Genomic DNA, 262,503 nt, shown 5'->3' with positions numbered 1-262,503 from the left:
CAAAATTGTGTGGATTGAGGTGAGACTTCTGGAACCTCCAAAAAGAACATGGAAAAAAATGGATGTCTGTGACTAAGTGCATTTTACTGATACATTGTGCAGTAGAGCTTTTTGAAATATTAGCAATGTTCTAGAATTCTGCCCCATCCAATCTGGTGGCCAACAGTGCCACATGACTGGTGCACACCAAGACACTGAATATTCACATTTAAGTAACCATGTGCAGCTACTCAGATTTGCAAGTGAATCTGAGACCCAAACATGATTTAAGCATTAAACTTATAACAGATACAAACTTCACATTTGCTTGCAGGTAATTTTTTCTACTCTTTTAATCATTCATTCAACAATTTTTCTTTTTTTTCTTTTTCTTTTTTTTTTTTACAGAGTCAGAGAGAGAGACATATAGGAACAGACAGACGGGAAGGGAGATGAGAGGCATCAATTATTTGTTGCAGCACCATAGTTGTTCATTGATTACTTTCTCATATGTGCCTTGACGGGTGGGGGGCTACAGCAGACCAAGTGACCCCTTGCTCAAGCCAGCGACCTTGGGCTTCAAGCTGGTGAGCCCGCGCTCAGGCTAGTGACCTGGGGGCTTCAAACCTGGGTCCTCTGTGTCCCAGTTCGATGCTCTTATCCGCTGCGCCACCACCTGGGGTCAGGCTCATCAATTTTTCTTGAGCTGCTGTGTACCAAGTGCTGGAGGCACAGCCATAAGTAAAATAGATCCTGGTCTTGCCTAACCAGGCAGTTAGGCAAGGCTCACCAGCTTAAACCCAAGGTTGCTGGCTTGAGCAAGGGGTCACTTGGTCTGCTGTTGCCCCCCCCCCCCGTCAAGGCACATATGAAAAAGCAATCACTGAGAAACTAAGATGCCGCAACAAAGAATTGATGCTTCTCATCTCTCTCCCTTCCAGTCTGTCTGTTCCTCTCTCTATCTCCCTCTGTCTCTCTCTGTCTCTGTCAAAAAAAAAAAAAAAGATCCTGGTCTTGTGTCACTCACCACCCAGTGACAGTGACAGATGGACAACAAACAAGATAAGTGAGTAAAATACATAATGGGTCAGGTGATAGTAAGTACTACTGAGTAAAGCAAAGGACTACAATCAATAATGTGGGAGCTCAACTTGTAATAGAATGGTCATGGTGGCCTTTCTGAGTGCCATTTGAAAACAGAAGCCAGAGAAGAGGAGGGAACTATGTAAAGATCTGGGAAGAGTGTTTCTGATGAAAGGAACAGCATATACAAAAGCCCTGGGACTGGACAATGTCTGGTGTGTTAGAGGTGCAGCCAAGAAGCCAGTGTGGCTGGGGCAGGTGGGAGAGAGCTGGAAGAGAAGGGGTTGGGCCTGACCTGTGGTGGTGCAGTGGATAAAGCATTGACCTGGAACACTGAGGTGGCTGGTTCAAAACTCTGGGCTTGCCTGGTCGGGGCACATATGGGAGTTGATGCTTCCTGCTTCTCCCCCACTTCTGTCTCTCTCTCTTCTCTCTAAAATGAATAAATAAAATCTAAAAAAAAAAAAAAAAAGAAGGGGTTGGGGATGTATAGAACTCAGAGAGGTGAAGTGATTTATCACACAGCTCTAAAGTCAATGGGAAATATGCCTGATAATCTTCAGCTTCAGAGTGATCTTCATGCTGGGACATGGCCAAAGTATTCCTGGTCAAAGGGATGTAACTCAATTCTGATTTGAAAAATACTGTTCTAGTGATTTTGCCCCACACCTGAATAAAAGAGACCAGTCACGCTCATTTCCTTCCCTGGTGTGGGGATCAACCCCCACCCTCCAGTCCACTGTGAGTGCAGTCAAGGGCATTTGCCACTGAGCATGTGCACATGTGGGTGGGAGAGGAGAAGGAAAGGGCAGCTGCACCACTCACTTTCCACCACCTGGATGCCTTCCTGCCTACCTCCTCCAGCTCCCCCATGCTAGGGTTGTCAGATAAGATACAGGATGCGCAAATCACTTCAAATTTCAAGTCAACAATGAATATTTTTTGAGGTATATCACAAATATCACATGTGATATTCTTATATCCCCAAAATATATTCGTTGTTGACCTGAAATTAAAATGGAACTGGGGGCCCTGGCCAGTTGGCTCAGTGGTAGAGCGTTGGCCTGGCGTGCAGGAGTCCCAGGTTCGATTCCCGGCCAGGACACACAGGAGAAGCGCCCATCTGCTTCTCCATCCCTCCCCCTCTCCTTCCTCTCTCTCTCTTCCCCTCCTGTAGCCAAGGCTCCACTGCAGCAAAGTTTGCCTGGGCGCTGAGGATGGCTCTGTGGCCTCTGCCTCAGGCGCTAGAATGGCTCTGATTGCGGCAGAGCGACGCCCCAAGATGGGCAGAGCATCGCCCCCTGGTGGGCATGCCGGGTGGATCCCGGTCGGGCGCATGTGGGAGTCTGTCTGATGCCTCCCTGTTTCCAGCTTTGGAAAAATACAAAAAAAAAAAGGAACTGGGCATCCTTTTTTTTGATGCTTGTGCGCCTGCCGGGGGGGGGGGGGGGGGGGGAGGATGAGTGAGAAGCATCAAAGCGTAGTCACAGCACTTTAGTTGTTCATTGATTACTTCTCTTACTTGCCTTGACTAGGGGGGCTCCAGCCAAGCCAGTGACCCTTGCTGAAGCCTGTGACCTTGGGCTTCAAGCCAGCGACCATTGGATCATGTTGATTATCTCATTCTCAATCCCTTGAGCCTGTGCTCAGATGAGCTCATGCTCAAGCTGGTGATCCTTGGGTTTCAAACCTGATACTTCAGTGTTCCAGATCGATACTCTATCCACTCACTGCACCACCACCAATCAGGCAAGTGTATCCTTTTTATTTTGTTGGTTTTGATAACTCTGACAACTCTACCCCCAAACCCATTTCCCTTTCTCTGTGCCAGCCATATCTTTATGGAAAATCTGTCACCTGCCAGCCTTGGAAGGTTTCTTGAGGGCAACACCTGTCTAGGAGCCCCAGGGTGGGAGATGAGAAATAGCTGATGTTTCTGGAGTTATTTCATCACATTACTCAGAGGCCTGATTTTGATTTTTTCCAACTTTCTGGATGAGGAAGCTGAGAATCAGAGAAGTGACATCATATCCCCATCACACAGCCAGAAATAGGCAGCTGAGGGACTTGAACCCAGCGTTGTCTGTCTTTAAAGTCTTTGTTTCTGAGATTTCTGTGAGCTGCCACCTTTGCCTCCTCTCCCCTCTGCCCCCTCCTCACTCTCTTCCTCCCTCCTCCTGTTCCTCCTCTCTCCCCTTCTCCTTTCCTCCTCCTACTCTTCTTCTTTCTCTACTCTACACCCTTCCAGTGTGAGGATTCTGAAAATTGTTCAGTTCTTTTTGAGTGGAGTGGAGTGGAGTAGAGTGGAGTGGAGTGGAGGGAGAGGCAGACCAGCATTGTGCCACAAGGTGGCGCTGCTAGCCCCAGATTGGTCTCTGTCTGATCCAGGTGTCCTCTCTGTCTGCCCTCTGAGCCTTTCCTCCATCCATCTACCCCATTTATCAAGCATCTCCCATTATGTGTGAGCCATGTCAGGCCTGACTTTGAGGACTCAACAATCACTGGATTTTTCATCCATTCAGCAACTAATAAGCAGCCTGACCTATGGTGGTGCAGTGAATGAGGCATCAACCTGGAATGCTGAGGTCGCTGGTTCGAAACACAGGGCTTGCCTGGTCAAGGCACATGTGAGAACCAACTATGAGTTGATGCTTCCTGCTCCTCCCCACCCCCCTTTTCTCTCTCTCTAAAATCAATCAATAATTTTTTTTTTTTTTTTTTTTGCATTTTTCTGAAGCTGGAAACGGGGAGAGACAGTCAGACAGACTCCCGCATGCACCCGACCAGGATCCACCCGGCACGCCCACCAGGGGCGACGCTCTGCCCACCAGGGGGCGATGCTCTGCCCATCCTGGGCGTCGCCATGTTGCGACCAGAGCCACTCTAGTGCCTGAGGCAGAGGCCAAGGAGCCATCCCCAGCGCCCGGGCCATTTTTGCTCCAATGGAGCCTTGGCTGCGGGAGGGGAAGAGAGAGACAGAGAGGAAGGCGCGGCGGAGGGGTGGAGAAGCAAATGGGTGCTTCTCCTGTGTGCCCTGGCCGGGAATCGAACCCGGGTCCTCCGCATGCTAGGCCGACGCTCTACCGCTGAGCCAACCGGCCAGGGCAATAATTTTTTTTTAATTAAAAATTTTATTAAGCTTCTGCTGTGTACCAGGACCTTGGTAGGCAGCCTTGGGGACCCAGTCTCCACCTCCACCTTCTTGGCAGTCATACTCCAGTAAGGAGACACACACAGGACCAGCAGGACCACATTAAGACCTTCGTGGACCCAAGGCACTTTTGCCATTGTGGGTCCCTCCTTCCTTGAAAAAAAGCATTACAAATTATCCTTTACAACAGGGGTCCCCAAACTTTTTACACAGGGGGCCAGTTCACTGTCCCTCAGACCGTTGGAGGGCCAGACTATAAAAAAACTATGAACAAATCCCTATGCACACTGCACCTATCTTATTTTAAAGTAAAAAAACAAAACGGGAACAAATCCAATATTTAAAATAAAGAACAAGTAAATTTAAATCAACAAACTGACCAGAATTTCAATGGGAACTATGCTCCTCTCACTGACCACCAATGAAAGAGGTGCCCCTTCCGGAAGTGCGGCGGGGGCCGGATAAATGGCCTCAGGGGGCCGCATGTGGCCCACGGGCCATAGTTTGGGGACCCCTGCTTTACAACATCATTGGTATTATTTTGTTAATTATTTTTGTCTTGATTTTTCAGAGAAATTAAAATAAAATCATTTTGTAAATCCCTAAAAGTGCTGCGGGAGCTGGGTCTCCTGCATCTGATGGATGAGTTGGCACCTGTGACCAGGTGGATAAAATAGGGGATGATCAGGGCGGTGATGGGGGGTGCACAGGCCTGGTAGAGCCCAGAGGTGGGGCTGGACCCAGTTGGGTGGGGGAGGAAGAGGTTCTGGAAGGTCTCTAAGCTGAGGCCTGAGACATGAATCAGGGTCAGGCAGTTGAAGGTGTGAAGAGCTGTTCCAGGCAGAAGGAACAGAGTGTGAAGGTGAAGAGTGAGGCTAGAGGATAGAAAGTGGTGGGGGTGGGGTGGGGGTGTCAGAGAGGATAGATGGAGTCAGAGTTTGGCTGGCAAGAGCCAGGCCGACAGAGTCCTGAGGATACTGAGGGACCACAGAAAATTCTGGAGTAGGGTCAGCAAGGGCAAACTGGAGCATTCCAAAGATCTCTTGGGCCACCCTGTAAATAAAGAAGAGATGGAAAAGGAAATGAGCCCAGCTTTTTCAGGTGAGTCAGGAAAAAGATAGCACTTGGAAAGGTGGAGATGTAGGAGGACATTCCAGACACTGTGATGTTTATTCGTTCAGGAAGTATTTATTAAGTGCCTCCTGTGTGCCCTTCTGGGGATACGGCAGTGAACCAGGCAGAAAAAATCCCTGCCTTCTTGGAGGGAGATAGACCAGAAACAAAACTACAAAGTATACACTATATAGACTATTGGAAGGTGGTATGAGCTGTGGAGAAAACTACAGCAGGAAAGGAAGATGGAACGTCAGGGTGGTTTGCAATTTTAAATAAGGCAGACAAGGGAGACCTCACTAAAGAGGTGACATTTGAACTAAGACTTACAGGAGAGGAAGCCATTGAACTAACTGTGTGGCTGTCTGGATGAAGTGTGTACCAGGCAGCAGTAATAGCAGGTGCAAAGGTCCTGGGGCAGGACCATGCCTGGTTGTTGGAGGAACAGTGAAGGGACATGTGTGGCTGGAACAGAGTAAGTGAGGAGGAGATAAGGAGAAGGTGAGGGCAGGGTGGGAATGGAGCAGGTCCTACATGACCTTGGGGGAGTGGGAGGACTTAGGCTTTCAGCCAGAGGCACATGGGAGCACTGAAGGGATGTAGGCAGAGAAGGGACAGGACTACTCAGGTTGGGGCCATGGCTATTGCCTGGGGCCCTAAGACAGCAGAAAGCGTTTGGGAAAGCACAGCTAAGCAAGGAAGAGCAGCAGTGTAGGGGGCCAGCGGGAGCTCATGTCCCATTGCAAGGTGTGCAAGGAGTGGGGGCAGGTGGGAGGGAGACTGCAGAGGGAGAGTGGGCAGGCCATGGTTCAGAAGGTGAGGTTGACACCGACTTCTGACTGGAGGCCCTGGGGTGTGGGAGGGAGGGACAGTGGGGCCATCCCTGAGCCTGGGACCAGCCAAGGAGCAGTTTACAAGTTTGGGAAGATGTTGGTGAGCTCTGTTTTGCCTCTTCCAGAGCTCCTGGCCTAGGATAGTTGGCATATCCAATAAAAATATGGGACACCCAATTAAATGTGGATTTCAGATACACAATAAATACTTGTAGCATAAGTATGTCCTAAATATTGCAAAGGACATATTTATACTAAGAAATGACTTTTTTCCCTGCATATCCTGTTTTTTTTTTCTGACAGCCCTAACCCACCCACAACAGGCCTGTCCATGCCTTCTCCTATGCTACAGAACCAACTAGTGGGTGGACAGCTTGACCAACTGTGGCCCAGTGGCCAGAAGGCAAGGTTTTATCTCCTCTGCCCTGCTAGTGAAGGAAGCTGGGGTCTTTTGACAGGCAGGCTCTGCCCTGTCCTGCATCCAGAGTTCCCTCCCCCACACCCCTCACATCCCTCAAGGCGCCAGCTGTCCAATGCCTCCTGCTCAGTGGTGACAGCGTTGGAGGAGGGGGAGGGGAAATGTGTTAAGACACACTATTCCTATTCCCTCAGCCAGCCCCTTCCAGGCCAGGCAGGTCCCACTGGGCACTCTCAGCCCCAGAATGCCAGGCCAGGGTCCAGGCTATAGAAAAGCCTCCACATGGCTTTTGTTTCCCCTTCCTACACTCCCCTTCCCTGGTGGCCCATCCAGTCAGAGCCAGACATCCAAGCCCCCCACCCCCACCCCGGCCTTTATGTGAAGTTCGGCAGGCAGAGCAGGCAGACTTCCTTGTCAGAAAGTACCAAAAGGACAGATGCCTAGGGGCAGTTTACCAGGAACTAGATCCTTCCAAGCCACTGCCACTTCTCCCCCACCCCACACTGAATGGCCTTGTCTAGGGTGCCCAGGCTTGGCGGACAGGACACGGACGTCCGAGTGCCAGCTGCCAGGATGTGCCAGTCACGTTGGCAGGGAAAGAACATGCAATTCTTGGCTCTCCTGGCTGCCCCTTTGTTCCCGGGCAGAGATGGGGGCTGTTGTCCTGGCAACCAGCCCCCCCCCCCCCCAGCAAACAGACCCTTGAAGTGAAATGGGAGGCACCTTAGATCTGGAAACTCTGGACATAGAGGGTCCCCTGTCACCCAGGGTGGCAAAGGAGGCCCCTCCCCCAACAAGAACAGTCTGCTCAGAGCTCATGACTCTCAGACCATGACCATGGGAAAGGCCAAGTCACCCCCTTGAGATTGGAATGCGGGAGGTGGGAGGTCCGGGAATGAGGGGAGGACATTCCCAGCGGGGCAGGCTTTGTGGTGGCAGCTGCTGGCCCCTGCCTATTCTATGTCCCCTGAGTTAGAGGCTGCAGCTGGTGTTGGTAGCTTTGGGTGGAAGAGGGATATGTTATTTTGGTGGTGGAAGCAAAAGAGTCTGAGAGGCACCTCCTGGGGCAGGATGTGGGGCAGCCTGAGCTGTATTCTCTGGTTGGCCCACCTGGTCCTGTGGGCACCACAGGCCACCGCACAGGATGTGTTCCCAACGCCTGCCTGTGTGGCACCCTGAACCTGGGGCCTGGAATGAGGCAGCCAGCAGAAAGGGTGCAGGGACGACTATTGAGGGTCAGAATCTTTCAGAAGACCCCAACTGTGGTGAGAGGAGCACCTTTAGAGTGACCGCTTACTTTGGCTGATAAAGTTTATAGATATTGGCTCATTTACTCTCATGTCTTCAGGAGGAAGAAGCTATGATGAATCCAAGTTTTATAGCTAGCGAAACTGAGGCACAGAAACAGAAGTGACACACCACAGTCAGAGCTGGGATTCTCATTAACATTTTTTCTCAGAGGGTGAAGTGTGTACCAGGCAGCAGTAACAGCTGGTGCAAAGGTCCTGGGGCAGGACCATGCCTGGTTATTAGAACAGAGAGGAGGCCTGCGTGCTAAGCAGAATGACTGAGGGAGAGAGAGGGAAGCAATGAGAGCAGGGTCGGAATGGAGTAGGTTCTACATGACCCTGGGGGAGCAGGGAGAACTTAGGCTTCTATCCAGAGGCATATGGGAGTTCTGGAGGTCTGTGGCAGAGTCCTATGATGTGAGCAAGGGTTCCCAACCAAGGCAATCCTTGGCATCCTTGGGGTGTCTGGTGACATTTTTGCTTGTCCTGACTAGGTGGTGCTCCTGTCATCAAGTGGGTAGGAGCCAGGGATTCTGCTCAGTACTTCACAGTGCCCCAAATGGCCCCACCCAGGAAACAATCCAGTCCCAAATGTAGAGTCTTGTAGAGGTGAGAAAATAATGACTTTAATAACAATAGTGTCCTGGCCAGTTAGCTCAGTTGGTTAGAGCGTCATCCTGCAATGCCATGGTTGTCGGTTCAATCCCCAGTCAGGAAATATACATGAATCAACCAGTTAATGAATAGATAGGTGAAGCAACAAATTGATCTTTCTGTCTCTCTTCTCCCTTCCTCTCCCTCTCTGAATTCAAGAAATAAAAATTAATTTAAAAAATAATAGTTATTTTTCTTAAATATTATCTCCATGTTACAGATGAGGAAACTGCGGTTTAGAAAGTCTATGTTTTACATTTCTGGGTCTCCCCAGGTACCCCATGACCCTTGGATGCTCCCCTAGTGCCTTTTTAAGCTTTGCAGTAAGGGAAACTGAGGCCCAGAGTGGAGATATAAATAAAGACTCAAACCTACAACAGCAGCACAGGCCCCTCTGCTCTCTTTTCACACATCAAGCCTGCAGTGGCTGTGAAAGCTCAGACCCTCTGGGTCCCCATTCCAGCTCTGGACTAATGCTGGGAGACCCTGAGCAATGTCACCTGCCTCAGCTCCGCGTCTCCTTTTGAGCTGAAGCAGTAATAGTAAGGGGCTCTATGGTTCACAAGTGTTATGTATGTACAGAGGTTGGGGATTTTATCTTGGCTGTGAGAATTTGGACAAATCACCACACTTCTATGAGGCTAAGTTGCCCATCTATAAAATGAGGGTGATGATTGTCCCTAACTCAAAGATGATCAAAGGCTTTAATGAGCCTGACCTGTGGTGGCACAGTGGATAAAGCATCGACCTGGAATGCTGAGGTCGCTGGTTTGAAACCCTGCACTTGTCTGGTCAAGGCACATGTGGGAATTGATGCTTCCTTCACATCCCCCCTTTCTCTTTCTCTCTCTCTCTCTCTCTCTCTCTCTCTCCCCTCTCTAAAGTGAATAAATAAGAAAAAACAAAATGTTTTTTAAAAAAGGCTTTAATGAGACAATGCATATATCACAGTGCCTGGGACACAGTAAGCACCATATAATAGTTGGATATCATTATTACTATTTTAAAAAGTTTAAACTGTGGTAAAATACACATAACATAAAATTAACCTTAACTTATCTTAACCATTTTTAAGTGTGCCATTCAGTGGCGTTAAGTCCACTAACATTGTTAAGCAACCATCCCCACCATCCACCTCCAGAAATATTCTATCTTCCCAAACTAAAACTCTCCCCATTAAACACTAACTCCCCATTCTCCTCCCCAGCCCCTGGCTCCCATGTTCTCTTTGAATCTGTCTCCCCTAGGGATCTCCTATGAGTAGAAGAACTATACAATATTTGTCCTTTTGTGTCTGAGTTATTTCACTGAGCATAATTTCCTCAAGATTTATCCATGTTGTAGCATGGGTCAGAATTTCCTTCCTTTTTTTTATTTTTTTTTTTAATTTTTTATTCATTTTAGAGAGGAGAGGGAGAGACAGAGAGAGAGAGAGAGAGAGAGAGAGGGGAGAGAGAGAGAGAGAGAATGGGGGAGGAGCTGGAAACATCAACTCTCATATGTGCCTTGATCAGGCAAGCCCAGGGTTTCGAACCAGCGACCTCAGCATTTCCAGGTCGACGCTTTATCCACTGCGCCACCACAGGTCAGGCCTCCTTCCCTTTTTTTGTGCATGTGCATGCACACATGAGAGAGAGAGAGAGAGGGAGAAAGACACAGAGAGACAGAGACAGAGAGAGACAGAGACAGGAAGGGAGAGTGATGAGAAGCATCAACTCATAATTGAGGCACTTTAGTTGCCTTGACCAGGGGGCTCCAGCTGAGCCAGTGACCCCTTTCTCAAGCCAGTGTCCTTGGGCTCAAGCCAGCAACCTCGGGTTCAAGCCAGCGACCATGGGATCATGTGAATGATCCCACACTCAAGCCAGTGACCTTATGCTCAAGCCAGATGAGCCCACGCTCATGCCAGTGACCCTGGGGTTTCAAATCTGGGACCTCAGCATCCCAGGATCAATGCTCTATTCACTGCACCATCACTGATCAGGCGATTTCCTTTCTTTTTAAGGATGAATAATATTCTATTGTCTGAATGGACCACATTGTATGTATCTTTTCATCCATCAAAAGTCACTTGGGTTGCTGGACCAGGGTAGTGACAATAAAAAGGTTAAGAATTTGGAAGGATTTCGAGGGTGGATTTAATAGGATATGCTTAGAAATTATTGGGGAATGTGTTTAAAAAAGAAAAATCATCAAAATTTTTAAAAGGTGGAAGCTAATTCTCTTTCCCATGCTTGTGGGCTGAACTTAATGTATTGTCTCACAAACAAAATATGGTAGAAATGATTGTGTTAGTCACTTCTGAGACTAGGTCATAAAAGGCATCATGGCCTCCTTTCTCTCTGTCTTGGATCACTTTCTCTAAAGAAATCCAGCTGCCGTGTTATGAGGAACCCAAGAAGCCCACATGGCAAAAAACTAAGGCCTCCTGCCAACAGCCATGTGCAGGAGCTACCTCGGAAGTAGGCTCTTGTAGCCCCAGTCAAGCCTGTAATTGCAAATGCATTTTGAAAAGCTCCCTCTCTCTGGCCCTGGCCAGATAGCTTGATTGGTTAGAGCAGTGTCCCAGAGCACAGAGGTTGCTGGTTCAGTCCCTGGTCAGAGCGCCTACAGGAACAAATCGATGTTTCTGTCTCTTTCTCTCTCCCTTTCCCTTCCTCTCAATTCAATAAAGAAAAAAAAAAGCTCTCTCTGGCTGCTGTGTTGAGAATGGACTATAGGGGGAAGGAGTGAAGCAGGGCCCCCTGGAAGTGGCTAGCTACCTTAACGGTCCACACATGCATTGATGGTAGCCAGGATTTAGGTGGTGACAAGGGAGAGTTTAATAATTATCTAGGAAGTAACACCAACAGTACTTCAGAGAATAAAAGGTCAGTGATAACCCTTAGGTGAGGCCTTCACTGCAACGGGGAGCTGAGGGCTGAGGAGCAGTAGGTAGAAGTAGGGATGGAAGGAGATGGGATGATAGGTTTAGCTGTGGCCATGTTAAGTTCATGTCCCCAAAATGTCCAAGGGCTTAGGCCAGTGGTAGTCAACCTGGTCCCTATCAACTACTAGTGGGCATTCCAGCTTTCATGGTGGGCGGTAGCGGAGCAACCAAAGTATAAATAAAAAGATAGATTTAACTATAGTAAGTTGTTTTATAAAGATCTATTCTGCCAAACAGCAAAAATCTGACATAAAGTACTTGGTAAGTAATTATTATTATATGCTTTAACTTGCTGTAACTCTGCTTTATAAATTTTAAAGTTACTTCCCTACTTTATAAATCACCATAACTGTGGAACCAGTGGGTGGTTAGAAAATTTTACTACTAACAGAGATACAAAAGTGGGCGGTAGGTATAAGAAGGTTGACTACCCCGGCTTAGGCTCTCAACTGGGGGTGATTCTGCCCACCCAGGGGACACTTGGTAATGTCCGGAGACATTTTTGGTTGTCACAACTGGGACGGGGGTGGATTGCTTTTGGCATCTTGTGGGTAAAAGTGGGAGACAATAGTTAATACCCTACAATGCAGAAGACTGTCCCCCATAAAAAAATCATCTGACCCAAGTGTCACATGGTGGAGAAATCATAGGGTAGACAAATGGTTGGAGCAAAGCAAATCTCAGTTTCAATGGAGGTTGTTTTTTCACTAGTTTTATTTCTTGTGTGTGTGTGACAATCAGTCCTCTCCAGCCCTCTCCAAGCAGCTGGCATAAGGGAAAAGAAAGAACAAGAAAGCTGTGTAAAGTTTTTAATGGATCCGACTGGAAGTGTTTTTATCACTTCTTCTTACACCCCATTGTCAAAATCAGTCACATGGCCTCATCTAACTGTAAGGGATGCTGGGAAATATAGTTCACACATGTGCCCAGGAGTATTATTCTAATTTTGTTATTGTCCATGCCACAGTATTATTGTTCTAATTATTTCTGTTATTATTCACCTAGCATATTCCTGAACATAGTTCTACTTTCATGTTTTCTCAACTGTATTCAGTCCACAGGGCCAGTGGAGTAATTTTCAAACCTTTTTTCTCAAGTCCTCACTCTTCATCCCATCAACAAAGGAAAATATGCCAAGCATTTCTTCATAAGCCATATGATTAAGTCCAGTGCGCTGAGCCTAGAGTTTCTAGAGTTCAAAATCTTGAGCAAACAGTGGGGTATGGGTGTCAGCAGGAATGAACCTTGAAGGTTATCTTTATTTCAGAATCTAGAAGAGGAAGTGGGGAGACTCTGCCTGGCATGGCTGTAAGGCTTCCTGAAAGAGGAGACATTGATGCTGTGGCTTTAAAGAAAGAAGCCTAAACTTCAAAATCTGAGATATGGGAAAATGAGAAGGTTATGGCATCAGGGAAGTCAAGGGAAGAGGATGTCTGAGGAGAAAGGAAATGGTTAGCTCTAAGGAATGCTGGAGGGAGATTAGAAAGATAGCAGGGATGGTGGTGAGGTAGGGGTGGTATAGGGGTAGCTTCTCTTTGTAGAACAATTCAGGTAGCAGATATAGAAGGAGTCTACAGGATTAGAAAATTTATTTTTTTTAGAGAGAGAGAGAGAGAGAGAAACATTGATTTATTGTTCCAACTATTTATGTATTCATTGGTTGATTTTTGTATGTGCCCTGACCAGGAATAGAACCCAAAACCCTGGGTTATCAGGCCAGTGCTCTAACCGGCTGAGCTACTTGGCCAGTGCATAAAAATCATTGTTTTGAAACCACCAGTGAAATAACTGATTCATGCAAGAGGCAACCATGGAGGCAAAAGGGATATCCTTCCCACAGATTGCTTATTAATTATAGAGGTGAAAGGAACCTAAAATGGGGAGATCTGGTTGACACTGCTGGAACCAAGTGATTAAGGTTCACATCACTACTCAGATGAGAGCAGCATCATGTGCCTCCTGGTACCATGTGCTGAGGAGGACACAGTTATCACTCCTGAAATCTCAGCCTGAATCTAATGATAGGGAACATCAGATTGTGGGAAATTCTATGAGACAACTGGCCCAAACCCTGAATAATGACAGTTGTGAAATATACAAACAAGGCAAGGGAAATATTCTAGATAAAAAAAAGAGACATAACAAAAAAAGCAATATGTGATCTCCACGGAGTCTGGATTTGACTCCACCCCCTTGCCACACCCCGACTCCCAATCCTAACTCTACCAGGCATCCCCAAACTACAGCCCGCAGGCCGCATGCGGCCCCTTGAGGCCATTTATCCAGCCCTCCCGCCACACTTCTGGAAGGGGCACCTCTTTCATTGGTGGTCAGTGAGAGGAGCACTGTATGTGGTGGCCCTCCAATGGTCTGAGGGACAGTGAACTGGCGCCCTGTGTAAAAAGTTTGGGGACCCCTGCAGTCTAAATGATATATTTGGTGAGAATGTGAATGATGCAGCTGCTTAGCAAATAGTATAGCAGCTACTCAAAAAATGAAACATAGAACTACCACATGACTCAGCATTTCACTCTGGGTACATACACACAAGAATTGAAAGTAGGGTCTCAGAAAATGTTTATCTGTACACCCGTATTCATAGCAGCATTATTCACAAGAGCCAAAAAATGGAAACAACTTAAATATCTATCGATGGATGAATGGTTAAACAAATGTTGTCCCACCTACAGACTGAACTATTATTATTCAGCCTTAAAAAGAAAGGAAATTCTGACCCATGCCATGACATGGATGAACCTTAAGGACATCATGCTCAGTAAAGTAAGCCAGACACAAAAAGTCAAATACTGTGTGATTCCACTTACATGAAGTCCCTAGAGTAGTCAGATTCATAAAGGCAGGAAGTAGGTGGTGGGAGCCAGGGACTGGGGCAGGGGATGGGAAGTTAGTGTTTTTTTTTGTGTTTTTTTTTTCATTTTTTCTGAAGCTGGAAACAGGGAGAGATAGTCAGACAGACTCCCGCATGCGCCCGACCGGGATCCACCCGGCACGCCCACCAGGGGCGACGCTCTGCCCACCAGGGGGCGATGCTCTGCCCATCCTGGGCGTCGCCATGTTGCGACCAGAGCCACTCCAGCGCCTGGGGCAGAGGCCACAGAGCCATCCCCAGCGCCCGGGCCATCTTTGCTCCAATGGAGCCTTGGCTGCGGGAGGGGAAGAGAGAGACAGAGAGGAAAGCGCGGCGGAGGGGTGGAGAAGCAAATGGGCGCTTCTCCTGTGTGCCCTGGCCGGGAATCGAACCCGGGTCCTCCGCACGCTAGGCCGACACTCTACCGCTGAGCCAACCGGCCAGGGCTGGAAGTTAGTGTTTAATGGGTGTAAAGCCAGTAGCCGCAGCCACCAACACAGCGGCCTGGCCTGTGCAGGTTCGCATTTGATTTGGACAGACAGTAATAAAACAACGGAGCCAAGAACTGGTGGGCCATTACCTTTAATCCTAGCTCACACCCAGCGGGCAAGAAGAACACACAGTGGGAAAACACTTCCCTTTCCATTCAGGGCTCCCAAAACCACTGACTTATCTGAGTATTCCTAGAATCAAAGCTCTCTACCTCACCCGCCTTATTCAGCTCTGTTCCCCATCTCCTTCTCTCTGCACAAACTCTGCACAAACTGCCTCTCCTCTGTAGTGCTAATTTCAGGAACCGAGAGAAAGAGCCCCTGGTCTCCCTTATTTTATAGTGTAGAAATTAAAGCCTTTAAGCCAATATACAAATAAGGAAGTCTCTGATACAAAGCCACTTATCTGAGGCATAAATGGGATTCCTCATAAGAGTGCACCACCCCACATCATGCAACCGTCAAGGGTGTGGGGGAAAGCTTAGTGATGAGAAGATCTTACTATTAAAAGGGTGGGAAAGGCTTAGTCTTAAAACTAAGCCTTAGGCTATAAGGCTTATAGCCTGTCCCCCACACCCAATGCAAACTATAAGTGAGCAAACATATACATCATATTTGCAAACTTATTTGACCCACAACGGGTATAGAGTTTCAGTTTGGGAAGATGAGAAAGTTCTGGAGATGGATGACGGGGATGATAACACCACAACATGAAAATGCTTAATACCACCCACTGAATGGTGCACTTAAAAATGGTTAGGATGGTAAATTTTATGTTACATATGTTTTTTTAAAATTTCTTTTTGCCTGACCAGGCGGTGGCGCAGTGGATAGAGCGTCGAATTGGGATGCGGAAGGACCCAGGTTCGAGACCCCTGAGGTCGCCAGCTTGAGCACGGGCTCATCTGGTTTGAGCAAAAGCTAACCAGCTTGGACCCAAGGTCGCTGGCTCCAGCAAGGGGTTACTCGGTCTACTGAAGCCCCGCGGTCAAGGCACATATGAGAAAGCAATCAATGAACAACTAAGGTGTCGCAACGAAAAACTAGTGATTGATGCTTCTCATTTCTCTTTGTTCCTGTCTGTTTATCCCTCTCTCTGACTCTCTCTCTGTCTCTGTAAAAAAAAAAAAAAAAAAAAAAAATTTCTTTTTATTATTTTTTTTTTCTTTTTTTTTTTTTTTTCATTTTTCTGAAGCTGGAAACAGGGAGAGACAGTCAGACAGACTCCCGCATGCGCCCGACCGGGATCCACCCGGCACGCCCACCAGGGGCGACGCTCTGCCCACCAGGGGGCGATGCTCTGCCCATCCTGGGCGTCGCCATGTTGCGACCAGAGCCACTCCAGCGCCTGGGGCAGAGGCCACAGAGCCATCCCCAGCGCCCGGGCCATCTTTGCTCCAATGGAGCCTTGGCTGCGGGAGGGGAAGAGAGAGACAGAGAGGAAAGCGCGGTGGAGGGGTGGAGAAGCAAATGGGCGCTTCTCCTGTGTGCCCTGGCCGGGAATCGAACCCTGGTCCTCCGCACGCTAGGCCGACGCTCTACCGCTGAGCCAACCGGCCAGGGCCTAAAATTTCTTTTTATATCACTTCGCCAGGCGGTGACACAGTGGGTAGAGCATCGAACTGGGATGCGGAGGACCCAGGTTCGAGACCTCGAGGTCCTCAGCTTGAGCGCGGGCTCATCTGGTTTAAGCAAGGCTCACCAGCTGAGCCCAAGGTCGCTGGCTCGAGCAAGGGGTCACTCAGTCTGCTGTAGCGCCCGGTCAAGGCACATATGAGAAATCAATCAATGAACAACTAAGGAACCACAGAGAAAAATTGATGTTTCTCATCTCTTTCCCTTCCTGTCTGTCTGTCCCTATCTGTCTCTCTCTCTGACTCTCTCTGCCCCCCCCCACAAAATAAAAAAAAATAAAATTTCTTTTTATTTTATTTTATTTTATTATTGGTTGATTTTAGTGAGAGAGGAAGGGAAAGAGAGAGACAGGTACATCAATCTGTTCTTCTATGCGCCCTGACCAGGGATTGAACCAGCAACCTCTGTGCTTCAGGACGTCACACTGACTAACCGAGCTATCCGGCCAGGGCTGTTATGTATGTTTTATTACAATAGTAAAGACATAGGAAATTTGGAATATGAAGCATACATAGACGGTATTCTGTTACCTCTGTGTAAAGCTCTGAGTGATAATGGCATTGTGGTTTTCTAGGAGAAGCTTCTGATTTTTAGCTTATGGGGTGGAATGTACAGTGCCAGGATGGAGTGCTACAATGCTGCCACTCACTTCAAAGCGGGCTGGGAGAGCAAGGAAGCAGAAAAGAGCAAAAATGGTCAGTATCAACCATTTGAGAATCAAGGGGGAAAGGTCATGTGTCTACTCTATAGATTTGTTATTGTTCCACTTACTATGCATTACTATACATTAATTCTTATATGTGCCCTGACTAGGGATCAAACCCACAACCTTGGGGTATCAAGAGGATACTTTAATCAACTGAGCTGCTTGGCCAGGGCCTCTGAGGGACATTTTGAGTCAAGGGGTGAGGTGGCTTGAGTCTTCTAATTGCTTGGGGAATAGGGTTGCCAGACAAAATCCAGGCTGCCCACATAAATTGAAATACCAGATAAACCAGTGATGAGCAATCTTTTGAGCTTGGTGTGTCAAAATTCGCCAAAAAACTGAGCATAACTTAGGTGGTGTGTCACTTCGAGAAAAAACACCATAATTTCGTGATATTTATAGTTTAAACAACAAAAATGTATAATTGTAATATATAACTATATTTAATAAATCAAAAACTAGTTATTTAACTTACCTGCTTAGTGACTTCTTTGTTCATCTGTCAGTCGTTTCTTTTGTCGGTCTTGATATTATTTAACTTGTGTGGGGTGTCGTGAACTAAGATAAGTGAGGGGAGGGGGAATTCTTTAACTAACCTGCCTATTAGTGACTTTTTTTTTTTTGTATTTTTCTGAAGCTGGAAACAGGGAGAGACAGTCAGACAGACTCCCGCATGTGCCCGACTGGGATCCACCCGGCACGCCCACCAGGGGCGAGGCTCTGCCTACCAGGGGGCGATGCTCTGCCCCTCCGGGGCGTCGCTTTGCCGCGACCAGAGCCACTCTAGCACCTGGGGCAGAGGCCAAGGAGCCATCCCCAGCGCCCGGGCCATCTTTGCTCCAATGGAGCCTTGGCTGCGGGAGGGGAAGAAAGAGACAGAGAGGAAGGGGGGGGTGGAGAAGCAAATGGGCGCTTCTCCTATGTGCCCTGGCCGGGAATTGAACCCGGGTCCCCCGCACGCCAGGCCAACGCTCTACCGCTGAGCCAACTGGCCAGGGCAATTAGTGACTTTTTTGTTGCTGAATTTCATTGGCTAAACCTTCAATTGAAGGTTGGTATTTTGTATACTTCAAGCCCAAGCAAGCGCTACTAACTTCATCTGTCAATCTGTTTCTTTTGTTGGTTTTTATATTATTTAACGTTGAGAATAAGGTCTCACAAAAGTACATAGAGGGAAAAATTGTGAGTAAAGCCATTGCTATATTTTTCAGGGTTCTAAAAGTGTTTGGTAATCAGTTCTAGGCACTCCAAATTTCCTGTTTGTAGTGGCACTCCTCTTGATTCTCCAAGCGGCACCTTTCCAGATTCTGAAGCTTTGACCTCAAGTCGACAAACACCTGAGCCCAAATGCTGTCTTGAAATTCTGCAAGTCGCGTCTTATGTAAATTAAGATGGCTGCTGCTATTTCTAATGGCGGGAAACGGCACCCATAGCACAGGCCCTCACCTCTCTCCCAGCCTCCCCCTCACTTATCTCAGTAATGATGGTCAATTAGAAATCCACGACACCCCAGAATAGTAGATTGGATGATGGTTGCTGTGGTTATGTGGCTGCTGGTAATGGTGATCACAGGGCCCCCAGAGATGCGTCCCCCACGGCATTCCGCTGCTCCCTGCTCCGCAGGCCAGAAGTGAGGTCAAAGATCCCTTAACGGCCTAACCGGAAGTCCCAGAACTAGACGCTCTATGCTGGAGTTCTGTTGTTTTGGCCTACAGACCTCGGGCAGAGAGTATCTACACTACAGCAAATGTTTTATCCTTGGCTACTGCACCTGGTCGTGCAGGAGCCGAGGATGAAACGCCCTTCTCGGCATGCGGCCCCATACTTCTCTGGTATGTGGCCACATGCGGCCGCGTGTCATTGAAAATGGCTACGCCTGTCAGTGGTGACACGCATGTCATAGGTTCACCATCACAGAGATAAACAATGAATAACCTTCTTTAAGCACACCTATATTCCAGGAATGATGTGGGATGTCCTTATACTAAAAAATAAAATTTGAATTTCTCTTTGAAATTAAAATTAAAGTGGGAATCCTGGAGTTTTATTTGCAGGAAGGGGGATAAGATCAGGAGGCAGGAGATCCAAGTGTGGAGTGCGGGTGACAGCACTGGTCCAGGTGAGCAATGATCATGGATGGAGGGAGGCAAGGTGGAGGCAGAGCAGGGGAGAGAAATGGAAAGGTTTGGGGTATATTTAGGAGAAAGAGTCCATATGTCTTGCTGAGGAATTGGACATGGCAGATATGCATGTCTTGCTGGGAGGACTTTGGTTTTTACCTTGAATTAGGTTGCAGTTCGGAGCCCTAGAGCCCCAGGAGGGCGATGAGTGGAGGAATGTTGGGAGAATGTAGGTAAGAAGCCTGCAGATGCAGCCCTGGGACTCAACAACCACTTGCCTCCTGAATTGCTCCAGTCCAGGGTCTCCTGCTCAGTACTGCTGATATTTGGGTGTGGGTCCGTCTCTGGTTTGGAACCTTCCTGGATACTATGGGGTGTTGAGCAGCATCCCTGAGTCATCACCCCCTTACCCCAGTCATCACCCAGGGGAGGACAGAACCACTCCTTGCTGAGGACCCTTGGTCTGTGTACTGAAAGACCCCATTAAGAGATGGGTTTGCAGCTGGAGTCCTGGAAAGCTTGTCAGTTCCCTTTGTCCCCTCCTGGCAGGGAACTTTCTGGGGATGGGAGAAATGGATGCCCAAACAGCTGGAGCTTGGGGAGCTTTAGGCAACATGCTCCCTACACCCAGACCCATCCAAAGGCCATCTGTACAAGACAAAGAAAGGGCTGCTGGTAGAGTGATAAAGCTTTTAATAGTTAGAAGTTTGGGCACTTAATTCTGGCAATGCTCGCTCATGGATAACACTGACCCCTTCTGCAGCTGGCAGCAGTCTGAGTCCAGGGGGGCACTGGTGATGATGATGGGAACCTTGACCTTCATGCTGGTCAGGGACCAGGGCAGGTGGACAGTGCTGACCAGCTCGTACTGAGTGCTCATGATCTCACCGTCCCACATGTCACTGCTCACAGACAACACCTCTGGAAGGTTGAAGATGCTGACGATTTTGGTGGTGTTGAAGGGTATAATTTGGGTGTTGGCCTCCTGCCGGAGCAGCTCGCTGCTGGCTACCCGTGACCGTCGCTCTGCCATGGGAGTGAAACCCTCATACTGCACGTGGGTGTAGAGGGCAAAAATGACGTTCTTAATGCACTTGTTGGTCTGGTTGTTGATCTCCGCGGTGACGATGACCCTCTCCCCCGGCATGAAGGTATTCTTGTCCATCTGGACTTGTAGGCGGATGGTGCCCTGCCTACAGCAGTTATAGGAGACCTTCTTCTCAGTTTCCACGAACAGGGGATTCTAGAAGCGGTGGGGGGTTGGGGGGCATGGACAACTGTGAGGGATTGTGGCACAAGATCCAGTTACCTGCTTAACAACCCACTATTTTAGCTCCTCCAAGCTTTGAGCCTTTTGGGACTCTCCTAGTAAGAGGCATGGAGATGGAATCTGGAATCTTGAGGAGTTTGTAGCCAAAAGTTTGTAGCCCAGCTTCCTTTAATCAAAGCCCTTTGCCATTCTGAGTATCAATTTCCTTATATGTAAAATAGGGCTAAGAAATCTACAGACCCTAACCTCATCCCCAGCTCCATTACTCACTTGCTGTGTGACCTTGAACAAGTGACTTCACTTCTCTGAGCCTTGGTTTTCAGGGAATGTTTTACAGTCTAAGCCCAAGACAAGGGCTTATCCAAGTCATTCAGATTTAAGGAGGAAATATGATAGGCTCTGAATCATGAAAAGAAAACTGTAGAGTTGAAATTACGTAATGTGTTAAAATAAATGCCTCAAAATGCAGCATTTATATCAACTAGTCAGCTGCTGGATTGCAAATAACGTCACATATATATTATATTTGATGTCTGGCTTGAGTAACATTTTATTTTTGATTTGTAGATTTTTTTTTTTTTTTTACAGAGACAGAGAGTCAGAGAGAGGGATAGACAGGGACAGACAGACAAGAACGAAGAGATGAGAAGCATCAATCATTAGTTTTTCGTTGCGCATTGCAACACCTTAATTGTTCATTGATTGCCTTCTCATACATGCCTTGACTGTGGGCCTTCAGCAGACCGAGTAACCCCTTGCTTGAGCTAGCGACCTTGGGCTCAAGCTGGTGAGCTTTTGCTCAAACCAGATGAGCCCTCGCTCAAGCTGGCGACCTCGGGGCCTCAAATCTGGGTTCTCTGCATCCCAGTCCGATGCTCTATCCACTGTGCCACTGCCCAGTCAGGCTTGTAGATAATATTTTAAAATTTTGATGTAATGTGGGTGGGCTTAGAAAGTGTGTGCATGCTTATTCCCTTTAAGCATATGAAGCGGGGGGGGGGGGGGAGAGGAAGAATAGAGTAACAATTGCTTGCAAACTCCTCTCCAACTTCCCATTAGTGACTTATGGTTGGTAACTTGAAATTGACGATGATGGGAATATTTATACTATGGAAATTGGCAAACATTACACATTAGGGCTGTCTTGTACTAGAGCAGGTTGTAAACCATTAACTAGTATAGCACTGCCACGTTCCTTCCTGCTTTATCAACAGGTAGGACTTGTCCCAATTTGCTTCAGAGCTCTGTTCACTTAAATAAAACATCAATCCCTTCCTGTCTGTCTGTCCCTATCTGCCCCTCTTTCTGTCTCTCTCTCTGTCTCTGTCACACACACACACACACACACACAAATAAAACATCAGTATTGTACAACCTGGTGAATGTACTTAACACTACTGAACTGTACACTTAAAAATGGCTAAGATGGCAAATTTTTTGTTATGTATTTTTAACCATAATTTAAAATTAAAATAAAATATCAGAGATCTAGTTGAAGCTCCTGTGGACCCTTCCCCAATGCCATTACCTCTCCTCCCTCTCTGGAGGTAATCTTTATCCTAATTTGGGGTTTGTCATATCTATGCATATTTTAAAAACTCAAAAATTATTTAAAAATACAACTCAGATATAGTAAACTCCACAAAGCAAATGTATAACTTTGTGATTTATTATAACGACAATGCTCTTATAATGCCACCCAAATCAAGAAGTAGAAATGTGTCAGGTTTTCCCCCAAAGTCCCTCATATATGCCCAGCCCAACCCACTCAGCTCCCAAAATGCAGCTACCCTGAATTTTATAGTAATCACTCTTTTGTATCTGCACACATTTATGTGTAGGGACCTGAACAAGATATATGGTTTTAGAAAAAAGGCAGGTAAATAATAATATGAAAACTTAAAATGTATCTTCCAACAAGTTTGAGAAATAAAACATCACCAATTCGACTGAAACTCATGGGTCTGTGTGTTTCTCTTCACTGCTCCCCCTCCTCTGCACAGGCAACCTTGATCTGAATTTGGCATTTGGAGGTCTCATAGAATTTTTATATTATTTAGGAATACAGCTATTTATAGTAGACGTATACATTATGTTTTTTTCATATTTTAGCCTTTTAAATAACTCAGACTGCATGTCTTCCAGCAACGTGCTTTTTTTAGCTCAATATTTTGTGTTTGAAATGTGTTCACATTGGTGCCTGTCATTCTGGTTCATTCCTTTTCAGGAATGCAGCTAAGGCTTGTTGTAAAATAATTTATCCATCCCACCTATGATGGACATTTACACTGTTTCCATGTGTTTGATATCTTAAAAGTGATAGAAGGAGCAGCCTGAAGAAAATTTTCTTGGGCTTACCACCCATGAGTTTCTCTAGGACACGAATTGGCCAATAAAGGAACTGTTAGTGTTTAGACTTTGTAGGCAACATACAGTGTTTGCCATACATTGCTCCTTTGTTTAAAAACCACAACTCACAATTAAAACAGATTTTAATATTGTGGCAAAGAATACAAATATGTATGTACATTTCCATCTAACTCAGTGAAAGAGAAGGTGTTTTTTTTTTTAATTTTCTATTGATTTGAGAGAAAGGAAGAGAGAGAGAGAGAGAAGCATCAACTTGTTGTTCCACTTAGTTGTTCCATTTAGTTGTACACCCATTGGTTGCTTCTCAAATGTGCCCTGACCAGGGATCAAACCGGCAACTTCAGTGTGCTAGGACGACACTCTATCCATTAAGCCACCTGGCCAAGTCAAAAGAAGCAAGTTTTATGAAATTCTGTTTATCCTTGTTACATGCCTGCTGATATTTCTTGTTCTACTCTATTCTATTTATTCTAGTCATTTAAAAAAATGTTGGGGGCAAGCAACCCTCTGAATTTATTTTTATTTCTAATCTACTTACTCTAGTCTATTAATTTGTTTTTTTAATAAAAATTAGCAGATTGCAACCCACCAAACTGATTTTTTCTGATATTTTCTGTTTTACTTATTTTATTCTTTGTTTGTTTTCATGTATATAAATAATTTTTATATATTTTTTTGTTTCCATGAATATAAATAATTCTTATAAATTTATATATAAATATATATAAATTTTTGCAACCCACAAAGTTGACATTCTCTAGTTTGGTCTTGCTTATTCTTTAATTTTATAGAAATATGTGTCCAACCTGCTAAATTGATTTTGCAACCCACTAATGGATCATGATATGAGATTTGAAAAACACTGCTCCAGGTCCATTGTGTTTCCTCTTGGAGACCTCAGGCGACCTCTGACTCCCTTGGACCTCAGCTCCCGCCCTCTGCCTGTGGTCCCTGCTTCTCTTTAGCCTTCCCATGCTTCCCTTCCTCGAGGAAGGCTCCCTGCAGGGAGTTAGGTTTTAAATCCCTCTACTCTTATTCGAAAATTCATGGCATGCGTTAGGATCCTGCAGGCATTAAAGAACTCTGCTGCTCTAACTCAGGGCCAAGTCACTACCTCTGTCCTGGTCCTAAAAGAGGTGTCTAGAGATACCAGTGGTAGTTCAGGAGACTTCTACTCCTGACCATGTGTGGTGGGCCAACGGCTCCTGATTCCCAGTAACATTTCCAATACAAAGCCAACATTGGAATTCTTGAACCTGAGAGATTTTTGGAATCCTGTATTCCTTCAGCATATATAAAACTTCAAGAAGATTCATTCATTTAGCTGGTTGTTTTTTTTTATTTTTATTTTTTATTTTTATGGAAGACATGATTTATATTTTGGAATCATCACAATAACCTTCTTTCTAAAACAGATTAGTTCTACACATAATAAATGGGAAGGCCAGTTACATTAAAATAAAATATCTGATTTAAATTATTGCTCACTTAGGAAGTATAATGTCTATTCTCTGGTTAGTGATACCAAGATTAGCTGTGAGAAATGGTGTAACATCAGTATTTAGTGCACATAAAAATCCTAGGATTCAAATAGAACAAAAAGTTTATAATAATTGCACAAAAAGAGTTCCTTTATATGTTAGCTACTACTGAGTGTCACACGATGAAGACCGAAGAAGATGGAGTTGAATTAGATCTTTTTTTTTTTTTTGTATTTTTCTGAAGCTGGAAATGGGGAGAGACAGTCAGACAGACTTCCGCATGCGCCCGACCGGGATCCACCCGGCACACCCACCAGGGGCAAAGCTCTGCCCCTCTGGGGCATCGCTCTGTTGCGACCAGAGCCACTCTAGCACCTGGGGTAGAGGCCAAGGAACCATCCCCAACGCCCAGGCCATCTTTGCTCCAATGGAGCCTCAGCTGCGGGAGGGGAAGAGAGAGACAGAGAGGAAGGAGAAGGGGAGGGGTGGAGAAGCAGATGGGCGCTTCTCCTGTGTGCCCTGGCCAGGAATCGAACCCGGGACCTCTGCACGCCAGGCCGATGCTCTACCACTGAGCCAACCGGCCAGGGCCTTGGGGTTTTTTTTAAATGTTTATTTATTGACTTTAGTGAGAGAGGAAGGGAGAGAGAGAGAGAGAGAGAGAGAGAGAGAGAGAGAGAGACAGGAACATTGATTTGTTCCTATATGTGCCCTGACCAGGGATCAAACCGACAACCTATGTGCTTTGTGATGATGCTTTAACCAACCGAGCTATTGAGCCAGGGTTCACTGGTTTTTATTTGCATCTACTTGTGGCCAAACTTAAGGAAAACCCCATAGCAGTGAAGACCTGCTCTGGTTGAGGAGATGAATGCAAATGGCACATGTAAAGACAAACCAGGCCATTTCTGGTTGGGATAGTGATGAGGCTGTGATGGTATAAAAATGGGGGGGGGTATGAGATAAAGGGAGCAGGATGGTCGCTCCCTTAGAGTTGATAGTTAGAAAGGGGCTCTGGAACAAACTCCTCTCCCAAATGGTACTGATCATTGGAAGAGGAAATGGATCACGTTTTTAAAACTCTAAAGTTACAAAGAGTGGTCCTGGACGGGTAGCTCAGTTGGTTAGAGCATTGTCCTGATATAAGGTTGTGGGTTTGAGCCCGGGTCAGAGCACATGCAAGAATCAACCAATCAATGCATAAATGTGTGGAACAACAGATCGATATTTCTCTCTCTCTCTTCCTCTCTCTTTCTAAAATCAGTTTTTTAAAAAAGCAATAAAGGTACAAAGAGTGGAAGGGATGTGGAGAAATTGGAACCTGTACATTACTGGTAGGGCGTGGCTTTGGAAAATAGGCAATTTCTCAAAAGAGGAAACAGAGTTGCTATGTGACCCAACAATTCCACTCTAGGAATCCACCCCAGGGAAAGGAAGACATAGACACTAGTCCACACAAAAATTTGTACTTGAATGTTCACAGCAGCATAATTCATAATAATGAAGAAGTAGAAGGAACCCAAGTGCCTACAAACAGGTGCATGGTTACAACAGGTGCATGGATACAGCCTGGCCTATGGTGGCGCAGTGGATGGAGCATTGACCTGGAATGCTGAGGTCGCTGGTTTGGGGTCTTGGGCTTGCCCGGTCAAGGCACATGCGAGACTGAGTTGATGCTTTTTGCTCTGTCCCCCCAGCTCTCTCTCTCTCTCTCTCTCTCTCTCTCTCTCTCAAAATCAATAAATAAAATCTTTAAAAAAATAGGTGCAAAAAAAAATTGGTGCACAGATATACAAAATATGGCCCATCCACAGATTGATTCAGCCTTAAAAAGAAGTGAAGCTCTGATACTACAACGTGGATGAACCTTGAAAACATGATGCTCAGTGAGAGAAGCCAGACACACAAGGCCACACAGTGTGTGACTCCATTTTTGTGACATGTTCAGAACAGGCATATCCGCAGAGACAGAGAGAGGATTAGTGGTTGCCAGGGGCTGGGGAGGAGGCCAAGGGGGCTTGCGTGTGATAGCTAGGGATGCAAGATTTATGTTAGGGGTGATGAAAATTCTAAAATCAACAGTGGTTACATAACTCTGTGTAACTTTAGATGGGTGAATTGCAAGACATGTGAATTATATCTCAATAAAGCTGTTAAAAACAAAAAGTAGAAGCGGAAATGTTTGGTCTTCCCTGCCGGTTCCCCTGCCCACTCCCAGGAGGCAGAGTCTGTTGTCGGTTACTCTGTTCTCCTTCCAGAGATGTTAGTTACACCTGCAAGGAAGTAAATTGTTTTCACCACTAAGGGTGCCAGGCTAGACATGCTGTTCTGAACTTTGTTTTATTCATTCAACCCAGTGACTTGGAGATCCTGACAAGGCGAGCAGCCTCATTCTGTCTCTGTCTGTGTCTGTTTCTTTCCCTTTACTATATCTACAGAGTATTTTTTTGACTGGGTACTTCTACTAAAACAATTCCCTTAGCAAACAAACATTAGACTGTTTCCAATTTTTTTGTCACTATAAATAGTGCTACAGGAAGTCATTCACACATGTTAAAGAATATTAGTTGTAGAAATTTCTTGATGGGGAATGGCTGTAGCAAAGAGCATGTTCATTTTAATATGGTTAGATGTGGCTAAATTGCCCTGCATGGGTTCATGGCAGTTTATTTGACTGTCAGCAATGGAGGTGAGTAAAGACATGGCTTCTGAGCAAAGATTCAAAGGCTAGAAAAGTCACATTATAGTGTTCTAAGCAGAAAGGACAGCTTATGCAAAGGTCCTGGGGTAGGACTGTTCCTGGTGTGTTGGAGGAATAGGGAGGAGGTTCATGTGGCTGGAGCAGAGTGAACAAGAGGAAGGGAGGGAGAGGTGAGAAGACAAAGGGGTTAGGGACAGATCGACAGGTCATGGTCATGCAGGGCCTGTGGGCTGCAGCAAGGACTTGGGCTTTTAACCCTTAGTAAGGTAGGAGCCCTGGAGGGCTGTGAGCAGAGGAAGGTCATCACCTGACTTCCTCTGTCTGCTCTGAGAAGGACATAAGACTTTGCCTCTACTTGAACCAGAGCAGTAGCCTTTGCCCTGGTCCCCCAGCTCCTGCCTTCACCCTGCTGCAACACTCTATCCTGCCTCAGGACCTTTGCACACGTTATGTCCTCTGCCTGTAACACTCTACCCTCATGGCTTTCCCCTTTTCCTCTTTCAATTCTCCACTAAAATGTCACATCCTCTAAGAGGCCAACCTTAAGAGACCTGTCTGGTTAAAACAGTACTGAGTAGTTGGAAAAAATACAGTATTTTCATATTCTCAAAACTTATCTGTGATAACCCCCATTGCTGCTATGATAGAGATTTTAGCTCTTCCCACTTCTTGTGCACCTCCTAGGTGTAGACATGTGCTTAGTGCTCAGCAATTCTCTCAGGCACCCATTGAGGAAAGTGTTATTATTATTACTAATTATTCCCATTGTACAGATCAGGACAATACAGGCTCTGCTAGGTGCTGTTAATTGCCCAAGGCCAGCTGGCTAATGATGAGTCTGGCAGCAGAGATATAAAGTGGAATCTGACCCAAGGCTAGTGCTTTTCTCTCAACTCATGCCTTGTGCCTCTGCACTCCAGACTAGCTCTGAAGGGAGGCCCAGAGAAAAGACATAGCCTCCTCAAGGTCACACAGGGAGCAGATGGCCAAGTCGGCCTTGAGCTCAAGTCCACTTATCTCAGGGCTGATCCACCCCTCCAAGCATCTACCTCTCCTGGCACACTCCCAGCCCATCTCATTAGGTAGGCTGGGCTAGAAATGATCCTTATTACACAGATAATAAAACAGGTGGTGTCAGCAAGGACAAGTGAAGCCCTGGACTTGCATTAAGACCACTCACTGCTCCCTCCATGACTGAAGAGGCAGGCACTGTCTCTATGCCCATTCTACAGACTGAGGGCCTGGAGGCACAGCGAGGCAAGGCCACTTCTAGAGGGTTACACAGCAGGTAGGTGGGAGATCTGGGGTTTTAATCTGGACCTCAAAAACAAAAATGCCAGCCCTCTCAGCTACCACACTGATAACAAATGAGTCCCCAGGAAGGTGAAGTGACTGTGGCCAACGTTCAACTACCCGCCCAACTTCCGCCTCTGCACCTGGACCTGCAGAAGTCATCCAGAAAACCTCTGCTCAGGCGGACTGAGGCCACATACCCTTCCTTCCCCTGAGATGAGGCCACCCCCTTCCCTTGCATCTTGTGGGGGGTGGGGGACACCATCAGTGTTGTCGGAGGGCTCAAAGCCCATGTAGAGTCACTGAGTGTCCCAGCCTCTCTCTCACCCAGGGGGAGATCAAGGGGTCTCAGTTCAGTCTTTTTTTTTTAATGAGTTCTTTCTCTTTTATTTTAAAAATATTTTATTGAGCCTGACCAGGCGGTGGCACAGTGGATAGAGCATCAGACTGGGATGTGGAGGACCCAGGTTCGAGACCCCAAGGTCGCCAGCTTGAGCGCGGGCTCATCTGGTTTGAGCAAAGCTCACCAGCTTGAACCCAAGGTTGCTGGCTTGAGCAAGGGGTTACTCGGTCTGCTGTAGCCCCCCTTCAAGGCACATATGAGAAAGCAATCAATGAACAACTAAGGTGCCGCAATGAAAAACTAATGATTGATGCTTCTCATCTCTCTCCCTTTCTGTCTGTTTGTCCCTATCTATCCCTCTCTCTGACTCTGTCTGTCTCTGTAAATATATATATATATATATATTATAATTTATCGTGGTGACACTGGTTAATAAAATTATATAGGTTTTAGGTATATAATTCTACAATATAGCATCTGTATATTATATTGTGTGTTCACCACCCCAAGTCAAGTCTCCTATCATCATTTATCCCCCTTTACCCTCTTCTACCTCCCCTTGTTCCCTGTGCCTCTTGTAATCCTCATACTTTTGTCTGTGTCTATGAAGATTTTTTTCTTAATTCCTTCACCTTTTTCACCTGAGTCCCTTTATTTATTTATTTATGAGAGAGAGAGAGAGAGAGAGAGAGAGAGAGAGAGAGAGGAAGGGAGAAAGTCAAAGAAATGTGGACTTTTGTTCCACTTATTTATGCATTCATTGGTTGATTCTTGTATGTGCCCTGACTAGAGATCGAACCTGCAACCTTGGTATATTGGGACGACACTCTAACCAACTGAGCTACCCAGCCAGGGCCTCGGCTCTGTCTTGACTTACTGCAGGGTCAAGGATATTGGGGCCTGATAGTTTTCTGTGGGGGGGCTGTCCTGGGCACATACTATGATGAGCAGTATTCCTGGTCTCCACCCATCAATGCCAAGAGCACATCTAGTCATGACAACCATAGAGGTCCTAGACATTGCCCAGTGTCCCCTTGGGGGCAGAATCATCCCTGTTGAGTCCCACTGGCTTGGTTCTTGCCTTGGTTTCTTTCTTTCTTTTTTTTTTAATTTTTAAAATTTATTTTAGAGAGGAGAGAGAAAGGGAGAAAGAGAGACAGAGAGGGAGAGAGAGAGGAGAGAGAGACAGAGAGAGAAGGTGGGGAGGAGCTGGAAGCATCAACTCCCATATGTGCCTTGACCAGGCAAGCCCAGGCTTTTGAACCGGCAACCTCAGCATTTCCAGGTTGACGCTTTATCCACTGTGCCACCACAGGTCAGGCTTTCTTTTTTTTTTACAGGGACAGAGAGAGAGTCAGAGACAGACAGACAGGAACAGAGAGAGATGAGAAGCATCAATCATTAGTGGGGTTTTTTTGTTGCGACACCTTAGTTGTTCATTGATTGCTTTCTCATATGTGCCTTGACCGTGGGCCTTCAGCAGACCGAGTGACCCCTTGCTCAGGGACCTTAGGTCCGAGCTGGTGAGCTTTTATTGCTCAACCCAGATGAGCTCGTGCTCAAGCTGGCGACCTCAGGGTCTCAAACCTGGGTCTTCCGCATCCCAGTCCAACGTTCTATCCACTGCACCACCGCCTGGTCAGGCCTGCCTTGGTTTCTGATTCACACCTGTGAACTTCCTGGGCCCGGGGAACTGCTAACACCTTTCCCATCTTCCCTGCCAGGGCCTTCTCTGTCCCTGGCCTGCACACATACCACCTGCTTCCTTTGAGCTTTGAGGACAAGCCCCACCACTCCTCTCTCGTTACTACCTGCAGTGGGTTTTCTCTGTGGAAGTCCGAAGTCCCTTGAACCAACAAATAAATTCTCTTCTTTGCTAGAATGTGCTCCCGGCCCATGCAGGAGGCTTGCACGAAGTAAAAGACATGGCCAATTTTGCTGGTGAAGGTAGAAGGAAGCCTGGGAGGTAAGTTGAAATGGAAATCAAAGGTGTGGCTGCCTGCACTTAACCAATTATCTGAAAGCAAAACACACCAATGCCATCAGAAGGTTCTAGAAGCCTTTTTTTTTTTTTTTTTTAAATTTTGTTTTCCTCTTTATTTATTGTTTTGATGGGGAGGTTGTTCTGGACCTGGCCTGTCTGTCCCTGAGCTAGGCTGAACTATGTGCTTTTAGAGACCTGAATGATTCATAAATATTAGGTCTTAGGCTCAGCTTGGCTGGAAGGGAATGTCCTGGGAGGATGATGTGGCTGGCGTGGCCACTCCAAAACACTGACAGGGCCTTGCTCAGTTCTGCCTTGTGTCTGAGAAACTGGTCCTTAGGATTCAGTCAGCAAACACATCTTGAGCCCCTGCTGTATACCAGAGGCTCTTTTTGGCAGTGCTTGCTGCTGTGAACAAGGCGGTCAAATCCCCTTGCCTTCACAGAGCTCAGTCTTCATTGTACTGGAAGTACAGCATATAGTAGGTACTTAATGTTTGTTGATTGACTGAGTGGTGACTGAGGACCAGGGAGAAACTCACACTGTTCCCATGTCTGTGAGCTTATTTTATTGGCTTTTTTTTTTTTTTTTGCATTTCTCCAAAACCCTCTTTTGATCCTTTTTCCCACCTGATGGCAACCCAATGACACCAGGGATATTGTCTGTTTTCTTCACTGCTGTATCCCCAGCACTTGGCACAGTGTTATATACAGTTGGTGCTCAATAAATATTTGTGAAATAAATGAATGAACCTATTGCAGGCTTGAGGCTGATGCTTTTTAGGGGAAATACAAACTCTCGGAAATGGGGAAGGAGGGGTGATGCCTATTGCTGGGGTGGTACTGGCTGGGCAGGGGAGTGTTTTGGTTGAAGGAACTAACACTTAACAACTACTAATTGTATGCCTTGCATTATCTAAGTCCTTTACAAGCTATTAAATCATTAAGCCCTCAAAAAAATCTTATGAGGAAGGACTTTTTATTAACTGGGACACAGAAAGGCCACATAATTGCTGAGTATTAAGAACTGGCATCTGTTCCTCCTCCAACTATCTGCATGGCTAATGTCCTTCCCATCACTTATATCTGAGTTCTGTTGTCATGTCTTTGGAGAGACCTTCATGACTAGCTCCTAATGTCTTGTTATTTTTGTGTTCTGTGTATCTGATGGTCATTGTTTTACATAGATTTCTTCCTAGGAAGGAATCACATCTCTGCTCATTTCTGATATCCCTGGGGTTTGTTGACCAACTAACAGATGTGATTGCCTTCCAGACCCAGATTCCTATTATGGTTAGGGTTGGCTACTGGCCTCATCCTTACCCTTTACTGGGAACGTCCTTGTCTTGTGTACATAGTCGGCCTTGTTGTTGCAAATAACATCTCTGCTGTAATCACGGGATGCCCCAGTTTCTTCATTCCACTCCACGTAACCCCTTCCCACGAGCTCCACCTTCACAATGGGGTCCACCAGGGTACTGTTCAGGGTTAGAACTACCTGCCCTTTTATGCAGGAGCCAGCCAGATAGACTGCATCCTTGGACAGCACTAATTCGATCAACTTCACCACAGACATGGAGGGTTGGGCAGGTGGAGAAACATCCTCCCCCTCTCCTCCATGCCACTGAAATGCCAGGTTCCTTGGCCGTAGTGAGGTAAACTGTCTGTGACATCATTTAGCCAGGGTTCTGGGAAGGGATTCCCCAATGACCAGGAGAAGGTGAGGCAAAGCTGTTGCTTAGGAGTGAGAAGCAGCTTGGGAATTCCAGAGTCCTCACTGGTTTGTGAAATGGTTACCTGACCACCTTTCCCCAGAAAAAAACAGGCAAACAAACAAAACTAATCATGAGATGCCAACATTCCTGCCACACAGTGAACACCTGTCATCATGCCAGGGGTTTAAGGGCATTGGATGGGAAGAATTTATCCAACCACTCTGCTGAGGCATATGTTATAAGCTCGAATGTACAGATGGAGAGGCATGGCGAATGAGTCCAGAGATATTCTGCCCCATCTAGTGACCCCCAAATGTGGTATGTGTGTCTATCAAGATTTACGCTTTGTTTTGGGATCATACACAATTATTTTCATTTTATAAAATTGATTTAGAGAGACAGAGGAGAGAGAAACATTCACTAGTTCCACTTATTTGTGCATTCATTAGTCAATTCCCGTATGTGTCCTGACCAGGGATTGAATCCACAGTCCTGGTGTTTCTGGCCAATGCTCTGACTGAGTTAACTGACCAGGGCCAATCATTTTCATTTTAATGGTTCTATATTTATACCAGTCTGTGTTAGAAAAAAAATTAAAGGTATGACCAGAATATGAAATCTGAGTGAACTGAAGCTGCTCAGAGAACTATGTGGTCTACCTACACATGGGCACCATCATGAAGAACCATTTCCCTGCACAACTGACATTTCTTTTTATGCCTGCACCTCTCTCATTAGATGGGAAGTGCCTTCAGGGCAGGACATTGCCCACCCCCAACTTTGTGTTCACCAGTCTTTGTTGGATCTGGGACTGATTCAGACAATGGAGGTCATTAAAAGTTTGTTTTGAATGTCTCACTGACCTTCAAGAGCATATCATTTTGCAAAAAGTTATTCCTGGTGCCCAATTAGTACAAAGGCTGGTGCGTGAGAGTCCCACTAAAGCAGAAGAGGCACTAAGAAGTGTCTGTTCTCCAGACTCTGATAGGCCTCCTTCATCATCTTTGCTATGTCTTGTTTCAATTTACATGATGTCTTTTGTGGACATCAACATCTTGTCTCCCTAAAAGAGTTTGTAAGTGTCTTTTGAAGATGCTTGGCATAGTATCTTATTTATGTTTGTTAATTAACCCCAGTACCCCCTCTGTCTTGAAATGACTAGAGAAATGGGGCCCTGTGTCACTAGCCCTGATGGGCTTTTCTGCAGGAAAAGCCAGACACCTCTTTCTGTGTTTCTTAACTTCAAATATCTGAGGAGCCTGGTTGTACCCTGCACCAAATGTACACAAAGAATGTACGGCCCTTTGGGCTGTGCTGAGTTTTTGCAACAGCAGGTACGGCAGATGATATATTCTCAGCAGGAACAAGCTAGGTTCTTGAGGCAAGTGTCCTCGATTTGGAAGATCTCATTTGCTTCACAGGCTCCAGTAGACTTGATTGCTATCTGCTTACACCTGTGACGTGGTCTGTATGTGGCTGATGGTTGAGCCGTGAGAAATGCATTTGGTAGTACAGAGTCCTGAAGTTAGAGAACGCTAGCAGCATCTGGACTTTGTATATTTGAGGGTAATCATTTCATGGCTGCTATAACAAATTACCCCAAATTTAATGGCTTAAAACAACACAACTTAATTCTCTTATAATTCTGGAGATCAAAAGTCTAACATAGGTTTTAAGGAACTAAAATTAAGGTGTTCACAGAACTGCATTTTAAGGAGTCTAGGGGAGAATCTGTCCCTTGCCTTTCCTAGTTTCCAGAGGCTTCCCACCTTCCTTACTTCTTGGTCTTGTCATTCTAACCCCTACTTCTGTTGTCACATCTTCTCTGACTCTGACCTTCCTTTCTTTCTCTTTCATGTATCAGGACCCTTGTGATGACACTGGCCAGTCCAGATAATCTAGGATATCTCCACATCTCAAGAGAATTCATTTAAACCATCTACAAAGTCCCTTGTGAAGGTATTCTATTTACAAGCTCCAGGGATTGGGATGTGGACAGCTTTGAGAGAGGCTAATTCTGTCAACACTAGGGAAATCAAAGAAGTACCAGTGCCAAGATGGAATGTATTCTACACAGGTCAGATAAATCTTGTAAAAACATAAATGGGAACTCATCACTTCTCTACTCACAGCTTTCCTATGCTTGCTACTTGCTACTCCCAAGAGAAAGAACAAAGTCCTCCAGGTGGCCTGTGAGGTCTTATCTGACACCCTTCTGCTTTCACTCCCTCCCAACCTCTCCTCTGCTGTGTCTGTCCAGCTATGTTGGCCTCCTTGCTTCTCCCCCTACACCTCTCAGCCTCCCCCACCCGAGCTTACCCTCCCTTCCTGCACCCATCTGTCCTTGGTTTCTACTCTCAGATCTCACATGTCATCTTCCCAGAGAGGACCGTCTCTCCACCTCTCCCCCCACCCATAATCACTGATCACTCTCCAGCGATTGTATGTAGTGTCTGAAATGATTTGCTTCATTTATTAATTTCTTGCCTGTTTCCCCAGATAAGAATTTACCCTCCCAGAGACCACCCACAGGTTCAGTCTTGTCTAATGCTGGGCCCTTAAATCTGAGCTAAGTCCAGATGCTTTGTAGGTGCCCAGCATGGGTGCCCGCCAAGACTGGCCAAAGCAGAGCAGGCAGGGCAGAGGGGGCAGGGCAACAACCTTCCTGCCTGGACAGTCTGGAAAAGGCGGGAAAATGAGGCGGGAAAAACCAGCAAACAAGTCCCGCGGGTGGGTAGAGTGGGAGTGCTGGAAGGCCCTGACACTAGGAAGTGGACTGGAGGAGATCGGGCTGGCCATCCAAGTGCAGTCTCCTGGAGGCCCCCCACATTCTTCTGCAGTGCTTAAACATTGGTTAAGGCCTTCCTTGATCTACTGATCAATTTGTACCCGGGGCAGGGGTCCTGCAGTAACCGACTTAGTAGGTCAGGGGGTCTCCACTCTGGGGGTCCATAGGCTCCTGGATGGCATGCATGGCGGGGGGGATCCAGGTCCCATCACTGGGCCCCCTTGTACGCTGGGCGCACCCAGTAGAAAGCGCAGGGCTGGGCGGGGCCGTGGCCCGCTGAGGAAAGGGGGGGTGGACTGAGGCGGGGGCGCCCCCCACCCCCTTTCTTGCTTCGCGCCACTGCGGCGGCCAATCACCACGCAGGCGCCCGCCCCCAGCGTGGCCTCCCGCGGTCCCGCAACTCCCAAACGCCGTTTTCGCGGGAAAAAAATTAGAGCAGCTGGCAGCGCGGCGGGCAGTGTTGGCAGGCTGGGCGCTCGGGATCGCACGCACGTCAGCGCGGGTCCGGGTCACGCACGCTGCTCTATCGCCATCCTCAGGCGGGCCAGGAGCGCAGGCAGGCGAGTGGTCGGGGCAGCCGGAGAGGTGAGCGGCCGCGCGGATTGGGGTGCCAGCCCGGGTCGAGGGGTGGGGGAACCCGGCCACTGAGCACTGAGACTTTGCAAAACTTTCCGGAGCGGCTGAAGATGCGCGGCGAGCACTGATGCCCGCATGTCCCGCGCCGGGGCTGCCCAGCACGTGGTCTCGGGCTCTGCCCCCAACCCCACCGGCTCTGGGAAGTCACCTTCGGAGTTCCGGACTTGGGCTGGCGAACGAAACATCACCAGAGCCCTGCGGGGGTCGCGCCTGCTGGGTGGGGGAGGGCCTGGAGAGCCGCGGGGAAGGATGTCAGGCTCCGCGCCTGCGCGCGGAGCGCCCCGCGATTCAATTGTCGCGCCCGAGCCCGATTTCGCGCGCCCTTAGTTCCCCGGGTACATCTGGGCCAATAGGGAGCGAGCGGGGCGGAGCGGCTTGGCGCAACGGAACCAATGAGTGAGGTGGACCAAGTGAAGGGGGCGGGACATGGCGCGAGGGGCCCCTCGGTCGGTCCCGGCAGTAGGGGGGGTGGGCGTGGGCTCTCTGGCGTAGCCCACGCAGGCGGTAGGGACGACAAGAGGGGCTCCAAGGACTTGAGTCAGGGTCCAGAGAACGAGAGTCAGAGGGCTGTTGTAGGGCTGAGGTGAGTAGCGCAGCGCGCGCGCGAGGGGGTGGCCGGGACGGGGCGACCGGTTGCCATGGCCACCGCGGGGCGGGCCACGTCGCGCACGCGCGCGGGGGGGGGGGGACGGCGGGGGCCGTGGGCACCAATGGGTTAGGGGCTCGTGTGTCTCGGTTGAGAGTTCTTTCCCTTTGATTGCACTTAGTTGAGTTTCCAGGGACTTGTGAAGTTCTGACCCGCCCAGGACTTTTGGGTTTCCCTCGTGCGTCAGTTTTAATTCAGTGAGTGAGTGAATGAATGAATGAATGACCAAACTCGTCCCATCTCACCGTTTGGCTGTGTCCTTTTTCCTCTGGACGTTAGTTAGTGTCTTTTTCCTCTGAAAGGGGTGGTGTGGGTTGGACTAAGTGGTCTAAGGTGCCGTTTACCTTCCCCTAATTTCCCCTTTCTCCTGAATTCTACACTGGTGTTAGTCACTTATTATGCCTTAACTCCTTGATTTACTTTGCCAGGTCCTGGGTTAGCTCTGGCAATCTTTGGGGATTAGGAGGCTGGGAGGGCATTCACAGAGTTTCCTGGTGTCGACAGACTGGACAAAGCAAGGTTGACCCAAGTATGGCACGTCCTGTTGGTGGCAGCAGTAGAACTGACCGAGGGATCCACTCTGCTCTCAGCACCAGCAGGCACCATGTGGATCCAGGTTCGCACCATGGATGGGAAGGTGGCTCACACCGTGGACTCGCTCTCCCGGCTGACAAAGGTGGAAGAGCTGCGGAAGAAGATCCAGGAGCTGTTCCACGTGGAGCCAGGCCTACAGAGGCTTTTCTACAGGGGCAAGCAGGTAAACCCGCCCTGCAGGCTGCCAGCCGCCTAGCACCTTTGTTCTTGTCTCATCCAGGCTTTGCTTTGCTCTGCTCCTCCGCGCCCACCAGCACATTCAGTCACCCCCCTCATCCGGTCTGCTTCATGTCTCCACAGAAAACTCAAATGCTTGAGCCAGGAACAAAGACTCAACTCACAGATTGACAAACTGGACAGGCAGCTGGCACTTGAATCTCCAACATTTGGGTTCTTAAACGCCCTTTTCATTTTACTGCTTTTGAAACTCCTCTCAAAATTATTTGTAGAAAACGAAGTTGCAGTTGGCTGATTGAGGGCTGATGAATTTCAAGGAATATCCTAGAATCATTACTCAAATGCTAGGATAGAAGGGACTGGGTTTTTCTTTGAAACACTGGTGGCCCATGGCCTGTGTCTATTTAGGGTTTGACGCCACAGGATGTGTTTTCTAGAAATTTGGATCAGCTTATTCAGAGGTGGGAGATGTGGCTTGCAGATCAGGAATTTCTGCCACTCTGGGCTGCTTATGGTGGTGCTGCCTGTTAACAGGGGCTGGTGCTTTCTGGTGCATGCATGCGTGTGTGTGTGTGTGTGTGTATCTGTCTGTCTGTCTCTGTCTGTGGCCTTGCTTCTCTGTCTCCTTTCTTTGCTCTCTTAGCTCCTTATAGCATTTAAAATGGCCACCTTTGCTTTAGTGGCTGTCTACAATTGAGACGTTTTATCTGGTGGCAATTGGGGAGGTTTCCAGTTTTGTAGTGGTCTTGGAGGGGGGATAGTGGGATACACTGAGGGAGATTTCCCAAGTTGGAGAAGATGGTACAACAAAGTATTGCTCCTAAGTTCTGGGACTGTCCTGAAGTTGGGTAGACTAGGAACAGTGGTGTAGAGATTGTACTGGATTAGAAGTCTTCAATTGGGCTGTTTGCCCCACTTTGTTATTGCATTTTGAACTGGATCCTGCTGCCATCTGGTGTCTAGATTGAAAAATAAATGCTCTGCAACTGGGCATGATTTTGGGGGGCTGGGAGGATCCTGTGTGCTTACTTGAAATGAGACCTGATGATTAATTTCTTGGGCTTGCAGCACCCTGGGAAACCTTTAGCCTCCTTCCTGTGAGAGATACAATGCCTTGAATGTCTTAAGAATCTGCGTTAACCTGCCCTGCCTGGGGAGGGAAAGCTGATCCTGCAAACTTGGGTATTTGTACAGTTCTGTGAGTGTTGAGAAAAGGCAGGATTGTGAGTGGAGCTCCACTGGGCTGTTATCTCCTGCCTCTTCCAACGGTGGCTCATTTTTGTGGCATCCACACTGATTCTAGTTTGCTGCTCAGTCTATTTGTTCAGCAGAGGTCCTTTAATAGTTCTGAAAACCTCTTGCTTGTGCCTGCTAAGCAATTCATAGTAGAGTTCTCAGGCAGGTTGGTTCGAGTCCTCTCAAGTTCAAGAAAGAGCATATTTTTGATTGCCTGTTGTGTGCCAGATGCTGTGTGTTTTAATTTTTATATTTCAAATTGCAGAAAAGTTGAAAGAACCATGAATACATAAATACCTACCCCTAGGTTTTACCACTGACATTTTGTGTAGTGACTTTATCACAGCTTTCTGTCCTATTCATCCACCAATTTGTTTTATTTTTGGGGTACATCTCAAACTAAGCTGTAGACACTAGTTCACATCACTCCTAAACACTGTCATTAATTAGAGTTCACTTTTTGTGTTTTGGTTTTTTTTAGGTTATGTTTGTATTTATTGACATATGTTAAGCAGACCAGTTGGAGTTCGAACAAATGTTTACATGCACATAACCAAACCCCTGTCTCCCTTTATTTGTCACATAATATTTGACCCATTCAAAAGTCTTCATAAGGCCCTGGCCGGTTGGCTCAGTGGTAGAGCATCAGTCTGGCGTGCAGAAGTCCTGGGTTCGATTCCCGGCCAGGACACACAGGAGAAGCGTCCATCTGCTTCTCCACCTCTCCCCCTCTCCTTCCTCTCTGTCTCTCTCTTCCCCTCCCGCAGCCTAGGCTTCACTGGAGCAAAGATGGCCCCGGGTGCTGGGGATAGTTCCTTGGCCTCTGCCCCAGGCGCTAGAGAGGCTCTGGTCGCGGTAGAGCGACGCCCCCTGGTGGGCGTGCCGGGTGGATCCCGGTCGGGCGCATGCAGGAGTCTGTCTGACTGTCTCTCCCCGTTTCCGGCTTCAGAAAAATACAGGGGGGGGGGGGAAAAGTCTTCATAATACCTGTGTTCGTTATAAAGTGTGATAATGACAGTGACACCATGGTGTATTAGACACATACAACGTGTCTTTAATCTTAAGGCTGTTGGTGATGAGTTGTAGGTCTCTAAACACTGCCTTCTCACAGTGTAGCTTTTATAGTTATCAGATGGTACCTGGGAAATGTAATTTCTTTAACTGCTGGCTGCCCATTCTCCTTCCTGGTGTTCCACTCAGCAGCTTTGTGAGGGAATGTGTAGTTGTTTTTGTCTTCTGGGTAAGCAAGCCAGGTCTTGGAGCATGATGCAATTTCCCCAAAATTGCCTGGACAGGAACTGGGCTGGTTGCTAGGAGGTGTGGACATTGACAGGAGGGCGGGTGACAAAGGCACACAGCAGCAGTAAAATCTGCTAACAGACTGGACTTATAGTTGTAGAAAGCAGTGCAGTTTTCAGCTGGTGCAAGAGAACTGTTGTTTTTCCAGAATGTTCTAGAGAGTCTGCATAATCTTTTTTCTTTCCCCTTTTTAAAGAAATAGGTAGGCATAACAGTTCAAGTTCTGCAGTGAGGTTTACTGAGACCATAAAGCAGAACATAGCTGAGTCTTTCTTCATGATATGGGAGGGTTTTGAGGCAGCTTATTTAGGCTGAATAGGTTGGCGATTATGTCGCTTGATTGGCGGAAATGCAGGCGGCATGGAGGGAAGGGACATTGCAGGCCTGGCCTGGGCAAGAAGAGAGGCATCTAGTGCTTGTTTTTTGGCTGCCCATCAAAAACAATAGCTGTCGTTTGTGGCATAGCCTTGAATAGGCTCAGATCCAATTCCTTGTGCTTTACATAATCTTCTCAAGTCCCCTGGCCACTTGGCCACTGATCCTCTGTTCAAACAAGACTAATTATGGACCCACCATATTGTAGCATGGTAAAAATTCAGGGAGGTAATAGATGTGAAGGCATAAGCCCCATGCCTGGTTTATGATAAAGGCTTAATAAATCAGTGCAGGGCTTGTCCTGGGCACTCCTGACATGAGGGCCAGGTCATTCTCAGGGTGGGGGGCTGACCTGGACATTGTGGGCTATTGAGCAGTATCCCTGGACCCCACCCACTAAATGCCAGGAGCATCCCTCGTGACAACCACAAATGTCTTGATCATTATCAAGTGTCCCCTTGGGGACAGAATCACCCCCCTTATACAGAACTACTAATTTTATAGGTAATTTAGGAGCACAGCTAAATTGGTTTTGCTGGGATTAAAGGCTCTGTTAAGGTCAGTCTGAAAGATCACTTGAACTGGTTCCTGGGAATGGCCTTGTAAAGGTCACTTATGTCACAATGACCCACAAAATGACCCTGCTGTAGGGGCCTTTCCAGAATGCTGCCTATTTTCCTGAAGGGCAAAGTCAGGCAGCAAATAGGACAGTCCCCTCACAGCAGAGACCTGTCCTTCATGCTGCTTGGGGGAGGGTCCCCTTTTCCCTTGGAGAGCTCCCAGCTGGAGGACATGCCCTCTAAACCAGGGGTCAGCAGATCCTGTATGTAAAGAGTCTAGTAGTAAATATTTGTCTCTGTGGGGATTGCTCACCTCAGCTACTGGAGCAGGAAAGCAGCCATAGACTGTATGTAAATGAATAGGTGTGTCACAATACATTTATTTACAAAATCAGGTGCAGGCCAGAACTGTCATGTGGCTATAGTGTGCCAGTCACTCTGCTTTGATCCAGCCTCTGGGTTTGTGCAGCCAGGTTTTACTGTTGGGAACAGCACTGCTGTGGAATGTGCTAGAACAGGTCCCCCAGGGCACTTTGTTGCAGGAGTTTTTCCAGGACAAGGGTGCTAGACTATTTGGTTTCAGGCCCCCTTTCTACCCTCCAAGGTGTTGAGGACCCCAAAGAGCTTCTGATGATAGGGATTAGATTGATTGTTTTTGTTTCTTTTTGTATTAGAAATTAGAATTCACACATGCATGTTTCTTTTAATCATCAGAGTGGTGACATCATCTTGCATCATGAAGTCTCCTCTGTACCCCTGTGAGACTAGAGTGAAAATGGGTGATGACTATAAGAGTTGTGGCTTTAGAGACCATTGAAATGTTGCTCCAGGGCATATCATCAGCTGTGGACCTGTAGGGTTAAAGGGCAAAGTTCAGTTGTCATGCCTAGTGTGCCCTCTCTATATCCGAGGGGGGCTAGGATGTGAGAAGGGTTATGCTTGTCCTTGAGATGATGTTCCCCTCTGCTTGCTCCTTCCTGAGTGGGCAGTTTTGTCACCTCTGCCATGTTTGCAATCCTGATCCCTGTATTTTCTTCTCTTTAGTCTGTCTATCTGGCCTGCACCTCAGGTTGCTCTGGAGGCCGAGACAGGAAGGTGGAGGCCTAGGCTACATCCCCTGGAAGAAGGACAGAGTGGTTTCTCACTTCCTGTCTCTCCAGGTTCCCTTTCCTCCTCCAGCTTTGCATTCATCTTGGTAGAAGGCTCACACCACCCTCATTAAGACCCTGCAGTCTGGTTTACATCCCCTCCACCTCTCACCCAAATTGCTGCCTCTTAAGCCAACTAGAGATCCACCACATACCAAATCCAGTGGCAATTATTTACTACTCTTTTGTTTTGGGGCAGCACTCGACACCCTGAAAAGAGCCCTGAAAATGTGATGAATGGGCAGAAGCAATAGGCATAGCAAGCTTTTTAATTTTTTAAATTTTATTTATTTATTTATTTTCTTTTTAAGCTGGAAACGGAGAGGCAGTCAGACACACTCCTGCATGCGCCCGACCGGGATCCACCCGGCATGCCCACCAGGGGCCAATGCTCTGGCCATCTGGGGCGTAGCTCTGTTCCAATCAGAGCTATTCCAGCACCTGAGGCAGAGACCACAGAGCCATCCTCAGCGCCTGGGCAAACTTTGCTCCATTGGAGCCTTGGCTGTGGGAGGGGAAGAGAGAGACAGAGAAGAAGGAGAGGGGGAGGGGTGGAGAAGCAGATGGGCACTTCTCCTGTGTGCCCTGGCCAGGAATCGAACCCGGGACTCCTGCACGCCAGGCCGGCGCTCCACCACTGAGCCAACCGGCCAGGGCCTTATTTATTGATTTTAGAAGAGAGAGAAAGAGGTAGGTGGTAGTGGGAAGCATCGATTTGTAGTTGCTTCTTGTATGTGCCTTGAACTAGAAACCTCAGCATTTCAGGTCAATGTTTTATGCACTGCACCACCACAGGTCAGGCAGACATAGCAAGCTTCCCCCTGCCCCCCATCCCAGAGAAGGAGAGAGATGAGAAGCATCGACCTGTAGTTGTGGCACTTTAATTGATCATTGATTGCTTCTCATACGTGCCTTTACTGGGGGGCTCTGGCTCAAGCCAGTGACTTTTGGACTCTAGCCAGAGACCATGGGGTCATATGTATGATCCCATGGTCAAGCCAGCAACCCTGTGCTCAAGCTGCCAACTTTGGGTTTCGAACCGGGGTCCTCAGCATCCCAGGTCAGTGTTCTATCAACTGCGCCAGCACCTGGTCTGGCGGGCATGGCAAGCTTTTTAATACAAGTTTCCAAAAGGAACAGAGTACTTAGTTTTAAAATTGTATATGTATTTATTTAGATTTACACAGTGCTCATGGCATAAAACTCCAAATGTCCAGGAAGTGTACTTGAATTAAAAGAGAAACATAATTTAAATACCATAGGCAAATTTGCCTTCAGACCTGAATCTGCAGTACAGGATTATCTGCCCAAAACCACATGCAGTCAATTGGTCCTCCATATCTGTAGGCTTTGTAGCCATAGATTCAACCACCGATCAAAAATATTCCTGGGGGCAAAATCCCAGAAAGTTCCAAAAAGCAAAACTTGAATAATTGCCACGCACCAAGCACTACGCTGAATCCTCGTGAATGAAGGGATGTGCAGGTGTGTCCTGCTGCATGTGCCCGGCCATAGCCTGCATGCAGATACAGGTTATGTGCAAATACTACACCATTTTATGTAAGGGGCTTGAGCATCAATGGTTTGGCTGTCCTTGGGGGTCCAAGACCAAATCCCCTGCAGATATTTAGGTGTAACTACATATTGTACCACAGGCAATTTAAGGGGTTTTCAGTGGAAATTTTGGTTATACAGGATTTTAACTTCAAGTTTAATTTTAACGTTAGAATCTCTAATGTAAGATGCCGCTTATTCGTCATTTAGTTTTTGTGGTTATCATTAATTAGCTGTTAGCCTTGGCATTGGAGTATTAGGATCTCCGTAATGAACCCAGACCTTAGACTGTTCGGTCACCTCACGTGGACATGTTAGCATGAGGTAAGCCTGGGCCCAGTTTCCTTCCCTTGTGGTTCCTGAACATTTCTGCAGAGCTTTGGGGAAGCAGGGTTGGGGGAGAGGGACACATAGTATACAACTCACCAGAGGGATCAGTTGTGCAAACTTCTTGCTGACTGCAGGGCCCTTTTGGAAAGTTCCAGAAGGGGCCTCTGAAAGCAGCAGGACTAGCTTGTGAATTATGGCCTGGAGGTGGAGCTTCATAGCAGCCAGCCCAGCCCAATTGCCCCCTTGCCTTTCTACGTCCTGCCCTGTTTGTGCCTCTGTCCACACCCTTTCGTGGGCAGGCGCATCACCTCCACAGAGCCCAGCCCCTAAGCGAGTCTGTAGACTTCTGTCAGCCTGCTTCCTGACCTGTCGTCAGGTAAGGGGCCAGGTCAGACCCAGTGAAGAGCTCAATCAGTTGTACGTGTTAATAGAAAAATAGCATGGGAGAGTAGTTGTGTGGGTGCTGAATCCAAATCAGGATTCCCCCTGCCTCGGCCTCTGTGACTCTTCCTCCTCCCTGCCCCCCACCTGCACCCCAAGTGGCCATTTTGGTGCATTCTACCTCCTCTCTTACCTCTGCCTCCCAGTCTCCCACCTCATCCTCTCTTCTCTCCAGTTCTCTCTGTCTGGTGCTCTTTGTGAAAATCGAACCTCATGCTCCCTTCTGGCTCAGCTCTGCCACTGCCTCTGCTGTCAGGTGGCTGTGTTTCTTATCCTTTGAGGTTGTCCTCACTTCCCTTGATGTTTGTGGGAGACACATCTACTTTGCTGCAGTTCACTGTCATGTGCAGCTATGTAATATCCCTTTGTATGAATAAGCCACAGTTTTCCTTGCACATAATGCTTCTATGAATATACCAGGTAGGGACACTGGTGTCTGTGTCCCTCAAGCACATGTGAGGAGGGTCTAACTTACAGGTTCTCACTTGGGGACAACTTGCCCCAGGAGACGCTGGGCCATGTCTGGGAACATCTGTGGTTGGCAAGACAGTGGGGATTGTGTATGGGTGGAGGTCAAGGATGCTGCTCAGTGCTCAGAAATGCCCAGGATGGCCTCCCACAGAAAATGATTGCTTGAATAAGGTGGTATCTGCCTAACAATGGAGGGGCTGGGTCCCAGGTTGCAGAGGACTTGTTCATCCTTTTTTTGCCATTTGGCTTGCCCTCTGCTGGTTTCCCTGTCACAGTTACACTGGGGATGTTTGTTTCTCTGTATCTTTTTTTTAAATAAAGTTTATTTATTTTTAAATTTTATTTATTTATTTATTTTGTGACAGAGACAGAGAGAGGGACAGACAGGAAGGGAGTGAGATGAGAAGCATCAGTTCTTCGTTGTGGCACCTTAGTTGTTTGTGATTGCTTTCTCATATGTGCCTTGACCAGGGGGCTACAGCAGACCGAGTAAACCCTTGCTCGAGCCAGTGATCTTAGGCCCAAGTTGGTGAGCCTTGCTCAAATCAGATGAGCCCTTACTCAAGCTGGCGACCTTGGGGTCTCGAACTTGGGTCCTCTGTATCCCAATCCGACGCTTTATCCACTGAGCCACCACCTGATCAGACTATTTATTTTTTTATTATTATTATTATTTTTTTGGTATTTTTCTGAAGTGAGAAGCGGGGAGGCAGAGAGATAGACTCCCGAATGCGCCTGACCGGGATTCACCAGCATGCATTCTAGGTCCATGCTCCATCCACTGTGCCACGACAGGCCAGGCAATAAGGTTTCTTTTTGAGAGCAATCTTAGCTTCTCAGCAAAATGAAAAGGCAGGTTCAGAGATTTCCCTTATACTCACACAGCCTCCCCATTGTCAACATCGGGCACCAGAGTAGTGCATTTGTTATTGATGACCCTATATGTACTGATACATCATAGTCACCTAGAGTCCATAGGTTACATTAGGGTTCACTCTTGGTGTCATAAGTTCCACAGGTTTGGACAAATGTGTGAATACATGTATCCACCATTACAGTATCACAGAGAGTAGTTTCTCTGCCTTTAAAATCCTCTGTGCCACCCGCCTGACCTGTGGTAGCGCAGTGGATAAAGTGTCGACCTGGAAATGCTGAGGTCGCCGGTTCGAAGCCCTGGGCTTGCCTGGTCAAGGCACATATGGGAGTTGATGCTTCCAGCTCCTCCCCCTTTCTCTCTCTCTGTCTCTCTGTCTCTCTCTCTCTCTGTCTTTCCCTCTCCTCTGTAAGATGAATAAATAAAAAAAAATTAAAAAAAAATCCTCTGTGCTATACCTATTTATCCTCCCTTCACCTGGCAACCACTGGTCCTTTTATTGTCTCCATAGTCTTGCTTTTTCCAGAATGCCATGTACATGTGCTCCTTGATTTACGATGGGTTACATCCCGATGAATCCATCCTGAGTTGAAAATATTGTAAATCAAAGATGATTTAATACACCCAACCTTCCGAGTATCACAGCTTAGCCCAGCTCACCATGAATAGAACACTTAGCTTCTCGTTGGGCAAAATCCTCTTGATGTGGCTGCCCGCACCATGGGAAAGTATTGAACTGTGTATCACCAGTCTAGGACAAGATCTAAATTCAGAATTTAAAGTACGGTTGCTACTGAATACATATTTCTTTTGCACCATCAAAAAGTAAAAAAAATTGGCCCTCATTAGTTGGCTCAGCAGTAGAATGTTGGCCCAGCATGTGGAAGTCCTTGGTTTGATTCCTGGTCAGGGCACACAGGAGAAGCAACCATCTCCTCCCTCTCCCCCCTTTCTCTCTCTCTCTCTCTCTCTCTCTCTCTCTCTCTCTCCACCTACTGCAGGTAGGGCTCATTCGAGCAGGTGGGCTCTGGGTGCTGAGGATGGCACCATGGCCTCACCTCAGGTACTAAAATAGCTTGGTTGCCAAGCAATAACCCCAGATGAGCAGAGCATCATCCCATAGAGGGCTTGCTGGGTGGGTCCTGGTCGGGGCGCATGCAGGAGTCTGTCTCTCTGCCTCCCTTCCTCTCACTTAGTAGAAAAATAAGAAATTGAAGCCCTGGCCAGATAGCTCAGTTGGTTGGCACATCGTCCTGAAGCACAGAGGTTGCTGGTTTGATCCCCTGTCAGGGCACTTAAGGAACAGCTCGATGTTCCTGTCTCTCTTCCCCTGCCTCTAAAAAAAACAAAAGAGAGAGAAAAGTTAAAAAAAAATTGCAAGTTTAACCGTTATAAGTTGGGTATTGTCTTTAGTAGGAATCATATATATATATATATATATATATATATATAGCCTTTTTGGACATCTCTTTTCCTTTAAAAAAATTTTTTTTTATTGTTTATTTTATTGATTTGCGAGAAAGACAGAAACATTGATCTGCTCCTGTATATTCCCTGACTGGGATTGAATTGGCTACCCCTGTGCTTTGGGATGATGCTCTAACCCAGTGGTCGGCAAACTCATTAGTCAACACAACCAAATATCAACAGTACACGATTGAAATTTCTTTTGAGAGCCAAATTTTTTAAACTTAAACTATATAGGTAAGATAGGTACATTCCTTATTGAGGTAACGCCCACACATGGTATTTTGTGGGAGAGCCACACTCAAGGAGCCAAAGAGCTGCATGTGACTCGCGAGCCACAGTTTGCCGACTACTGTTCTAACCAACCAAGCTATCTGGCCAGGGCCTTTTTTAAAAATCAGCTTGAGATTGAATTCATACCATATAATTCACCCCTCTGCGGTATGCAATTTGAGGCCCTAGCTGGGTAGCTCAGTTGAAGTGTCATCCTGACATGCTGAGGTAGCAGGTTTGATTCCTGATCAGGGCACATACAAGAATCAACCAATGATGGCTTAAATGGGTGGGGCAGCAAGTTGATGTTTCTCTCTCTCTCAGTCTCTCTGCCTTCTTCTTACTGTGAAAATAAGAAAATAATTTAAAGTGTGCAATTTGATATTTTGTTCTATATTTATAGTGATTTGCAATGAGCACAGTAAGTTTTACGACATTTTCATCACCTCCAATGGAAACCCTGCACCTTTTAGTTATCATTGCCCTTACTCACCCTGCCCCTGGCAACTATTAATTTATTTCCTGTCCTTCTGGATTTGCCTGTTCTGAATGTTTCACATAAATGGAATCATACACTGTGTGACCTTTGATGTCTGGCTTCTCTCACTGAGCATCATATATGTTCAAGGTCCATTCATGTTGTAGTGATTGTCGGTGCTCCACTCCTTTTCATGGCTGAGTAATACTCCACTGTGTGATGGACATACTGTGTTTATTCACCTGTCAGTGGACCCTTGGGTTGTTTCCATCCTTAGGCTACTGTGAAACATGCTGCTGTAAACTTGGGTGCACAGATTGATGTGTCTCTTCCTTTACATTTGTGTCACCTCTAACCTGTTGTCATGGATGTTCTGTGTTGCCCCATGTTAGAGGGCTGCCACCGCATCTCAGTCTCCCTGGCCTCCCTGTGATACTTGGGCAGTGCTGGGCACATTGGAGGCTTTTACTTTGTGCTGGGTGAGCAAGTAGAGTGGGTCCTGCATGTCTAGAGGGGTTTCAGAAGAGCCCTGATAGCCTTTGCAGCAGTAGGCAAGTGATGATGTGATCAGATGCATTTTTCTGGGGGAGAAAGAGCAGCAGATTCTTGGGTTTGTGATGAAGAAATCATGCCTAACCAGGTGGTGGCTCAGTGGATAGAGCGTTGGACTGGGACGTGGAAGACCCAGGTTTGAAACCCCAAGGTCGCTGGCTTGAGCTCGGCTTACCAGCTTGAGTGCAGGTTCGCTGGCTTGAGCATGGAATCATAGACATGACCCCATGGTCGCTGGCCTGAAGCCCAAGGTTGCTGGCTTGAGGGAGGGGTCACTCACTCTACTGTAGCTTCCTGGTCAAGGCGCATATGAGAAAGCAATCATTGAAAAACTAAGGTGCTGCAATGAAGGATTGATATTTCTCATCTTTCTTTCTTTGTACCTGCCTGTCCTTATCTGTTCCTCTCTCTGTCTCTCGCTTAAAAAAAAAAAAAGAATCATGACAACCCCTGGATGGAAGGATGACCTTGGACCCTGGAACTTGCTTCAACAGTGACCCATGGTGCTGTTTGCATATTGATGGCAACCAGCTTTTGGTAAAAACTGGCCAGGAAAATCGATCTTTTGTGTGTGTTTTCCTCTGTTTCCCTTGTCTTTAGGGCAGTGTTTATGAAGCAGGTTGTTCTACCCCAAGGAGACACTGGAAGTTTGGAGACATCTATGGTTGTAACAACTGAGGTTGCTCCTGCATTGTGGGTGGGGGCCAGTGATGGTGATTGACACCTTGCATTGCTGAGGATGGACCCACAGAACGATCCGGCCCCAGTGTCATAATGCCGATGGCACAGACCTGCCATAGGGGCATCAGGATAGAACAAGGTGCACTTGCAGGTCCTGTCGGGTGTTGGTGGAGTGCCGTGGGATAGTTTCTAATAAAAGATAACTCTCTCATGGATGCAGAATGTTGTGGGGGTAGTGGGGTGTAGTAGTGGTGGAGGAGGGTAAAGGGATAAATGGTGATTAGACGGAGACTCGACTTGGGGTGATGTACAGGTGATGTGGTGTGGAATTGTGCTCCTGAACTGTGTAATTTTGTTGACCAGTATCACCCAGAAAATTCAGTAATAAGAAAGAAAAAGTTAATTCTTTGGCCTCTTGAACCATTGGGATGCAACTTAGAAAGTAAAACTCTTTCATACCAGCCGAGTCACAGCCGGGGTGCAGATTGCTGAGCTGTGCTGACCACAGGGTCCTGTTAGTAGTTGTCTAGTATGCGTGGAGTTAGCATGAAGGAGTTAATAGAGAGGGGTGGAGTTAATGGATCTGAGAAACTGCCCTGACTGAGTATATCTGAGCTGGACCCTTACCAAGGAGACTAGTGGATGTTGGGTATGTCTCTTTGGACTCACATAAACTGGGTCTCCTTTCTGGGCACTGCTGACATTGGGCCATCCTGGATAGTGTGGGAGGTTTTGCAGCATTTCTGGCCCTACCTCACCCCATGTGACAAACATAGATGTCTCCAGACATTGTGTGCCACTGTCCCCTGTGTGCTGGATCACCCTCACTTGAGAACTGGTGATAAAGACAATGCATGTTTACTGTAACAAAAGTAGCAAAATACATGAAGTACTAAGGAAACTTCCTCTGACACCCGGTGTGTGTCCATAGCACAGCAGAGTTATGGGGACATGACACCAGTCCTCATTTGGGATAGTCTGGGGACCCTGGGGAAGGAGGGCACAGGTTCTATTGTTTTTTCTTTTCTTTTTTTCTCTAGGTAGGAGGTGAGATAATGAGGTAGACTCCTGCATGTGCCTCAACCAGGATCCACCTGACAACCCCATCTAGGGCCTACGCTCAAGTATGGAGTTATTTTAGCACCTGAGGCTAATGCCCTCAATGGAGCTATCTTTAGTGCCAGGGGCCATGCTCTATAACCAGTGGATCCAGAGCCACAGGCTGTGGAAGGGGAAGAGAGAGAGAAGGGGGGAGAGAGGGGAAGAGAAGCAGATGGTCCCCTCCAGGAATGGAACCTGACCAGGAATGGAACCTGAGACATCCATATGCCTGGCTGATGCTCTTATCTATTGAGCTACCTGCCAGGGCCAGGTTTTATTGTTTTATACTCCTAGGGCAGATTTGGCCTTTGGTGCAAGGCGTGTTCCTGCTGCCTGGCACCCAGCAGACTCACTAAATGTCAGGTAGGTGAAGGACCTGTCTTGGTATCTCTGCAGATGGAGGACGGCCACACCCTCTTTGACTACGACGTTCGCCTGAATGACACCATCCAGCTCCTGGTCCGGCAGAGCCTTGTGCTTCCCCCCAGCACCAGCAAGGAGAGAGACTCCGAGCTTTCTGACACAGATTCTGGCTGCTGCCTGGGCCAGAGCGAGTCGGACAAGTCCTCAAACAGTGGCGAGATGGCTGTGGAGGCGGATGGGAAGGCGGGCTTAGCAGATGAGGATGTGTGGGATGAGACGGAGCTGGGCCTGTATAAGGTGAGGCTCCTGCAGAAGGTTTAGGGTTGGGGGTACTCCCTGCCTGGTCAGTCTCTGTACTCCCGAGGAGCACTGCCCACAGCCGTCTGTCTTCTCTGGCTTCCCTACCAGCCAGCCGTAAACTTATGAGGACTGGCCAGCTCCCCTCCATCCCTGTGGCTGGGTACCTCCAGTCCTGCCATGATGCCATGAAAACCTCTAGAAATTTCTTTGTCAGAAACATACACTACTCCAGATGCCTTTCTGATCCCTAAAGTAGAACCCTGGGTCCGGGCCTGCAGGCTCCTTTTCGTGGCCTCTGCAGTGGCTGTAAGATTTCTGAATTCACTGCTATCAGTTAAGATCATGAAATTTCACATAATGATCTGGGTTCCCAGCTTCTCTTGAGAAATGGGTAGTTCTGGCCTTCCTGGGCTGATGGCCCCCCTCTCAGGGACACTGGCAATATCTGAGAAAATCTCTTGTTGTCACGACTGGGGGGGAGGGACCAAGGAGGTTGCTCAATACTCCACAGTGGCCAGGATGATCACTCACAGAGAATGACTCAAATGTCCACTGTGCCGGAGCCGAGAAACTGTATTGCAGGCGTTTGAGTTTGTGTCCCAGACCTGAAGCTTCCAGTGCTAAGAATCAAAACAGGCCCTGTGAGTGTTGCTGATCAGAGTTCCTTCGCTAGGTCATGTGAGAGTTTTCTTTTTCCTTGCAGGTCAATGAGTTCGTCGACGCTCGGGACACCAACATGGGAGCTTGGTTTGAGGCGCAGGTTGTCAGGGTGACGAGAAAGCCACCATCCCAGGACGAGCCTTGCAGTTCCACCTCCTGTTCCATGCTGGAAGAAGATGTCATTTACCACGTGAAATACGATGAGTAAGTCATTGCAGGCAGGTGGGCCTAGGCTGTTGTCTCTGTGTATGTAGGACCTGGAGTTTGGTGCATCTTTGGGGATGATGGTCAGGATTGAGACCCCCACCCTCATGCTCCCAAATCACAGAGGAAGCTACCACTAGAGGATTAGTGTCATGGGGATCCAAAGCTAGGCCAGTCCCCCTTCAGGTCTTTTTGGAGACTGTTCTGATCTTCCAGAGTGTCTTAGTAGGCTTGGGCTGCCATAACATACCACATGCTGGGCAGCTTAAACAGCAGACATTTATTTTCTCATAGTTCTGGAGGTTGGAAATTTAAGATCAAAGTGTTGGCAGGGTTACTGTTTGGTGAGGACTGTCTTCTTATTGGTCTTCTCACTGTCCTCACATGGAAAGAGAGCTCTGGTGTCTCTTCTTATAAAGACCTAGCACCATCAGATTAGGGACCCAACCTTATGACCTCATTTAACTTTATCTCCCTTGAAGTCCCATCTTCAAATGTTGTCACTTTGGGGGTTAGGGCTTTAATACATGAACTGGGGTGGAGCGGTAATACAGTTCAGTCCATTACAGGGCAGGTGTGCCAGCCTGCAGGAAGCTCATGTTCTCGTGGGCACAGGAGCTTCATCTGGTTCCCTGAGAGGTCCCTATTGCCTACCCTTGTTTCTGGCACACACTAAGCTTAGCTCTGTAAAAATTACAAAAGTAATTGAGTAATGAATCAAAGTAGGCACAAGATTCCCATCCTCTTGGTTAGAGAATGCAAACTAAGGCCTGAGGGCCAAATGTGGCCCACTGCCTGTTTTTGTAAATGAAGCTTTATCTAAACACATCACACCCATTTGTTTGCATGTTTTCTGTGATTGCTTTCTTGGTGACAGCAGCACAGTTGAGTATTCATGATAGAGACTTTCTAGTTCAGTAGTCCCCAACCTTTATTGGGCCACGGACCGGTTTAATGTCAGAAAATATTTTCACGGACCGGCCTTTATGGTGGGACGGATAAATGCACAAAATAAAATTATGCGACCGGTGTAAAAACTGTGATTTTTTAAATATAATTGTCGAACTTACGAGACAGGCATCAAGAGTGAGTCTTAGACGGATGTAACAGAGGGAATCTGGTCATTTTTTAAAAATAAAACATTGTTCAGACTTAAATATAAATAAAACGGAAATAATGTAAGTTATTTATTCTTTCTCTGCAGACTGGTACCAAATGGCCCACAGACCGGTACCGGTCTGCGGCCCGGTGGTTGGGGACCTCTGTTCTAGCCCACAAAGCCAAATGTGCTTACTATCTGGCCCTTTACAGGAAAACTTTGGCAACCCTTGTTCTTAGTGGTTCACTAGTGAAAATAATGAGTGCCAGGAGATGTAGCTACTCATATTAGATTTGGGGTTGTCCCCTCATACTTGAGGTTTAACTTTGTTTCTGATGGGATGTTTTTTTGAGCCCATTTATTTCGTGCCTTTTATGAGGCTGCTGGAATATTCCTACATATCCAGAATGACTTCCTACTTTGTCCTAACATCCAACGTGTTATATTTACATACGTGAAATAATTCATGTCCCTCTGCAAAAACCATTTTCAGTACATGCATGTGGAAAAGGTTAGGTTTTTTTCCCTCCCCAGATTTCTTTCTGTATCAGTTTCCTAGGGCTGCCATACAAAGTACTGCAACGGTGGCTTCTAATGACAGTTCATCCTCTTACAGTTCTGGAGACCGAAATCAAGGTGTTAGCCGGGCTGTGATTTTTCTGGCCCTGTAGGGAAGAATGCTTCCCTGCCTCTACCAGCTTCTGGTGGTGGCTGGCAATCCTTGCCTCGTGGCCACATTACTCTAATCTCTGTTTCTGTCTTCATGTGTCATTCTCCTCTGTGTCTGTGATCCCATCTTAACAAGGACACCATTTGTTTTTTTTTATTTTTTATTTTATTTATTTATTTAAATTTTTTTTGTATTTTTCTGAAGTTGGAAAGAGGGAGGCAGACAGACAGACTCCCGCATGCGCCTGACCAAAATCCACCCGGCATGCCCACCAGGGGCCGATGCTCTGCCCATCTGGGGCGTTGCTCTGCCACAATGAGAGCCATTCTAGTGCTTGAGGCAGAGGCCACAGAGCCATCCTCAGTGCCTGGGCAAACTTTGCTCCAATGGAGCCTTGGCTACGGGAGGGGAAGAGAGAGACAGAGAGGAAGGAGAGAGGGAGGGGTGGAGAAGCAGATGGGTGCTTCTCCTGTGTGCCCTGGCCGGTAATCGAACCCTGGACTCCCACATGCCAGGCCGACGCTCTACCACTGAGCTAACCGGCCAGGGCCAACAAGGATACTATTTGTAATGGATTAAGGCAGTGTGACCTCATCTTAGCTTGATTATATCTGTGAACATTCTATTTCCAAATAAGATCTCATTCTCACATGCCAAGAGTTAGACCTCCAGAGTATCTTTTGGGGGGACATAGATCAATCCATAGTACCTTCTATAATTGAAACCCATCGTCAGTACGTGTGTATTTTCGACACCAGCAAATGAGGCACGTGGGGAGGGGCCTTACTGCTCTGATGGATGAGAGTAACCCATACCTTTGTTGTGTGTGGCCTTGTCCTCCCTTTTCTCTTTGTGGAGGAAAAGTGGTCTGGTGTTTTCTTCCCAGCTACCCAGAGAACGGTGTGGTCCAGATGAGCTCACGGGACGTTCGTGCCCGTGCCCGACACATCTTCAAATGGCAGGAGCTGGAAGTGGGCCAGGAGGTCATGCTCAACTATAATCCTGACAACCCAAAAGATCGGGGCTTCTGGTATGATGCAGAGATTGTGCGGAAGCGGGAGACACGGACAGTGCGGGAACTGTATGCCAACGTCAGGCTCGGGTGAGTGGCTGTCCAGCCAGGGCTCTCTGGCCAAGGCCCTCAGTCTCCACCGGGCCTCCAATCTGGGGCTGCTCTCCAAAGTCCTGCTTACCCACTGGTCCTTTTTCTGAGACTGACACCCTCACGCTCCTGCTTGGGGGGAACTGTCTCTGAGCCTCAGTGGAGATTTCAACCATTTTTGTTTTCTTTTATTTATTTTTAGATTTGGCAAATAGGTAAGAACTTCAAATGTGTCAAAATTTAGAAGGTTGACCTATGGTGGCACATTAAATAAAGCGTAGACCTGGAATGCTGAGGTTGCTGGTTCTTTACCCTGGGCTTGCCCGGTCAAGGCACATATGAAAAGCAATTACTAATAGTTGATGCTTCCCACTCTTCTCCCCTTTCTCTCTCTCCTCTCTAAAAACAAACAAAAATCCAAAAGGTATCAAAAGTCACACAGTGAATATTCTCCCTTCTCTCTGTCCTCTGGTCACCATTTCTTTCTGGAGACTTGAATGTTTCTGTGACCTTCCCAGGGACATTCGTGCATAAACAAGCATAGAGATGCACATAACAAACCTTCATAGTGTTGTGCTCCACGTCAGGGTCAGCAGACTATAGGCCAGATCTGGCTCTTTACCTATTGTGACAAATAAAGTTTTACTGACATATAGCCCCGCACATCTGTTTGCTTATTATCTGGATCCTTTTGTGTTGGAAATGCACATTTGAGTAGTTGAGAAAGAGACCAAAAACATTTACTCTTGACTCTTTGCAGAAAATATTTGCTGGGCTCTGTTCCACTTTGCCTTTCTCTGTGTTTGTGTGTGTTAAAATAATACATAACAGAAAACTATCCTGTCCATCGTTAAGTGTACAGTTTAGGGGCGTTAAGTACATTCACATTGTTGTGCAACCATCAACACCATTAACACTATCTCATCTCCAGAACATTTTCATCATCCCAAACTATTTTGATGAAACACTAACTCCCCATCCCCCCTCTCTCAGCCCGACACCCATCATCTTCTTTCTGTCCCTCCTCCAGGGACCTCATGAGTGGAATCACAGTATTTGTCTTTTTGTGTCTGGCTTATTTCACTGAGCGTAATGTCCTCAAAGTTCAAACATATAGTAGCTTGTGTCAGACCTTCCCTTTTGGTGGGTGAATAATATGCTAATGTATATAGTGAGTATAGACACAAATATCTGGACAACAGTGCCCCAAGTACAGAGAACAGGTGCAAAGGTTCTGGGGCAGGACCATTCCTGGTACATTTGTGGCCTAGTGTGGAAACCAGTGGGCTGGAGTGGAGAGAGGGAGGGAGGGAGGAGTGGGGACTGGAAGTGTCCATGTGCCTGGATGTTCAGTGTATGGCTGACAGTGGTCCAGAACTGGTGTTTATTCTCTATTGCTGGCAGTCATTGGGGTGTTTGAGTACGGGGGCCACATGCTTTGAACTACATGCTTTGACTATGATTAAGAATCATTGCTCTGACAGCAAAGCAGAGAATGGACTGCAGGGGGCAGCGTGGCATCAGGAGCACCAGGGAGGAGGCTGCAGTGATATTATTGTGAAAAAATAACCAGTTTTTTCACTGCTTTTTTCTTTTTGTTTACAGTTTCATTGGTTTCTTTTTATGTCTGGCTTATTTCAATGAATATAATGTCCTCAAGGTTCATACATGTACTAGCTTGTGTCAGACCTTCTATTTTGGTGGGTGAATAACATGCTAGTGCAGGGGTCCCCAAGCTTTTTACACAGGGGGCCAATTCACTGTCCCTCAGACCGTTGGAGATACAGTGCTCTTCTCACTGACCACCAATGAAAGAGGTGTCCCTTCCGGAAGTGTGGCGGGGGGGAGGGGGCGGATAAATGGCCTCAGGGGGCCTCAGTTTAGGGATGCCTGTAGTGTGTATAGTTTTTACTTTTCTCCTTTCCCTGGATTGATTTTGCTCTTTTTCTAGTTTCTTGGTGTATAACAACTTAGACTAGTGAGCTGAAATTTCTTGTTTCCTAATATAAACATTTTAGTGCTATAGATTCTTCTAAGCACTGCCTTAACTGCTTTTCACAATTGTTATCTTTTCCTTTTTATTCAGTCCTCTATTTCTTTTATTTCCTTTGAGACTTCCTTTTTGACTCTGGCTTATTTAGAAGTGTAGTGTATAATTGCCAAATGTTGAGATTTTTGCATTGTCTTTCTGTTAATACTTTATAGTTTGACTTCATTTTGTCTAAAGAACGAAGTCTCTTTCATTTCAGTTCTAAATTTCTTGAGATTCATTTTATGGCCCAGAATAGGGTCTGTCTTGGTGAATATTCCATGATCGAAAAAAAGAAGTACTTTTTGTTGTTGAGTGGAATGTCATATATCAGTTACATTGTGGTGTTCACATCTTCTAAATCTTTCTGATTTTCTGTCTAGTACTTCTAAATGACTGTGGAAGTCCTCAGCTCTCATTGTGGATTTGTCCATTTCTCCTTTGAGCTTCGTAATTAAGAGACTGTTGTTTGGTGTGTACACATTTAGGATAGTCATGTCTTCCTGGTTGATCAATCTTTTTATCATTATGTAACATCCCTTTTTGTCTCTAGTAATTTTCTTTGCTCTGAAGTCTGTTTCATCAAAGGGCTGGGGTGTGTGTGTGTGTGTGTGTGTGTGTGTACGTGTGTATGTATTGAATATACTTGCTTTTTAAAAAATGTTAGCGTTAACATGGTATATCTCTTTTAGCCTTTCACTTTCAACCTATGTACTTGAATTTGAAGTGAATTTCTTGTAAACAGCATATAATCGAGTCATTTTTTTGATCCATTTTGCCGATCTTTGCCTTTTAATTGGCATATGTAGACCATTTATATTAAGGTAATTATTGGTATTTTAGGGGTTGACTGTCATTTTTATTGTTTTCTTTATTTTTTTCTGTTTCTTGTTCCTGTGTTTTTTTTTTCTGTCCTTCTTGGGGTTACTTTAATATTTTTTAGGATTTCATCTTGACTATTTTTAGTCCTTTGAGTGTGTTGCTTTGTATAGTTTTCTTAGTAATTTTCTGAATTTTACCATATAATGGTAAATGTCACTTTAGTCCTTTGGGTGAAGTATGCAAATCTTTCAATTTAGGTACCTTTAAGTCACTTACTGTTTTGTGTATTGGATGGTGTTAGAAGTTTTATTTCAGACATCACATATGACTTAGGAAACTCCTAAGGAGGATAATCTATTTGTATGTCCCCACATTTTCTGCTCTGTTTTCTTTCTCTTTGTTCTAAGGTCTTTCCTTTATAACTTCCTATATAACTTCCTTTATAATTTCTTATTAAAGGGAAGAGCTCGCATTAATTCTTCTGTGAGAGTGGGTCTGCTGGTGAGTTCTTTTCATTCTCCTTCATCTGAGAATGCTGCCACTCCCACCCTACACACCCAGTCATTTCATCTATAAATATTTTAGGACATGGTTCTTAAAAATTATTCTTGAAGAAATATAGTTATAATTACAACCTAAGAATACTCTTGAAGAAATGTAGCTATAATGCTATTATTACAACCTAACAGTAATTTTTAAAAAATTGATTGATTTTTAGAGAAAGAGAGAAAACTTGTTCCACTCATTCATGTCGTCATTGGTTAATTCTGTATGTGCCCTGACCAGGGATTGAACTCACAACTTTGGTATCTCGGGACAACGATCTAACCAACTGAGCTACCTGGCCAGGGCCCCTAACAGTAATTTTTTTCCCCCTAACAGTAATTTTTGAAAAGCCACAAATCCAGTCATTGTCAATCTTCCAGCTATCTCCCTTTTTTATAAACCATTTCTTTGATCAGGATCTAAGTAATGTGCACAGATTTCAGTTAGGTCGATACATATGTTTTAAATCTTTTATCTTTAGGTTTCCTGTTTTTCTCTTGTATTCCATTTTTCTTAACAATTTATTTGAGGGAACCTGGCTGTTTGTCCCATGGAACTTCTGTGGTCTAGATGTTATCATCTGTACCCTCATGGCATCATTTCCTATGAACTGGCAGATAGGTCTGGGCCTACCCTGCCTGGTTCTGTAGCCCTGGGCCGCATATGCTAGCAGACACTTGAAATGTGGCCACTGAGATGTGCCATGAATGTGAAATGCACAGTGGATTTTGAAGACTTAGTGCTAACAAAGACTATAAAAAAAGCTATTAATAATCCTTTACTAATTATTATGTATTAAAGTAGTATTTTGTGTACATTGGGTTACATAAAACATACATTAATTTCATCTGTTCTTACTTTTGAATGCAGTTACTAGAAAATGTGGAATTACCCATGTTGCATGTATTTGTGGCTTGCTGTCACTTATGTTGGATGTTATGGATGTAGACATTGGGACTGACTCTGGGGATCATTTTTAACTTAGAGAAGCTTTTGTATTTTGATGGCAGCAAAGTGATCAGATTTTACCTTTAAAGTTTTTTTTCCCTAAAAAAACATTTTATTGAATTTATTGGGGTGACACTGGTTAACAAAATTATACAGGCTTCAAGAGTACAATTCCATAGCACATCATCTGTACACTGTATTGTGTATCCACCACCCCAAGTCAAGTCTCCCTTCATCGCCATTTATCCCCTTTACCCTCCTCTGTTGCCCGAAGGTTAGAACTTAGTCTCAAAGTATCACATAATGAAATTGTTTTATATGCTGCTTTCTTTTATCTTGTGTTTGATTTAGTAGACTTGAATTGGCATGGGGAGTAGCTACATGAATGCATGAGGGCCCTGAGAAGCCTCTTATTTAATGTCATTAGAGGTGGTCAGGTGTTCTGAGAATGTGCTAGGTGGCCAAGTTCTCTTGAAGGTGCCTCAGCAGGGCTGGCCAAGTGGAGTGTTCTAATGACTTATCCCTCACAGGGATAATTCTCTCAACGACTGTCGAGTCATCTTTGTGGATGAAGTTTTCAAGATTGAGCGCCCAGGCGAGGGGAGCCCCATGGTTGAAAACCCAATGAGAAGTGAGTTCTGATTCTGCCCCTCTGTGTCTCCCATGTTGGGTGTGGGGTGGGGGCTCCTGTTTCTTCTTTGTTTGGCTGGCCCTGTCTGAGCCGATCCCGGCTCCTGTGTCCAGGGAAGAGCGGGCCTTCCTGCAAGCATTGCAAGGATGACCAGAGCAAGACCTGCCGGGTGTGTGCCTGCCACCTATGTGGGGGCAAGCAGGATCCTGACAAGCAGCTCCTATGTGATGAGTGTGACATGGCCTTTCACACGTACTGCCTCTGCCCACCTCTCAGCAGTGTTCCCAAGGAGGATGAGTGGTGAGTGGATACTTCAAATGCTCCAGAGATGGGCTTGGGGCTGTGGGGCTCAGCTATCCAGGATAGGGGACTGGCGAGTGCCAAGAAATGACACTAACGTCTGTCACCTAGTAACCCCATGAAGGACAGTGAGAGAAAGGGGGTGAGAGAACGTCCTGTGTTCCAGGTATAGGCTAGGCCTCAGACTGCAGGTGGGAAGCAGAGAACTGGACATCTAGGCATTGCCTGGCAGCAGGTCTGTTGGCCATAATGCTCTTGATGCAGACTGAACGCTGGCGTGGCGGAAAGGTGTAGGGGCACCAGGCTCTGGTCTCAGTACCCTAACCCATTAACAGAGGTAGCTGTTCACAACCTCCCCTTATGGAGATGGGGAAAATGAGGTACCCATTGAATTTCCCACACCTCATCGTCAGTTGAATGTTCTGTGATGACAGAAAGGTTCTCACTCTACACTGTCTGCAACAGTTGCCACTCACCACTCATGGCTGCTGACCACTTCAGATATAGCATGTGTGACCGAGGAACTGGATTTCTTCCTTGATTTTAATGAATTTGTATCTAAAAGGTTCCCCATCTTGGACAACACAGGGAGCTTGGATGGCAGGGAGCTGGAAGGAGCCAGTTGTGTCTGCAGGTCTAATAGGAGCAGGGCAGGGTGAGGGCAGGTAGTGACATCTGTGTTATCACAGGTACTGCCCTGAGTGTCGGAATGATGCCAGCGAGGTGGTGCTGGCAGGGGAGAAGCTAAAAGAGAGTAAGAAGAAGGCGAAGATGGCATCGGCCACGTCTTCCTCACAGCGGGACTGGGGCAAGGTGAGGTGGCCCCTTTGCCCTATATGCCCGGGCAGCCCTGCCCGTCCTCCCGAGCTCACTCACACTGCTCTTCCATCTCTTGTTTCTGGAATGGACAGGGCATGGCATGCGTGGGGCGTACCAAGGAGTGCACCATCGTTCCATCCAACCACTATGGACCCATCCCAGGGATCCCTGTGGGCACCATGTGGAGATTCAGAGTCCAGGTATCTGTAAACATATGGAGTGTGGCCAATAGGCCTTCTAGAAGTCCCTTCGCCTGGAGAGGGCCACATCTCGAGCAGGTGGTGTGGCTGGAATTCCAGCCAGCTCCTCCTGTGCTGTGGCTCAGATTCATGGGAGAGGTTCAGGGTACAGGTGTGGTGCATTTGGGGGAGGGTCAGGCCCCTGTCTCTGAAGGCAGCAGCAAGGCAGGTGGGCTTGAGCTTTTCTATGGCAGCCAGTGCAGAAGGTGCCATTTGTTTCTCGGTGGTTTTCACAGGTCAGTGAGTCAGGGGTCCATCGACCTCATGTGGCAGGCATCCACGGCCGGAGCAATGATGGGGCATACTCCCTGGTTCTGGCCGGGGGGTATGAGGATGATGTGGTGAGTGTGGGTTGCTTTATTTATTTTTTAATTGTAAAATACATATAAAGTATACCATTTTTAACCATTTTTAAGTGTATGTCTCAGTAATACTAAATACACTCACACTGTTGTGTAACCATCACCACCCTTTAACTCTAGAACTTTCTTGTCTTCCCAGACTAAAACTCTGTCCCATTAAACACTATCTCCCAGCCCTTTCCCCTAGCCCTGGCTCCTATCATCTACTTTCTTTTTCTACAAATCTGACTCTTCTAGCGACCTTATATTAGTGGAATCACACAGCATTTGTCCTTTTGTGACTGGCTTATTTCACTGAATATAATGTCTTCAAGGTTTATCCATATTGTGACATTGCAGAATTTCCTTCTATTTTTTTCTTAATTGATTTTAGAGGGAGAGGGGAGAGAGAGAAACATTGATTTGTTATTTCATTTATTCATGCCATCATTGGTTGACTCTTGTATGTGTCCCGACCAGGGATTGAACACGCAACCATGGCATCTCTGGATGATACCCCAACCAATTGAACACCTGGCCAGGGCCAAATTTCCTTCCTTTTTAAGGCTGAATAATATTTCATTGTCTGAATGGACCACATTGTGTTTATTCATTCATCTGTCAATGGACACTGGATTGCTTTTGCTTCTTGGATAGTGTGAAGAACATGAGTGTACAGATGTCTCTGAAATTGCCTGCTTTCAATTCTTTGGGGTATAGACAGACCCAGAAGTGGAATTGCTGGATCACATTTTACTTTTTGAGGAACTTTCATATCATTTTCCATAGCAGCTGCACCATTTTCCATTCCCACCAGCAGTACACAGGGTTCTAATTTCTCCACATCCTCATCATCACTATTTTGTTTTTTTGACAGTCGACATCCTAGTGGGTGTTTTGGGTTTATTTTCAGTGGAGTCTCTCTTCCTCTTTGTGGAGGGTCTAGCTTGCCCTTCTATATTTCAGGACCATGGGAATTCGTTCACTTATACTGGTAGCGGTGGTCGTGATCTTTCCGGCAACAAACGAACTGCAGAACAGTCCTGTGATCAGAAACTCACCAACACCAACAGGTTCGCAGAAAAAGATTCTGTGTTTTTTTTTTCCATTGACTCACTTCTGCCCTATCCTCTGGCAGCTACACAGGGAAGGGGGTTGGTTTTGTTTTGGGGTGTCATGTCTAGGAAGTTAAATTCCCATTAAAAGTGTGGGTACATATAGAGGCTGAAAATCCACGTCTTCCCTTCTCTGTCTAATGACTTGTGAGCCATTCAATACATTAAATTTTTCCGTGAAGAGGTGAGATAATAAATCCTTTTGCCTTTTTGCATTGCATAGTCTGTTGAAGTCAGTCAGCTCTGCCATCTTAGCACAAATACATCTATCTGCAGAACTTATATGTAAATGAATGAGCCTGGCTGTGTTCCAATAAAACTTTATTTGAAAAACCAAGCTGTGGGCTAGAGTTTGCTGACCCCTCAGTTGCAGGATGAGGAAAGTGTTTTTAAGCATAAAAAGTATAAAACTCAAAGGAAAAGACAGATCTGATTACCTAAATATTATAAATTGCATTAGTAAAACCTATAAAAATAATGAAAAGGCAGATGACTCTTTGGGGGAAAGTCTGCAACAGACATGACACAATTGTTATGTAAAGAGTTGTTGCAAATCAATAGGAAAAACTAATAGAAAAAGGACATACAGATCATTCACAAAAGAAATGGAAATCTATAGGGACCATGAAAAATTGGTCAACTTTAGTAATTCAAAGAATACAAATTGAAGTGATGGTGAAATACTCTGTTTCTCCTGTGAAATTGGCCAAAAATTCTAAAATGTTGAGAAATGCCAAGGCATAGACTGGTGTTTCCTTATTGGTAGAAATATAAATGGGTACCTTCTTTCTGGAAGGGTCTTGAGAATGATCTTTTATAACCCTTTAATTCTACTTTGAAAGTGTGTATGAGATATGGAGAGGGGAAAATCTTATGGATAGTAATATTTATCATACCATTATGTAGAACAGTAAAATATCAGTACCTAAATGTCCTTTTTTTTTTTTTTTTTTTTTAAATAGAGGGTTGTACATTTATTTGTCTAGTGGTTATTTTATTAAAATTTTTTAAAAAAATTTTCACTGATTTGGGAGGTAGGGAGGGAGAGAGAGAAGCATCATCTCTGTTCCACTTAGTTGTTTCATTTCTTGGTATACATATTGATTGCTTGTCGTATGTGCTCTGATCAGGGATCCAATCTGCGTCCTCAACATGTCCGAGTGGTGCTCTATCCACTGAATCACCTGGAATATTTTAATTTGAGTAGTTGTTAAAAATCATGTTTTCACAAAACATTTAATATGAGGAACTGCACATAAGCTAGCACTAAGTGATACTCACTAGACATAAACTAAGAAACTTATTTAAAAAGTACTGTTTGTACCTTAAAAATAGTGGCATAGTTGCAGTCCTTTTTATTTCTTCTTTTTTTTTTTTTTTCATTTTTCTGAAGCTGGAAACAGGGAGAGACAGTCAGACAGACTCCCGCATGCGCCCGACCGGGATCCACCCGGCACGCCCACCAGGGGCGACGCTCTGCCCACCAGGGGGCGATGCTCTGCCCAACCTGGGCGTCGCCATGTTGCGACCAGAGCCACTCCAGCACCTGGGGCAGAGGCCACAGAGCCATCCCCAGCGCCCGGGCCATCTTTGCTCCAATGGAGCCTTGGCTGCGGGAGGGGAAGAGAGAGACAGAGAGGAAAGCGCGGTGGAGGGGTGGAGAAGCAAATGGGCGCTTCTCTTGTGTGCCCTGGCCGGAAATCGAACCCCGGTCCTCCGCACACTGGGCCGACGCTCTACCGCTGAGCCAACCGGCCAGGGCCGCTTTTTTCTTTCATACCCAGTAAAGAGGTCAGAGTGCTCAGCCTGACCTCTAGTTGGCTTGTCCCAGGCCCCTGTGCCGGAACAGACCTACCTGGCTAGCCTATGTTTGCTGCCTCTGTTTTTCCTTGACACAGTGTGCTAGTTGCCGATGGCTCTAGTAATGAAATACCATAAACTGGGTGGTTTAAAAACTTATTCTAGCATATTTCTGGAGCCCAAAGTCAAAATCAGGGTGTCACAGGGCCATGCTCCATCTAAAATTTCTGTGGGAGGGTTCTTCCTGTCTCTTCCAGCTTCTGGTGGCTGCCAGCAGTCTGTGGTGTACCTTAGCTTGTGGTGGCATCACTCCAGTCTCTGCCTCCGTCTTTACATGGTGTTCTCGCCTATGTGTCTGTGTCTCAATTTTATTTTTTTCTAAGGACATTAGTCATTGGATTTAGGACACCCCCCCCCCCAATCCATTCTGACCGCCTCTGAACTTGACTTTATCTGTAAGCACTCTCTTTCCAAAGAAAGTCATATTCATAGGTTTCAAGAGTTAGGATGCCCTCTCTTTGTGGGGATCACAATCCAACCTATGGCCTGTGGTCCCGGCTCTCCTTGCAGAGCACTGGCTCTCAACTGCAGTGCCCCCATCAACGACCGCAAAGGGGCCGAGGCCAAGGACTGGCGCTCAGGGAAGCCGGTTCGGGTGGTGCGCAATGTCAAGGGCCGCAAGCACAGCAAATATGCCCCCACTGAAGGCAACCGGTACGACGGCATCTACAAGGTGAGACGTTCTCCCTGTGCCCTCCCTGGGGCCACCTTAAGTCCCAGGTGACACTGACAGCGGCTCTCACTTCCCATAGGTTGTAAGGTATTGGCCTGAGAAGGGGAAATCCGGCTTCCTGGTGTGGCGCTATCTCTTGCGGAGGGATGACAGTGAACCCGGCCCCTGGACAAAGGAAGGGAAGGACCGGATCAAGAAGCTGGGGCTGACCATGCAGGTGCATCCACGCTGTGTTCACCTGTCCAGCAGTCCTCCTTTAAGCCTTGTCTTCTGGTTGGTCACTGGGGATCATGGCAGGAGCAGCCCCAAGGAGGACTGGGTGATCAACCACCTTGGCCCTGAAGCTCTCCTTGGTTTCTCTCTCATCCTAAATGATGTCCAGGGGCTGAGCTGGCCACACCTTGGCGTCTACCTCCTTTCATTTCTTTGGCAAGTGGATGTTGGGGTGGGCAGCTGCTGTTTGTGCTTTTGTGTTCATAGTTTTAGAGTTGAGATCCAGACTTCTTATTGTAGCTGTGTTTGTAAATGAGTTTGTCCGAAATCAACTTGGATGCCCCTTCCTCCCCCAAATAAGGCAGAAACAAACGAACAAAATTTGTAGAATATAGAGCAGTCAATTGTAAAGATAAGGAGGATTGGTCTTTCCCAGCCGTCATGTGCCTCTTTGCAGGAATGGGATCTTTCATCTCCTGAGGATTCACCCTGTGTTAGAATAGGGCTTTTTGACACTATAATTATGGTGTTTTCTGTTCATTATAGTGAGGTACTTTAACAGCTGATAACTGTTTTGGGACTATGGAAGGAATCTTAATTGTCATTGAGAGCCTGATAGCTGCTACCTCCTGGGGAGGGTCACAAGGAGTTCTTTTGAACATTTTGTGTGCACCAAGGGTAATTTCAGAAGCTGAGTAACTAGGGAGAAAAACAGCGGTGGGACAGGAACATTAGCTTTGGGTGGGAATAGGGTTTTTATTTATGATTTGTTTTCATTACAATTTAGTGTTTCTTTTAAAGAAGGTTAGAGGTTTAGAGAGAGGAAGGGAGAGAGAAAGAGAGAGGAACATGGATTTGTTGTTCTACTTATTTATGTATTCATTGGTTGATTCTTGTATGTTCCCTGATTGGGGAATGAAACTGCAACCTTGGTGTATTGGGACATTGCTCCAACCAACTGAGCTACCCAGCCAGAAGGTTGGAGATTTCTTGAAACATTTCAGAATCAGGCATGACTGTGTGTGTGTTAGACATAGGGTTATAATCTGGACATACCTATTCAGACCTAGAGCCCAAGGGCCATCAAAACAGGGTTGGATAGAGGATAAGACACTGGGGCAGTTATTTGCAATTGAAATTTTGTGGGTGCACAACCATATCTGCTCATTCACAAATAGACTCTGCCTGCCCATTTGGGCCTATGTTGGGCCACAACAGAGCTTGGAGCCCCGCAAAGCTGGAAATATTTTTACCACCTGACACTTTGTAGGAAAGCTTGCCTACTCCTTGAGGGAAATAATAAAGATTATAAGATACATTTTTTTAGATCTTTTATTTATTAATTTTTAGAGAGAGGGGAGAGAGAGAGAGAGAAAGGGGGAGGAAGCAGGAAGCTTCAACTTGTAGTAGTTGTTTCCTGTACGTGCCTTGACTGGGCAAGCCTAGGATTTTGAGACTGTGACCTCAGCATTCCAGATTGACACTTTATCCACTGCGCCACCACAGGTCAGGCCAGATTATAAGATACTGTATTGGCTGCATCTGCTGCTAAGCATTTTATGTGCGCTATCACTTAACGCATCATTCTTACCCTGCCAGGGGCAGGTTAGCTCTTCATTCCTGGTAACTGTGGTGTGTGATTATGCCCCAGGCTCCAGAGTTGAGTGAGGGAGGCCTCAGATCTGAGTCTGTCAGGTAGAAAGTGTTAAGGTTGTTCTGTTTTGTTTGTTTGTTTGTTTGTTTGTTTGTTTTCAAGGAAGAGGGGTAGGGTGAGAGACGATAGACAGGAAGGGAAAAAGATGGGAAGCATCAGCTTGTAGTTGCGACACCTTAGTTGTTCATTGATTGCTTCTCATATATTCCTTGACCTGGGGGCTTCAGTTGAGCCAGTGACCCCTTGCTCAAGCCAGTGACCTTGGGGTTTCCAACCAGGGATCTCAGTGGCCCAGTCTGCTCCATCCACTGTGCCTCTAATGGTCAGGCAGAGGTGTTAAGGTATTTTTTGCTTTGTTTTGTTTTAAAGATTGTATTTATTAATTTTAGAGAGAGGAGAGAGAGAAGGGGGGGAGGAGCGGGAAGCATCAACTTGTAGTAGTTGTTTCTTGTATGTGCCTTGACTGGGCAAGCCCAGGGTTTTGAACTGGCGACCTCAGAATTTCAGGTTGATGCCTTATCCACTGCGCCACCTTATCCTGCGTCAGGCAGGATTTTAAGGCTGGTGTAGGGATTGGGGAGGGAGTGACAGTGAGATAAGGGGAGATGGGGGGTGGCAGGAAGTGTGGGGCCAGGGTGGCAAGTATCAGGATGGGACAGTTCCTGGCCCTGGAACTGCCATTGGGAGTCTGGGTCACCCAGGTGGCCCACTGCTCCAGTCTGTTCTCACGGCCTGCCTTTGCCCTCCTACAGTATCCAGAAGGCTACCTTGAGGCCTTGGCCAAGAAAGAGAAGGAGAAAGAGAACAGAAAGAGGGCGGCTGAAGAGGTGGAAGAGGAGGAGGAGGAGGAAGAGGAAGAGGAGGGCTTAATGTCCCCTAGGAAGGGCAAACGGAAGAGCAATTCGGAAGGTGGGTGTCTCTCCAGGGGTAGCCCGTCTTTGTGCCTTAGAAGCTCACCTGCCCTCACTACTCACCTCTGTCTTAGGAGGTGGCAGGACTGGTGCCTGTTCCCCGGGAAGGACACCCAAGAAAACCAAGGTGGAACCTTACAGCCTCACGGCCCAGCAGAAGAGCTTCATCAAGGAGGACCAGAGCAACACCAAGTTGTGGACCGAGATCCTCAAGTCCCTCAAGGATGGGCCGGTGAGTGCCCTCTCTGGCCTAAGCAACCTTCCCCCCTCATTTCTTTTTATGGCAACAAAATAGAGATAAAATATACTGTCCTAACCATTTTTCAGTGCACAGCTCAGTGGCATTAAAGACATTCACATCATCACGCAACAGTCCCCACCATCCATCTCCAGAACTTTTTCACCTTCCCAAATTGAAACTGTCCTCAACAGACATTACCTTCCCATTACCCTCCCCTAGACCCTGACACACCCACCATCTACTTTCTGTCTCGATGGATCTGACTCCTCTAGGGACCTCCTGTATGTAGGATCACACAGTATTTGTTCTTTTCTTTTTTTTTTTTTTTTTTTTTTTTTTTTCATTTTTCTGAAGCTGGAAACAGGGAGAGACAGTCAGACAGACTCCCGCATGTGCCCGACCGGGATCCACCCGGCACGCCCACCAGGGGCGGTGCTCTGCCCCCCAGGGGGCGATGCTCTGCCCATCCTGGGCGTCGCCATATTGCGACCAGAGCCACTCTAGCGCCTGAGGCAGAGGCCACAGAGCCATGCCCAGCACCCGGGCCATCTTGGCTCCAATGGAGCCCTGGCTGCGGGAGGGGAAGAGAGAGACAGAGAGGAAAGCGCGGCGGAGGGGTGGAGAAGCAAATGGGCGCTTCTCCTATGTGCCCTGGCCGGGAATCGAACCCGGGTCCTCCGCACGCTAGGCCGACGCTCTACCGCTGAGCCAACCGGCCAGGGCCATTTGTTCTTTTCTGACTGGCTTATTTTGAAATAAGTGTACTGTCCTCAGGGTTTATCCATATTGTAGCAGGTGTCAGGATGTCCTTTTTAATGCTGAATAATATTTCATTGTCTGGATGAACCACATTTTGTGTAGCCATCATCTGTCAATGGACATTTGATGGGTTGTTTCTATCTTTCGGCTATTGTGAATCATGCTGTTGTGAACACAGGTATGCGACCATCTCTTCTCATCTCTGCTTTCAGTTCTCTTGGGTATATATAGATGCTCCTTGATTTACAACAGGGTTATGTCCCAATAAATCCATCGGAAGTCACATGCATTTGATATATCCAACCTACTAAACATCACAGCTTAGCCTAGCCCACTGTGAATGTGTACAGAACACACACATTAGCCTCTAGTTGGGCAAGTTTTCTTGCTGCTGCCGCCCAGTACCTTGGTTAAGTATCAGACCACATATCACTAGCCTGGGACAAGATATAAATTCAGAATTTGAAGTACAGTTTCTACTGAATGGGTATCACTTTTACAGCATTGTAAAGTTGAAAAATTGTTAAGTCAAACCACCGTAAATTGGGGCTATCTGTACTCAGACGTGAGAATGCTGGGTCACATGATCATTGTGTTCCACTTTCCAATGAAGCACCAACCCAGACGGGTTTTTTTTCTTGTATTCCCTACAACCCAGGCTGTCCTGTGTGTGTGTGTGTGTGTGTGTGTGTGTGTGTGTGTGTGTGAGAGAGAGAGAGAGAGAGAGAGAGAGCGAGCACGCAACAGATAGAGACAGACAAGAAGGGAGAGAGATGAGAAGCATCAGTTCTTCGTTGTAGCACGTTAGTTGTTCAATGATTGCTTTCTCATATGTCCCTTGACTGGGAGCCTACAACAGAGTGAGTGACCGCTTGCTCAAGCAGGCGACCTTAGGTTCAAGCCAGCAACCTTTGGGCTCAAGCCAGCAACCACACACTCAAGCTGGTAAGCCCACGCTCAAGCTGGTGACCGTGGGGTTTCGAACTTGGGTTCTCTGAGTCCCAGTCTGACGCTCTATCCACTGTGCCATCTCCTAGTCAGTCCAGGCTGTCTTTTTTTTTTATCCTCATTCCCTGTGTGGGGTGAGTGACACTGAAAGGTCACTGCAGGTGAGTGGTTTCTTGTCCTTTGGCTGCTGTCCCCACCTGCTGGGAACTGATTCTCCTTGGCCCACGCTCAGATTCAAACCCAAACCATGTGCAATCTGCTGACATCCTTTTCTCCTGGGCCCTTCCTCTTGGTCATTTCATTGTAGGTTCCTCTGCCGAGAGCACATTCTTCTACAGCCCTCCTAGCTCAGTCCCCTCTCCCTGCATGAGTCTCCTGTGGCTGCTCTAACAAATGTCCATAGTCCTGGTGGCTCAAAACAACAGTTATTGTCTATCAGTTCTGGGAGTCAGAAATCCTAAAGAGTTTTTCTTTTCTATAAAATTTATTTTTCAATTACAGTTGGCATTTAGTATTATATTAGTTTCAGATGTCCAGTGTAGTGGTTAGACATATGTATAAACTTATGAAGTGTCCCCCTGGATAAGTCTAGTACCCACCTGGCACCATATATAGTTATTACAATATATTGAATATATTCTCTGTGCTGTACTTTATATCCCATGACTGTTTTGCAACTGCCAATTTGTACTCTTCACCTTTTCATGTGGCCCCCCACTCCGTCACATCTGGCAACTATCAATCTGTTCTCTGTATCTATGAATTTGTTTCTGTTCCCTCCCTCCCTCCCTCCCTCCCTCCCTCCCTCCCTCCCTCCCTTCTTTTCTTCCCCTTCCCCTTCTCTTCCTTTTTTAAGTGAGAGGAAGGGAGATAATGAGACAGACTCCCACATGCACTCCAACCGGGATCCACTAGCAACCCTTGTCTGGGGCCAATGCTCGAATCAACTAAGCTGTTCTCAGCAGCTGAGGCTGATGCTCGGACCAACCGAGCTATCCTCAGTGCCCAGGACCAACGCTCTAACCAATCGAGCTACTGGCTGTGGAAGGAAAAGAGAGAGAGAAGGGGGAGAGGAAGAGGGAGAGAAGCAGATGGTCGCTTCACCTGTGTGCCCTGACCAGGGATTGAACCCAGGATGTCTGTACGTCTGGTCAACGCTCTATCCACTGAGCCAACCAGCCAGGGCCTATTTTGTTCTTTATAGATTCCACATATAAGTGAAATAATGGTTTTTGTTTTATTCAACTTAGCATAAAACTCTCTAGGTTTATCTGTGTTGTTGCAAATGATAAGATTGCATTCTATTTTTTGGCTGAGTAATATTCTGTTGTATGTATGTACTACATGTTCTTTTTTTTTTTTTTTTTTCTGATTTTTTTTTTTTTTTAAGATTTTATTTACTCATTAAAGAGAGGAGAGAGAGAGAGACAAAGAGAAAGAGAGAGAAGGGGGGAGGAGCTGGAAGCATCAACTCCCATATGTGCCTTGACCAGGCAAGCCCAGGGTTTTGAACCGGTGACCTCAGCATTTCCAGGTCGACGCTTTATCCACTGCGCCACCACAGGTCAGGCCTGTACTACATGTTCTTTATCCATTTGCCTATCGATATACACTGGATTGCTTCCATATTTTGGCTACTGTAAATGTTGCTTCAGTGAATATAGGGATGCATATATCTTTTTGAATTAGTTTTGGATTTCTTCTGATAAATACCCAGAAGTTGGATTGCTTGGTCATATGGTAATTCTAGTTTAAAAAAAAAAAATTGGCCCTGGCTGGTTGGCTCAGCGGTAGAGCGTCGGCCTGGCGTGCGGGGGACCCGGGTTTGATTCCCAGCCAGGGCACCAAGGAGAAGCGCCCATTTGCTTCTCCACACCCCCCTCCTTCCTCTCTGTCTCTCTCTTCCCCTCCCGCAGCCAAGGCTCCATTGGAGCAAAGATGGCCCGGGTGCTGGGGATGGCTCCTTGGCCTCTGCCCCAGGCGCTAGAGTGGCTCTGGTCGCAGCAGAGCGAGGCCTCGGAGGGGCAGAGCATCGCCCCTGGTGGGCGTGCCGGGTGGATCCCAGTCGGGCGCATGCGGGAGTCTGTCTGACTGTCTCTCCCTGTTTCCAGCTTCAGAAAAATACAAAAAAAAAAAATTATTATTATTTTTTAATTTTTATTTTTTTGTGACAGACAGAGAGAGATAGGGACAGACAGACAGGAAGGGAGAGTGATGAGAAGCATCAATTCTTTGTTGTGGCACCTTAGTTGTTCATTGATTGTTTTCTCATATTTGCCTAGACTGAGGCGGGGGCTACAGCAGAGCAAGTGACCCCTTGCTTAAGCCAGTGACCTTGGGCTCAAGCTGGTGAGCCTTGCTCAAACCATATGAATCTGCACTCAAGCCTATGACTGCAGGATTTCGAATCTGGGTCCCCCGCATCCCAGTCTGACGCTCTATCCACTGTGCAACCGCCTGGTCAGGCCAGTTTTAAAATTTTTTGAGGACCCTTCATACTGTTTTCTTATAGTGGCTGCACCAATTTGCATTCCTACCAGCAGTACATGAAGGTTCCTTTTTTTCCACAACCTCACCAACACTTATTATTTGTTTGTTTATTTATTTCTTTATTTATTGTGTGTGTGTGTGTGTGTGTGTGTGTGTGTGTGTTCCAAAAAGAAAGTTTATTTCAAAAACGCCTGGGTGCAGGCTGGCTGAGACCAGCAAAGAGTGTCAGCCTGTTGATTTATTGATATTAGCCATTCTGACAACTCGGAGGTGATATCTCATTGTGGTTTTAATTTGCATTTCTGTGATGATTAGTGACATTGAACATCTTTTGATATTTCTATTGGCCACCTGTGTGTCCTTTTCGGAGAAATGTCTGTTTAGGTCCTCTGTTCATTTTTAAACCAGAATATTTGTCTTTTTGATGTTAAATTGTCTGAGTTCTTTATATTTTGGATATTAATCTCATCGAATGTATCATCAGTGAATATCTTCTTCCATTTGGTAGGTTGTCTTATTGTTTGTTGATGGTTTCCTTTGCTCTGCAAAAACTTTTTTAGCTTTTTATTTTATTTTGTTTTATTGTTTTAATTTTAGTGAGAGAGGGAAGGCAGAGACAGACTCCTGAGCAGGCGCTCCAACTGGGATCCACCTGGCAAGCCTGTTAGGGGGCTATGCTCTGCCCATTTGGGGCCCTTGCTCCATTGCAACTAGGAGCCATTTTTTAGTGCCTGAGGCAGAGGCCATGGAGCCATCCTCAGCACCAGGGCCAACTCGCTCCAATTGAGCCTTGGCTGTGGGAGGGGAGAAGGATGGGGGATGGTAGAGAAGCAGATGGGTGCTTCTCCTGTGTGCTCCGACTGGGAATTGAACCCGGGACATCCACATGCCGGAATGGCACTCTACTGCTGAGCCAACTGGCCAGGACCAAATTTTTTAGTTTAATGTAGTCCCCCTACCTCAGGATCCTTAATTTAATCCAGTCTGAAGAATTTCTTTTGCTATGGAAGGGATATACACAGATCCTGGGATTCAGATGTGATATTTTGGGGGCTGTGGTTAATTAGCCATACCTCCTTTAGGTCACCTTCTCTGCAGAGTATTTTCTGACTGCCTGCATTTTGGGCTGGCCCCTCCCAGGCTCCCTGCTGTACTTCCCAGCCTCGTGTCATTCCTCTTTTTAATCTTTCCGTGTTTTATTCCTCCCCTCCCCCCCCACAGGGCTCCAAGCTTCATAGCTCCATAGGGTTCTTCTGTTTAATCCACTGCTTGACCCTGGTGCCTTGGAGGCACAAATAAGTCGCTCAGCACTAATTATTGAGCAATGCAGATCCACACTCTCAGATATTAGCTAATAAAGCCAGCTCTTGACTCTGACCCTGGTTGTCCCACTCAGCACTGTTGAGGCTGTGACCCTGCCCAGCTATGCCTATCACTGGGTCCTGGGCAAGGCCCACACTTATCTGAGCCCCTGCTTTCTCATCTTAAAATGGGGACCACAACCATTTCTGTCTGTTGGGATAGGGGTAGGAGGATTAATTTTGAGGACTCAGGGCAAGGCTCTAGCAGAGAGCTCTGTTTTCTGAGGATTCCATCAACATGGTTGTTCATTCTGGTGTGAGATTCTGCTGGTCTCATGTGCCCTCTTTACTGGTTTCAGAAATTCCTGAGTAAAGTGGAAGAAACGTTCCAGTGTATTTGCTGCCAGGAGCTGGTATTTCGCCCAATCACCACCGTGTGCCAACACAATGTGTGCAAGGTGAGAGGAGCAGGAATGGGGGCTGGTCTGCCACGTGCTCAGCGCACAGCTCCAGGCCCTTTGCAGGGCTTCAGTGTCTGTTTTCTGAGTAGCCTCGATTATAGTTGCCTCCTGGCCTTCATCAAGGGATCACATCTCCTTCCCTGCTCTCCACTCTTCCATGCCTCCTTGGTGCTACGGAGTGAAATGCTGACTCTCAGTCCTGACCCCCGAGCCCACCTGCACTGCCTGGTGCTTCAATTTTGCCATGCCGTGTGACTGCAGCACACCGGCCCTTTGTTGTGTGTTGGCTGGTTCTCTCCTGCCTCTGGAACAGTCTCCCCAGCCTTCATATGCCCGGGGGTCCAGGATGGGAGAGGACAGGTGGCAGTCTTGGCCTGAGGTCTGGTCAGAATAAATGACTATAAAGTAGGTGCTAGAGGCATAAGGTGCTTGTCCCTTAGAGGAATGGGAGGAAAGCTTCCTGGAGGAGGGGACCTTAGCCTGTCACCTAAAGAGGGTTTCCAGGAAGCATTCCAGGCAGGTAGAATGGCATGTGCAGAAGTCTGGACAGGCAGGTACATCTTAACAGCTGGGGCCTGTCGGGGACATGGGGCTGCAAGGTGGGCTGTAGGCTTTGCCTGGTGGTCAGTCTTGGGGAAACAATATGATTGAAAGAGAGATGAGGGACTGAGATGAGACTGGACTAGGGTCACTCCTTCAGCACTGAGGACATTGGGGCCAGAACATTCTCTGTGGGTGAGGGCCATTCTGGGCTCTGTTGGGGTTGAACAACCTCCTTGGCCCCCCACCTACTTGATGCCAGGAGCTCCCTCAGTCATGAGAACCACAGATGTTTCTAGATATGGCCCAGTGTCTCCTGGGGTAGAATTGCCCAGTTGGGAAGCCCTGGTCTGTGTAAATGGTTTCTTTGCAGTGTTTTCTGGCCAGAGTCTATCAGTAGGAACTTATTGGGAGTGCAGGCAGATGGTGTTAGAAGGCACTGTCCTTCCTCCTGGTCTCCCTTGGTCTCTGAGCTGCTGGTGATTTTGTTCTCCACCCTGGCCCGCTTCTTCACCTTGGGGCTGTCTCAATCCCTCAAGTGTCACACTAGGGGAGGCACTCAGAGAACAGGAAGCAATTTGGTTGTCAGTTTGGGCTTCACTTTTCTGCTCTTGGGCTCTGCCACCTTATCATGTGGGCTGGTGGAATTCCTTCAGCTGTGTGACCTGGAGGAGAGGCTCAGGATTGGCGGAAGATGCTAAGATGAGGGCTTTGGAGTCATCAGCCAGGTTTGACCCTGCCCCCAGCTCTGCCTCTCCAAGCCTCAGTTGCTGTTCAGTGAAAAGGGATGTAGCAGCACCTTCCTGACCTGCTTCAGGCTCCAGGCAACATGTGCTAAAGTGCTCTGGGCAAGCATACAGAGGGAGGCCTGAGATGCAAGGGAACTTGCATAAGGTCAGGCCTGCCTAGCACTGCAAAAATGGACCAGATTGATGGGGCTTCAGGAAGCAACGTCTCGGGGGTCAGTCATGTGTGTCATTAAAGTGCCAAGGCTGTGAAGGGAGAGGGTACTGGCATTTATGTGTCTTTCCTGTTGGTCCATGCAACTGTAGTTAAATCTGAGAGCCTCAGCATGTGAAGGGTTGTGGAAAAATGGCCCTCCACCCTGATGTCCCAGCACCTGAGTTTTTTATTCTATTAAATTATTTTATTGTAATACAATACACGTAACATAAAATTTACCATCCTAACCATTTTTAAGTGTACAATCCAGTAGTAGTAAGCACACTCATATTGTTGTGCAGCCATCCCCACCATCCATCTTCAGAACTTTTTCATCTTCTCAAACTTAAACTCTGTTCCCATTAAATACTAACTTCCCACCCCCCACCCCCAGCTCCTGGCACCCACCATCTATTTTCTATCTCTATGAATCTAACTCCTCTAGGGACCTCGTATGAGTATTTGTCCTTTTGTGTATGGCTTATTTCACTGAACATAACGAGCATAATATCCTTGAGGTTGATCCACATTGTAGCATGTCAGAATTTCCTTTTGAAGGCCAAATAATACTCCATTGTCTGGATGGACCACACTGTTATCATTCATCCATTGATGGACACTTAGGTTGTCTCTATCTTTTGGATGCTGTGAATCATAGTAACCCAGACCTGATTTTTTTAACGTGGACTCAAATCTTAGTTGTGTTAAGCAGAAAGAGCTACCTTTTGTCTCTGGAATCAAGTTTATAAACTTTATATTGAAAAAAGAATTCAGGAATTAAAAATAAATAGGAAACATATGATCAATATCACCCCATTAAATTTAAGTTCTAATAAAAAAAAGATAATATACAAAAAATAAGTACAAAAAAGTAGGAAACGAAAGCTTCACTGTGCATTCGTGGTCAAATGTGCCATGGTGTCAGCAGGCTTTCCACTGTGTTGACATTTACTCCCTTACCCAGCTGCCTAATGGTATCCTTCAGGTGTGCACACCTATGCAGGTACCTGCATACCTGTGTGCATTGTCTCTGCCCAGGTGGGTGGTGTCTTCTCTGTTTCTCTGATTGGGATGTTGGCTGTCCAGGGCCTATTTCGTAGCTCTGTCTTTTCGTGGCTTAGTTGGAACCCAGAAGTCTGGCTCAGCCTCAGAATTTCTTCTTTTCCCCCTTTATTCTCATTGTCTTAGTTTATTGATCACCTACTGTGTCTTGTCCTATGCTTGGTGCTGGGAGGGTCAGCAGGACATAACTCCAAATCACAGGAAGCAACTGGCCTGTTAGAGATAAACACATTAGCAAATAAGATGATGCCAATGCTGGAAGGTGCTGTTCTAAGGCAAACTGGGGAGATGACAGGACTGGCCACTGTGAGGTTGCTTCAGATAGTCCAGAGGGGTCAGGGGAAGGATCCTTTGAGGAGGTGAGTTGAGCCAAGGCATGAGTGACAACAGAGCCAGAGGACAAACCTGTCAGGTGGTATGACCTCTAAGTACCAAGCCTGGAGGCCAGAATGAGCTTGGCATCGTTGAAGGGTCTTGAGGAGTTCAGGCCGGCAATGGGCAGTAAGTGGTAGAAAGTGAGACTGAGGATCAGGAGGGGTTTCTGGACCTGTGAGAAGTCAGTAATTGCTCTCAACTCCGTCAGTGGGTGGGCAGGGGTGGTGCCGCTGCCATGGACGGCACATCTCACATTCCTGCTCTCTCTCGTAGGATTGCTTGGATAGATCCTTCAGGGCCCAGGTGTTCAGCTGCCCTGCCTGCCGCTACGACCTGGGCCGGAGCTACGTCATGCAGGTGAACCAACCTTTGCAGGCAGTCCTCAACCAGCTCTTCCCTGGCTATGGCAATGGACGGTGATCCTCAAGCACTTCTCGCCGGGCGTTTTTTAAAAACGCATCAGAGGCGTCCTTAGCCCCTCTTGTTTTTAGTGGGCTTAACTTAAACGTGTAGTTTTCCTTTCCTCCCTAAAAAGCTTTGTCTTCCTGGTTTTGTTGTTTTTAATCTAAAATTTTTAGGAATTTGTATTATGGCTCAAAGAAAGAAAGAAATACTTCTCAGTGTTTTATTTTGTTTTTTTATAAAAATATAAAGCCTGCAATGTATCAGCAAAAAATAAGCAAAAATCATTTTCTGAAGATGGAATTAGAAATGACCTGGCCTGAAGACTGCTATGTTCTCATCATCAAGTTTCTGCAAGAAGACATTGACTGCCGAGAACAGTTTTTTCCAGGTTATGTGGGCTTGGCCCCCAAAGCTGAAAGCGAGCGCACCTTCTGACAGCATTTTATCGCCAAAACCCAGCAGGATGGTGCCTGGTAGTGGCCCTGGGTATGGCATGACCCCACTGTCATCCACTAGGACTTTGTTGAAAGGGAAAAAAGAAAAAAAATCCCATTTAGCTCAGTTTCAACTCTGGTCTCAAAACGATCCGCCACCAGTCAGCTTCTGTGGTTAAGACCCACAAGCAGTCACCTGTGTCCCTTGAGCAGAGTTGAGGCCACACAGAAGCTACCTCCATTGGACTCTCCTCTACTTGGGGCTGGGTGTGCAGTCAAACACTGTCTGATTTGGAACGCCGCAGAAGCAGATGCACGAAGCCATGTTCAAGTGCCTTTGGTTCTTTCTTTCTCCCTCCCTCCCTCCCTCCCTCCCTCCCTTCCTCTCTCTCTCTCTTTCTTTCCCTTTCTTTCTTTCTTTCTCTCTCTTTCTTTCTTTTTTTCTAACACAGGGCTCTTTTTTTTAGCACTGAATTATTGAAAACGCCAACCTGATTCTCAGACTAGTCAACCAGTTCTTTCCAAAACTGGGTGAGTGTTTGGGGATAAGTTGAGTTCTGTTCTTCCTTTAAATTGAATTTTTAACTCACCAATTGAGAATTACAAGAGGGAATTTGTTTTTAAAATAAATACCTTTTCTTAATGAAATTTTTTTGTAGTTACTGTATATGTACCAAGAAATTTATAACTTAGGGTTTGTTTTTGTATTTTTTGGAATTAATTGTTAATTTTTCTACAAACTACCAAAGTTTGCAGTTTATACCTCAATAAACAGGGCTATTTTAAATCATATAATTGCAGACAAACTAGAGCAATATTGTTTGAAAGTTTTTTTCCTCTTTATTATTAGATTGTTAATGTATTAGGAAGAAATGACAAAATCCTGTGTAGGCGTTTTCTAAAAGGTTCAATATTCTTTGTCCAGATTCTAGATTTCAGAATAAATGTCTTTTATAGATGTATTTGGCTTTGTCTTCTATTTGCAAATGGCTTTGTCGCCAACTGGGAAATTCTGTCCCTGTTTCATTTTCTCTTCACAAAAACCCCAGAAGACAGACTATCCAAGTAGCATCATCCCTACTTTGCAGGTGAGGAAACAGAGACCTGGAAGATCAAGGTGATGGGCAGTGGTTCTGACTGCTGCTCAGGAGGGGTTTGGCTTTGACCATTTGGGGTCAGCAAACTACAGCTGTGGGATCAAAGCCAGCCTTCCTGTTTATGGGGGGTGGTTACAATCTCACTAATGTGGGTGCTATTGTCCTCATTTACCTTTTTTTTGTGTGTGTGTGCGTGACTGAGACAGATAGGGACAGACAGACAGGAAGGGAGAGAGATGAGAAGCATCAATTCTTCGTTGAGGCACCTTAGTTTCTTCTTTTTTTTAAATTTTATTTATTCATTTTAGAGAGGGGAGAGAGAGAGAGAGAGAGAGAGGAGAGAGAGAGACAGAGAGAAGGTGGGGAGGAACTGGAAGCATCAACTCCCATATGTGCCTTGACCAGGTAAGCCCAGGGTTTCGAACTGGCGACCTCAGTATTTCCAGGTCGACACTTTATCCACTGCGCCACCACAGGTCAGGCGAGGCACCTTAGTTTCTTATTGATTACTTTTTCATATGTGCCTTGACTGGGGAGCTACAGCAGACCTAGTGACCTCTTGCTCAAGCCAGCGACCTTGAGCTCAAGCTGGTGAGCTTTGCTCAAACCAGAGGAGCCCGCGCTCAAGCTGGCGACCTTGGGGTTTCGAACCTGGATCCTCTATCTCCAGTCCGACGCTCTGTCCACTGCACCACCGCCTGGTCAGGCCTCAATAACCTTTGAGGAAACTTAGGCTGCTGTGGTTCCCCACTGGGAGACCAGCGTGGACCTTGAGTCAGTGTCACCATACTGAGTCATCAGTAAAGAAGTTGAATGAACCCTAGAAGGGGTGTCTGCAGGCCTGGGGAAATTTGGGCACACTGGAGGGTATGGGGACTGACAATCTGAAATGCTATTTCCAAAAGTCAGAGGCCAAGGATGTGGGAAGGTTCTGCAGAGGCTATTATTTACATCGACCTATTATTACCTGACGCCTATTATTGACAGGTAATAACATGGGAAGTTATGATTTAACACTCAAAAATGTTCTGCCTCTTTGATTCTTAAAATGTGTCAAGAGTGTCCTTGAAAACATACCATCACAGTGATCATACATGATCTCATGAAATCTCCAATACAGGGATCTATTGAGATAGATTAGTGATGCTGGGGGATAGGGCAGGGGCAGGGGATGCTAGCTGAAGGATTTTGGGTAATGCAAATATCCTAAATTGTGATGGTGGCTCATATACTAGTCCACTGAATGTACATTTCAAATGGGTGAATTGTACAGTATACAAATTATATCAAAAATTTGTCATGGGATATAGAAGAAAGTCCATAGTGTGTCCCCAGGTGGGCCCTACCTGGGGACAGAATACACTGATGTGGGTTCATTGTCAAAATTGTGGAATTTTTGGATGGTTCTCTCATTTTCAAAGTTAATGCCATTGGCCTGACCAGGTGGTGGCGCAGTGGATAGAGCGTCGGACTGGGATGCGGAAGGACCCAGGTTCGAGACCCTGAGGTGGCCAGCTTGAGCCCGGGCTCATATGGCTTGAGCAAAGAGCTCACCAGCTTGGACCCAAGGTCGCTGGCTCCAGCAGGGGGTTACTCGGTCTGCTGAAGGCCCGCGGTCAAGGCACATGTGAGAAAGCAATCAATGAACAACTAAGAAGTCGCAACGCGCAACGAGAAACTGATGATTGATGCTTCTCATCTCTCTCCGTTCCTGTCTGTCTGTCCCTGTCTATCTCTGCCTCTGTAAAAATAAAAAAAAAAAAAAAAAGTTAATGCCATTGTTAAAAATTAGCAAAATCCCAAAAGGTACCCTGGCCGGTTGGCTCAGTGGTAGAGCGTCGGCCTGGCGTGCAGGAGTCCCGGGTTTGATTCCCGGCCAGGGCACACAGGAGAAACGCCCATCTGCTTCTCCACCCCTCCCCCTCTCCTTCCTCTCTGTCTCTCTCTTCTCCTCCCGCAGCCAAGGCTCCATTGGAGCAAAGTTGGCCCGGGCGCTGGGGATAGCTCTATGGCCTCTGCCTCAGGTGCTAGAATGGCTCTGGTTGCAACAGAGCAACGCCCCAGATGGGCAGAGCATCGCCCCCTGGTGGGCGTGCCGGGTGGATCCCGGTCGGGCGCATGCGGGAGTCTGACTGCCTCTCCGTTTCCAACTTGAGAAATACAAAAAAATATAAATAAATAAATAAATAAATAAATAAGAAAAGATCAGGGCCTGACCTGTGGTGGCGCAGTGGATCAAGCATGGACCTGGAATACTGAGGTCGCCGGTTCAAAACCCTGGGCTTGCCGGGTCAAGGCACAAATGGGAGTTGATGCTTCCTGCTCCTACCCCCCTTCTCTATCTCTCTCTGTCTCCTCTAAAATGAAAAAAGAAAAAAAGAAAAAAAAAAAGAAAAAAAGATTAGGCCTCAGGCTGTTTAAGGCCATTATCAGAGTACCTCTGGCCTTTTTTTAAGGAGAGCAATCCCCTACCATGAGATTTGCACCTGTCTGCAAAGACGTGAAGAAAACTAGGGCAACTAGGTGTTTTCCCCAAACTGATTTGTCCTTTGGAAATTCTGGGGGGGGGTGTCCTTTCTACTTTGCATATGGCACTTTCTTAAATGATAGTGATTATACTTTTTTCTCTTAACATTTTATCATGAAAATGTTCAAACAGAAAAGTTGAAAGAATTGTAGTGAACCTTCAAATGTATTCTAGAGTCTATAGTTGTTAAGTTTTTAACATAATAAATGGCATTAAAAAAGAGCCTCCCTGAGCAAAATTAAAAAGTTGACAACCTATTTAGGTGCTCCAATTAAGAAATTAAAATTTCAGAGTCTGCCTGACCAGGTGGTGGCGCAGTGGATAGAGTGTCGGACTGGGATGCGGAAGGACCCAGTTTCGAGACCCTGAGGTCGCCAGCTTGAGCGTGGGCTCATCTGGCTTGAGCAAAAAGCTCACCGGCTTGGACCCAAGGTCGCTGGCTCCAGCAAGGGGTTGCTCGGTCTGCTGAAGACCCATGGTCAAGGCACATATGAGAAAGCAATCAATGAACAACTAAGAAGTCGCAACAAAAAACTAATGATTGATGCTTCTCATCTCTCTCCATTCCTGTCTGTCTGTCCCTGTCTATCTCTGCCTCTGTAAAAATAAATAAATAAAAATAAAATAAATAAAATAAAAAAAAACTATAAAAAAAAAATTTCAGAGTCTGAAATTCAAATACCTGGAATTCACTGTCTCCTTGGAAGTGGGTGGGGGGAGCTTGTATGTGTATGGAAAATTCCTTCATTATTTCACTTTTAACACTGTTACCAGCATCAAATTCCATTTCTCTTTCCACCCTGCAGTTCCTTAGGGGCAGTTAACTATTTCCTATTTTATAAGGTTAAAATTTAACAACATGAGGAATAAATATCCCATGAGGATTAAAAACAAACACCCCAAATGCAAGTCCTCACCACCAACTACTTCCGCCCCCCCAACCTACATGGATCTTTCCTCTTCCAAAGATTGAGTTTTTTTCTGTTTGGAGGTGGCTTTTATCTGCTAGTTGACACCTGTGTCAATGCACAGATACTGATTTCTGTGTGTTTGTTTTCATATGCTGGATACAGAATCCTGGATCCTTTTGCAGCCTTAGAAGGATCTGTAGGGAATCATTCCAGGACAGTACATGCAGATCTACCTTCTTTTTCATTGCTACAGAGTTATAATTCCAGAGTACCCTATGCAATAACTTAATTTACTACGTATACCACAGGGATGTATATTTAGAACAAAACTTTGGAAACAATTGTGATCAAAACATCAGAAACAATTGTATACAGTATTACAGCAAGCATCCTTGAAATGTGCAAGCTCCACAGCCTTTCTAGGGTACATGACCTCCAGGAATATAGTGTAGATGCACTGAAAAAGTTACTTGAAAACGTCCAATTGCCCGGTTTATACTGCTCCCTGCGAAATGGGGGTGTGTCCACACTCCTTTCTGATACGCAATAATAATGATGGTAATAGCAAACCTTAATTAAATGTTCACTATGCGAAGCCATATGGTCAAACCTTTTACGTGCCTCTCCCCACTTAATTATGGCAATATTTGCAGGAGAGGGTCAGGCAGTGGTTTGTGTGTGTGTGTGTGTGTCCATCAAATCCATTACACCGGAAAAGCTGAGACCCAGCTAAATTACTTCGCTGGAGGCCACCCACGGAGAGGCGTGGAGCTCAGCTTTGCTTTGCACCTAGGTCTAATAACACCAAACTCCTTGCCTTCCGAACGTTTTAGAGAACTCAGGGGAAGGTACCTAATTTCATTCTGAAGACCTTGCCTCCTTTGCAAAGGTTTATTGATTGTTATAGAAATGAACTTGGTTAATTTTGGGGGGAGGGGAAATTTGCTGCTTGACTTTTTATTTCTCCTGTTCTCAGTTCTCCAACTTTGCAAAATGGGATGTATTGGGGCTATGCTTCCTAATTTGAGACTTTGTGAATTGGGGAACTCGGCGCCCAAATTCCGGCTATGGGTCTCGAACCCTGTCCCCATGCTTCCCTGACCCGGTGCTGATGCTGTGCAGGGTCTCACGTACTCAGCCGCCTCCTGATAACGAGGGCGGGGCTCGAACGGTGACTGGCACCCGCTTCAGCCAGTCCACGGCTCGGGCTGACACCGCAAGCCATTACCCGTTTGTTCCCCTGCGATTGAGGCGTCCTTGTCAATCCGAGGCCCAGCCGCTCTTCGGTTGGTCGCGACCGCCTTGGCTGGCGTGCGTTGCCCCCAATGAAAATGAAGCCGGTCAGCGGGCACGTGGGTAGGTACTGGCGTGTCCCTGCCTGTTGCCCAATGGGGAGGCGAATCTGTCTCCAGCGCCCGCCCAATCGAGGCTCGCGGGAGGCGGCCCGTGAAGTGTTGATCGGCCTGGCGGAGGGGAGGGGCGGAGCTGTCAGCGGCAGCCAATGGACGTGCGGGCGTGGGCTCGGGAACCAATGGCAGCCGGGGCGGGGCTGGCGCACGTCCTCATAAGCCCCGCCCGGGGCGCTCACGGAGGGCTCGGCCGCCAGCGACCGAGCGGGGCCCGGCCCGAGCGGGACCTGGGGGTGCGACGCCGAGGGCGGGGGAGCGCGCGCCGCTGCTCCGGATCTGGCCGCGCGCGCCACCTCAGGTGAGCCCGCGGAAGGCGGCCGCGGCATCCGAGCGTGGGCCTCGCCGCCGCCTCCGCCCCCGCCCCCGCGCCGTGCCGGGGGCTGTGGGCGGGCGGGCCCCGGGACTTGAGGCCCAGGCCTCGGGTGAGGCCTGCTCTGGCCGCAGTCGCCGCGCTTTGTCCCGGCCCGCGGAGAGGTTGGGGGCGTTAACCACTCAGCCCCGGCCGCCCGCTGGGCCTCAGGCGGGGGCGGCGCGGCCGGACAATGGCGGGGCCAGGGGCGGGAGGCGGGGGCGCCCTTCCTGGGCTGGGGGCGAGCGGGGCCTGGGCCGCGGCGTTCCCGCAGGCCCCGCACAAAAGATGACAGCGTGGGTGGCCCGGCCCGACCGGTCCTGTTCAGCTGGGCCCTTTTATTATTCAGAACAATCTTAATAACTAAAAAAATAATTATAATAAAGAGCGAGAGCCCAGGCCCAGGATGGAACCCTCCTGCATTTCCGGCCCTTTGGGCACTGGTGGGGTTAACAGGGTGCTTCCCAGGGGCGCCCCCGAAACATCCATCTTTCCATCCCACTCCGCCATCGCAGCTTCCAAACTTACCTCCCATCTCTGGGAGCCCCCCTAAAATAAGCATGCAGTCTGGATTTTTTATTTTAAAAAATGTATCCACTTGCTATGCACACATCATAGATTCCAGACGGGTCCCCCCAGCCCTCCCCTTCTCAGCTCCATCGTCATTTCGAAGCTCCCCTTTCTCTGTAGGAATAAATCGTGGAATCGGTCTTGCAGCGACCCCCTGGGGCTTGTCCCAACTATCCCCTTGAGAGCTGGGGATAGATTCATTCTGAAAGAGACCTGCCCCGGGATGTGCAAGGGCCCGGGACTGCAGCTGGTGGGCGGCATGGCACCAGGGGGATTGAGGTGCATGTCCACCTGGGCAAGGTGGAAGGTTTTACAGGGGATATTTTTCCTGGCGATGCGGGGAGGAGTAGACTGCCCTGTGGTGTGTCCCATCTTGTTTTTTCTGGGGAGGATCCTTTTGTTTTAATTCAGGTCCACCTGGGGAACTGTTTCCCGAGTTATGTTCACTGGACCCCAAGATCCTGTTATATATAGAGAGTGTGTCCTTTTCCATGTATTTCTGTCAATAAGCGTTTATTCAGTAAGCTCCTTTGGGTCCCACTGGTTGCTGGCACTGTCTTTAAGATCTGAAGATGCCTGCCCGAGCATCCCTTTGCCTCAACAGCCACTTATGTGGCTGCCCCCAGATTGGAGAAAGACTCTAAAAGAGGCTCATTTTAGATGACTCCTAAGGGTTTTTATCGCTGCCATGGAAGAACTAATGACTCTCCCTAATTCTCAAATAATAGCTTCCTTATGAGGTATGGGGAGGGTTTGTCAACTCACTGGTCAGCCTTTTCTTGCCGCCCTTGCAAAAGCGGTGGACAGCCTCTCTTGTCTTTGCAGTTTGTTTTTTGGAACCTGAAGGACAGAGTGTAATAGTCTCAGAGTTAACTTGTGATGATCTGAGTTGAGGGTTTCTGAAACTCGCCCTCTTTCTGTGCTTCTGATTGGATGCTTGGCAGATTTCGCTGCTCCCCTGCAGGGGAAACTATGACGGTCAGACCACCTCCTTCAGACCACCCTCCTTTAGCAAGGGTCAGTTTGGGGGGTGGGGGGGGTGGAGGTGTGGTTGCAAATACTACTAGGTGCTGTGTCAGGTATGCAAGTGGCTACTGTGTCAGGTGCCTCATGTGCCTATGTGCATAGTATAGTTGTTGAGACCTGAAATATATACAGATCTTACTTAGTAACAATAGACTTCCTTGCATTTTTCTAATCCTTGCTTTAGAGAATGGGCTGCTAAAGAGACATTTGTTAGAGCTTCAAGTTATTGTTGATGAGTTGTTCAGGACCCCACCTGGCCTTTGTTCTACTCTTCTGTTTTCTAGAAAAGACCCTTCCTCAGTCCCTGTGCCTTCCTGCAGGAGCCCCGAGGTAGTCAGAGGCCCTCTGTGTCCCTCCATCCCCCATCTGGCTGCTCTTGATCCGATGTCTTTCTGCCTCCTCTGCTGGTTTCTTGTGCTCTTCCCCTTTCCCCTGGCTGGCTTATCTGAGCCTCTGTCCTGGAGAGCCCATCTGTTCCTTGGTTCCATCTGACAACTGTGAGGATGGACATTGGGGAATGTTTGAGCGCTGAGGCAGGTTTTGGGGAGTCCCTAACTTTAAGGGCACTTCAGATATAGTGAGGAAAAGAGAGGGGAGTGGTCACAGCTGTGATGGTGGTGTGGAGCTCACTGCCTTCGTGGCAGCTCATGGGGCGGACAGGATGAGGTGATGAGTGATAAGGGATGGAGGAGGGGACCAAAGTGTTGATAAATGAACATTTCTGATTGGTTTGCTTCTCAGGCTATGGATTCAGAGCCACTGCGTGGGGTTCAGAGCTTTGTGACCTTGGATCAGTCACTTACTTGCTCAAGAACAACAAAAAAAATGAGGCAGTCACTAAACCTTCCCAAGTCTGGTTCGAATGTGAAGAGCAAATGAACTGCAGGCAGATGGTGGGACTGGGAGGACTCTGTACACCTGCTGGGTCACTACCTCACTGGGGTTTCTGGCTGTGCCCTTCTGTGACCACAGCTCTAACCTGCCTCTGCAGTTGGCTGAGGATGCCAGAGAGGAGGACCAGGGCTGAACCTGGACTCCGTTCTGGCCTGCTGATCATGGCACTGTCCTTGGCTTCCTGTCCTTCTCTTCATTCCCTATGTAGGCTTCTGAGTCTGAGGACCTGTGTTCAAATCTCTCCTCTGGGGCAGGTTACTCCACATCTCTGGGCTTCACTTTCCTCTTTTGTAAAATGGGTATAATGAGAACCTAGCCCTTGTAATTGTGAGGATCAAAGGGGATGAAAGGCTCAGAAGTGCTTTTCTTGGCGCCAGGGAGCTGTGAACCCTGAGCCGATTTATTACCACTGGGGTGCTTTCTGGTTCTGCCTTGGTCTTCCCCTCTGCCTGTCTATATTTGGGCTGGATCATTCTCTGTGGGGGACTCTCCTGGGCACTGTAGGGTATTGAGAGCATCCCTAGACACAACCCTCTTACTGTCAACAGCACTTCTCACATCTCCAGCTGTGACAACTGCATTGTCCCAGACATTGCCTACTGTCCCATAGAGGAGGTACAGTCACCCACAGGTGAGACCCTATCACTTAACCTTTAACACTGCACAACCTGATATTTGTCCATGCCCGCGATGTACCTCAAGTTCTAGTACCCTTTGTCCCCTTCCTCCCTTCCAGTCTTTTTTTTTTTTTTTAAATTTTATTTTTTTGTATTTTTCTGAAGCTGGAAATGGGGAGAGACAGTCAGACAGGCTCCCGCATGCGCCCGACCGGGATCCACGGCATGCCCACCAGGGGGCAATGCTCTGCCCCTCCGGGGCGTCGCTATGCCACGACCAGAGCCACTCTAGCTCCTGGGGCAGAGGCCAAGGAGCCATCCCCAGCGCCCGGGCCATCCTTGCTCCAATGGAGCCTCGGCTGCAGAAGGGGAAGAGAGAGACAGAGAGGAAGGAGAAGGGGAGGTGGAGAAGCAGATGGGCGCTTCTCCTATGTGCCCTGGCCGGGAATCGAACCCGGGTCCCCCGCACGCCAGGCCGATGCTCTACTGCGCTGAGCCAACCGGCCAGGGCCCCTTCCAGTCTTTAATATGGAGAGACTTGTATTTACAAGTTGTGTCCAGTCAGTATTCCTCGGCCTTTCTGTAGAGGTTCTTCCTCCCTGTCACTCTGACTTTCCCCCTCCCTTCTCAGCTGCAGTGTCCACCAGCCTCTCCAACCCCATCTCCAGGAGAGAAGCTCAAAGACACACCCATGTCATCTGAGCCCTTGCCACCTGTCCTTGACCCTATTAACGAGGACTGTAGTTTTCCCAACTGTTCTTTTTTTTTTTTAATTTTTTTTTTTTTTTTACCTAGACAGAGAGTGAGTCAGAGAGAGGGATAGACAGGGACAGACAGACAGGAACGGAGAGAGATGAGAAGCATCCATCATTAGTTTTTCATTGCGCGTTGCAACACCTTAGTTGTTTATTGATTACTTTCTCATATGTGCTTTGACCGCGGGCCTTCAGCAGACCGAGTAATCCCTTGCTGGAGCCAGTGGCCTTGGGTTCAAGCTGGTGGGCTTTTTGCTCAAACCAGAAGAGCCCATGCTCTAGCTGGCGACCTCGGGGTCTCGAACCTGGGTCCTCTGCATCCCAGTCCGATGCTCTATCCACTGCACCATCACCTGGTCAGGCCCAAGTGTTCTTGTTCCCTGGAAACCACAGGTCTTCTACCCAGGCTTTCACACCCTTCTGGACACTATGCTCCTTTCTGACAATTACTTAACAGTTGTTCTGAACTTGAAGGTAACTCACTTCTTTAATCTTTGCCTTTACCTGAACAGTATGTGTATGAAGTCATGGAGCTGTTACGGTACTAGTTGCAGATACTTTTACACAATAAAATGAATTTAACTACAATAATTTTTAAAATGTTTGTATCACTTTAATTACTAAGGTCTGAGCAGATCAATGAATTGATTTTGTTGGTTGAATGTTTTTTAACTTTTTTTAAAAATTTATTCATTTTAGGAGAGAGAGAGAGAGAGAGAGGGAGAATGGGGGGGGGGGCGGTGGAGGAGCAGGAAGCATCAACTCCCTTATGTGCCTTGACCAGACAAGTGCAGGGTTTCGAACCAGCGACCTCAGTGTTCCAGGTCGACGCTTTATCCATTGCGCCAGCACAGGTCAGGCCTGAATTGTTTTGTTTTTTTTTTGTATTTTTTCTGAAGCTGGAAAAGGGGAGAGACAGTCAGACAGACTCCTGCATGCGGCCGACCGGGATCCACCCAGCACGCCCACCAGGGGCGATGCTCTGCCCACCAGGGGGCGGTGCTCTGCCCCTCTGGGGCGTCGCTCTGTTGGGACCAGAGTCACTCCAGCGCCTGGGGCAGAGGCCGAGGAGCCATCCCCAGCGCCCGGGCCATCTTTGCTCCAATGGAGACTCACAGCGGGAGGGGAAGAGAGAGACAGAGAGGAAGGAGAGGGGGAGGGGTGGAGAAGCAGATGGGCGCTTCTCCTGTGTGCCCTGGCCGGGAATCAAACCCGGGACTTCTGCATGCCAGGCCGATGCTCTACCACTGAGCCAACCGGCCAGGGCCCTGAATTGGTTTTTGAGTCTAGTTCGTGCTTTGACTTGGCCTGTGCTGGGTGCATCTTTGTTTAGATAAGGTGGCCTGACTCTGTCTTTTTTCACTCTTGCTTCTCAAGGAGCTTTAAAATCTTTAAAAATGGCCTCCCTCTGCTCAGAACCCTTCAGTGGCTTCCTCTTGTCCTTGGAAGTAATTGCAGACCCCTTGCCATGGCCTCCCTCCTCTGTCCTCTGTGATGCTCTCCTCTCTCACTGTCCTGCCACTCTCCCTCCCTGTGCCCCTTCAGTCTAACCAGCTTACTTGGCTACTCTTCCATGCCTCAGGACCTTTGCACTTGCTATTTCCTCTGCCAGAATGCTGTTCCTTTTTCATTTCTACCCAGCTGGCTCCTTATCTTTCAGGTCTTCGCTCAAGAAGCCATCTGTTTAGAAACCCTGGGCTCGCCTGGTCAAGGCACATATGGGAGTTGATGCTTCCAGCTCCTCCCCCCTTCTCTCTCTCTGTCTCTCTCTCTCCCTCTCTCTCTCCTCTCTAAAAATAAATTAAAAAAAATAAAATTAAAAAAAAAAGCCATCTGTGACCACACTGCCTAAATTCACCCTTTCAACCACCCTCTCTCCCAAGCTGCTTTTATTTCCCCCTTTGCATTCAGTGCTACCACAAATGCATATTAATCTGTTCATGTATTTGTTGTCTGTCTCATTCACTTGTTCTGTAAAGGGGCAGAGAAGAACTATTTCCACCTTTGCAGGCAAAATGGCTCAAAAGTACAGAAATGAGTGGGTGTATCTGCGTTCCAATAAAACTTTATGGACACAAATGTGAATTTCATACACTTTTCCTTCCTCCCTCTCTGCCTCCCTCCCTCCCTGTCTCCCTCCCTGCCGCCTTCCCTCCTTCCCTGGCTTCCTTCCTCTTTCTCTCCTTCCCTCTTTTTCTCCTTCCCTCCTTCTCTCCTTCCCTCCTGCCCTCCCTCCTTTTCTCTCTCTCTCTCTCCTCTCCCTTCCTCCTGAAGGGGAGATAGAGAGACAGACTCCCACAGACGCCCCTACTGGATCCACCTGGCAATAGCTGTCTGGGGCTGATCCTCAATGCCTAGAGTTGATGCTTGAACCAACCGAGCCACTGTCCGTGGGGAAGAAAGAGAGAAGGGGAAGAGATTGAGAAGGGAGAGAGGGAAGGGAAGAAAAGCAGATGTTTGCTTCTCATATGTGCCCTTACTGGGGATCAAACCCGGGATGTCCACACACCAGGCCGACACTCTATTCACTGAGCCAACCAGCCAGGGCCTCATATATTTTTCACATGTCATGAATTCTTTTCTTTTTATTCCTCTTACCCCCACCCAACCATTAAAAATGTCAAAACCATTCTTAGCTTGTGGGCTGTACAAAAAAACAGGCAGCAGACAGGGTTTGACCTGCAGCCACAGTTTGGGAGGGTGTGAGGTCCACACTGTAGAAATATCTGCCTTGGTTGCTGTGTGTCTCTCCAGCACCTAGGGCAGTTCCTGGCGCACAGTGAATGTTCAGTGAACATTCGTGTGTTAAATGAATTTCCATCTTTCTTTTTTAAATTTTTTTTAATTAATTAATTTTTTTTTTACAGAGACAGAATCAGAGAGAGAGGGATGGATAGGGACAGACAGACACAGGAACGGAGAGAGATGAGAAGCATCAATTATCAGTTTTTCGTTGCGACACCTTAGTTGTTCATTGATTGCTTTCTCATATGTGCCTTGACCGTGGGCCTTGAGCAGACCGAGTAACCCCTTGCTCAAGCCAGCGACCTTGGGTCCAAGCTGGTGAGTTTTTTGCTCAAACCAGATGAGCCCACGCTCAAGCTGGTGACCTCGGGGTCTCAAACCTGGGTCCTCCACATCCCAGTCCGACGCTCTATCCACTGTGCCACCGCCTGGTCAGGCTCCATCTTTCTTATGTCAGAGCATTTAGACTTATAGTCTGTATTTTAAAAAATGGGTTGTGGGTTGCTTTGAGGGGAATTGAAAGTAAAGTAGAGGGGTTGTAACAAAGTGTTATGACTCCATCCACCCAAAAAACTTCATAATAAAGGAGAAAAAAGAAGTCAACGTAAATGGGCAAATACTTTGCTTTTTGCAATGCTCGACTTTTTCTTTTTTCTTTTTTTCACAGGGACAGAGAGAGAGAGTCAGAGAGAGGGACAGACAGACAGGAATGGAAAGAGATGAGAAGCATCAGTCATCAGTTTTTCATTGCGACATCTTAGTTGTTCATTGATTGCTTTCTCATACGTGCCTTGACCGTGGGCCTTCAGCAGACCGAGTAACCCCTTGCTCGAGTCAGCGACCTTGGGTCCATGCTAGTGAGTTTTTTGCTCAAGCCAGATGAGCCTGCACTCAAGCTGGCGACCTCGGGGTCTTGAACCTGGGTCCTCCACATCCCAGTCTGATGCTCTATCCACTGCGCCACCGCCTGGTCAGGCTTGACTTTTTCATTTTGCTTCACATTCCACCCCTTTTGCATCACACTCCATCAGATTGGTAAGGAGTATAGTGGTTCCTTGTCTATCGCGGGGAAACCCCCGCAATACGTGAAAATCTACGAAGTAGCAACCTTATATTTATTTTATTATTTATATATATTAAGGCTTTATAAACTTCCCCACACTCTTATAAACCTTTACCACACTCTTATAAACACTTTCTATGCTCTTAAACACTTTCTATACTCAAACCTATGTAATTTTAACAATATATAAAATTCTATATGGGTACTCACCAGTGAATATACAGTAATCTCTTAATATGCTTTAATTAATATATTTTTTAATTTTTATTTTTTTACAGAGACAGAGAGTGAGTCAGAGAGAGGGATAGACAGGGACAGACAGACAGGAACGGAGAGAGGTGAGAAGCATCAATCATTAGTTTTTCATTGCGCGTCGCCACACCTTAGTTGTTCATTGATTGCTTTCTCATACGTGCCTTGACCGTGGGCCTTCAGCAGACTGAGTAACCCCTTGCTGGACCCAGTGACCTTGGGTTTAAGCTGGTGGGCTTTTGCTCAAACCAGATGAGCCCGTGCTCAAGCTGGTGACCTTGGGGTCTCGAATCTGGGTCCTCTGCATCCCAGTCTGACGCTCTATCCACTGCGCCACTGCCTGGTCAGGCTAATTAAGTTTTTTTTTTTTTTTTTTTTTGTATTTTTCTGAAGCTGGAAACGGGGAGGCAGTCAGACAGACTCCTGCATGCGCCTGACCGGGATCTACCCGGCACGCCCACCAGGGGGCGATGCTCTGCCCATTCGGGGCATTGCTCTGTCATGACCAGAGCCACTCTAGCGCCTGGGGCAGAGGCCAAGGAGCCATCCCCAGCGCCTGGGCCATCTTTTGCTCCAGTTGAGCCTCGGCTGCGGGAGGGGAAGAGAGAGACAGAGAGGAAGTAGAGGGGGAGAGGTGGAGAAGCAGATGGGCGCCTCTCCTGTGTACCCTGGCCGGGAATTGAACCCGGGACTTCTGCACGCCAGGCTGACACTCCACCACTGAGCCAGTCGGCCAGGGCCTAATTAAGATTTTTGATATTTTTTATATTGTTTTCAATTTTTTAGGCTAGAAAATGCTTATTTTACCGCAAACATAACTAAAATAATAAATATATAAAAATTTCTATATACTGCAAAATCCTGCAATATAGTGTAAAATCTATGATACAAAATTAGGTATATACAATTTAAAAATCTATAACACAGACCATGAAAAGTGAACCGCGATATGGCGAGGGATGACTGTATACCTGGCCTTAAAGAGTTTGGGGCTGACTAGGCAGTCACGCAGTAGATAGAGTGACAGCCTGGGATGCTGAGGACCCAGATTCGAAACCCTGAGGTTGCCAGTTTGAGCTCAGGCTCATCTGGCTTGAGTGTGGGCTCATCAGCTTGAGTGCGGGCTTGCTGGCTTGAGCGTGGGATTATAGATATGACCCCATGGTTGCTGGCTTGAAGCCCAAGGTCACTGGCTTGAGTAAAGGGTTCACTGGCTCAGCTGGAGCCCTCTGGTCAAGGCACATATGAGAAATCAATCAATGAACAATTAAGGTGCCACAACTATGTCAATGGTTCTCATCTCGTTTCCTTCCATGTCTGTCTCTCTCACTTAAAAAGAAATTTGTTTTGCCCTGACAGAAGCTGAGGGTTTAAAAGGAAGACACTGTTTCCCAATCATTTGGTTTTGTAAGCATCTAACACATCTGCTTTACAAATACCAATGCCCCCATCAGAAGGGGTGAACATAGCCCTGGGAGGTGCTATTTGGCATAGGAACACTTGTGAAGAGGTGGCTTTGTGAGTGTGACATTTGAGATTTGTGGTCAATGAGATGGCTGTGTTGGGGGCAAGATGATGGCGAAGCCTGTACTTCCTTGGCCTCACTCCTCTACATTGGCTTCTGGAAGCAAAGACTGGCTGAAGAGTGATTTCCAAGTCAAGCAGTACTTTAGCATCTCAGATTTGGTACTGTCCTGGGAATGTTCTGACTTGTCAAGGAAGCATCCGTTAATTTACAGTCATGCGTTCTTTAGTTGATTGATATAAATAACCTGGAGAGGGTTACTTAGAACTTCTTAGCTTAACAAAGTTGCCTGTTTTTTTTTTGTTGTTGTTTCATTTTGTTTTTGTCTTGATCTTCCTCTGCCTCTCCATCTCTCCCTCCACTCTCCTTTTCTCTTGTACCACACCAGTGGTTCCAGTGGACACAAGGGGTTTGATGAAAAGTTTGCCCCATGGGTGAGCTGTTCCTTTTGGGCTGTGACTCTCCAGGGTAGAGACCTTGAGTATGTTTGTTCAGTCGACAAAGTAACAATCAGAACAGCCATTGAGGATTGCAGCGCCAGAGTGAGTCTCCAGGCACAGAGAAGAACAATAACTAATGTAGGATTTGGCTCCGCTGGCCTACACTAGTGATGGTAGTTAGGGCTCTCAGACAAGCCTGTACTGCAAGCTGCGAAGGGGTGGGCGCTCAGCATTTGTCCCCAGCACCCACTTCCCTTTTATGTTTGCATTTGGACCCTGGACAGGTAGGGGTGGAGGTGGGCCTGCCTTTATGGTTTCATGGCTGCTGCCTCTGGTCTCAGAAGGGAGAATGTGGAGAGAAATGATTTATGTAAAATGAGCTGGCAGTGAATCCAGAACTGCTTTGTGCACAAAAGTAAGAGGAAGTGACAGGAGGCCTCCTTCAAGCAAGAGCCAGCTTGACGCCTCCAGCAGGGACAGTGACAGACTGACTGACAGCAGGGGCGTACCAGGTTTCCTCAGACAAATGGGGTGGAACCAGGCTGCGTGCTCAGCTAGAGCACAGGACCCCAGCATACTCAGTGCCCTGTCTCCCCTTGGACAGCTATCGATCTGCTAGCTGGGTACCCCAAGCAAGTATGGGGGATGACTTGCCTTGGCTCCATAGGATGCGTGGGGGATCCCAGCTGGGCAGCTGGACTGGGAGATTTCATCATATTGCTGCTTGCCCCTTCAAATCTCCGCTGTTACCATATTCTCTTTTTAAAAATTCCATCTGTCAGAAAGGGTCGACTCTAAGCAGAGTGGGGTTCCTATCTTAGGTTGGCAGCTGCATAGATCTGTTTATCTTGGTAACAAGTCAAGAGAGAATTTGCTCCATCTCTAGCTGGCATGTTGAGTAAAGTCCCTGGAATTTAATATCTTGATTTATTGCTTTATTTCAACTCCTCCCCCTGAGGAAGAGTGAGGAGTTGGAAGAAAAAGCTAGTTCTCTGACACCTTTTTGGAAGAGAAGGCATCTTGTTTGACTGCCTTCCTGGGCTACAGCAGGTAGAAGCCAGAGAATGGCCTTGACCACTCTGGCCTCTTCTTGTCCTTGCACCAAAGGCAGAGCAGAGCCTCAATCTGAGTTAAAAGTCGATGAGCAGTGTTGTTCATTGAGGATCTGGCTCCTCTGCATGTCCAGTGTTCTCACCAGGCCCATGGAAGGAATGATGGATGGTCAGATGAATGGATGGATGGATGAACAGACAGAACTCATTAGCCACTAACAGAACTGCAGCAATTGGATGTGGTCCAATTTGGGCTGACCATTGCTGGGACCCCAGGCAGAGTGGCCTTGGTGACATGTCATGCGGCCTCTATAGACTCCTAAGCCATTTCATCCTCCAACCTCAAGGTCAAGATATACAATTGAGAATGGAAAAAGGCCTCTCACGCATGGTTCTGGGGATCAGTGTCTTGTTTTTTGATTCTGGCTGGGCTGTGGCTTTGAGGTGGATTCTGCCATTATCTAGTTGAGTGTGACTGTCGAGCCTGCGTGTCTGGCCAGGTGCTTATGATCGTCAGATGAACAGTGTCTCTTACAGGGTCATGGGACCGTTGATAAAGCAGAACTAGAGAGAACAGAGGGAATGGTGGGGGCCCTAGGGTGGGAAAGCAGAATTGAGAGGATAGATGGTAACCAATCCTGTGGAAGTACGGGGCTAGAGCAGCTCTTGTGGCTCAGGTGGTGACCAGGCAACAGAAGAGTTGTCATTTGAGCTGAGTCTTGTCATCATGGGTGATGGTGAGCTGGTGGGCAGAGGAAAAGGGGCAATTAGAGGGGACAGGGGGAACTGCGGCCTGGGAGAACCCACGTGGAAGAACATAGAGGAGGTAGTGGAAGTTGAGGGAAGCCTCCCTGTCTCTTGGATGTCTCTGGGGGGCCCCCCAGTGCCAGGCTCTGAGGGGTTAAGGTGAGCATGGGTGGCAGATCTGCCCTCAGGGAGCTTAGAGTCTGGTTGATGAGGCAGGACCAAAGTCATTCCAGTCACTGGGAGAACCATGTGACAGCTGCCCAGTGATTGGCACTGGTGTGCCGTCCAGACCTCTAATATTCTAGGATGACAGTCCCTCTTAAAATGATTCTGCCTTTAAAAAAATGCTTCTGCCCTGTCTTTAAAAAAATTTTTTTTAAAGATTTTATTTATTTTACAGAGAGGAGAGAGAGGAATGGGGAGTGAGAAGTATCAACTCATAGCTGCCTCAATTTAGTTGGTTATTGCTTTGATTGCTTATCGTATGTGCCTTGACCAGGCAAGTTTAGGATTTTGAACCCATGATCTCAGTGTTCTAGGTTGACACTCTATCCGCTGTGCCACCATGGGTTAGGCTCAAAACATTTTTTTACTGAGATTTTTAGGTACATTTACCACAAAATGTACCCTTTTAAAGTGGACAATTCAGTGGGTTTTTTTTTTTTTTGTATTTTTCTGAAGCTGGAAACGGGGATAGACTGTCAGACAGACTCCCGCATGCGCCTGGGATTGACCCGGCATGCCCACCTGGGGGCGATGCTCTGCCCCTCCGGGCGTCGCTCTCTCGAGACCAGAGCCACTCTAGCGCCTGGGGCAGAGGCCAAGGAGCCATCCCCAATGCCCGGGCCATCTTTGCTCCAATGGAGCTTTGGCTGCGGGAGGGGAAGAGAGAGACAGAGAGGAAGGAGAGGGGGAGGGGTGGAGAAGCAGATGGGCACTTCTCCTGTGTGCCCTGGCCGGGAATCGAACCCGGGACCTCTGCACGTCAGGCTGACACTCTACCACTGAGCCAACCGGCCAGGGCGACAATTCAGTGGTTTTTAGAACATTTATAGAGTTGTGCAACCATCTAATTCCAGAGCATTTTCATCACTCCAAAGGAAACACTATACCTATTAAAGTAACACTTCCCACCTCCCTCCCCTAGCCCTTGGCAACCATTAACCTACTTCCTGTCTCTGAGGAGTTGTCTGTTCTCAACATTTCACATAAATTTAATCACACACTAATGTGATCTTTTGTGTCTGGCTCCTTTCACTGAAAATTATGTTTTCAAGGTCGATCCACATTGTAGTGGGTGTCAGTATTTTACTCCCTTTTATAGCTGAATAATATTCCAGTGTTTGGATGGACATACTGTGTTAATCCACTATCCATTGATGGACATTTGGGTAGTTTCTCCTGTCTCAGAGTTCTAAAATTCCAGGGCTGGGACATGCAGGCTGCTCACCCAACTGACCCCCTGGTAGAGGCAGCACAAAAAGCCTTTGTGGGACTATATCTTGAATCAGAGAGGCCTGGCCTTTGGTGTGTGGGTTGTAGGTTTGGTGTTGGGCTTCCAGTAGGAGGGAAATCTGGCATGTCAGGTGTGATGCTCCAGCTCACCTTCAGGAGGTGACCAGGCTGTCCTTTGCACACACAAGTCATGGACTCTAGTATTCAGTGGTGAGTCTTTACTTCTCTGCCCTCCCTTTCTTCCAGTTCAAGCTAGGCAGGTCCACCTGGGTGGACTGTGCCTAGGCCACCTCTGTGTGCCCATTCCATGAAACAGTATGGCCTCAGCCCCGTCACTCTGAATTGTCTGTTGTGTGAGTTGTCTCTTCAAAGGCAGCAGCTGCCAAGTTGTAAGCATCCTTGTGATCCCACAAAGCCCCTGTGAAGCTCACCAGCTATTGAGCAGTCCTGCAGGTGGACTGTGACTCTTGCTCTGGCAACCCCCTCTCTGGATAAGCTAATGCCATTACCATGCTGGGTGATTTAGCCTACCTGCTTTGCTGCTGTCTTGCCTGTGGGGAAGAGGTATGTGTGTGACTCACAGTCCCCCTGGCAGAGGATAAAAGTGACCTGGGGTGCCTAAATGCCAGGGAGCGGCTCATGACACTGGGAAGATGCCATGGGGGGGTGCACATGAACACTTAATGTCAGATGACAAAATTGAACCCCTACATCATGCCATATAAAAAAACTAACTCCAGATGACCAAAGACATAAATGTGAGAGCTGAACCAACAAAACTCTCAGGAGAAAACAGGCACAAGTATAAACTGGTGTCTGAGGCAGCACTGTTCACTTCTCACTCAGAGAGATGCTTCTCATCTCCCTCCCTTCCTGCCTGTCTGTCCCTATCTGTCCCTCTCTCTGTTTCTCTCAAATAACTAAATAAATAAATAGATAGATAGATAGATAGATAAGAAGAGACAGGTGAAATTAATTCAAATAGTATATTTAATTGGACCCAAACACCCAAAATATTATTGTTTCAAGATGTAATCAGTATAAAAATTGTATTTCACACTTGACATCTTGGCGTCCTGTATTTAACACTGGACATCCTGGTGTATTTCACATTCTGACATCCTGTGTCTATTTCACACTTGACATCCTGGTATATTTTATACTTAGTGCTGCTGTGCTGGACCTCTGCAGGCTGGTCCTTGGGAACACTTCTCTCCGTGATGTGCTGAGTGCTGTGATGGGGTCAGGGATGCTGTAAATGGGGGTGCCTGGCACTTAGTGGAGGCTGGCTCCTTCCAGCCCATCAGAATTTCTAGATCTGTTAGTCTGTACCTGGAGAGATGAGACAGACCCAATATGAACCAGCCACAGCAATGTGAAGGGTGAGTAAGTAAGGCAAGGCCCACTACGGTGGAGTGGAGTCAGGGGAGACACCTTTACAAGGGCCAGGGAAGCCCTGAGGCTTCCATGGAGGTGATGGGAGTGAAGCAGGTACTTGGAGGAGGAGGCTATGGGTCTGCCTGAACATTATAGCTGACCTTACAGAGGAGAAGGGCTGACCCCTGGAGGGCCTGTGTTTGAGGGTGCTGGGGGGGAAGTGGGAATAAGCCAGAAGCCCTGCTCTTGAGACTCTGGCCAAGCCAGACTGTAGCACTGTGGCTCACTCCAGGATGTTGGGGTTGATGGCCAGCCCCTAGAAGGTTGGGTGGCCATGGCTATGGACTAGTCCTTCCTGTGGCCCCTTGCATGCAGCCTCTCATGGTTTTTTTTTTCTTTTAAATTTTCACATTGATATAGGAAAGAGAGAGAGAGAAAGAGAGGAAGAGAAGGATCAACTTGTTCTTAAGATTTTTTCTTTCTTTCTTTATTTTTAGAGAGGAGAGAGACAGAGAGGGAGAGAGAGGAGAGAGAGACAGAGAGAGAGAAGGGGGGAGGAGCTGGAAGCATCAACTTCCATATGTGCCTTGACCAGGCAAGCCCAGGGTTTTGAACCGGCGACCTCAGCATTTCCAGGTCGACGCTTTATCCACTGCGCCACCACAGGTCAGGCCGGATCAACTTGTTCTTAACCATGGATTGAACCTGGTGACCTGGGTGCACCAGAATGCTTTATCTACTGAGCCACCTGGCCAGGGCCCAGTCTCTCATCTTTGATAGGAGTTTGAAACCTTGTCATAGCTATGAGGGCTGAGGGTCTGAAGGCTGGGCCCATGGCAGCGCATTTGTGGCATGCTGCTGGCCATGCTGGGGAACTCTGAACTTGGGACTCGAAATATTTCCATGAAGGGATTTGGAGGAACTTAGAATGCTGCTTTGACCGTGAGAAAGCCCAGGAGAGAGACTCTTGTACAAGCTAAGTATGGAAATAATATCCCACAGCAGACTGTTTTAAATGGCCTGAGGTCTTGAGGTGGGATGGCTGAGTGGGATTGGCAGCTAGAGGCTGATGGTACTCACTCACTGGGTCTGTCTGGAGTTCAGATGCTGCCTCTGCTGAGTCTGTGTCCTTATCCTAAAATGGGGGTGATGGTGTTTTTTGCTTCAAGTGTGGGTGAGATTAACTGAGTTAAGATGGAAAATCCCTTACTGAAGTAGTTCCCATTTTAGGAATGATTCTGTGCCCAGGGGACACTGGACGTTGTCGGGGGTATCTGTGGTTGTCACAGTGAGGGGTGCTTCTGAAATCTAGTGGATAAGGGTGAGGGATGCTGCTCAATATCCCACAGTGCTCAGAATGGCCCCTCACAGGAATGTCCTGATTTTTAGCACACCTGGCCCAGAGATAGCCTTCAGTAGATTTCAGAAATAATTTTTCTATAGGCTTCTGTTCTTTCCTTGACTCTGTATCAAGGTGTTGCAATAGACTCTTCTAAAATCACTTTACATTCCAGAACAGCCTACAGTTTTTAAAATTTATTTATTTATTTATTCTTTTTAGAGGGGGGGCGGAGAGAGAGAGAAGGGGGAGGAGCAGGAAGCATCAACTCCCATATGTGCCTTGACCAGGCAAGCCAGGGTTTTGAACCAGCAACCTCAGTGTGTCCAGGTTGACGCTTTATCCACTGCGCCACCACAGGTCAGGCCAGCCTACAGCTTTTGATGCTGCTGTTCCATATTTGTGCTGAGGAGGAAGTTAAGGAACAATTGAGGTTATTAGAAACCACCTTAAGAACAAGTTTGTTTTGGCGGCCCTGGCTGGTTGGCCCAGTGGTAGAGTGTTGGACCAGTGTATGGATGTCCCTGATTCAGTTCCTGGTCAGGGCATACAGGAGAAGTGACCATCTGCTTCTTCACCCCTCCCTCTTCTCTTCACCTCTCTCTTACACTCCTGCAGTTGTGGCTCAAATGGTTCGAACAAATTGGCCCTGGGTGCTGAGGATGGCTTCATGACCTCACCTCAGATGCTGAAATAGGTCGGTTGCCAAGCCACAGAGCAGTGAGCCCAGATAGGCAGAGCATCGTCTTATAGGGCTTGCCAGGTCAATCCCATTTGGGGTGCATGTGGGAGTCTGTCTCTGCCTTCCTGCATCTCACTTAATATATAAAAAAAAAGTTTATTTTTCTTCTTCTGCAGCTTATTTTAATGGAACCAGGTAGGAAGGTTTTATGGCCTAGGAAGCCAGTGGTATTCCTGAGGGAGGCTGGCGCAGAGGCAGCCAGGCTGGAACTCAGAGTCCTAAGGTCTGTTCTGAATGCCTCTTCAGGTTTTTTCCTCCAATGAATTTGGGGTTTGATGTGGATTCACTAGCCCAGAGCACTGTGGTCCTGGGGTGAATGGTGCCGCAGGCCCATGTGAGGACAGGGGTGATGCGGCTTTGGATTTGCAGACTGACTCCATCCAGGCAGTGAGAGGACTAAGTTAGGTTTCATGTCCTTCTGCTATATCCACTTAGGCTCAGGCCCTAGGTGTGGCCACCATGAGACCAGGTACCTGGAGATGCTGCCTCAGTGTTCTAGCCCCTACTCCCTGAAGCCCCAGGTTCCTTGGATTCAATAATTTGGCCTTTAGCCAAAAGAAGGCCTGAAAACATTGTGATTGACCAAGTCACAGTGGTTGTTCCCCCAGTAAGACTCCTAGAGGAATCTTCATTATAAAAATCATTTATCTCCATAGTATACATATATATAAAAGTAAGCAAAAAAAAAAAAAAAAGTAAGCAGTTACAGCAAGGTGAAACTAAAACAATACAGGCCACCTGTAGTCCCTGGTAAGCTTCTGATGTGTGTGTTCAGTCAATATGGAATTTGTGTCATCCCTCTGTGTGCTCCCGGGGTCTAGCAGTTCGCTTGGGGGTGACAAGATGTTTTCCTTTCTCCAAAAGCCTGATGTGGTCATTGGGGAGGTAAGGACTCTCACATGGCGCTGGTGATGTGGCCCTGTGACCAATAGGCAGGGGGTCCTGGCACATAGGCTAGGCACCTGGTAGGGCTGGGACCTCAACGTGATCAAGATTGGCCAAGGGTGAAGTAGCAGATATTGCTCAGTGACCTTGACCCCCTATGTACTGCTCAGGTGAGAGGTGAGTATGTGTACATGAGACTAGAGGGCTGGGCCTTTATCGAGTCCTACACTCCCTTTCTTCTGCCTGTAGTGTTAGCTGAGAAGGTTCTTCCCCAGGTCAGTGGTTTGGCACTGAGCCTGGGTTGGGCTCTGGGGTGAACTTGCATTGGGGCTATGGAGGAGGCCTGGCAAGAGGGTGTCTTTGGAAACTGTCAGAACCCTCAGCTCTTTGACTTGGAGCAGCCCCACAGTGACTTAACTAATTTAGAGAGAGTATTCAACTCTGATCGGTCTCTTCAATGCTGACATTGTACCCTGAGGTGTAGGTGAGGCTGGTGGGGAAGCAGTAAGGGCTGTGGGACTTGGTAAAATCTTCCCTGGAAAGGATGATTGTGCTGGGGTCCCATAGCACCCCCTAGGTGTAGGAATTCCTAGTGGCCCAGGTGCTCAGGAAGACCAGGGGACTTTTGGGGGACCAGCATCTCTGTGGCCTCTAAGGCAGGGGTCCCCAAACTACGGCCCGCGGGCAGCATGCGGCCCCCTGAGGCCATTTTTCTGGCCCTTGCCGCACTTCCGGAAGGTGCACCTCTTTCATTGGTGGTCAGTGAGAGGAGCATATTGACCATCTCATTAGCCAAAAGCAGTCCATAGTTCCCATTGAAATACTGGTCAGTTTGTTGATTTAAACTTACTTGTTCTTTATTTTAAATATTGTATTCTTGTTTTGTTTTTTTACTTTAAAATAAGATATATGCAGTGTGCATAGGGATTTGTTCATAGTTTTGTTTTTATAGTCTGGCCCTCCAACGGTCTGAGGGACAGTGAACTGGCCCCCTGTGTAAAAAGTTTGGGGAGCCCTGCTCTAAGGAGTCTCCTGGGCTTCATACCAAGACAGCGCTCGGTTTGAAGTATGGAGCCAGAGCTCCAATGGAAACTGAATTTTCAAACCCTACCACCACCACTGACTTGTGACGAACAACACAGTCTTTTGGGGGCTTGGTGTCCTCACATGCTTTTCTTGCTAGATGATGGTGAGCAGTAAGCAGGGCGATGTATATCCTTAAGTGCTCGATTTGGGAGCTGTCACCCCTGCCACCAACTAGAAACTTTAGTGACATTCTTACAGCGGGCTGACTCCACCAGCCCCAGTTATGCAGAAGAAAAAGTATACTACACTCCTGATGGCTTGGAGTCTATCAGAAATCTGTGTGTTTATTGTGCCAGGCTAGGTGCCAAATACCCAGAAAGGAACAATGGCCCCTATGTGATGAAGACAAGAGAGAGTTGATTGCAGAACCTGAGGAGTGATGCTTCTTGAACTGGGTGGACAATGAAGGCCTCTTCTGGGTGACATTTGGAGAGAGCTCTGAATGACTCGAAGGTGCTAGCCATGAGAAAATCTGGGATTAGAAGCTCCATAGGGAAGAACATACAGCAGGTGCAAAGGTCCTGAGGTGGAAATTAACTTGGCGTGTTTGCAGATGAGAATGGTGTGGCTGGAGTGTGATGAGCTAGCAGAAGAGAACAGAAGCCAGACTGAGTAGACCCTGCAGTTAGGTTGCAGTGAGGCAGGGGGAATCCTTGGGAAGTGGCAATGATGTTGGAAATATAAGTGTTTTAAAAGACCCCCTCTGGTGGCTGTCAGGAGTAAAATCAGGGAAGGAACTATAGCCATCATCCATGAGAGCTATGACCCCTTGACCATGGCTCAGAAGAAGGTGGTCTGGGCTGAGTGAAGGGGACTGGACTTGGGTTGGATTTGGGAGGCAGCAGACCCGCTAGGCTTCATGAGTGGATTGGATGTGAGGGAAAGAGGAATCAGTTCTGACTCTCAGGTTGAAACAACTGGTTTCAATCCCTGTTTCCCCAGCTCTGTGACCTTGGGCAAGTCACTTAACCTCTCTGGGCCTCATCTTCCTTATCTGTGATAAGGTGACTTAGGCTGACTACCTGAGAGGATTGTTGTGAATGGAAGGGAGTTACAGTTATCCATGGGTGGTCATGTTGCAATGTGGACACCCAGCCCAGCGTAGAAGGTGCTGAGAGAGTGCTGGTTCTGGCTTCTCCCAGGATGGTCAGGGAAGATGAAGCCTTTTTATCTTGTTGGTTGTTTCAACCAGCCTTCCTTTCCTTTATTGTTCTCCCTCTTTAATCTTCTCATTTAGAAAGAATGGAGACCTTGGAGGGGCCTGGCTGGTTGGCTCAGTGGTTGAGTGTTGACCTGGCGTGTGGATGTCCCAGGTTCATTTCTCAGTTAGGGCACACAGGAGAAGCAACCATCTGCTTATGCATCCCCTCCCCTTTCCCTCTCTTCCTCTCTCTTCCCCTCCCACAGCCATGGCTCAATTGGTTCTAGCGCATCAGCCTGAGCATGGCCCTGTGGAGCCTCTGCCTCGGGCACTAAAATAGCTTGGTTGCCAAGCAATGGCCCAAGATAAGCAGAGCATCCCCAGTAGGGGGCTTGTTGGGTAGATCCTGGTCAGTGGGCATGCAGGAGTCTGTCTCTCTGTCTCCCTCTCACTTAAAAAAAAAAGAAAGAAAAAAAAATGAGCCTGACCAGACTGTGGTGCGCAGTGAGCATTGGACTGGGATGCGGAGAACCCAGGTTTGAGACCCTGAGGTCGCCAGCTTAAGCGCGGGCTCATCTGGTTTGAGCAAAGCTCACCGGCTTGGACCCAAGGTCGCTGGCTTGAGCAAGTGGTAGGTCTGCTGTAGCTTCACGGTCAAGGCACATATGAGAAAGCAATCAATGAACAACTAAGGTGTCACAACGAAAAACGGATGATTGATGCTTCTCATCTCTCTCTTTGTTCCTGTCTGTCTGTCCCTATCTATCCCTCTCTCTGACTCTCTCTCTGTCTCTGTAAAAAAAAAGAAAAAAAAAAAAGAAAGAATGGAGACTTTGGTGTTAGAATAGATTATTTCTACTTGGAAATAGGGACTTTGAAAGGAAGACACCTTGTGCAGACATAAGGGCTTGCACAAATTCTCTGACTGCAATTCAGGTTTGCACACTTGAATGAGGGTTTATGAATTGGTTGGTCCTGGCAGGACATGTTGTCTTGGCCTGAAGGAGAAATGATGGTTATATTCTGTGAAGAAGCCTGGATCCCGGTGCCTGGCAGAGGTCATTTAGAGGTCATTGTGTGTGTCAGGCAAATCTCAAATGCTCTGTTTTTAATACTGTCATTATTAGAGATGGTGTTTGGACAATCCTGTGTCACTTTAAGATCTATGTTGAGGCCCTGGCCAGTGGCTCAGTGGATAGAGCGTTGGCCTGGTATATGGACGTCCTCAGTTTGATTCCCAGTAGGGCACACAGGAGAAGCAGCCATTTGCTTCTGCCCCCCCCCCTTCTCTCCCTCTTTTCCTCCCACAGCCAGTGGCTCAGTTGATTCAGGTGTGGCCCTCGGTGCTGAGGATAGCTCTGATGGTTGGTTCAAGTGAATCAGCCAGTAAAAATAGCTCAGTACAGTACTTGAGTATCAGTCCCAGAGGGGCTTGCCAGGTGGATAGTCTGTGTCACTATTTCCCTTGCTCTCACTTAAAAAAAAAAAAGAAAGATTTGTGTTGTGAAAACACTTGAGCAGCCCTGATCACCTATGTGGCCATTGTTTTGGGAGGATATCTGAGGAAATGGCCTGCAGCCCTAATGATGCGATGTGAATTTTTGTAAACCTGGCTGGAGAAGACCATTGTAAGGGCCATTGTTAGTTGGTTTCTGTACTTTATTTCTTTTTTCTTTTTTAAGATTTTATTTATTGATTTTATAGAGAGAGGGGTTGGGGGAGTGAAAAGGATCAACTCATAGTTGCTTCACTTTAGTTGTTTATTGATTGCTTGTTGTATGTGCTTTGACCAGGCAAGTCCAGGGTTTCAAACAGGCGACCTCATCATTCCAAGTGGACACTTTATACACTGTACCACCGTAGGTCAGGGTATTTTTATTTTTCAATTACAATTGACATTCAACATTATATTAGTTTCAGGTGTACAGCATAATGGTTAGATGTTTATATAACTTCCAAAGTGATCTCCCCCCCCCCCATAAGTCTAGTACTCACCTGACACTGTACATGGTCACTACAATATTATTGACTATATTCTCTGTGACAGTTTTGTAACTGCCACTTATACACCTTAATTCCTTCACCTTTTTTCATCCCCATTTATTTATTTTAAATTTTATTTATTTTTATTTAGAGAGGAAGGGAGAGAGAGACAGACAGACAGACAGGAATATCGATCTGTTCCTATATATGACCTGACCAGGGATTAAACCCACAACCTCTATGCTTTGGGATGATGCTCTAACTAACCAAGCTATCTGGTCAGGCCCCATTTATTTTATTTTTTAAACTTTTTATTATAGAGAATTTGAATACACACAAGGTAGACAGAATAGGATAAAGAACCCCCACATACTCATCACCCACCCTCCATGGCATCTGTTCTTCTGTCTTCCCATCCATATTATTTTAAAAACCCCCACTTTTTAAAGAATTGTGGACTCCCAAGAAATTGCAAAAAAAATTGTACAGAGAGATCCTGTATACTCTTTCCCCCAGCTTACCACGTGGTGACATCTTAGATAAGCATTGTCCACTGTCAAAACTAGGAGCCCTGGCCCTGGCCGGTTGGCTCAGCAGTAGAGCGTCGGCCTGGCGTGCAGGGGACCCGGGTTCGATCCCCGGCCAGGGCACATAGGAGAAGCGCCCATTTGCTTCTCCACCCCCCCTCCTTCCTCTCTGTCTCTCTCTTCCCCTCCCGCAGCCAAGGCTCCATTGGAGCAAAGATGGCCCGGGCACTGGGGATGGCTCCTTGGCCTCTGCCCCAGGCGCTGGAGTGGCTCTGGTCACGGCAGAGCGATGCCCCGGAGGGGCAGAGCGATGCCCCGGAGGGGCAGAGCATCGCCCCCTGGTGGGAAGAGTGTCGCCCCTGGTGGGCATGCCGGGTGGATCCTGGTTGGGCGCATGCGGGAGTCTGTCTGACTGTCTCTCCCCGTTTCCAGCTTCAGAAAAATACCAAAACAAACAAACAAACAAAAAAACCCCCAAAAAACTAGGAGCCCTGGCCGGTTGGCTTAGTGGTAGAGCATTGGCCCAGCATCTGGAAGTCCGGGTTTGATTCTCACCCAGGGCACACAGGAGAAGCGTCCATCTGCTTCTCCACCCTTCCCCCTCTCCTTTCTCTCTCTCTTTCTCTTCCCCTCTTGCAACCAAGGCTCCATTGCAGCAAAGTTGGCCCAGGTGCTGAGGATAGCTCCATGGCCTCTGCCTCAGGCGCTAGAATGGCTCTAGCACATGCGGGAGTCTGTCTCTCTGCCTCCCTGCTTCTCAGTTCAGAAAAATACAAAGATCAAAGCAAAACAAAAAACCCTAGGAAATTGACTACCACAATATGCTGTAACTTCACTGAGATTTCACCATTTTTAGAATACTCATTTTTTCCCATGTCTTTGTGACATCTTTTTCTCTGCATAGATTTATGTAGCCACCATCACAATCAAGTTACAGAACTGTGCCTCCAACATGAACAAAGTCCCTGAAGCTCCCTTTTAAGGTCACCCCCACTTCCCACCCCAGGCCCTGGCAGCTACTTGTCTGTTCCCATCTCTATAATCTTGTCATTTTGAGAAGGTTAGGGAATCCTGCATCAGATACAACCTTTGGGGAATGAATGGCTTTTCTCACTTGAGGGTCATCCCCATTGTTGTGTTTTATCAACAATCCATTCATTTTTGCTGCTCAGTAGATCCCTGCCAACATTATTTTATGGTCCTTTAGCAATATGATGAGTCTTCTGACTTTTTTTCTTGATCATTCTACCTAAAAGTTTGTCAATTTTGTTGATCTCAAAGAATCAACTTTAGGTTTAGTTTGCTTTTCTTCTTCTGGTGTTTTAAGGTAGAAGTTTGGAGTATTGAATTGAGATCTTTCTTGTTTTTTTAAATGTAGGTAGCTATAAATCTTCCTTTAAGTACTGCTTTCACTGCATCCTGTTTGTTGTGGCCTCATTTTGATTCACTTCAAAGTATTTTCTAATTTCTCTTCTGATTTCTTTGATCTGTGGTTTTTTAGGAATGTATTGTTTAATTTTCTACATATTTTAAATCTCCAGATTTCTTTATTGATTTCTGGTTTTCATTGTAGTCACAGAACCTAGTTTTGTATGATTTGAATTCTTTTTAATGCAATGAGGGTTGTTTTATAGCTTAACATGTGGGTAATTCTGGAGAAAGTTTCATGTGTACTGAGAAGAAAGTATAATTTTCTTTTGTTAGGTCGGTTTTCAATAGATATCTGTTGGTTTATAAGTGTTGTTCAAGTCATCTTTTTGTTGATCTTCAACCTAGTTGTTTTACCCGTTATTGAACTTGGAGTATAGCTGTCTCCAACTATTATTGTTGAATTGTGTATTTCTTCCTTCATTTCTGTCAGTTTTTGCTTAATATGTTTAGACCTTTGTTATTAGCTGCATATATGTTTATAATTGTTAATATCTTTTTGATAGGTTGGCCCTTTTATTATTTAATGTTCGTCTTCATCTTTTTTTTAAACATTTAAAAAAGTTTTATTTATTCATGTTAGAGAAGAGAGAGAGAGAGAGATAGAGAGAGAGAGAGAAGGGGGGTAGGAGTAGGAAGCATCAACTCCCATATGTGCCTTGACCGGGTAAGCCCAGGGTTTTGAACCGGCTACCTCAGCATTCCAGGTCGACATTTTATGCACTGTGCCACCACAGGTCAGGCCACATCTTTATCTTTACCAACGTTTTTGTTTTAAAGTGATATTAGTATAACTACTCCAGTTTTCTTATGTTTGCTGTTTGCATGTTATACCTTTTTCCATTCCTCCTCCTCCTCTTATTGTTCCTCTTTTTCTTCTCCTTTTTTTTTTGTAAGAGAGAGAGAGAAAGGAAGAGAGATGAGAAACATCAACTCGTAGTTGCATCACTTTAGTTGTTCATTGATTGCTTCTCATATGTGCCTTAACTGAGGGGCTCAAGCCATCTACCACTAGTCAGGTTTTCAATTGTGTGTGTGTGTGTGTGTGTTTTATATTAATTGATTTTAGAGAGACAGAGGAAGGAAGAGAAAGAGACAGAAAGAGAGAAGCATTCATTTATTGTTTCATTTAATTGTGCATTCATTGGTTGCTTCTTATATGTTCACTGACTGGGGATTGAACCTGCAACCTTGGTGTTTCAGGATGAGCTCTAATCTACTGAGCTAACCAGCCAGGCCTCCTTTTTCCATTCTTTTATTTTCAGCCTATTTATATCTTTCAATCTACAGAGAATATCCTATAGACCAGTGGTCCCCAACCTTTTTTGGGCCACGGACTGGTTTAATGTCAGAAAATATTTTCACTGACCGGCCTTTAGGTTGGGATGGATAAATGTATCACGTGACCTAGACAAGCGTCAAGATCTTCACGTGACTCTTAGACGGATGTAACAGAGGGAATCTGGTCATTTTAAAAAAATAAAACATCATTCAGACTTAAATATAAATAAAACGGAAATAATGTAAGTTATTTATTCTTTCTCTGTGGACTGGTACCAAATGGCGCACGGACCAGTACTGGTCCACGGCCCGGGGATTGGGGACCACTGCTATAGACAGCATCTTTTTTTTCCCCCCTCCATTCTAACAATCTCTGTCTTTTGATTGGATTATTTAATCTGTTCACATTTGATATCATTATTGATCTAATTGAATTCATGTCTGTCATCTTCCTTTTTGCTTTTTGTCTCGTTTTTTTTTTTTAATATATTTTATTTATTGATTTTTAGAGAGAGGGGAGAGAGAGAGAGAAGGGGGAGGAGCAGGAAGCATCAACTCCCATATGTGCCTTGACCAGGCAAGTCCAAGGTTTCGAACCGGCAACCTCAGTGTTCCAGGTCGACGCTTTATCCCACTGCGCCACCACAGGTCAGGCCTCATGTCTTTTTTTTTACCCCTCTATTCCTTCTTTACTGCTTTCTTTTGCATTAAGTGAAAATTTTCTACTGTACCATTTTAATTTCTTTAATGATTTTTTCACTCTATTTTTGGAAGCATATTCTTAGTGGTTGCTCTAGGCCTTATCATATACATTTTATCAGAACCTACTTATTTTTTCTGAGATCCAGAGAAGAGACAGAGACAGGAAGGGAGAGAAATGAGAAGCATCAACTTGTAGTTGCGTCACTTTAGTTGTTCATCAATTGCTCCTCATATGTGCTTTGATGGGGGCTCAAGCTGAGCCAGTGACTCCTTGCTCAAGCTGGTAACCTTGAGCTTCATGCCAGTGACCATAGAATCATGTTGATGATCCCATGCTGAAGCCTTGCTCAAGCTGGTAAGCCTGTGTGCAAGCCAGATGAGCCTGTGCTCAAGCTGGCAACCTCAGGATTTCGAATGAGGGTCCTCAGTGTCCCAGGTCAACGCTGTATCCACTGTGCCACCACTGCTCAGGCCACAGCCTACTTCTGATTCCCAGTATTTTTTGAAGCAAATCTTTGCTGATTCCATTTGAACAGGCCTTAAGCACGATTAAATTCATTTGATCAATGCAGTGACTTGGGTTTTTCAAGGATGCTGATGTGTCTGTTTGCCTGAACAGTGTCCTTTTTTTCTTTTTTTTTTGTGTAAAGAATGTGTGTGTTGATTGTGCCCTTCTTTTGTTTATTTTTTTTCACATTCGGTAAAGTGAACATCTCAGAGCCCTCTTAGGACCTGTAATAACCAAAACTACTTGTGAGAGTCTGCCATGTCGGGACTGGGCTTGGGAAGGTCCTGGCTTTCTGTAATTGCCCTCTTAGTGCTTCTGGCCTCTTCTCTCTTGTCCCATCTAAGCTGCCTGGTTGATGACCCTGATCCTGCCGCGGGATTCCAAATCTAGGTCAATGGGTCGTGCCCACTTGGAGGCAAGTGGTTGGGCTTTAAGGAATGCCTGAAACTCAGCTTTGAGATCAATCTATGGAAGGCCAGCAGGGCAATAAATTCTGGCTGGATTGTTGACTGACTCCTGTTAGAGCCCAGAAGGGCAGCTGGAGGGGAGGTGGTCAGGATGGCACCAGGCAGAAAACCAGGGGCAGATGGAACAAGTACTTTTTGTCATCAGCAACATGGGTAACCACATTGTAGTGGATATGCTTAGTTGAATCTTAAACCACCATCAAAATTTTGATCAGAGCTTTGGGAAACTCTTGTGCATTTATTTTCTGATATGGTATTTCTTTTAAATAGCAACTTTGTTAAGTATAATTGATACGCCATACAATTTACTTTTTTGAAGTGTACAATTCAGTAATTATTAGTATATTTACAGTTGTGCAGCCATCACGACTATCTAGTTCTAGAACTTTTTCATCATTTCAAAAGAAAATTTGTTAAACAGTTAACTCACCTTTTCCCAGCCCCTGACAACCGCTAATTTACTTTCTGTCTCTGTGGATATGCCTGTTCTGGATATTTCATATAAATGCAGTTATACAATATGTGGCCTTTTGTGTTTGTCTTCTCTCATTGAGCATAATGTCCTGAAGGTTCATCCTTGCTGTAGCAGGTGTCAGAATTTCCTTCCTTTTTAAGGCTGAATAATATTTCATTGTATGGGTGGACCGCTTTTTGTTTATTCATTCATCTATTGATGAACATTTTGGTTGTTTCCACCTTTTGGTTCTTAGAAATAATACATATAATGCATAATATGAACATTCATGAACAAGTTTTTGTGTGAACATGTGTTGTTTTCATTTCTCTACAGTAGAAATATACATAGGAGTAGAATTGCTGGGTCAGATGGCAGCTCCATGTTTAATGCTTTAAGAAACCACCAAATTAAAAAAAAACCCACCAAATTGTTTTCCAAAGTGGCTGTGCCATTTTTACAATTCCACTAACAGTATGTGAGGGTTCCAATTTGGCTTGGTATTTAAAATGGTTTTTTTAAATTAAGTAGGGAGTGGGTGCCATAATCGTTTTGGTGATACTTTAATTCCAGGATGTGTTGCCTCTTTCCCCTGAGATCATGTTGGAGGGATGGACCCTGTGGGTCCCAGGCACAGCTCTGGAGGCAAGCTTTAGCACTCTTTTTTTAAAAAAAATATTAAATTTATTCAAATTAGAATAAATGCCTTACACATCTTTTAAAATTTTTATTTATTATTTTAAATAAAGAGAGAAAGGGGAGGGGGAGAGAGAAAGAAACATCGATGTTGGCCAATTCCTGTATGTGCCCTGACTGGGGATCAAACCTGTAGCCTTGGCATATTGGATGACGCTTTAACCAATTGACCTACCCAGCTAGGGCAGTACTCTTTGTTTTTATAAAAATGATATATAAATATTGTCAGTAAAGACAGTAGTCTATGAATTACAGATTTCCTCGGATCCTGAAGGCTTTACAGTTTCAGGTAGAGGTCTTTCGAATTCATCGACTGCATGCTCCTTTGATTTCCTTGCCTATTATTCTGTTAGTGGGCACTTAGATTAGTTATGTATTTTTCTTTTAAAACAATGCTGCAGTAAGCATCCTTGCTGCTATCTCCTTGAGGTGAACTTCTGTGAGTGTGTTGCTCATTTGTCCCTAGAAAGGTGGTCTGGATTGATCTTCCCATAACAGCTAGAAGCTTTCTTCAAACCAATGACAGCCATAGCTTTGTCTTTTCTTTTAATCTGTTACCTCATAGTCCCTGCTTTCTTGAATTGCCAGTTTATAGCCATTGCCTACTTGTTATATTGGGTGTTTATTTTCTTTTTAACTTATAACAGGTTTCTCAACCTCAGCGCTATTTATATCTTTGTGCTGGATCATTCTGTGGGGTCTGTCCTGGGCACTGTGGGGTGTTGACCAGCATCCCTAGCCCCCAGCCACTCAGTACCAGGAGCACCTTCCCACCTGCAGTCATGACAAGCTCAATGTCCCCAGACATCTCCCAGTGTCCCCTGGAGGACAGAATCACCTATGGTTGAGAACAAGTGTTTTATAATAACTCTTTCTATATTAGGGCTGTTAGCACCCTTTTTCTGTTACACATTTTTTTCTCAGTTTTTCATTTATCTTCCAGCTTTATTTTTGATGTGTTATTACATGGAATATTTTAAAGTTTGTTGCCAAATTTGTATTTTCCTGTAAAGCTCTTGGTCTTGTGACCTGCCTAGAGATGGTCTTGTGACCTGCCTAGAGAGGTCTTACCCTCCCAAAATTATTATAAAAACATTGGCTGTATTTTTCTCTTTTCACTTTTATGGACTGTATGAAGATCTGCAATATAGAATTACAGGGTGGGGACAGAGCTTTGTTTTCCATGTGTCTCCATGCTAGTCTGCATGGGCTGGTGAGGCTAGTGGTTAGGACACAGATTGAGAGCTGGGCTCCTTCTTGCTGGCTGTGTGATCTTTGGCAAGTTACTTCACTGCTGTGTGCCTCAGTGTCCCCATCTGTGAAATGGGCTATGATAAACAATACCTGCTTCCTAGGGTTTTGGGTCTGATCAGGCATGCCAGGTGCTTAGAGCCATGCCTGCATGTGGGTGAACTGTGCCCCCATCACTGGCCTTTTCATCCTTACTGGTCACCTCTGATCCAGTGTAGCTCCAAGGGAAGGCCTAGAGCAAACTCTAGAAGAAGGGTGATGTTTAGGGGGGTCAATGAACCTGTTCAGGATCACCAGCAGGGTTCTTTTGGCACGTAACTTGTCTACATGTATGTCTCCTGTCCCCACCCAGAGCCTACACAGAAGCCCACAAAAGTACAAGACACATTTGAAGAGAAACAAAGATTATTTTGTTAATGTTTATGGTTTTAAGTGGCTAACTATAGAACATTTTAGACTTATACGTATGTGTAAAGAATGGACTGGTAGTGTTCTGAGCGTCTGCCAGGGTGGCCTTCTGGCTCGGTGGGGAGTTTGCTTGTTCCTCTCAGCTTCTGGGATGTTGGTGTCCATTTCTGTGTCTGTGTGGCTCCAGCCCCTTGCCTGGGGCTGTGGGCCAGGGGGACAGGTGACCTTTGCCTACTTGTTAGGCAAAGGGATCATTGCTGTCATGATTCTATTGAGAGTCTCGTAAAAATGAAGGTGGGCTGGGGGTGCTGTTCTTGTCCATGACATTTCAAAAGCAAGTGCTGGCATCCTTCCTAGGTTCCCTGCCCTTCTCCCCAAGTACTTTCCTTTTATTTTCAAATCCAAGTGCTTTTTTTTTTTCAGAGTACAACAGCATTTAATGGTCAGATACAGTTCTACAGTGTTACAATCAGCCACAGAAGCTGTGCTGGAGGGCAGGGCCCAATCCTTCCCACTGGACAAAGCAGTATTGGACATGCGCCTGGGCCCATGTCCTTATCTGCTGGGCCTGAGGGGAGCCCAGCATCTAATATCCCCCAGCCATCACTCTAGTCATCAGAGGAGGGAGGGTAAACCCCACATGCAAGAAGACCCCCTTGTCCCCAGTATCAAGTAGGATGAGGATGTGTGTGTTACAATTAAGGGGAAATCCTATGTGAGCTGTTCGAAGGGGTAGGTGTTACCCTTGTTCTCCATCTCCCAAAGGGGCTCACTTTCTGAGTTTCTTCATCTATTCATCAGTGTTGACAAAATTACCTTCAACAGTGGCCAGGCTTTCACGCATGGTTGTCTGTACCTGGGTCAAGAGGGTAATGTTGTCTTTGAGGGAATTAGCAATCATCTGCTGTGTTGTGTCCAAGTGTGTCAGGAGCTGATCAAATTGCATGGCTTGCTCATGCAGCTGCTTGATAGTGACAAGTCTTTGCACCAGCTTGGGAACGGTAGAGGCAGTGGGGCTCCAGCGCTGAATGGCTTTTTTTGTTTATAAGAAAAAATGTTGGAGACATGATTTCAGATTTACAGGAAAGTTGGCAAGAATAATATGAAGAATTCCCTGCTAACTTTCATCCAATTCCCACTTTCTGCATCTGCTTTTATTCTCTTTGTCTCCCTCATTCTTTCTCTGTGCATTTTTTTCAAACTGTTCCAGATAGATACCTCTAGATACCCCTTTTCTCTAAATACTTCAGTGTTTATTTCTTCCAAACAAGGTATTATCAAATTATCAAAATGAGGAAGTTAATTCTTCAAATTCTCAAAAGAGAATCCAGGATCACACATTGCATTCAGTTGTCATGTTGCTTTTATTTCTTTCAATCTGGAACAGTTTCAGAGTTTGTCTTTGGAGTTCATGACTGATGTTTTGAAAAGTATAGGCCACTTATTCTGCAGGCTGTCCCTTGATGTGGGTTTGTCTGATAGTTCCTCACTACCAAGTTCAGGCTACATACTTTTGGCAGGAAGATCCCAGAAGTGATCTTGTGTCCTCGGTACGTTGTATCCGGAGGCCCCTGGTGTCAATTTGTCCCATTTCTGGTCATGTCAACCTCGATCACTTGGTGTCTTCTAGGTTTCTACCAGGTTTCTCTATCATAAAGTTACTATTTAATCATTTATGTTTAATAAGTTTCTTGTGGGAGATACTACTCTGAGATCATGTCAATATCCTGTTAACTCCTCCAACACTCACTGCTTGTTTTAGCCGCCACTGCTGATTTTTGCCAAATGGTGATTATCTAACACCATCATTTCTTCATTCATTGGTTGGCTTTGTATTGTAGGGAAAAACTGTCTCATCTTCCTCATGTGTGTGTTTATGTAACTGTGGGCTCATGGATTCTTACCTGATTTAGTAGCTTATAATCCATCACTCTCTTTATGTTGTTCCAGTGGTCCCAGATTCACCTAGAGGGAGAGCCAGTGCCTGCTCCTTATGTCATTTTGGCATATCCCCACCATCCCCTGTATACTCACTTACTTTTGGACACACTGAGATGTTCCAGGCCCATCCTGTACTCTTCCCAGCTCTGGGATTGACCACTTCTGCAAGGAGCCCTGGTTCCTTTGTGGACAAAGTTGTTCAAAAACCAAGATCTGGGTGCTCAGTGTGCTCATTGCCACTGGGGTGTCTTTGCTTCTAGGCACTCTCATCAGCCAGAACTGAGAAATAGAGGTGTGCATCAATATCCATGTGCATACATTAGCATGAGTCTATCTTTGTATGCATATATCAGCACACACATACGCACGCACACACACAGAAGCACACACAGACACACACAACACCTACATTTATTTCTGCTTCCAGCTCTCTCTATACCCATTGTCTATGAGTTCACACCAAGTTCTAGTTCCACATGGAGGCTCCTTGCTGGCTTCCCTTTCTTTTTTCTTTTCTTTTTTTTTCTTTTTCATTTTTCTGAAGCTGGAAACAGGGAGAGACAGTCAGACAGACTCCCGCATGCGCCCGACCGGGATCCACCCGGCACGCCCACCAGGGGCGACGCTCTGCCCATCCTGGGCGTCGCCATGTTGCGACTAGAGCCACTCTAGCGCCTGAGGCAGAGGCCACAGAGCCATCCCCAGCGCCCGGGCCATCTTTGCTCCAATGGAGCCTTGGCTGCAGGAGGGGAAGAGAGAGACAGAGAGGAAAGCGCGGCAGAGGGGTGGAGAAGCAAATGGGCGTTTCTCCTGTGTGCCCTGGCTGGGAATCGAACCCGGGTCCTCCGCACGCTAGGCCGACGCTCTACCGCTGAGCCAACTGGCCAGGGCCCCCTTTCTTTTTTTTTTAAACTCCTTTTTTGTTGTCAGTATTAACCTGTCATGTTACCGATGGTAAAATAAGCCTTCGGACTATAAGTCAGTATTTGTTTTATCTTTATTTCCATGGCATCTAGTTCTAAAACTGCGTTTAAAAGTGATGTGGGTTAGTTCTTTTTTCTCTTTTTACTGTGGTTATATTATTTACTTGAAATATTTGGTTTATTTGTTTGTATTTTGTAGTAGGATTTCCCCTCCAACTCTTGTTGATTTCATTTATGCATTCTCATTTATTCATTCCTTTATTCAGTATGTCGGACATTAGCATGGTTACAAGTCAGGACTATGCTGAGACTTGTCATCACCCCTCTCTGCCCTTCCTCCCATCCTCATCCCTCTTTACTCTCACTAGTCTCTGGTTTATCCTTTCCTAGCTGCTCAAAAGAGCAGACATGTATTTTCTTATAGCTCCACCTTTTTCACATGAAAAGTGGGGTCATCGGGAACTCTTTTGTGCTTTGTTCTTCTCATTGGAAACTGGTACATCTGCTGTGGAGATGTCCTCGCTGTCTTATGCAGCTGTATGGTGTCTACTGTGGGTACAGCACAGTCAATGGAGCCTCTCCCTTGCTTGGGCATTGAGGTTGTTTCCAGTATCTTGCAGGTACAGATGGTGCTGCAGTGAATTCCCTTTTGTATAGGTATTTTCATATTGTTGGAACAGTGTTATCAGGGTGGGTTTCTAGAAGTGATGTTGCTGGGTCAAAAGATAAGAGCAAATGTGTTTTGTTAGCTTCTGCTAAGTTTCCTTCTAGAAGGTGGTATTGGGTTACTCCCACTAGCACTATAGGATGAGAGGGTCTAGTCCCACAGCCTATTCTTTTCTATTTTAAAAATATTTGCCTGTCAGAGATGACAAATGGGATCTGTGTCATTTTAATTTTTTATTTTTTCTTTGATTTGAGAGAGAGGGAAAGAGAAAGAGAGAAGTATCAATTTGTTTCACTTAGTTCTATTTAGTTGTGTGCTCATTGGTTGCTTCTTGTATGTATGATCAAACCTGTGACCTTGGTGTGCAGGCAGACACTATATCTACTGAGCAACCTGACCAGGTCTGGATCTGTGTAGTTTTAATTGAAATTATTAGTGAGGTAGATAGAGCATTGTTTAACACAGGGGTTCCCAAACTATGGCCTGCGGGCTGCATACGGCCCCCTGAGGCCATTTATCCAGCCCCTGCCGCACTTCCAGAAGGTGCACCTCTTTCATTGGTGGTCAGTGAGAGGAGCATAGTTTCCATTGAAATACTGGTCAGTTTGTTGATTTAAATTTACTTCTTCTTTATTTTAAATATTGTATTTGTTCCCGTTTTGTTTTTTTACTTTAAAATAAGATATGTGCAGTGTGTATAGGGATTTGTTCATAGTTTTTTTTTTTATTTGTTCATTTTAGAGAGGAGAAGGAGAGACAGAGAGAGAGAGAGAGAGAGAGAGAGAGAGAGAAGGGGGGAGGAGCTAGAAGCATCAACTCCCATATGTGCCTTGACCAGGCAAGCCCAGGGTTTCGAACCGGCAACCTCAGCATTTCCAGGTCGACGCTTTATCCACTGCGCCACCACAGGTCTCATAGTTTTTTTTATAGTCTGGCCTTCCAACAGTCAGGGACAGTGAACTGGCCCCCTGTGTAAAAAGTTTGGGGACCCCTGGTTTAACATATTAAATGCTATTTTTGTATCTTTTCTGTGAATTGTCTGTTTTTCACCCATTATTCAATTGCATTTTTTTTTAGATGAAAGGAGGGAAGGTAATGAGGCAGGCAGACTCCTGCATGCATCCTGACCAGGATCCACCTGGCAACCCCATCTGGGGCTGATGCTGGAGTACCAAGCTATTTTTAGTGCCCAAGGCTGACTCCTTTGGACCAATTGAGCTATCCTCAGTGCCTGGGGCCATGCTCAAACCAATTGAGCTGGCTGAGGGAGGGGAAGAGTAAGAGAAAAGGGAAAGGGGTGGGGAGAAAAGCAGGTGGTCACTTCTCCTGTGTGCTCTGACCAGGAATTAAACCTGGGATGTGCATATGCTGGCCTGCTGCTCTATCCACTGAAACATTGGCCAGGGCTTCAATTGCATTTTTGATCTATTTGCTCCAAACCTTTTTTTTTTTTTTTTTTTAACAGAGACAGTCAGAGAGAGGGATAGACAGGGACAGACAGACAGGAATGGAGAGAGATGAGAAGCATTAATCATTAGTTTTTTGTTGCACGTTGCAACACCTTAGTTGTTTATTGATTGCTTTCTCATATGTGCCTTGATCGTGGGCCTTCAGCAGACCGAGTAACCCCTTGCTTGAGCCAGCGACCTTGGGCTCAAGCTGGTGAGCTTTTGCTCAAACCAGATGAAACTGCGCTCAAGCTGGCGACCTTGGGGTCTCAAGCCTGGGTCTTCCGCATCCCAGTCCGACGCTCTATCTATCTACTGCGCCACCGCCTGGTCAGGCTCCAAACCTTTTATTTTTATTTTTTTTCTTTTCCAAGTGAGAGGTAGGGAGAGAGAGAGAGAGACTCCTGCTTGTGCCCCAACTGGGATCCACCCGGCAACCCCCATCTGGGGCCCGATACTCTGTCCATCTGGGGCCATACTTTCAACTGAGGTATTTTTAGTGCCTGAGGTGGAGATGTCACAGAGCCATCCTCAGTGCCTGGGACCAATGTACTTGAGCCAGTCAAGCCATAGCTGAGGGAGAAGAAGAGAGAGAGAGAGAAAGAGAGAGAGAGAGAGAGAGAGAGAGAGAGAAAGAGAGGAGGGGGAGGGGGAGGGGTAGAGAAGCAGATGGTCACTTGTCCTATGTGCCCTGACCAGGAATCAAACCCAGGGCATCCACATGCTGGGCTGATGCTCTACCACTAAGCCTACTGGCCAGGTCCTTCTCCAGACTTTTAAAACTTTAATATCTATTAGAGAGGTAAGCTCTCTGGGGTATGTATTGCAAATGTTTTCTCTCTTTCTCAGTTGCATTTTGACTTTTTTATATTTGGGGGTTTTTTTGCCCTACAGAAGTGTTTTTAAATATTGACATAGTCAAATTTATGAATTTTTTAATTTATTGCCTCTGGATTTTGAGTCCTAGTTAAAAAGCCTTTTCCTACACTGAACTTGAAGAGGAATTTACCATATTTTCTTCTAGTACCCGAATGGTTGCATTCTTTTCATGTAGATCCCTCATCAGTTTGGAGTTCATTGGTGCAGGTGGTGGGAGGTATAGACCTTATTTTATCTTTTCCCAAATGTCCACCTAGTCGTCCCAGCCTTGAACTGGAGTGCTGAGGTTGCTGGTTAGAAACTGCTTACCCAGTTAAGGCACATGCGAGAAGCAACTACAAATTGATGCTTCCTACTCCTCCTCCCCCGACCCTGCCTTTCTCTCTCTTTCTAAAACCAATCAATAAAATCTTTAAAATTAAAAAAAAAGGGACCTGGCTGGTTAGTTCAATCAGAGCATTGTCCCAATATGCCAAGGTTGCAGGTTTGATTTGTGGTCAGGGCACACACGGGAAGCAACCAATGAATGCACGACTGGTAGAACAACAAATGAATGCTTTGTCCCCCCCCCCCCTTTGTGTTTCTAAAAATCAATCAATCAATAAAAAATTAAGCCCTTGCCAGATAGCTCGGTTGGTGGGAATCATCTAGAGGAGGTTGCTGGTTTGATCCCTAGTTAGTGCACATATAGGAACTGTTTGATGTTCTTGTCTCTGTCTTTCTGTTTGCCTCTCTCTAAATTAAAAAAAAAAAGTCTGACCAGGCGGTGGCGCAGTGGATAGAGTGTCGGACTGGGAGGTGGAGGAACCAGATTCGAGACCCCGAGGTCGCCAGCTTGAGCGCGGACTCATCTGGTTTGAGCAAAGCTCACCAGCTTGGACCCAAGGTTGTTGGCTCGAGCAAGGGGTTACTCAGTCTGCTCTAGCCCCACGGTCAAGGCACATATGAGAAAGCAATCAATGAACAACTAAGGTGTCGCAAGAAAAAACTGATGATTGATGCTTCTCATCTCTCTCCGTTCCTGTCTGTCCCTATCTATCCCTCTCTCTGACTCTCTCTGTCTCTGCAAAGAAAATAAAAAAGAATGAGGTGAAAGAGGGCAAAGGTGGGAACAAAACATTTCACATACATTAAAAAAAAAAGTCCTTAACAAGTGCTTTAAGAAGCCACTGTTCTTTCCTTCTCTCCCTGATCTGTAGTCCCCTTTCCCCATTGGAAGTCACCCACTAGAAAGACGCGTGTACATGCATTCTTTATGACATGCTAAGTGTGTGCTGTGTGTACCACACAATTTGGCAGATCTCTTCAAGACATCTCACAGTTCACGAGATCCAGATAGATCATTGCCTGGTTTCAATGCTCCCATAAGAGATCTGTTTAGTTAGTTCATACCCCACTGTCAGGTGCTGAATTGTCAGCCTTTCATGCTCTGGACCTTGCAGAGGAAGGCTCTATGATAAATCTGGGTGAATGGGCAGGCTGTGTGTCTGGAAAATACAGGCCTAAGAGCGGATGGTTAGAAGGGGGTGGGCATTTTTCAAAAAAGAGATATTGCCAGATTGTGCTTTAGAGACACTGGGAACATGTATGGACTAGGGCACTTCACCCAGACTGCCATCAGATATGCCTTCTTTGCCCGTGTGAGCCTCTTAAATGGCAAGGCCCCTAACAGCTGCCACATATTGAGGGTTTAAAATGTACTAGGGTTCCCTTTAAGTGTTTTCTGTCACCTTATCTAACCCCTCACAACTCCAGGAGCAGGGCATTAGTATGGTGTTTGCCCACTTTTTTGGTATTCTTTTTTTAAGTGAGGGTAAGGAAGATCATGAGACAGATTCTCACATGCGCCCCGACAGGTATCCAGCTGGCAACTCCTATCTGGAGTTGATGCTCAAATCAGCTGAGCTATTTTTTTTTAGCACCTGAGGCTGATGCACTCAGACCAACCAAGCTAACCAATTAAGCCACTGTTTGCAGGAGGAAAAGAGGGAGAGGAGGGAGAGAAGGGAGAGAGGGAGGGAGAGAGAAGCAGATGGTTGCTTCTCTTGTGTGCCCTAACTGGGTATCGAACCCAGGATGTTCATACAATGGGCCAGTGCTCTCTCCACTGAGCCAACTAGCCAGGGCCATGATCCCCCACTTTACAGATGAGAAAACTGAGGCCCATAGATTATGAACTTGTTCTAGGTCATACATGGGGCTGGGAACAGGCTGTTGGCGCTGTTTGTCTGCACGGCCCCATCATAGTTTCCAGGGCCAAAGCTTGAGAGATCAAAGAAGGAGATGCCATGAAAAGTATCATTTAAATCAAGGGTCGGGAACCTATGGCTCGTGAGCCAGATGTGGCTCTTTTGATGGCTGCATCTGGCTCGCAGACAGATCTTTAATTAAAAAAAAATGTTAAAAATATAAAACATTCTCATGTATTATAATCCATTCATTTCCTACCTCTCTTGTTCATGGTTGCAGGTGACTGGAGCCAATCACAGCTGTCCTCCAGGACAACACCAAATTTTTATTGGATAATGCATAACGTATATGGGTCATTGTATGGCTCTCACGGAATTACATTTTAAAATATGTAACGTTCATGGCTCTCTCAGCCAAAAAGTTTCCCAACCCCTGATTTAAATTATAAGGCTATACCATCTGCCCTGTCATAGCTCTTTTTGGGATTTTGGCCTCTGTTCTTCTCCCTTGCTCCATTGCTGTGATGTTGAGTGTCTTCTCATGTGTTTGTTAGTTATTTGTATATCTTCTTTGGGGAAATGTTTGTTTGAATCCTTTACCCAAGCCCTGGCCGGTTGGCTCAGCGGTAGAGCGTCGGCCTAGCGTGCGGAGGACCCGGGTTCGATTCCCGGCCAGGGCACACAGGAGAAGCGCCCATTTGCTTCTCCACCCCTCCGCCACGCTTTCCTCTCTGTCTCTCTCTTCCCCTTCCGCAGCCAAGGCTCCATTGGAGCAAAGATGGCCCGGGCGTTGGGGATGGCTCTGTGGTGTCTGCCTCAGGCGCTAGAGTGGCTCTGGTCTCAACATGGCGACGCCCAGGATGGGCAGAGCGTCGCCCCATGGTGGGCGTGCCGGGTGGATCCTGGTCGGGCGCATGCGGGAGTCTGTCTGACTGTCTCTCCCTGTTTCCAGCTTCAGAAAAATGAAAAAAAGAAAAAAAAATCCTTTACCCATTTGTAAGTTAGGCTATTTGTCTTTTGTTGTTGAACTGTGAGTTTTTTATATATTTTCAATGAAAGTTCCTTCTGAGATAAAAGATTTGCAAATATCTTCACCTATTCTATGGATTGTCTTCACTTTCTTGATTATGTCCTTTGAAAATCAACCTGATTATATTTTTTTCTTTTGCTACTTTTGCTTTTTTGGTTGTGTATCTAGAAACCTTTGCCTAATCCAAAGTAACAAAGATTAATTCATGTGTTTTCTTCTAAGAGTTTTATAGTTTTAGCTCTTACATTTAAATCTGTGATACATTTGAGTTAACTTTTGTCTGTGGTGTGAGGTAAGGGTCCAACTCCATTCTTTTTTATTTATTATTTTTTTGTATTTTTCTGAAGTGAGAAGCAGGGAGGCAGAGAGAGACTCCTGCAAGCACCCAACCAGGATCCACCTGGCAAGCCCACCAGGGGGTGATGCTTTGCCCATCTGAGTCATTGCTCCATTGCAACCAGAGCCATTCCAGCGCCTGAGGCAGAGGCCATGTAGCCATCCTCAGTGCCTGGGCGAACTTTGCTGCAATGGAGCCTTGGCTGCAGGAGAGGAAGACAGAGTTAGAGAGAAAGGAGAGGGGGAAGGGTGGAAAAGCAGATGGGTGCTTCTCCTGTGTGCCCTGGCTGGGAATCGAACCTGGGACTTACACACACACCTGGCCAACGCTTTACCACTGAGCCAACCAGCCAGTGCCCCAACTTTATTCTTTTGTATGTGTATATTCAGTTGTCCCAGCTGAAAAGGCTATTCTTTCCCCATTGAATGATCTTGGCAACCTCATTGAAAATCAACTGACTTTAAATGCGTAGGTTTATTTCTGGACTGTCAACTCTTTTTCCATTGATTGCTATGTCTATCTTTATGCCAGTACTACATGGCCATTGCACTCGAATCAATTGAGCCATTGCTGTGGGAGGGGAAGAGAGACAGAGAGAGGGAAAGAGAAAGGAGAGGGGTGGAGGGGTGGAGAAGCAGATGGTTGCTTCTTCTGTGTGCCCTGACTGGGAATTGAACCTGGGACATCCCCACACCGGGCCAATGCTCTATACCACTGAGCCAGTGAGCTGGGGCCTGATGAGATATTTGTAAATAAGAGGCTATATACTCAATGTGCAAAGGCTGATGGAAAATGTCACTTTTTCCATTCTTTCAAACATAAAGGATCTGCATTTGGTTGGTTGGCTCTTTTATGGCTTCTGAAACAGGATTGTAGTATGGTGTCACCTTGCTTTTTTCTTATCAGTTTGGATCTTTTTACAGCCTGACTCTCTGCTTTCAGCTGAAACCTGCTGTGCAGTGAGCTTCAGAGGACAGAAGTAGAGGTTTTTATTTTTTTGATGTTTTATTTTGAAATAATTTTAGACTTTTTTAAATGTTGCAAAGACAGTGCATAGAGTTCCTGTGTACCTTTCAGCCACCTTCCTGAATGTTAGTTTTTAACCACAGAATGGCCCAAACTAAATAAGCAAGAAGCGTGGAAGAATAGTATTTACCAAACTGTGGATTTTATTAGCACTTTACCAGTTGTTTCACTTTCTGCCCCAGGGTCCCATCCAGGATGCCATGCTACATTTAGTTGTCACGTTTTCTCAGGCTTTTCTGGGCTAAGACAACTCTCTCTCTCTCTCTCTCTCTCTCTCTCTCTCTTGTATTTTTCTAAAGTGAGAAGCAGGGAGGCAAAGAGACAGACTCCAGGATCCACCCAGCAAGCCCACCAGGGGGCGATGCTCTGCCCATCTAGGGGTCTCCACTGGAATGTTACTCTTTTTCCCTTTGGGATTTGAGACAATGCCAACACCTTGTTTCTCCTCAAACTTCTACCTGTAGATTTCAGATTGACAACAATTATATGCAATATTTACTGATTTGGCCTTCTCATGATGACATGTATCACCTTTAGTACCTCTCCATTTATGAATTAGAATTCTTTTGTAGGAGAGGGCTGTCCCTTCTCCCTTTTAAATTTTATACTAGTAAAGATCTATGCATATATATTTATCTGTTGGCTATAATCCAGCACCATCACTATTTATCATTTTGCCTGAGTGGTCCTTGCTGTGGTTGCCCTGTGTTCTTCTATTTGAGTTCCAGGTCCTTCTTTTGTGTCTGAATCCACAAGTAAGGGCTTTCTTCTTCTCTGCCCTACAAGATGTTCAGGCTCATCTTGTGTGCTCCCTGCCCCAACCCTGGAGTTGACCACTTTTCCAAGGAGCCTTGTTCTGTATGTTGGAGAACAATATTGAGAAACTATCATCTGGCCGCTGGCTATACTCAGTGCTGGGGGTATCATGGCTTCCTAGGCCTGTTAGTTGGCAGAACATGGAGATATGAATATCATCTTGTGCATCTGTGCACCTCTATATTTGTATATGTGTCTGTCTATCTATATATCTATCCATTAAAAAAAAAATCCTTGAGTTCATACTGATTGGACAATACAGTGTTCAAGTCAGTGGATCCTTTCAAGGCTTTGGGTGACCTTCCTGCTCTGTGAGGGGCACAAAGACCCAGTAGGCTTCAGTAAGCAGCAAGAGACACCTGGCCCCTTTGGGGACCACTTGGGGCTTGTGGTATGGGATGAGTAGGCAGATTGGGGAGTTGAGCCCTCCTAAGTCAGGTAACCAAGTGTTACAGGTGATTGTTTTCTTCCTCACTGGTGCATAGGACTCCCAGTCAGCTCTCTGCCTCTCAGACCCTGGGCCTACTGTAGGGTGAGAATGGGTAGTGTGGCCTGTTGTGGGCACAGCCCGTGGACCCATCCCAAAGTTCAGCCTTGGACAGCTGAGAGTTGTTAGGACCAGGGCCCAGGGATCCCCACCTTGGGTGTGGAGGCCAAGTTGTGGGTTCCCAGAGATGCCCCTAGCCAGTGGTAGTTCTGATGCCTCAGTGGTTAGGTATAGCTGGCTCTTTCTCTGGTTCCTGCTTCTTTTCATTTCTGGCCCCACCTGCCTGCCCTTCACAGAGGAGGTGGAGCAGTAAGGCACTATGCCTACTGCTTCTGTCAGTATCTGTGGGCTTGGGGCGGCCATGTCAAAATAACAACGTCATCTAGTAGTTAGATTGCATCATTTTAAAGGAGAAATGGTCTGACTATGCTTTTTAGGGGCATTGGTGTCTGATGCCTTGGGTCACCACTGCAGGCTCTTACCTAGCTGCAACCGGACTCCCTCTTGAGTTCTATTCTTAGCGCCCCAGATTTCCCAGGACCAACAGCGAGGTCAGCAGCTGGGCCAGGCCAGCCTCGGCAGCAGGAGGCATGAGACCCAGCCTGCCTGGGTTTTTTTTTTTTAAATTACTTTGACTTAATTTTTTAAATAGCTTAGATTTACAGAGAAATTGAGTAGATAGAAATCTCATAAACAACCCCTACCCCCCCAGTTTTCTTATTATGAACATCTTACATTAGGTTGGTGTATTTGTCAAAATGAATAAATACATTCTTATCAACTAAAGGCCATACTATAATCGGATTTCCTCAGTTTCCTCAATGTCCTTTCTTTGTCTCAGAAACCCATTCAGGATCCCCTATTACATTTAGTTGTCATATCTCCTTAGGCTCCTCTAGGCTGTGACAGCTTTTCAGATTTTTCTTGTTTTTGGTGACTTTGGCAGTTTTGAGGAGTATTATTGGTAAGGGATTTTGTACAAAGTTTCTAAATTGTGGTTTGTTTGGTGTTTTTCTCATGGCTAGAAGGGGTGATGTTTTCTGGGAGGAAGACCTCCAAGGTAAAGGGTCCTTTCTCATTCTGTCATATGCAGGGTCATTTGTCACCATGACTTATTATTTATGTTGACTTTGATCCCCTGATTGAGTTGTGTTTGCCAGGTTTCTCCACTGTAAAGTCATTCCCCCTTTTGGAAGGAAGTCCCTTTGCACAGCCCACACATAGGGTCCTCTGATCCCTCAACCCTGGCTGCCTTGTGTTGAGCGAGTGTGGGGCTAGGTCTGAGGCCAGGTCTCTGCATCCCAGAGCCTGCAGGGCATCCTGCAGAAGAGCAGTAAATGTGGGTTAGTCTGGACCTGTGTTCCTTGTAGAGATGGGTCAGGGTGCATAGAGGTCTCATCTCAGCCTGTGGCCTGAGAATGGGCCTTGACTTCAACCCCAGCATTTCTAGCCTCCTGGCTTGGGGGTTGGTGCTTTTGCCCCCCGAAGTGTAAGAACAGAAGAATCCATGGTCACAGTGGCCTAGCACCATGGGCAGCAGCAGATTGGGGTCTGTCCAGCTGAGAATTACAGGGCCTGGTGGTTTCTCTGCCTTTCAAACCATGTGCTGATAGGGGCAACCCATGTCTAGCGGGGGAGACAGTTACAAATGATCCATTGAGGCACAGATGAGAGATAGGGTCTGGCAATTCACAGCAGAAAGGCCTGTGTGGTCAGTGGAAGTAGAAAGACCTCTTATCTCCTCTGTGATCAGGAAAATGCACATTGATGCTATAGCATTAGTCTCTTTTGCTGTCCTGACAGATGACCACAGACTTAGTGACTTAAACAACATACATTATCTCATAGTTCTGGAGGCTGGAAGTCCGACGTGGTCTCACGAGGCTAAGATTAAGGTGTGGTCAAGGCTGGGTATATGGAGGCTCCAGGGGAGCACCTGTTCTTTGTCATTTCTAGCTTCTGGAGGCACCTGTACTACTTGCCTTGTGACCCCTTCTTCCGTCTTCATAGCACATCATTCTGGCCTCTGCTTTCATGATCGTATCTCCTCTGACTCTGACCCTCCCACCTTCCTCTTATATGGACCCTTATGATGACAGAGCCTACCTGATAATCCAGGATAATCTTTCCATTTTATGATCCCTCACTTAATCCCATCTGCAAAGTCCCTTTTGCCTTAGAAGGGAGCATTGCCACAGGTTGTAGGGAGTCTGACGTGGACATCCTTGGCAGCCGTTATTCTGCCCGCTACAGCCACATGGAGAGATTCCACAGTAATCGGATCCTCTGACTTCAGCTTTGGCTGATGTCAGGGGCTGGAAGGGCTGTGGAGTGGGGCAGCCTTCAGCCATGCAGGAGGTGGGAGAGGCCGAGGAGCCCTTGGTAGAGCCTACAACAGTTTACTGTGTCCAGAGGGAGATGTGTGTACCCTCAGGTCCACCAATTTCACAGCTTCATGTGGCATTTCAACCAGGGGTTGTGACCTGTTAAAAGGCAGTGAAATCACTAAAATGAGTTGTGCCCAGTAATTTTAAAAACCAGATTAAAGTGCCTGACCTGTGGTGGCGCAGTGGATAAAGCGCTGACCTGGAAATGCTGAGGTCGCCGGTTCAAAACCCTGGGCTTGCCTGGTCAAGGCACATATGGGAGTTGATGCTCCCAGCTCCTCCCTCTGTCTCTCTCCTCTCTAAAAATGAATAAATAAAATAAAGAAAAAATTAAAAAAAAATTATTGAAAAAAATTAAAAAACAAACAAACAAAAAACAAAACAAAAAAAAACCCAGATTAAAGTAAGATTAAAAATGTCAGTGTGGCTGTGGTAGGTTGGCTCAGTGGATAGATCATCGGCTCATTGGCCCAGCATGAGGATGCCCTGGATTTGATCCCTGCACAGGAGAAGTGACCATCTACTTCTCTTCCCTTTTTTGTCCCCCTTCTTTCTCTGTTCCCCTCTCACAGCCAGTGGCTTGATTGGTTCAAGTGTCGTCCCCGGATGCTGAGGATAGCTTGGTTGGTCAGTGTTGGCCTCAGGTGCTGAAGATAGCTCAGTTGATTGAGCACTGGTCCCAGATGGCGGTTGCCAGGGGTTGCCGGGGGTTGCTGGTTAGATCCCAGTCTGCCTCTCTATCTCCGTCCCTCTCACTTAAAAAAAAAAAAAAAAAGTCAGTGTGCATTGCCTATTGTGAGGGTGGTGGTAAAATCTATGCTATTTAACTCTTGGTGAATTGGAAAAAGGGTATGGTACTGAGTTCAGCCAGGGCCCCAAGGGGCGATTTGCTCTTCCTGGGATGCTTAGGGCCTACTGGGATGCTCAGGTTATGGACAGTATGTGCAAAGGCCCGGGGAACATCCAGGAGACCCTATGCCATTGGGGTTCATGTATCTGGAGAGCTGGTGAGCTGGGATAGCTGTACCAAAGATTGTCAAAGGTCCTGGGGCCAAAGCCAAGTTTAGAGTTTCATGCTGCATCCATTAAACAAGTACTGGAGTATCTCTGCCGAACTGTAAATTCCTAGGTCGGGACCCTGCCCTTGGTGGGGTCTGCACAGCACCCGCTAGGCTCTCCCTGTGTGCTCTTCCTCTGTACACCTCCTGGGGGTGCAGATGGACGTCATGTTGTCTGTGTGAGTTTCCTCCTTGGAGAGGTATCTTTCCTGGCTATAGGGATGGATCCACAGGAGACAGAACTTGTTGTAAACCTCTCAGAAGCTGCCTGTACCTTGTTTCCAGAAACTTCTCTGGTTTAATTTGTTCTTAAAAAAATTTTTTTATTTTTTTATTTTTCTGAAGTTGGAAACAGGGAGGCAGTCAGACAGACTCCCGCATGTGCCCGACCGGGATCCACCCGGCATGCCCACCAGGGGGCGATGCTCTGTTGCAGCCAGAGCCATTCTAGTGCCTGAGGCAGAGGCTATAGAGCCATCCTCAGTGCCAAGGCCAACTTTGCTCCAATGGAGCCTTGGCTGTGGGAGGGGAAGAGAGAAACAGAGAGGAAGGAAGGGGGGAGGTGGAGAAGCAGATGGGCGCTTCTCCTGTGTGCCCTGGCTGGGAATCAAACTTGGGACTCCTGCACGCCAGGCCGACGCTCTACCACTGAGCCAACCGGCCAGAGCTTTAATTTGTTCTTAATTTTTTTGTGGAGGTTCTTGCTTCCTCAGCTACTGTTAAGTGGACGATTAGCTTAAAATGGATTTTCGTGTTCCTGCAAAGTGGCAAGGATTTGAAACATCTGAATAAAGGCAAAAGAAAGCATTCTAGGGCTACGTGCTGCTGTTAGGAGTGTAATGTGGAATATAGACTTAAGCATGTGATCAAGTTAATTAATTATGCTTTTATTTTGTGCATTTTAGGAACCATCACCATTGCTGGACAGAAATTCGAGCCATTTACTAGAGTATCTCTGCAACTTTGCTATCAGAATATACTAGGAACTTTCAAGTAAGTGCAAGATCAAGACACTGAAGGCTGTAGCTTCCTCCCAGGTGGCTGTGAGGCCTGCATACTTCGGGGAGAAGATGGCCCTGTTTGTTCCTGAGTGTCTGGGGTGTCCAGGGTGTATATAATGCCCTTAGATAGAGGAGCACGGAACCCGCTGGGGATGGCTCTGCTGGATGTCTCTTCTCTGGTCTGCACACACTATGTTTGTACTCTCAGCTTTCAGCATCTGAATGTCTGTCTGTCCCTTGCTTCTAGAAGCCCTGAGAGCCACTGTGCATTTCAACTGATGCTGGGGTCGGCCAGGATGGGCTGCCCTGTTTATGTTGTATAGATCAGGTGGGACACCACTTCTGGGGTCCTTGAGGGCCCTATTCACCCCACTCCACAACCTATTAAATATGGTAACCAGTCACATTTGGGAGGTGGGGAATTTAAAATGGAAGTTTCTTTTAAAATATGTTTAAAAGAATTACTTTGCCCTGATGCTCTGGGTTTCAACTCTAGGCTATTCACTGTTTCCTATACTTTTCTAATAATCCAGGGACAGAGGACAGAGTGTTTTAAAGTTGTGGCCTCTGATGGTGGCACAAGGTGGTCACTGATAAGAGAGGAAATAAGCTAATCACCTCCCAGCTCACACCCATGGTTGTGGGGGTAACAGGGTGGAGGAGGAACAGTCCTGTTCACTCCTTGCCACATTGGCTGCTCCCAGTGGCCTGAGAAAGACTGCCTCATGTTCAGTGTTGACCTCAGACGCATGCCACATGGCTAATTAGGGCTAGGTGTGGACTAGAACATGGCCTTTTCAAATGCATCAAACACCCTGAACCACTTTTCAGAAACATTCTTCTCTGATCCCATGTGTGTGTCCCACAACGGCTGCAACAGGACCATATACCTGGTGACTGTAAACAGCCCATATTTATTGTTTGACAGTTCTGGGATCAGAAGTCTGGAATGAGTCGTATGGGGGCTAAAAGTGTTGGCAGGGTCGCTTCTTCTGGAGACTTCGGGGTAACATTGATCTCTCTGAGCTTTTTCAGCTTTAAGGGACCACCTGCTTTCCTCTCCTTGCGGCTCATTTCTGGAATCTATTCAGCCTCTACCTTCATTGCTCTGTCATCTGATCTCCATTGCTTTCTTTATATCTCCTTGTGATAACATTGGGACCCCTGGGGGATCCAGGATCATTCCCATTACAGGTTGCTTAACTTAATCCCATCTGCAAAAAGTCCCTTTTGCCATGAAAGGAGCATAGTCACATTTGGATTAGGATGTGGATGTCTTTGGGGAACTTGGTGTCTTATTCTGCTGATCATAATCTTGTCTAAACCCCAGTACAGTCTATAATTATTGGGTCTATAATATTTTTTTCCCTTTCTTTTCCAAGTGAGAGGAGGGGAGATAGAGAGACAGACTCCCACATACAGCCTAACCAGGATCTACCCAGCAACCCCCGCCTGGGGCTGATGCTCTGCCCATCTAGGGTCATGCTCACAACCAAGCTATTTTTAGTGCCTGAGGCAGAGGTTCCATGGAGCCATTCTCATGTGTGGGGCCAACACGCTTGAATCAGTTAAGCCAGTGGTCCACAACCCCCAGGCCACGGACCAGTAGCGGTCCGTGGGCCATTTGGTACCGGTCCACAGAGAAAGAATAAATAACTTACATTATTTCTGTTTTATTTATATTTAGGTCTGAACGATGTTTTATTTTTTAAAAATGACCAGATTCCCTCTGTTACATCCGTCTAAGACTCACTCTTGATGCTTGTCTTGGTCACATGATACATTTATCTGTCCCACCCTAAAGGCCAGTCCATGAAAATTAAACTAGTCCGTGGCCCAAAAAAGGTTGGGGACCACTGAGTTAAGCCATGGCTGTGGGAGGGGAAGAGAAATGGGGAAGGAGGGAGAAGTAGATGGTCGCTTCTCCTGTGTACCCTGACTAGAAATTAAACCCGGGACATCCATATGCTGGGCTGATACTCTGCCACTGAGCCAACTGGCCAGGACCAGGTCTATAATCTTTATACAACATCAGGGTGGTTAACTTTCATGGACTGGCATGAAATTTCTGGTGGACCAGCATCAGTCCATGAACTGGCAGTTGAAAAACACTGGTCTAAACCACCACACTCTTTTTCACAGTGGCTCTACCATCTTAATATTCCCACCTGCCGTGTATCAGGGCTCCAATTTCTCCACATCCTCATCAACACTTGTTATTCTTGTTATTGTCTGTTGTTTTTTATTCTAGCCATTCTAGTGTGGGTGAGTGGTATTTCATTGTGGTATCGATTTGCATTTCCCTGCTGACTAACATGTTCAGCCCCTTTTCATGTGCTTGTTGACCTTTTGTGTATCTTCTTTGCAGAAATGTCTATTCAAATTCTTGGCCCACTTTTTAATTGGGCTGTTTGTCTCTGTATTATTGAGTTGTTAGATCCCCACTTTTTTGGCATGGCACTGTCTGGTAAATAGCATATCACTCTTTCTGGATTGTTCTGCAAGTTTTCTCTTGGGAGGCTCTTACTTAATCCTCTGTCCTTCCCACCATGTTTCCAGTAAACCAAAAGGTTGACTCAGGGCTGGTGTCTAGTCAGATTCCTTTTCTATTTCTTAAATATGTACACACAAGATTTTTATTTGCCCTCATTCAAGAAATATGTCAAGGGTTATGGAGTGTTGGGATTACAACACTCCATATGGGTTTGTAATGCATTTTAATTTTTTTCCTTATATTTACCTACTAAAAAAATCTTCATTTAAAAAGGCTTGGAAAATTCCTATGAAGTTACCACCTAGCTGAATCTGATGACAGTGGTTGGAGTAGAGTGCCTCTTGCCAAGTGTGCATGTGCAGAATGCTCTACCTGCGGTCTCATCACCTGCTTTCCACCTTCTAGCTGGAAAATTCATCCCTGTGTTGTGATTTTAACATGAGGCAGCGCTCATGTGGGCAGGGCCCTGGGGCTGCCCCACTCTGCCTGGGGCAAGTTGGTCTTAGGGAAGAGACCAATATACTCTGTCACATTTCAGCAATGGTGCCAGGTGTTTGGGTGGACAGGTGTGAGGCAGCCTCTGAAAGAGGCTATATTCACCTCCACTGTAGGCTACTTGTGAGCCAGTCTTGGAGGAGAGGCAGCCAGCTGGCCAGGACTAGTCAAGCCAAACATGAGAGCTATTGGAAGTGGGTAGGTCCTGGCACCTGTCACTCACCAGGGTGAGAGAGAAGTGGGAGACTCGGGCTGTCTCAGCAGAGCCTGGCTGGGCATCTAGCCCTACCATCTACCTACCATTGGCCTGGGCATGTGACTTCCACTAGTGGGGCCCTGTGTCCTCAGTGAACTATGAAACATGGGCTTATTGTATGGAGTGGACAAGTCACCCATGTAAATGCATAGAACAGGGCTGGGGGTCTCTGCTTCTGGGAACTGGCAGCCATGGCAGACTGAGAAACCATCCTCTGGACTTTGGCTTGGCTATCTATGGTTTGTGACCAGGGGCTGAGAGTGGGGTGATTACGTTCTGGAAGCAGGCCTCAGGGGATGAATTTAATGGTCCATGTGACAACCTCTTTCCTTTTTTTTTTTTTTTTTTTTTTTTTTTTTACAGAGGCAGAGATAGACAGGGACAGACAGACAGGAACGGAGAGAGATGAGAAGCATCAATCATCAGTTTCTCGTTGTGCGCGTTGCGACTTCTTAGTTGTTCATTGATTGCTTTCTCACATGTGCCTTGACCGTGGGCCTTCAGCAGACCGAGTAACCCCCTGCTGGAGCCAGCGACCTTGGGTCCAAGCTGGTGAGCTCTTTGCTCAAGCCAGATGAGCCCGCGCTCAAGCTGGCGACCTCGGGGTCTCGAACCTGGGTCCTTCCGCATCCCAGTCCGACGCTCTATCCACTGCGCCACCACCTGGTCAGGCAACCTCTTTCCTTTTATGAATCGTGTTTTCTTGGTGGTTCTCTGTGACCCTGCCCAGAGCCTCTTCAGAGGCTCTTGTGACCTGCCATGCACACTTCAACTTTGTGGCTACCCCTCAAGAAGCCTAGACTTGTAGACAGAGGACAGAGGGTCATGGTGGGTCCCAACTCTGATGCAACAGTGAAGCAGTGACCTCCCCTCCCCTCCACGTATATCAGGATCCTCGGGGGCTCTCACCAGCAATTCAGCCAAGATGTGACCCTCAGAGGGGGCTTTGGCTGCTGTTCCCCTGGCCCCAGCCTCATGTGTCACAGGCATCGGATGAGGACTTAGGGGCAGGGCCAGGACATGGTACTTGTGAGCCTGGGGCCTCCAGATCTCTTTCAGGGGTCTGACTGCCTCAGTGGCAATTCATGGGCTTGTGCTGCCCTCTAGTGCTTGCCACAGGAAGTACCTTTTGGAAACCTGTATCTCCATCTTGATCCCCTCCACCCCTTTCTGGAACCATTTGGTTTCCTGGCTTTCTCATTCCCCAGCTCACTTTGGGGTGGGGTGAAGTAGAGTTGGTTAAATTGTTCTCAAGTTTGTGTGTACTGAATTTGGACCTTTTCCAAATCCTGGAGGGAGTCTAGTCTTTTGGAACCAGGAGAATTTTTTTTTTTTAAGTGAGAGGAGGGGAGATAGTGAGATAGACTGCTGCATTCGCCCTGACTGGGATCCACCCGGCAACTGTTGTCTGGGACTGATGCTCTGACCAACAAGCTATCTTCAGCATCCAGGTCAACTCTTGAACCAATCGAGCCACTGGCTGCAGGAGGGGAAGAGGGAGAGAAGGGGGAGAGGGAGGAGGAGAGAGGTAGATTGTTGCTTTTCCTGTGTGCCCTGACTGGGAATTGAACCTGGGACGTCCATACACCAGGCCAACACTCTATCCATTAAGCCAACCTGCCAGGGCTGGAACCAGGAGAATTTAATCGGCCAAAAGGGACCCTTGCTAGAGTCCATCACCGAGTCCCTTCCTGCTCAGGATGGGCCACCGACAACCCTGCTGGGTCTCCTTAACTCTGGGGAGAGGAAGGGTCAGCTGCAGTCTTCTTCCCTAGAGGAGCCCTAATCCCCAATTATCTTCAGGTACCAGCAATGAATCTTAGAATGCACAGACTTGCCAAAATGTCCAGGTGTGGGTATAACCAAGGGCACCTCAGAGAATCTCTGATCATTGGAAATGAGCCATTCTGGTTGGGCCTTCTGACCTGGCTCCATATTCCTGCCTTGGGCTGTCCTTGGGTCATGGGGCCTGGCTTTGCTGACAGCAGCCAGGCCAGCCCTGGAGTAACCCACATCCTGCTTGGGGTGGGCCCTGTCTGGAGTTGTCATTCCTCTGCTCACAGGGTTGCACCCCAAAAGAAGGCAGACTTATATACAACCTCACTTACCTTCCAGAACCCACTGTGTGACGCTGTCTCTCTGGACATCCAGCTCTGAAGGACATGCATTGATTTGAGTCCCTGATAAGGAAAGCTTTTATTTCCTAGGGCTCCAGCTTAAAATCAATGCTCTGGCTTCCAGTATTACATTGGTTTTTAGAACTAGGATACCTCTGTTTTTAATTAGTTGAAGTCATTTTTCTTTTGTTCCAGAGCAGAGCAAGGAAATTGGCTCCCGTCTCTTCTGTGTCCCATGTTACTTCCTGGGCCCGCAGGAACTTTTAGTGTAGTCTAAGGGAGGTAAGCACCCGCTGGTAGTGGTGCTGCCATGCTCACACGCTCTCTGTCTTCCCTCGCAGGTGTGGCGGTGTCTCAGCTGCAGCCATGGGGTCTGAAGATCATGGGGCCCAGAACCCCAGTTGTAAAATCATGACGTTTCGCCCAACCATGGAAGAATTTAAGGACTTCAACAAATACGTGGCCTACATTGAGTCCCAGGGAGCCCACCGGGCAGGCCTGGCCAAGGTGAGTGACATTGTGTTCCTGGCGTGGCTTTTCTGTTTGTGTCTATGTCTGAAGAAGGTGTTGCACCCATTAACCTGTTGACTGAACCACTCTGACCTCATTTGTGTACACACATGACAGAGAACGGAGAGAGATGAGAAGCATCAATTATCAGTTTTTCGTTTTCTTTTCCCATGGCAGGTGCTGTTCTAGGCACTGGAATTCATAAATACTGCTCCTGTTCCTGTGGGAGTTGGCAGGCTGGGGTGGGGTCCCAAAGCTGTGCTGAGCCTAGCCCAGTAGGCAGTGGCTGCCCAAGGCATCACAGCAGCAAGTCTTACCCTTCTGGGGAGGGGAGAAGGAGATTGAGGGTCTGGAAAGGCTTCCAGGCAGGTATAGAGTTTCTACCTTTATATTCCTAGTGAAACAGGGTGGGTTCTTTTTTTTGTTTGTTTGAGAAAGTAATGCACATGGGAGGCAAATTCAAACAGTGCAACTGGGCATAAAGTGACAAGTAAATCTCCTTTTCCTCTGGTCACTATCTCCCAGCTCCTGTCCCTGGAAGCAACATGGTTACCAACTTCTTCTGTCTCCTTCCTTGACATATCACACAAATACTTGTACATACATGTATGTGTGTGCACATGTGAAGACAGACAGACATACAGGCTCACTCTGTGTCTCTTTAATTAATGGCTGTATTTCCTCATGGGCACATGAAACTGTGTGTGGCATTACTCAATTGATGATGGGAAATACTTGTAACCTGTTTGCTTAGGGTTCTTTTAGTTGCTACCTGGATATGTATCACTTTAAGATTTCTAGTTGTCTATTCTTTAGACCAGGAAGTTGGTAAACCTTTTCTGCAAAGAGCCAGATAGTATTTTCAGTTTGTGGGACACTCTGTCACTACCACTCAGCTGTGCCGCCTTATAGGACCTGTAAACCAATAGGCATGCTGTACAACAGTAAGACTTTATTTATGGACTCTGAAGTGTGAATTTCATAGAATTTTACTTGTCCCGAAATACTCTTTTATTTTATTTTATTTTTTATTATTATTTTTTTTCAAAGACAGAGAGAAAGTCAGAGAGAGGGATAGAGAAGGACAGACAGGAGAGATGAGAAGCATCAATCATCAGTTTTTCGTTGCAACACCTTAGTTGTTCATTGATTGCTCTCTCATATGTGCCTTGACCGTGGGCCTTCAGACTGAGTAACCCCTTGCTCGAGCCAGCGACCTTGGGTCCAAGCTGGTGAGCTTTTTGCTTAAGCCAGATAAGCCCGCGCTCAAGCTGGCGACCTTGGGGTCTCGAACCTGGGTCCTCTGCATCCCAGTTCGACGCTCTATCCACTGCGCCATCGCCTGGTCAGGCCCGAAATACTCTTTTTAAAAGGAATTTCTGGCCTGACCTGTGGTGGCGCAGTGGATAAAGCATTGATCTGGAATGTTGAGGTCACCAGTTCAAAACCCTGCACTTGTCTAGTCAAGGCACATATGGGAGTTGATGCTTCCTGCTCCTCCCCCCTTTCTCTCTCTCTTTCTTTCTCTCTTTCTCTCTTTCTCTCTCTCCTCTCTAAAATGAATATATAAATAAAAATAAAAATAAATTTAAAAAAAGTTGCCTTAGTCACCTGACTGATGGTGGCACAGGGATAGAGTGCTGACCTGGAATGCCAATGTTGCTGGTTTGAAGCCCAACGTTGCCAGCTTGATCCCAATCTCACTGGCTCGAGCATAAGAGTCCCTGGCTTGACCCTGAGGTTGCTGAAACAATTCTGAAGTTGCTGGCTCTACCCCCAACGTCGCCAGTTTGATTCCTGTTCAAGGGATGAATGAGAACCAATCAATGCATAACTGAGTGGAGCAAGGAGTTGATGCTTCTCTCTTTCTCTCCCTTCTTCTCTCTCTCTCCCTCAAAAAAAAAATTCCTAACCATTTAAAAATGAAAAAACCGCAGCACATTCTTAAGTCACAGGCTGTACAAAAGCACACAGGCTGTGCTTTGCTGGCTACCCCTCACCCGTTTCAGTTGGTTTTGTTACTATATCAGTTCCTGTCCTGGTGACCCATACCTTCATCCTCAGCCTTAGGAGAAAGGAAAGCAGTAAGCCTGCAGCACCTTTTCCCCACTTTCCTCATGATTTTTGTTTATCGTATTCGTGATAATATAACAAAATACAACTTTTTTACCTGTTATTAGGAACCATGCTTGCCACTGTCGTTTTTGTTTTAGCTTTCCCTTTAAATGGCTTCAGTGCTTACCACCTGTGTCTTACTCACCCGAAGTCTGTCATCTCTTATGAGAAGGGCTCTGTAAACCTTGCAAGCTAGGGCCTGACCAGGCGGTGGCGCAGTGGATAGAGCGTCGAACTGGGATGCCAAGGACCCAGGTTCAAGACCCCGAGGTGGCCAGCTTGAGTGCGGGCTCATCTGGTTTGAGCAAAAGCTCACCAGCTTCAACCCAAGGTCGCTGGCTTGAGCAAGGGGTTACTCGGTCTGCTGAAGGCCCACGGTCAAGGCACATGTGAGAAAGCAATCAATGAAAAACTAAGGTGTCGCAACGAAAAACTAATGATCGATGCTTCTCATCTCTCTCCGTTCCTGTCTGTCTGTCCCTGTCTATCCCTCTCTCTGACTTTCTGTCTCTGTAATAAAATAAAAAAGCATTCTTTAAAAAAAACCAAAAAACAAAAAACCTTGCAAGCTAGGGTTCTAGCAAGTTCAGAAGTGTCCATTTGGGGCTTTTCTACCCATCAACTGATCCATAGTCTGGTGTCAATTGTCAGGACCTGCCCATTGCAAGTTCCCAGTAGTGGGCAGATTCTGAGGCCAGCAGAGTCCTGGTGCCTTTAGGGGTGGTGTGTGGGGTCCCTTCCTTTGTCTCCTGTCATTGACCTAGTTCCACTTTTCCCAGGACACAGCCGGCCCATCTGCCTTTGAAGTCACATTATCCTTTATGTCAGGAATCTTGTAGCAAGTTAGCGTCTTGTACTATTCTGTTGGATGCACCTTTAATTCCCCCCCACCCCACCCCCAGCGATTCTCCGCCATCCTTTCACCATCATCCTTTCTGTTGCCCTTCCTTCACCGCTGTGTGAACCATGCTATTACCTTCTCTCCCTGTCTTCATCTCCTTCTCTGTCTTGTCGCTTCTCCTTTGAGCCCAGGTGCCTCTGCTTTAGGCTTTTAATTCCATTGGATCAATTTTTTTTTCTAATTTATTTGGATCGATGGGAATCTGTTCAGATTTTTGCAAGGCACATATTTTCAGGGTATATTTTCCCTCTGTCTTTTGTTTTGCATGTTCATTTTCTCTCTTAAGTGGTATTTTGTTTGGTGCTTTCTCTCTGACTGATAGTCGCCTCTGGATGTGGGAATCCTTCCTGAATCCGACTGAGAGGGATACAGTCTGGGGTTCAGGCATGGATTTGGTGTGAACCTCCTGGCAATTAGGGTTACAGTGACACACATGCACACACACGTCCCTTCTCCCATTGAGCAGGGAGAGTGTACCTCTAGTCCCTCAGTAGCCACCCTTCCACTCTGGGGACAGAGAAGCAGGGGCTTTGTCCCTGAGCACCTCCTATTTCTTCTCGGGGGGGGGGGGCTTGGCTCTCAGGGCTGCTAGTCTCTTTGGAGAAGTGACATGACGTCCTGCTGGCCTGAACCAGCTCTGCAGACATGGATGTCTGCCTACCCTGGCCTCATCAGCCTTGACTGCCTTTTTTTTTGTGTGTGTGTGTGTTTGTTGTTGTTGTTTGTTTGTTTGTGTGTGTGTGTGTGTGTGTGTGTGTAGGTAGGGGTTTCCTTCTTTCATGAAAGCTCTATTTGGTCCCCACCTCAAAAGCTTTGGGAGCTCAGTAGAGCTGAGTGGGGGTGAGCGCTCAGCAGGCAGGTGGAGCCAGGGCCACAGCTAGAAGTGGCTCTGGATGTGCAGGAACTCCAGTCTGGGCTGTTGGGCAGCCTAATTGTGGTCCTCAGCCTCTCTGCACATATTCTGGATACAGTGCTCAGTGGGTCCCTGCCCCCCACAGACCAGGATTGGGAGCCTCCCTAGTCTACTTGGGAAGCACAGGGGCAGGAGGAGCCAAGAGGGACATGATGTGGTATGGTGGGGTGTTGGGATAGTGTGGGGTGCTATGGAAGGGGTCAAGGTGCTTTGGTGCTCAGGTGCATCCCTGAGGACAGTCCTGCAGCTAGGCAATGTCCTGGCTGCTCTCAGCTGCCAGGCCCCTGCTGAGAGGGTTTAGGACCAGGTGGTTTTAGGGGGCAGAGGCTGGGCCCTCACTCCTGCCCTCTTGCAGGGTCCTCCACACTTTCTGTCCCAGCTGCCTAGACTCCTGACTTTTCCACACAGCTCACACCTGCCCAGTGATGTGTCATTCACTTGAAGTGTGTGGCCTTTCCTTTCCAACTTACTTTGGCTGAGCTTGTCCTCCAGTTGCTTTGAGCAAGGGTCGGCCCAGGGTGGTATCAGGGGCCGAGTGGAGGTAGTCAGAATGCTGGAAGTTCTTTAGGTGACATCCTCCAGATGTCATTTGCCTGGGATTCTCATTTTAGACCTGATCTTGCAGAGATGTGAGCGTGTTAGGCCACAATACATTACTAAGTGATTTTTCCTGAAACTCCTAGTTCCAAATTACCTGCAAGTGGCCCTCCTTTCAAGCAGCCTTTTCAGAACCTGCTTAGAAGGTGTCCAGGAAAATGTAGTTCACACATGTGCAAACCAGGCACTGCACCTGTGTCTGAAGGGCCTTCCCTGGTTTTCAGCTGCTGTCATACTGCACTGTGTTAGGGATGGTGTAAGTCAACAAAGTGAGCCTCAGGCTCTTGTTCACAAGTGGGAAATTTGGGAGTGACATTTTTTATTCATTTTGCTCCAGACTGGGACTAGGGACAGACTTTCTTTCATAGAACTGAAGTGGGTCTGCAGCCTGTCCAGGGTCACGTCACTTTCCTGCAGGAGAAGCTCCAGGCTTTCTGTCAGGAGGAGACATCAATAATTAATTGAAACGTAGCTCAGGGGCATGAGGCCTTCCACGCAGGACATTGCAGGTACTAGAAGCACAGCCCCTTTTAGTGTTTGTGTTTCCAGTCTTGAATGTTTGGTTTAGCACCCGAGTCTTCAGATTTCTCACTTGAAATCTAAGAAACCTTCAGCTGGCGGGCTGACCCCAGCCAGCACTCTCTTGTCACATGGCCTCATACCAGACACAGGCAGGCACCCTAGGCACCTATTGTGTTGTGGTCACAGTTGACAGAGCAAGAGAGAAAATGTCCCAGATAGAGCCTTCACTAAATAGTTGTGTCCTTACCTTCATTTAACTCTATATTAGGGTCCCAGATGTGGCACTGCTGATACTGGGGCTGGGTCATCTCTGTGAGGCTGTCCTGGGCACTGTGGGGTGTTGAGCAGCATCCCTGACCCCTGCTCACTCAATGCCAGGAGCACCTCCAGTAATGACATCCACAGATGTCCCCAGACATTATGCAGTGTCCTTTGGGGCTGAATTGTCCTAGATGAGACCCACTAACTTCTTCTTATTGCTCTGTTCTGTTGGGTTTTTGTTTTGTTTTGTTTTTTGTAAATACACTTTTGTATGCTGACAGGGGACACAACATCTTTCTGTTGTTAACAGGCAACTAGAGAATAAGTGTTTTTGTTGTCAAGCAAAACATTTTTGTCCACCAATGTGATAGATGTGATAGTGGAATACTTGGGGGTGAATTTCAACCCTTCTGGAAGTTGTTAGCAAACTCGGGCATCAGCATGGTGTTCTTCCCTTATTGGCTCCAAACAGGATGAGGGTTCAGCCTCTAGAGTTCATGGTTGATGCTCTGGAAACGGGTTGGGTAAGTTCTTTTTCCCAAAGCTGTTGGGTGGCATGTTTGGCACCCTGGAAAGAGAGTTGAGGCTTGTAAACACCCACCCAGGACTGGAAGATATTAACCCCAGTTGGCCCTATGGGGCTTGCACAGAAGTGTGCTTGGGGCTCAAGAGGCCCTCAGTCCAGCTCAGACGTCACCCGTGACCAGGAGGGTGAAGGGACCGGGAGTGGATTTCTGAGCCCAAGCAAGCCCAGCACAGTGCCTGCTCAAGGTGTGCCTAGACCCAGTGCCCCTGACACAAAAGGCTTTGTGCCAGTCCTTAGTGTTCCCTTGTGGAGAAGGGCAGAGAAGAGAGGGGAAGGGCAGGAGAGCTGCCATCTGCTCATGGTCAAGGTCTGGTGGTTGTCTGTTGAATCTGCTTCCACGAAATTACTGTGTCTTTTCTCAAAGGTGACCTTTTCAGGTCTCCCACTTTGAATCGTCACCATCCCTCTGTCTTGGGGCTTCTTGCCCAGCCCTTTTTTTGTTTTGTTTTAATTTTTTTTTTTATTAAATGAGAGGCAGGGAGACAGAGAGACAGACTCCCGCATGTGCTGTGACCAGGATCTACCCGTCAGGTTCCCTGTTGGGTGATGCTCTGCCCATCTGGGGCTGCTGCTCTGTTGCTGGGCAACTGAACTTTTTTTTTTTTTTTTTTGCATTTTTCCGAAGCTGGAAACAGGGAGAGACAGTCAGACAGACTCCCGCATGCGCCCGACCGGGATCCACCCGGCACGCCCACCAGGGGCAACGCTCTGCCCACCAGGGGGCGATGCTCTGCCGCGACCAGAGCCACTCTAGCACGTGGGGCAGAGGCCAAGGAGCCATCCCCAGCGCCCGGGCCATCCCTGCTCCAATGGAGCCTCGGCTGCGGGAGGGGAAGAGAGAGACAGAGAGGAAGGAGGGGAGGGTGGAGAAGCAAATGGGCGCTTCTCCTATGTGCCCTGGCCGGGAATCGAACCCGGGTCCCCTGTACGCCAGGCCGGCGCTCTACCGCTGAGCGCAACTGAACTATTTTAATACCTGAGGTGAGGCCATAGAGCCATTCTCAGTGCCTGGGGCCAACTTGCTTGAACCATTTGAGCCATGGCTGCAGGAAGTGGGGGGGGGGGAGAGAGAGAGAGAGAGAGAAAAGGGGGAGGGGGTGGAGAAGCCGATGGTTGCTCTTCCTCTGTGCCCTGACCGAGAATCAAACCCAGGACTTCTACATGCAGGGCCAATGCTCTACTGCTGTGCCAACCAGCCAGGGTGTCTACCCAGCCCTTCCTTATTTAATATCCTTAGTACTTACAACTGGTTGCCTTCCCACAGAGTTTCCTTATCTCCTACTTACATGGAATGTAAGGCCCTTGTGGATCATTGTTTTCCTATGTTTCCCTTCCTCAGCACCTAGAGCTGTGATCACCCCCTAGTTGGTATCAATGAAGCGTTTCCAAGAATGAGTGTTGGGTACCCCCTGCTGCTTTCTGAAGTTAGAGGACACAGCGGCCCTGCCCTCTAGCTCAAAGGTTTTAAAAGAACTTTAAATGCAGTAGATGGTGACCAATGCAGTAGGTGGCACCAGATTATTTGGGTGTTTGGTAAAGGCACAGATAGTTCCTGGTTACCCCACAGAGCAGTCTTAGGTATGTTTCCCAGGTAGTGGCTGCTGGTATCCCAGGGGTGGGCAGCTTGTTCCCCTGTCCTGAGTGGACATGCCTACATGGAGGTGCTGCTGACTTCCCCCTTTGTCTCACAGATCATCCCCCCGAAGGAGTGGAAGCCACGGCAGACGTACGATGACATTGATGATGTGGTCATCCCAGCCCCCATCCAGCAGGTGGTGACAGGCCAGTCAGGCCTCTTCACACAGTATAACATCCAGAAGAAGGCCATGACAGTTGGGGAGTACCGCCGCCTGGCCAACAGCGAGAAGTATGCAGCTGGGACATGGGCAGGATAGGGTGGGCCCCTGAAACCCCAGCTCTGAGGTGGAGCCTCACCTGAAAGGCCTGCACCCCCTGATCTGCAAAGCCCAGTATACCAAGGACTCTAGGGGTACAGAGATGATAGGGCACATGCAGCCCCCACAAAGCACATACCATCTGCTCTGGGTGTACTGGGTAGGTCTCAGCACTCTGTGTTCAGAGCCCCCCAGTTCAAAGAGGGCAAAATCAGGACCCTCACCAGCCCACAGCCACTTGTTCACCTCATGCTGTCTTCCACACTCACTGCTGAGGGCTGCCCCCTGGAGGCTTGGCCTTGTCCCCTATCTCTGGGTGTGTCCCCCACACCTTCCCGTAATGACTTGGTTCTGTTGGTGCCTCCTCAGAGAGAGGCTCTCTGACACACATAACCCCGTGCTGCATCCTGGCCCCTCAACATGGTGCACACATAGGCACACTCATGCACATTCCGTGTGCTCATGGATGCAGTCATGGGCATTCAGTGCATACACAGTGCACTCACAGCATACCATTACTGTCCCCCCCCCATTCTCTGTTCCTCCCAGCTCTCTGGCTCTCTGAAATTGTTTGTATATTTCTAACAGTGTCTTTGCTCTCAAACTTAAGTATCCTACGAGGACAAGGTATTGTCTGCCTGCTCATACGCTATCCCTGGCACCCAGGACAGTGCCTGGTCCCTAACCAATGCTGTTAGTATTTGCTGAGCAGTGGGATGGTAACCATCAGAATCTGCACCCATCTACCTGCTCCATCTGCCTTTGGTGTGTGTTGTGCCTTGGATGCCACAGGTCCAGCTAGCTGATGAGATGGGATGAGCAGGCATCCTTCTAGGGATGCCTGCCCATCCTGTACACACCCCTTGGAATAAATGCTCTCACAGCAACAAAAGGACCACATTTGTGTTATCTGGAGCTGTGTGTGGTAGTGGGGACAGTGGGAGCCCCTCCCCTCCCTTGGTGTATCCAGCAGGTGCCCTGGGCCTGGCTCAACTGTGAGCATTAGGCACATGCTCTGAGCCCCCATTTTTGGTGTGCTGTTTGCTCATAGATACTGCACTCCTCGGCACCAGGACTTTGATGACCTGGAACGCAAGTACTGGAAGAACCTCACCTTCGTCTCTCCCATCTATGGGGCTGACATCAGTGGCTCCTTGTATGATGACGTAAGTTTCTGAGACCAAAGAGGTTCTGGGGATAATGAGGAACTCGGTTTCCATGGCAGAGGTGAAGATGTGTGAATGGAATTGGGATTGAATATAGAAGTTAAAATGACACAGGAGCTTAGCTGGGCTTTCTCTTTGGTCTCCAGTTATAACTATGTGCCTAGTCTTAGAATGAATGTAGAAGGGAACCCGTAGTTTTTCTGACTTATAAAATTTTTTCTACTGAGTCTTAGAGCCCTGTCTGTCCTGATCTACCACTCTTGGAATCCCTGGAGCTGCAAGTTCTCAGTCAGCCAGGTTGCCACTGGATTTACCTATGCCTGGTCCTTGTGCTGGGGAGCTCTGGGTACACCAAGGCAACAGACAGGGCTTGGCCTTGCCCTGTCTAAGGACATAGACTGGATGCTTGTGGTAATGATGCAGAGGCCCAGAGAAGTATTGGTGTTAAGCAAAGGGAAGTTTGAATAGGACCTGTAATGTGTAGGGGACAGTTTATTAATATTTATGGGGCCTCGGACAACCCTGGGTATCCTGGGGTAATTTCAGAGTTACTGAGCCTAGCTCTCTCCTGGAAATATTCTACATGGGGTACCTTGGGCTAAAATCTGGCCTTTTTCACTCCTGGGCATTGCCTCTCTGTCCTCATCTGTGCCCCTCACCCCAAGTTGTCACTCTCAAGGTCATCTCTTAGGGGACACTCTCTTTTATCCATCAGCCCATGCTTACCATGAGAACAGCTGGTGAGTGCTACCTGAGTCCTGGTCTTGGGTGGAGCTGGAGTTGGGCAGGAGTTGCGCCCCCTCCTGGGAAGGGTGGAGACCCTCCTGGATGCCCAGAGAGAAGCCTGTTAAAACAGATGGGGCTTGTGACTCCTAAAAGGTATTGGAAAAAACAGGACCAGTGTGTGGGTTCTCCATATGAGTTGTTGGCTAGCATTTCATTTTGTCCAGAGTGGCTGCACCATGTTGCATTCCACCAGCAATAACGAAGAGTTCCTATTGCTTCACATTCTTGTCGGTGTTTGGTGTTGTCAGTGTTCTGAATTTTGGCCATTCTGATAGGTGTGTAGTAGCTCATTGTGGTTTTAATTTGCATTTCCCTGATGACTTATGACTTGGAGCATCTTTTCATATGCTTATTTGTTACCAGTGTATCTTCCTTGGTGAGATTCAGGTCTTTGGCTCATTTTTTTTAAAACATTTTTTTTTTAATTTATTTTTTACAGAGACAGAGAGTGAGTCAGAGAGAGGGATAGACAGGGACAGACAGGAACGGAGAGAGACGAGAAGCATCAATCATTAGTTTTTCATTGTGCGTTGCAACACCTTAGTTGTTCATTGATTGCTCTCCCATATGTGCCTTGACCACGGGCCTTCAGCAGACCAAGTAGCCCCTGCTGGAGCCAGCAACCTTGGGTTCAAGCTGATGGGCTTTTGCTCAAACCAGATGAACCCGCGCTCAAGCTGGCAACCTCGGGGTCTCGAACCTGGGTCCTCTGCATCCCAGTCCGACGCTCTATCCACCGCGCCACCGCCTGGTCAGGAATCTTTGGCTCATTTTTAAAGTGAGTTGTTTGTTTTCTTATTATTGAGTTTAAAGAGTTCTTTGTATATTTTAGATAACCATCCTTTATCAGAAAATATCTTTTGGTAAACATTGTCTCCTAGTCTGTGCCGTGTCTTCTCATTCTCTTGAAGACCCTGCATTGTTTTCAAATAAAAATTCAAAAATTAGAGTCTTGTCCAGTGAGAAGCCCTGGGTTTTCTCTTGATGGCCCCATGGAGGACTCTGCTGCCCAATGCAGGCTTGGTGGGGCTGATGCTGAGATCATGAGCAATGCCTGCCATTGGTTTCTGAACAGTGTCTAGGGCCTTATATTTCCCATGCCCAGCCTAGTGCCAAAGTCCCCATTTACAGATGGGGAAACTTAGACTCAGAGCAGAGAAATGACTTGCCCTGGTTACAGGATGAGTTATTGCTTGGCTTAGACTAGATCTCAGATCCCCTGCCTGGGGCTTCATTGTGGATGTGTGGGCTGGACAGTGAGGTGAATTGGACAGGGCTTTAGGGAGGCGACCTATTTTTGATATCCTGAGTTTGGGCAGATTCTGTTCAAGGCGACTGAGGGCTTTTCTTCCTTATACTGAGGGGTCTGGCTGCTGCCCCTCACTTTTCAAAGGCCAGCCAGTGGTGTTGCCACATCAAGGGCCTATAATGTGGACAGGAGTGGGTGGTTCAGGGTGGGTTGGAATGGGAAGAATACTGATGTTCACTAAGCATCTGAACAGGCTCGAAGAGTTCTCTAGGGAATGGAAGTTGATTAAAGTGTATTTTATGAGCTCTTATGACAAGATGTGGTTTATTTTCTTGTGGTATTAGGAATAGATGAGACTGGTAGGTGAGGATTCCAGCCTAATTTGCTTGGTTCTGAAAACCATCTCCATCTCCTCCATGGGTAGGTGCCAGAAGGGCTGTCTGGCACCTTCACTGGTCTAGCCCCACTCGATAATTGTCTTCCTCCTTCTTTGTCATTGACTTTGAGGGATATTAATTACTTGTGACCAAATTGCAGTCTTACTGCCAAGATTAACACACGGCTCAACATGGAATCCAGAGAAAGCTCTACCTAACTCTCTGGCACAAGGCAGTTGGTTGGCATCTGCAGAGTATGAGCAGCCCAGGGTGGGTTTTGGATACTCTGCTGGGTGGGGCTCTGAAGTGGGCAGGTTTGGGGCTGACAGTGGCTCTTGGGCCCTCACAGGGGTCACACTGCAGCTGGGGGTTCAGAGAGAATGATATTCCCTGTTCTCCCACCAATGTCTAGGGCTGGTGGAGCCCAGGTGCCCCAGGGATGGCTGGCTGGCTGACTGGCTGACTGGCTGACTGTGTGCTTGCTGACCCACAGGACGTGGTCCAGTGGAACATCGGGAACCTTCGGACCATCCTGGACATGGTGGAACGTGAGTGTGGCACCATCATCGAGGGTGTCAACACCCCCTACCTATACTTCGGCATGTGGAAGACCACCTTTGCCTGGCACACGGAGGACATGGACCTATATAGCATCAACTACCTGCACTTTGGGGAGCCCAAGTCATGGTGAGTGTCTAGCCAGCAGCTTGACCTACTTCACAGGGAGGAGGGTCCTTGCTGCCTGCAGGGACTAGGGCAGGGGGAGGGCAGGTGGATAGGCACCTCTGGGGGCAGGCTGGTATGGGGGTACCTTCTGGGTGGCTTTCCTGTGGCTGGGGCCGTCAGGCAGGGTGGATCAGGGTTGGAGCCCTGGTAGCTCAAGATCTGCTTGTCCTGCCCTCACTGGCCTTGGGGCAGCCTCAGTTTATTCACCAGTTTGGGGTAAGGGATATATGTCCCTCAGAAATGGGCTTCCCACCTGACCAGGCGGTGGCGCAGTGGATAGAGGATTGGACTGGGATGTGGAGGACCCAGGTTCGAGACCCTGAGGTCGCCAGCTTGAGCACAGGCTCATCTGGTTTGAGCAAGGCTCACCAGCTTGAGCCCAAGATCTCTGGCTTGACCAAGGGGTCACTCAGTCTGCAGTAGCACCACAGTCAAGGCACATATGAGAAAGCAATTAATGAACCACTGTGGTGCCGCAACAAAGAATTGATGCTTCTCATCTCTCTCCCTTCCTGTCTGTCTGTCCCTATCTGTTCCTCTCTCTGACTCTCTCTGTCTCTGCCACAAAATGTGGAGTTCAGGGTTTGCACCTAGAGAGCCTCCCACTGAATAGTGACTAGTGCTGGACTTCCTCTGCACCTCCCCAGGCCAAGTCAGGCACATGGCTGTTGTACTGAGGGCTCTTCTGGGTTGATGGGACTGGGGACTGGGTGATCTTGAGCACTGAGCCTTGCCTTCCTCCTGGCCTTTGGGTTGGGGAGTGAGGTTAGCAGTAGGACCCTGCTGCCTTGGAGTCTCTGCTGGTTTGCAGGAGCTAGGCAGGGGTGGGTGAACTGGTTTGAAGGCCATTCCATGAGTGCTGAGTCCAGCAGGCTGGGTCAGAAGTCCAGTGCGTTCTGTGTTCTGGAATCTCTGAACTGAACACTAACCTCATATCCGCTTCTGCTGGCAGGCCAGGTGGCAACTGTCTTCTGTTTGTTCACTGTTGTTTCCAGCAGAGACTTCTAAGCTGGGGCTTTACATCTCCCTGCCTCTCCCCAGTTGTCTTAGAAGGTTCTGTTAGAAGCTCAGAGGGGTGGGAGGGTAAGCAGGAGGCCCTGGAGCAGATTGTGGCACTCAGGACCTCAGCCAAGTGAGCTCAGAGCAGCAGGGGACTGGAGGAGACAGCACAGCTAGGGACACCACAGACCCTGGCCAAGGCGCCCCCTTATCTTGGCTGATCCTGTACCCACAGGCAACTTACCCCCTTACCCCTTTAAGTCTCTGGGACCTCCTAGAACCTTTTGCCAAATGGAGTGGGAACAGAAGCTCTGAGCAGAGAGCCCAGAAGCCAGGAGGAGATTGCGGGTGGGAAACCAGACCTCCCTATTTTGCCCTTGGCTGTGTGACCATGCTCTCCTCACCGCTGATGTGAACAAAGCAGTTCCTGCTCTGACAGCCAGGAAAGAATAGGAAAGCATTGGACACAGACATGGTGGGGGCGTTTGTGTGAGTGTTTCAGTGCTACTGTTAACAAATGACCACAAGCCTTAACACATGAGCATTAGTCTCTCTCATTTTGGAGGTCAGGAGTCTCACAGGGGTAATACCCAAGTGTGGGCAGGGCTCTTTCTTCTGGAGGCTCCATGGGAGAATCCAGCCTTTTTTAGCTTCTAGTGGCGTCACATCCCTGGCTTGATGCCCCTTCCTTCATGCCCACAGCCAGCAGTGCAGCCTCTTCCATCTCTGACTCTGACCCTCCTGCCTCCCTCAGAGGAAGACCCTGTGATGACACTGGGCCCCTCCACTCCTGAGTAATCCAGAGTCATTCCATTCTAGGTTCTTTAATCTGCAAAGTCTCTTTCGCTTTGTGAGGTGCCATGTCCACAGGTCCCAGGACTAGGACTGGGATGTCTTTGGGACCGTTATCCTAACAGGCCCTGGACCCTCTCTGGCCCTTGAGCTGTATGACTTTGAGTGTTTTTCGAGATCCTGTTACAGTTCTATGAGCTTCTTGTTTTCAGTCCATTTCTCTCTTTTGGTGTCATTCTGTATGACTTGGTATTAGCCCATGATCATTCAAACCTCTAGGCTGGGGGGTATTTGCCTGTTGGAGATAAATTTGGAAAGAGATTGATGGGTTGGTGATGCCCTTTTCATAAAGCTCTGAATCTCACGTCTGCAGGCATGGTTCTGAGCACTTGGGCAGAAGTGTTTCCTGGTCAGTGGCACTGTCCCAGTGCTGCCCAGGAAGTCTCACTGTCAGTATAGTCACTCTGTCCCCTCTTCTCTCCCTGGCAAGGCTAGGCTGTGACTCTGGAAACCCAGATCCAGACCTGATGGAGAAAGGGCCGTGCTCTGCCCTAAGTCCACACTTACAGGCTGGAGGGCGGGGCCTGGGAACATAGCTTGTGGGGTGACTGGATCTTCCCCTCTCCTGGGGTCTCAGCCTGCTACCTCCAGCAGTCAGCATACTCCCTGTGGGCTGTGCAGGCTGAATGCCCACAAACAGTCTCTGACTCCCCCTTTATTTTATTTATTTATTCATTCATTTTTCTTCTTTTTTTTCCAAGTGAGAGGAGGGTAGATAGAGAGACAGACTTCCATGTGAGCCCCAGTCAGGATCCATCTAGCAACCCCTATCTGGAACTGATCTTCTGCCCATCTGGGGCCATGCTTACAACCGAGTTATTTTTAGTACCTGAGGCAGGGGCTCCACAGAGCCATCCTCAGCACCTGGGGCCAATGCAATTGAACCAATTAAGGCTGTGGGAGGAGAAGAGAGAGAGAGAGAGAGGAGTAGAGGGGGTGGGGTGGAGAAGCAGATGGTCACTTCTCCTGTGTGCCCTGACTGGGAATTGAATCCAGGACATCCATGCGCTGGACCGACACTCTACCACTGAGCCAATTGGCCAGGCCCCTGACTCCCTGTTTAGATTCACAGGCTGGCTATGTTTTTGAGTGTGACTATGAAAGTACATGTGAGTGTCTGTTTGAGTATGTATATGTGTGCTTGTATGTGTGTGAATAGTGTATATGTATGTGTATGTGTGAGTGCATGTATGTGTGTGTATGTATATGTATGTGAGCATTTCCATTTGTGAAATGTTTTTGTGTATGTATGTATATGTGAATATGTGTGAGTGTGTGTGTGTGCTGGGCTTGCACCCTGGATGGTACCTTATGGTGTTGGCCAGTGACTTATCTTGAGTGACTCCCTTCTTTGTTCTGTTTGGCCACATGCAGCTCACCTGAGGGCCACTAGATGGCGCCCCTGTCCTTTCCCCATGGACTTTTGGCTCCCTGTACCATGGTGGAAATTCACCACGTTCTTTCACCTTTTTTAGACTCCACCTTTTTAGAATCCACTGGACAGTGATCCTCTTAGGACCCCTTGGGAGCCACTGTAGAAGGAAAGCAAGGACTCTGCTGGGCACGTGGGTGGTAGGGACACTGCTTCTGCTCAGCCCTGCAAAGACAGGTTGGTTTTGGTTGGGATCTGGCAAGTAGAGGGGCCTTTAAAAAAAAGAGATAAAGAGAGAAAAAAGCTGATGCTGAGTCTTGGCATGTGCTGGCTAAGAGCAGGTTGAGCTCTCAGATGTGGCCCCGGGGCAAAGTGTACTGGGAGCACAAGGCCCTATAGCAGGCAGTGAGTGTGCCCAGGAAAAGTGCTGGTCTCGGATGCACAAGAAGTGGCATCAGAGAGACTGGCAAGGAGGTCTGCTGGCCATGAGAAGGTGGGTGCCAGAGAAAAGTGGTTGGGATGGATGGTGGAGGGAAAGTGGTGGGACTGGCTTCAAGAGAGATAAAGCGTGAGACAGTGCAGTGGAAAGTCCCTGAGAGCCGTCCATGGGAGGGGACCCTGGGAATATGTCCACCCACTACTCCACCTCTACTCTGTCCCACAACCAGTTCCTGAGAGCAGTGGGGAAGCCATCAGCCAGGCTAGCATTGAACACAGAAGTATGTTCTCTGAGGTAAAGAATGTTCCAGAAAGCATCTTGACCTTGATCTTGATATCTGGTCCTGAATTATGGTGGGATTGCACATGAGGGTGTCTCACGCTGACCACATGTGGCTAGTGGAAAGGGGCTACTCAAAGTGTGGCTGTGTAGGGTTCAGCTGCAGGGCCCCTGCCTCCCTCCCCTGCCAGGCTTCCTGCTCCCTGCCTGGTCAGCTCAGCCCTGTCATCATGCTAGGCACCCTTTCCAACTCTCTCTCCCCAGCATTAGGGTGGGATGTTGGCATCCGTGTTTCCCTACCAGACCGTGGACCCTGTGAGGGCATGGTCCTTGTTTTATCTTTTGTGCCCAGCTCCCAGCAGGGGCCTGGCACAGAGAGGAGCTCAGTAACTACTGGGAGATCTGGGTCCTGGGACCACAGGAACCCCTCAGTCCCTAAGAACCTCTTTTCATCATGTGGATTTAGTGGCCTCCTGATGGGAGGTGGTCCTCCTGGTCTTACTCTGTCATGGGGCCAACATGGACACTAGCCTGAGGGGGCAGGTGAGGTACCCTGTCACCCCTGGGCTGGGGGTTCAGGGAGCCATTTGGCAACCCCCTCGGAGGGTGGTGCTCTGTTCCCAGCCTTCTCCTGGGCCCTCAGAGGGTAGATGTTCTCTGGCAGATTGCACTCATACATCTGTCTCCTTTATATATGTACTGCTCCGCTTGTGTCTGCAGTAGCTTAATTGCAACCATTTTGGAGTATTTCGGTAGCACTTTTTTTAAGAGTTGATGTCCTCAAGTTAACAGCATTTTATGAGGCCTTTCTGGGTCTGTTGCTACTTCAGTAGTGTGATTTGTGTATCAAAGTGACGTGAACAACCTGGTGTCAATAAAAGCATGAAATTTGCTTTGAAGGGCCAGAAATACATGGTGCTCTCAGGCAGCAAGGCTAAGAATATCTGAAATATTTGAGTACTTCAGAATCCCTTTTGAGATGGGGATTTAAAATAGGCACTTGTACTGACTCGAATGCTGGCCTTCCCACTGCCTGGCTTTCCTGCTACCCTGCTGCCCATCAGTTATTGAGACCAGGAGTGTAGGCAGGCATGGGCATCGGAGGGGGCAAGGCTGGCCCTGCAAGGCATTGCCTGGGGTGGTGAGCAGCCTAGGGCTCAGTGTACAGAGGTTGTGACCTATAGAACCTGCCATCCTAGGCTACACCTGCCTTGTAGCCCATTGGTGGTAATTTAGGCAGAGATGATATCCCTACAGTCTGTCCCAGTGCCACTCTGCCCCCATGGGTCTCAGGCCTGGTCCACTCACAGGCCCATCATTGGAAACATCAGCTTCGAGTGTGACACACCTACTTTGTGTTTTTCACACTGTTTATCAGATTAACGCTAAACAGTGTTTCTAGCAGTGCTACCACATACAGCACCTGCTACCTCCTGTCCTCTCTGCTGCTTCCATGTATTCCCAGGAAAGAGTCCTGGGCTGGGAATTGGAGAGCACTGGGCTCTGGTCAGCCCTCGTCTCCCTGGGCCATCTGGAGTGTGCTGTGTGCCCTGAAGAAGAGAGCAGAGTGCCTGCCGCCCTGTGCAGGGTAACTGGCACACACTACTACCATCGTGAAGAGTCAGCCCCCTGGCTGTGCTGTGGTGTGGGCCTCCCCCAGGGAAGGAGAAGGTGCCTTGTGGCACGTCCTGTGTGCCTGAATGCTGGGCAAGGGCTGGCAAAGGCTTTGGGGTGCCCTGCTGCCCCTGACTCACACGGCAGGCTCGGAAGATGACAGCCTGTGAGGGTAAGGCCGGCTTGGGCAGTGGGCTCAGCTGCAGGAGCCGAGGACCACTGCAAAGAGCAGAGGCTGGCAGCTTCTACAGTGGTGGGCAAGACAGATGAGCTTCCAGGAGCCTGGTGCTCTGGGCTGCTAAGAGCTGCACATTGGGCACCAGGGTCTCTTGAGGGCATGCAGAGCTGTCTAGTTGTATGTTTTTCTTTGTATGTTTTTTTTTTTTTTTTGTATTTTTCTGAAGCGGAAACGGGGAGAGACAGTCAGACAGACTCCCGCATGCGCCCGACCGGGATCCACCCGGCACGCCCACCAGGGGCGAAGCTCTGCCCCTCCGGGGCGTTGCTCTGCTGCGACCAGAGCCACTCCAGCGCCTGGGGCAGAGGCCAAGGAGCCATCCCTAGCGCCTGGGCCATCTTTGCTCCAGTGGAGCCTTGGCTGCGGGAGGGGAAGAGAGGGACAGAGAGGAAGGAGGAGGGGGGTGGAGAAGCAAATGGGCGCTTCTCCTATGTGCCCTGGCTGGGAATCGAACCTGGGTCCCCCGCACGCCAGGCCAACGCTCTACCACTGAGCCAACCGGCCAGGGCCCCTTTGTATGTTTTAAACGCTGTGAGAGAAAGCCAGTCCTCAGTGACTGAGGCCAGAGCAGATGTGTTTTAGCTGAAGGAACATCATCACAGTCTAGACAGGGTCACCCCCTTCCTAAGCTCCTCCTGGTTCCACTTGCTCTTGAAGGAGGTGAAGATGCCTGTTTCCCTTCGGAAGTGGGTGTGCCCCAGTGGAGGATGTTCTCCTGCTCCTTGGCCTTTAGGCCCCAGACTCTGCAGCATATCATGAGGGTGGGTTCCCTGAGTCCTGTCTCTGGCTTCCCCAGGCCCTCTGTCACTACCACTTTGATTTACCTGGGATACAGTCTTTCAAGTCTCTGGTGTCATAGTCCGAGTGGGGGATAAGGGAGAGAGTCTGATTGTACTCTCATAGAGAGTGCGGAGCCCTCACTAGCTCGTGGACAGTCCTGAGGTGCAAGGAGTAGATCCTTCTTTGCAGGGTTGGGAGCAATGCTGGTGAGAGCCTGGGAGTCTGGGAGTTTGTCTCAGAGTTCTGCCCCTTTGCTGACTTTTTGGAAGCCTGATTGAGGCTCCCAGGGGCTCAAGAATTTTCCATTTGATTCAGCTATACCTAGAGTTTTTCTTTGGCATTTTGCTCAGGGGAGTTTTATAGGAGAGATATTGACAGCCTTTGCTGCCAGGATACTCCCAGTGGGCACAGGCATCTCTGCCCATGCTTGATACTCTGGAGGTGGGTGCGCATGTGTGAATGCATTTGTGAGTGTGTATGTATGTGTATGTGTGCACAGGAGTGTCATGCGCACATCTGTACATTGCATGCATGTGTGCATTGCACCCATTTGCACATGGCACTCCTGTGTGCATTAAGCTTGTGTGTGCATGTGTGCACTAGAGGACATGTACCTCCCTGCCATGGGGCACAAGGAGGAAGTGTGCATACACTTGCTGGCTCCCATATGACCTGCTCTCTGACTGCAGACTGGGCATTAGGCTGGATGCACTTGGCCCAGGATTGGTGAGTCTATTGCCCAGGCAGAACAAGACTCTTTCAGGGAGGAGGATCTGCTAGGCTGTTTCCTTGGTGTGGCCCCTGGGGACTACCCTGCAGGCCCGCCTGAGGCCACATCAATCCTCTTCCCAGCTGCATCTACTACAGCACTGAGTGATCCCTCCCAGTGAGCCATGGGCAGAGATGGGGCAGGCACCTTCCTCCCTCCTTCTTTTCCCTTCCTTTCTTTTCCTTTCCTCCCTCCTCCTTTTTCCTCCCTCCCTCCTCCTCTTCCCTCCTTCTCTCCTTCTCTCCTTCTCCTTCCCTCCCTCCCATGCCCTCCCTCCCTCCTCTTCCCTCCCTCTCTCCTCTTCTTCCCTCCTTCCCTCATCCTCCCTTCTTCCCTTTCTTTTTCTTTCTTCTTTTTTCCCTCTTCCTCCTTCCTTCCCCTTCTTTCCTTTTTCCTTTTTTCCTTCTTTCTCCCTTCTTCCTCCCTCCCTCCCTCTTTCCCTCCCTTCCTTCCTTACTCCTTTTTTTCTCATTCCTTCCTTCTTCTTTCTTTCCTTCCTCCTTCCTTTTTTCTTTCCTCCTTCCTCTCTTCTTCCTCCTTCCATCTTTCCTTCCTCTCTCCTTCCTCCCTCCTTCCTGCCTGCCTGTCCAAAGCCAACTCCACAGGCCTGACAGTAGGTGGTGCTGGTGGACCACAGTGCCTGATCCAGGCCCTGTGAGGCCTGCCTCTGCTTTATTGCCAGAGAGCCAGACTAGGAAGTCTGAGGTGGGTGCTAGAACTGTGAGAAGCTGACTAGGCAGCAGCTCCAAAGGCGCCTGGAGGGGAGAGCACTGGTGTCTGGAGGAGGCCTGGTTGGCGATGTGCAACTTCATGGCTTCTAAGATTGGAGAGCAGTCACCAGGGCATCCCTATTCCCTGACTCAGGTACAGCCTCTCCGCCAGCAAGGAGGAGTATGTCCTCCAGCAGCAAGGGTAACTTCTCCCAGACACCTTGCTCTGGCAAGATCCCAAAAGGCCCTATGCCATGGTGCCAGGGAAGGCTCTGTGCCAAGGTTGGTAGGAGCCTGACAGCTTCACAGATTGGTTTCAATAACTTAACTTCCCAACACCACTCCCTGTTACCAGTACAGTACAAGATGTGAGAGCAGATAGATGTGCCCTCTTCTCCCCTCTCTCACCCCAGGCCAGCCGAACCCCCACTTGGTTGTCTGGGGAGGTCAGATGGGTAAGACCCACCAAGATGTCAGAAAGCGGCTTGATATGTACCTCATTAACGCGCTGGGGAAACCTAGGTCCCTAGGTAAGGTGACAGAAATATAGCAACAAAGAATATTTTGCCCTGGTCGGTTGGCTCAGTGGTAGAGCGTCGGCCTGGCATGCAGGAGTCCCGGGTTCGATTCCCGGCCAGGGCACACAGAAGAAGTGCCCATCTGCTTCTCCGCCCCTCCCCCTCTCCTTTCTCTCTGTCTCTCTCTTCCCCTCCCGCAGCCAAGGCTCCATTGGAGCAAAGTTGGCCAGGGCACTGAGGATGGCTCTGTGGCCTCTGCCTCAGGCGCTAGAATGCCTCTGGTTGCAATAGAGCAACTCCCCAGATGGGCAGAGCATCGCCCCCTGGTGGGCATGCCGGGTGGATCCCGGTCAGGCACATGCGGGAGTCTGATTGCCTCCCCATTTCCAACTTCAGAAAAATACAAAAGGAAAAAAAAAAAAACCAAAACAAGAATATTTTAGAGTAGAAACCTCCTCCTGAGAGCAGATTGTGGAGCAGGAAGATGTTGGGATCCCTGTTTATTAAAAGATAATAAATAGCCCTGGCCGGCTGGCTCAGCGGTAGAGCGTCGGCCTGGCGTGCGGGGGACCCGGGTTCTATTCCCAGCCAGGGCACATAGGAGAAGCACCCATTTGCTTCTCCACCCCCCCCTTCCTCTCTGTCTCTTCCCCTCCCGCTGAGGATGGCTCCTTGGCCTCTGCCCCAGGCGCTAGAGTGGCTCTGGTCGCAGCAGAGTGACGCCCCGGAGTGGCAGAGTGTTGCCCCTGGTGGGCGTGCTGGGTGGATCCCGGTCGGGCGCATGCGGGAGTCTGTCTGACTGTCTCTCCCCGTTTCCAGCTTCAGAAAAATACAAAAAAAAAAAAAAAAAGATAATAAATAAGGCAGCATAGTAGATCACTTGATGTCTGGGTCAGCTTACAGAGGCCAGGGTCCTGCTGTTCAAGACCCTGGTGACTACTCCCCGACCATGCTTATTTCTGCCTGCAGGGCACAGCCCCAGGGGAGCTGTTTATACTACCTTGCCTGAAACAGGTCATTGGAGAGTTTTCTGATGGTGGGAGCAATCCCTTTTCTGCAGAAGGAACCTCCTTTTATGAAAAGAAGGTGGCTGTCCCAAATGAGGCCCTGAAGGCAGCAAACAGCACCAACTGAGGCCCACCTTTCGTGCTTGTTGGTTGTGGGTCTGAACCTCTGCACTGGGTTGCTGGGCTCATGCAGGGGATTATGGTGGGGCAGGGAGTGCCTTCTTGGTCACCTTTCCAGAGTCTTCTCTTTTGACTGTGACCATGGCCACAGTATCAAAGCTGGTTGTCCCTTATTACATTTGTGCCTAACCTGCTTGCCCATTCCTCCTCCCAAGGCTTATGTGTATGTGTCAGGACAACCAGCGCTCCTTTCCCAGCCTTAGAACTGAAGTCCTGCATCCTGGAATGCTCTCAGACCCTGGTAAAACTTGGTGCTTGATCACTGTAGAGTGTGTGAGTACGTGTGAGTATGTGCCCACTCACCTATGTGGCTGCCGAGAACCCAGGCTGAGGCTTTAGTTTCTATTGTAGTTGGTTGTTGCAGCCGTTTGCTGTGGTACTTGTGATCACAGTGCTGGTGCAGTGCTAGCACAAGTGGTTTAACACCGTAGCCAGGAGGGCCTATGCACACAGGTGCTTATGAGAGGGACAGCGTGTCACCCTGGCCTAGATCCCCTCCCAGCCCTCCTTATCCAGGCTTCAGCCTCACTCATGCCAGAACCACACTATTGGCCTGATACCCCCAGCCCTGGCTTTCTGCTTGTCAGGATTGTGCAGTAAATCTAAAACCGAGAGCTGGTTTTGGCATTCAAAAAATTAACTCCTGATACTGGAGAGACCTTCAAGTCTCACACTAGGCAGTCAAGTGCCATAGGGCTGTGAGACTAGGATTGCATTGTTAACCACCATGGTGGATATAGCAACGGGCAGTTTCAGAGAATTTTGTGCAGCGGGGCATCACGTGGTTTTAATCATAGATCCTCCCATTTGCCTGATTGACTTCTTACCCCTCCCCCCAAACTCTTAATAGCCTGGCTGAGTCTGGTGGTGGGAACAAGAGTCCTGTGCCACTTAGGACTCTTTTCCAGGGCACCCGGGAAACCCAGTGTATTGAGGGGCGCTCACGTGGGCTCCCACTCTTCAGTGCCACCTGTCCCTGCAGGCTGGCTCCTTGCATTTTGCAGCGCACTGGCAGAGACAGACACAGTTGGTGTTTGTTCAGGGAATGCGGAGTGATTTTAGCATCAAGTTAAGCAGTGGAAAGTCAACCTTCTGCTAAGGAAAAATCTTGCCATGTGCTGTCCTTCTGAGCCAGCAAGACTAGGGCAGGGTGTTCTGATATTTTGGACCAGCTGTTGCTGTGCCATGAGCTTAGACGGCTGGATGTCACTATAGCTGATGGAATTGGGAATTTTTCTTTTTTAATGTATCGATTTTTTTAGTGAGAGAGGAAGGGAGAGAGAGAGAGAAATAGAGAAACATCAAGCTGTTCTGTATGTGCCCTGTATGTGGATCGAGCTGTCAACCTCTGTGCTTTAGGACGATGCTCCAACCAATCTACCTATCCAGCCAGTGCGAAATTGGCTTTTTGTTCAGAGGGTGGGAGGTTTCAGGATGGTCTGGAGTCAGGAGTGCCCAATGCAAACTCTGAGGTTGTTTCCTTGTTCCTTAGGTGTTTGTTACGAGTTTGTCTATTTACCCCCTGTTTTGGTGGTATACTCTCTTGTTGTTAAGACTTTATTTTTTCGAACTGTTTTAGATTTATGGAAAAGCTGGGAATGATAGTACAGAGACATCCCATATGTACCACACCTGGCTTCCTTATTATCTTTCACTAGCCTGGTATATTTATCATAATTAATGAACTAATACTGATGCCTTTCTACTAACTACAGTCCATTCTGTATTCACATTTTCTCAGTTTTCTCTAATGTCCTTTCTTTGTCCCAGGACCCACCCAACCCAGGATCCCAAGTGACATTTAGTTATTTCCATAGGCCTCTCTGGGCTGTGACAGTTTTCTCAGACTTATTTGCATTTGGTGACCTTGATAGTTTTGAAAAGGAATTTTGTGGAAAGTCTAAATTGGGATTTTGTGGTGTTTCCATGGTCAGACTGGAGTGATGGGTCTGGGAGGAAGACCCTGGAGGAAGGGCCCTTCTTATCCTATCATGTCCAGGGTCCTATGTTACTATGTCTTGTCAGTGGTTGATGTTGACCTGATCCCCTGGCTGAATGTGTTGGTCAGGTTTCTACACTGTAAAGTCACTCTCTCCTCCTTTCCATGCTGTTCTCTTTGTGATATATTTTTTATCTATTGATTGATGGATTGGTTTTTTAGGGGTAGGAAGAGAGAAACAGAAATGTCAACCTGTTCCTTTTTGTGTCCTGACCAAGGATCGAACCTGAACCTTTGCATATCAGAAGAGCGCTCTAACCAACTGAGCTATCTGGCCAGGGCAGTATATTCTTTAAAAAAAAAATCCAATATCATAATAGGGAAGAGAATAATGAACAGATCATCCCAATGCCAACAGTACCCAGATTGGACAGAGGTGAGCCTTCTGGCCTATTTCTGTGAGATATATTTTATTTATTTATTTATTTATTTATTCATTTTTTTAGAGAGGAGAGGGAGAGACAGAGAGAGAGAGAGAGAGAGAAGAGAGACAGAGAGAGAGAGGAGAGACAGAGAGAGGGGGGGGGGAGGAGCTGGAAGCATCAACTCCCATATGTGCCTTGACCAGGCAACCCAGGGTTTCGAACTGGCGACCTCAGCATTTCCAGGGCGATGCTTTATCCACTGCGCCACCACAGGTCAGGCTTCTGTGAGATATTTTTTATCTCTTTCTTTTCTCCTTTTCACAAGTTGGAGTGGTTTCAGTTTTTTGTTGCTCCATAATGAGAGTTATGACTTGCATTGATTAGCTCAGTGGTTTTCAACCTTTTTACACTTGGGGACCGGTGAAAATAGAATTATTTTGGGGACCGCTAAAGGCAGAAATCACCCTGAGCATAAGTGAATTTGACTAAGGTCACTGAGTCTGTAATCCTTTTTTTTTTTTTTTTTTTTTTTTTAATTAAATTTTCTGAAGCTGGAAACAGGGAGAGACAGTCAGACAGACTCCCGCATGCGCCCGACCGGGATCCACCCGGCACGCCCACCATGGGGCGATGCTCTGCCCACCAGGGGGCGATGCTCTGCCCATCCTGGGCGTCACCATGTTGCGACCAGAGCCACTCTAGCGCCTGAGGCAGAGGCCACAGAGCCATCCCCAGCGCCCGGGCCATCTTTGCTCCAATGGAGCCTTGGCTGCGGGAGGGGAAGAGAGAGACAGAGAGGAAGGCGCGGCGGAGGGGTGGAGAAGCAAATGGGCGCTTCTCCTATGTGCCCTGGCCGGGAATCGAACCCGGGTCCTCCGCACGCTAGGCCGACGCTCTACCGCTGAGCCAACCGGCCAGGGCCTGAGTCTGTAATCTTGATACAACATCAGGGCGGTTAACTTTTTCGCAGGTTAGCATGAAATTTTTGGCGGACCAGTTCACAGACTGGCTGTTGAAAAACACTGGTTAGCTCACACTTCCGTAGGTCAGAACTCAGGCATGGGCCAGCTGGATCCTTAGTGCAGGGGCTCAGAGGCTGAAGTCGAGGTGTCAGTGGGCTGGACCCTTATCTGGGAGTTCTGGGGAAGGCCCACTTCTAGGCTCAATCAAGTCATTGGCAGAGTGAGGTCCCTGTGTCCTCACTGGCTGTTGTCTTAGGCTGATGTCTGTACCTAGAAGCCGCTCTTAGGTGTCCCCTCACAGTTGGCACCTCTGACTTGAGGAGGGGCTCTGCCTTTCTTGAGGGTTCACTTTCTCAGGTCTGGTCCACCAGGATAATCTCTCTGTTTTAAGGTTTACTGATTTGGGACCTTAATTTTAAGAGCAAAATCCCCTCATGGAAGCACTGAGAGGAATGTTGAAATAACTGAGAACAGGTGTGTGAGCTCCAGGGGCCAGGAGTCTTGGGAACATCTGAGAACTGTGCCTGTTATAGTGCATTTTCTTTTTTGTAGCCTTTTTAAAATTATGAAACATAACATGGTATACAAAATATGAACATATCAAAAATATATTTATATATAGCTTATTGAATGGCTCTACAGTCAACCCCTGTGTATAACCCTCATGTCAAGAAAAGCCCCTTCTCCCCTACCCTGTACTGGTGCCCCTCCCTGTGAGGTTCTCTCCCCACCCAGAACTGATTACCATCCTCCTGGCTTTGATAATGTTGGTATCATTGCTTCTCTGTCCTTTTTCTGTTTGTGTCTGTGTCCCTGAGCAATTGAGTATTGGTTGTATTTGACCTCCATACAAATGGACTCATTTGTATCTTATATTCATCCCTGTGGCGATAATTTATTCATTTTCATGGCTGTAGAATTTTCCATTGTATGACTGTTCCTCCATCTGTTTATCTGTTCACTGTGGATGGACATTTGGGTTGCTTTCAGTTTGTGGCTATTGCAAACGTTGAGTCATCTCTTGTGCACCACTATGTGAGAAGTTCATTACTATGCACAATGACGTGATGTGCAGCAGTGATACTAGTGGCCTCTTGTGGTGCTTCCTGCATGCCAGGCAGTGCTTTGAGTGACTCCTTCTGCTTGTCTGTGGCCCCATGCCATCCTCCATCACAAATGAGGTGTAGACACTAGCTTGGGGCCACTGGCGTGGAAGTAGTGGGACTGGGGCTTAAACTAGGCTGTTGGCTCAGCCACATTCCTAATCACTGCTCTGCCCTGTCCCTCAAGCATCGTCCTTCAAATGAGGAGGGGTGGCAAATTCTGGCCAATTGCTAAGCTTTGGGGACAGGGTGTGTCCTAGCTGACAAAGTTTATCTGAACTTGAAGGCCAAGTTCAAGAGAGGGTCCCTAATAATCTTTTCTTATAGAGTCCCTAAATAATCACTAAATCAAACTCCGCTAGCTGAAATCAAAGCTGGTAGGTGCTTGTGGGAGATGGAGGGGATGATGCAGGAATGCAGGGCCATAGGCTAACAGGCTCTGCCACCTCCCACACATGGCTTCCAGGTTACCCTGGGTGTAAATGTCCAGATGGGGCAAGAGGGAGGGAGTGTTCAGGAAACTTTGATAGACAAGTCTGGAGACAGTGTCCATGGCTTTTGCCCTCATCTCACTGACTATTGTCCAGTTACATGGCCACAGTTTAGTATGGGAGGCTGGGAAACAGTCTGACCATATGTCCAGGAGGAGAGGGGAAAGGGGTGGGTGCTGACTGAAGGTGGTTTCCAGATTGTAGAAGGAGATGAGTCTGCTCAAGCTCAGGACTCATAGGAGGACAGACACCATCTGTCAGGAAAGGAACTTAACAGAGTGGCTTTGCCCCCCGCCCCCCCTCAGCAGGGCCAAGCCCAGCAGTGCTTGGCAGCCTGGGAGCCTCTGAGGAGACAGGGAAGCTGCAGAGATGAGGAACCCTGCAGGAGGAGAGGGAGCAGGATAGTCCATGGAGGGGCCCAGTTGGAGGGTGGACAGCTGGATCAGGAGCTGGGAGTCTATTTTTTTTTTTTTTCCTGAAGCTGGAAACGGGGAGGTAGTCAGACAGACTCCTGCATGCGCCCGACTGGGATCCACCCGGCACGCCCACCAGGGGGTGATGCTCTGCCCATCTGGGGCATCACTCTGTCGCGACCAGAGCCACTCTAGCGCCTGGGGCAGAGGCCAAGGAGCCATCCCAGCGCCCAGGCCATCTTTTGCTCCAGTGGAGCCTCGGCTGCGGGAGGGGAAGAGAGAGACAGAGAGGAAGGAGAGGGGGAGGGGTGGAGAAGCAGATGGGTGCCTCTCCTGTGTGCCCTGGCCAGGAATCGAACCCGGGACTTCCACACGCCAGGCCGACGCTCTACCACCAAGCCAACTGGCCAGGGCTGAGCTGGGAGTCTAGAAAGTTCTAGGGAACTACTTTACTGAGGCATTTCAGGAAAGTTCCTCTGGCCAGGCGGGTGAGTTAACATGGGGGTGGGGGTCCAAGGCTTGAGTGGGGGCAGGCAGGCAGGGTGGTTTAGCCCAGCTGCCTGGTCACCAGCCCACTCCACATGGGTATGATCATCTCCTGTCCGTCTGCCACTCATGTTGTGGCCACAGGCATCACTGGCTATTGCATAGCCCCGCTGGCTTGCTTTGGCAGGAGCAGCAGATGGCTCTTCATTTTAGAGTCTTTTGTTTAAAGTAAGTGCTTTAGAGTTGGCCTGGCAATGCTCCACAGTGACTGGCACTCTTGTGAGGCTGCAGGATTTTTGCTTTAGGGCAACTGGAGCCAAGGAAGCACTCCTGGCCCCCACATTCCTGGTTCTGCGTTGGGTCATGCCAGGAGAGAAGCTAGAAGCCTTTCCCTGCCCACCATTCTAGAAACTGTTGGTTCTTCTCTTTGAAATGTCAGTCTGATGATCCTCTCACTGGGGGGGGGGGGAGGGGGGGGCGGGTCTGGCTGCTGCAGGGGTGATGGGCTTTCTGCTGCAGAAAAAGAGGGCATCCTGGCCCAGAGTTGCTTACCCCTACACCTGTCACTCTAGCTGGGTCATGAGCAATTTGAGTTCTGTTTGTAGGGTCTGGTTTCCCAGGCAACGTTGCTGCCAACAGATTTCAGCTCCCCAGAAGGGAAATTCCTCTGAGTCCACGAGCAGGGGAGTCTATGTTAGCTTTGCTTACAAATTTGGTGGTAAATGTGCTCCCTTTATGTTGGCGCATCCACAGCAGATGGGAGCCCGTGTGGCCTTGGGTTGTTGTGGGCAGGCACATGATGAGAACCGAGGTGGCCATGTCGCCAGAATGTGACATGCTAATGGCCCTTGTTCAGCAGCTTCCCTGCAAGGCTTGGTCTATTTGCTCTCTCCTGCCTGATTGTGAGCTGAACAGAGCTGAGCCAACATAGCTTGTGTGTGAGCTTAACCCTCTCCAAAGGGCTAGGGCCCAGAGAGACTCAGGAGTGACCCCAAGTGCCCTGTAGCTTTTTCCTCCTGGGCAGTAGGCTGAAACCCAGATGGCCTTACACATGGAAACTAGAACCCCTGGTGGTAAAGACTGTGTAACCCTTATGCCTACAATTCTAGAAAACTAGTCTCTAGTTATGAAAGCCGATCAAGCACACCCAGGCCCACCTCTGGTGGGGCCTGTGCTCCCAGTTGCCAGGGGCCTTGGCTGTCAACATGTATCTATAAGAGGTTCAATAGGCCTTGCATGTCTGTGTGACAATGAATGTAAACACCAATGACATCGAAAGTCATTTTAATAGACTTGGAGTCTCCCAAGCTGTCCTGAATGCTTTCAATCTGCAGAGACCTGGACTTCAACCACCCTCCCAGCCCTGCACCAGCTCATTCCCACATCCTGGGCTTGTGCTGGTATGTACTGGGGTGTAGCTGATATCAGATTGTCTAATTCCTTTCCACTCTAGTCAAATGGGAACCAAGATCTTTCTCGCTTAAGCCAGCGACTCCTGACCCTTCAGACATTCCTGTCCTCTCACTAGACCTGTTGTCACTTTTTCCTGTTCAGATTATCTTGTGTATTTCAACAGAAATAAATCAAGGGTGTCCCCCGCTAATGCACATGCTGCTGGAGGAGGGGTTTGGTGGCAGGAGCAACCAGCGTCACCAGCCACTGCAGGGTCTGGGCACAATGGTAGGCTGCCTCCAGGTTGTTTTATGAGCAGAAATTCAGGACAGTTCTAGGAGGTGATTGAAGTCTTTGTAAATGGCAACGAGTTCTCACCAGACCCATGTTCCACGCATTGGTCTCCCCCTACTCTGACAGCATAGGCCCTTTCTTCCCACTCTTACTACTCAGTTGCCTGTGCCTGCCTTTCAGAACCTCACCTGAGAAGCCTCCCCCCCCCCCCAATTGCTTTAAAAACAGCTTCAAAAACAAGTGCTTGGCAATCTTAGTTCTGTCGCATAACAAAAATGATTCAAGGGCCTATAATAAACCGGGTCTGGGGATCAGATGCCTCCAATCCAGTGATTAATTGTAGGCTCAACACCACTCGCCTTGTAAAGTCTGTTCCTTTAATTAAAATGGGCTGGCAGTGTGTGCAGCCAACTCCTGCTCTCTGCAGCTGGGCCCTGGAGCTGCAGGACATCCTGGATGCTGACCCGTCCCAGGTCCCTGGGGAGAGAGGTGCCAATAAATAGCAGGGACCCAGGGAGATGGGTACAGGCTGGGGGCAGCCCTGGTGTCCAGGGCGTTGAACATACTCCCCTCCCCATCCTCTAGAAGGCATGGCATCCCCTCCTGACTGCAGCGTACCTTTGTCTCCTGCCAGCAGGCCAGTTCATTTTGGCATCCCTGCTGGCGGTCCTCTCCATCTGAGACATCCCATTTTCTCTGAGCAGATGCTCCCAGAACTCTGTTTATCTCTTATGTAGGTTTCAATAAAATTGTCATTATTTCAAATCATTGACACTGCTGGTGTTAGATACCAAATTCCATTCTCTGTTGTTCTGGAAAATGATCCATTAAAGATAAAACTGCCACAGCTCAATAAGGCCCTTTCCTAGGAACAAGCCACCCTGGTCCAGGGCTGATCTTATCTCCCCAGCAAGTGTTCATATCTATCCTGGCGTGGGGACAAATGAGGGGGGCTGCCTCCCCATAGAGTGAGGCTCCTCAGAAGGTAAGATAGCCTAACCAGTCAGTGACGCAGTGGATAGAGCATTGGACTGGGATGCAGAGGACCCAGGTTCGAAACCTCGAGGTCGCCAAGCTTGAGTGTGGGCTCATCTGGTTTGAGCAAGGGGTTACTTGGTCTGCTGCAGCCCCCTGCTCAAGGCACATATGAGAAAGCAATCAATGAACAACTAAGGTGCCACAACGAAGAATTGATGCTTCTCATCTCTCTCCCTTCCTGTCTGTCTCTCTCTGTCTTTCTCTGTCTCTCTGTCTTTCTCTGTCTGTGTCTCTCTCTCTCTCTCTCTCTCTCTCTCTCTCTCACACACACACACACACACACACACACACACACACACACACGAAGTTAAGATAGGATTTCCTGATAAATTGGGTTGGTATCCATTTGCTGTCAGACAATTTTAGTCACTCTCTTAGGGAGGGAGCCGTGCAGCCCAGGCCAAGCTCCTTTGGAGTGCTGTTCAGGGACTTGCAAACACAGTTCTGTTTTGCTCCTGAGTGTTTAGGAAAGGGCCTTAACCTTCTGTTTCCTGCCCTGGGCCAGGTTCTCTGCAGTCTCCCTTCCAGGTTCACTCTTCTTCCTCCCTTCCCAGTGGGGCAAACTGACCCCAGGTTGTCTCCTTGGTTCCAGGGCCAGCTACCCATATAGGACTTTGGACCTGTTCTCTCACATTTCAGGGGCAAGCTTATCTGCCAGGCACTTTTTCTGACATCTTTTGTTTTGCCAAATGATATATGGGGTGACTACTTGTCCTGTTTACCTCTGCCATCTAGGTGACTATTAGCAGTGCTTCTTTAATATTTCAACCATAACGATAGGGCCACACTGCTCCTACCCAACGTAATGACCCCACTATACTTTTAGTCATTGCTCTTGTTACAGTCAGTTGTCACCTCATTCACTGAAGGACTTGATCGCAGGTGCATTTCCTGCACTCTCCTACTCTGTACAGAGGCCCTGGGTTGTTGTGTCACCCAGCAGTATCAGCCTCGAGAAACGCGCATCACTCTCCCAAGTTGGACTGATTCTGTCAGTGCCAAGTACTCGCCCAGGTTTATGCTGTGTCACAACCCCAATCAAGGGACAGGGGTGACCTTAGTAGGTTTTATTGTTTGCTATAAATGTTTTCCAGTGCAGAGGAAACCTGGCTATTTGTGCATTGATTTTTAAAATTCTGCGCCCATGTTGGACTGTTTTGTCCTGTAGTTCATCGCTTGTTCTCTTAGTTTTCCAAGTAGAAGATTATATTACTTTAAAGATAAAAAGTTTCACTTGACCTGTGGTGGCTCAGTGGATTAAGCTTCGACCTGCAATATGCTGAGGTCGTTGGTTCAAAACCTCGGGCTTGCCTGGTCAAGGCACATATAGGAGTTGATGCTTCCTGCTTCAACCCCCTTCTCTCTCTCTCTCTAAAAGTGAATTTATTTATTTAACAGAGACAGAGAGAGAGTCAGAGAGAGGGATAGACAGGAATAAAGAGAGATGAGAAGCATCAATCATCAGTTTTTTGTTGCGACACCTTAGTTGTTCATTGATTGCTTTCTCATATGTGCCTTGACCATGGGACTACAGCACACTGAGTGACCCCTTACTTGAGCCAGTGACCTTGGGTCCAAGCTGGTGAGCTTTGCTCAAACCAGATAAGCCCGTGCTCAAGCCAGCGACCTCGGGGTCTCGAACCTGGGTCTTCCACATCCCAGTCCAACGCTCTATCCACTTCGCCACCACCTGGTCAGGCTCTAAAAGTGAATTTAAAAACAGAAAAAAAAGATAAAAAAGTTTCTCTTTTCTTCTAATTGTTACTCACTTTTTATCTTTTTCTTGACATTACATTGGCTGGTGTCTTCAGTACAGGCTGCTGAGTGGCTGTGATGGTGAGCAGCTTGCCTTGTTTCCAGCTTTCCAGAATGCTTTCTGCTTCACCATGAAATGTAACTATGAGGAGGTCCCTCCTAGTCCTAGTTGGCTAAGAATTTTTATACTGAATAGTTTGGAATTTATATAGATTTTTATTTGCAACTCTTGGATTAAAACCTCATTCTTCTAATACATTTATAAAATTTGCTGGTGTTTTATTCAGGACTTTGGCAGTTATGTGAGACTAGCCTATCATTTTTCTGTGTGTTCTATTCCTGTGTTGGTGACAGGGTTTCCCACTTATCATCCATTAAAAAACATGCCAGATTCATAAAATAAGTTCACTAACATCTGATGCTCCCATCTGCCTGGTAATATAAGTGGGCACTGGCCCTTAGTGTGAAGGCTTTTACCAGGACTTTCAGTAAAACCTCCAGGGCCTGGTGCCAGTTCTAGCATCTGTGACCTTGTCTTTCCAGGGTCTGGTTCATCTGATGGGGTTCATATTAACTTGGTGGATGCCTTTGTCCAAGGCTCAGAAAATGCTGAAGAGCCAAGTGCACTTGTGACACTGAGCCCAGCACCTGGAATGGGGATGATGGCTCATTTCTTCTGTGTCCTCAGGGCTGGGATATTTTTAATAGCTTTATTAAAGTACAACTTAAATACCACACATAAAATGTCATACATAGAAATCACTTGAAGTGTTTGGACATTTTAGTAGATTAACTGACGTTGTTGGTCTCGGTGACCATCACATCAGGGATGATTGCCTGTGATTGTGTCTCTGGGTGCTTCTACTCAACAGACCAGACAAGTGGAGTAGCGAGCCCATCCTGGCCCAGCTCAACTCTTAACCGCTCAGAGATGGCACCTCAGCTGCTGGGGGCTCACAGGGAAGCCTGTTCTGTGACTTGGTCATTCTGCTGGGCTCGTCCAGCTTTGGGATAGTGTACTGGAATCATTCTACTGACTCATAGTGAGAGAGATCACATGTTGTGGCTGCATAGGGGCTTTGTGTTTGAAGACTGCAGTCATAATGGCTTTAATGTCTGCTTGGCACACAGGGCCCTGGCAGGGCTGCTGGCATTTGGAGCTGTCTTGGCCTCCTGGGCTTGTGCAGGTGGATTGCTCATGCCAGGTGGCCTCCAAGTTGACACGTGGTCTTGGCACTTCCAGTGGACTCTGCCTTCTTGTTTCTGTTTCCATAATTATAGCATGTTAAACGACAATGGGCCTGTCTGCCCAGGCCCTGTGCAGACACTGTGAAATTAACTTTCTTACCCTCCGACATGAGTCAGGCTAAACTGACGTTTCCAAAGGAGTACTGACTGGACCCCTGCTCTTGGCATGAATTTCTCAGCAGAGAGGGAGGGCAGGGAGATGAGCCTTTTTATCACTGGTGCCTAATTACAGGGAGCCTCATGTCAGTGGAACCTGTCAGCCTCAGCAATGAAGAAATTCCAGGTGCTGTTGTCACTGGCAGAGTTGAAAAAGTCTTGGAGAGAAAAAGAGAGTCAGTGTTATAGTGTCTAACTCCTGATTCTGAGCAAGACAGTCCTAGGCAGGGTCCCAGCAGAGACTGGGGGCCTCGTGAGGAAGGGTAGTTGGAGATTTAGTGCCCTGATTTGATAGCCTGGCCCCCATCAAGTCTTATTATCCTTGCAGCAGGCAGGACAAAGTGCTGGGAATGTGACCTCATTACGATGACAGTGCTGCCCTCTTCACAAGGGAACCAGTTCACCTGTGATACCCTGCAGTCCAGAGTGGCTGGCAGGTATAAGGAAATGAGAGGCTGGTGGCCAGACCTGGCACTGGGTGGGAGAGAGTACTTCCACTGGAGTTTCACATTCCTTGTCCTGAGGATTTGCCCTGTGACCGCAGATTTTCTTTCTGGTCTGACAGGCAGCAGCCCCTCTGGCATTGCCTGGGAAAGGAGGAGCAGAGGCCAGCTCCCACCCACCTTGCTTTCTGGGGTCTTGTGTGGCTGTCCTAGGGCAATGACACACAGGATCCTGGGATTACTGGGGGTCAGCTGGGTGCACAGGTACCATGGTGCCCATACTCCAGTGTAGCCCTCCCCTGGGGTATCACGTCATCTATCCAGTGAAGTGGCCCCAGGCACCCGCTCCTAGTGAATACAGGGGATGGTAGGTATCCACGCTGAGAGGCCAGTTGGGTGCCTGCAAGGCTCAAAAAGCCCTGTCACACGTCTTCATCACTAATGGCCCCTGAGCAGGTCCCAATTCTCCAAAATGCTCTGTGTTCCTCTTCCTGACATACTCATTTAATTTTTAACTCACAAGGCATTTGCTTATTTATTTTCATTGTTCTTGATAATAATTCTAAGCCATTAGAGGGGAAAATTATATTCAAAAATGCTGTTTCACACTTTATTTGTTTGATGATTTAGAGCGATAGAAAGTAGCACATTTGCTAGCTTTTATAGTCTGATAATTATTCACATCCATCAAGCCATTCCAGGGGAATAAACAAACACTGAGAAAATGACACTATTAATAGCATCCTCCTTGGTGGTCAGGAGACTGCCCTGGCTGTGTTGGTAAAATGGAGATAGCCTGTCCCCTGGCTGAGGTGAGCAGCCCTGACCACAGGATATGTTTCCTTCTGGCCACCTAGCCGAGACCTCCGCTCACCCAGCACCTGGTGTCACAAACCCTGGAGCTTCTTAATTAGTCCCAGGGAGTCCGTCATGACTTGGTGTAGACAGAAGCCCTCTGAGGTGCAGGATCTTGAGGTGTCCCCTAATCGTCAGCCTGGACTTAGGCCTGGTCTCAGCAGGGCTGGGCGAGATGTTCCACTCTCTAGCCTCAGTGTTAAAACAGGAACATTGGGCTGAATGATGCTCCTCTCCAGTGTTCAGTCTTTCCATTATGTTCTTGAACCTCATTAAACAGTTCAGACTCTCAAACAAGTATCAGGCTGGGAGCCCAGGCCTCTGCTCTTGCTCTGTGGGTGGCTTTTCGGGTTTCAGCTTTGCCGTTTTTGAAGTGGTGTGATTGGAGAGGGGTGCATTCACTATTCAAAATACCTTGAAGTATAAAAAAACAAACCTGGAGAGGCATAGGTGATTGGGGCTACCCATCTTCCTGGGCTTGCTCCGCAGGGCAGCAGCTGGACCTCGGTCTCGCAGTTTATTGTCCTACTACCTGAAGCATATTTCCTCCCTCCCTCCCTCCCTCCCTCCCTCCCTCCCTCCCTCCCTCCCTCCCTCCCTCTCTCCAGTGGGTTGGTTTGTTGGTCGGTCCATCATTTGAACTATGAAACTGCCAGACTGTGATTGTTTCTTTTTCTTTTCTTTTTTTATTCAGTGAGAGGAGGGGAGGCAGAGAGACAGACTCCCGCATGCGCCTCAACTGGGATCCATTTGGCAAGTCTACTAGGGGGCGATGCTTTGCTCATCTGAGGCATTGCTCCATTGCTTGGCAACCAAGCTCTTCTTAGCGCCTGAGGCGATGCCATGGGGCCATCCTTAGCACCTGGGGCCAAATCACTCCAATTGAGCCATGGCTACAGGAAGAGGAGAGAGATAGAAAGAGAAAGAGAGGCAAGAGGAGGAGGGGTGGAGAAGCAGATGGGAGTTTCTCCTGTGTGCCCTGACCAAGAATTGAACCCGGGACATCCACACGCTGGGCCAATGCTCTACCACTGAGCTAACCGGCCAAGACCTTGTTTCTTAACCATCATGTGGCTTTTCACCTGTCTTAGGTCCCCATGGGGGGGGGCTGGTGTCTGGGCTCCTGTTTCCCATTATGTCCCGTGAGCCTTAGACCTAGTCTAAAAACATGTTATTTTCTTACTGAAGCCTCTAATGTTTGCAGACATTGCCTTTCCGACAGGGCATCTGGCAAATGATGCCCAGGTTTGTCTCTCTCAGCCTTTTCGGCAATTCCACGACATTAAACCTGAGTTATGGAGCCTGTCAAGTCCTGCAACAGCCCCTGCAGAGTCACCTGAACTGGTTGCCAGGATACCGTTTCAACCATGCAGCCAAAAGTTGCAAACCGAATTTTCTGTGGTACAGAAGTACTTTTGTGTAAAAAACCTTCCAAAGCAGAGAGAAATTAGAGTGGGCTTTTAAATATGGATATAAAGACACTGGTTGATGGGGGGTGGTTCTGGAGAAAGTTCCAGAGGGGTCACTCCAGCCTGGCTAAACTCAGGGCCAGAACTTGTTCTGTTTCTCAAGTGGTGGTGAACTGGGAGTTGCCTATTGTGACTGCCCTTTACCACTGATTTAGAGCCAGACTTCCACAGGCGAGGCCAGGGGCTGTGGCTGGAGGAACTTGGGTGACCTTGCATAGGTGGCCTGTTCCTCTTGCAGCCTCCCCCATTTCTGCCTCTACCTCTGAAGTCCCCTGCTCTGTTCTCCCTCCCACTATTCTCTGTTCCTGTCTCCCCACATCTCCAGATTGTTCCACCATGATGTGTGTGCTGGGCTACACTACAACTCACCACACCCTACCACTGGCCTGGAGTGAGATGACTGCTCACAAGGGCCCACCAGATGCTGTTGTGTCTTGAGAGGGGGGAAACACGTTGACTGAGGCTGTGTGGGGTGAGACATGGACAGCCCTGGAGGAGGCATGGTGGCTGATATGTAGCAAGTGGTAAGGGGATACCAACCATGCTGGAGAAGAAGGCTTGTGCTAGTGGAGAGCAGGCTGGGGGAGCCAGGGGAGGTTCTGAGCAGCACTGGGGTTGGCTGAGCTGGAGGGGGAGAGAGGCCAGGGGACTTTGCCCTAGCCCAGTCCTGAGACTGAGCACCCAGAACAGGCCAGATCAGAGCACCCCATGGCCATCTGTTCAGGGAAACCACACAAGAACCCTCTGCTGCCCAGGTGACCAGAGCTGTCACATATAAAGAGAGGACACCTGGGGTTACAGGCTGGCAACACTGATTGGTTTTGGCGCTGAGGTATGTGTGACTTTGTGATGGGGATAGATCTCCCAAGGAGTGAGACAAACTGTCCCCATGTTGGTGACCAATATACTGACTCTTCTATGGCCCTGAGAATCTGTTCACTAATGTCCAGACAAATGCTCTCTGCCTTGAGGGTTAGTGAACAAACTCTCTCAACCCTAGTATTGCTTCTCCTTCTTTCCTTTTTATTTTATTCCAGAGTGAAGCATGAGAGGGATGCCTTGATCTAGTGGCATGACTCTGGATGGGACTGTGACAAGAGTACCATGCACCACGCTCCTTGGGGACCCTGGTTGGGACCCCAAAAGTTTCTGAGGGCCCTACAGGATCCTGGAGACTTCTCTCCAGTGACAAATGACAATCCCTGTTGGGAGGCTAGCTCTGTAGCTGGCTCTCCAGGGCCCCCATGTCATCAGACTCACTTCGGGGTACCCAAAGTGTCATCCTTGGTGGGAGAGGGCCCAGCGGGAACCTGTGGCCCACAGTTTTGGGGTTTGTCACAGTCATTGGAAGGACTCGGATGGAGTCTAATTGCTATAGAGACAGAATCTTTATTGTCCCCCCTCCAACTTTTCCTGGCTCATCTTCAGTGCTCTGTATTGTTAAGGAACCGCATTCTAATTGTGCCTGCCTTTCCCTGAAAACAGGTTTTCATCTTGTCGTGGGCTGGCATGGTGTGTCATTGGCGATAGGGCTTCTTGGCACCACTAAGGATGTCACTGGGTTGTTCCAAGCTGTGGGAGTCACTACTTGCTCTGGGACATTGGAGCCTAGGAGTCCCTGTGGCTCTGGCTTCCTATCCTCAAGTCCTTTCTAATCTCTCCAGGGGCTTCTCTCCTGAATGCTCAGCCCAGTGTCCCACAGTCTGTACTTTACGATAACAGAGGAGCCACGTTCCAATATATTAAACTTTTAACATCCACCAGATTCAATTAATCTTATCTTTACAACTCCCAGTTACAGGCGGTAATTAAGTGGAAGCAGCACTGTAGACTGGGGATATTGCATTAATCATCATGGCTTTGGTGCCATGAGTTAGTCCTTCTGGTCCTCTGGAGTCTTCACAGAAGGGACAGAATGTTTCATTTCCCTGTTCGGGGGAATGGTAATTCCACAAAGGTGCTTTGTATTGGGGTTAATTTATATTGTCTTTTGGGTGATAAAAGGTCATTTAAAAAAAAAAAAGAGTAACCTCATCTTTGTCCAGATGATGGGAAATTCTCTGATAACAGAATTGAAGGTGCTACAGCTATCTTCTCAAGGACCCCAGAGCATGCCCAGAGACTATTTTTATTTTTATCCTGTTAGAGACAACACGATGCTCAACTTATCTCCTATCCCGCCTTCTTTTATTTTTTAAAAAGGAATAATAAACCCCTCAGTTGGAATGGACTTAACCAGCTATGGCATCTGGCTGATCTTCCGTGTTCTGTGTGGGTACCCATCCTTTGCCTGCGCCATGAAGGAGGGAGGAGGGAGTGGCTTGATGATACATCCTCACATTTGACTCATTCCAGAATGTGAGATAATGGCCTTCTTTATTCTGGAACAGGGTCTGTCCCCCTCAGCACTATGGACATTTAGGGCTTGATCATTTTTTGTGAGGGGCTGTCCTGTGCACTGTGGGGGTTGAGTAGCATCCCTGACGCCTATTCACTTGATGCCAGGAGCATCCCCAGTCATGACAACCATGGGGGCATGGCCCGGTGTCCCCTAGGGGGGACAGGATCACCCTGCTTGAGACCCACTTTCCTGGAGTTTCTCTTATATGGAACTTCGATGTCCTCAGCACTTTGTGTCTTTAAGGACTTGTGCTCCAGTTCTACCTACTTTTGTTTGAAAATTGAGTTTTTCATTTTACCAAGTACCCTGAGGTGGGCTGGGGGTGGCATGTCAATTGGGTAGGGCTTCTCAGCATCCCCCCATCATCCCAGACCTCTCGTTCCACCAGCTTCCTCACATGGCATCAGCAGGATGTCACTCTCGCTTCATTTGTTTGCAAACTTCCACCTGACATCTTTTTTTTTTAAATTTATGATAGAGCCTTGTAATCTTTCAAATGTAAAAGGTATAAAAATAAAACTCATGAAATGGGTGGCAGATGAAAATTTTCTCCTTCCTTTAGCTTCTTTCCCCTTTGGCTCCTAGGACTGAGAGGACAGGCTGGTGACACGATGTGGCTAAAGTTCTCACCCCTACAGTTCCAGTCCAGTGCTTTTATTTTTTTGCTTTTTAACCTTATCGAAGTTTAGCATGCTTAACTGGGACTGTCTTTACTCCTGGCATTCGGGAGTGCCGTCACAACCTGCCGTGTCCCTGGTCCTTGCCCTCCCACCTCACCAGCCCCTCTGTGTCAGTCCCACCCCTGACAGCTGCTCACTCACCTCACAGTGCTGACCACAGCTGCAGTCACTTCTGCTCTGTACAGGCTTTGTTTGTCTCCCCGAGGCTCCCTGGGGACTCAAAGACCACATGAGCTCGCTTCTGACATGCCTTCCTTCTTGTAGGTACGCCATCCCACCGGAGCATGGCAAGCGCCTGGAGCGGCTGGCAATTGGTAGGTGTCTGTGGCCGAGGGCTGGGACTGGGGCCTGGGCAGGGTGAGGTGGGGCAGAAAGCATGTAACAGGCTTAGGGCCCTATCTCTCCAAGGTTTTGCTTTGTGTTTGTGTTTCAATTTTTGGGAGCTACAAAATATCATTGTCTTATTTTACAATTTCCTTGCACCCTCATGATCAGATCCATGGTTCCTCTGCTAGGGGGGTTGTCACTTCATGGATTCTGCACAGAATACCGTTGCTCTATACCCGCATGTTTTCTGGTTTTGTAGCATGGAGTTCTTGGACATGACCTCAGGCTTCTGAGGGCCAGGGAACGTAGCCACATTCTGTCTCTCTCCGGATGCTTGGCACTGTGTCTCACCATTTTCTAAGTTGTCTTTGTTTAATCTTGAAAGTGACAAATCAGTTCGGAGCTACCTCATCTGGGCCTCAGAGCTGCATGGTGACTGCAAGACCCTACCCTTTTATGCGGGGTTCTGATTTGCATGGGTTCCTTCATCAAATGTCCCTTCCAAAGGCCACTGTCTTACCACTTGTATTCAGACCCTCGCTGGGGCCTCATGGGGTCAACAGATTTGTCAGAGTGGGTCCCAGGCTGTGTCTAGAGATGGGGCACTGACCCTTCAAGGTCAAGGCAGGACCTCAGGGTGACAGATTTGTAGAGACCTGTCAGACGTCTGGCTAGGTGGTGCTGAGGCCCCTGACAACCCTGATGCAGGGACTGGGCAGGTCATCTGTTGTTCCCCGTCATTGGCACCCTGCTTTCTGTCCCAGTGGTCTGGCCCTCGCCTGTCACCTCAAGATCTGGCTTCTCCCTCAAAGGCAGCACCTGATGGGGGCAAGGTGATTGTTTGGGAGCTGCTCCAAAGTACAGGGCTATTCTGATCATCCTGAAAGAGCCACAGAACCTTCTGGAAGTCATTGCTCAGTGTTGGTGCAGGTTCCCTCACTGCAGTCCTCTGGCCCTTCCTCATTTCTCACCAAAATAAGACGCATCACACTCTGTTCCCCTTCCCATCGGCATTTTGACTTTGGAGATGGGAATAGTGTATCTTTCTGGAAAAATAGGGGTCTACTGTCCTCGCTGTACTTAGAGCTATGTACCTGCTCAGCAAATACTGCATGCCAGTGACACAGGTTCTGAGAATGGAGGAAGGGCAAGCAAGCAGGTGTCCCTAGCTTCCCAGGTAGAAAGTGGTGATGTTATTTAACATTTCTGTTGGAAACCTGAACCTTGTCTGCTTGGGAAGGGCTGAGTACTGCTTTCTGGAGCACGCTTTCACAGTTGATATGCCACAGTTACAGATAGCCCTAGTCAAGGTCTATTTCACTTATTATGCTCTAAAATAAAGGCCAAATTAAGAATATTTTTCCATTATATATTTTTTAAAATAGACAATTTTAAAAAGAAACACAGCCCTGGCCGGTTGGCTCAGTGGTAGAGCGTCGGCCTGGCATGCAGAAGTCCCGGGTTCGATTCCCGGCCAGGGCACACAGGAGAAGTGCCCATCTGCTTCTCCACCCCTCCCCCTCTCCTTCTTCTCTGTCTCTTCCCCTACTGCAACCGAGGCTCCACTGGAGCAAAGATGGCCCGGGCGCTGAGGATGGCTCCTTGGCCTCTGCCCCAGGCGCTAGAGTGGCTCTGGTCACAACAGAGTGACGCCCGGGAGGGGCAGAGCATCGCCCCCTGGTGGGCAGAGCGTCGCCCCCTGGTGGGCGTGCCGGGTGGATCCCGGTTGGGCGCATGCGGGAGTCTGTCTGACTGTCTCTCCCTGTTTCCGGCTTCAGAAAAATACAGGAAAAAATAAATAAATAAATAAATAAATAAATAATAATAATAATAAAAAGAAACAGATTTATCTTTTTACAGTTCTGGAGGTCAAAAGTCCAAAATAAATCATATGGAGCTAAAACCCAGGTGTGGGCAAGGCTGGTCCTTCTGGAGTCTCCAGGGGAGAATCGTTTCCAGTTTTTTTCAGCTTTTAGAGGTACCACATCCCTGGCTGGTGGGATTTCTCCATTGTCACAGCCAGCAGGGCAGCCTCTTCCATCTCTAACTCTGACTCTCCAACTTAACTCTAATGGGGGCCCTGTGATGACACTGGATCTGGCTGGTAATCCATGATCCTGCCCATCTCAGAGGCTTTAATTTAATTCCATCTGCATAGTCTTTCTTGCCAGGAAAGGGAGCATAATCACAGGTTCTAGGAATTAAGACAGGGACATCTAGGATGGCCACTGTTCAGTCTCCCACACCTACAGAGCCGCAGAAGAAAACATTTCAAGGCACTCATGGAGACACACTCTTGTGATCACATGGCTGGCATCGCCTGACCTTTGCTGACAACTTCTCTAAAGTCCAGTAGTTGCCACGTTCAGACTTTTGTTGCTCAATATGCCTTTGCTACCAGAAAAGTTTGAGGTGATCTCAGATACGCTAGGGAACCTGGATACTCTGTGTGGCCACCCACCTACCCCGGATGGTTCCTTGACAGCTCTCCTGGGAACTCAGCTGTGTTCCCTGCACCTTTCCTGTAGCCAGGGCCCTGCTGTCTGTGGTTGCTGATGCCCAGGTACCTGCACGGCTAGTAGGAGGCTTAGTGGCTGGGGCTAGAAGAGGAGGAGTGAGCAAGTGCTGATGTCTACAGGAGGCCACCTGTCATTCATTGCTTCTTAAAAAATAGGGACTCATTAAGTAACTCCTTGGCAGGGTAGAACAGCTGCTAGAATTGGAGAAAGGGGGCTGCAGCACTGGAGAAGGGTTGGGAAACCATGGCAAGGCCTTCCTCCATGGTCCCTTGCTCAGGCCTGCTCTCCCCTCCTCAGAGGAAGGTCAGGGAGGTTCCAGGACACGGAAAGCCTGCCCTTTTTGGTGTCCCTTTCAAACTTTTTGGCCGACAGTCATCTCCAACACCATTGTTGAGATGGGTGGAATAAGTTTGCAATTAATATGGAAAATGAATAGCTGCACTCCAAATGGGCTCCCTAGGAGAGTTGTGGAGCCCACAGAGCATTAATGTGTTGGTGCATTATTGGTGCTAATCACTTAAAATGTGTGCCTTTATTAGAGCTTTAATGAGAGCCACTTAAACTGTGCATTAAAAAGAGGAACTGCAGAGAAGCCGGCGGGCCAGGCGGCAGGTAGCCATAATTCTAATTGAAATGCTTTTACTGTGGAGGAAAGTTGCAGGAATTCAGTAATCTTTTGCACTTTCCATAATCTTGCCATTGTGTCCTTGCAGCCAGGCACCATATGCCAGTCCGGGAAAACAGTAAAGCCCCTCCTCCCCATGGTCAGCATGTTTGTGGGGCTGTGTGCTTGCACACACGTGTGTACACACACACATGTGAATGTGCCCTCTTTAACCAGTGACACATCAAGAGTGTGCATTGAGGTCTAGGTCAGCTTCTAGAATGGTCCTCGGGCCAGCCATGCCACAGGGTCAGTCCTGAAGAGCAGTGGATGTTCAGGGGCACATCCCGCACCTTATCTTCACTAAATTATGGTAGCTCTTCTTTGCAACCTCTCAGTGATGGTTTGCAATGAGCAGCTCAGCTGCCTTCTAGTAGAATTTCAGAACCTTCACATGGAATTCCAGAACTTGCTTTTCTTTAACCACAGGATGCAGGTATCATTGATTTGAAGTTCAGCCAGCAAGTGGTTTGGAAACTATGCTAGTTAAACATGGTTTCTGAGTAGGTAGAGCTGATAGTCTGAGTTCCATATTTTTACCAATATTACCTTAAGTTAGCTACATGTTATATAAATATAGCCTTGGACAGAAAACATGTAACAGGCTTAGGGCCCTGAGCTGTAGACTCAACCAGCATTGGGCTGTTCTGCTATTTCCCTAGAGGTCTAGGGACAGGTCTTAAGCAGGGCTTTGGGTCGATGGATGGGCCAAGCCTCTGTCTCCTCTCCTGCCCGGTGGCCATGGGAACCATGTGTGCAAAGAGCCAAGAGCAGATGCCCCCTCTTTGTTGCAGACTCAGTTGTGATATGTATGTTGGGGGAGCACCAGTCCTCACTGATTATGGCTTGTCTGGTTCTAGAACAGGGGTCGGGAACCTTTTTGGCTGAGAGAGCCATGAACGCCACATATTTTAAAATTAATTCCGTGAGAGCCATACTACGCCCCGTGTACTTTACGCATTGCCCAATAAAAATTTGGTGTTGTCCTGGAGGACAGCTGTGATTGGCTCCAGCCACCTGCAACCATGAACATGAGCAGTAGGAAATGAATGGATTGTAATACATGAGAATGTTTTATATTTTTAACATTATTATTATTATTATTATTTTGTATTTTTCTGAAGCTGGAAATGGGGAGGCAGTCAGACAGACTCCTGCATACGCCCGACCGGGATCCAGAAGCTGATGTTCTAGAACAGGGGTCGGGAACCTATGACTCCGGCATGCCCGCCAGGGGGCGATGCTCTGTGCATCTGGGGCAGCGCTCTGTTGCAACCAGAGCCATTCTAGCGCCTGAGGCAGAGGCCACAGAGCCATCCTCAGCACCCCGGGCCATCTTTTGCTCCAGTTGAGCCTCGGCTGCAGGAGGGGAAGAGAGAGACAGAGAGGAAGGAGAGGGGGAGGGGTGGAGAAGCAGATGGGCACTTCTCCTGTGTGCCCTGGCTGGGAATCAAACCCGGGACTCCTGCATGCCAGGCTGACGCTCTACCACTGAGCCAACCGGCCAGGGCCAACGTTATTATTATTATTATTATTATTATTATTTTTATTTATTTATTTTTTTGCATTTTTCTGAAGCTGGAAACAGGGAGAGACAGTCAGACAGACTCCCGCATGCGCCTGACCGGGATCCACCCGGCACGCCCACCAGGGGCGAAGCTCTGCCCACCAGGGGGCGATGCTCTGCCCATCCTGGGCGTCGCCATGTTGCGACCAGAGCCACTCTAGCGCCTGAGGCAGAGGCCACAGAGCCATCCCCAGCGCCCGGGCCATCTTTGCTCCAATGGAGCCTTGGCTGCAGGAGGGGAAGAGAGAGACAGAGAGGAAGGCGTGGCAGAGGGGTGGAGAAGCAAATGGGCGCTTCTCCTGTGTGCCCTGGCTGGGAATCGAACCCGGGTCCTCCGCACGCTAGGCCGACGCTCTACCGCTGAGCCAACCGGCCAGGGCTATTATTTTTTTTTAATTAAAGATTTGTCTGTGAGCCAGATGTAGCCATCAAAAGAGCCACATCTGGCTCGTGAGTCATAGGTTCCCGACCCCTGTTCTAGAACATCAGCTTCTGTATCCTATCTAGTGGGCTGTGCTGTCACATGATTCAGTGACCACATGGATTCAAGACAGTTGGTCTTTTGGAGGGAGTTAGAGGGGAAGTCTGTTCAGCCATGCCATTTCCCATCTTTGACTGTGAATATATGCCGTGGACATGTGCCCTGTCACAGACAGCCCTGGCTTGTCCTCTGTTTCAGGTTCACTAAACAAAGGCTAGGAAATGTCACCATTTCTGTCACCAGCAGAGCACATGGCTATGTGATGTGGTCCATGTGTTTGGTTTCCTTAGAGTTGCAGGCACCTTGCTCTGTGCTCTGATAGGAGGAAAGAGCTGTCCTGCCCCAGCCCCTACTCCTGCCCCAGCCCCAGGCCCTGCCCCAACCCCAGCCCCTGCCCCAGCCCCAGCCTCTGCCCCAGCCCCTGCCCCAGCCCCTGCCCCTGCCCCAGCCCCAGCCCCTGCCTCAGCTCTAGCCCCAGCCCCTGCCCCAGCTCCAGCCCCAGCCCCAGGCCCTGCCCCAGCTCTAGCCCCAGCTCTTTCCCCAGGCCCTGCCCCAGCCCTTAGACTGATAACCATCTTTTTCACTCTAGGGTTTTTCCCTGGGAGCTCCCAGGGATGCGACGCCTTCCTGCGGCACAAGATGACCCTCATCTCGCCCATCATCCTCAAGAAGTATGGGATCCCATTCAGCCGGGTATGTAGGGGCTGCTCCAGGAGGGGCTTCTCAAACCTCAGGCTCAGGTTACCACAGACATTCCAGGAAACTTTTTTTAATCCTTAAGAAGGTTCTAGAACAAGGGCAAGCCAGGAAGAGCCATATTAGCTGAGCAGTCAGCCTCCAATTTCCTGGTAGAGGTGAGGATGGAAGAGGGGAGAATCAAGTGAGACCTTGACTTTGCCTTCTGCCCCCTCCCAAACCCAAACCCAAACCCAACCCTAACCCCAACTTAAGCCTAAATCTTGGCAAAGTGTGGCTAGTGGGTTGTCTCTCTGCAGGGTCCTGCAGGGTTGGGGTTGAAGAGTGGAGAGGCAGCTCCTACAGACTTTCCAGGAAGCTGTGGAAGACCTCAAGACCTGGGGCAGGCCCTTCTCCTCCCTAGTGGGGGCTGGGTTCCATTGCCCCCTTTGCCCTTGATCTCCAGCCCCAGCCACAGTCCAGGACAGACTACCTTGAGAGAGTGAATATCTGTTTAGAAATGAACTATCTGGGTCTCCCTCAGAGGGGAGACTAAACTTACTTTACTGCTCCAGGGGTGAAGGGCTGTGATGAATAGGCCTGAAGCCAGGGAACCTGGTTGGCAGGGAACCCACTGTCCTGTGGCATGTAAGAGGGAGGGAGTGAGCACCTGAAGTCTCCAGTGGGGCTCAAGGGCTCCTGGGCCTGAGGGTAGCTCTGCCCTGGGGTCGGGCTCAGCAGTTGTGCACTCCAGGTGATTCCTTCTCCAAGGGCATGCCTCCTGGGCAGGAAAGTCTAGGCTTGTGTCCCCCATTGGTCCGGGCAAGAGAAGTTATGCTGAAAACCTTCCAGATAGGCCTCAGCAGACTGGGAGAAGGACACTGTGGGAACCTGGGCTTCTGAAGGTTTCCCCAGAAGAACGATTTGTCAGGTATGGTAGCAAGTTCTGCGATCAGACCCTCACGCCTCACTTTCGCCTGAGTGTCAACAAGTTGGAAATTGCTTCTTCCCCCCCCCCCAAAGGGAGAAGTAGGGAAGCAGAGAGACAGACTCCCACATTCACCTGACTGGGATCCACCCAGAAAGCCCACTAGGGGGAGATGCTCTGTCTATCTGGGGCGTTGGCTCCATTGTAATTGGAGCCATTCTAGTGCCTGAGGCGGAGGCTATAGAGCAGGCATCCCCAAACTACGGCCTGGCATGCGGCCTCCTGAGGCGTTTTATCCAGGCCCCCGCCTCACTTCCGGAAGGGGCACCTCTTTCTTTGGTGGTCAGTGAGAGGAGCACTGGATGTGGCGGTCCTCCAATGGTCTGAGGGACAGTGAACTGGCCCCCGGTGTAAAAAGTTTGGGGACCCCTGCTATAGAGCCATCCTCAGTGCCCAGGCCAACTTTGCTCCAATAGAGCTTTGGCTGCAGAAGGGGGAAAGAGAGATAGAAAGGAGATGGGGGATGGGTGGAGAAGCAGATGGGCACTTCTTCTGTATGCCCTGGCCAGGAATTGAACCCAGGACATCCACATGCCAGGCTGATGCTCTACCACTGAGTCAAACGGCCAGGGTTTGGAAATTGCTTCTGATATTTCAATCAAACTGTCGGCAGCATTAGTGCTTGGACTGGGGATTCGTTATTTCTGTTGGGGCCACAACCAGGAAGTTATTCCCAGCCACCGCTTGTTCATCAGGTTGCAGAATACTTTGTTTTGATATATTCAGGTTCTTCTCTTTTGTTTTCTGTCTGGTCAGAATGCCCTGTTGCCAGGAACCTCATGGATAGATCACAGCATTGCTCATGGAAGTGAGAAGTACTTGCTCTCCTGTGGTTTGTCAAAAGCATTCTTCAAAGTACTTCCTGGACAGGGGTACAGGAATTGGCTGGTGGTGCTCCCTTTACTTCCTATGACCAGCAGGGTGAGGGATTTTGTCTCCCGGCTCCGATGGATGCCCCATCAGGGTTCTATGTGGATCTCTGATCCAAGTTCCTGGCAGCCTTCACAGGAGTGACTCCCACATTCTACTTATAAATATCTGTAATGGTATTTACCTCTAGAAGAAAAAGCAGATCAATAGCAAGATTATCAATAATTAAAAGTGTGTGTTTCTGGAATCTGCCATTGGCTTCCTTATTTATTCTATGTGAGCTTGCACAAGAAACCAAATTCTGGGCTTTACCTGGGACTGGCGTGGGGGGCTGGTGCTCCCTTCACTCCTTACTACTTTGCCATCCATCATCCCTACTGCCTTATAATTTACTGTCACGATAATGTTGACAGTGGTGATGTAGAGGACAGACATTGTGGACTCAAGATGAAGCCGCTAGGACTTAGATTTTCTGACAGAAACATAATCTTCTTGTCCTGAGTGAATTTTCTGTTCCAGACCTTGATTTATGGCAGCGGGTTGGACAGGGGGAACTAGACCCAAAAGACTGCCCAAGCCTGGAGTGGAGGCACCTTTGCCTCACCTGGGGATGTCAGCCTTGGCATCCTGTTGTGGCCCCAGAAGGTTCTGTACTCACATAGAGCCATGCCCTGGTGGAGAGAAGGGGAGCATGCAAATTGGCAGTGGAGGATAAGTGAGGGAGCACTTTCCAGGGTCAGCTAAAAAAATAAGAAAATCAGTAACTGCATTAAAAAAAATCAAAGCTCTGAGTCCTGCTGCAATAACCTGCCAAGAAAGCCCTTGCCATAGATGGGGTATATGCAAGTATTCTCTTCCTCCATCTCCTACTGCATGCTTTATTCCTCACATATGGCTGTCAGTTGGACAGGAATTTAAAAATATACTTAATGCACACTGACTTCCCTTGATTGGTGCAATTCATTATTTGAAAAGAAAAATATCTTAGTGTTCTTAAGCACTGGCTTTTCTCCAGACTGTCGGTTTTGATTGATTTTTGACTCTGTGGTTGGCTTCTGGAAGTTTCACCCCATGTTCTCACTACCCATTCTTCCCCCATCCGGGTTTGATGCCTCACTGGTACTTAAATGAATCCAGTGATTTCTGCTCATCTCTCTGGGGTATAAGTAAAGATCAGCAGACCCAAGAACTTCTACAAATCAATAAAAAGATGAACCATGAGATAAACAGGGAGTGGTGAAAAGTTTGAACAGATTGCACAAGGAGGTGTATTCACAAACCAATGTGGTGTAGCATTATGTCTATTTAGGGAAAGGTGACCAAAGCCTCAAGGAGATCCCACTGCACACCCCCAAATGCTGAGAGGGGAGCAGAGAGAACTCTCACTCACCACCAGTGCTGGTGCAAACAGGCAACACTGTGGAAAAGCAGTTGGAGGTTTCTTGGAGAAGTGGCCATGCACCCACCCTGAGACCCTGAGGCCCCCCTTTGTGTCTGTTTATTCAAAAGAATGCAAGCACATGTCTGAGAGGAGAATGGGTAATAGTGACACATCCCTGCCACAGAATTCTCTTTAGGAGCAAAAAGAGAAAGACAGATGTGCACACGAGATAAATGAATCTCAAAGAGCAGAGAGGCCAGATGCAGGAGTATAGACCATCTGATTCCATTTACATAAAACCCTAGAAAGAAACAATGTGGTGGCCGAAAGCACACTGGAATGAATGATACTGGGGTACTTCAGTTCTCAGGGAACCAGAAACGGGCTGTTTCTGTCTGGGATGGTGATTACTCAGACTCTGCACAATCTGTGATCTGTGTCTTCTACTGACTGTAAATCAAGGGAAAGACAGGCCCAACTGACTTCAGAGAAAGTTGCTACCATGCCACCAGCCTCAGCTTCTACAATTATGGATTAGGCCAGCAGTCCCACTTCATGAGTCCTGGAGAGTGGAAACAATTCACACTGTTGTTTGTGGTCTGTCTTTGGACACAGTCATCTCTTGGAGGGCTTGGTTGATAGGCAGGATCAACAGCAGAGTGGTGGGGGTGTTCAGTGTGGTCATGGGAGGTATCCCCTCCCTAGATGGGGGGGATGAAGCTGCAGTTCTCACCTTTTCCTGCAGGCTTTTTGATGGTGGTTTCAGAAGCATTGATTTGGAGTCATTGTGGGCTCCACCCCGTCACTCATACTCAGCTCCTGGGTTTGGAGTCTGTTTCAGTGTCGGTTGTCCAGACCACTTGAATAGGTCTAGGAACATTAGCTCTCCCTCAGAGCTCTGACCTTGACATTGTCTCCTCCCATATGTTGTGTTTCTTTTGTCTCTTTGAGCTCATATGGAAGGCCCCACCTCTTGGAGTAGGACAGTTTCTTTGCATTACCTATGGGGACTTCGGTCATGTTAGGGCAGGACACTGCACTGTGCACACACCCCATCCTTTATTCAGAGCCTCTGCAGCTACCATCAGTGCTGTCTTCCCATCCCCAAATGTATGGGAACATCTCATAGAGGACAGGAGGTGTGACATGGCCACCTTCCTCTAAAACAGGAGACCCCCTCCTCACCAAAACTGAAAAGTGCCTAGAATGGTAGCATCTAGCAGTCCCTTTGTATCTGCAGTTCACCCCTCTGAGGAGTGCTTACTGTGTCTGTTACCTCGGGGCTCCAGCTAGGTTATGGTGAACAGGGGCTAGTAGTGAGCTTTTGACCTGGCTGCCACCATTCCTACTTTCTTAGCCACATAGGAAGTTGGCTGGAGCCTGTTAAGTTAAATAAAGCCACTTTTCACTTGTCAGATTCTGTTGGCTCCTGAGTCAGGGATCCCTGGCACATGTTGGGAGCTCCTTGAGCGCACATCCCCCTTCTGTGCTCCTTGGTAGCTCCTGGTGGCCTTCCCACTAGCCTGTCCCTGCCCCAGGCCACTCATTGGTTCTGGCAGGTGAGCCATGCATTAACTACTCTTCCTTCTAATTCTGGGACTTCCCCTCACCTGTCAGCACTGCCATGGTCCAGCGCGGCTAATAATTCTGGGTCCTGAGGGAGAACTGTGTGGAATTAAGAAAATAGACTCATTGAGAAAAGAGGATAGGATCAGGGGGCCTCTTCAATGCTGATGGCAATATCCAAGTACCAGTAGCCCCCAATTTGCTTTATTATATAGCCATATGCAAATAAGGAAGTCTTTGATACAAAGTCACACATCTGAGGCAAACACAGGAACTCTCTTAAGGCATCAACAGGAATCCCCCCACCATGCATAAGCGAAATCAACCAACATCTGAACGAACAAAGTGTGAGAGGAAGGGCATGTAAATTGCTTCCAGCAACTTAAGCAAGCAAGTGAAGTGAGTGCAAATACTCAGCTTCATAGCCAATATGAAGGTGGGGGAGGGAGAATTTAGCCTTTTGTTAAGCTTTGAATTTACAAAGGCTTTTTTGCCACTTGCAGTCTACCACATATTCTCCTTTTTTATTTTTAATTTGTGTGCTGAGATTTGCACTCATCTGATTTCTTAGTTTCCCAGATTCTAATTTGGAGGCAGACTGAAAAAATTCAGAATAAACACAAAATTAGTATAGCCACAGATGCTTGGATGCTTACAGATATCCAAACAAGTATTCTAATACATTAAAGGGATTAAAGTCTTTTAGATTATCAAGCAAAGTTTTAGCCAATACAGCAGGATCTATAATAGAGTCTTTGCTGTTTTAAATGTCCTTAATATGTTCGTGTAATTTCACCAAGTCCATGTTGGCACCATCACCATTCCACATCCCTACAGATGCAGCCCAACCCCACTCAGTCTCATTGAGAGCTGTCACAGGAGCAGGAGTCCAGGAAATACATCTAGGAAAAGTCCAGGAGTCAAGGAAAAGTCCAGGAGTCCAGCAACATATCCAGAAAAAGTCCTCATGGCACTGGAATTATTGTCATATTTCTATACTTTGCAGCTAGTGTCCAAGTCCCAATGACTGCTGCTTCTGGTTGGTAATGATTCAGGTAGACTGGAAAAGCCATCTGCAGGCATGTGTGGACATGGAGCCCCTGTTCTCCTCAGGCTGGAGAGAGGGGGGCCCTTTCCTGGAGTTTTGCAGCCATGGAGATGGTGAGGAGAACCTTGGGATACACTATGCTGGGTAGTAGAGGTAAATCTGTCAAAATTAGGAGCAGATCCCAGCCTAAAATAGGCATGGGGCATTGAGGCAAGAGGAATAAAGGAGACAAACAAAGCAGCAGAAAATAGGACTATCAACACCCACAACAGAGATCTTGGAAGGATGAGTAAAACCCTGAATATTCAGGCAAGACATAGTAAGTGGCCCTTGTGTCCATAAGAAATGAGATCAGTTTACCTGCTACTTGGAAGAAATACCCTAGGCCCATGGTTGGCAAACTGCAGCTCGCAAGCCACATGCGGCTCTTTGGCCCCGTGAGTGTGGCTCTTCCACAAAATACCACATGTGGGCACTACCTTGATAAGGAATGTACCTACCTATATAGTTTAAGTTTAAAAAATTTGGTTCTCAAAAGAAATTTCAATCATTGTACTGTTGATATTTGTCTCTGTTGACTGAGTTTGCTGACCACTGCCCTAGGCTTGTCCACAGTGACATGAGATGGGGCCAACAGCCCTGGGCACCTTTAGCCTTCAGTGGCAAATCCCAGCAGGCTGGACAAGGTTAGGTCACAGGTGGCTGGAGCAGGGCTGGAAGAGACTGAAGCCTCCCTTAGAGAAGTGAGGGGGCAGCTTACCTTCCAGTGTCCTTTTACCCCACAGCAAAGGTATGTCCCTGGTGGGGGCCGAGAAGCCTGGTAGGCTTTAGCTCAATGACCTTCCTTTCCACTATTGAAGCAGGGGCCAGATGGAGTCCTATGAGGCCCCTTTGGGGCATTGGAGCCTTTAAGGGCGTATGCCAAGAACTGGTATTTTACCTGATCTCTTTTGGGCTTTGTCTGCCTCTTGGTCATTATAGACCTTAAAAGCCATGCTCAGAAGATCTCGCTGAAGGGTTTGAGGGTCCTTATCTGCCTATATCTTTTTCTGTATATCTGGAGCTATTTGGAAAAAAAGCAGTGTTATTAGCTGGATCAAATAAAAGAGTGTAGAAGTTTGCAGGAGAAAGGTTTGGCATCGCCTGTACATCAGCATTCAAAAGAAATTTTTTAAAGTAAAAAGCATGATAAGGAAGATTTGCAGGAGTTCCAGGATATGACTCCCCCTTTTATATTTTTTAAAATTGACCTTAAATATTTGTTGAGTACATTTTATAATATTTTGACTTCAAAGATTTTAAGAAATACTTGTCTTTATGTTAACTTCTAACAAAATGTAGTAAATGCTTTTCCTACATATGCAGGAGCATTGTCAGTTTTAATCAGTTTAGGAAGTCCAATAATAGAAAATGCATACAAACAATGAGCTATAACATGCTTAACAGCCTCTCCTGTTCTGGCAGAGGCTACTATAAATCCAGAATAAGTATCCACTGTAATGGGGACAAAGGACTGTTTGCCAAATGAAGGTGTATGAGAAACATCCATTTGCCAAGATTGTCCTGGTAGGAGTCCTCGAGGGTTAACTCTTAACGAGGGGACAGATTGTAGTATAGGACACTTTGGACAGGATTTAACAATCTGCTGTGCTGCTTCCAGAGAAAGTTGAAATTGTTTACGCAGGGTTGCAGTGTTCTGGTGATGAATAGTATGAGACTGGATTGCTTGATCTGTCATGGTTGCTCCAATAATTTTCTTTTTGGTAGTCTGATCAACAAGGGCATTCCCTTGTGCTAAAGCTCCAGGGAGCATGGAGTGAGCTCGAATATGTCCTATAAAACATGGAGCTCTATGTTGACGTACAAGTCTTTTGAAGAAGGAGAAACTGCTGAAATAGTTCATCAGCAGTTGTCCCTAAGACAGCAGTCTCTATAGTGGAAACAACCATAAGTAAGTATCTCCTGTCTGTATACAGATTAAAGAAGGAACATGGCAAATGCTGAAAAGCCATGATCATGGCATGTAATTCTACTCTTTGAGCTGATTTTAAGGTGACTGTTTCAGTATAAAATTGTCCATCAATTATTAAGCCTGCTATTCCTGAGCTGGCCCCATCAGTAAAAACTGTAGGTGCTTCAGGAATGGGCTTATTAACAATTGTCTTAGGAAAGACAAATGTAGTAATTAATGAAAATTGAACTATTTTATCAGTTGGGTAGTGAGAATCAATTTGGTCTGTAAAATTTGCAAAAGCAATTTGTCATTTAATGGAAATTTCCCAGAGCCATTGTTGTTGATCCTTTGAAAAAGGAACAACAATAATATGAGGCTCAAAACCTATAAGCTGTAAGAGTCGCCTATGCTCCTTGATAATCAAGGAGGCGACAAGATCAAAATATGGAGATAAAACTTTCTTAGGAGTAACAGCTAAATGAATCCATTCAATAGGACCTGAAGCTTGCCACAATAGTCCCATTGGAGTGTAACTCAAGGGACAAATTAGTAAGGCAATTGATTCTTCAGGATTTATGTGTTTTAGTTGTGCTTGTTGCAAGGCTTTTTCTAAAGCTTTAAAGCTTGCTGCCCACAGCTGTAAGTAGCCAAGGAGAAGCTGGTTCAGCCGAGCCTCTAAGAATATCAACAAGTGGCTTCAGTTTCCCGGTAGTTAATTTCAAGGAAGGTCTAAACCAATTAACATCTCCTAATAATTTCTGGAAATTGTTTAGTTTGGAAATGATCTGTCCTGATTTCTAATTTTTGTGGACAAACTTTTTGTCCCTCAATAATTTCTCCTAAATAAGAGAAAGGTAAAGATTGCTCTACCTTTTCAGGAGCTATATAAAGTCCTGATTCTTTCAAAAAATATTCTAGTTGTTGCAAAATGGTCAACACAGTGTCTTTATCTGGATGAGCAGTAAGAATATCATCCATATAATAAACTATGTACACCTTAGGGTGCTGCCTTCATACTGGAGAGATAACTAGCAGCATATTTTTGGCACAAGGTAGGACTGTCAGCCATACCTTGAGGCAAAACTTTCCACTGGTATCGCTTCATTGGAGCCTGGAAATTAACTGAAGGAACACTGAATGCAAAACGCTTGCAATCGTGCGGGCTTAAAGGAATAGTAAAACAATCCTTCAAGTCGATAATTACAAGGTGAAAATTCCATGGAATGGCAGTAGGAGAAGGAAGTCCTAGCTGGAGAGGACCCATAATTTCCAGTCTTATTTATTGCACTTAAATCTTGTAATAGCCTCCAGTTTCCTGATTTCTTTTTAATAACAAATATAGGCTTATTCGATGGGCTATCAGAAAGTTCATTGTGCCCAAGCTGTACCTGCTCTTGTACCAATCGAGCAGCTGCCTTAAGTTTCTCCTGAGAAAGGGGCCATTGGTCTACCCATACAGGATTATCTGATTTCCAAGTAATTGGATCTGCACAATGCATTATTGGGGTAAGCAGGAGCTACCAAGGCCCCTATGCTAAATTTTGATATCCTAATCCACGCTTTCTGGTATCGGGTGCCACTTCTATGGGGGTGAGAACTCCCTGCTGTTCTTTCCCTAGTCCCTTAGTGGGCAAAAGTCCCTGATCAAGCATTTGAGTACTGACTGAACCGTTAGGACTGACAAGCAACGCTCCCATATTTTCATTTCATTAGGTTGCCCTGCTCCCAACATTTCTACCCCACAAATTAACTGGCAATCCAGGGAGCATATAAGACTGGAAAAGTCCCGAATGACCCTCTTTATCTTCCCATTGTAAAAAACTAGAGCTTTGTTGAGGGGATTTACTCTGTCCTATACCTTGTAATTCTGTGGCTGCTGCATTAAGTGGGCCAGGAAGGAGGCTGTTGTAGCTTAGCAATAACAGATACAGCAGCTCCAGTATCTAAAAGTCCTTTAAATTTACACCCTTGTATTGTTAGTTCCATTTCAGGGCATTTCTGACCTATCTTTTGAATTCAATAGGCAAAATCAGAGGAACCAAATTCCCGATTTCCTCGGCGCCCCTTTTTGCAGGATGTGGCCCGAGAAGCAGAATTAGCATCCTTATACTATTCTTCTAACTGCCTGAAGCAGCTTGAGACAAATTCTTGAAATGACTTATTAGGCTGCCCTGCTTAATTTTGCTCAATTCCTTTGTTTTACCTACTTGAGTATAGCCTTACACATAAACAAGACAATTTATGAACAAAAACACAAGTATAACATACAACTTTGATTAATCCTAATACTTGAATTGTTATTTGGCTCCTGACTCTGAACACACCTCACAATGCACTAACCAAACTAGTAAGTCTTAAGGATCTACATTCCATTCCATTTAAATTTAAATAAGCACTCCTTACAAGTTCTAAAATCATTTTATTTTTTCAATATTAGAGCCGCATTTCCATTTTTTGCATGCAAGAACTTAATCCAGGCCTTAAAAACAGATACATTTTAGCCTGACCTGTGGTGGCGCAGTGGATAGAGCATCAACCTGGAAGTGCTGAGGTTGCCAGTTCAAAACCCTGGGCTTGCCTGGTCAAGGCACATACGGGAGTTGCTGCTTTCTGCTCCTCCCCCCTTCTCTCTCTCTCTTTCCCCTCTCTATAATGAATAAATAAAATCTTTAAAAGGCAAACACTTAAAAAAAAAAACAGATACATTTTAGACAACATTAAACAAAGACTAAATAGAAACAAGAATTAGACAAACCAGAGAGAAACCTGGGATTTCAGAGCACAATCAGATTAGAAAGATGCCTGCTTGATTTTAGTCAGGGCATTTTCTGACAGAGGGACTGAAGGATGGGACTAAACAAAATCTCCCTGAGAAAATTTGCTCTCGGCAGCTGCATGAGCAATTTTGTAGTCAAATCCACCAGGGGTCCCCTGCCTAAATTTCCAGGCAAAGAATAGGAAAGAAACAGAATAATAGTTCAGAAGATTATTGCTAACACATTAAAGAAAATCAGACAATAACAGGAAAAGCTATAACTTAAATAGCTGAGTCTCCTAACCATTCTCAAATTCCATAGTTGCTGTAACTGGCAGCTTAGGAAGACCATGATAAGACTTCTACCTCAATTTTAGCTGAGTGGCAGACCAAGCACCTAGAGCAGTGGTAGTCAACCTGGTCCCTACTGCCCACTAGTGGGCATTCCAGCTTTCATGGTGGGTGGTAGCGGAGCAACCAAAGTGTAAGTAAAAAGATAGATTTAACTATAGTAAGTTGTTTTATAAAGATTTATTCTGCCAAACTTAGAGATAATCCGACATAAAGTACTTGGTAATTATTATTATATGCTTTAACTTGCTGTAACTCTGCTTTATAAATTTTATACAGTAAAGTTACTTCCCTACTTTATAAATCACCATTACTGTGGAACCGGTGGGCAGTTAGAAAATTTTACTACTAACAGAGATACAAACATGGGTGGTAGGTATAAAAAGGTTGAGTACCCCTGACCTAGAGAGAACTAGGAGCAGCCACACTATCCCACATTCCTTAGCCCCCAAGCCGCAAAGTACAGGACCACCTGCCATAGTCTCCTCACTCCACTGCCTTTTCAGAACTTTACCTACTTGTTCCCCTGTAGCAGAACTAACTGTTCCCTCTTTTGGGAACCAGGGGCATACACCTTGAATATATTGTAAAAATCATTCTAGCTGCATAACTCTTCTTACAAAAAGGTCCCCTACTTTTGACCTTAATTGTCCCATAATTACTCCCAACTATACTCTCCCCCAAAACTTTCTTTACTCACTGTGCACACTTGGGGAGTAACATCACCTGCCTTTAGTTTAGTTTTCTCGTACTTGGGCCCCACGTTGGCCGCCACTTGCTATGTACCAGCACAGCTAGTAATTCTGAGTTCAAGGGAGAATGGTGCAGAATTAAGAAAATAGACTCATCGAGAAAAGAGGATGGGATAGGGAGGCCTCTTCAATGCTGATGGCAATATCCAAGTGCCAGTAGCCCCCAATTTGCTTTATTATATAGCCATATGCAAATAAGGAAGTCTTTGATACAAAGTCACACATCTGAGGCAAAAACAGGAACTTTCTTAAGGCATAAACAAGAATCCCCCCACCATGCATAAGTGAAATCAACCAATATCTGAACAAACAAAGGGTGAGAGGAAGGGCATGTAAATTGCTTCCAGCAATTTAAGCAAGTGAAGTGAGTGCAAATACTCAGCTTCATAGCCAATATGGAGGTGGAGGAGGGAGAACTTAGCCTTTTGCTAACCTTCGAATTTACAAAGGCTTTTTGCCACTTACAGTCTACCACACAGCACCCTCATTGATCAGACTCCTCTTCCTCAGATCACGCAAGAGGCTGGGGAGTTCATGATCACCTTTCCCTATGGCTACCATGCTGGCTTCAATCACGGATTCAACTGTGCTGAATCGACCAATTTTGCCACCCTGCGGTGGATTGATTACGGCAAGGTGGCAACTCAGGTAAGTGTCCTCACTGTGAAAGACTCTAAAAAGGGAGCCAATCCCTCCTAGCTGGCTTTCACCCATGACTGTGCAGTGGCTGGGAGCCTGAACTTTCCATTAAGGTCTGTTCTGGGATCCTCAGTAAACTTGTCCCTAGAAAATTTTCACCTGGAGGAATGGGGACAAGTCATGAGTGGGATGGGTGGATGTGTAGCAAATAGTGTCTGGGCAGGCCTGGGGTCAGGGGGCTCTCTCTCTCCTAGTAGAACCCCCATGTGGCAGACCCCACACCCTCTGGGCCTGCTGCATCACTGTCCCTGGAGGATACTGAAAGGGGAAGAGACTCCATTTAAAAAAAAAAATTTATTTATTGATTTTAGTGAGAAAGGAAGGGAGAGAGGTAGAGAAACAGGAACATCAGTCTCTTCCTATATGTGCCCTGACCAGGGATCGAACTGGCAATCTCTGTGCTTTGGAGCAATGCGTTAACCAATCAAGCTTCTGGCCAGGGCTATATTTTTTAAATAAATTAGGCCCTGTCTGGTTTGTTCAGTGGTTACAGCATTGGCCAGGTGTGCGGACATCCCAGGTTCAATCCCCTGTCAGGGCACACATGAGAAGCTATCATCTGCTTCTCTTCCCCTCCCTCTCCCACTTCTCTCTCTCTTCCCCTCCCTCTCCCGCTTCTCTCTCTCTTCCCCTCCCTCTCCCGCTTTTCTCTCTCTTCCCCTCCCTCTCCCACTTCTCTCTCTCTTCCCCTCTTGAAGCCAGTGGCTCAGTTGGTTCGAGTGTGGGCCCCTGGCACTGAGGATAGCTTAGTTGGTTCAAGAGTCAGCCTCATATGCTGAGGATAGCTCTGTTGATTGGAGCATTGGTCCCAGATGGGGGTTGCCAGTTGGATCCCAGTTGGGGTGCAGGTGGGAGTCTGTCTCTCTGTCTCCCCTCCTCTCAAAAATAAATGATTTTACTTATTACTGATTTAAGAAAGAGGAGAGGGAGAGAGAAAGAGGGATAGGAATGGGAAGCATCAACTCACAGTAGTTGCTTCTTTTATGTGCCTTGACCTGGCAAGCCCAGGGATTTGAATTGTGCAACCTCACAATGTTCTATCCACTGCACCACCACAGGTCAGGTATCCTTTTTTCTCCCCCAATTCTCCAGGGCCCAAAGGTATAACATCCTGAGTGTTTGTTCTCAAATTCCCTTAGCTCTGAGTGCACTTGTCTTTGTGGTTTTGATTGATAGCCGGAGGGCACTGTGTCAAGTCCACAGAGCCTTTGGGTGTGGGTCTGGGTCATGCCTATCTCCTTCTTCTTGTTTGTCTCCCCCTGGAGGTTTGAGGTGGCTTTGGAGGTCCATGTGACAGGATATAAATAGGGCTCATGAACTATGGGCCTACCCAGTCGAGTGGGGGATGATAGAACCTTGGAGAGAGAAGTAGGAAAGAGGACTCTTGGGCTGGCAGCAGGCCCAGGCCCAGCCCTTTCCCAGCTGCTGGTATCAGGGGCCTTTCCCCCAGATTGTCATTGCAGCCATTGATGCCTGTCTGGCCCACCACAGAGGATGATAGCAGGCTTCTTCCATCAGTCTGAGCTCAGGCTGATCTGCCTCGACTCACAGGTTTCAGCCCCTTTTGGCCTTCTCTCTCCATGGCATAGACAAACCCAGCCACTTGTGGGTGTATCACTCTGGTGCTGGGGCACATGGGAGGAGGAGAAGCCCCTCCAGCTGGACTTGTACAGGATGAAAACAGGGTGTTTCCTGCCAGCCTCCCATATTGGCACCTTGGGTTTCTCTACAGAATCACTTAGTTGTTCCCAGTCAGGACAAATGATGGGTTCTATGTGGAGGAAGTGTGCCTGGAACACAGACCCTGACTCATATAGTAGTTCTAGACCTCAGACCTTTACAAAGAGGGTCTAAGCTGTGGTGTTCACTACAGTGGCCACTGACCATACACGGGTGTTGTGGCTTTGAGATGTGGCTCAATTGCATGGAGATGAGCCGTGAGTGTAACATGCATGGTATTGAAGACTCTGTGTATAACAGAACAGGAAATATCTCACCAAAAGTCTGTTTATATTGGTTATGTAGACTGATATTTTTGCATAGATTGGGTTATACAAAATATATCATTAAAGTGAACATCGCCCTGGCCGGTTGGCTCAGCGGTTGAGCGTCGGCCTGGCGTGCAGGGGACCCGGGTTCGATTCCCGGCCAGGGCACATAGGAGAAGCGCCCATTTGCTTCTCCCCCCCTCCCCCCCTCCTTCCTCTCTGTCTCTCTCTTCCCCTCCCGCAGCCAAGGCTCCATTGGAGCAAAGATGGCCCGGGCTCTGGGGATGGCTCCTTGGCCTCTGCCCCAGGCGCTAGAGTGGCTCTGGTTCTGGCAGAGCGACCCCCCCCCAGGGGCAGAGCATCACCCCCTGGTGGGCAGAGCCTCGCCCCTGGTGGGCATGCCGGGTGGATCCCGGTCGGGCGCATGCGGAAGTCTGTCTGACTGTCTCTCCCCGTTTCCAGCTTCAGAAAAAAAATAATAAAAAAATAAAAAAATAAAGTGAACATCACCTGTTACTTTTCACTTTTTGAATGTGGCCACCAGAAACAATAATAGGAAGGTAGTTTGCATTATATTTCTATTGGGCAGTGCTGTTCTAGACAAATTGGCTAGCCTTTATTTTTCTAATGATATGTTTCTCTAGCTTTGCTTTTTCTGCAGAGTTAGAAAAGGAAATGGGCTTTGTAGCAAGGAAGGTGGGGGAGACGTTTCCAGGATTTTAAAGCATTGGGCTTTTTATACTTAATTCAGAAGATAGTGGTAGGGGCTCTTGCCGGTTGACTCAGCGGTAGAGCGTCGGCCTAGTGTATGGAAGTCTCAGGTTTTTTTTGGTTTGTTTGTTTTTTGTTTTTTTAGTGAGAGTAGGGGAAGCAGAGACAGACTTCCACATGCGCCCTGACCAGGATCCATCGAGCAAGCCCACTAGGGGGTGATGCTCTGCCCATCTTGGGACCTTGCTCCATTGCAACTGGAGCCATTTTTTAGCAAAGCCTGAGGTAAGGCCATGGAGCCATCCTCAGTACCCGGGGCCAACATGCTTGAACCATTTGAGCCATGTCTGCTGGAGAAGTGAGAGAGAGAGAGAGAAGCAAAGGTGGTGGTGGAGAAGAAGCAGATGGTCACTTCTCCTATGTGCCCTGACCGAGAATCCAACCTGGGACTTCCAGCCCTAGTGATAGAGCATTGGCCCTGCGTGTGGAAGTACCGGAATCCAACCTGGGACTTCCAGCCCTAATGATAGAGCGTTGGCCCTGTGTGTGGAAGTCCCACGTTGGATTCCCAGTCAGGGCACACAGGAGAAGCAACTATCTGCTTCTCCACCCCCCACCCCCCCCACTCCTCTCCTCTCCTCTCTCTCTCTCTCTCTTCTCTGGCAGCCATGGCTCAAATGGTTTAAGCATGTTGGCCCCGGGCACTGAGAATGGCTCCATGGCCTCACCTCAGGTGGTGAAATATCTCAGTTGCTGAGCAACAGAGCAGTGGCCCCAGATGGGCAGAGCATCGCCCTATAGGGGAGCTTGCCAGGTGGATCCTGGTTAGGGCACATGCAAGAGCCTCTCTGCCTCTCTGCCTCCCTGCCTCCCCACTCTCAATTAAAAAAAGAAAAGAAAATTGTGGTGAGCTGTCACAGGTGGACATTGCTAAAAGAGGAGACATGTGACCATCAGGATTTGTCTGTTTGATCTAAAAGAGTAACTACCTGGGGAATGTGGTTTTGTTGTTTGCATTATGTGGGGGCACCGTGGATGGTAAGACTCAAGGCAGAGAGAATCCTCTTGACCTGTGTGTCCCGTGACCACCTGTGAGACACTGCAATGGAGCCATGAACCCAGGGCCATGCTTGTCTTGGAGATGCTGTCAGAGCCAAAATTGAGCGGGGCCGATGGGGACTGCCCAAATATTAAAAGCTGTTTTGGGTTCAGCCATGTGTTCACAAATAAGTGACATTTGGGAAGTACAACCTTAGATTGGGCTTCCATGTATACATTCCCAGGTGACGTAGTGTGAAATTACTGAACAAGTGGTGCATGGTGCTTGGAGCAAGCTGGGGTTCAAGGTAGATGTCTGGGCACCACGCAATGCTCCCTTGAAGAGCTGGCCCAGCTACCCAGGTCTTTGCAGCAAGAAGGCAAAGGGTTTAGCCAGGTAATAATCTTTGGCTACCAGGTGTCCTTGTGTGGCAATCCTGGATGTCACCCCTCAGGCTTTAGGGTGCTGAAATGGGGCAGCAGTTCCTGACTCTTGCAAGCTCTGCTGCCCCTATAACTAGTCCTGGCTGCAAAGTCCACCCTGGTACCTGGCCTTCTTGGTAATAAGCTGAGACATGTCAGAGGCAGGACTGGGCAGAAGCAGGGCTGTTACTCATATTAGATGGCACTCAGGAACCTGCAGGTCCTTAACCAGACTTCAGGAAACAGGGAGGATCCCATGACCCTTTTTCTGTGAGCCAGCATGGGCTGCCTTACTCCATCTGCGTTTTTGTTTTTGTTTTTTTTTGTTTGTTTGTTTGTTTTACAGAGACAGAGTCAGAGAGAGGGATAGACAGGGACAGACAGACAGGAACGGAGAGAGATGAGAAGCATCAATCATCAGTTTTTTGTTGCGACACCTTAGTTCATTGATTGCTTTCTCATATGTGCCAGGACCAGGGGGCTACAGCAGACCGAATAATCCCTTGCTCGAGTCAGTGACCTTGGGTCCAAGCTGGTGAGCTTTGCTCAAACCAGATGAGCCCGCGCTCAAGCTGGCAACCTTGGGGTCTCGAACCTGGATTCTCCGCATCCCAGTCCAACGCTCTATCCACTGCGCCACCACCTGGTCAGGCTCCATCTGCGTTTTGAGCCAGTTCTTTCTAGCACCTTGATCAATACATAATTCTGGGGAGAATTTCCACTTCCCAGAGTTAGGAACTATTTTACTTGGTGGTTTGTTACCTTATTCAAACTCCCACTTTCCATTGTCCCTTTTCTGTTATTCTGTCTTATCATCAAAAGCCAGACTCTCACACTTGGCCAGTGTAAGGCCAGTAGTCACGGCTGTCGTGGCCATTCACATGCCAGGTTCCCATTGAATTTGGATAGACGGTAAAGAAACAGTGGAGCCAAAAAATGATGGGCCATTCCTTTATTAAAGTCTCGCACCTGCCGATGAGCAAACGCACAGGGAAAACACTTCCCTCTTCATTCAGAGTTTACAAAGCCACTGACACATTATCTGGTTCCTCCTAGAATCCAAGGCCTCCGACTCCCAAAGCCCCTCAGCTCTGGTTCCCTATCTGCACACCTTTTCCTCTCTGCACAAACTGGCTTTCTTCTTCAACACTCTGCATTCTCTCTGCTCTCACCCTGCAAACATGGCTTCTTTCTGCCTCTTCTCTGTCTCCTCCTTTCAAAACTTTCTGGCTTGAAAACTTCTCCTCCAGCAAACATTAGCAAAACAATGGCCCTTCCCAAGCAGGAAGGTAATTTACAGTTCCATAGACCACATATACCTGGCTCTGCCCAGCCCCCAATGCAAACTATAAGCGAGCAAACATAAAAATCATATTTTACAAACTTATTTGACCAATAGCTAGCCTGTGAGTTTCAGGTATCCCTGTCCAGAGCAGGGTTTGCAGACTGGCAGGCTATTTTTATATGGTCTACAAACTGAGAATTTTTAGATTTTTAAAGAGTTAGGGGGAAAATCAAAAGAACATGCGACACAGCAATTTGATGAAACTGAAGTTACACCTTCATAAATAATGTTTGATGGGTGCCCAGCCTCGTCTGTATGTTGGCCTGTTGTCTGTGGCTGCTTTCACTTGCAGCAGTGGAGTTAAGTGTTGTAACAGTGTAAGGCCAGTAGCCACAGCCACCATCACAGCCGCCTGGCCTGTGCAGGTTCGCATTTGAATTCCAAAAGATGGTAATGGAACAATGGAGCCAAGAACTGGTGGGTATTTACCTTTAATCCTAGCTTGCACCCAGCAGGCGAGGAATACACACAGTGGGAAAACATTTCCCTTTCCATTCAGGGCTCCCAAAGTCACTGACTTATCTGAGTATTCCTAGAATCAAAGGTTTCTACCTCACCATCCTTATTCACCTCTGTTCCCCATCTCCATTCTGCACAAACTTTGCACAAACTGGCTTCTCCTTCAGTACTCTGCCATCTTGGCTGCCTCTTCTTGCAATGCTAATTTCAGGAACCAAGAGAGAAAGCCCCTGGTCTCCCTTATTTTATAGTGTAGAAATTAAAGCCTTTAAGCCAGTATACAAATAAGGAAGTCTCTGATACAAAGCCACTTATCTGAGGCATAAATGGGGTTCCTCATAAGAGTGCACCACCACACATCATGCAACAGTCAAGGGTGTGGGGAAAAAGCTTAGCGATGAGAAGATTTTAGTATTAAAAGGGTGGGGAAGGCTTAATCTTAAAACTAAGCCTTAGGCTATAAAGACCCTGCCTGCTTACAGCCTGTCCCCCCACCCAATGCAAACTATAAGCGAGCAAACATATACATCATATTTACAAACTTATTTGACCCACAAATAGAGACTGTCTGGCCTGAAAAGCTGAAAATATTTGCCACTTGATGTGGGCCTCTTCTGCCAGCCTTGGCTCCAGCCAGTTAGGGCCGAATAGTCAACTGCCGTGGGAGGTTCTGGATTAATCTGAGAATGTGCCAGTAGCTATAGCCACCCAGCAGGATATACCAAATGCCAATGTCACAGCCACCATCTACAGAGCATCACCACCCAGCCTCCTGACTGCAGGGTGGAGGGCTCCCAGGTTCCTCCTAGCCATAAAATCCTGGAGAAAAGAGCTCACAGCCTGTGCCAGAGCCCCTCCGAGGGCACTCCTCCAGGCCGCATTCACAGCCAGTGCTGCTGCTGTCTGGCCTGTGCTGTCTCTTCACCCTCTCACTACAGCGCACACACAACACTGCCTAGCTATGCATTTCTGTCCCAGATGGTTTCCTTTCTGAGCCACTTTACCAGCATTAACCCTCATTATCCATTTGTGCATGGGAGGAAAATGTATGGCTACCTGTACCTGCCCAGCCACTCTTCAGTGAGGGGATACCCATTGTGTCCCCATCTCAGGGCACCTGGGTACATTGGGCCTGCCCTGCTCATGGCCTGCGATCTTTGGGCCACCCTGAGCTTTTCTGTCTATAAAAGGAGGGCGCCCTTTCTTGGAGCTATCCTAACATGAAAAGGGAAAAGGTATGCAGGAGCATTGTGTATGGGATTCTGTGCTCAACAAGTGTCCCCAGTCCCTTAGACTCTGGCTCATTGGTTCAATCTAGGGTCCCTCCTCACCACTATGGACATTCAGGACCTTCCTGGGTACCGTGGGGGGTTGAGCAGCACCCCTAGCCCCCACCCATATGCTGTCAGGAACACCCCAAGTCATGACAATCATAGGTGTGCTCAGACTTAGCCTGATATCCCCTAGGGGCAAGATCAGCCCCTGTTGAGACCCCGTATCTAGCTGGACTTCCAGGTCTCCTCTTTTTCTGTTTAGGCAGTGGTGGTAGTCCGGTGGTATTTGTGGGCCCTCCGATACTGAGGTGTCATAAGCTCAGTGTAGTTTCTTTTCAGACTCCTGCTAATGAGGACATCTCCCAGGGCATCATGTTTGGGGCTGTGAGCCCCCTTTTCCGACTGAAAGGCACATCTTTCCTGTTTCCCAGCTATGGGGGTTGAGATTCCTTAAGCAGGACAGATATCAGATACTGCCAGAGATGTGAAACCTCACTTAATAGGCCAGCCCTCCTCATGGGAGCAGGGCGAGACACCCCCCCCCCACACACACACACACCCCACCCCCGTTTCCAGTGACTGTGGGTTTCTGTTTCAGTTTCATTAGTCTCACTGCTTCTCTTGTGCAGAGAGGAGGCTGGGTAACAGGAAGAGTTGTGGGGAGAAGCAAGGACTCCACAGAGCATCACTTTGCCTTCTCCCTAGGAGCTGTTCCCTTTGAGGAACTAGGTGTTAGAGCAAGTGGCGTTCCCCAATCTGGAATTCTAAAGTTTTTTTAACCTGCAAATCACCTACCCCCACCTGTGAATGGGCAACATCCACCCCAAGAGCCCACTGGAAGAGCAGGGAGCAGCAGCGAGCAGACATTTAATTTCCTCTGGATGGAGGTTCCTTCAGCTAAATGCACTCAAACCCAATGCCCTGCAAAAACCCACCCTAATCAAAGGGTGAGCGCTCTTACAGTTTCTGGACCACAAATTCTCATCACTGCTGCACTTCCCAGGCTGTGGTGGTGCATGGCTGGTGCTAGGCCTCCACCTGGAAATCGATGGAGCAAAATTGCCCCGCCCAATGTCCCACCATCACTAGTAGCAGATAGCAAGGGTTTCTACATATTGACTCAGGCCAAGCTGCTGGGTAGTAGAGGGGAGCTTGGGACCCCAGAGGATGACAGCACCGCCGCCAACAATGACGTCCACAACGACAAGGAGGAGGAAGAGGGAGAGAAGGAGGAGGGGATTACCGAGTGATTTTTACAGCTTCAAGGAGTGGGTGGGGCACATCCGGCCAGCTTCATCCATCAGCTAGCTATGGGAACCTTGAAATGAAGAATACCCATTGTGGAAAATTAGAGAATAAGGCAAGTATAGAAAGAAGGGAAAACAGACCTTCCATTTCTGCCACCCACTGGACCATGAAAAGGAGTGAAGCTCTAACACACGTTACAACTTGGATGAACCTTGAACACATGATGCTCAGTGAGAGAAGCCAGACACAAAAGGCCCCAGAGTGTGTCATTCTGTTTATGTGAAATGTCCAGAACAGGCACATCCACCCCTGAATTGTATACTTACATAGGTGGATTATGGAGCGTGAATTATATCAATAAAGCTGTTAAGAAAATTCTACCACCCAGATTAGTTCTTACCATACTGAAATAAAGCTGTTAGTTTTTTTAAATTTTTATCACCCAGAATAGTTTTTATCTGATTGAGAAAGATAATCTAATATAAAACATGGGCAAATCATTCTGAAGCAGCTCAAAAGATCAGTATACAGGGTATGGGCAGGTCTACGAGTGGATGCCTGTGCACATCGATCAAACTGTCCTGTAGTCCACAAACACTCCAGTGTATGTTATGGAGGAGGCAGACTAAACAGCATTTCTTTTTACCTATGCTACTGGGAAAGGCATTTGGAAGCGGGAGGCCCTGGGGCTGTGGATGTGGAGCCCTGATCCCTTGGTGGACTGCTGGTGGATCCTAAGGAGCAACCTCCACAGGGCGTCAGCCTTCAGTTATATGTGTGTCTCCTCTGATGGAGCAGTTTTCCTTTGACCTTGTGAGGACCAGAGAGAGGGAAAGAGACTTTGCCAAGGTGACAGCTGCAAGATGGCCAGACCCTGAATGCTGTTGACCTTTCTCTGCCTTCCTCACCCCACTTGGAGGCCCTGAGTGTCCCCCAAGCCTGCAGTCTCCTCCTGGTGGGTGTCTGGTGCTCAATTGGGGTATCTGGAGCAGCCTCTGGTGGGTGGGGTGCTGCTTGATTCAGAGAATGATTGCTGGTATCTTCTCAGATGCCCAGCTTTTGCAGTGAATTACCAACAGGGAGATCAAAGGGATGCTCCAGTCTCACTCAGGGAAAATAAACTGTACACATACCGGCCTTTTTAGGTCTGAACTCAAATTAGTCGTACAAGTCTGCCGGCCACTTGGATTAGCTTAGCATGGTCCTAGCTGCTTTCTAGGTGGGTAGTGCCAGGCAAAGCCTGACAAGGCCTCTCTACTCCATCACGTGCTTGATGGCTATGCCAAAGGACTTGACTGCAGGTTTAAACAAAGTGGAAGAGATTTAAAACCGGTGCGCAAGGCCTGCACTTAACTGGTTTTCCACCAGCTGTCTGGGCACTGCCTGCTGAGCGCTCAGCTTCCCTGGAAACATGAACTCCCCCCCCCAGAGGCATCAGCAGGGAGGGTTTCTACTCAGTATGGAGGAGGGGAGAGGCTTCTGGAATTGGCTTTCACTCCACTCCCACATTATGAACCAAATTGTTTCTGCTGCCTGCAAGAATGAGTGCTGCCTGCTCCAGGCTGTTAACCTGAAGCCCAAAGGGAGGTAGTAGAAGGTGAAGTGGGGGGGGGGGGCAAATGAGGCTGGAATAGGCCCATACCCTGAGCCTTTTCCGGCATCCAAGGTGCCTGCCTTGCCTGTCTGCACTTCTGTGCCTCCCAACTCTGATTTATGGGTTGGGCAGCCCAGTGCCTGAGGTTCTCAGTAAATTGCCCTATGAAATATATTTTCCTTTTGTTCCTTCCCCTGGAGCTTCCTGTCACTGTCCCTGGTGGTTCATTTAAAACTTGTTTCCTTGGAAGCTCAGGGTGTTGTAACAACCACAGTGATGCAGGGAGGGCCAGAGCTGAGACTGAGGGGACCCCTGAGGCTGGTCTCAGAGCCCACACTCCCTTCCCTGCTCAGTTTAGTTTGGGGTTAAACTCCATATTCTGGAGCAACTATCGAGAGCAGGCGGAATCCACTGTAGAAGCGTAAGTCTCAGGCAGGGTCTCCCCTCAGCACTGTAATATTGGGGGTCCATCATGAACACTGGGGCGTTGAGCAGCATCCGTGGTTCCCACCTACTTACTCAGTGCCAGGAGAACCCACAGTGTAAGTCTAGAAGGGTGGGTCTAGGGCAGGGGTCTCAAACTCAACTCAGCATGTGGGCTGCAGAGCAAGATCACAGCCGTTGGGCGGCAGGCCGCACTAGGTCTACAAAAGGCAACTGTTACGCAACACTTTTCTCACTGCAGTTGAAAACAAAAAAAAATCAGTACAACAAGCACAATCGTACATGCAGTTTACTCAGTGTCACAAAATGACCAGAAACTGTAGTTTGCATCACAACTGCTGTTAACTAAGCTAATATCTAGCTAGGATGCTAGAGAGATGAAAAATACAAGTAGGCCCCTAGGCTTACTTAATTTTATCCAAAATATTTTGAATTTCATGGATTAGTCTGCGGGCTGCACAAAATTGTTCGGCGGGCCGCGAGTTTGAGACCCCTGGTCTAGGGCATGTTTCTCAGCCTTTTTTGCATTATTGCTACTTCTTCACCCAAACCCTTTTTACACCATTCTTCCTAATTGTCCCTAGTTTTAATACCATAGACATGCTGTATGTCTCCTTATGTCTCTTTGTATCTCTGTGCTCTCTACACAAAAGAGTAAGGTTTCTCTGCCCCTAGCAAGGAGCAGTGCTGCCCCCACGTGAGAATGCATAGGAGGACTGGTCTGGGGACACCTTTATAAAACCCTGCTGGCTCGGTATGGGCAGGACTTGATTGCTTGGTGGGTTCCCTTGAAGCACCTTCTCTCCAGTTCTGGAGTTCCAAGGCCACAGAAGCCTGCTACCCTGGTGGGGCTCAATGTGGAGGCCTGTGGTCCCTACCTTTTATTCTCAGCACCTCCCTCACTGTTGCCATGGCTGGGAGGGCTCAGGCCCGGGATCTGCAGGAGGTTCCTGCTACTTCATATGCTCCCTCCTCCAGCACAGCTCCACTATGACAAGCTTTGCATTTGTCTAGGGAGGAACACGGTTGCAAGGAATCACAAGTGTAATTGCAGCCCCCTCCCTTCTGAATATACCAGCCTCTGTCTAGAGTTACGTGCTCCCGTGGCTTCTGTTAATGCTGTTCACGGTGGTTTGAGTGCATCCTAAAGGGCATTAGCACCTGTCTGTGGTTCCTTGAGAGCTGGATGCTCAGCGCTGTGACAGGCCTCTGCTCTGCTCCTTGCCCTCCCGGGAACTTTACAGCTCTCTTGTGGTGGTGATAGACAAATGTCCCAACCTCCTGTTGGCCCCAATTCCTTTTTTCTTCTTCTACACCTGTCCCTGTGTCTGGTTTGTTGTTGTTGTTTTTACAGAGACAGAGAGAGGGATAGGGACAGACAGGATAGGGAGAGAGATGAGAAGCATCAATCATTAGTTTTTCGTTGCGACACCTTAGTTGTTCATTGATTGCTTTCTCATATGTGCCTTGACCGTCTCCTTCAGCACACTGAGTAACCCCTTGCTCGAGCCAGCAACCTTGGGTCCAAGCTGGTGAGCCTTGCTCAAGTAAGATGAGCCTACGCTCAAGCTGGCTACCTCAGGGGTCTTGAACCTGGGTCCTCCACATCCCAGTTCGATGCTCTATCCACTGTGCCACCGCCTGGTCAGGCCCTGTGTCTGGTATTATTCCCAGGTTACAGACAGCTTTGTTCCGACTTCTGTTTGCTTAGAGGGAGGGCTTAAGAAATCCGTGTTTGTTCTCACACCTAAGTCTCTCTGGGAATGGGGGCTTCCAGGCTTCATGTGGGGTGCCACCTACTTGTCCTGTATGCCACTTTCCCATCTCCCCTGGTGGGTCCCTGGGTGCTGGGTGCCAGCATGGCAGGTGCATGGCCATGTAGCGCTAGAAGAATGCTGGCTGGTATGCAGCTTACTTATGTCAGTGGGCCTCCCACTCCTCATCATCATGGCTTTACTGCTTTTCCTGGTAGAACTGAGAGCCTGAGGTTTAAATCTACAGACAAGTTCTCTCCATCTTGGCACTGCTGACATTGGGGTCACTTTGTGGGGAGGTCCTGGGCACTGTGGGGTGTTGAGCAGCATCATTCGTCCCCACCCACTTGATGCCAGGAGCATCCCTAGTCATGACGACCACAGATGTCCCAGACATTGCCTGTTGTCCCCTGGGGGCAGAGCTACCAGGTGAGACCCCATGTGTTAGGGAGGCTCCTCAGTGGGTAAGTTCCTCCTTCCTCATCCTCCTTTTTGCTGTCCAGGCCTCTGTTGATGCTGCTAGCTGGTAAGCTCTGGCTCACCAAAGGGAGGAAGGAGGCCTTTTCTAGATGAGGGTATGGTCTGGGTGGAGGGTTTTCATGAGCAAATCGGGGATGTTCCCCACTCTGTACTGCCTCTTGCACCTGCCACCATCCCCACCCATGTTCCATGGGCTGTCCTGCTGTCCTGCTGGGGACAGAGTTTGTTTCTTGGCTGAAGTAAATGCTGTGCAGTGGGTGAGGTTTGTTACAAATTCATGCTGGCTGGTTCCCCTCGTGGTGGCAGCCATGGAGCCTGGAGGAGAAGGGAGAGGGGTTCTCACTGAGCAGGAGAAAGGAGAGGCCAGAGATGAAGAGAGGTTGAGGGCTGGTCTTGTGGCAGTGGGACCTAGTTCTGTCCTCAGAGCAATCAGGTGCTGTTGGAAGTGGTATGGGAACATCCTTGGGAAGTGCCTTGTTCAGAGCACCCTGAATTTATTATTATTATTGTGATTGTTGCTGTCATCTGTGCAGAAGGGGTAGGAGGGTGGTCACAGATTGGCAGAAGGACCTTCTTGGCTGTCCAGTTTAGCCACATCCCCCCAGGACGACCTAGGAGGAGGAAGGGGACAGGTCTTAAAGAACCAAGGTCATGCTTGTGTGACACATGGATAAAGCTTCCTTTATGTAGAAAGGGAAAGAGAGTGCCATTGGGGTTCTGGCCTCCTGCAGGGGCAGTGTCTTGCCAAGTGAAGGTCCTCAAGATCTGTCTGGTCCCTGGCTGTTGGGGCTGGCTGGCTGGCTGGAGGGAGTGGTGGGAAGCAGGCCCTGGGGCCAGGGACCAATGGAGCCCCTGCTGGCACCTAATTGTTTTGTTTATGAAGTGTTTCTGAGAGCTTCCAGTGGATTTCCTAATGAACTGGTTTGTTGTGGCATCTAGCTGCAGTGCTGGTAATTACATCAGAAACAGGGGGCCTGTGTCTGTGAGCCCTCAGAGCAGATGCCACCTTCTTGGCTGGATTTCTGCCTTCATCTTTGGGTGGTTAATGATTTGTGGGCTGAAGTGCCAGTTATACCCCCTCCCAACCTTCACCCCGATTGTTCCACAAGAAACATGTTTGGCACCCTCTCAGTAGTCATTGTGCAGTCATTGCTCAGCTGCTGAGAGACATGGAGTGAGACTGATGAGGTACAGAGGAGGAGATGGATAAGGGACAAGGATGCCGGAAAGATTTCTGACCCTATAGAAACTGTGATGAGCAAAAGGAATGATTGGGCTGGGCAGCAACAGCTTGGAGGAGGGGAGGTTCCAGTTGATGCTGTAATGAGACCCTGGTGTGTTCGTGTCCTGGGGCCACTGTCATAAAAGGCTATAAATTAGGGAGCTGGGCAGCAGTAGTTTGTCCTCTCCCTGTCTGGGAGGCAGAACTCCGACCAATCTATGAAACAGGGCCATCCTCCCTCCAAAGGCTCCAGGGGAGGGTTTCTCCTTCCTCTCCCAGCTTCTGGGGTTGGCTAGAAATCCTTGGTGTCCACTGGTTTGTAGACACATCTCTGTAATCTCTGCCTCTGCTGTTACATGGCCACCTCTCTGTCTCTCTGTTTCTCTTATGAGGACATCAGTTACTGGCTTTAGGGCCCACCATTATCCACTCACCTTAACAAATTACACCTGCAAAGACCCTATTTTGAAATCAGGTTGCATTCTGAGGTCCCTGGTAGGCATGAATTTAGGAGTACTTTCCAGCCCTGTACCCCTGGGAGCATGGGAGATGGATGGCAGAGAGCATTCCAGACCAGGAACAGAAAGTACAGTCTCTGCAGAGAAGGAGAGAAAGGAGGTAAGACTGCCTAGATGTGTGTGGGGTGTGGTGGAGAGGAGGGCCAGTTAGACCTGTGTTTTAGGACAGGGCCTGGGACCGCAATAGAAGCACATGGAAGATGTGGGGGAGCAAGTGCAGGGCAAGTATCTGGTTGCACAGGGGGGCCACTTAGTAAGCAGAGAGAAGGAAGAAGCCACTGGCTGTGTGTGCAGCCATTTAATTGTAAATTAATTAAAATGAAGTAAAATTAAACATTCTGGGCCTTTGTTGCAACTGCAAGTTCTAGTTAAGAGCCATGCAAGCTAGTGGTGAACTCATCAAACAGCACAGATACAGGACATTTCCCGTTCTCATGGTCAGTTCAGCTAGGAAATCCCAAGTGGAGCAATGAATGGTCACGGGGTCTAGATGTATGGTCCTGCAAGCAACAGCTGGGAGACAGGCCCACTCCTAGCCCATCCTTCTCTCCTCACAGCCCCCCACCTGTGGGGTTTGCTATTCCTGAGGCCCTCAGCCCCATGCACAGCATGGCAATCTCAGAGACTAGTGAACCGTCTGGGCCCCATGTAGCCCTGCACATCTTGCACATTCTGCCTGGTTCCTCACTTAGGGCCACAGTTGGTGCTGTTGCTTGGCTCAGAAAGTAAGAAGGTCCCTGTAATCAGATGCTGTTTAGGTTGATGATTTCATTGAACCACATTAAATAATTTTCTCTTTCAGCCCATTATTTCCCACTTTGTTATTTTATTTATTTATTTATTGCACTTCTCTGAAGTTGGAAATGGGGAGGCAGTCAGACAGACTCCCGCATGCTCCCGACCGGGATCCACTGGCATGCCCACCACGGGGTGATGCTCTGCCCATCTGGGGCGTTGCTCTGTTGCAACCAGAGCCATTCTGGCACCTGAGGCAGAGGCCACAGAGCCATCCTCAGTGCCCGGGCCAACTTTGCTCCAATAGAGCCTTGGCTGCGGGAGGGGAAAAGAGAGACAGAGAGGAAGGAGAGGGGGAGGGGTGGAGAAGCAGATGGGCACTTGGACTCCTGCACGCCAGGCCAACGCTCTACCACTGAGCCAACCAGCCAGGGCCTCACTTTGTTATTTTATATGAGGAAACTCTAATGTGTAGTCAGCCTTCTTAAAAGAGGTGGCCTCTGATTACAGCTAAGTGCTGTTTGAAACGGGGGAATTGTGGCAGATAAGATGCCAGGGTGTGAGGCAGCACAGCCTCATTATACCAGGCTCGTTCATCGTTTTCAGGGCTGCCTGCATGTCCAGGAGCCTGGGACAGACCACCAAAAGCTTCCAACAAGAAGCACATGGTGTTCCTTTGATTTCTGTCAGTGCTACTATGACACTTCTTTTTTTTAATTTTTTAAATTAATTTTAGAGAAGAGAGACAGAGAGAGATAGAGAAATAGAGAGAGAGAGAGAGAGAGAGAGAGAGGAGTGGAGAGGAGCAGGAAGCATCAACTCCCATATGTGCCTTGACCGGGCAAGCCCAGGGTTTTGAACCGGCGACCTCAGTGTTCCAGGTCGACGCTTGATCCACTGTGCCACCACAGGTCAGGCAACACTTCTGTTTTCAATGACATGACTAGCCATAGGACCCTGGTACCTCAGTGCTGACAAGGATCAAAGCCAGAGAGGAGTAGGGAGTGTGGAGCTGGGCACCTCTGGAGCAAGGTTTGGAGAGGGGCTGGGCATCAGGGGTGAAGGAGGGACATAAGGCAGGGGGCGGGGGCATGGAACCAGGGGATGAGGGCTTCCTGCCTGCTGATTGAGATCCACTTGTTGGGTAGCAGCCCATAAGTGGTGGTGAGGTGCTTTGCACACCTCACACCGTGGAAATGTCAAGTAGTAAGATCCTCTGGGTCGTATTGGGCATTCATATTCACCTGTGAAAAGGTTAAATTTATTTTGCTTTCAAGCTGGAAGAGCTGGAGTTGAGGCGGTCAGTCCTCAGTTATAGGCCTGCAGTGGGGTCTCCTCTGGCAGTCAGGGTCTTGTGCTGGTGGCTGATCCCTCAGGGAGGTGCCCTGCATGTGCCGTAAGCATGGAGAGCCCGGGCACCATTGGCCCTCTGAGCCTGCCCTCTACCCTCTGCCCTCTGCAACTGGGACAGCTCCAGCCAAGCGCTGCTAGACCCCACAGGCCACCAGCTCTGAGCCAGATGACATTTCAATTTTTGTTTTTTATGCTTTGGAAAGAAGTCTGTCTCTGCTTGGAGCCCTGCTCTGATAACCAGTGTTAAACCTCCACCCTACCCTGTTTTCTCGTTTTCCTTTAACTTAGCAGCAGGTCCTAGGAGACCCTGGCATGAGTGTCAGGCTATTTGATGTGTCAGTCTTCTGATGCAGGGCGAGCGCCTCATTGCTCTTGGCTCGGGGCTCACATTAGGTCCAGGGCCCTTAGACTTGCTGGTTGTAACTCTTGTCATTTAGAAGTGACAAATGTACATCTTGTTGAGCCTCTGGCTGGAACTCTCAAGACTCCAGCCTTTTGTATGAGTCTGATGGGTTTGAGCTACTGGGGTCACATAGGCCAGTGCTTATGTGACAGAAAGCTTGGTATTGGGGGTACCCTGTGTGGGGAATGACCTGAGCTCTGGTGGCTGGGGTTCTGCCCTGTGAAGCTCCAGCCACACCAAAGCCTCCCTACCCCCATCTGTCCCCTCCCTTCCTCCTCCCTATTGCCTCTCTTCCCACCTCCTTTCCTCCCCTCTCCTCTCTGCTTGTCCTGTCCCCCCTCTCTCCCCACTTCTTTCCCTGTCTCCCTTTCTTGCTGATCTGGAGTTGGACACATGTATACCTGAGGGACTCGGATGAGTCCTGAGGTTTAGTTATGGGGTGGGCAAGGAGGCAAGAGCAGAGACCTCTTCCAGAGCCTCATCTAGGCAAAAGTGCCAGTAACTGGAGTGGCAGGACGAGAAGAGCACATACTAGGCTCTTCTTCCTGGCAACCAAGGGGAGGGTCAAGTGGACATTAGTGGATGTAGCTCTTCTCTGTACCCACATTCCTGTCTCTCACATGTGTTTATTTCTTCGCAATTCTGCTGTAGCTGCTGCAGGGCAGGGCCCAGTGTTGTGCGGTGAAACTGCATCAATTCATCCTTATTAGACAGAGGGTATAATCAGACGTGGGTGATGGGACTCATTTTGAGCTAAAAGTTGGAAACCATTTTGCTCTGGGTTTTTATGGTTTCAATTGCAGAATCTAATCTGAGAGCTGTGCCTTTCTTTTTAAACATCTAAAACCTTGGGAAATTAAAGGTCCTTAGCGCTTGCTTCCTCTCTGAGTCAGACTGTTCTTAAGGCTAAGGAGGTTTGAAACAATGCTCTGTTATTGGAGAAGCCATGCCTGTATCTCAGACCTCATCTTAAATGTTCCCCTTAACAACATACAGATGTTAACAGCTTTCAGGTGTAGCATATAGGAAGAAGAGGGATCCCATCCACACCACCACCACAAAAGATAGAACAAGAAGACCTCACCTTGAAGGTTGTCAGTTTTTTACTTTCTGATGTAGGCCCTGGAGTAATACTTTTCAGTTAAACTAGGGGACCAGAGGCCTGGCCCCTTCATTCCTGAGGTGTCATTTCAAAGACCTCGATCCTGTGTTCTTTTATTTATGAGTGTCTGAGTTTAGTAACACAGAAAACCCTGGGGTAGGCCCAGTCAGAAAGTGTGAAATCTGTGGCTTAGGTTAAGAGCTGGCACCTCTGTTAGGAGGGGAAACTATGCCTCCAAACAGCATGGGGCAGGCCCCACTGGGCCCATAGGTCCTGTTTAAGGTGGGGTCTGAGCCCCAGTGTGTTAGAAATACAGCTGGCCCAGGCCCACTGAGGTCCTGTTTTCCTCACCGTGAGTGGCCAGCTGAGATTGCAGGTGGGGGGCATGTGACCTAGAGGTGGAAACTGAGGCCAGGCCTCTGGGCATCAGGCTGTAGGTGCTCCTGGCACAGGGTGAGAGTGGATTCTGGAACCAGGTAGGGTAGTGGGGAGTGCACAGCTCGCCATGCTCAGTAAAACATGGGACAATAGTAAGTTCCCCATAGGATACCCATCTCAGTCAGTTCAGGCTACTGTAACAAAGCATTGGAGACTGAGAGGCTTGAACAATAGACATTTATCTCTCACAGTTCTGGAGGTTGGAAGTCTGAGATCAGAGTGCCAGGGTCATTGGGTTCTGCTGAGGACTCTTTTCCTGGTTTGCAGATGGCTGACTTCTTGCTGTGTCCTTACATGTTGAGGGGTGGTGGACCTGGGAGAGATTTGATGTCTCTTCTTTTTCTTAAAAGGACGTCAGTCCTGTATTTCTTAAAAGGACGTCAGTCCTGTATGGTCGGGACCCCACGCTTATGACTACATTTAACCTTAATTAACTCCTAATGCTCCTGTCTCCAGATACAATCACATTGGGTGAGCTTCAGGGCTTCAACATAGGAATTTGGGAGGACACAATTCAGCCCAGAGCACATATCTGTAATCACTCACACATTTCACTGAAGTTGGCATGTGAGAGCTTCACAACTGAGGTCCTTAGATCTCAAGTTACCCTATAAAAATTATTTTACAACTTAAATCAAAGTTGGACATACTTTCAGTAAAGGACCAGATAGTGACTATTTGGGGATTTGCAGGCCATGCAGTCTCTGTGTGATTGCTCAGCTCTGCCATAATAGCACCTACACAGCAGAGGATAGGGTGATGTAACAAAATATTATTTACAAAAAGAGGTGGCAGGCCAGATTTGCCCCCATAATAATTTACCCAGTCTGACTTAAATCATATACCTGCTCAGTAAAGAGATTTAGCAAAATAAACACAAAGATATTTTTTTCTTTTTTCATTTTTCTGAAGCTGGAAACGGGGAGAGACAGTCAGACAGACTCCCGCATGCACCCGACCGGGATCCACCCGGCATGCCCACCATGGAGCGAGGCTCTGCCCATCCTGGGCATCGCCATGTTGTGACCAGAGCCACTCTAGCGCCTGAGGCAGAGGCCACAGAGCCATCCCCAGCGCCCGGGCCATCTTTGCTCCAATGGAGCCTTGGCTGCGGGAGGGGAAGAGAGAGAGAGAGAGGAAAGCGCGGCGGAGGGGTGGAGAAGCAAATGGGCGCTTCTCCTGTGTGCCCTGGCCGGGAATCGAACCTGGGTCCTTCGCATGCTAGGCCGATGCTCTACCGCTGAGCCAACCGGCCAGGGCAACACAAAGATTTTTTGACTCCACAAACCCAAGAACCATGGTTGGGGTTTGATGAATGTCCTTGTTTTTTTTCTAAAGATTTTTGCTCTTAATTGGAGCTTTACTATGACCTTGCATTTTGTATTTCTTCAGATAACAAATCTGTCTTGAGAACGTTTCTGTTATTTAAATGGTGTTGTCGGGTGGATTTATCATTTATCCAATCTGTCCACAGTTGTTGAACAGCATGGTTAGAATTTTTCCTATGCATGAGTGTGCGTGTGTGTATGCTTCTCTCAGTAATGAAGCAGAGAGCTGCTTTGTCTGGATTTCTCACTTCCTTGGGTGAGATCCCTAGGAAGGGGAGGTGAGTGGCATGCTTGCTGAGAGGAGCCACATTCTGCATTTTGTTCAGGGCTTGTCAGAGCTGTGCCTCCATCTCTGTCTGGTTACATCTGGTATCTGCTGTCTCCAACAGCCAGGCCTTGCTAGGGGCTGCATGAGGCGATGGTGGCCAAGCCATCCTGTCCTTCCTCTTCCGGGAAAGTTTGCAGGTGGTGGAGCTGTGCCTTCTCTATGCTGTCACTTGAAACAGCACTTGTTCCTCCTGTATTCAGAGAGCGTCATTGAACACATTCTACTAATTAAACTGGCGCAGGCAGCTAGCTCCTGGAATGGTGGCACTGTCAAGGGCTCTTTGAGATACACTTTGTGGCCTGTTAGGCCTCTCTTGATGTTAGGCACTATTTGAGAGCCAGTTTCTGTTCACGAGTGTTGGGGGTGTAGAGAGGGGTGCCCATCAGCCCCAGCCCAAATGTGCCTCTTCACTCTGCTGGCATCAGTGGTGAATGGAGAAGGGCTATAGGTGCCGGGCCCAGGATCTTGGGATGGGGGTGAGAAGATAGGGGCTGAGCCCTTAGTGGACAGGCCCACCCTGTGGATGAGAGGCCCATCCCAAGGTAGACAGGCAGGCTTGGGGAGGGGACCCATTGATAGTACAGCTTGTCTTGGAACAGACCATCTGTGAGAACAGACCATCAGTGGGACCCAGGCCACACACTCTGCATCCCCTACACTGCACCGTGATTATGCCTCTTTTTGTGTGTGTGTGACAGACAGAGAGAGAGACAGAGGGACAGATAGGGACAGATAGGCAGGAAGGGAGAGAGATGAGAAGCATCAATTTTTCATTGTGGCTCCTTAGTCTCTAGTTGTTCATTGATTGCTTTCTCATATGTGCCTTGACCGGGGGGGCTACAGCAGAGTGAATGACCCCTTGCTCAAGCCAGTGATCTTGGGCTCAAGCCAGTGACTTTAGGCTCAAGTCAGTGACCTTGGCCTTCAAGCCAGCAACCTTGGGTTCAAGCCAGCGATCATGGGGTCATGTCTATGATCCCACGCTCAAGCCAGTGACCTCAGAGTTTTGACCCTGGGTCCTCAGCATCCCAAGTCAACACTATCCAGTGCACCACCACCTGGTCAGCCGGTGCTCAGTTTCTCCATCAGAAACTAAAGACATGGCCAAACTCCTTGGGAAGGTGCATTCTGTCTCTGTCGCAGTGCTGCTGGGGGACTGCCAGGTCGAGGAGCTGGAATGAGAGCAGCAGAAACTGTCCGTTTTAGTCAGTCCAGCAGATCCTTATGAAAACGTGTATCCCAGAAGTTTGGGGAGCCCAACAGACGGAGGGGAGACAATCTTAGGGAAAACAATAGTGCAGTTTGTTCTCAGTTTCCTCCCTGGGCACTGCTTTGAGGCTGTCCTGAGAACTCCACCACCAGCCTCTAGTCTCCCTCCTGCTCCCACCCCCTTTCCAGGATGGCCTCTGCAGGATAGGGGCACTCCATGCATGCTTCTGGGCCCAGAGTGAAATAGCTGCATGTGATACCCACTATGCACGACCCCAGAAGAGAAGGTGGCCGGGTGGGAGAAGCTGTTGCAGGTCTGGCATGTTCAGCCCTTGAAAGCCCCTAATAAGTTACCGTAGCAACTTCCTTACCCAAATTATCAGCTGAAACACATTAATGGGTCTGCAGTGCCTGCATCACTGGGCTAAGCTGCTCAGCTGCTCAGCCCATGGAGGTAGGTGACTGTGACTGAGTCCTAAGTCCAGTAAGCTGTCACTTCCCTTTCCTAGGACCCAGAGGACCTGCCTTCTTCCTTCTGTTTTCTGACCAGGTGCCCATGCTCCCTAAATCTCCACCCTCAGCCCATGGCAAACCCCATTTCACCCAGAATCTGCACAGAGCTGTGAGAGTGACTGTCCTGAGTAGCTTTGTTCTGGTTGGAGCAGTGGGGACAGGCTGGGCTCTAGGCCATTGGGGCAGTTGGCTCCCTGACTTGTGTCCATGTGATCCCTCTATGGGTGCACACAGGTGCTTTTTTAATTACTTAAAAGCAATTGCAGAGCCGCTCAATATAAATTCCTTAAACTGCTGTCAATGGTGATGCAGGTGAGGCCGTGGCTCAGCCAGGATTCTGAAACATAGGCACCATCTGTGGTCTCGCTACTCCACAAATTACACTGCCAACCTTTCTGTGTTGTGCATTTTTCATTAAATGAATTGAGTTTGCTGGGAATCTCTTGGCCATAAATATTTCCTCCCTCTTGGAGTGATTGTGTCATTGCTGTTTATAAGTCTAAGCCCTTGGGATTGGGGACAGGGGGGGATGCTGGGGCTGCAGGAAATTCCCCAGGACATTTTCTGCAGCTTCTCTTGCACCCCACCCCCAATAGCCTTGGATTTAGGGTCATAAATACCTCAGTGTTTCTGGAGAAAATTGAGGGAAATTTGAGGGGCTTGTCAGGGCAATGTACATAATTGCCTCATTTAATTAAGTGTTTTCCTTATTGTTTCTTTCATTTCCATTGAGAAAGTAGCAGTGACAGCAAGGTTGAAAAAAGAGGGAGAGATGTGCATTTAAAACAGAAATTAGTTTTTAGTTATGGTTGGAAAAGGGCTTTTCCAGAGCCTGTTTATTTGACAGGGAGGCAGATAGAGTGGTCACAAGAGTCTCAGCTTTCAGGGACTGCCGTGCAGGTGTCCCTGAGGGATAGCTACCCCACGACCTCCTGTCATGGTTCTCAGGACAGGCATGTCCTCAGGTGTGTGTGTCTCCAGAAGGAGGCAAGGACTATGCCTACTTTAGAGGAAGGCAAGTGTGGCATCCCAGGATCAAGGCCACTCCTGAGGTCCCCTCATCCTCTGGACCCCCTTCCTGAGCTTCCACACGGCTTTAGCCATCCATGTGGAGAGCCCTCTTCTGGAAGTCTGCCAACATTGTAGGGACTGCTCTATACTCTGGAGCAGGGGTCCCCAAACTACGGCCCCGTGGGCCACATGCGGCCCCCTGAGGTCATTTATCCGGCCCCCGCCACACTTCTGGAAGGGACACTTCTTTCATTGGTGGTCAGTGAGAGGAGCACAGGATGCGGATGCTCCACAAAGCGCGGCATTGCTCACGTACAGTACTACTTCCGGTGATGCGGGAAGCACGTGTCACAGCTCTGGAAGCACGTCATATTACTTGTTACGGCTAGCAGTGACAAATATGGAACCGGACATTGACCATCTCATTAGCCAAAAGCAGGCCCATAGTTCCCATTGAAATACTGGTCAGTTTGTTGATTTAAATTTACTTGTTCTTTATTTTAAATATTGTATTTGTTCCTGTTTTGTTTTTTTTACTTTAAAATAAGATATGTGCAATGTGCATAGGGATTTGTTCATAGTTTTTTTTTATAGTCTGGCCCTCCAGTGATCTGAGGGACAGTGAACTAGCCCCCTGTGTAAAAAGTTTGGGGACCCCTGCTCTGGAGCCTAGACCAGAAGCCAGCAAATTATAGCCTATGCCAAATCCGGCCTTGCCTCTTTTTGTAAATTAAGTTTTATTGGTACACAGCCATGCCCATTAGTTTATTATGTAATATCTGATGATTCCCAGCTACAGTGCAAAGTTGAGAGGTTGTAACAGAGACTGTGTGGGCCACAAAGCTGAAAATATTGGCCTTTTATGGAGGTTGCCAGCCCTCCTCTAGACCAGTATCCCCTCTGTTTCACCTTTTCAAAGTAGGATGCTCTTCTGGTCTGATCTTGGCCTCATTCATAGGTAGGTAAGGCCAAGGTCACCTGGGTTCTTCTCATTGACTGAGGGCTAGTTATCTGAGCCTAGATTCTGGGATTCTTGGCTGGTTTCTGTGGCCCCCTCACAACTCCCTCAAGTTTCTCACAACTCCCTCAAGTGTCAGGTGTCCCCAGGATACCTATGGTTTGGTCCCTCCTGCACATCCCCAGTCCTAGGGGCCACCATGACATTGTAACATGGAGGTAGAGGCTCTGAGAACCTGTGGTTTGCTGGAGGGGGTGTATAAGAGAGACCCTGTTTGAGCCTGTCCTCATCACATGCGTTTGCCCCTTGCTTGAAGCTTCTGGACACAGGGACTTCCTGTTCAGGACATCACCTGCTCCAAGCCGCCTCGCACTCATTCCATGGTACCATGTGGCAGGTGATGGACTAGAGGCTCCCGTTTAGGGGGTATGGCTCAAAAAAGGACATTCAGTGGCTTTAACTTCCACCTGGGACAGGAGGATGTTATTTCCTGTCTAGAGTAGGGTGCCTCACCCTCAGGCTCAGAGGGTCTCCACCCTGCCTCCTGCAGTGCACGTGCCGGAAGGACATGGTCAAGATCTCCATGGACGTCTTCGTGCGCATCCTGCAGCCAGAGCGCTATGAGCTGTGGAAGCAAGGCAAGGACCTCACAGTGCTTGACCACACCAGACCCACAGCTCTAAGCAGCCCCGAGCTCAGCACCTGGAGCACCTCCCGGGCCTCACTCAAGTCCAAACTCCTCCGCAGGTGAGTTGCCAAGGAACTGCCCTGTGCCTGGCTCTGCTGGTAACCGTAAATGACACCACTCCAGCCACTCCCTGCTGGCAGCTGGCTGTAGGCTGTTCCCTCCTGCCTCTCTTTCTTTTCTCTTTTCTTTTCTTTTCTTCTCTCCTCTCTCCTCTCTCCTCTCATCTCTCTCCTCTCTTCTCATTTCTTCTCCTCCTCTTCCTCTTCAGTTTCTTGCTGCTTCTGAATAAGAGTGTTTCTCAGGCCCTCACACTCTTGCATGTGTGATCAGTGGGCTTTGCAATAAGTCTGTGTTGTTAGATTCAGTTTCCTTTTTGCTTCTGTCCACCAGCTCCTGGGAGGCTGGCCCTTTGACCTTCTAACCATCTAGTTAACTCTCTGGGATGGCACATGCTGTCTCTCTTCCTCTTCTGCTTGTGACCCTTGGTGAGAGAACCCTATGTCTCCATGTTGGGGCTGCCGGGCCCTTCTTGGCTCCAAACTGTGGTGGGTATCATGCTGGAGCCATGGTGCACAGGGGGTCCAGTGCTTGGTTTGTGTGGGCCGGGAGCCCCTGCCAATTTTGTGTTTTGGTTGCTCATTTGGTATTTCCGATAATGTGCTGCTCAGATTCACAGTCATGGAGGTCAATGAGAGACCCGTCCCCCCAGGGTCATCTTTTGTCACCCTCATTATCTCACGGAACCCCTCCTGCCCCCTGCCTTTCATGGCAGCGTATTGTCTGCCCAACCTTGTGCCTGGTGTCCAAGTAGGGGAGGAGAGGGTAAAGTGCTTGCACTCTCTTGGTATAAGCGCCATGGCCTTGGGGACATGGGTGGCAGGTCCAGGAGGAGGAGGAAATTAGCTTTCTGCCAGGATAGAGGCAGCAGTGAGCACTGTGCCCCTGGCAGCGCCTTGCAGTCCACCTTGCAGTTCTAGAAGGTGGTCCCCATTTTTCTCTTCTCTCTGGGAAATGTCCAGGCTTTCAAAGATGTGAGTTGCTCACACAGGCTTCTAACAGATTCATTTTTGGTACCCAAGGAATGTTCAGCAAATCCTTGCTGAGCCCTGGGTGTGCACTATGGTGGGGAGGGATGGCCCAGAGTAGCCTGGCCAGCATTCCTGCAAAGAGCCAGTGAGGATGTTTTCAGCTTTGAGAGCCAGATGATCTGTCTACAACCACTCAACTCCATGAAGCCACCCCAGACAGTAGAGACAGTCAGACAGATTCCTGCATGCGCCTGACCGGGATCCATCCGGCATGCCCACCAGGGGGCAATGCTCTGCCCATCTGGGGCGTCGCTCTGTTGCAACCAGAGCCATTCTAGCGTCTGAAGCAGAAACCACAGAGCCATCCTCAGCGCCCGGGCCAACCCTGCTCCAATGGAGCCTTGGCTATGGGAGGGGAAGAGAGAGAGAGGAAGGAGAGGGGAGGGGTGGAGAAGGAGATGGGCGCTTCTCCTGTGTACCCTGGCCGGGAATCGAACGCGGGACTCCTGCACGCCAGGCTGATGCTCTACCACTGAGCCAACCGGCCAGGGCCTAATTTTTTTTATATAAATTTATTTATTTATTGATCTTTAGAGAGAGAGGAGAGAGAGAAAGGTGTGTGGGGAGGGGGGGGAGAAGCGGGAAGTATCAACTCATAGTAGTTACTTCCCATATGTGCCTTTACCGGCAAGCCTAGGTTTTGAACCAGCGACCTCAGCGGTCCAGGTTGACATTTTATCTACTGCGCCACCACAGGTCAGGCTAACTTTTGGGTCATTTAAAAATGGAAACAACTTTCTTAGTTTGTGGGCCACACCAGAACAGGCAACGGTTGGGTCTGGGCCTTGGGCAAGGTTTTCCATCTACAGCCTCTTGGTCACTTGTGGCTTCTTTTTGTCCCCACTGATGATGAACAGCTGGCCCCTGAGTCTGGCCATTGAAAGGGTGGGGGCTTGGCCAATTCCTTCCTTCTGCTGTGCCTGGTTGGTGGCACTCCCACACTCTGCAGAAATACCCTTGGAACTTTTTCTGGGAAAAATCATCCTGGCTAAGTGGTCATGCCCAGTCCAGAACTTTCTTCTCCAACTGGGCTGTTCTAGTTTTCAATGCATTCATCTGTGAATCCAGAATCTTGGATAGTCTAGACTTCACCCACGTATTTCCCTTACCCCTTGGCCTCTCTCTTTGAGAATGTCCCATCAGCCCAGAATGCTTTCACATCTCCTGACAGCCCACATGAAGGTGAGTCTCTTTTCTGATTTCTTTTGTTTTCTGTCCCTTTGATTCCCACTGATCTGTGTGTTTTCATGAAAAGCAGCTTCTTGGTGAGGCAGCTCCTTGCAGCTCCTGATCCCTCCGAGCAGAGTGAGCTTGCTGAACAGAGTCTGGTGCAGCATTTGCATAATGGCTAATTGATTGTGGTCATTCTAATTGGTCAACAGAACAGACTGCCAATAAATAGGTGCACACTCCAAAAATGGATGAGATTAGAGGACCAGGGGCCTCAGCCAGCTGTGCTTGCCTTGGCCAGAACCTTCTGTGTGCAGAGGAAGCTTCCCTGCCTACTGCACCCCTTGCGCTCCCCTCAAGCTCCCCCCTGCACTTGCTGACCTTCTGTGGAGGGCTCCTGGCCTGCTTGTCACACACTGTTCCTTTCTGGAGTGTTCCTCTCTCACCTCAGCCTCCTTTGCCTCCGACGGGGAGCTGTAACATTCCAACAGTCCGACAGAGGGACTAAATAACAGATTAAGTCATGTTCCCAAGGATATAATTTCCTTTAAAGCCTGTAGTATGTAAAATAAGACTGTTTCCCTTTTCATTTTTAAGTCGGGGGGGGGGGCGTTTTTTGAAAAGGTTGACTTGGGGGACTGACATCTCAAAGCTCAAGACTTTTGTCTCCTCCACCTGAGAATTATGATTCTCAGAATTACCTGTACCTTTCTCTCCTGGCCTTGTGCCCACAACACGTGACCATCCTGCTCCTGCCCAGCTGTGCCTGGTCTCCACTGAGGGAGGTACACTCCTGAGCCTCAAAGAGTTTGTTTTGAGGGGGAGGGTGGCTTTGGCTGGATAGGAGTAGGGGCAAATGTGGCTTCTAGGCCACAGATATGTATCTCCCCTACTCTCATCTACCCCTTTGCACTACTGACACTTGGGCTGGTCATTGTCTGTGGGGGCCTGTCTGTGCATTGTGGTGTATTGATCAGCATCCCTGCCCCCTCCTAGTCAATGTCAGGAGCTCCCCAGTCCTAATGCCACAAATGTTTCTGGCACCACCCAGGGTCCCTGGATGGGAACCCCTACCCTTGACAGAGGGTGTGGTGTTGTGGTGGGCTCCATGCCCATCTGCTGCCCCCGACCCCTACCTCCATGTACTCCTGCAGGCTCACTTTGTCCTTCGGCGCTGCAGCTTCTCCCTGATCCCTGCTCAGACCAACTCAGCCATGTCCCACCCTCCCTCCATACTGAGGGTCCAGGGAGCCCCCCACACTGTGCCTCACATGTCATCTCGGATCAGAGGACAGGTGTTGGCCCCTCTGGGACAGAATGATCTTTCCAGTTCTTATCACCCTCCTGTGGATTTATCTTCCATGCCTAAATCTTGTTGGGTACACTGACCCTCCTCCATGACAAACAGGACACAGAGCTGGGACCTTCTTGCTCCTTGCTCTGTGGCCTGTTCAGCTTTCACCACCAGGTGATCCCTGTTTTGCTGGCACAGGCCACCATAGAGTCTGGTGCCTAACCCAGGCTGCGTCTCTGCCAGGCTCCCCTCTCCCCATTCTAGACAATAGCCTTTCTCCACATACAGACTCTCTTTTCCTCTTGCCTTCTTCTTACTTCTAACGAGAGCATTGACAAATGCAGCCCATTGACCACATGTTGCAGCAGGTGTGTATTCAGCCCGCTGCACACACATTTGCAAAACATCTTAGCTGCTGCCACCACGCTAGTGCAGAGAGGAGGGCGGAGAGGAGACATACTCCCTCCCCAGGACCCACTGGTCCCAATCCCACCCCAGCCCCTGTTGGCTCTACTGGCTGTGACCTCCAGCTACCCGTGGGGAGCCCTCCAGCCCTGCTCACACACCCACACCAACTCCCACCAGGACCCTCAGATCACCATGGAAATGAGACAGGAGCAGCTCCAGGGCCCCAATTGATGCCTCCTGACCTGACACTGGACACAGTTGTGCCTCTAACCCCACTCCCACCAGGGTCACCCTGGCCCTGCTGTGCTCCTCAGTTCTTCCCCCATAGGCACAGCTTCTAGCCGCTCAAGGAAGGGCCCTGTGACCCCTGGGGACTGCCAGGCCCTGAAAGAGCTTGTTGCCCTGGTGACTTACTGTTTTCTAAATTGTTCTTCCCCAGAACACCTTTAGCAGTTTCTCAAAGGCAAGTGCCTCTAAATGCCATAATTCTACTTGTCTGCAGGGGCAGGGAGTGCTGGGAGGAAAGCGGGCACGTGCCCTAGGGCTGGGCAAAGGGGAGAAGGGGGCTGAGGCTGGGAGCACAGCTCCCTGTACCTGACCCGGTGGGCGGCTGGCACCAGCAGCCTTGGATACCCCATATTTTTTTTTTCTGAAGCTGGAAACGGGGAGAGACAGTCAGACAGACTCCTGCATGCGCCCGACTGGGATCCACCCGGCACGCCCACCAGGGGCGATGCTCCGCCCACCAGGGGGCGATGCTCTGCCACAACCAGAGCCACTCCAGCGCCTGGGGCAGAGGCCAAGGAGCCATCCCCAGCGCCCGGGCCATCTTTGCTCCAATGGAGCCCCGGCTGCGGCTGCGGGAGGGGAAGAGAGAGACAGAGAGGAAGGAGGGAGGGGGGTGGAGAAGCAAATGGGCACTTCTCCCATGTGCCCTGGCCGGGAATCGAACCCGGGTCCCCCGCACGCCAGGCCGACACTCTACCGCTGAGCCAACCGGCCAGGGCCGGATACCCCATATTCTTGCTGTAGAGTCAGAAGCCCTGGGTAAAAGCTGGTTCTGTGAGAATTGATAGCCCTGCTATCAATATATCAGTATAAAGGGACTCTATGCTCTGGGCTCCTTGGTGACAGGACCCGGCGCCACTCTGAGCTCACTGCATTGGGTGGGGGCTAATGAGGAGGCCCCACTTTGCTTCTCCTGCAAGATGGACACCTGCTTCCATCTTGGAAATATTAGTATAAGTATTAGTTCCAATATTTGGTTTGTATAAACTTTACTAAGTGATGTCCAGTTAAGCCTGACAGGTAAAGTACACATTTATCTCCATCTTCCCATGAAATGCTATTCCAATGACTATAAAGGAGTGACAGAGAATAGGAGAGGGACAATGATAGCTGAGTAGCTGCAGCAGACTTGGAAAAGAAGGAAAGGATGGGAAAGTGACACCTGACTATGCCACCCAGAGAAAACTCAGTCCGAGGGCTGACAGACGGGGCGTGGCTAGTTCATCCCAAGGAACTTCAGAAAGGCATGGAATCTGAGATATGGACACCTGCTGGGACAGGGGACCAAGATAGGCTAAAGGCAGATGTGTAAGGAACTGCTGGGCTCTGGGCACCCCATGCCCCAACCCATCTCTCAGCAGAGGACTGTGGCCCTGCTGCCTGGTTGGGTCAAACCTGAGCAGTTCTGGACGGGAGGGAGGGGTCTTTCTGAGGGTGAGGTTGTAGAAGCCTTGCTGTTAGCCCCACTGTCCTCAACCTGAGGCCAGAGACTGTAAGGATCCTCTGTGGGTCACAGAGTGGCCCAGCAGAGCAAAGCAATAGATTCTAATACTGGAGGTCTCCTGGGAAGTGACAGGGCTCTTGCCCTCTCTGTCCCCTTCAGTAAGCCCTGCTCACTCCCGTACAGCCACAAATGTCCTCCTTAGTCCCTCACACAACTCAGCCAGGGGTCCCTAAACCTCTGAAGAAACTCAACAGAAAACAGAGAGCGTTTCAAATAAAAAGGAAAAGCAGAACTCCCTGGAAAGGGATGAGGTAGTGTACAGAAGAAAACTCTCACATTCTCCTTAGAGGGGTCAGCTGTGCATTTATGATAGAAGCACCTGTTGCTATGAAAAGAACCATTTGGGAAAGAGATGGCTCTTGGATATTTAACATGAGAGCGAAGAAAATGTAATAGATGGGATGGGAGACAGCTTGGGAAACCTCCTAGACCAGGGGCGATAGAAGAGCAACTTGGACAGGTCAGAGGCTCGAGCGAGGAACTCCAGCTTCTACCAGGAGTTTCAGAAAAAGAGGAAAGAATGTTTGGAACCAAAGACTTACATCTTCAGATGAAAGGGTCTGGCACAGGGGATGAATGTTATGCACACCTTGGCACATCACAACTCTTGGGTTAAACAGAAGCTTGGGGCATCCTGAGCTACTGGAATGAATAAATATGTCAAAATAAAGAACAAAGGACCCAAATGGCCTTGGACTTAGTGATCATAATGCTAAAGGCTAACAGACAAAGGGACAAGGCTTTTAAAAGTCAGAAGAGAAATGATTTTTAGCCCAGAAGTATGTACCTAGTCAAATTATCAACTAAATATGTGAGAGGAATAAGGATCTTTTTAGACATACAGAATCCTAGGTTTCCCTTCCTTTCTGAGGAAACTACTGGAGGGTGTGCTCTAGCTAAAGGGCATCAGCTAGGAAATACAGGATCAAGGAAACCAAATCCAACCCAGAAGAATCCAAACCAGTCTCAAGACTAGGATGTCACTGAGGAGTGTGTGACACCCTGCATAGGAGACCATGCTAGAGCTGGGAGAGGACCAGGAAAGCTAAGCATCTAAAAGAGGGCCAGTTACTAACCCCAGGTAGACCGAACAAAGGATGCAATGCAAGTGGTGTGAATGAACAATATTTACAGAGTCAGAAAAAATGTAAACATGGAATTTTGCCACAACTGGAGATAGTGGCATATTTCAGCAGAGTCGCTGGTAGGTGTGGAAACAGGAAACATGGCCTTACCCTCAGCGTCTGTGCCTGTGTAGCTTGGTAACTTGGCAGAGGAAGCATCATTGGAGAGACACATAGAAGTAACTGAGAAGAAACAGCTAAAAGAGAGGAAGATGTCTGGGGAGCAGCCCAGGGATGCTGTTGGGGCTGAAATATGATTAGGATGTGCCTGGTGGATGCCTCTCCCCCCAACTCTGTGGCAGATTGTCCAGATTCTTCCTGTGTTAATCTACCAGCTTATGTATTCACAAAATGGGTATTTCTTTGTATGCTGATGTTCAGCTTACCTTCCCCCTGCAGTAAGTAGGGCATGGCCCTCTGCCCAAGTCTGTCCGCCTCATTCCACCCATTCTGGGAATCTCACACTGGAGAGGCCAGTGGTGCTGGAGTTCTGGCCCTGGGGCTGGGGGGCCCCAGAGCTCTGAGCCCCATGGAATGTAGGGGGCTAAGGAAGGCCTGGGCTCTCTGTGACAGAGCTATAGTGGGTCAGCCCTGGGAGCAGGTGGGCAGGGTCAGAGGGGCCTGGAGGGCTGGTTCCAGGGGCGGGTGAGTGGAGTGTGAGAGAAGGGACCGAGGGGCTGGGAAACTACAGGAAACCGAGGCAAGGTGAGTTGGCAGTGAAAGGACACCCCTTTTGTGGGTGCTGCATGAAGCCAGTGTGGGGTTTTCTTTGGGTATTCAGCCTGCAGCACCGCAGCTTTCCCAGACTTGAGAAGTTCCTCTCCGATGACAGCTGGTGACAGCCAGCTGCATCTACTGCCGGGTCCTGGAGCTTTCTGCCCGTCTCTCTGTGGTGGCCATACATGGCATTTCCTATACTTACCCTGAGCATTTCTGGCTCCTGTGTCCCCTCCCATCCCCTTGCCCCCTTTGCAGTGACCCTTGCACGCCATGCTGTATGTGATGCCATGCCTCTGCCCATGTTGCTCAATCCCTATCCCCCAGCTGAATGTTTCCCGCTTCTTGCCTTTGGTCATGGGCTGGTTCATGCTACCAACATCAAGTGGGGCTTGTCATGTGGTGCTAGGCTCAGGAGAGATGGAGCAGCAGAGACCAGGGCTCTCACGTTAGGTAGCAAAGCCATGGGAGCGACCAACAGAGGGTGTTGTTAGGGGATGGTTAGGAGGGGGTGCCCCATAAACCAGCATGGAGAGCAGGGGTGGGAAGGGGAGGCAGCAAGGAAGCTGTCAGGTTCTGCTACTGTAGGCATCACCCAGTGGGAGGTAGGAGTCCTGGCATCAGGAGCCCATGGACCCTTCCTGCACCCCCACCCTGCCCTAGTCAGATACCTTACTTCTCCTTGGTGAATGTTGGTCCTTGGGGGTATGGCTGCCATAGGATCTCCATGTCTGAGTCTGACCCCACTGGGGTCACATGAAGAGCTCATGGATGTAGGGGAGCTGCAGCTACCACCTCTCTTAGAAACGTTGACATTCTCAGGCTGCTGAGTGAGAAAGATGAAAGGGCAGTGGGAGTTGATCATGAGGCCTGGAGCCTGTGGCCATTTAGTGGCATCACCCTGTTCCCTGGAGGGTGTTAGTGCCCTGCCTGAGGCTGGGCCTCTCCACACACCTGCCTCTGCTGGAGCTCCTGGGGCACCAAACACCTCCCGTCATTCTATTTTATTTATTTATTTTTTTATTTTACTTATTCATTTTAGAAAGGAGAGAGAGAGGAGAGAGAGAGAGACAGAAACAGAGAGAGAGAGAAGGGGGGAGGAGCAGGAAACATCAACTCCCATATGTGCCTTGACCAGGCAAGCCCAGGATTTTGAACCGGCGACCTCAGCATTTCCAGGTCGATGCTTTATCTACTGCGCCACCACAGGTCAGGCCCTCCCGTCATTCTAAAAGCTGCTCTGTTCCCTCCCTGGAAGGCTCTAGCACTTCATTTTCCAGAACCCCTGGCAGGGGTACACTGGCCACTGATCTGTAGGCCCACCCTCTCTGTTGCTTTCTTTTCTTCATTTTTACCCCCAGTTCTCACTTTCACTAAGAATCCATAGCTGAGCCTCAGCTTGAATTCTCACGGGGGGGCTGAGATTTGCTCCCACCACTCCCAGGACTGTCACCCTGAGCCAAGACATCCCTCTGACCCAGTCCCTTCCTTGGAGGCCAGTGACAGGGTGAAGAGGGACATGGGCAGGTTGTTCCCTGGGCATGGAGCTCCTGAGCATGAAGAGGCATGCAGGGACTGTGGGGAACTGGACGGAAGCAGGTGTCCAAGTTGAGGCCTTTAGATGAGGCGTCTTGGGGAGTTAACACGTCCAAGAGAAAAACTCCCTAACATTTACATTCTAGACAAATTAGTCTGAAAGAAAGCAGACACTGGAAAAAGACTGAGGAGGAGAGGAAACCAAATCTAGAGAGGAAGAAAGAGCAGAGCAAAAAGCCGGGGCTGTCGTAAGTGCACCTTTTGTTTTGTTTGTCATTTAGGCATTTTCCACAAGCTGCTGTTTCCATTGCCTTCATATACCCTGTCCCTCCCACACCCACCACATGGTGCTCCTAGAGCCTGGGGTTCGTCTAGTCATCCTATCTCCAGCTGTCATCAGCACCCGCTTGACATGACCCCACCATCCCTATTACCCTCCCTGCCCAAGCCTCTCTCCCTCCACCATCCCTGCCACCTGGAGCCATCTCCTAGGGGCCCTCTGTCCCCTGATTCTGGTTGTGGGGCCTCTATCCTGCTGAGAACAGACCTTGGGCTTCTCCCCTCTGCTGTTTCCTCTCCTGTCTGATGACTCTCCCTCTCCAGGTCTCACCGGAAACGCAGTCAGCCCAAGAAGCCCAAGCCGGAAGACCCCAAGTTTCCAGGGGAGGGAGCAGCCGGGGTGGCCCTTCCGGAGGAGACCAGTAGTAGTGTGAAGGAGGAGGCCACACAGGAGGCTGACCCCGAGGATGAGGAGGAGGATCCCCAGCTGCCACCGCAGGGCCGAGAGGCAGAGGGCACAGAAGGTCAGTTACAGTCAGGTGGGCAGGCTAGGCCTGGTGCCCACTCTAGCTCCTTACTGACCCCCAGCTTGTGGAAAAAGCCAGTGTTCACTGTGGCCACAGAGTCTCCACTCTTTAAGAATCCAGTTTATGTGCTTTCCTGGCTGGGTGAGGCATTTCATAAAAACATACATTCTAGGAGGTGCTATGAAAAGTCCCTCTTCTCCCAGAAGTTGAAGAAGCAATTTCAGTTTGGGCTGTTGTCACAGAAAGCCTCAGACTGGGTGGCTTAGAAACAAGACATTTGTTTCTCATGGTTCTGGAGGCCGGGAGTTGAGGCCAGTGTACTGGTGTGGCCGGGTTCTGGTGAGGGCACTCTTCCAGGTTGCCGATGGCTGCACTTCTCACTGTGACTGCACACGGAGCTGCTGGCTAGCTCTGTGACCTGTTATCAGCATACTGATCCGTTAATGAGGACCCCAACTCTCATGACCCGATTACCTCCCACAGGACCTACCTTCTAAGACCATCACATTGGGGGGTAGGTTTCAACATACACGTTTTCGGGGTCCACAGACATTCAGCCACAGCAGAGGTGTGATCTGTCTGGTCATGAAAGAAGAGTTTGCTGTTTATATCAGTTGGTGGTGAGCCTACACCAGGGTCGTGGTGGGAGTGTCTCAGAAACATGCCCTTCATGCAGCATGGGGCCCTTTTACATGGAATAATATCTGAGCATTTTTTAATTTTTTAAAATGTATTGATTTTTCATGAGAAAGAGGAAGGGAGGGAGAGAGAAAGAAAGAGAAACATCTATTTGCTGTTTGACTTATTTATGCATTTGTTTATTGATTACTGTAGTGCCCTGACTGGGGTTCAAACCCACAACTTTGGTGTACTGGGACAACAATCTAACTGAGCTGCCCAGCCAGGGCAGTACCTGAGCATTTATTTTATTTTATTTTATTTTTTTTGTATTTTTCTGAAGCTGGAAACGGGGATAGACAGTCAGACAGACTCCCGCATGCGCCCGACCGGGATCCACCCGGCACGCCCACCAGGGGCGACGCTCTGCCCACCAGGGGGCGATGCTCTGCCCCTCCAGGGTGTCGCTCTGTCGCAACCAGAGCCACTCTAGCACCTGGGGCAGAGGCCAAGGAGCCATCCCCAGCGCCCGGGCCATCTTTGCTCCAATGGAGCCTTGGCTGCGGGAGGGGAAGAGAGAGACAGAGAGGAAGGAGAGGGGGAGGGATGGAGAAGCAGATGGGCGCCTCTCCTATGTGCCCTGGCCGGGAATCGAACCCGGGACCTCTGCACACCAGGCTGACGCTCTACCACTGAGCCAACTGGCCAGGGCTAGTACCTGAGCATTTTAAAGGTTTCTACTCCTGTGTTTTACAGTGTTTTCTTTTTTATGACTGATTTCCTTTTGCTAATTTATAGCTTCAGCTGCTCCCAAGTTTTCACATAGCAGCTGCTCCCCAGGATAGAGGTGGGGCCCTCTCCTCTCTGGCCCTTTCCAGGCACTGGGCAATAGTGGAGGTCCAGATGGCGGATCACCGGGCAGTAGTACCACAGGCCCCAGTCACAGGCCATAGCTCACCAGAGGGTTCTGCTTGGGTCCTCAATTTCCTTATTTGTGACAGTGTTTTGGAATGTGTGAGCCCAGCATGGCCCTGCCTATCTCAGAGTTGTATGCTCATAAGGATGTGGTATTCGAGGTAACTATCCATGGGTCACAGTTCAAGATAGGCATACACACCTCGACGTACCCACAGGTTGACTCCAGGGTTCCTGGTTAGGAAGCGACTGTGTCCCCTAGCTGGCAAACTGAGTGTCCCTGATGGGGACCCTCAGGCTTTCTCACAAGGGGAGAGTAGAGAGTTTCTGGGTGAATTGTGTGCTGGCGCATTCCCAGATGGTCCAACACACACTTGCGTAGTGGAGTGTCCCACAACTGTGTGCTGAAGGTACCCAGGAGGCCCAGAAGGCAAGATGGAGAGAGAAGTTGCCTGGTTGGACAGGAAGCATGTGCCAGCAATATCTGGGCAGAGGCATGATCCCCTATAGAAAGGGATCCATGGACTGAGCCATTGAGTCACTCAGATCCAGCAGAAGTGCCACATGTGTCCCATGCATAGAAGCCAGGTCTCATTCTCATGGGCCAGCTGTGGGCACATGGCATTATCGTTAGGATGCTACTCAGAATAAAAGCAACAAGAGAGTAAGCACCTTGAAACAAAACTAACAAAGAATGAAAGACCTTTATGGGCAAAATTAGGGACATTTTTGAAAAGCAGGGAAGAATTGCTCAATAAATGGAGCCATGTGTGTTGGCAGAACTCCTGCATCTGAAGGTACAGTTTCCTCCACATTATCTGGGGTTTCTCCAGCTCCTTTTACAATCTCAGCTGGGTGTGGGGGGTGTTGATCTAAATGTAGGTGGAGAGAGAAAGGTAGAAGAAAAGTCAGGGGAGGTCTAGAGACTGGCCATCAGCTCACAAGATGGGAGCGAGGACACCCTCTACTGCAGGTGGGAGAAATGAAAGTTGCCCTTCTGTGCCCATAAGATTCTTAGACATAGCCTCGAATGTCACAGGGGGCACATATGCACAATGTCCCATTTACTTACAGTTCAGAAAACTTGCCAAGCTAGATGATTGTTGAGGAAGCATTTGAGTCTGCTTGGGCTGCCTAACAGAACACCTTAGATGGAGGCTCTGAGTGTTTCAGAAATAGTTTCTCATCTCACTGGTCTGTAGGCCTAAAGTCTATGATCAAGATGTCAGCAGAGCTGGTTCCTCCTGAGGCCTTTCTCCTTGGCCTGTGGATGCCGTATTTGCATTCCCATGGCCTTCTCCCTATGCCAGCATCTCTGCCCAAATGTCTGGCTTTTATAAGGACACCAGTCACATTGGATTAGGGCCACCCTGATGATGTCATCTGAACTCATGATATCTGCAATGACTTTGTAAATAAGGTCACATTCTGAGGCACTGGGGGTAGAACTTCAACATTGGAATTTGGGGTGTGGGGACACAGTTCAGCCTATAACAGAGAATAAACACACTAAGACTAAGAGAGGGAATGGGAAGCAGAGGGTTACTCCCAGTGTCTCCAAGAGTAGGGTGGGGAGCTGGGAGGGGCCCATGGGTTTGCACGAGTTGTGGTCCCTCAGGCTCTGCACTGGCATTATCTGTGCCAGAAACAGGGCAGTTGGGTTGTTGAGCCTGGGTTGTGGTGGTTAATAATGAGCTCTTCAAAGTGGACTCTTGGACTGAGGGCCTCACGGCGGGGGGAAGGGGGTACCTAAAGAAGAGGTTCCATGTCCCTTGAGAGTAAAATGTATGCTGCAGACGAAACCACAACCTATGCAGAGGAGGATGCGGAGGACACATGCCTCCTCACCAACTGTCTGGCACCTGCACTCAGTCCTATTCCCCTTCAACAGCCTCATCTCAGGGCCTCTAGGGCTTCTCCCAAAGGGTTTCAGGGTCTGCATTCCAGTGATGGTCACAGTGTCATGTATGGTATCATGTGGTAGGGCCTTGGTGCACAGTCCTCCAGGGCTGTGGTTCCCATTAGCTTCCAGAGGCACATGGACCCCAGAAAGGATGGAGCCATTTCTAGGGTGGCATGACTGCTCAGGACAGGCAGTGCTCCCCAACTGTCCTATGACAGAGCCCTGTTCCTAAGAAGGAGGAGTTGGATTTTGGTGAAAGTTCTTCCTCTAGAAAGAAAGTGATCCCTTTGGGGCTCTGGACATGGTTGCCACCACTGGAGAACCCTTACCAAGGTTAGGAGCATCCTGGGAGCCATCTCTTGAGCCCTTGGTGGGAAGACAACTCAGAACATTTCAAGTAAGTGTTCACAGGGGTGGCAGCAAACACATGTCAGGGAGTGAGTGGAAGATTTTAAAGTGGTTTCTAGATTTCCTTTAATACCAGCTTAATGCCCCTAAAAGCTATAAGTGCTAAGGATAATGTCAGGTGTGAGCAATAGTTCTGTGTTTGCAAAGTGAGACCATTGACTGTTGCTCACACTCTAACAGCATCCAGATGCTGGGGTGGAGGGCAGGCAGGAGGAAGCCCCCTGGGAATGGGAGGGGCCCTGGGCTGACTGAAGGGTCTCTAGGCCTGGGAGGCTGCTTCCCCGCTGGCTGCCAGTGTCCCCATTCTGCACCCACTGCTGTGTGGTCTGGGAAGAGCTGCTGCTCTGGGGTGGACCATCAGCCTCCCTCTGCTCTCTACTCACCATGCCTGACCCTGATGCTGGCAGAAGGCAGGAAGGCAGCATGTCAATCTTAGTTTGCTGGAACACCAGGTACACCAGGAACTCCTTCCTCCTGTCTGGCCATGGCCATCTTATGGGTCTCTTGCCCCACCTCTGGCTGGGCATGGCCACTGTCCTTTCTCAAAGCTTGAGAGATGGGGGCAGCAGGAGCAGTGCCAGGACCCAGGACGGGGTTCCACCTCAGTGCCATACTGTTCCCAGGTAGTTCATGCAGCCAGCAGGGTCCCACCCAAGACCTCCCAGGGCCTCGAGGAAATGGGGGAGCACCCAGGAGTGTGTGCAGTAAGCACTATGGGTAGTTCTTGGTCATAAGCACCCAGTTTCAGGAGTGGCCTGACAGCTCGTAATTGGCTTTAGGACAGGATGGAAGAGGCTGCTGTACCTAGAGGGGTACAGATGGGCTGGGCCTTTATGAGGGGACTGTGAGTTTCACTCAGAGATACATCCTGCCGTAGAGGACAGACATCCGGCACAGTCTAGCCAGGCCTCATGTACCATCAGGATGTGCTCTGCCTTGGGTTCTGCATTGTAAGAATGGCAGGTTGGCAGGCGTGGCCTGGACCATGGGAACCAAGACCCACTCGCCCAAGTTGGGCGGGAGTGGAGGAGTGGGGGGGGTAGTGTTCCTAAACCAGGTAGCAGCCGTGAGGCCACTGCCCTCCTTTTGTGGGCAATGTACAGCAGAGTTTGAGCTTGGGATCCCAGGTCTACCCACTGCTCTCAGTGTGCTGCCTGGTAAACTTTGGTGCCGTAGAGAAGATATGGGGACTGCAAGATATGTAGGCCAACAAAATCCAATGGTGGAGGTGATCTTTGCTGTGACATCCTCTCCACTCCTAAAAATAGTACTAAAAGGACCTTAGCTTGTCTGTTGTGGTAGGGGTCCCTGCACCCTGTCCAACTGTCCCGAACCCCTGGAGGTAGGAGGGACTGGCTGGGAACCTAAGCCTTTTTTTTTTCTTTGACCCTAAGCCCTTTTTTATTTTTTTTATTTTTTATTTATTTTTGTGTGTGTGTGTGAGAGAGAGAGAGTTAGAGGGACAGATAGAGACAGACAGTAAGGGAGAAAGATAAGAAGCATCAATTCTTCATTGCGGTTCCTTAGTTATTCATTGATTGCTTTCTCATATGTGCCTTGACTGGGGGGCTACAGCAGACCGAGCGACCTCTTGCTCAAGCCAGCAACCTTGGGTTCAAGCTGGTGAGACTTGCTCAAACCAGATGAGCCCACACTGAAGCCTGCAACCTTGGGGTTTTGAACCTGGGTCCTCCACATCCCAGTCCGACGTTCTATCCATTGCGGCCACCACCTGGTCAGACTAAATTTTATTTTTATTTAAGTGAGAGGAGGGGAGATAGAGAGACAGACTCCTTCATGCACCCTGACTGGGATCCACCAATGCTCTGCCTATCTGGGACTCATGCTCACAATTGAGCTATTTTTAATGCCTGAGGTGGTGGAGGCTCCACAGAGCCATCCTCAGCACTTGGGGCCAATGTGCTCAACTGAGTTGAGCCATGGCTGTGGGAGGAGAAGAGAGAGAGAAGAAGGGGAGGAAGGAGAAGTAGATGGTTGCTTCTCCTGTGTGCCCTGACCAGGAATCAAACCCAAGACTTTTTTTTTTTTTTTTTTTAGTTTTGTTTGTTTTCTCTCTCTCTCTCTTCTTTTTTTTTTTTGTATTTTTCTGAAGCTGGAAACGGGGAGAGACAAACAGACTCCCGCATGCGCCCGACCGGGATCCACCCGGCACGCCCACCAGGGGGCGATGCTCTGCCCCTCCGGGGTGTCGCTCTGTTGTGACCAGAGACGCTAGCGCCTGGGGCAGAGGCCAAGGTGCCACCCCCAGCGCCCGGGCCATCCTTGCTCCAATGGAGCCTCGCTGCGGGAGGGGAAGAGAGAGACAGAGAGGAAGGAGAGGGGGAGGGGTGGAGAAGCAGATGGGCGCTTCTCCTGTGTGCCCTGGCCGGGAATCGAACCCGGGACTTCTGCACACCAGGCCGACGCTCCACCACTGAGCCAACCTGCCAGGGCTGCCAAGACTTTTAACATGTGAGGCTGGTGCTCTACCACTGAGCCAACCTGCCAAGGCCAACCCTAAGCTCCCTTTTCAAGGCTGCCTCAGGTCCCAGCAGGTAGGGGGCTGGCTGAGGTCTGATAGTGTGGTCCCTGACTGAGAGCTGCCAGTGTATGTGTGGTGAGGGAGAGGTCCCATGGTGAGGACAGAGCCCTAAGCCCTCAAGTGTCCTTCCTGGCCTTGGGCCTGTCCCTTAAAGGGTCCTCTGGGTGTTTGTACCCTTTGGCTTCCCAGAGCCTGGGAGACATGAGGAAAAGGCCAGAACTTGCCTCTTTTTGACAGCAGAGTCTCCAATGTGGAGAGTGAATTGGACCCACTGTCCTCAGAATAACAGACACAGTGAGATTTCTATTCGATAGATTGCACTGTGAGGAAGGAAGGAATATTGAATTTCCTTAGAGAACAAAGTATTTATCTGAAAGTGGCTTTTACACAAATAGGACAGCAGCTCTGGGGTCAGCCTCTGTGCTGGTTCTATAAATTAGCCCCAACACTGCCCTGGACACTGATCTCCTTGGGCCCCCAGTCACCTCCTGGGGCCATGCTGCTGTTCCCAGGCATTACTGAGTAATGCTTCACATTTCTCACCTCCATGACTCTCCCCCTCATGTCTCTGGATGGGGAAGGGCCCGTTCCTTGTGAGGAGCCATCCAACTTCCACTTCTGGAAGGGAAGGAGCATCTATTATTTGCTTTCCTTGGCCAGATAATTTGACCAGACTCATGAGGGGCTGGTGGGAGGGGGACCTGGGGAGTGGTTACTGCTCCCCTAGGTGGGGCAAAGGCAAAGAAAGAATCCTTGGTGCTTCCAGAAACCTCAGGACCAGAGGGCAGGGCCAGCATGGAAGTGAGCATTCCTGTCGCCTTCTGGCTGATGGAGCTTCTCTTGAAAAATACAGGTTACGCTTACCAGGGACGCCATGGGCTATCCCAGCAAAGCAGCATAGGGCTGCAGCTGCAGGTGGGGATGGAATGAGCAGGGAGGGGAGAGCAGGTAGGGGAGGGGACAAGGATTGGGGGACCTCCACACAGGTTCCCGAGGCCTGGCTCAAAGCCTCTAAAGCGCCCTCACTGGGGATGAATGGGTGTTCTGGGCTAGGTGTCAGCTGGCAGGGAGTTTCCTTGCTTGATCCCTTCTTAGGGTCAATGCAGATCAGGGGTTAAATGACAAATCCTCACCCAAGGTCATCAGCACTTGTTCCATCATCTTTGGCTAAGGAACAGGACATATGGATGGGTTTTATAGCAAGAGGTAAAAACGTGGATGCCGTGTTGCAAACCAGAGCTCGTTATGCTCCCTGTTGTCACCAGTTTCTTTTGGAGAGGGGCGAATCCTTAATCCTTGCCCCCTGTTTGTCCTTATTTTCCCAGCCTGAGACTATCAAACACAGGTACCACTGGGCCTCACAAGTCTCGTCAGCGGCACAACTACTCATCCCAGTTTGTCCACAAACCCCTTGGTCCTAGGCAAACAGGATAGTTGGTCCCCTGGTTTCCAGCCATTGTCCCTCTTTATGTGATATCCTGAACCCCTGGGAACCTGGGGCACACGGATGAACTATGTGCCCATTTTCCAGGCAGGCCAGGCCAGGTCTGAGGGCTCCTGGGTCTTGGCCCTCGTGGGCTGCTACCAGTCCTGTCATCCTTGAGAGCAGAATCCCTTATGTTGTGTGTCCCTCACCCTGAGCACAGCAGCAGGTTTCACAGAGGTCATTGTTGGCAGAGTCCCCTGGGGCTGCCATGACACTGACCACATACATTTATTTGCTGACAGTTCTGTAGGTCAGAAGCCTTACATCAGCCTCACGTGACTAAAGTGAGGAGTGGTCAGGGTTGGGTCCTTTCTGAGGCTCCTGGGGAGAATCATTTCCAGCCTCTTCCAGTTTCTAGAGGCACCTCATCCTAGCTTACGGCAACTTCTTCCGTTGTCAGCATCTCTCTGACCTTTCTTCCATAATCATGGCTCCTTCTGCTTTTAAGGACCATCTCCATTAACTCAGACCTATCTGCAAAGTCACGTTGCCATGTTAGATTCCACACACAGAGGTCCCATAGCTAGGACATGGACTTCTCTGGGGGGCCACAGTTCTACCAACCACATACCCACCCTGGCCACCAATTAAAATGCCACTGAAGACATGCCTCGCCTGCCTCCCACCCTGCCCTGTCACCTGTCAGGAAATCCCCCCTAGCACTGGCCCTTGGGGGCAAAAGGGTATTCAAGGCCCTCCAGGCCCATCAGCCTCTTATGTTCCACTCAAGTGACTACTCATTTATGGTTGTTTGTATCTTTGCTTTTTAAAAATTCTACAAGTAGTGTGTTTTCACTGTAGAAATATACAAAACTCAAGACATCTGAAAGGAAAACAAATCTTGCCTCTTCTCTCTGACCCCTTGGAAAAGACACATCTCTTTCCTCCACCTCAAACTAATTCTGGAAGGTGCTTTGAGCATCTGCAGAGCCCAGAGGGTAAGGGTAGGGGTAGGGCCTCCCCAAGGCTCAGGTGTGACTGGTTGGTTTCCTGCCACCTGGCAGCATGACTTGAAAGTGGTTTGAACTTGCCAGAGCCTATATTCTTTTGGGGAATCCAGAGGGGTTTTCTCCTACCCCCAGCCAGCTCCTGCTTGGGCCAGGGACTTGCAGGAGGATGCATGGCTGCTGGTCTCAGATTGGACTGGTCTTTCCTCTCCTCACAGAGGACAGGAGAGGCAAGCTGCGGCCAGCCAAGACCAAGAGCGACCGGAAGAAGAAGAGCCCCTTGCACCCTCACCATCCACTCCTGCCCCAGCTGCCACCACCCCTGCCTGCCCAGTTCCCCACCGAGGAGGTGCTAACACCCCCACTAGAGCCCCCGGTGCTGACCCCTGGCCCTGAAGCCATAGAGGAGAACACCCTGCCACCACCCCTTAATGTTGTACCCCCTGAGACACCTGGCGAGGAGCTGGAGCTGAAGCCACGCCCCATCATCCCCATGTTGTATGTGGTGCCGTGGGCTAATCCAGCCACGTGTGACAAGGGCCGAGTGTCCTGCCAGCAGGCCTCTGAGTACTTTGCCCAGAAGAGCCCCACCTGGAAGGAGCAGGTGGCCCCTATGGAGCTGACAGGGCCTGAGGAGGAGAGCAGTACTGGTGAAGTGCAGGTAGGATGCTCTTGAGGGTCCCTGGGGTTGGGAATCCTACCTGTCCTTGTGCACTGACCACATGTCCCTGCTCATGAAGCAGCCTGTGGCTTGTCACAGGCCTGCAGCATATGTGTGGTTTAGAAACCACAGTGGCTTCCGCTCCCTCTTTCTCACCCCCTACTGAGTTCCCGCCCAGCTGAACTCTGCTCCTATCTCCAAGGTGTCACTCAAAGATATCTCCTGTCCTGTGTTTCAGGCGCCATCAACGTTTTCCAAGTTGAAGATGGAGATCAAGAAGAGCAGGCGCCACCCTTTGGGCAAGCCACCGACCCGGTCCCCTCTGTCAGTGGTCAAGCAGGAGGTGTCCAGTGATGAGGGTGAGCAAGGAGGCCCTCCCACTGCCTGCTCCGGCCTCAGACTGTATAACTCTTCCTCTCTCACCTGGCATCTCCCGTAGGCCTCCCTCTGCCATCTGCCCCTCTGGTCACCCCACTGCCACTGGCTTAAGTCAGGCCCTCAACCTCGGTCACCAGCCTGCCCAGCCCTCAAACCCAGCCCCATACACATAGTCCCCCTACTCAGACCCAGCCACCCCCATGCTCAGCCTGCAGGGCTCCCCACAAAACTGTCCCACAGCTCTGTTCCCATTGTGGGGTGCTTATTTGTGCTGGGCCCAGGACTTGAATGTCCAATGTGGCCCCTAAGGGATAGGCTGCAGCCTGCGCAGGATCCATCCTTAGCCTACCACCCAGAGCCCAGGACCATGAGTGCCATTTACCTTCCTGTGACTTGGTTTCCCCATCTGTAAAATAGAGGCTGCTGGCCCTCTCAGGGATCTTTCCAGGAAGGTACATGGAGCTGAGGTGAGGTCATTACTATTGTGGATGTCATTTTGCCTTTGACCCTGAGGGCACACCCACTCTCTGCTGTAACCTCTACTCCTTCCTTTAAGCAGACACAATTTAAATGCCACCCCACCACCAGCCCTGCTGCAGCTTCCATGGATCCTGCATTTGTGTCCCAGCCTGGTCCATAACATGTGTCAGGATCTTATCTCATCCTCTCAGGGCTCCAGGGTCTGCTTGGATGGCGGGCATAGATAGAATAGGACTTCCAGAACATCCACAGAGCAAGGCAAATGGGCGAATGAGTGGAAGGAAGCACCCAGCCCAGTGCGCCACTGGTATCCTAGTGTCCTGGTGGCCCATGTGAGCAAGGAGCAAAAGTGTGGCCACACCCACGAGGTAGAGGTTTGAGAAATGAGAGCTGCTTGGGGCCTGAGAACTTGCTCATTTCCAAGTTCATTTGCAGCAAATGTCCTGGCTTTGCAGTCCACATGCCCATCATAGGAAACAGCACTGTACTGCCTTGAGGTTCAGGGAGGCAGTCCCTCTTTGTTTGTCTAGAGCAGGCGTCCCCAAACTACGGCCTGCGGGCCGCATGCAGCCCCCTGAGGCCATTTATCCAGCCCCCTACCGCACTTCCGGAAGGGTCACCTCTTTCATTGGTGGTCAGTGAGAGGAGCACTGTATGTGGCGGCTCTCCAACGGTCTGAGGGACAGTGAACTGGCCCTCTGTGTAAAAAGTTTGGGGACCCCTGGCAGAGGAAACCTTTGCATCAGCCCTACCCAGGCAGGTCGGCCTATGACTGGCCATGGGCTGGTGACACAGGGTTGGAGAGTTGCCAGTTGCAGCATAAGTGACTCTTTTTCCTGCTGCTGGGCCCTGCTGTGGGCCTCAGAGAGGTTGGAACAATGACTGGGCTGTAGGAGCTAGAGAGGCAGATGCTAGGAGATGAGAAACTTGTATTTAACACTCCAGAGTCAGAGCTGCTATCTTGTGGGCAGAAAGTTTTTCATCTTCCGCTTTAGCCTTCTGCTTAAGATGTATGTGGAATTCGAAAACTGTCTGGATAGCTTCTTTTATTCTGAATCTAATTTAGAGCCAGAGTGGGGAGGGTTCTAGCAGCTCCATGTATCAGGCTGAGCTCCCAGGAGTGAAAGGGATCTCGAGGGAGATGAAATGTACCCTGCATTCCACCGGATGGCCTCAGCCTTACAGTCAGGAGGGCTGTGTGTCAGCCATGCTGGCCTAGCTGCTGTGATGGTTGGGGCCTCAGGATGGAGCACCAGCTTCTCTGAACAGGCTCCCAGGGGAGGAGGTGCTCAGGAAACTCAGCCAATGGGACATTGGGGGATGGGGCTGGTAATGGAGTCCGCCAGGCATTGACAGGCGAGGCAGAAGAGATGCCCATTAGTAGCCCCATCTACCTTAGTAGGGCTTTCCAGAGATGCCACCCCATCTCTGACTCCTAGCCACACTTCTCTCTTGGCGCCTTTTAGCTCAAGAGTCTACATCGGACTTGCCAAGGTCTGACCTGGGCCGTCTCCAAGACAGGATCAGTCGCCCCACCTCCCAAGCCTGGGTGGCTTGGTGGCCTCTGCAGAGAGGTTCAGGGGCTGTGTACGTGGGAATCCATCAGCATGAATGCTTGCAGCAATGAAACGCCCGCCCTTCAAGGCAGGGATGGATCTTCCGCTGCAGTTTAACCTTTTCTCCTTCCCTACCCCTTACTCTAGAAGCCTTCCCTTTTTCCGGGGAGGAAGACATGAGTGACCCTGAGGCCTTGAGGTCTCTGCTGTCCCTGCAGTGGAAGAACAAGGCAGCCAACTTCCAGGCTGAGAGGAAGTTCAATGCAGTGGCAGCCCTGACCGAGCCCTACTGCGCCATCTGCACCCTCTTCTACCCATACAGCCAGGTGAGTGCATGGCTTCACAGGGCCCGGGCCGTGTCTGTCTGACCCCTAGGTGCCAGTGTTTGCTCTGCCTGAAAGGAACTCTGGGGTGGGTGATGGAGGAGAAGAACCCAATTGTTATAGGAGGCACAATGGGATCAGCTAAGAGCCTGGAGGATGTGAATAGTACAGGCAGTGGTGGGGCAGTCACAGGACAAAACACAGAAACCTTTGACAGTTCAGAGTGTGCTGGAGCCTGCTTTGTGAGGGCTATAGGGAGATGGCCTAGTTTCTGAATTTCATATGAAGGTGATTGTCCATGGGCATAAAAGTGGGGCATCTGCCCTGCCTGGTTGGCTCAGTGGATAGAGCGTCATCGGCCCAGCATATGGACATCCCAGGTTCGATCCCCAGTCAGAGCACACATGAGAAACAACTTTCTGCTTCTCTTCCCCTTCCTCTCCCCTTCTCTCTTTCTTTTCCTCCCACAGCCAGTGTCTTGATTAGTTGAAGTGTTGGCCCCAGCACTGAGGATAGCTTGGTTGGTCTAAGCACATCAGCCTCAGGCACTAAAAGTTGCTTGGCCCCAGATAGGGGTCGCCAGGTGGGGGCACATGCAGGAGTCTATCTTGCTATCTCCCCTCCTCTCACTTAAAAAATAAATAAAAATTTAAAAATGGGACATCAGACGGAGGGTTGGGGGACAGCATAGAGGTATCATGACCACTGTCCTCAGAAAGTTTCTCAGCATGGCCTGGGGTCTGTACAGTTGGGGGCCTGGAGTGGGTGGGTGGTGACCAGTTGAGTCCCATAGGAGGTGGGCTGGGGCCAAGGGCAAAGACCCCACCACAGCTCAGCTGTGACACAAATACTCTGGAGACCTATCCACTAAGCCAGGCACACAGCACCCTGCACACCTTCCAGACCGGATCTCCCTTTATCCCATATTTACCAAGTTGGGAACCTGTTATCTCTCAGCACTGTCCTGTGCCATCGCCCTGCCCAGTTTCCCTCTTAACCTCTTATATCATCTCCTTGTCCAGCTTGCCTGCCTTCCAGCCTTTTGTCCCCCTACAGGCCCCTTGTCCTTCCTGTTGGAGCCTCACCATGGCCAGAACAGCATTTTGGAGGCTACTCCCTGGCTAGAGACTGTACCAGGCTCACCACTGCCTTCGGCTTGGCCATGCCCCCATGGCCTTTCTCAGCTGTGACATCAGCCCGTACCATCCTCCACCCCACACAGCAGCAGTGTGCTCTGTGATGTCCCGCAGTGTCTCCCACTCACCCACCCAACTGCCTGCCTTGCCAGATTTTTGTTCATTCTTTGAGTTCCTCTACCAGGAAGCCTTTCCAGACCTGTTGTCCCCAGGCTGGCTCTAGGATGCCCTACCCTGAGCTACCCTGCCCTCCTATACCTGCCTCTGTGTTTAGTGACCCATGGATTGTGAATCCCTAGAGGATAGAGCCAGGTCTCACTTGCTTTCTTGGGTCCCCTGCCCCTAGCCTGGTGCCCGGTACTTTTTGTACATTAGCTGAGCTGCCCTGAGGTCTGTGCTGTGTGCCCAGGGCAGTGTGCTCATCTCCAGAGCTGTCTGGACCTACAATCTGTAAGCAGATTCAACGTCTGGAGGAGGAAACAAGTAATATCCAGATGTCCTCTCCAGGCACATCCCTTCTCAGTGCTGCTGGAGAGGCTGCCAGGAGCCAGAGTGCTGGGACCTCCAGCTTCAGATGTGAAATCTTCTTAATTCCAGTTGTGAAGAATCATGACTAACTTTAATCAGCCTGCAGTACCAGTGGGTTTTGTGGGCCAACCACTTCCAAAACCTAGAGCCCTCAGACTCGGGGATCAGGGCTTACTGGCCCTCACTGTGAGCAGGACTGTGGCTGGACATTCTGTCTGGAAACGACTAGTGGGGGCAGTTTAGATGGGTAGGGGAGACTGTTGTGAGGCTCTGATTTTAAAGCAGGTCTCCTAATCTGAGATGCCACTGTCCCGCCGACACCTGGCATGTCAGGCTGAAATTTTCCCAGTAGAGCTCTTTCCTCTTGTGTCAGGAGCAGGGGCAGATCCTCCTGTCATGCTTTGGAAGACTCTGGGGAAGCTCTTTTGGGAGCTACACTGCTCTGTGACAGGCCTGGATATGCTGGATCCTGGTGCCATGGGCAGGGTGATTTCACACATTCTCTTCATATGATGAGATCTGGAGAACTCATCAAGGACTGGGGTACAACCATCATGGGGTACATATTGGAGGTGGGGAAACACCCACATTGGTATGCAGATAGCACAGCATCAGGTGATGATCAGAGGCACAAAGACAGACAGTAGGTGGTGGGCTGGGGATGCTGGTCCCATGGGCAGGACAGGGTCTGGAACAGAAATCTGAGTGCTCCAGGCAAAGTAGTGTATGCAGAGGGGCAGGGGGGTGCCTGGCATTTGAAATGTTGGAGGACAAACAAGGCCCCATGGCTAGAGCAAGCAAGGGGCACGGGAGGCAAGACAGTGAGGGCAGCAGGGTGGTGTCAGTGCTACATCTGGATGTGACCCTAGTAGAGGGTTTTCAGTGGGGACAGGACAGGATCTGACTGTTTGGGGAAGCAGGGTTGAGGGCTGGGAGTGTGGGGCCGGTGCACTGGGGAGGCCCTTCAGGGGCAGCTGCAGATGTCCTGGTAGGAGGCCCCAGTACAGCAACTGGGAAGGTGGGAGACAGGTAGGGCTGTTTTGATATAATAGCCACATGTGGGGTAGACCAAGGGAGGTGGCAGGAATGGCCCTGAGGCCTGGTTTAATGGTGATAGGTGGCCCCTCACTGGTCTTTCCACTGAAGGTACCCTGCTTCTAGTCCCTACAGATAGAGAAGGAGGCCTCACAGGCCTCCCTTGGGGAGGGCCCTTCCGTACCGCCTTCCAAATGCGGCCAGAAGACGCGGCCACTGATTCCTGAGATGTGCTTCACCTCCAGCGCCGAGAACACAGAGCCACTCCCTGCCAACTCCTACATTGGTGATGACGGGACCAGCCTGCTGATCGCCTGTGCCAAGTGCTGTCTGCAGGTCCATGCCAGTGAGTGGGGTCCTGGACAACAGGCAGGCTGGGCTGAATAAGGACTGTGGGGGCTACAGTATGCAACCCCTTCTCATCTTCCTAGGACAGTTGCACTCACATCTGTGGAGCAGGGAGCTTCTTCCCCCTGGGCTGCTGTTTCTGGGATGTAACAGGACTTTTCATCTTGGGATGGGGTCTTTGCCTTTAGGAACAGACTTCCTGCCCTCTCCCCTCGCCAACATGGGCCTGCCTGGTCAGCCTCCTTCTAGATAGTTTTACTGAACCCTGCCCTCCAGGTCTGGGAGGCAACAGGAAGGGATTAGATACTTTTCAAGTAAGCGGTTGGGTCTGATTTACCTCTGCCGTCAGTGACCACCTTCTCCCAGACCCTGAAGCCCAGACCATAGCCTGAGTAGGTAGGAGAATGGTCTTCTGTCCCCTTCTTGGGCATGAGGGCAGGAAGTGAGAGAATGAGCTCCCAGGAAGAAAGTTGCCTTCTGGAGCCATTTAATTTCATGTGCCCCCACCCTACAGAGGAAGGCAGCCATATGTCTCTGTCCCTTGTCTGTCACCACAGAGGCTACCTGTGGCTCATTTTGCCTCCTGACTGGGAACCTTTTAGCTCAGCCTTGCTGGGACTGGTGTGAGATGCGCTTGAGAGCAGGCTACTAGGGGACCACTCTAGAGGGGCCTGTGGCTGGGTTCGCAGGGTGAGAAGCATGTTGCTCACTAACTTTGGTGGCAGAAGGCTTAGTTAGCACACATGTGGTCCTTGAGACCTGGCACTGGAGGGAGGTGGAGCTCCCACTTCCTCCAGGAGCCAGGCCCCAGGCCCTAGGCCCTGACCTTGGCTGAATTCCAAACTCCAGTGTGGGCTCTCAGGGATTGTGCTGTCCTTTGGGGTCTCTGTGGGGACATAGCCGCCTCTCTGTTGCCCTGTTCTCCATGTGTTTTTACCGGGAACCCCTTTGCGCCTAGCTGCTGTCCACTGCAGCTAGCGGAGCCCATTTGGTGGTTGACAGGCCCCTGATGGCTGAGGGCTCCAGCAGTGCTATTGGGCAGTGACGGGTAGGGTAGAGCCCCTTGTTCTGGGGCATGACCCACCATTTGCCTTCCTCTTCTCTGCCCTCTCCCAATTTCTGAACCATGACCATGTTCCAAAGCAAACCTTTCCTTGGTGATTCAGAGCATCTGACTCGTGGTTTCAGAAGTAGCTATTCGGCCTGAACCCTGGGATGACCTGCTCAGCCTTGCCAATCTGAATTCCAGTGTACACAAGGCTAACTTTGCATAACATACAACTTCTTGGTCACTTTTCCAGGGTTTCAACTTAGCAGAACTTGGGAGGGAAGAAGTAAGGGGGCCCTGCTCCCCTTCCCAGCATGTTTCTATGCCTTTCTCCTGCTTTGTGTGCATGGCTTGGACTGAGGTAGAGAGGATGGTGAGAACAGTTACCCTCAGTGTCCAAGCTGGATTTAGAAGGCCCTGTTAGCTTTATGTGCGGCTGCAGTAACAGATGCATCCCGACTCAGCTGTCCTCTGCTGTCTTCCAGGTTGCTATGGCATTCGTCCGGAGCTGGTCAATGAAGGCTGGACGTGTTCCCGGTGCACGGCCCACGCCTGGACTGCGGTAACTCACCCTGCAGCTGGGGTGGTGCTCTGTGAGCCGTCCAGCCCTGTAGGGGAGCCAGGCCTGGGCCCTGGGCTGGCTTGGTCCGTCAGTGACCCTTGGCTGGTGCTTCACTTCCCTGGGTCTTGGTTTCTTCACCTTGGCAGTGAGGGGGTGGGGCCCAATGTACTTCTATCCCTTCCCTTTGGTGACTGCTAGTTTGAAATGTAAGGACCAAGGCAGGGGACAACCCGAGGGCTGTTCCAGGACTCAGAACAGCAGAACAGATTGGGGGCAGTCCTCTCCTGCACCCTTCACCATGGGCTTGTCTGGTCTCTACAGGAGTGCTGTTTGTGCAACCTCCGGGGAGGAGCTTTGCAGATGACAACAGATAGGAGGTGGGTAGAAGGGGCGTCACTCCTCCTGGGTGTGTGTTCTGAGGGATGTCAGCTCCTCTTCAGGGCCTTAAGTTGGGCTGGGGGACCAGGAGGAGCAAACAATCACTCAGACTATCCCTTAAGGTCCTGTAAGCTCCGAGTGGCCAGCAGCAGCATCGTGGACAGGGCCAGTGCCCATAGAGTGAGATGACATGGGGAGGGAGGGGGAAGGGAGCAGCCATGACCTCTAACCCTACCCTTTCCCCCCTCCCCAGGTGGATCCATGTGATCTGCGCCATTGCAGTCCCCGAAGTTCGGTTTCTGAACGTGATGGAGCGCCACCCTGTGGACATTAGCGCCATCCCTGAGCAGCGGTGGAAGCTGGTAGGACCCCTAGATCTTGTCCTGTGGGGGGAAGGAAGCACCAGGAAGCCAGATATTATCAATTTCAGTTTGGCCAAACCTATTACTTCTTTTTTTTTTTTTTTTTTTTTTCATTTTTCTGAAGCTGGAAACAGGGAGAGACAGTCAGACAGACTCTTGCATGCGCCCGACCGGGATCCACCCGGCACGCCCACCATGGGGCGACGCTCTGCCCACCAGGGGGCGATGCTCTGCCCATCCTGGGCGTCGCCATGTTGTGACCAGAGCCACTCTAGCGCCTGGGGCAGAGGCCACAGAACCATCCCCAGCGCCCGGGCCATCTCTGCTCCAATGGAGCCTTGGCTGCGGGAGGGGAAGAGAGAGACAGAGAGGAAAGCGCGGCGGAGGGGTGGAGAAGCAAATGGGCGCTTCTCCTGTGTGCCCTGGCCGGGAATCGAACCCGGGTCCTCCACACGCTAGGCCAACGAAAACCTATTCTTGAATAGTCCCAAAGGTACAAGGTACAAAAGTTAGAAGGTGCAGAGGTGCCCAGAGAAAAGCAAGTCTCCCCTCTCAGGCACAGCAGTCTCTTGGCTCCCGGGTCTCTGTGTAGAGATGTCTGTTATACACACTGCGGGCGCATGCCGCTCCCCCCTCCCCCCCCTTTCATAAGTAGAAGCCTCACATACTCTGTCTTGTACTTTCCTTGCTACCTAACTGGCTGCTCTTTCTTCAAAAAATTGCGATAAAAACACTTAGCATGAGATCTTCCTTCTGGACAGAATTTTCTTTTTCCTTCTGAACAAAATTTTAAGCGCATAATACAATATTGTTAACTGTAGGCACGAAGTTGTGTGCAGGATCTCTGGAATGTGTGTAGCACATGTAATTGAAACCAAATTCCTGTTGACCAGCAGCTCCCCGCCCCTGGTTCCCCACCTCTAGCCTCTACTTCTCTGGGTCTGACTGTTGTATGGACCTCATATCAGTGTAATCCTGCATTTGTCCTTCTGTGTCTGGTTTCTCTCACTGAGCGTAATGCCTTCAAGGTCCATCCATGTTGTCACAGATGCAGGATTTCTTTTTTTCTTGTGGCTGAATGATACTCCATTGTATGAATGGACCACATTTCTTTATTCATCCATTCATCAGTGGATACTTAGATTGTTTCTGAGTCTTGGCTATTGTGAAGAATTCTGTAATGAACCTGGAGGTGTATATAGGTTGGGATAAAAGTAAGTTTATAGCTGTGAGTACACAAAACAGATTTATTATTTATATGTTATTTATATATTATTGTTTACTAATTTTTGTATTATTTGCTGTATGAAAAACTATAAACTCCACCCTGTATATTTCTTCAGTACCCTGTTTTCATTTCCTTTGCTTATATACCCACAGTAGAATTACTGGGATAAATGTCAGCTCTTTTTAAAAATTTTTGAGGACCCTCGCCTGACCAGGTGGTTGCGCAGTGGATAGAGCATAGGACTGGGATGCGGAGGAACCAGGTTCGAGACCCCCAAGGTCGCCAGTTTGAGCACGGGCTCATCTGGTTTGAGCAAAAGCTCACCAGTACCCAAGGTCACTGGCTTGAGCAAGGGGTTACTCGGTCTGCGCGCGGTTAAGGCACATATGAGAAAGCAATCAGTGAACAACTAGGGTGTTGCAACGAAAAACTAATGATTGATGCTTCTCATCTCTCTCTGTTCCTGTCTATGTGTCCCTGTCTATCCCTCTCTCTGACTCTCACTCTGTCTCTGTACAAAAAAAAAATTTTTTTTGAGGACCCTCCACACTCTTTTCTATAGTGGCTACACCATTGTACATCCCCACAATCAGTGAGCAAGGGTTCCCTTTTCTCCACACCCTTGCCCACGCTTACCTCTTGTCATCTTGATGATAACCTGAGAGGATACCTCATGGTGGTTTTGATTCGCATTTCCCTGATGATCAGTGGTGCTGAGTACCTTTTCCTGCCCTTACTGGCCACCTGTATGTCTTCTTTAGGGAAATGTCTGTTTAGGTCCTTTACTCACTTTTAAATCAAGTCGTGTGTTTGCCGTTGAGTTTTGGAGTTCATAACTGGCCTCTCGTGGTTCACGTTGAGCTTCCCCCTCTAAGGAGTGTATGGCCATTCTCGGCCAGGGCACTCTTACTGATAATGGTCACCCTGGTGAGCACTTGGGGTAGCAGGCAGTATGGGCAGAGCGTGACTATTATTAGCATGCTCTGGTTTCCATTCCTAGCTTGGCCGCCAACACACTGTGTGGCCCCAGACAGACTCCTTGACCTTTCTGCACCTCAGCCTTCCCATCTGTCATGATCTTCTGCATGGTGCACATTGGCCCTCACAGTAAATCATTGATTATGCTATTTGAGCATTAGCACCTGCTATCAGGTCTGTCATTGCTGTGAGTTTGTGGCAACCATGCTGGGGATGTGTCCCCTCACAGGGATAGGAGGGTGGCAGCTCCGATGGGAATGTGTTGCGTGGCACCAGGGGCTAGGCCCTTGGCTAGGGCACCTGAAGCATCCATGGCTGCTTTTCCTGCCCAGTTTATTTCCCAGTTGCGTGAGACAGTCCCAGGATATTGATGCTCCTCTAGGCCTACGGAGGGCAGAAGGCAAAGAACTTGGGCTGTGGGCAGTGGACCTAGTGGAGGGTTCTGTGGGAAAGAATAGGGATACCCACCTCAAGCCCACAGGTGCTGAGCCACCAGGCAGGGCTGAGTGGGTACTGGCAGGAGCCTGTGGGGAACCGGGGACCTTAGTCATGGAATGCTGGGCACAGATGGCAATCAAGAAGAGGCTGGTGGTCTGCAGGTGATTACAGGCATAAAAACTTCATCATTCAGGTAGAGTGATGGTGCAGCACACGGCCTGTGATTCATCCTCCCCCCAGACACTTTATGGAGCATCTGACATTTCCAGCTTGCAGCCTCTTCATTACCAGCACTTGTAACGATGAATTAAAAATCCTTTTACATGAGGCTTGCTTGTGCTGCTTAATGGAGCCATGCAAGGAAGCAAGTAGTTAACTCCTGCTTGCCCAGCCATCTGCCCACCTTCCTGGGGCCACATACAGGCCACATGATTAGGGACAGTCACTCTTGGTCATTGTCCATTAATCTATCCTCAGAACTCCCTGGCTGCTGGCTGTGGTGCCTGGGGGGTTCAGGTGAGTAGGGGCTGGCCTTGTCTGTCCAGTGGCCTGAGCCATGCTCTTATCCCCCCACCAGCTGGGATGGGTCTTGGAAAAACCCAGACACCAGACACATACTGTGCTCCTGACACATATAGCACGGTGGGGGCCTGGCCCATGTTCTTTATGACGCAGAAACTCAGAATAACAAGCTGCCATCCACTGGGGCAGGGGTTGGAGGTGGTAATTATGCTTCAGATCAGGCCAGGCTGTTGAGTTTCTCTTAGGCCTTGGGTGGGCAGTTGATATGTGCAGATCTTGAACCCCGCTGGCATCCCAGAGGGACAGATCCTCCTGGGACCTCAAGAGAGCTGTGCTCACCTCTGCAGAGGCCCAGGACTCGAGGGTTAATGCCACATGGAGCATGTTGTGTGTCAGTGCCCATTCCATAGGCCAGCGGGAGAATTAGATATTGACAGTTTAATAATGAGATCTTATTGCCATCGATCGGTTCAGCATCTCCTGCAGCACCCTGGGCTGCTGTGCTTATCTGGCTTTTGAACATGGTTACAGAGCGATAAAGGTCGCTTATTAAATGCTCTGAGTGACGGGCCCCGGCAAGTCTGGCAACTGCTGAACTGGAGTGTGAGGGTAGCCCTGGATGCTGACACCATAGGAGCAGGTTGCTCCAAGCAGGACACATTGCTGCCACAGGACCCCCAGGAAGGTGATAGGCCTCACTCAGACTCTCCTCTTTATGAAGGAAGCTACTCTGCAGTGCATTTTATTCAAAATTAACATAAAATTCACTTTTTTTTTTTTTTTGTATTTTTCTGAAGCTGGAAACGGGGAGAGACAGTCAGACAGACTCCTGCATGCGCCCGACCGGGATCCACCCGGCACGCCCACCAGGGGGCGACGCTCTGCCCACCAGGGGGCAATGCTCTGCCCCTTCCGGGGCATTGCCATGTTGTGACCAGAGCCACTCTAGCACCTGGGGCAGAGGCCAAGGAGCCATCCCTAGCGCCCGGGCCATCTTTGCTCCAATGGAGCCTCGGCTGCGGGAGGGGAAGAGAGAGACAGAGAGGAAGGAGAGGGGGAGGGGTGGAGAAGCAAATGGGCGCTTCTCCTGTGTGCCCTGGCCGGGAATCGAACCCGGGACTTTTGCACGCCAGGCCGACGCTCTACCACTGAGCCAATCGGCCAGGGCCAAAATTCACTATTTTAAAGTGAGCAGCAATTCAGTAGCTTTTAGTATAGAGTCATATGACCATCATCTCATTGAATTCCAGAACATTCTATCACCCCAAAAAGAAACCCATCCCATTAGCAGTCACCCCATCCCCTGGCAACCCACTTCCTGTCTCTGGATGTGTCTGTTCTGAACATGTCACATAAATGGAATCACACACTCTGGGACCTTGTGTGTCTGGCTTCTCTCACTGAGCATGTGTTTTCAAGGTTTATCTACATTGTAGTGAGTGTCAGAGCCACTCTTTTTTTTTTTTGGCTGAATTATATTCCAGTGTGGAGCTCTTTGGTACCCGTGCCAGGCAGCTCTTCACAGGCCAACATAGAATTCTGGAAGTGCTCCGGGGTTTGGAGTGGGCACCATAGGCTGGGTTGGTTTGGGGGTCTTTCTGCCATCCAGCTAAGCAGATGCCCTGGGCTTTTCCCAGGGTACCTCCAACCAAGGCTGGGCTGCCAGGGCCTCTGCCTTACAGGCCTGGATCTTGGGGGTCATTCCCAGGAGATAATCCTGAGGGCTTATGGAGGGACTTCCAGCGCCAAGTGCTGATGTGAGCCCCATTTCCTCTCCATGTCACCTCAGAAATGCGTGTACTGCCGGAAGCGGATGAAGAAGGTATCTGGGGCCTGTATTCAGTGCTCCTACGAGCACTGCTCCACCTCCTTCCACGTGACCTGCGCCCACGCTGCCGGGGTCCTCATGGAGCCAGATGACTGGCCCTATGTCGTCTCTATCACCTGCTTCAAGCACAAGTCGGGGGGCCACACCGTGAGTGCTCAACTCTCTCCCCTCTCCCATTGCTCATGCACCCAAGTGCTGACATGGCCCTCTTCCTTCTGCCCGCAGGTCCAGTTCCTGAGGGCTGTGTCCTTAGGCCAGGTGGTCATCACTAAAAACCGTAACGGGCTTTACTACCGGTGCCGTGTTATTGGTACCACCACACAGACCTTCTATGAAGTGAACTTTGATGACGGGTCCTACAGTGACAACCTATACCCAGAGAGCATCACCGTGAGCTGTGGGCGGGCACAGGGTGGGCAGGGGCTGTGTTAGGAAGCCAGGAGGTGGTTAAATCCCTCATAGAGGTCACCTTTTATCCCAATGGACAGGTCCAGGCCATAGGCCCCCGTAAGGAACAGAGCAGAAATTGTCAGTCTAGATGAACCTGCAGCAAGGGCGGCCCTCCAGGTTGGACAGCTGCAACCACTCCCTACCCACTACTGCCTGCCCAGCCCCCAATCTGTGTGTTTATATAGCTTGAGTATTCAGGCAAAGAATGCCACTGGCTTCCTTGCTGTAGTTAAAGCACAGACAGCATAGCATGGGGAGGGTCAAAACCCAACGGAGCCCACAGGTGCCAGTGCCTAGGGGCCCACTGTCTCACCTCCCACCACATTCTTGCCTCCTAACAGAGTAGAGACTGTGCCCGGCTGGGACCCCCACCCGAGGGGGAGTTTGTTGAACTCCGGTGGACTGATGGCAACATCTACAAGGCCAAGTTCATTTCCTCTGTGACCAGTCATATCTATCAGGTGAGCAGGGTCCTGTCTTCTAGGTGTATGTAGTATGTAGGGTGGGGGCACAGGCTTGAGTGGGACCCTCACATGCCCTGTTGGAACTGGTCAACCTTTGTCTACTCAACCTAGATAGTCAGGGCTTATTATATTTTTAAGCTGGAAGGAGCCTCAAATTGTCTAATGTTTTCCCCTTTACAGATATATCCTCAATTTTGTGTGTGTGATGAGACACAGATAAGATAAACTGTTTTAACCATTGTAAAGCACACAGTCCAGAGCCCCTGATTTTTTTTTTTTAATGAAGATGGTTGTGAGTTTCTTCCCATGATTGCAGAAGGGAAATTATTTATAGTGTGGAATCTTAGAAGAGAAATCACACATGTCCCAGCAACCCAGATAATTGCTGTGAATTCTTTGCTATTTTGCTTTCTCTTGTGTTGTCTGTATCCTTCATCACTTTTAATCACTTAATGATTGGGGACATGAGGGCCAGTAGGGACGCCACTGGACCAGCACCCTCCTTGGCAGTTGAGCAGCAGTGGCCCTGGGGGGGGTTAACCTGGGCAAAGACCTAGGAAGTCAGCCGTGGCACCGAGGCACCAAGCCTGAGAACTGCCCCTTTGCAGGTGGAGTTTGAGGACGGGTCCCAGCTGACAGTAAAGCGCGGTGACATCTTCACTCTGGATGAGGAGCTGCCCAAGAGGGTCCGGTCACGGCTGGTAAGTGGCTGCACAAGGTGGGCAAGGGGCGAGCTGCCCTCAGAACCCGTAGTAGTCATCCAGCATGTGGCCTTGACTTTGCTGCCTTGGCCTTTGCTTCCACTGGGGGGTAACTGGGCAGCTCCCAGGTAGTGAACATGTTCTGCAGCATGTGGGGGCAAGTTGGAGGGCCTTCCCAGTGACAGCCCAGAGAGGGAGATGAGCCGGCACCAGCCGGCCTGCCAGGTGCACTGTGACGTGTCCCACGCTTGAAGCACCTGCCGCCTGCACACACAATCTGAGCTCCCAGGTTGGCGGTGCAAAGTGAAACGCTTTTCCAAAGCTCAGCCCTTTTCAAAGGAACAATGAGTCCCAGAGGCAGGAAGCGACTAGCCTTTTCTCCTGCCCTGTCACTATTCTCTTTCTTTTGTGTTTAATCCAAAGATCAGGTTTTGAGGAGCAGGCAGCTGCGGCTATGGGGGTGAATGAGATCAAAGTGAGATCTGGTGGGGGTGCACAGCTGACCTCAGACACCAGGTTCCTTTGGGGAGGGGACAGGAGCTGCCAAACAGATGAGTAGCTGTGCCTCGCTCTGGACAGCACAGCTGTTCCTCATGGCCGCTGTGGGACAGAACAGATCTGCCGCCACTTCTGGGGCCAGTGACTGCAGGTCTAGGGCCTCTCCATGGCCCGCCTGTGGGAGGCTCCCACCCAGGATTAGAGGTTTACACAGAGACAAGAGCACTGGGAAACCATCCCCAGTGACTTATTGTCCCTCTTGGAAAGCCATTCGTGAGGGACAGTGGCCTTTGGCCCCTAGCAGGGCAGGCATTTAGTCTAGCCAGGCGCTCAAGTGGAGCACTGTAGACTGGGTGGCTTAAGCCACAGACAGTGTTTCTTAACAGTCCTGGAAACGGGAAGTCCAAGCCACGGGAAGATCTAGTATCTGGTGAGAACCACTTCCTGGTTCACAGACAGCGCCCTTCCTGTGTTCTCACATGGCAAAGAGATAGAGATAGATGATAGATAGATAGATAGATAGATAGATAGACAGACAGACAGACAGACAGAACTCTCTGGGATCCTTTTTATAAGGGTACTAATCCCACTCATAAGGGTCTCACCTTTATGACCTAATGCCCTCCCGAAGGCCCCACCTCCTAATACCATCACATTGGTGGGTAGAGCTTCAGCATAGGAATTTGTGGGGATACAGACCTTCAGTCCAAGACACCCGTTCTGTACTAATTCCTGTGCCCTCTGGTCCCCCACAGTCAGTCAGCACTGGGGCGCCACAGGAGAGCATCTTCTCAGGAGAGGAGGTGAAGGCAGCCAAGCGCCCACGGGTGGGCACTCCACGTGCTGCCGAGGACTCGGGACGGAACCCAGACTACCTGGCCTTCATGGAGAGCCTCCTGCAGGCGCAGTGCCGGCCCAGAGCCCCCTTCTAAGACAGCCAGCCACCGCCCAGCCACCCCTGGGCCCAGCAAAGCAGGCGGCAGCGGGCCCTGGCATTTGCTTGCTGTGAATTCCTGTCCTTGCCTCCCTGCACCGAGAGGCTACCTCCATGCTCTGTGGGGACAGGAGCAAGCAGGACCCTGGCAGCAGTCCCAGACTCAGGGAGTGGGGCCACTCCAGCTCTGGGGGGCCAGCTGGGGCTCGTGCCATCTCCACTACTCAGATTTGTAAACCATGTAAGCTCTTCTTCTCGAAAAGGTGCTACTGCATTGCCTGCCTCCTGAGCAGCCTTTGAGATTGTGACTTCTGTACATAAATCACCTTTGTGAGGTTCTTTCTATAAATACCTATTGTTTAAAAAAACACAAGAAAAAAAGGAAAACAAAGAAGAGGAAAAAAAAATCCCTAAAGTTGTTTTCTAGATTTGTGGCTTTAAAAACAAAAAACAAAATGTTCTTTTTATAAGAACCAAGATATGCTGGGGGAGACAAAAAGCATCTCATTTTTTTGTTTGTTGTTTTAAAATCTTACTCGAGCAGGCAGGGAAGTACGGTGAAGTCTGGAAGGGGGTGAGGGGCAGGTAGGACACCCAGTGACAGGTGGCAGGAATTTGTCACTCTGCTCTCTCCCTGACTTCATAAAGGTCTGAGCAGCTGGCACCACATCCTTGGTACCCGCCAGTGCCTACAGTGCTGGTCCCTCTCTGTACCAGGCAGGAGGAAGATAGGAGGAGGCTAGAGTACCTTTTGGTGGCCAAGTGCTGGCCACAGGTGTCCAGGAGCCTCCCTCCTGTCTGCGAGCCTCTTTGAAAAATAAACACTTTCTTCTGGTTTATTCCATCTTTTGCTTCTTCCCCTGTGAGAACCATTCCATAGCTGAGGCCTGCAGTATGCACGGGCTCTCTGCAGACTGTGTCCCTGGTGCTGCCCAGGCCTCCCTCAGCCTGTTCGGGGGAAGGAGCCCCACAAACATGGGTGACCTGCAGCCGGAGCAGGTGAGAGCCTGGCTTCCTGGGGAGGGAGGACACAGCCAAGTCAGGCTGTCCAGGTGGCCTAGGTCCAGCTGTTTCTGTGCTCAGTGAGGCCTGTGTCCTCAGGCTCCCAGGTGCCCTTGCTTTGGCTGTGGCCCTATGTGTGTATGGGGGGCTGGGGAGGGCTTCCTGGGACCCTGAGGGGCTGGCTGCATCCTATGTGCTGTGTGTGACCCATGTGTCTGGGAGAGAGCCAGTGAGAGAAGGCATGGCTGCTTTCAGCGGAAAGGAAATCTGCCTAAGAGTTGTGGGTAAAATTTAGGAGAGGAAAAAAACATGTTTTTTGCATGAGCTTGGGAAGGATACTGCTAGCTCAGCCGCCTGCTTTCTCACCTCTGCTGTCCCTGTTCTCCCTACAGAAAGACTGAGAGTATCATTAGCGTGTATAATTTTTTTTTAATTCAAAAGAAAGTGTTGTAATGATTACCAGGCCAGAGAGAACTATTTAAGGAAAATGGAAAATATGTAAATGAGCCAAGAACCTTTCATTTCTTTGGTGGGGGGAGGAGGGCAGGTGCCTAAGTGGGCAGGGCAGGGGGGACTGAAGGGAGTCAACCGAAATGTTGGGGTCTCCCTCTGCATGCAGCAGCCCCGCCTGGTGGCACCATCACTGTATTCATATGTAGTTTGAAAATGCTATTTATATTGTAAAGAGAATAAAAAGAAGTAGGCAGACAACCCTGAGGTCTGAGGGGTAGCTAACCCCGTGGCAGGGTCTCTGGGTCACTCCCTTGTTTTGGGTCTGGGACTTGGACAAACAGGCCGCCCCATAGCAAAGGGGAAACACACATTTCCCCACAAAAGCTATATCTGTGTCTATGTGCAAAAACAAAAAAACCCACCCACCCTGATTTTTTTCCGACCTGAGATTAAGGATGCGCTGTATTTTTGCCTAATTTCCCTGCCTCTAGGTTCATAATGAATTAAAGGCTCATAAGCACTGCGATTACAGGTCCATGTTGTTGGCGTGTCTTCATTTCTGAGAGGTGCGTGGGAGGCAGGATGACACTTTCCCTCAGGGGCACAGACTTGGGGCCTCCGCAGGTTGTAGTGCTGGGCAGCAGGTGGCCTGGCCCCTCAGCGGGTCCCAGCCCCCAGGGTAGAGGAGGGTTCCTTCCCAAGCTGGAAATCCACAGCTTGTACCTACATAGACTCCTCGCCAGAGGCTTTCTGGTCTCCATCTCAGGCAGGTGGGTGGCAGAAGTAGTTGTAGCAGTGGGTCCCCTCTGCAAGACAGTCAAAGCAGGACCCTCTGTCTTTGACCCCTCTCTTGTCTAGAAAAAACAGCCATCCTCTCCTGCCTTCTCAACCTCTGCCCAGTTTCTGTGACATCTGAGTGGTAGGCGTCTCTTGGATGTGTTAGACAGTGTGGTCTCCTGGCCCTGGGATAAGTCTGGGTCCTGGAATTCATGAATATGTCAGTGATCTAACAAGTACTGGGAAACAGCACCAGTGCAGCAGGTCTGATTCCTGCCCTGGAGCCAACACCAGTGAGAAAGGCAGACAACAAAATATATAGGATGTCAGCTGTGATATAAAGAACAAAGGAAACATGGTGGGAAGCACTGTTACCAGTGTCATATTTTACACAGGAGTCCTGAAGGAGATGAGAGAGTGAGCCATGGTGACAGCCTGTGCAAAGGTCCTGGGGCAGAACTGTGCCTGACATGGAGGAGCAGTCAGTTGGCCTGCATGGCTGGAGCAGAGTGAGGCCAGGAAGTGAGGGCCAGGTGATGAAGGCAAATCAGCAGGGTCTTGTGGGTCTCAGGGAGGACTTGTTCTATTACCCCAAGGGAGGTGGGAGCCCTGGAGGGCTGTGGACTGAGGAGGGATGGGACCTGGCTCAGGTGCTCACAGGCACCCTCTGGCTGCTGCAGGAAGGACAGACTGGGGAGCAAGGGTGGGAGCTGGGGATCAGGGCGGAGGGGACAGCCCTGAGTACCTAGAAAGATGGCATTTCCATGAGCTGGGATGGGACAGTCTGGGGTTGGGAAGAGATCAGCAGCTCGACTGAACACAATTCCCCATGACAAGATATTCAGGTCCGGGGCCCAAGGGAGGGCCTTCGAGAGATGTCAGCTCACAGATGATATATTTACTAGACTGGTGAGAAGGGGACTTGGGACTGGACCCCAGGGTGTTATTGCCAGATGGTGAAAAGAAGCAGCCAGTAACATGTGACAACCCTCTCTGAGCCTCGGTTTTTCCTCTACAGAACAAGTGTCCTTGCAGGGCAATTGGGTGCTCAGCACAGATGTAAGTTTTCATCCAGCTATAGCCACCCTCACCCCACTTCTCAGACCTTCCTTTTCAGAAAGAAGCTGGCTTCAACACACCAGGACTGTACCCCCGTTTGCTCCAGGAGTCCTCTGCATCACTGATAAGATAGGCTAGTGTCCTCTGAGCTTCCCAGAGCTTAGTGAACATGTTCAGGCTTCAGGCCCAGGGTGGGGGCCTCAGCAAACCCAGGTAGTCCCGGCACAGCTGCAGATGACCTGCCTATTACCATCATTCCCTGAAACATCGTACAACAGGGATTTGGGACAAGCCCTCGTGATCTGCAGCCAGGGCCAAGATACTGGGCTGGATCCCCAAGTGTGCAGCCATGTGGAGCCAATGGGGTCTATTTTACCCTGGACACTGGGCCCTGGGCCCAGCACTAGAGTTTGATTTGTTTATTCAGGCAGTAAATATTCACTGCATAACTGCCCTGTGCCAGGTCCTGGGGAAATGGTTGAACAGAAGGGAGACACAGTCATTGCTTTTGTGGAGTTTAGAGTTCAGGAAAGCTGGCAGATGGGAACATCAGGGACCATAAATACATTTCTGACATGTGCCCTGAAAGACAAGAACAGGGATAGAGTCCTGTCAGATAGGATATCAGGAAGACGTCTCAAGAGGTGACATTTAAATGGACCCAACCCCTCAAGGGATGGCATACGAGAAAGACTGGGGCCTACGACACATTGTGTCTAGTACCCCCATCTTCCTAGGATGAGGCCCAGCAACCTGAAGCCCTTGGGCTGAATCCAGCCTTCCATTTGTTTATATAAATAAAGTTTTGTTAACACAGCCATGCCCATTCATTTAGCATCATCTATGGCGGCTTTTGCTCTACAACAGCAGAGCTTAGCAGTAGCATCTGAAATCACTTGGCCCTAAAAGGCAGGTATATTTAGCATCTGGACCTTTACAGAAAAAAAAAAATAGTCCTCATCCCAGACGTAGAGTAAGTGGGAGGTGGTAACCTCCATACCTATCCTACCCTCTGACAAAATCATTCTCCCATGGGAGCAGCCCTCAGTGCCCAGACCCACCTTGTCTCTCAAAGCTCCCAATTAGGCCTGCTAGGCCCTAGCACACTTACCACCACCACCACCACCACTTCCTGTCAAGAAGCATGGCAGAAAGAGAGAGAAGACTGATCAGGGACCCTCCATTCATCCATTAGCCATCCACTGTAGGCTCTGCCCTCCGCAGCTCAGGCTGGAGAACAAGCCGTGTCTGGTGTTCAACCCCTGCAGGCCACCCCCACCCCCAAGTGACCAGCTTCGGCCAGTGCAGGAAGGGGCCTCTGTTAGCCTTTGCAGTCTGGGTGTTCATGGCTTTTATGATGGTGCGAAAGTCTCTGGGTGCCTGCTCCATGCCCCTACCCATCACCATCTGGGCCTTCTCTAACGCCTGGCGCCTCTGCCCCAGTGAGACCAAGAGGGCAGCTCTGGCCACCTGCCTCAGGGTGCATTCTTTATGCATTAGATTTTCTTAGCACTGTTGCCCTGTTAATGGAAAAAATAAGAATTATTTGCTGCACGAGCAGCACAAGGGGTTATGCAGGGCAGCTGGCGGAGGCGAGGCAGGAAAGAGTATCTGGGTGCCTGGTGCCTCAGTGCAGCATCCATCCTGCTGCTTACCAGGTGACGGGGACAGGTGACTCCCCTCCCAGCAGCCAACTAGGGGGCCTCTACCCCCACTCACCCTCCACTCACCACAGTGGCCTATTTACTGTAGAAACAAAACGCAAAATGTGGGTGCAAACGGCATTTGGAAATAGTTTATACGGCACTGGCCCATCTCTGTGAACTGCGTGGACCCCAAAACACTTGCTGCTCTGTTGTCTTCATATTTATTTCAAAGGACCACCAACTGGTGGCTTAAAACAACAGACATTTATTCTTTCCCTGTCCTGGAGCCAAAAGTCCCAGCGAGGTCAAAGTGTCCCGGCTGCACTCCCTTCAGAAGCTCCAGGAAAGGATCGTGTTGGCCTCTCCCAGCTTCTGACGGCCCAGGTGTACCTTGGCTATTGGCCGCATCACTCCAACCTCTGCCTCTGTCTTCACATGGCCATCGCCCTGTGTGTCTGTCTCTTCTCTGTCTCAAATGTCTCTCAGCCTTCCTCTTATAAGGACACCAGTCAGTGGATTTAGGGCCCACCTGAATAATCCAGAATGTTCTCTTCATCTCAAGACCCTTAACTTAATTATATCTGCAAAGACTTTTTTTTCCAGGTAAAATCTTAGGCACAGTTCTAGGAATTAGGATGTGGCATATCTTTTCAGGGACCCCCACTCAGTCCGTTTCAGCATCCTTCCTCTGTCATGGACCTAATGACCCCTGATGTAACTGCTTGGTCCTACTACTGGCCCCCCACCTGACCATGAGCCTCATGAGCATAATACAAGGTCTTAGTCCCCTTGGCATCTGCTATGCTCAGCCCAGGGCCTGGCACGTGGTTCCTTAAGTCCTGGTGTTGGTAGATAGGGACTGCAGAGCCTGAGGTGGTTGGTTACCTACAGGGGCTGGTGAGAAAGGGTTTAAAAGAATGAGGTTGGTAACAATATCAGAAGTGAAGAGGAGGTGATCCTTTCTGAGTATAACTTTTAGAATAGATCTGACTCTTACAATCAGTCTTTTTTTTGGTATTTTTCTGAAGTTGGAAATGGGCAGTCAGACAGACTCCCGCATGCACCTGACCGGGATCCATCCGGCATGCCCACCAGGGGGCGATGCTTTGCCCATCTGGGGCGCCACTCTGTTGCAACCAGAACCATTCCAGCGCCTGGGGCAGAGGCCATGGAGCCATCCTCAGCACCCCGGTCATCTTTGTTCCAATGGAGCCTTGGCTGCGGGAGGGGAAGAGAGAGACAGAGAGGAAGGAGAGGGGGAGGGGTAGAGAAGCAGATGGGCGCCTCTTCTGTGTGCCCTGGCCGGGAATCGAACCCGGGACTCCCACACACCAGGCTGACACTCTACGACTGAGCCAACCGGCCAGGGCCTACAATCAGTCTTGTTTCATGTTTCTCCAACCATAACTAACTAAAATCAACCAGGATGTGGTGGGAACCCCAAATGGAAAACAGACAGTAACATATGAACCCCACTGTGCTACAAACAAAGAAGGAGAGAGGAGAAAGTAGCCGATCTAAGCAGCTTTGGAAAACAGTGTTTTGACTGTATACTGGTAAGATACAAACGCTATACACCCAAGTTAGAAAATCTGGTTCTCTCAGGCTAGCTATTCTGCAGCTACTCTATGTGAATACTGGGATTAAACAAATGAGTGAATAAATTGTAGATGATGGAGCCAGGTTCCACTGAGTCAGAGAAAAAAAAATTACAAATAAGTCAAAAGACAGGAAGATAGAATGAACTTTGTGCTGCGTTGGAGTCAGAAGTGCCAGTATTAATTCATGATTTTTAATATGTAGAGAGAGATTATATAGATAGAAATATAAAGCCAGATAGCACAGATAGGTACAGAAATAAATATAGATATGTGTGTTTGCATGGATACTCTGATGCCCAAGTAGCAGTGAGCACCCCTGGCACCTGAATTTTGATTTCTAAATACCATTCTCCAATAAAAGGAACCAGAGAAACTTGGAGAAATCATTAATTTTGTGCCTAGGGAAATATAACCTGTGATGAATCTTCCATCTCATGCTCCAACAGGAAAAGAAGATCATAAGTGTCATACTGCAGGCTCAGACCCCTGGTGACAGAGTCATTTGTGCAAAAGCTCAGTTTTCTTAAGGAAACCCCAGTTTGTTCTCAGAGTGGGGCATATCAGCCCAAAGGGACAGCCAGCCTCAGGCTGCCATGTGCCCAAGAGCAGCCCCACAAGCAGCCATCTGAAATAACAGCTGTGAATGTGGTTGGTGTGATCGGTGTCACCACAAAATGTTATCTCAAAACTTGTGTTTCAAAATTGGGTGTGGCCCTGGCCGGTTGGCTCAGCGGTAGAGCGTCGGCCTAGCGTGCGGAGGACCCGGGTTCGATTCCCGGCCAGGGCACACAGGAGAAGCGCCCATTTGCTTCTCCACCCCTCCGCCGCGCTTTCCTCTCTGTCTCTCTCTTCCCCTCCCGCAGCCAAGGCTCCATTGGAGCAAAGATGGCCCGGGCGCTGGGGATGGCTCCTTGGCCTCTGCCCCAGGCGCTAGAGTGGCTCTGGTCGCAATATGGCGACGCCCAGGATGGGCAGAGCATCGCCCCCTGGTGGGCAGAGCGTCGCCCCTGGTGGGCATGCCAGGTGGATCCCGGTCGGGCGCATGCGGGAGTCTGTCTGACTGTCTCTCCCTGTTTCCAGCTTCAGAAAAATGAAAAAAAAAAAAAATTGGGTGTGAGCGCCTTTTTCCAGGAACACCTGCATCCTTCAGCACACTAAGAGTGAAGTCTTGTGTGCTGCCCAGCTTGTTCCTCAGCTGAAGAGAGTGATGGGCCTGTTGCCGTAATCATCATTTTTTCCATTGCTGTGTACCCGGAAGGGAACTCACAGGTGCTGGCCACTCTTGCTGAGTAAAGTTGTGCAGAATTTGTAGTTTATGAACACCCTGGTGTTTGTGTAGCAGTGGCTCCTCCTGGTTGTCCCCCAGGGTGATAGTCCTTCACTACTGACTGCCCCCACTTCCCCCAGGCTCCTTGCAGCTCACAAAGCAATGCTTTTTTTCCCCAGTTTATAATGTTTTACTATTATTTAGATACTTTTCCTCAAGAGAAAATTTATAGTGTAAAAATTCAGGTATCGGAAAATCTCAAAAGGCTGTTTTTCACTTTGTTCAGGTTTTGTTTCCAGGCATTAAGTGTGTCATACAGTTGCTGCCACTGCTGTTTTCCAAATGTCCGGTGTGTGCTATGACTGACAATTACTTTTCTCTGGGTCTGATCAATTTTGCAGTAGACCATTTTTGTTTTCACCGCATCAATAACAAATGCTTCAACATCATCAGCTCCAATCTGAAGTTCCTGTTGCATTGTATCAAAAGAAATTTCTTTATTTTCTACTGCCATTCCCATAAAAGTTAGTAGTCTCATTTTTACCATATTCTGTTCATGTAATAATCCAAGTGAATCTATGAAGTCATTATTCTGATAAAACTTGACATATGATGCCAATTTAGCACTCACAAAAATGGTTAAAAGATCATGAATAAGCTCTCCTTCCAAAAACTTGATGGGTTTTAAAGTAAGAAGATGGCCAAAAAGAAATGCATTTGGGTCTATCAAAGCTCACACGATACACCTGTGGGCATCAACTCGAGCCTGTCCTCCGTGTAACTTCCTAACAATTCGACCATAACTTTTGAAGCTGCATCACTTTTCTTGCAATCCACAAGTGCCTCATTAAGTAGCCTTAAAAGGGTGTTGTTGTTGTTTTTTCAGTGGTGGGGTTCCAGTCAGAAATCCATTTTCTAACCTGATCCAGCTCAGTTGGAATGTACTGGATGGCTCCACAAGACACCGCCACTTTAATGAGGCTGCAGTACACCGTGTATCTTACAGGAGTATTCTTATCCATGCCATGGAAAAGGTTGCTTAGCAACTGCAGTCTCAGAGAGGGGTGTTCACCTTCCGGAAATTTGACCAGCTTTTCACAGAGGTTTTCAATCAGAGCTTCTTGCTTTTCCAGTTCCAGAATCAATAGCAGGGATACCATGCTGTCCATCACACTTTGAACATCTTTATCATCTTCCTTAAGACATACATCA

The 262,503-nt window shown here is 48.6% G+C and overlaps 3 protein-coding genes, 1 non-coding gene and 1 pseudogene across 14 annotated transcripts; 2 read left to right on the top strand and 3 right to left on the bottom strand.

Annotated features, from left to right (window-relative positions):
* Positions 1–19,985: 19,985 nt before the first annotated feature.
* Positions 19,986–32,287, bottom strand: ARRDC5 (arrestin domain containing 5). Its single transcript, XM_066275079.1, has 3 exons — positions 32,035–32,287; positions 30,540–30,745; positions 19,986–20,513 (listed from the first exon to the last, which is right to left on the bottom strand). Exons 1-3 carry the CDS (start codon positions 32,285–32,287, stop codon positions 19,986–19,988), a joined length of 987 nt encoding a protein of 328 aa, XP_066131176.1.
* Positions 30,616–78,526, top strand: UHRF1 (ubiquitin like with PHD and ring finger domains 1). 5 transcript variants are annotated; one of them, XM_066275048.1, is made up of 17 exons: positions 30,616–30,694; positions 37,087–37,253; positions 50,504–50,767; positions 51,474–51,634; positions 54,290–54,505; positions 59,381–59,481; positions 59,595–59,781; positions 60,471–60,594; positions 60,693–60,800; positions 61,076–61,180; positions 62,147–62,253; positions 64,666–64,828; positions 64,908–65,045; positions 67,448–67,604; positions 67,681–67,838; positions 73,705–73,803; positions 76,999–78,526. In XM_066275048.1, exons 2-17 carry the CDS (start codon positions 37,101–37,103, stop codon positions 77,143–77,145), a joined length of 2,388 nt encoding a protein of 795 aa, XP_066131145.1. In that variant the 5' UTR covers positions 30,616–30,694; positions 37,087–37,100; the 3' UTR covers positions 77,146–78,526. The 5 variants fall into 5 exon arrangements, with proteins under 5 accessions (XP_066131145.1, XP_066131126.1, XP_066131136.1 ...); XM_066275029.1 differs by lacking the exon at positions 30,616–30,694 and adding an exon at positions 35,643–35,799; XM_066275039.1 differs by lacking the exon at positions 30,616–30,694 and adding an exon at positions 36,292–36,433.
* A 5,154-nt stretch (positions 78,527–83,680) lies between these two features.
* On the top strand, positions 83,681–255,473 carry KDM4B (lysine demethylase 4B). Of its 7 annotated transcripts, XM_066275110.1 has the most exons (24): positions 83,681–83,806; positions 129,367–129,454; positions 135,166–135,331; positions 142,921–143,096; positions 144,176–144,290; positions 147,196–147,389; positions 175,000–175,049; positions 180,883–180,986; positions 193,144–193,281; positions 217,759–217,955; positions 227,172–227,273; positions 227,629–227,828; positions 236,869–237,311; positions 237,550–237,670; positions 239,873–240,051; positions 242,874–243,093; positions 244,629–244,705; positions 245,027–245,082; positions 245,337–245,445; positions 250,401–250,586; positions 250,665–250,829; positions 251,231–251,350; positions 251,962–252,054; positions 253,308–255,473. In XM_066275110.1, the coding sequence occupies exons 3-24, from the start codon at positions 135,191–135,193 to the stop codon at positions 253,482–253,484; spliced, it is 3,363 nt and encodes a 1,120-aa protein (XP_066131207.1). In that variant the 5' UTR covers positions 83,681–83,806; positions 129,367–129,454; positions 135,166–135,190; the 3' UTR covers positions 253,485–255,473. The 7 variants fall into 7 exon arrangements, with proteins under 7 accessions (XP_066131207.1, XP_066131223.1, XP_066131188.1 ...); XM_066275126.1 differs by lacking the exon at positions 227,172–227,273; XM_066275091.1 differs by having other exon boundaries at positions 250,401–250,829.
* TRNAV-GAC (transfer RNA valine (anticodon GAC)) lies at positions 96,492–96,567 on the bottom strand. The gene has a single exon. It is a non-coding gene; the product is annotated as a tRNA-Val (tRNA).
* A 6,040-nt stretch (positions 255,474–261,513) lies between the features above and the next one.
* Positions 261,514–262,503, bottom strand: part of LOC136320196 (eukaryotic translation initiation factor 3 subunit M pseudogene) — a 1,159-nt pseudogene continuing 169 nt past the window's right edge.

Source organism: Saccopteryx bilineata, chromosome 1 (genome assembly GCF_036850765.1).
Source record: "Saccopteryx bilineata isolate mSacBil1 chromosome 1, mSacBil1_pri_phased_curated, whole genome shotgun sequence".
Taxonomy (NCBI): Eukaryota; Metazoa; Chordata; class Mammalia; order Chiroptera; family Emballonuridae; genus Saccopteryx; species Saccopteryx bilineata.
Note: the sequence above shows the minus strand (reverse complement) of the source record. Positions and strands in the feature narration are given on the sequence as shown.

Coding starts and splice junctions, on each gene's coding strand:
- ARRDC5 (XM_066275079.1), bottom strand. CDS start 32,287: ATGTCTGTGGTGAAGTTGATCGAATTAGTGCTGTCCAAGGATGCAGTC. Junction 30,746..32,034: donor AAGGACGTTCCCAGTAAAGG/GTAAGGATGAGG, acceptor TTTTGCTTTCAG/ATAATTGGTTAAGTGCAGGC. Junction 20,514..30,539: donor ACAGAGAAAACCCACTGCAG/GTAGTAACGAGA, acceptor CACCGCTTCTAG/AATCCCCTGTTCGTGGAAAC.
- UHRF1 (XM_066275048.1), top strand. CDS start 37,101: ATGTGGATCCAGGTTCGCACCATGGATGGGAAGGTGGCTCACACCGTG. Junction 67,839..73,704: donor AGTCCCTCAAGGATGGGCCG/GTGAGTGCCCTC, acceptor TACTGGTTTCAG/AAATTCCTGAGTAAAGTGGA. Junction 73,804..76,998: donor GCCAACACAATGTGTGCAAG/GTGAGAGGAGCA, acceptor TCTCTCTCGTAG/GATTGCTTGGATAGATCCTT.
- KDM4B (XM_066275091.1), top strand. CDS start 135,191: ATGGGGTCTGAAGATCATGGGGCCCAGAACCCCAGTTGTAAAATCATG. Junction 143,097..144,175: donor CGCCTGGCCAACAGCGAGAA/GTATGCAGCTGG, acceptor GTTTGCTCATAG/ATACTGCACTCCTCGGCACC. Junction 180,987..193,143: donor ATGGGATCCCATTCAGCCGG/GTATGTAGGGGC, acceptor CCTCTTCCTCAG/ATCACGCAAGAGGCTGGGGA.